We start from the raw sequence: 288,358 nt of genomic DNA on the forward strand, positions 1-288,358 counted from the left end.
CTGTTTCTTTTTTTTTTTTTCTTCTCTAAAGTGGCTGCTCACCTCAATGTTCTCTAAAAATAGCCCTGTTTTCCATTACCTTGCTGTCTTTCACTGAAATGTTTCAGGTAGCAGCCAGAATACATATGAGCCACCTGATTCGCTGCAGCCAGCCAACTAAACTGCAGCATTAACTAGTGACAAAAATGTACCTGTACACTCTGAGAAAGGTACAGTGCTTGTACCCTGATAGGGTGCAACTGGAGCGAAAGTAAAAGGTGCAGTCTCTGGAAATGGGCCTCTATAAACCTATGTACATATTCTATTAAAAACCAGATGTTTGCAGCTAGAATAGTCCTTTACTACATCAACAATGTATAGAGTGTATATATAGTGATTCATTTATTGTTATATTCATTGAAAAAAAGTGCTTTTCCTTCAAAAAAACAAGGACATTTCTAAGTGACCCCGACATTTAGTAGGGTTTATGTGCGTAAGAGGAAAATCTGAACATTTTCGTGAGTGAAAAGCTTGTTTTCTGTTCAATTCACCTCAGGAAATATCTCGTATATACAGTATATAGAATTATAATCATGGTAAGAGGAAAGTTTAATCTCCTCCAGGATTTTACTCAATCCCTGGCTAAATCGTGTCTCAGTTCAATCTCCACATATTATTACACATACATGTATTTCAGTTGTGGTTGTGGCTGTTTGAGTTTGACCTTCAGCTGTGAATTAGTTCTGCCCTGCCCTCAATCACAGAGGGAGGATTTCACTCATGATTAAAGATTTTTTTTTTAATCCACTGTATCCTTGCCTTTCCCCTCGAACCCTCCTTGCTCTGTTAGGACTTTTAGTATTTTACAGTCTACATGCATCATACTTAACATAAATTAAAAATTGACTCATTGCACATCAGATTTGAGAGCTCACGAGGGTTGCCAACGTCCTGATAAGAAAACGGAGATCACATATTGCACTTAAAACACATTGCACCCCCCCCCCCCCCCCCCCCCCGTACGTAACACATATACGGAACAATTCCTTATTTTACAGAATGATTGGCAACCCTACAGCTCACATTCATATCCATAAATTTCTTCAGGCATCTTTGTGTGTGACCGCTCTCCCATAGACGCACATATTCCTTTTACATGCATCATCAACAATAATAGAAAATGTCATATCTGGGATCTTTTGAGGCGGGAGACATGTATGACAAGATGGTGCTTGGTTGATCGCTGACGGGAAATTCAGAAATGGAAGCACTAGATTTGTGAGTAAGATTCACTCTAGAGGTATCCAGAGTAATCTTGTTTGACGCTGCAGCAGTGCACGTCAATGACGTCACCAGGGGTCGCCTTAACCGAATATTTTCCATCATTGACCGGTTTTTTAAAATGGCCATCCGTCATTTTGACAGATTGCAATTCACACCCCTGACCACTTGGTAGTGAAGTGCATATTACAGTAACTGGCTCTTGTAAAAGAAGAAAAGTAGAAAAGAGGAAAAATGACACGGCAGTTGAGCGTTGGAAGTTTCTTTAAAAAGCCCAATAACGATGTTGATAAAAGAGGTGAAAAAAGAGGGATAGATGCAGATGAAGATGAAGGACAAACTCAGCCCTTGGCCTCGGCGGAACGAGGAAGTATCAGGTGAGCACCTGACCGTATCAGGTGAGCACCGAAAACGTTTTTTTTTCATGTCCCTTTAGGGGCTCCGTAGAAATCAGATCAATGTAAAACTCTGATATGAGTCACTAAAGCCTGGTAATCTGAGCATAACCTTAGGTATATGTTGCATCATGTGATTTATTATGATTTTAGGAGATTGCTGGAAGCTCACAGTCGGTTGGAGGCATTACTGAGGTGAAAAAACATTTGGCCACCCTGGGATTAGAAAGGCACTTTTCTTTATGTAAGGCCATGCACCCCATCTGTGAACAGTTGTAGCTGCACGTGTGCTTCTCTTTTACGCGCTGCACATTAAGTGTGTGTGTGTGTGTTAGTTAAACAGTGATTGTGTGAATGTAAGTGCGCAGGTGTTGCCCCAGCAAAATCAAATCCTCTGGGGTAAACTCTACGACGATCTGCTTTATTTGTAGATTAGATTCATCTTGTGGATGGCACATCCGCACATCCGCTCCCCTGCCCAGGGCTCATGTGCTCGCTGCTCTGACTGTGTTGGCTCTGTGCTGTGCAAACATTATGAGTTTGCATATTCAGTGACTGCGTGTGAAGAAAAACATTAAAAGCCCTCGCCTGACTGCAATAGTGTGTATATTGATACGCAGCAGCTCAGCCCGGGTTTGCCTCAAACCTCTCATCGTTGGTGAGATTGAACCTGACATGTCAATATTTGCTAAATATAGAACCAGCAAACCGTAATCCAGCGAATAGCTTGTGTGTGTGTGTGTGTGTGTGTAAACTGAGGCTTTAAACCCTCAGGATCTTCTTAGTATTAACAAATCATTTTTGAAGGGAAAGCAGCTGCTTCCTCTCGCCTGATATTTCAGTTACACAACAGACGTTTCTCCGTTTTTTACATCCACTGATGATTGTCATGTGTGGGAATGCCTGCTTTTGCTTGTTTGCGTGGGGCCTTTTTTTTTTCTTTTTTTTTTCTTTGTGGTGACACGTTTCTCATGCTGTCAAAGCACATTGTGTGTGAGCGATTACCTGTCATTGGAAGCATTGAGCTCTGCTTAATTCCCCAGTCACATCATCGCCGCCGCTGCTGCTTTTCCATTGCTTCTCCCACTCTGCTTCTCTTTCTAACTCCTGCCAGGTCTCTGTCGTTTTTCTGAGTTCTCTCTATTTGTCATTTTCTATTTTGCTCTATATCCTAAACCTGCAAATCCTACGTGAAAAGGTGATGTCAGGGTCTTGATTGACGGTGGTTTCTTTTATTCAACCGCGAAATTAACAGTATTGGTCGTCATGAAATTGCTGTAAGGCGGAGCTGCAGCTTCCACGACTATTGGTGTGTTTTCGCCGTGTGTAACGTACTTTTTTTAATGTAATTCCAAAATAAACGCACAACCTTTTTAATTTTCCGGTACCCTTCCTTTGGGGTACCTGATTAATGCTAGACCCACAGCTGTCAGCTGACATAAACAGAAGTATCTTCAACGGCCACAGCACTGGTTGTTGCTGATGACGACTCCGTTGACTCTCATTCAGTTATAATGGCTTTATATAATGGCTGTTTTACTTTCTACTTTTCTCTTTTCCAAATAAGCTGATACTGTGGAAAGTCTCTAATTGTTAATTCATATGCCAGAGTTTGCCAAAAGGTTTTAGTCAATACCCTAATGTCACACTAGGCTCCCTTTTTAAAAGGAATACAAAATAGAATGCATGAACGTTTTCAGATTTTTCATTTTTATGGTTTTCAGGAGTGCGATTTTCCAAATAACCCCATTTCCATTTCTCCTCAGCGTCATATGCTGTTTGAGCCTCTTGTTTGTGTTTTGTCTGCGTTATGAAGAAAAACCTGCCTCTGCTCTGCTTGTCCAATTAAAAACATGGATACAGTATCTGCAGCTAATGGGAAACATGGTGAATCGATCGCAAGGACCAACACTATTCCTACGAATCACTTTCTAATGGCTACTTTAACTAATAATTAGTCTGAATCTCATTACCATGTATCTGATTGTGTGTGTGAGAGAGAGAGAATGGTAATGTTCATTTACCTACTGTGTGAAATGCAAGTGTGCACACCTGTGTTCACAAGTGCTCCTGAGGCTTTTTAACTGCGCCATCTGTCAAATGAAGGTCGTGCCAGGTGGTAAGAGAGCTGTCATTAACAATTGGCTGAGTATTTGATTTTGTGAACGATGCTGCCTCTGATGCGCTGTGACATCGTTTTATCAGCTGAAAAAAAAAAGAAATGAAAAAAAAGAAAAACTGTCCGTATCAGGACGGGGATTTGTGTAATTCAAAGTTAAGGCAGAATTAAAGAGTTCTACTTATGTAAATGTTTTATTATTATTATTATTATTATTATTATTATTTTTTAATAGTAATGCTCGCTGGACCAGCAGAAACAACTGTAGTTTTTCAATCCAGCACCAAAGTCCATAGTGACATTTTAGTCATTTTACATCACCGCACACATGACTTATTCATCCACTGCTGTCTCCATCAGTTAGTTCAAATATTGTGACTTCAGTGTTGGAAATCCTTCATTTGGAATTACCTAATTGATGCAAACCTACCAAACAAGGCAGCAGTAGACCAGCATCTCCTGCTATAGATTTTCTCTGTAGACATTTATGTAGAGTTGGAGGTTTATAACTTTGAGTTTCCATGTGGAAAAGGCTGCTATATTCTGAAGAGATTGTGGACTTAAGCACTTTTGGATTTTATTAGGCGAGCCTTTTGTTATGTGTCTAACTTTTGTTTTTTCCATCTGTCCCTGCTGGCTACCATGTTATCAGTAAAAACAAGTGCCCGACCCTCAGGTGGCTCCATGTAAAATAGCAGGTATTGACAAAGTCGGTGTCAATAATGTGTCGATGCCTCATACAACCACGCTTCAAAAAACCTTTGACCTTTCGATGCCGGTCCTTTACACTGAACACAGAAAACGGTCTATGGCTGGATGAATTCCAGTTTGTTACTTACAGTTTTTGGAGTCCTTGATCACTGTTTTTATGTCATGACTTTCCAAAGCCTCCGAACAACACTGTTGTAAATGTTACTCATTAGACCCGTGTTTTCTCACTGTGTCTGCATAAAAGCAGGGACAGCTAAAACCTGAGGATGTAGATGAGTCAGTGTGCAGCGTCTACTGTAGAGGCATTCAAATTCAAATTGCGAGTCTTTTCTACCGTCTTTGCATGTAGGTGGGGACATGAAATGCTTTTACTTCTTACACCCCCTGCTTTGCAGAACATACTGCCTGCTGATGTGACTTAAAAGTGAAGCGTCGTGTCGAAATTGAGACATCCTTGCTACGGTAATTGGCTACAAAGCCACTGTAGGCTGTCACTTTTAGTGTGGTGTAATTGTTTGTTCAACCCGTCTGTGATTTCATCATGGTATCCACCTACTTTTGAGGTGTTTGTGTAGGTTATATTTAGAGATAAAAATGATTGATTGGTTGACATTTGCCTTTTAAAAAAAATTAAAATAATAAGCATCAGCCAACTGGAACAGAGATTTACGAGCCAGCCAATATCAGTGCCTGACCTCCTATTGCTCTGCAGATTCCCCATAGAAACACTTAAACATCTTGAGGAAAGTCTTCCAAGAAGAGAAAAAGTTGTTATATCTTTAAAATACATGCGATATGTTGCCATAGAAAACCCCATATCAGTCAGCTACTGATACATTTTTTGTTATTTTCCACCCAAACTGTTTGAGTTATATCCATTTACAGAGGTCTTTATTTGAATTAAAGTTCTTATGTTACCAGACTTAATCCAGTGTACATGCTTTTCACCACCTGGCACCCACTTTTTGGCACAAAGGACTGTTAAGAGGAAACTGCTGCTCCTGAACAATGATGGTGTCACAATGGTGCTACATTGCATTTGGTGATGATGGCAATGCTCTTGATAGCAGTGGGAATGGTTTTACAGATGGGTGTTTTTATGTTCTGATACTGGGCTGGATTTTGGACTCTTTTTTTTTTTGATTGCCCAATCTGTTGGTTTTGTTGTATAAAACTTGGCAACCCACTCTGCACTGTTTGCTGCTTTACAGATTAGGCGCTAATTGACTGAGTTTCATTTCAACACAATTGAAGTTATGTCACTGTTGGGAGCATTAACCAGTTGGCAGGGAGCCATTGAATATCTGTATGTGGGAAATGTAGTCACCTGCGGGCGTTTCCTTTGTCCGTTTCATAAGTTCACAGCCAAAAATCGGTCTAGTTTTTATTTACTGCACGGTTATTTACATTGTCATGTTGTCCCCGACTGTGAATCAAAGCACACGTGTGTTGCTTGTTTGTGCTGTAAGCTCTTACAACTACAGTAGAATAGTATTTACTTTCTATTCCTGTGTAAATTCATTGAATTGATACTTTAGAGCTCCAGGCATCACATGAGCTTGGTTTGTTTACTCCGGCGTGGTGGCAGGAAAAGCTTCTGCAAAAATGAACTTCTTTTTGGTTTCAAGCCACCGGAGTTCACTGCATGCTTTAAATCCACAGTAAGCAAGCACAGACGTTGTCAGACTGAATATATCTGACCGTTATAATACTCCCGAGTGCCGTTCCCCAGTATGGAAACAGCTGGAGCAGATATTCCTCCACACCTGCAGTAACCCCAACAACTTCGACTTCCCCTCATCCTACTCTGGAGAGCACTTAGATATTGCAGTAAAAGTAAAAGTCTGTCTTCAATGTTCACTTTGAGATTGGTTTTATGGCAGTGATCCACCTCTGCGGTCTCTCTGGAACTTTAGGGATCTGATTAAATATTCTCCTGCTTTGTTGTCGCTAGCCAGTTGGGCATCCAAGGGCTGAACAACTATCTATCACTTTTTTTGATATTGTCTGGTATACATGCTGTAGATTATATACGTCTATGGATTAGCACAGTGCTGCTTTGGATTATGACAGTTGCATAATACAATTGTGATAAAATTGTTAATTGTGATACAAATTAGATCAAGCATGTCCCCATAGCGAGAGTTTTTGTCCCGGGATTGGGCCGTTGGGGCCCACGACTGCCACCCAAATCACAATGCACCGGCCCCTTATGGCCCTCCATGCAGGTTGTGAGCCCACTTGGAGAGGCGCCCACGCCGCTCTTTCGGGCTGAGCCCGGCCGGGTCCTGCGAGCAAAGACCCGGCCACCAGGTGCTCGCCTGCGAGCCCCACTCTCGGGCCTGGCTCCAGGGTGGGGCCCCGGTAACGCCAATCCGGGCGACGTACACGTCATCTTCTTGGTCTTTGTCCTCATAAGGGTTGTATGAACTGGGGTGGCTCGGGCATCTGTATCGGATTCCCCCTGGACGCCTACCTCTGGAGGTGTTCCGGGCATTTCCCACGGGGAGGAAACCCAGAGGAAGACCCAGGACACGCTGGAGTGACTACGTCGCTCAGCTGGCCTGGGAACGCCTTGGGGTCCCCCCGGAAGAGCTGGAGGAAGTGTCCTGCGAGAGGGAGGTCTGGGCATCCTTTTTCAGATTGCTGCCCCCGCGACCCAGCCCCGGATAAGCCAAGTCCAACTCCAGTCCGATTATGCGTATACATGCAGAGGTAATCAGACTATGAATCACATTATCCAGGTACATTAGTCCGACTAAGACGAGCTTGATTTTAGTCAGACTAACGTGACAAAACCAAATGATTGTTTGAATACAATCGGACTTTTAACGTGCATGTAAACGCATGCTGCAGGTTGTATAAGTCTATGATTCAGCACAGTGCCGCTTCCTGCCAAAATGGCGTTTGTCTGGATTGCGACTGTTGCATGTTGACATTGCGTGACATCGGCTTCTTGAGCTCCCGACAGTGACGGCTGTGTGCATGTGGACCAAAACCCCGCGATCCTGCGCTTCAGTCTGTGTGGCTGACAGACGTGGTGCGAGCTCCAGCGAAGCATCTGTGTTTGATGATTACTCGGCACTGTGGGAGGAAACAGCTGGATGCTGGAAGACAGCTTGGCTCTGTTCCCTCTCAACATGCACAGGAGAAAGTTGAGACAAATGACAATTCCGTTTCGAGGCTTGACAAAAGCAAAAAATTGGCGTGAATGAAATCTTCAGGGAATTGGTTCAATAAACAATGGTCGCATTATTTAAATATTGATCTCAACTTATTTATAGTGCTTTCAAAATACCTTTCTTTTTGGAATACAATGGAACCTCTTAACCAGCTGTCCGTTATGCTATGTCATCATTAGCCAAAATACCAGACAGCATGTAAGGACGGATGTAAGCCTCACGGCAGACGTTTGCATCCAGACAATGGACGGAGAATCTATTTGCATTCCGTTGTGTTGACTGGGGACATGGATCACATATATTAAAGCGATGGCACTTCACTAGTTCATACTAGTATCGACCACCGCTGAGTAAATGCCAGTCTTAAGTGGGAAGACGCACAGAGCAGGAGGCTTTATAGACGGCCGAGCACATTAGTTACAGTACTCGCTCGCTTTTCAATCAATAGAGCAGCGAGACTGTTGTAGCTGTGTGGCTTACAAATTAGATTCATGCTCAAATTGGAGGTGCATGTACAGCAAATATATAAATGAATGCCTGGGATTTAAAAATAATTTCATGTAATGCTTGGGTCAGATAAAAAAAAAAATGATTGATGATTTGAGGGTTTTACTACCTGAAAATGGAGGAACTTCAAATTTTTGGCGAATTTGACTAAGATAACAGAAATTAAACCACACGTCTAGGGTTAAGTAATGCATGGTTTTATTTATAAAAGGAGATGTCTTTTTCATTTCCTCAAAGATTCAGTCTCCTACAAGCTGCTTTTATTTGCACTTGCCAGTTGTCACAAGTTATATAAAAGGTACACATTACATACATTTCCTTGGGTGACAATGGGAAGGAAATTAGATAAACATAGAATGAAAACATACATGAAATGCTGGATTCCCTTCATTGTTGCCCTTTCGGTACTGTATTCTGTGTTCTTTGGTGGGCTACATTGTGATGCTCTTTTTACTTGGCTGACACAGTTCACTCGGTGTACACCGTGCTATGTGTACACATGCATGAAAACACCAGTGGTCAGTGATGTGCTTTAGTGATTGACATGTATGGTACTTACTCCACATAGCAGGTGCTGCTTCATGCCTGAATGCTTCTCTATGTGGAGGTATGGTTTTGATAACCTCGATCTGCTCGGCAAACGTCCCTTTGTCTTCATCAGATCCGTGCTTCAGTTCGGCACTTAACCTATACCCATTGTGTGTCCTTAATAGTCGGGCTGAATACCACGATGATTGTCATTATCTTCTTTGTCAGCTTTGTTTACCCATCTGTTTGTATCACGGTCATCGGTAAACACTTTCATGTGCGATTGCTGCTGCTCTTCGAGTGGTTCATTTTTACAGACTGGTTCTTTTTGTCCAAGGGTTTACAAAAAAAAATCCTCCTCTGAAAAGGTTATTTCGACTATAACCAATTACTACCTTCTGCAAGGAGCTTATGTCTTTGAGCAGCATGACTCAAAATGTTAAAAATGGATTCTGTTGATGCAGGATAAGGTGACGCAAATCTCATATCGCAGTGGTGATTTGTGATACTTTTACCGAGCACACGTTGATGTGAATCACTGTGGGAGACTTTTTCACTCAATTCCCACTTTTTTCAATAACTGTTTCGTGACCTGACAAGAGTTACTTAGTCCTACTGACTAACAAATCAAACTAAACTGATAATTGAAACTAATACAATGAAGTTGTACTGTTGGCTCATGGCAAAAAGATTGCCTTTCTGTGTGGAGGTTACATGCTGTGAATGAGGGATTGAACGGTTGTTCATCTGACTGAACTGTGACCCTATGTCAACTAGGAATGGCTCCGCTGCTCCCCGGACGGGAAGACAATGGCACAGTAAAGGATTCTTGATTTCTAAAATCCCAAAAGCAACCAAAACACAGAGTGAGGATGCAGTCAGTGGCCAGTTACAGCACGACTGTGTCAAATAATGGTTTGAGTGTGTGCTGGAGAAGTTCAGGAGCCTGAGCGTCAGCCCTCGTTAGCCCATGACGAAACGTTGGCTCCTGACGCTACATTAAATTATGTTATAAATGAAGTAATGGTTCATTCCCTCATTTAAAGAGGTTTCTTACAGCAACTGATAATGGTTTTCGTAGCTCTTGATGTGCGTTGAGGGAAGGAACGTAAATGGTAAATGGTCTGTATATATATAGCGATTTTCTAGTCTAGATGATCACTCATAGCCGCATAACGATACAGTTTTGCCATTCACCCACTCACACATTCACCAAGGACACGTAGGGACAATTCCAATTCCTATCTTAACCCTCAAGCTCAACCCTTAATCTTAACTGGCCCTCAAAACCAAGTGTTGAGGGTTATTTTGTCACTTAGAAATGGGACACCCCTTAAATGCAGATACGTCTTCAGACTGTGGGGGGCAGAAAGCTGCGTCCAGTCTGTCAACATCAAAGAAGAAGAAGAACACATTTACGTCACGATTATTTATTACAATCCATTTGTCAGTCAAATTATTAGGTTGTCAGTTAGTTATAAGATGATACTCATACAAATACCACAACCACGGACATAATTTCAGCTGACAGTTACCACACACCACGTCTTATTGAAAAGTAAACGATAGCAAACGATCGCTTGTTCGCACCGGCCGGCTATTGACAAACGATCGTAAAAATAAAAATAAATGTTACGCAACAATGACGTCAGTAATCCATAATATGAGCCTAAACTAAGATAATACAATGGTTTTCATCATTTTTATATCTCTATTAACAAAGAAAATACTTAATTTGTAGTGTACTCGTTTCGCTGCTTTCGGCGCCATCTTTGTTATGTGAAAACACCCAATGCATTCTGGGTAGCCCTTGCTCCCAAGGGTGGTCTCGGAAAATCTCAATATTGAGGGCAATACAGCCCTTAAACTTGCCCCTCAACCTCATTTTTCTGAGAATCGGGACAACACTTGCACTAGAGGGAGCGCACATTTTTGAGATTGAGGGTAAAGATTGAGGGTTAAGCAAGGAACTGGAATTCACCCGTAGACTAGGTCATCTTCTAAACTTTGGCAAGACACTCAATCCCAAATTGCTCTTGGTGGCCATGTCAACAGCTGTATCTGTGCTGTAAAAGTGAGTGCATGGCAAAACTGTGGAGTTTTAGTGCTTTGCTTGGTTGTCGAGACTAGAACTACCATTACACTACTAATTGACTAGTTCATTGCAGACATAGGTGACTTATCTACAATCACAGCAAACCACACACACACACACATATGCAAGCTCAGCTGATCTCTCTCTTGGTTTCTTATCTGCCTCACTTCAAAAAAAAAACAAAAAACAATTTCTGTTTCTCTCCCCCATTAAAGGGCACCCTGACCTATGCCTGACTTCTTTATCTACAATTCTCTTCCCTGCTCGTAGCAGTGTGTGTGTGTGTGTGTGTGTGTCTTTTCTCATCAGACCTTATCCACGTCCACATCTCAGTTTGAGCTGAGGAGACTTCTCTGCGTTTACTTACACGTGTGAGCGCTCTTCTAAACTCGACCTTCAGCCTGAGGATCATTCTCATTTCGTGGCTGATTTGTGCATTGTCTCAGTCCGAGCTCGAGCCGCGTGTGTGTCTGTACCCTAACTTGCGGCCACATCGACGCTCGTTACTCACGGCGTTCAGAAAAGTGTTGTGAAGAGGCTCGGTCCCACTGAGAGAGTGAAAGCCGCAACCGAGATTAGCAGTGAGAGCTTTTCTTGACAATGACGTGTGGTGAATAAAGCAGAGGCTAATCCTTCCTTCACAGCGGTTGGCTAGATGGCCATTTATGGGAGGTTTGGTGGTTGTGTTCTGTTTCCATCGCCTCTGTTAATCCGCAGCAGGCAGCTGAAGTGCTTGATGAGACGCTTTAGCACTTCTCAGTACATACACAAACAAAACGGCACATTGGCATCCGAGCTCAGCCTCAGCAAAAGGCTTTTTCATTTTTCTGTGTGTGTGTGTGTCTATATATATTTATATTGTGTGTACCATACGCACACATGAAGAAGTAATATCCTCCAGTCTGAGTCACAGGGTGGAAATTAAAGCTCGGGATGATCCCTTCTTCAATAAGCGAACGCTTCGTCTCGACAGATCATTAACTAGACATTATCTTTCATTAGGCGCCTCTGTATTACTTATTCAACACTCATAGGACACACAAATGGAGGCAAACACACAGATAACCCCTCACACACACACACACACGCCTTTCTAAACCCAGCACTGATGAGACTCAGTAAATTAGAATCGCTGAGTTCATACCTGTGTTGTCTGATTTGAATCTCACAAAAGAAACATTTGGTCCACTTGACATTCTTCACGTAGGTTGCCATGGTCCGACTTAGGCTACATCCTTTGGACGGAAACGGCAAGAAACGTAAACGATCTACTTCTTTGTTTTCAAAAAGTTTCTCCGTGAACGCGGAATCGTTTCAGGAAATATCTCCGTCCACACGGAACCCCCTCAAAGCGCTGTAGTTGTGCTGTAGCGACAAATCTAGCGACATTCTGTCATAAAACTAAAAACCTTACAAGAATGCACAATTCTGCGGCTCGAGTGAGATCCGTCTAACTATGCTGACTGACACATACAATAAAATAAAAGTGCTAAGTAGAACCATATAAGGTTCTTTGGCTTGTCCTCATAGGAGAACCATTTTTGGCTCCAGGTAGAACCTTTTTACCTTTTGGAGGGTTCCACCAAGAACCCTTTTAAAACCTTTTATTCAGGAAAGGGGTTTTAAAGGGTTCTCTGGATCAAAATGGTTCTTACTGGAACCATTAGTGTTACCAAGAACCCTTGAAAAACCCTTTCTTCAGGAAAGGGTTTTTCAGTTTTTCAGCAAATGGTTGAGAGAGGTGGGAATATGATTGTTTTTGCTGTCTACACGATAACGAGAGACCAGCGTTTTGAGATTTGTCAAAAAATGCTGTTTCAGGTCCTCTAGATTAGAACGGTGTCTCCATGTGGACGGCCCCTTATTTATTATAGTGTAATAATGAAGTGGAATTTCACTCGCTCCCATTCATCTCGTTCATCCCCCACTGGTATCATAGCTCACTGATCACACAGCCACTTTACAGATGGTCAGAGTAATTACACTGACGGTGAGTTCGACAGGAGAGCAGAGCAGGCGCTGCTGTAAAGAGGATCCTGATATAGAAAAGAAGAGGGACACAGTGAGGAGAGCATTATGAGAGGGAATCATCACATCAGGTACCTGCTGCTCTGGCCTCTCACAGTGGAGAGGGGTGGGAATGAGCTACGACAGCAGTGATGCCAGCCTCCCCCCCCCTCCACCCACCCTCCCTCCTCTACAACGGTGTCACGGCTGCAACTTTTTGCTCTGCAGCATGAAAACAACCCTCTGGCGACATTAATGGGACAACACATTTCAGAGTAGAGGCTGAGGCGGTTTCCGGCCCACCAGACTCCATCCATCTGTCTGCTCAGTGCATTGGCACTTTTCTGTTTGCTCTCTCAATCATATCCTCCATCTACCCACAAGTCCCTGCTTTCCATTCATCTTCCTTAGCCGCTTTGCTCTGCTTGCACCTATAAAACCCGTACACCAGCTTCATTCATGCACAGCCCAGCGATCTATCAGAGGGCGACTTTATGGCCCCCACCCCCACACTGATGGCTATTTAGCTGTCCTTCCCCAGCCCACGACAATTTGTTATTTTAAGTATTTGTCCAAACACGCTCGCGCTGTTTACTCTGATGGCGCACCAATGACAAACGGGTGTGGTTTACGGGAAGGCAATTTATTGTGCCAACAGATCAATGACGCATCGGGGAAATGGAAAGTGATAATGAGATTGCTGTGAAAGAATATTGAATAGAGATGAGGGATGTGACGAGATTATGAGATAAATGGCGTCCGACATCGTGTTTTCGCGCGTACCTTATAACTGATAATACGACGAAAATGGTCTCCAACAGATTTAATTCAACCCTCCCTATCTATCCTCTCTCTCTCTTGCTCGCTCAGAGACTCGACTGACTTTCCAGGGGTATGTGGATGAATTTAACTGGATTCTGTGTGCTTGGTTGCTGTCACCGCTTCAGTACACAAGCTCAGGTTGCAGTGCCCTGATGAAAGGGCACGCACACACACACACACACACAGCTGTACTAGCTCTAACACAATGCCCATTTGAAAATCAATTGGTGAACCTCCTGGGAACACATTTGGGAGATGATAATAAAGTGAGGTTTATATCTTTCCAATCTCATGGCTTTGATCGTCATGGCGCTGTGTGATGACTAAAGAGAGAGAGAACAACACAATCAGTCGAGTCGGGATTTTTGAGTTTGCAGCGTGAACTACAGCAGCCTCTTTTGTCCGATATATAGCACGTTTTATTACTCTGTGTTTACAAACAATATAAGAGCAATAGAGGTTGAAGTGCCTGCGTGGTGTTCCCTTCCATAATGTGTCCATACAGGAAGGGACCTGAGACCTAAAAGGGAATGAATGAAGAGATGCATGGGGAATTACATGGAAGAAATATCACGTCTTAACACCATGACTAATCAATATATGAGCAATTGTGCTATATTTGTGGTTTTCCTGACCACATCTGCTGTATTTACATCTCAAACACTGATCTCCAAAATCAGGAGAAGAGCTTCAAAAAGCTTGTGGTAAAAACCTTTAATAATTTATAGAATATATTTTAGGGAGACGTGGTGGTTATGTACGATGACGAAGCAGTCGGAGAACTTTACGACCTCCCACTAACTCCATTTTAAGTCTTTCATGTCTAGACTAGGGCTGGGCAATAATTCAATAATATATATTTCCATAAAAATGTTTCAATTATATCAATATAACTAAGGCTCTGAATGTCTTGACGTAATGTTTATGCTTTGTGAAAACACAACGGACCATGGTCCTATACCGATATCACAAACTCCATATTATTCCGATATTTTACACCATTTATGAACGTATGAAGCTGTTAACATAACACATTTGTGCTGAGGCATGTCAAAGATGAAAAAAAAAGAAGAAATACAGCTCAAACATGACTCAGCTAAAAAAAAACTTTGCTGGTTTTATTTACACGTTTACAGTCTGTGCATAATGAAGCATGCGATATATAAGATTTATGACAGATTTCTGATCCATTGAAGAGCAAAAATTCAGTTTATTTGTGTGACATTTTTCTCACAATTTTTCTCAATATCAACTGACTGGAACATTTTGTACTGTGATAAGTTTTTGTCCTCTAGCTCTGTGTCGGACTGTGTTTCACTGACAGATACGGCACAAAGCAAGAGATTATGTAAACATCAGTTGAGGAACCGTCATGTAGGTCACCTCCACATAATATGCTCCAGTTTGTACGAGTGTGTGAATCTGTTTGTGTACCCTTTTTTTGCCCAGAGATGACTCCCCTTGTCTGGACGGAGAGAGGACACGTCTGGGACGGACGCCGCAAGGACGCAGCAGGAATAAGGAAGATGGCGCGAGAACGGGCGCAAAGCAACGGTAAGGGGAAATGAAAAAGAAAAAAAGTGAAAGCAAGTGAGTCAGAGGAGAGAAAAAGTATGCACTTTACACTCATGAGTAATTCATACGGCTGTTTTATTCTGCCTGGCTTTCTTTGGTCCGAGCCAGTAAACATAAAGAGATGCAACATTATTCAGCTGCTCTCAGTATGGTGCACTGAACCTAAACCATGAGCTGTATGGAGTGTGGCGAGAAGAGAGAGAGAGAGGTTATAATTCCTGGACTCCCACGCTGTCACCAACTGTGTACCCAGAATGTGTGTGTGCCAGTCACTCTGCCACACAAAGCGTTATCCCTCAGGCAAAAGGTGACGTCGGCAACAACAGCAGCAGCAGCAGCAGCAGCAGCTGACATCTGTCAAAATCTATCATGGGTTTTAAAGGCTCGCTGAGACAGCAAACGGTCCTGAGGGTCAGCGGTTACGTTATTCCTCTTTTCCCGCATGGGTAGCATCGGAGGGGAATAAAATAAACACAATTACAGTCAAGTGTGATTATGGGTGGGGATTCACGTCTTCGTTTTCTCAAGGTTATTTTGTCGACTCATCCGTCTCTGGCATACGGGGGAGGTTGGGGTTTTGGGGAAAGACGGAGATACGCAGAGATGAAAGTGAAGCTGAGTGGAGACAGAGGAGAAGGACGAGAGTGGACCTTTTCATTACAGCAGACTTGAACGTAGTGAGTTAAAGGTGCATTTAAAATATGCTGCATTCATCACCTGTTAACTGTGTTTCTGAGAGCGCGAGGCTCAGAATATCCTCAACACAACTTCCCATGTCATAATGATGAGTCTAGACACACTTGATTCCTGTTTTGCCTACAAACCTGGCAACCCACCAAGTGACGTAACACCAGAGATAGAAGAGAGAGACGACATACATGACATCCAAAAATAACACGATTTAATCATAAAATGATAAGATAATAATTATAAGCCACTTCCGCCTACCAGGTCCACTTAGAGCACTGGTTATGATGTAAGAGCTAAACATGGAATGGCACATTTCAAATTATTTTGGAATGATGTTTTAATAATGTAAAAATATTAGGTCAACATTTATTTTGGATGGGTTTGTTTTCTACCGAGCCCCTGAAGTGACATGAGAATTTTTTTTTTTAAATGACGAAAAGAATAAATGAATTTAAATCTCGACTTTCCAGAAAAAATGTATAAAAAAAATAAAAAAAATTGAAGAAACATTTTTGGGAGACTCGAGATAAAAAGGAAAGATTTGAAAAAAAAAAAAAAAAAGTTTTTTGGAAACTCAAGTGAACTACAGTTATTGGACTTCAATTCAGCATGTGAAATGGCAAATTGCGCGTTTTCTTACCTCTGTTATAGTGTGAATAATGTCTCGGCAACATCGTGTGGAATTCTCAGGTTGCCTGAATTTAATCATTATCTAATATAGGTTGGTTTGATTTGATCGATTTGGATTTGTTTAATGTTTAGATATGAACAGTACATCCATACCGATCAGCCTCAACTCTCCTCATTTATTGAAACAAAATGTTCAAAATGACTTTTTAGCACATATAAATGTGGAATATGTGGGAAATCATCCTCATCTTCTATTATCCATATGCCATAAGTGCAACTTATGCACTTATTCTTGCCAGAATGACTTCAGACTTGCTTGAAACTTGAAGGTGAAGGCTTGTGACTTGCATGTGTGTGACCTACTCTCATCTTTGACAATGAGTAATGTGCCACGTGACAGAAAGTAGTTCAAAGCATCGAGCACAATATGACTCTCCTTTTCTTTTTCAAAGAAAGGCCTCCTCCTCCTCCTCCTGCACTCATGATTTGATGAACAGTTGCTGCTCGGTTTTGCACCTCTAAAATAAGAATAAACTGTTAAAATCAAGGGGATGGGACAAACTATAAATGCTTTAAAATGATTAAAGTATGTAGCTTGGAGCAGAGAGAGCAGCACATGAGTATATAAACAAAATGAAACATAAAAAGCTGTTTCTGTGTGGTTTCTCAGGTGATTTGTGTTCGTAGGTCTGTCTGTGTGCGGTGCTTGCGAGTCTGATTCTCATTAGACGTCATCGATCACTCTCTTGGCCTGTATTGGCCGTGTGGCTGAGGCCAGGCTGACAGCTGTGTGCTGTAAGGTCGGTGGCAGCGGTGAATAATGAGCGCGAGTGTCATTGAGACATTTGAAGTGCTTTTTAATGCCGCTTAAGCAGGAGGATTTCCTCTCCTCCCTTTCTTTCTTTCTTTCTTTCTTTGAGAACTTCAGGAATTTGGAATACAATCAGTGGCTGCTTTTCCTAAGCTAATCCGATTTATAATTCCCCTTTGCTGAGGTGTCGAATTGTCCTGGGAAATGATCTTTATGACTCTTTTTTTCCCCCGTAATCCTACAGAAGTTGCGAATATTATGTGTCATGTTTGAGGAGAAAAGTCTGCTTTGTTTAGCTGCTGCGGTGCAGTGTGTGACTCATTCTGCTTTTTGGCATCGCTGCGATTTGAGCACATACACATTGAACAGCTTGTCTTAGGGATCCCAGAGTTTTGCGCCATTAATATTCACGGTGGAGTTTTGCCAAGGACGGGGGACGTAACCTTGGGGTTGCTGTCAGAGCCTGAGGGTACATCTCACTAGTTTAATGAGAGGAAACCTCCTTTTTGTCTTCCCTTGCTTTCACATTTGGATTTGTATCACTTACTTGCAGACACCAACACAACATGTATGTCCATGTGTCTATTTGAGCTTTGAAGTAGGTGTGAATAATCCAGATAGAAGGTTTGTAGTTTGTAGGTAGAATGGGATTAGAAAGCCAATTCTGGCTTGATTTTAACATTTCCACGTTTTCCAAGTTGCTGCTACCCTCACTGTACTTTAACAAGCTGTATTTTATAAGGTTTCTTGTATTCAAGTAAAACATTACATCTTTCCAGCCTGAGATTGAAGGATTGAAAATGCTGATTTGTCAATTTTCACTGGAAAACTCCAGGGCCGCATTTCAATCTGGACAAGCCAAAATTGGAGACCTTGTTATTTTGTGTAGAAAATCAAGGCCCATAAAGGTACCATAGATGGTTCCTTCCCCTTGGAAAAGAGCATATTTATGAATATACAAGAAAAACACAAATAAAGTGAAAGGAACATTGTTTTAGAACGGTGTTCACCAATCTTGCTTCCCTGCTCCAGTACACTTGATCGACTCCCCCACCTTACCATAATTAGTTTCTAAGATATGACCATATGACTGTAGTTTTTGCCTTTCTGAGCTGCTTCGGAACTGTTTTGGAAGTCATGTCTGCGGAAGTTACCAAAATATAGTCCTTTGCCTGGTAAAGGGTTAAAAAACATTCACTTCATGATTGTTTGCCACAACTTGGTTATCAGCTGTGAGCGAAAAAGTAATTAACCCTTTAAGGTATACGCACCAAGAAAAAAGCAACTGGCCATAAAATCCTCCTAATATGTCACAGAGACTCATGAATAATGTTCATATAACAAACTGAACTCACCAACAACAACAGTACAGCCAAAATATTTGCATTAAAAAAAATATTTTGCAGACTGCAAATCATGTTTATGTTTTGAAATCATGTTTTGGCATGTGGCGCCACCTACCGCCGTCTACCAATCATTGCAGTCAGTAGAGTCTCAGCTGCAGAGCAACCACGGGTTGCCAGTTACGTCAGAAAACGAAACCTTAAAGACCTCTGTATTTTGAATTTGAATGTAGTAACTGTTTTTGGCCACATTCTTACATATGGCACCTTTAACACTTAAGGCTCATTTATACTCAAAAGACAGAGGTGGACAGAACATTTCATTCATTCCTTGCTTTCATTTAGTCACGTTTCTCACAATCAGTCAGCAAAAGTCTCTACTGTATATATTTTGTTACAGTAGTGGAGCTGCAAGAAATGATCTTCGCTTCGAGCAGAAACATGAAAAGAATGTTCTTGTTCGCCGTGTTGCCTGGTGTCGAAAAAACATGGACATAAACACCACAGAGGAAAGAAAGCAACAACAGACCTTGCTCCCCAGCTGGCTTCACGTCTGGGATCTGTTATGCTGTTATAACTTACAAAAAGGTCATGTGTGGGTCACCGTGCGGCTTGGACGGGTGCGCGTCCACGTGTTTGTCTTGAGGAGCCCAGCGTCTATAACCTGCAGTCACAGAGAGCCCCCCCCCCCCACCCCCCCATCAATGACTCCCTGATTCACTTCATTTTGGCTCCGAAACACTAAATCCCCTCTAACTCACCATGCATCGATCTCCCCACTTCCCCTATCTTTCATTCTTGCACACTCCTCCTCAGCTTCATTTAGAATCCACCTCTCCCTGTCTCCTTTCATTTACCACACACAGAAATCCAATCCCCACCCAATCGTCCGTATCTGTGAAATATTTTGTTGGTATTAGACGGGGGGGGGAAGAAGGGCTGGAGATTATCGTGGGGCCTCCCTCTGTTTACTGGTGGCATGCAGGATTCCAATGAGGCTTAGCAGGGGGAAGAGTCATCTCCTCCTCTGACCTTAACTCCTCACGTACTATAGTACATGGACGAATAGAAAAGATCACAGATAAAGCAAACCATGTTGTGATAAGGAGACAAACAGTCAGGCTCTGTACTGTTTATCAGGACATGTTTACAAACCTGCTGCTTCTAAAGTGGAGTAAGCAGAACCTACAGGGAACATTAAAGGGCTCTGGATTCTGACTCTGCACACAAACTGACACAAAGTGCAGCTGTAATTTCTCCCATCGGGGACATGGAGCAAGTCCAACAGGTACATTTACTGTGATATAGTTTCATATTTATAGTTTTATTTATCACTGGAGTATTTGTATATACTGGAGCTATGATTTTGATAAAAAAAAGTTTAGATTTCCTTCTACTCTTGAATAAACTTAGAAAACTTAGAAATAGTTCTTGACATGAAATATTGGGACTAACACAGGGTTTACCGATGACATAAGCCAGGGGCACGCTGTTGCTCAGGTGTTACACTTATCGTTTCCCCGAGCGCGACTCTACTCGCCTCGGCAAAGTTATTTTGCTTGGTACCAGAGGCGCAGCTTGTGAACAGGCAAGGCAGCCAACTGCTTGGGGCCCCGACCTGAGTCTGAAGGCTGTTTTTACTGAAATGTGCAGTGACCAGCCGCCTCCCCCGTCCCCCTTAAACAACAATTGGCGATTTGCAATGACATCTCAGTAGGAAACCTCCCTTAAGGGGCTCCACCTCACTTTAACCTGTGTGAAGTTATCTTTCTGCAAGAAGTTATATATATATATAGTTTATATATGTTTTTTTCAGTTACTTACAGTATTTTATTGTTCTATATATTTATATTGTTTTATAATGTGGGTTCTTTACAGTTTAATGTATTTTTTTTTACTAAGTTTATATAGTTTTTTAAAAGCTATTTACAGTTTTTTAATTACAAGGTTTTTCCATGTTATTTCATTCATTTTGAAAGAAAAAAACATTTTGAACCCATACATTTTTCGTTGGTGTCAGATTATTTGTAACATAATGATGATAAACACTGGTTGGAAGGGCCCCCTGGGAATTTTTGCTTAGGGCCCCTACAGACTCTAGAATCGCCACTGCTTGGTACCTGGTACTTTTTTTTTAGTACCTGGTCTTACCTACTTGGTCAAAGTGCTGTCACAGGAAGAGACCCTAGAATCAAAGCGAACAATGCCCAACTGTAGATCAGTTAAAGAGACGAGACAATCCGGGAAAACGGAGAAAAAAGTGATTGAGAAATGATTATATGGTCATTTTTGTGCATGCGTGTGTGTCTTGTTCTGTTGACAAACACGGCACATTGGTTAAATGAGGTGTGGTCATGTGCAAGCGATGACTCATTTTTATCTCGAGGCGATGTAGAAAGCAGATGTCGTGACCGAGATGATGAAGGCGTCATGTTGAGGCGTGAGAAGTTGAAATGACCAAACAGAGCTGGCCTAAGGTACCGAGTTATTTGTGTATCTCAGTGTGTTCGTTAATGCTGGCAAACACAGCAAATTCACCCAGGGGGGAATCACAGTGAGTCACCCACCGTGTCTCCGGGTCTACTCGCATGAGAGGTGAACACACATTTAAAATGTGACTAATGACTATAGTTCAACCAAAGCAGTGACTTTAACATAATACTCCAAACATGAATAGCTAATAGGTCGGGAATCACAAGGTAACTCATCATCGTCATGTGTAATTAACCAAAGCAAAGTGCCCTTAAACAAGGTTAAGTGCAGGATTTGGAGGACGTGTTCTTTATTTCAATTTTATTTATGTAGTCCAGCATCACAAACTCAATTTCCCTCGAAGGGCTTCACAGTCTGTACAGAGTGACACTCTCTGTCCTTAGACCCTCGTATTGAGTGAGGAAAAACATCATCACTGTTATCTTGCCTTTAAAAAGAGGAAATTAATAGCCTGAAATATAAGTTAGGAACACACACACACACAAATACATAAAGTACACTTTTGAAAATAGTTTCAGCTTGATTTTATTCCTTCAAACTCCAGGTGATGTCTTTGTGAAGCAATCAAATGATAACAGGGAGAGGGTCACTGCTACACATGTAGACAGACATGACTGAACTACTGAGAGACTTGAGAGATGGTGATTTCAGTGACAGACTTGAGGCTCGTCCTCGTCTCATGACACACGACCTTTCAGAGATGTGTCTGATTCAGAGGTCAGATGTGTCCCTCAGGGGACAGAGTGAGTGGCTGGACAGAGAAGAAGTGAATCCATGTCATCCAGAGCAACCAGGGCAGACATTCCCAGAGTGTTTGGGATCCACAGATGGCTCATTGGACTTTGGGGGGGAGATCACCAAATACATTTTCACTTGAAGCTGCAGTGCAGTTTTTGGTTATTACAGATGATGTTATTCTGCCTCTGTTTGGTCTTCCAGAACAGAAATGATGTGTCATTCACCAGAAAGTGCACTTTGTGAAGCAATACTATCAGACTTTACTGAGACTTTACCCCCCCCATCAAACTGCTGATCAACTGGGTACTCCAGTTTTAATATTCATCTCCGAGTCGCCACAGCACGGCTGCATGAAACTGCCATGATTTTGTTTTGCGCGCGACACACACACACACACACACACACAAACTTGCAGCGAGTGACTTGTAAAGCAGTTGTCGTCATTTTACCAAATCATTAGACTCGGTTAATGAAAGCGATTTGTTCACAGAATCGCGATCGCAGCAGTGCTGTCGCTAAAAATACCAGACTCCTCGGTTCAATTTGGAGATTTTAGACAATTCACTGCTAAATGTTGGAGATTAATGCAAGTTTTCAGAATTTTTAAGTCTTTTTGAATGATCTCCAGTTCGGGCATTGTTCAGTTTGATTCTTGTGTCTGACGTCTTGCGATTGCCTCTTCCAGTGACGACACTCCGACGACGTCACACGTAATGGAAAAGCAAAAAAACGTGCCGTGCCGTGCCATACCGACTGGTGACCTGTCCAGGCTGTACACCGACTTTAGTCCTGTGAAAGCTGGGATTGGCACCAGCGCCCTCTGTGACCCCATGTGGAGGATAAAGTGGTAGAAGATGGATGAAAATATGAGGATTTAAAAAACTTGGACCTCATGAAGTTGTGGTTAATTTACCAACCTATTAATATGAAAAATGTGTGAAACGCTACACAACTCAATTATTTTACCATTGGTCAAAAAGGCATTTAAATGGGGATAATAATAATAATACTAATCATAATAATAATGATGTCTCTGCACAGCAACAGACTGACAAACACAAGTGTTCATGCCTGAAATAAATACACAAACGGATGCGCAAGAGTCGTGAGCATTATTGATGCAAACCCTGACATGCTGTTGAAAAATATGGCATCAAAGACAGATTGCCGGGCAGATTGTGACCAAATGTCATGATGTAAGCATGCACCATTGAGAGAGAGAGAGAGAGAGAGAGAGAAAGAGGGAAAGGAAAGGAAGATAGATAGATACAAGGCTTCCCAGTGCCAGTGAGTATTTATAGATCAGATGTAGTCAGAACCTCTGGCTGGCAGCACCAGTGCGCTCCTTGTTGCTCCTGCTGATGTCTCTGTACACATTTGACACGGCTCTCAGGCTCCGTGAAGAACATTAGGAGAGGACGTGATGGCGATATTACGGGCGAGGAGGAATTCTGACAGTTGTCTGAGCGAGACAGAGACTGCATGAATGAAATTGTGCTCTAATACGAGTGCAGTTATAAGGGGTTTAGGGTTTTTAAAGCGCTTTATAAAGCTGAAATTGGAAAATGTTGATTTTTGTCTCCCTGTTTGTGGCATCTGTTAAAGGAGTGCGTTATTAATGTGTTTCTGTCTGAAACTCTGTGTTTTATCTTTGTCCTGCTGCTTATCTTGTTCAGGTCTCACCTGAAAAACAGATTCTCAGTCTAAAAGCAAGGAGCCTCCTTGTTTTTATTTCTTTCTTTCTTCCTTCCTGGAAATGTAGGTCATGGCCTAAGGAAGACGTTTTTATGCTTCTGTGATGGGATGGGAACGCTTTTCTTAAACCTTGACTGAGGTTTTATGCTCTTTGTGTGCTACTGGTGATCTGGTTTTGTAATTTTGTAAAATCTATTTATATCCAAACAAAAATCCCCAAAACTTTGCATTTTATTTGAGCTGCTGCTTGTTTTGTTCAACTCTCATTTGAAACAGATTGATAATTTCCGTGCAGTGGTTAGATTAGGTTAGGTCGAATAAAATACATAAATTGTTCATTTGACGGCTGTCATAATCTACAGTAGAGTATTAGGGCCACATGTAAAAGGAAATTCTGACTTTAATCTCGTAACTTTGACTTTAATCTCAGATTTATCTCTGGAATTCAGATTTTTAATATGACTTTAATTCTGACTTTAATGTAGATATTCTGACTTTAATCTCAGATCTAAAATCCCAGAATTTTTACTTAATCCCAGAATTCTGAGTTTAATCTCAGACTTTATTTCTGAGTTTAATGTCAGACTTTAATCTGAGAATGTCTTTAATGTTGTACATAAAATATCAGAATTCTGACTTTAATCTCAGTATTCTGACTTTAATGTCGATATTCTCAGACTTTATATCTAAATTTAATCTCAGACTTCAATCTGGAAATTATGTCTTTAATGTCGGAATTCTGACTTTAAAATCTGAGAATTCTGACTTTAATCTCATGCTCTCATGCGTTCTTTCTCTATGATGCCCAAATACTCTTCTGTAATAATCCACAATCTGCAATATGCAAAAGTATAATCCCCCTCCTCTCTCTCTTTCTCTCTCTCGCGCTCTCTCCCCGTGTGTGTGTGTGTGTGTGTGGGCGCGCGCGCGCGCGCGTCACACCGTGGCTCCGCGCGCCAGGTTCACTCCGCTCCTGGATGCCGAGAGCGCACACAGGAGCGCAGACCCTGGAAACAGCGACTTCTAGATGACTCTCCGTCTTTAAAACAACAACAACAACACTTATCATTTAATGCAAAGCAAACATGACTTGTTGACGGTGATTCAGCAGTAGCCATCCTCCGCGAGGGCGTACGACAAAAGACAAAAACGCACTGTTCTTCTCACAAACGGCGTCGCTGTTGTCACTCATAGTTCCACATTCCGGCGCACAAAATGAAGGCGAAAAGCCGCGACCAAAGCCTGTCGGACTCCAGAGAGCTGGACGGATCTTACGACCAACTAACGGGTGAGTGAACCGGCGTCTGGAACACGGGAATGTTGCATTTGAAAAAAAAAAAAAAAAAGATTCATAGTGCAGAGCTGTGAGGAGCTTGTTCCACCTAACTTCAAATGTCACAACCTGTTCGCCATCCATCTCCTCCAATTTGGGAAATTTCAAAATAGATATTAACAGTTATTTGTACTGTGTCCAAGTAAGTTTAAAAGAAAATGGGGAGAAATGAATGTAAATACAAATATGTTGAATCTTTTTTTTTTTTTTATAATGTCATGTTGCATGTGGATGTGGTTGCATTAGTGATTGTGAATGGTTTATGGACAACAGTGTGTGTGTGTGTGTGTGTGTGTGTGTGTGTGTGTGTGTGTGTGTGTGTGTGTGTGTGTGTGACCTTGCTGGCCTGGCTCAGACATGGGAGACCACCTCGCTCTCTGTCCGTATTGAAACACCTGTATGACCGAGATGATGAGCACCATTTATGAGTTGCCATGGTCTGTTCTTTCTGGACGACCTGGTTTTTTCTTTGCAAAGCACAGCTGCATCGACGTCTGAGCCACAATTCATGCCATGTGAATTTTAAAAAAAGTTTAATTTTGTGCCTAATTTTGTTTGCAAGTTGGGTTTTTTTTCTCCCTCTGTGAGTGAGACGATGACTACAGAGCTGTAATTAATCCATGGATTAGTCACTCAGTTGTTTGACAGCTATCTCATATCAATATTGATTAGAGCTGTCATGGTTAGGTCCATAAAATGGTGAAAAATATCAATCAGCGCTTTTCGAACCTGGAAATGATGATGTTCTCAAATATGTTGTTTTGTCCAGAAACCCACAACGATTCAGTCGCAATGATTATTTTGTTAAACAGTGCAAAGAAACCAGAAGATATTTGCATTTAAGATGTTAAAACCGATTCATCGATTATCGAAATAGATGATCTCTTGCTTCGACATCTTAAATGTGACATAGGTCTGGTTTCTTTTGCTCCTTCATTTCAAATAAACCTGACACAAATGTGCATAAATGTTTGTTCATGGGCAAAGAAATCATCATGATGAGGTTTAGGAGAAATCTTTTTCAAACATTTTTTTACATATATAATGGACCATACACCTAATTAAAGATATCAATCAAAAATAATAATAATAATGAGAATAATCATGACGACTTGATCGTTGCAGATGACACTTGACACACACATCACTTTAATTGCCTCATAATGAACCCTGTCATTGATACTGACTGGTGCATTAGCATGTATGTTAGGTATGCGCTCCTGTGCGACAGCAGCTTTATCTCTCGAGGTGTTTCCCTGACACCACATCCTCCCGTCGTCACGTTACGGCTCTCCACTCTCCTGGTGCTCTATACTGAGCACCGTTTGCCTGTGAAGTGCCAGCTGCCTTAATAAAACGCTCACTTTTATGCCCCCGAAACACATCCCAGACCTGCAGAGGGGAAGTAAGAGCCGGGCCGAGACGGGCTGTAAGCCTCTAGCTCTACGGGTTCATTCGCACTGAAGTCCACGCGTTCGCAGATATAAGTGGTGGTTTGTCGCTAACGTAGTGTATCTTAAATTACAAAGTCATTGCAAGTTGTGCGACGATGGTGTGAAAACAACAGACGCGCAGAGTATGTGGGCATCTTCTGCTGAATGTTTTTATATTAAAGCACGTGTGTGGGTGAGCTTCACCTTTTTTTTGTATAGTCTGCTGCTGGTAGTTTAAAAAGTAACAGGGAAGGAATTGTTGTGGATTCGCAAGCGTCCGTCAGGCTTTTTGCAACTTTACATGCGGTATTTGTTTGTGCTCGTCGTGTCAACCCGACACGCACCCGTGCTCCCCGTCACACTTGGGCGAACGCTAAGCTTCGGGGAGCTCTTCTTCACACTTCGACAGCTTCTCTTTTGCAAGTTTCGCCCTTTTGGCTTTCTGCTCAGATTAGTTTAGTGTGTAATACACAGCTGACTATGAGATGGAGTGTGCGTCACCCACGTTGTGTGTCTCACGTCTGCCTCGTGTTTTGTTTGTAGCAACGAGGCCTCGACTGGAAATCATCTGGAAGTCTCCAGTTAATATCTGACAGTAGTGGTGGGCGGATCGATCCAAAAATATCGATATATCGATCTAACGCTGGTATTGAGCAATATCAATACTTCAGTTCCTGTCCTGTCCGGTAATGTGTTACTTTAGCCAACTCAATAAAGTATAAAGTATTCCAAGACCTTGAAATAATACATTTATCCCATTGAAACGTGTTATTTTAATTTAGCTTTATTTTTGTTTTCTACTTGAAAGAAAATAATTGGTTTGTAACATTTGGTGATAAAATATTTGAATTATAAACTGTCCTGGATGGATTACTATTAACTAATAATGAACTAATTAATAATCCAAACGAAAGGACGGAGCAGCGTGAAAGGGGCGCGGTATCTTATAGGTATCGCCGATACTGACTGGTATTGGATCGGTATCGGACTGATACCAACATTTGCAGTATCGTCCACCCCTATCTGACAGAATGTGAACAATTGGAGCCCCTATAAACAAATGGAATAATAACAATAAATGAACATGCATCAAGAAAGCGTGAAGATATAAGAAAAGAAGCAAATGACACAAAACATAAAGGACAAAATAAAGTCACATGGTGTGGGAATAGCATGACCGAAACAAGCTGAAAAATTAACAACTGTAGATCAGTTAAAAATCCCCAAAAACATCCCTTAATCTCCACAATTTAGCAAGGAAATGTCTAAAATCTCAATATTTAACCGGGGGGTCGACCGTGTCAGACAGAGTCTCCACTCCGGTCATGCAGTACTGAACGATTCAATGAACAAATCTTTTCCGCTAACTGATTCTAATGATTCAGTACACCATAAAGAACTGCTTTGCTCGCCACTGGTTTGTGTCGCGTATAAATACGTCTGTATGACACGTACGCCCATGTTGAGGAGGTACTATATTCGTGGAGAACGACCCAAATCTGTGTAGTCGTGCCGCGCTGAGCCGAGCCACAACTGTACCGTATAGTGGAAAAACACATACTCAAGTTAAAACACACGTGAAGCACTGAAACACAAACATTTGTACACATATATAACAATAAAGATGGTAACAACACACCAAATAAGGGATGAAAAAGTCACATCCCTCTTCCCTAGTGTATGACAACAGAAAGGGAAGATAATGGTGGAGACGCACAACACAACCGCAACCACAAAAGTGGACAAAGGAAGACATCACTAAAACAAAAGCTCCACATCGCGTACAACATTGTACGATTCTTGTGGAACCATCCATCCATCTTCACCCGCTTTATCCTCCAGCCTCGGCTGACACAGGGCGAAAGGTGGGGTCCATCACAGGTCCATCACAGGGCCACATAGAGACTAACAAACCATACACTCTCACTTTAGCGTGTCCAATTTGCCTAATCTCTATATTGCATGTTTTTGGACTGTGAGAGGAAACCGGAAAACCCACACTCACACGAGGAGAACATGCAGAAAGGCCCTTGTTCCTGGGTCTTCATGCTGCAAAAGCAAGAGCACTCACCACTACACCAAACCTTTGTGGATATATATATATATATTTACATATAATTAGCAAATGTGACAGGAATCCTCTTGTTTGACATTTCATCTCCTCTTCTGTTCCCAGCCTTGTTAAAAATGCTCTCCTGCTTCTGTCAACAAGAAACCACACTGTTTTTTTTGAAGGGGTAGAGAGAAAGTGAGAGAGAGACCAAGTCATGCAGTGTGGCAGAGCAATTTACTGCTGGCGTACGTTTTAATGACATCCTCAAAGCTGTGAATCGCATGGTTAATTCATCTTTGTGAGACGCCGTCAACTCTAAAACATACTTAGCCCTGATAGTTTGTACGGTTACAAAGGCAGACTCTTGACATAGCAGTCGGTGTGATGAAGACGTGATGCAAATACATGGATAGAAGGTTTTTCTATGTGTGTGTGTGTGTGTGACTGACAGAAGCAGAAAGAGCAGGTGACCAGTGATTTTCTGTGTAATCCCCTCTAAAATGAACAAGTATTCAGTGTGATGTGAGAGCATGACTTTTGAGAATGGATTCTTCAGTGGGTTTTTGTGTGTGGGAAGGACAGGTGAGTCATTCTTCTTACTTGCAAGCAACATGCATGTGTGTTTGTGTGTGTGTGTGTGTGTGTGTGTGTGTGTGCGCACTCAAAGCCACCCTGTGTTGCTTAAAGGTAGTGTGGGTGGCGGCCAATCACCGCTTGAGTGAAATGTAACCCTCTAGAAATAACTGCTTCTCAGCTCTGGTACATTGTGCTGAAGTGCGCCCTACCGTGTGTGTGTGTGTGTGCATGTGTCAGGAGTGTGTGTGTGTGAGTGTGTGTGTGTGTGTGTGTGTGCTGGCCTGACATCCCCCCCGTTGTATTTAAGAGCACCGGCTGAAAGATGAGAGGTAATTATAGAAGCGTGGTGCAGTCACCTACTCTTTCACCTCGCGAGCCAAACTCAAGAGGAATCACGTCTCTTGCACACACACACAGACACACACACACACACACACACACACACACACACACACACACACACACACACACACACACACACACACACACACACACACACACACACACACACACACACACACACACGTGTGGCACAATATTAGCCGGGCTGATCAATTTGGTCAAAATATCTAATTGCAATTTGGCTTTTAAAGCTAAGCTTCAGCTACGCTTCAGTTCTGTTTGTACTGTGTTATGCAGTGCTGTGCAGGTCTGTGAAATTATGAGCTGTGAGGTGCTGGTGAATCTTGTCTGTGATTGGACGGTCGTTCCGTGGAAGTCCTGAGGGCTAATTGTCTTGATCTGTGTCTTATTCTGCAGCCGGAGGGGATCTTTGTTTATCACAGATCTGCACAAATATCACACAGTTATCATTTTAAAGAATTTACCTTTTTGAGGCAGCGGGAACGGTGCATTTCATCCAGTGAGGATGAAGAGGGCAGCCGATGATTTTCTGCACTGCCTTAATGAAACTCGTTCAGCCTTATAATGCATGTACATCCATTTGTACATGGATGATCACCATGACTAACATCAAAATAATAATATATACAATCACTGTCTTGTTTTTGTTTATAATTGGAGGATAGATGATTGATTAACTGCCTCTTGGCACAGTGAGCTGATCACTCCATTGCTCTGCAAGTGTAAGTATGCACACAGAAAAGCAAAGTAATCCTTTAGTCTTTGCTGTGTGAGCTGACACTGACACAAACTCATCAGGCCGTCTGAGGTGAGGTGTTTTTTAACCTATAAAAATATGTCCAACTTTTTTTTTGAAGTTGAAGCAGTCGTTTATCTCCGCTCTCAGGTCCAGGACAGATGTCATGCCTTTGTGTGATTTTTGACAGTTCATTTCTCACACACGGCTCCTCATGTGAGAGTTGTTAAATGCGTTTGGCATTTAGAACGACGTAAGGCTTAATGTCAGGAAAACCCTGACATTAAGCACAAGAGCCAAAAAACAGAGAGAGAGAGAGAGAGAGGCTGATCTGAAATCCACATATCACACAGCCCCAATAATGGACTGATGGAGAGCCCTCACGGTGAGAGAAAAATAAATAAATAAATAAATTGTGATTTATAGTTTGGAGACTGAACCGATTCCAGGACAAAGATTGCCTTCATAATTGAGTCTGTCAGAGGGAGTTTAGCCTGGAGTCACCTTCTCGGCGTTGGAGGTTTTTGCTGCAGCCAGAATCGTAATGGCCGCTGGCTCCAATTAAAAGCCTTGATTTAATGTGTCATGTGATGTGTCGGGACATGTGTGTGACATGTGTACGCTTCACCAGTGATCTTCCGTGGGTGCTGAGGCTTGTTTTCCTCCTGGAGAGTTGCTGATGTGAAGTGACTGGATTCCTGCATGGAGGCATTATGACTGAGTGGCTCTCTTAGGCTCATCTTTTTTTTATCTTCTTTATCTTTTATCTTATTCTATCTTATTTAATTTTTGCGCTATTTTATTGTTTTACTGTTTATATCTATGTATATAATATGTATTTAATTGTTGTAAAGCACTTGGGATCACTGAAAGGATCGTTGTAAAGGGCTGTATTAATAAAGTACATTTACATTTACAGCGGTCATATGGATGGAAGGAATGATGAGACATAAAGAGATGAGGGGAAAAGAAGAGCAGGAGCAAAGTGCAAGATGATGAACACGTTTGTTTGGTATGATGATGCTCAACCTATTTGTCTTTTATCTTATTACAGAAACTTTTCTTGCCAATTCCTCCCGTTAACGCACAGCGACACGTCGATCGACATAGATGTTACGTTGCTGCTCAAAACTTTATTTTCCTCCTGACGTTCCAATTTGTGCCTCTTATGGTGTATGTTTAAAATGAAAGAGTGAGTGTCTTCTTACCGCTATAACTGTATACTCGCCCGGCTGTATTTCTAAATGATCCGAGCGACTGTCTGCGCTTAAGATGCACTCTCATCCTCTCTCTTACAAACTCCATCAAACTCCGCCTTCTCACTCCGTCTCCGCACTCTCACAAATCAGATTATATAACATCATATACTGTATTTCTGTTTCGAACAGTGTCCCCAGTGTCTCCGTGCCCTGATTCATTCTGACTTTCGTTCTGTGCTCTTTTTATTTTTTTTTGCCTCTGTATCACAGCCCTTCACTTGTGAGCTTTTCCTGTCGTCCATTCTTGTAGCAGACTCTCTCTTTGACTGACTGAACCCCCGTGCTGCCCCTCTTCCTCCACCTCTCTCCAGCCATGGTGAGGACCCATGGCTTAATGGGGCCAGAAGCCAGAATCAATCCTAACGAGTTTTAATCTTTGACTGAGTCTACAGGCAATCGTTAATTAAAATAAGCCCTGCTCACCTCGCCCTGTCCCTCCCTCACCCCGCCTCCTTTCCTCTCCCCTCCTCTCTGTAAACAGATTAATTTATAAAAGCCTGCAGGGGGAAGAGGAGACCGAGGAATTTGGTCAGGAAAAGTCGATGTACGTCTCGCGCTGAGGAAGAAGGATTTAAGAGGCAGTGGGGGGGGAATAAATCGACAGAGTTGTTTGATTCTCCACGTTACAAATGTGCAACATGTCGAGCACTTTATTTTCACAACATACGCCCGATGTTGCTGTCTCTTCTGATCAAAAAGCAAGTGATTGACTGATGGAAAGTGTCTCTGAGTTTGATGGATCTCCATGCCATCCACTGATCCCCCTCGCTCTGTGTGGGTGTGTGTGAGCCTCCTCCTTTGCTCTGCTGTCACTCAGAACATCTGATCTACATGAGCGGATGATTTTCTGTCCATTTGCCACTCTCTATTCATGCATTAGTCTAGAGACGGCAATTCATCACATCATCCTGGGGAGAAGCGGATGCCAGCAGATCCAACAACAATGACATTGTGTTTTAGTGTACGAACCTTGTTCCACTTTGTCTCCTCTGTGTGTCTTTCGAGGTAATTTGCTTACACAGACTGGAGATAGGAGATTGCTCTGTGTGTGTGTGTTTGTGTGTGTGTATGTGTGTGTGTGCCCTTGTATTTTTATCTCTTTAGGACCTTTTCTGGCATAAACACTGACCTTGTCAGAGACAAGTAGTTAGTAAAATGTGGTCCTACGAGGCAGAACCTCATTTCTGAAGAACTGGTTAAGTCTAGGTTTGTGTTAGGTTAAAGCGGATCTAGACCGAAAGTTCCAATTAACGCTGTTTTTTAGTGTATCTGCGTCATTACCTTGTTTACGAAGCTCTGAAGGTTCAAAACAAACAGTTTAGCCATTGCAAACGGCGGTTCTCCTGAACAGCAGATCCTCCTGGTCTGGGCACAAGTCCGGGCACATCCGGTTGCGTACATTGTACCTCAGAAGAAGAATAACCGTCCGTTGTGGAGGTGTTTCAAGAGCGTCAGTGTCTTCTGACTCTGGGTCTGACTCCGGGTCAAAGTCATAAAAGGGACTGCGGCGGGGAGTCGTGAAGAAGCTATTTTTAAACACTGTTAAAACAATGTTTTGATAATGAGTAGCAGTGCATCTACCGTTCCAGAGGGGGGAGCTGTCGCTTCTGAGAGCGGGTGTGCAGAATATGTCACTTCCAGGTACGGGCCAATCAAAAGACTCTGTCTTCTGGGGGTGAGATTTATGTCTGAAATATCACGGCTCAGCACAGCGTCAGAAAAGAGGATTTCTATCAGCTCGTTTACAGCAACTAGGAGGTTTTTGACCATAAAAACAAGTTGATGTATGTAAGTAGACCTCCATAACTAACATATATGTGCAACAGGACCATGTGAGCTTTAAGGTTAGTGTTGGGCATTCATTTGTCATGGTTATGGTTAGTATAGGGCCCTGTGATTCAAGAAATGTGGATGGAAGTGAGCAATGAAAAGGAATCAACTGTTAAACGGTGAGACGTTTATGCGCGTGAGCTGTAAAACTACGAGCTAAGCTTCTAAAGCTCATAAGAAGATCAAGGAAAAACAACATACTAACAGGAAGAACACAATTACAGCTACAATCATGACGAAAACGTGTACAGGACTTTGTGTCAGACATTCCGCTAGAAAACCTACAGCAGTTATGTCTGTCTCTAGTGAAATCCTGCAACAAAAAAAAGAGAAGCCTGGCCTCCGACAAACCCTCCAGTATCCAAAGCAGGGCTTCTCAGTCCTGGTCCTGGGGACTCACTGCCCTGCATGATTCAGATTCACATAAATGGGTTGTGCTGCAGAGCTTGCTGATAATCTGACATCTGTGTATAATATTCAGGCGAGTGCACATTGTTGAGGAACACCCTCATTTGCTTAAAAGCACTTAATGGTGCTGACACAGTCTGAAATCTTTTGTCTGAAGTTATGCATTTCAGACTTAGAGCACGTGATATGATAATGCAATGTTGCTGGCTTTTATTCAGTCACACTTTAAGACACATTTTGCTGGTAAAAAATTACGGGGGTACGGCTTTGATTAGGCTGTCCAGTGGAAGTCGTTGTCGAGGAGTGTGTGTTTGTGTCTGTGTAGGGTGTCTGAAGGGCATGTGTGACTGCCACTGACATTGAATTAAATGTTTCAGAGAAGAAGGGTGTCTGAAGAAGTCTGGGCTGCATTCTTTCCCCCATTTTCTTTTCCCAACAAAACACTTTGGTGACTCATTTGGTGGTGGTGGATGTTTTATTTAAGAATAAATGTTCCCCTTCCTCCAATTAAAATGTATGAGAAGTAGCAGACAGTGATTAACATTACTACATTTTCACCTTCAAATGAAGAGGACCGGTGTTAAAGCGGACCTAGACCGGAAGTTCCAATTAACGGTGTTTTTAAGTGTGTTTCTGCGTCATTACCTCGTTTACGAAGCCCTGAAGTTTCGAAACAAACAGTTCAGCCATTGCTGAGAACGCTGTGTTTTAGTGTAATCTCAGGCTCAGCGAGATCTCTGAAAAAAACCCGGTCCGGTTATGTAAACAACGGTTCTCCGGAACAGCAGATCGTCCTGCTCCGGGCACTAGTCTGGGCACATCCGGTTGCGTACATTGAACCGCAGAAGAAGAATAACGCCCGTTGTAGAGGTGTTTCACGAGCGACAGTGTCTTCTGACTCTGGGTCAAAGTCATAAAAGGGACTGTGGTGGGGAGTCGTGAAGAAGCTATTTTTAAACAGTGTTAAAACAATGTTTTGATAATGAGTAGCAGTGCATCCACCGTTCCAGAGGGGGGAGCTGCGCTTCTGAGAGCGGGTGTGCTGAATATGTCACTTCCGGGTATTGGCCAATCACAAGACAATTTGGAAGGCTCTATGTTGGCTGGCCAATCACAACACACTCTGTCTTCTGGGGGTGAGATTTCAGTCTGAAATATCACGGCTGAGGAACAGCGTCAGAAAAGAGGATTTCTATCGGCTCGTTTACAGCAACTAGGAGGTTTTTGACCATAAAAACGAGTTAATGTATGTAAGTAGACCTCCATAACTAACATATATGTGCAACAGGACCACTCTATGTGAGCTTTAACATCAACTTAGCTGTCAATAACACACGTGCACTGATGCATTTACTGCCTAGCTACAACCAGCCATTTGAAAAACCATAATGCTCCATCGTTCCAGCCGTCACTCACATACTGGTCACATGATGCTGTGCCAAGAAAAGCAATTACATGATATGTATGGTTTGTGGATCGTATCAGATTTGACTCTTTTCTTTTCCCAGTTTGTCCCCGTATCCAGGATTTTCTGGCGTCAGCTCATCCCTAGACGTTATCTGCATCAATACTAACGTATATGTGACGTTTTATATCATGAGACCATGGTACAGCGAGCACACATACGCAGGATGCCGATTCCGTCGTCTGCAGTTGTAATGGGAAAATACCACTAACAAGAAACGGTGTTGGAAAAGTAAGAGCAAGCTCTTTTGTCACGAAATGCACTACGAGTTTAAAGTGAAAACTGAAAGTAAGTGTTTAACAGTGCTTTTTGTTCATGGCTGATAGCCGAGTTGTGGCCGTTAGGAACCAATCGGGAAGCATTCAGACTAAAAATACAGCCCTGGAGTTTTCAAATGAAAACAGAGCCACGAGAGTTTGCAAACTTTTCCCGCTTTAGGGGCATGAAAACTTCAAGATAATGTCACTGTGGACAGCTCTACTACTGAGGACATGAACCCAATTCATCCAGGGTTCTTGAGTGACAACTCAGGAATGTGTGATTGACAGCTCAGCAGAGAGATAAAGAGGCAGGTGGAGGTGAATCGAGGAAGACTGGGGTTTCCTCTTGACAAAACAAAAATCTCTTATGCATTCTCTCTCTCACACACATACACACACACACAGGTTTTGGCCTGAGGCATGGCAACGTGGCAGAACACTTCAGCTGGTCTTACAATCAATCACTTAGTTCTGACACAACTTTGGACAAGGTCTAGTCAATAAAGCCGTGCACATACACACACGCATGCGCGGCGTTGAAACAGTTGAAGATGAAACCACAGTGGGAGGAAACCAGGTCAATATCTGTCAGTTAGCTCAGCAGTCAGAATTAACTCAAGCCTCCCAGTGTACTTGGCGTCTAACAGCCCCATCAAACCAGGTTTAATGGTCGATGTCGTCCAATATTTCTGGTCGGTTATGATGTCGTATGATTCAGTCGGTAGAGAGAAGCTGATTGGAGAAACGTCTTGAAAAAGTCTTTGAGAGAAAGATGAGAGAAGATTTAAGGAAAAGTTGTTGAACACTTGAAATCTTGAAATTCATCCACCAAACATAGTTTACCCCGTGAAGCACAGAAACGGCTGCTGTTAAGGTTTTGAATGTGAATCAATATACATTTTTTGATTCTTCTCGATATGTGTCAATACATTTTTTAAATATATATTTTGGTAACAGTTCAAGTTCTCATTCTTGCATAGTGGATGACTAATGGTGTATTATGTTAATGAGCCATCACGTCTCTTAAAAAGTATTTCAAATACATCTGACCAAAATGACACATGGCGTTCCTCAAGGCTCCATCTTGGGGCCTCTTCTTTAGAACAACATGTCCAAATAAGTCACTGCAGTTCACAGATCTTTCCTTTGACTTTCTGTCCGTCAAATAATTGATTTAAAAGAACACTTGGCTCATGAAGCACTGACGTATCTAGGACAAAGATACAATTTTGACCTGCTTCTACGTTATTAACCAACCAAACCTCCCGGGTTTGACATGTCTGCTTTATGTCCCCATAATCAAAACAGCACATTGAGAAGTGTCGTCATCCACATATCTAGAACAAATCCTCAGAGAACTACTTATTGTATGGTGAGAAATCAACAAGGAAGTAATCGTGAGAGGAAGTTGACATGCGAGATGTATAGTTTCCAGTTTTTTGAGGAATATGCAGTATCTCTATGATCGTTGCAGTGGAAATTGTGGTTGCAAAAAGGACAACGTGAGATTGCCCAAGCTGCCCTTGCTGTAGCCCCAAAATGGCTGCCTTCCTAATTGCAACACTGTTAGCCTGAGGCCAGTTTGACGGGCTGGGGGACACATTTTGACAGCTTGGTCTTTATCTCTCTCTAGATTGATGCTGAAATCAGCAAAATCCCCAACCAGCTAGGTGTGCACACTGTTACAAGGTAGAAGGAAAATTTGTCCAATTGCATTTTGGGGGCTATTATTATGGCTTAAGGTACTGCGGTTGTAGGCGAGAAAGTTGTGCTTCCTCTCAAGCAGCCACACCAAAACATGTGTAAATTCCATCGACGTTGACTTTAGAGGTCCAACAACATACATTTATAGTCTTGGAAATCCATTCACTTTAATCATCTCCATTGCACACGGCTTGCCCTTGGTGTTTACTTGTTGACTGCAGGGCTTGAAAATCCTGTTTTCCCCCCGCTATCTCCCACCGGCACTGGTAAACTGATTACTCACACAGAAACCTGACGTTCCATAAGTGCTTCTCCCCATATACCGTGGCTTGGCACCAGAATTTCATAAGAGTTAATGGAGTCCACTAATGAAAACACACACACACACAAAGCGCACACACAAACTCACTGCGAGGCAGGTTTGATTGAGTGGTGGAGTGACAGTCGCGACAGCAGTGGGGTCGTTACTGACCTGGATCAGTACAAGAGCCACTGACATTAGCATCAAAGGTGGAACCAGACCTTATCTCGTATATAGAGTGGAGAGAAAGAAGGGGAAGCACTGAGGAAGGGGAAAGGGCTGGCTAGTAGAGAAAGAAGTGGAGTTTCCAAACCATCTGTTTTTATGCATATTATACACAGAAATGTAAAAATATATGTATGTATATATGTTTAGCCCTTTAACACCTAACACTTTTTTTTGCTTATTTTAACCATAAAAGGACCAGGAAATGTCCTGTAACTAAATGCTTTTGCCCATTTTCCAGAATAACTTCCAGTATGGTATCGAGAGGTGGAAAGCAACAAAATACATTTACTCAAGTTACTGTATTGAATACTTTTTTTGTGTATTTTGTATTTTTTTAAGTACAATTTAAAATCAGGATTTTGTATTTTACTACTAGCCAGGCACGTGAGTTCCAAAATAGTTTTGGATTTCTGAGCCCTTGTCATATTTCTACTACCCTCACACCCCACATGAAGTAACTAAGTAACTTTTACTAAAAGTACATTTCAAATGAACTACTTTTTACTTCTACTTGAGTACATTTTCAGATGACTACTTTCACTTCTACTTGAGTAATATTTCATCAAAGTATTGGTACTTTTACAGAGTACAATATTTTAGTACTTTTTCCACCTCTGAGTATTTGGCAGTTACAATTTACTGCATGTTCAAATACTGCTTTAAAAATTTAAAATGAAGAAAAAACCAAAGGTAAATTTAGAAAAAAAACACTGCAGTTGTACACAAACATATTTTTTGTTTGCTAAATTTGAAATATGAACAGTATGAAACTTATTTAAAAAAAATTAAAATATTTGTTTCAAGTTTTTGTCTCAATGTACAATAACAGGCCAAAAAATGGAAACTATGCACAGGTGTTCCTCCCACTCTCTCCACAAAGATGCTGATTCTCCGGCTTCCTGAAACGGCACGATTGAAATGACCTCAATAACCGCGCGTTGGCTTTGACGTGCAACTTCTCAGTTTCCAGAAACCATTGGAATTTTTCTGATAGCAAAAAATGTTGCATAACTACAGTGATGCAAAGTGCACTTGTGCAAACGTGTCAGGGTCAGAAATAGCACATGGCTTTTATACTTGAGATAATTGGAGAGTGCAATGGAAACATATTAGGCAAATAAAGCATAATGTTTAGAAATCACGTGACTGAAACGTCCCTCCAGTTCCCAGAATTAGCTGCACTGGAACAATTACGTAAACAGTGGGTGAGAGACGGTATGTGTGGACTAATGAGGAAACCACAACAGTCCCCAACTTAGAACCACAATAATAGATAGGAAGCTGCAACAAAGCTTTTATTTACACACTAATAAAAAAAACTGTCTTTGAAAATTTCTAACACATTTTAATGGAAATCTAGCTGAAAAGAATCAAATTATTGTGATGCTTATTGCCATTGTTGTGCTGTGCCGGGCCTGCCCTTGGCAGCCCGATGGGGCAGGGTTGTTAGAGGGGAATCTTGCTGACAGCTTAGGCCTCATCTCGTCCCCTGAGATAAGCTTAAACCAGGAAACCATTTTCTACCCACTACAGTTAATTGTGTTGTTTTTGGAGGGGGGAATTTCAGACAACTTTGAGAAGTTCTGTTTATGGAGAGGCAGAAATGAAGACAGACTGAATGACTTTTTTTTAATATATATATATTAAAAATAAACAGTGTGCCACACGAGTGATATACGGAGCTGTGGCTAACTACAATTTAAACTAATATTAAAGGTGCCATATGTAAGAATGTGGCCAAAAAAACTGTTACTACATTCAAATTCAAAATACCGAGGCCTTTTAGGTTTCGTTTTCTGACGTTACTGGCAACCCGATGTTTCTTTGGCAGCTGAGACTCTACTGACTGAAATGATTGGTAGATGGCGGTAGGTGGCGCCACATGCCAAAACATGATTTCAAAACATAAACATGATTTGCAGTCTGCAAAATATTTTTTTTAATGCAAATATTTTGGCTGTACTGTTGTTGTTGGTGAGTTCAGTTTGTTATATGAACATTATTCCTGAGTCTCTGTGACATATTAGGAGGATTTTATGGCCAGTTGCTTCAGATTTATTACATAATGCACCTTTAACTATAATATAAGGGAAATACATTTCCAAGGTAGATTTTTTCAACCACAGTCTCACACAAGCACAGGATGTTTGCTTCTTTTGAGGGCGAGTTTGACGAGACGCGGCGAACCCCGCGCTCATGCAGACTCAGAGAAAGTCATTAAACGGGCTAACGGTTATTAATGAGGCCTGTATAAAATTCATGCACTGAAATATGGGCCTGTTGTTCCTCTTCCTGTGTGTCCGTGACTAAGAGAGGCTCTGCTGGATTTTGGCATCAAAGGAGACTTTACTGACGGAGTATAATGGCGCCCCTGACTTTCCTCTCAGAGCAGGATGAGCACAGTTTGGGGACTGAACCACTTAATTAAAGTTTCATTTTTTTACGCGTGAGCCGGTAAAGTCGCTCTGACGTGCCAATCATGTGCTTATTTACTGCGTGACTGTGTGCATAGTTGTGTACATTTGGAAACCTTTCATGCCTCCTCTCTGTTTCTACTTTATTTATTCCTGTTATTTATTGTTTTGGCTTCACAGTGAAAATATTAATGCATTATTTATGTCAAGGCTGTGAAAGTCCTGTTAGAAGTAATGCCACGGTTCACGTAATATCCTAGAACAGGAGATGAATTACTTTCCTGTAGCTGGTTTTGAATTCAGAATAATAAAATATTCAAGAACCTTCGAACCTCTCATTGAATGTTAAATGTTTCCTTACTCTTACACCCCTTTGCACAGATATTTGTATATGTATATGAGCATGTGACTGCACTGTTGAAAACAAATAAAAACTTTAAAAAAAATGCAGAATAACGCGAAAGCTGCGTCCAGTCTGTCAACTCCAAAAAAGAAGAAGAACGCATTTACGTCACGATTATTTATTACGATCCGTTTGTCAGTCAAGTTATTAGGTTGTCAGTTAGTTATAAGATGATACTCATACAAATACCACAACCACGGACATATTCAGCTGACAGTTACCACACACCACGGCTTATTGAAAAGTAAACGATAGCAAACGATCGCGTTTGCGCACCGGCCGGCTATTGACAAAAGATCGTAAAATAAAAATAAATGTTACGCAACAATGACGTCAGTAATCCATAATATGGTCCTAAACTAAGATAATACAATGGTTTTCATCATTTTTATATCTCTATTAACAAAGAAAATACTTAATTTGTAGCGTACTCGTTTCGCTGCTTTCGGCGCCATCTTTGTTATGTCAAAACACGCAATGCATTCTGGGTAGCACTTGCTCCCAGGGGTGGTCTCGGAAAATCTCAATATTAAGGGCGATACAGCCCTTAAAATTGGCCCTCAACTTAATTTTTCTGAGAATCGGGACAGCACTTGCACTAGAGGGAGCGCATTTTTGAGATTGAGGGTTAAGCAAGGAATTGGAATTCACCCTTGGTCTTTGGGTTGAATTCCCTTCGTTTCTTGATATTTAGTTTCAAGGTGGATAAACTGGCGATGCAGCTATTTGTAAAAACCGTGCAGTCTCCTCACCACCCACACGTGATCGGTGAACCCAATACAGACTAAAGACTCAGCACCGACACTAACAAACACAAGGCCTGACAAATGCTCAGAATGGCTCGTACAGTCTTCCTTTGTTGGGGTAATCTGTGAGAAACATCCAGATCTGTTTTGTGAATGACTTGTTTTCTACTGTTTACTGTCTCATTGATATTCCAGAGTAGTCTGACAAGAGAAAGAGAAGACGGAGGGCTATTCCAGATTCTTCTCACTTCCCCTGTCACCTTCACTTTCACCTCCCCTCTTCTACCTTCACCACCTGCATTGTACCACTTTCATCTTCCTTGTCCAGTTTCATTCTTTACCTGAATTAGAGGAAACCTCTTCCTTTGCTTTCTCTCTCCTCTCCTCCTCTCGTCCTCATAGGTGAAAAATATCATTAAAGTGGATGTAGAGTTAATAGTTGCAGCTGCAGCTATCGCGCCCAGGTAGGCAAAAGTCGTGACTCAACTGGGCACTGTGTGTGTGTGCGTGCGTGTGTGTGTGTGCATGCGTAAAGGGGTTGTTTGTCACTAATGGAGATTTATTCATATTAGCCCTTCAGTGCAGCAGCAGCAGCAGCAGCAGCAGCAGGGTGAACACTGGCATCTCTCTGACTGTGAGGCATTTTTTCCGCCACTGAAAACTCAGTCTTCATGAAGAATATTGCAAGAGACACGTGAACAACTTCAGATAAATTATGAAAGTAAAAACTGTTACTGTCTCCGAGTTGTGCTAAAAAGTGACGCGTAAAGTAAAAACAGGCCATCTGGTTCTTCCTGGATGAATCGTTTTAAACTCAACCAGCTGTCTTTCATAAGTTATAAACCTGAGTGTTTTTAAATCCTTAGTAGACATATATTATTGCTGATAATCAGTGTGTGTGTCTGTCTGTGTTTATAGGAGTCTCTTATAGTGATAAACTAAAGCCTTAGCCACAGTTGTCAGGCCTACAATCCCTTTTTTCACCCTCTGAAACTCTTCCATTTATATCAAAAACTTCCAAAACAAAATAGATCAATCAATCGATCTAATATGTTCTCTTAAGGGCAGGAAGCCAGACACAAATACTCAAATACTACACTGCCACTCAAATTCACCTAAGTCTAAGGACAAGAGCCGTCGAATCATTTCAGATAAAACTCTGGCAGACACAGATCACCTGGATTTGTCACTATTTTAACAGTCTTTTCCAGACGTAAGTCAACGTTTTATGGAACGAAGTACAGTTTCCATTTAGTCAGTGCTGTCAGTCACCTGAGAGATAGCATTGCACTCGCAGGGCAAAGGCACACAGACAGACAGGTGAGACTGCTGCCCATCGATCTGTTGATTTAGAACTATAATACCACAGCTGCTCTTTGTCAGCAGCGAGAAAAGATCCTCTGTCACCACTGGCCTGCCTCTTAGTCCGGCTTTGTGTCGGCATCAAACAAAAGCTCATGGGAATTATTTTTAGCCTCTCTCTCATTTTGTCTTTAGATGAAGTGTGGAGTTACAGCCAAGTGAGGAGGTGATGAATTTGGTTAAAGGAGTTCTTTTTTTTTTACTTTTTAATCACACAAACTGTATGTGTATAGTCTGATCATACACTTTTCATACCTGTCATTAACTGTAGATAGAGAGATGCTTTTATTGTCACTGCACTCAAGTACAAAACAATTTAGTTGTCGATGTGACGATATAAAATTCACTTTGCTGTGTTCAGTAAGTCAAGCATGAAATGCTGAGGTTGTGATAGTCGTCTTTAGGGCTGAAACAGTTACTAAATTAATCTTCAACTATTTTGATAATCGATTATTCGCTTTGAGTCGGAGAGTGATAACCAGTTCCTGTGATTTTTTAATGTGAATATTTTCTGGTTTCTTTGCTCCATGTAACAAGTGAATCATTTTGGTTTGTGGACAAAACGAGACAAACACCGATCAATATTTTTCGTCTTTTTCTGACATCGATGATGAAAATGATTGTTAGTTGCAGCCTAAGTTGCCTTACAACGCAGATCATCAACCCGAGTACACACTTTATCACATTTATTTGATATTACTGTCATGATGTCACCTGCAGTTTACATCATGGTAACACTGCATATTTGTCCATGTGTGTATGCACCTAAAATGTATCGTGATCCCGATATCAACATGCACAATGTACGTATATATATATGTATATATGTATAATTTTTTTTCAAAAATCGATTTTTGAAGTTTATGAATCGATTCAGAATCGTGAATGATTAGAATCGCGACTCCTGTGTGAATCGATTTTTTCCCCCCACCCCCTGTATATACACAGTATATATAGCAAAAACAGCTTGAACAGAGATTAATGTAACTTGTTCCTCATGAGTTTTCTGGCCAAAAAGTTATTATTAGAAGCAGAGAGTCATCAACACTCTGTTTGTTTGAAGTCTTATCCTCACTTATCATCATTGAAACATTCCACAGTGTTACTGCATTTCCGATGTCTTTCTAATTCTGTGCGGCCCTCGTGAACGCCGCTCTTTCTGAATAAAACATCATCCCATTGATGGTGTTTACACAGACTGCTCGTGGAATTCTTCCGGTCATATTCTCGTTTAGATTTTGCAGAATATAGTCCCGTCGGCGTCAGATTACTCCTCCATTTTTTATTCTGAGTGTGACCTTATTCTAGTTAATGTAGTCAGAAAAGGAGTAATGTCATGGGAGCTCTTTTATCAGATGAATTAAAGTGTACTGTACGTTCAGCCACGGTGAGTCTGGAATGAATGCATGTGATAAATACTGTAAACAGCAAGATAGACGATCAGTGCATCGTGTCCTTGAGTCAGTGACGGATATTGTGCCGTTCTGGTAACGGAGTAAAAACTGTGCACCTTCCTGTTCTTCAGTTCTCAGAGGCACAAGGAGAAATTTGCAATGTGTGCCAGTGCTTTTGTGAATGTGTGTGTGTGTGTGTGTGTGTGTGTGTCGGGTGTTTGTTCCACTTTCCCTCCTTGCCTTGGCACTGTCTTTGCAGGAGGAGCAGAGATGAATTGTCCCTCTCTGTCTGTTTCATATAGCAGCATCTTAGACGATCCTGTGCCGCTCTTCACTTGTGCTTTGAGTTAGGCGGGCGGTCTAAAGATAGAAAGGAACAATGAGGACCGCTCCATCGCTCCGCTCTAATAAGCAGTGATTGGTACTTTGTGGTTTTTAATGGCTCAAACTTTGATAGAGGAACTGCTGAAGCAAGCCTGTTGATAAAGCCTCTGCTCTGCTGCAGGTTATTGATTATGCTGTTTTCTCTCCAGAGTGTGTGTGTGTGTATATATGATTACTTATTATCCACAGTTAAATAAGTCTGTCTGTATGTTGTTGATTACAAATGTAAGCCTCACTGGTCGAGCACACGGTTGGTGTAGTCGTTAGCGCTCTTGCATTTTCAGCAAGAACAGGAACAAGGGCCTTCCTGAATGGAGTTTGCATGTTCTCCCCGTGTGAGCGTTGGCTTTTCTCCGGGTTCTCCGGTTTCAGCAGTATGGGGATTAGGCAAATTGGACACTCTAAATCAGCGGTGTCAAACTCATTTTTAGTTCTGGGGTCAACACAGAGTACAATTTGATCACAAGTGGGCCAGACCAGTAAAATAACAGCATAATAAAGTATCAACAACAAGAGCTCCAATGTTTTCCCTTTGTTTTACATTTAACAAAGTGAAATGTCTTGAGGTTGGTCTCTGCAGGGCCATTTCTAGCTGTTTGGGGGCCCTATGTGAGATACTATTTGGGGGCCCCTATTTTTTTCACACTCGAGTTAGAGATTCCTAACTTATTCTGATTACCCTGCAAACACTTACATGCTTTGCAAATAGATGCATAATGAATGTATCCAATACATGCAAATAAAGACAGGTACTTTTAATTCTCAAAAATATAATAAAATACGAGTCTGAACTTGCAGTGTGGGGCCCCCTGTTGGCTGTGGGGCACTATGCAGATGCATAGTCCGCATATAGCAAAAAAACGGCTCTGGGTCTCTGTATATGACCCTGTGATGGACTGGAGATCTGTCCACGGTGTACCCCTCTCTTGTGCCCTATGTCAGCTGAGATTGGCACAGCTCCCCCACGTGAATGGGTGAAAAATAAGTGTAATGCAGCTTCGAGTGGCCATCGAGACCAGAACAGATACTGTGCTGTATGTGTAGCACAGAGGAATAAGTGCCTTAAGCACCAACAGATTTTTTTTTTCCCCCTGTAATAAATGCAAGAGAAAAAAAACCAAAAACAATAATGGTACTTAGCACGAGCACTGATGGTTACCATGGTTGACCACACAAAGAAAACGGGAATTGTTTTTCAAGCAATCTTTGAAAGGAGCCAAATCATCCGAGCAATGAAAGCCAGGATCTCATAAATTGCCACTTTATGTGTGTGGGTGTGTGTGTATACAGTAGGAAGGTGATGAAGGGTTGGCAGCTGCTCCTGCTGTCCTGGTGTGTGTGTCTGTGTGTGTGTGTCTGAGAGAGTGAGAGCGGAAGTTAAATTAAGGTTAGAAGCAGAGGCTGGAGAGGCTCTGTGAAATACTGGACAGTGCTCTGACATGGCACAAATTTAAATGATGTGTCGTATGGATTTTAGGAGCCTCGGTTATGCTGATGATATCGTTTCTCTTACATTTGTAAGTCAAAGTGCAGGTCGCCTGAGTCTCAGCAGTGGTGAAACCATCCTTTCCCCTCTGTCTCGTCGTCGTCCATCATCCCCCGGCTTTCTCTGCTGAATTTGCAACCTGCATTATGGCACTGATGACGGACAATAATCCCCCTCTCCTCCTTACCTGCAGTTATCAGTCCCTTTGCTCTCAGCCGGCGTGACAGAGACTTGTACTTCCAGCACAAGAGGACAGCTGCTGAGGCTATAAAATCATAGGTTTCTAATATGCTCACTCGAGATGGGGAGCTTTTCACATTCAGTAAGTCTCCACGCACGGTTAAGTTGAGCTACGGTTGTAAGCTCAGCGTTTAATTGGACTACAGTTTGCGTCCCAATAGCTGGAACTGGATTTATTGAATAGAACGTATCGGAATGTGCCGAGGTGGCAATATGCCTCCTTTCGGCTTGTTAGTATTATGTGGTTTCCAGCTTAACTTGCTGCTATAGCATGTTGAGCACTATTCAAAGTAGGGTTGGAAATCACAGGGTAACTCGCCGTATGATACGATTCTGTGACAATCATCATTGAATAGTCAAATCTAATCCGTAATGAAGTTAAAAGTGCAGGATTTCTCTATTTATTCACTCATTCATTCATTTGACCCACCCCTAATTCAGAGTCTACCTACAAATCCATGAGCTTTAACAAATGAAATTATTTAAGATGACAGATCTTGCAGCAAATTGTCGGAAAATGATTTTTCTTCTTCTGTATACCAGCTTCCTCTCTTATTTCCAGCTCTAAGCCGTGGGGTGTGAATTGTGGAGCATGTGCAGAGCGCTTAGGCCATTTGACCCCCATCCATAATCTGTGTGTGTTAGTCCAACTTTTAGAAATTCAATTTAGCACAGTTTCAGGCAGACTAACATGTTAATGTGTATTTTAAAGCGGACCTAGACTGGAAGTTCCAATTAACGCTGTTTTTTTAGTGTGTATCTGCGACATTACCTTGTTTAAGAAGCCCTGAACGTTCAAGCACATCCGGTTGCGTACATTGAACAGCAGAAGAAGAATAACGTCCGTTGTGGAGGTGTTTCACGAGCGACAGTGTCTTCTGACTCTGGGTCAAAGTCATAAAAGGGACTGCGGCGGGGAGTCGTGAAGAAGCTATTTTTAAACATTGTTAAAACAATGTTTTGATAATGAGGAGCAGTGCATCCACCGTTCCAGAGGGGGGGAGCTGCGCTTCTGAGAGCCGGTGTGCTAATTATGTCACTTCCGGGTATTGGCCAATCACAAAACAGTTGGGAAGGCTCTACGCTGGCTGGCCAATCACAACACAGTCTGTCTTCTGGGTCTGAAACACCGCGGCTGAGGAGAGCGTCAGTAAGGAGAGATTTCTATCGACTCGTTTACAGCAACTAGGAGGTTTTTGACCATAAAAACAAGTTCATGTATGTAAGTAGACCTCCATAACTAACATATATGTGCAACAGGACCACTCTATATGAGCTTTAAAACTCTGGTTTTAGTTGAAATAAACATTATTCAAACGTGCTGATTGGTGTTGTTGCAATGCTGTAGTGCAGTCAGAGACACTGGGTAATAATAAACTTTTCTTTTTATGTGTTTTGACATTTCTTCAGTACAACCACCCCCACCAACTCACACACACACACACACGCACAAACTTAAATTCACTTTGAAAGATTTAAGTTTGCCAGAGATAATGCATTCACACCCATCAGAGATTTAATAACCACCTGCATGGGGAAATAGCGTGGAACCAATAAAGACGGTGCCGTTTTTTTTTTTTTTTTTTTTTTTTTGCTTAGCAGAGATCTCTGTCAAAGTGCCAAGATGAACTCGGAGTGAACTTAAGGCATTGTTCTTTTCTTCTGCAGCTGTTAATGTGAGGATGTGCTGTTCAGCACATAATGGGCCAGTTCTCGTCATCGGGCTCCTTCTGGGTGTGACATAAACTTGAATTGTTAGGCTCGCTAATGGATGATTTTGTGTTTTTTCTTCCTCTTTCTTTCGCTCTAATCACGTCTGTCTTTTCTCAGGCACTGCACTACAGTTCAGCATTTGAAGGATGACACTTTTAATAAGTAATAGAGAGATAGAAAATAAGACTCGCTAAAGTGCGCGCTCACAGAAAAAACGGTGACATTTCCCTGCGACTGTATGCGCCACCCTCCTCCTCCTCCTCCTCTCCGCTCTTCTTCTCCTGCTCTGCTCCCATTCAGCCGTGTCCTAACGGGGCAGCCTGCTTGTCTTATCGCCCTCGGCCAGCTGCGCTTCGGATTTGGGATCTAGGGGGTCTCTCCTCCCCTCAATTCTCTCCCCACATGAAAAGACAGGGGGAACAATGATTTTGTATGCTTCACACACACACACACACACACACCCTGATATGATTACTGCACGTATGCAGACACTGACAGAGCTCATCCAAATTTAATTTCTGCAAAATAATATTAAAGAGAGAAATATTTTGCGACACTGTTTATATGGCTCTTTCTTTGAGACCATGTATCACCACCTGCCTACGGCTGATAATGACTACAGCTACTTTATTCCCCCTTGTTTCTGTGTTACTTCAGCGCCTTAATGAACCACCTGCACATTGTGTGTGTGTGTGTGAGAGAGAGAGAGGTATCTTAAACTGCTGACGGGCTTCCCCCCGTGTGTATATGAGCCAATTATCTTTACTTACTTCTCTCCTAATGACTGCTTTGAATAGAGTACACACTGAGGTGGAGGCAAGATAACTCTGGCAGCCACAAGGAGCACATGTGCCCGTGTGTGTTTGCGCTCGAGGCCAAAGGTTGGAGCCAATCGCTGCGACGACTCGTTGCAAAAGAAATGAGCCACAATCTTGATAGTTTTCATTATTTGGACTGCAGCTTCTCCTGCAGACAATTTGCCTTATTATCGGTGCTTTGTATCCCTATATAAATCAAGCATAAAGAGTCACATTCACTTTCAATTTCCACCCTGAATTCTCAGAGAGGATTGTTCAATTTTACATAGGAACTGTAAAATCATGCAATTATATTTAAAAGAAAGAACTAGATACAGACTCTCAGGTTGTATTGTTCTCGAAAACGGATATTGAGGAGACGGCTACATTGTTCAAATCTGATTCATTACAGATCAGATGTGTCCACGTTGTTAAAGTTATTTTACATGTGAAAAAGCTTCCGTCTACTGCACTGTACTGTATACTATTCCTTTGCTGCACGAGTAATAGACCACTCGATGTTGAAGTGGGAGGACGGTAAGATAAGACGCACCAGTATTGATCCTATAGTGGTGTTTCAGAATTACAACTGCATATTTGTGGGTGAGGCCGGCGCTGTGTGCTGCACTGTCACGGTGCAAGTCCAACACAACAACAACGCTCAGCGACAGCTTATAAGAAATAAAGCTGCCATTTGCATCAATTATATACTGATCTAAGATCTAAGAGTGTGCAAATTTGGGTCAAATATTGTAATTAAAGGTGCATTATGTAATAAATCTAAAGCAAATGACCATAAAATCCTCCTAATATGTCACAGAGATTCAGGAATAATGTTCATATAACAAACTGAACTCACCAACAACAACAGTACAGCCAAAATATTTGCATTAAAATAAATTTTTTGCAGACTGCAAATCATGTTTATGTTTTGAAATCATGTTTTGGCATGTGGCGCCACCTACTGCGGTCTACCAATCATTGCAGTCAGTAGACTCTCAGCTGCAGAGCAACCATGGGTTGCCATTTACGTCAGAAAAACGAAACCTAAAAGACCTCGGTATTTTGAATTTGTATGTAGTTTTTGGCCACATTCTTACATATGGCACCTTTAACAATCAGATTTCTGCAGTCCTGAAAAAAAAAATATATATATATATATAATTTTTTTTATCAGAGTCACATCCACCGAACAAAGTGGTAATGGGCCACTTCCTTGGTCTATAATAATTACCTCATCTGGTGGTTTTTCTGTCCTGACTGTGAGATGAAAACCCTGAAAACATTAGTGGTTTTATGTGAAATGGAGTTTGTCTGATATACAGTAACAGCCACAATCTTCTGAATTTTTTATTTTTTTGCTCTCACTTTGTATAGAGTTGATATGATTGGAGTTGTTTCATTTTGTATTGATTTGTGCGTCTCTTAATGCTTTTAGTGTCCATGTACAGCACTTATCTACCGTCAGGTATGAAGAGTGCTGACAGACGTTTTTGTTTCCCATTTAAAAGCTTCATAAAGCAGACGTTTCATTTGAATTTGTTTGTCAATGAGCTGAAGTCTGATGCTTAGTCTTTTTCAGTCTTTTTTCTCCTGTGAAAAACATGTTTTTTTTCAACTTCCTAAATGGTCTGTTATATTCACCAGTGACTCACTAATTCCACTTGTATGCCCGCTGTTACTGACAAGCTCACACAGAGCTTTTTTTTATTTTAGTATGCTGAAATCAGCTGCCTGCTGATTCAGGATGAGAGCGGCAGGAGCCAAAAGTATAGTTTTTGGCTAGAAAAAGGAATAATTGAGACACCAAACTTTGCCGTAGTGTTTTAAAAACAGAAGATGAGTCAATATTGGACATGTTTTCCCAGAAACTAAAAATGTGTTTTTTTGGGGGGGATTTATGTCTTTTGGATATTAAATGGGGGATTTACTGTCTCCTGGTGGCCACAGTTTGTTTAGTGTTACTTTAGTTTTAACACCCAGGATTCAGTTGGATTGTGTGCAGCACCAGTGCTGTGTTTAAAACCCTAAAGGCGTGAATTAAACAGTGTTCAAAAATAGAAAAAATAAATACCAAATATACAGAATAATCTTGTAGAACTTGTACACAAATATTGCCAAGAATGTTATAGTGTTCAGCCCCCTAGATTATTGTTGCACATATCCTTATTAGTAAATAGTTTATTGCACATGACCAGTTCAGCCAGAGGGTTAGAGGTCAGATTGAGGAGATATCAGAGTTCAGCAGGTTTATAAAGTTGTGGAGAAGTGATTTCTAAAAAAGTGTGTTTGTGAGTATCTTTGATAGACACTCGTGCAAAACAGATTACAAAAAAATGGATTGAAGTTGATAATTGGACTGGTCTCTGAAGACATTTTCAGACGTGCTTTCTCAAACTTTTCTCATTAAGCCCACACACACCTGGCGGTGTGACACTTGGTCTTAAAAGGTCGCAGTGGTGGTGGATCTTAAAAAAAAAAAAAAAAAAAGCAAAAAAATAACTTTTATTGGTAACGCTTTCTTTTACAGTCCCCTAATTACCTGGTATTTAGCTGGTAAATTCATGGTAACACTAAAGTGTTGCTAGGTAATTACCAAGGGTAATAAGATAAGTAAATACAGTGAAACCGTTGCCAAAATACTGGGTAATGCACGGTAATGTACTCGGTAAGTAAAGTAAAACTGTACTGTAAAAGAAAGCCAAGCTTGTTTCCATGTAATTACACACATTTTTAGGGTTAGGTTTGTTAGATTACCCCTTGGGTAAATAGCTAGTAATTAGGGGACTGTAGGTACCTGCTTATTACCAGTTTATAACCCAATAATACACTTACATTTACCATAGTTTTGCCATAGTTTAGCTGTACATACCTTCTTATTAACAGCAGTAATAACACGCTATAATTAACTATATAGTTACCAGGTAAATGCCCAGTATTTTGGCAACAGTTTCACTGTATTTACTTTCTTATTACCATTGGTAATTACCTAGTAACACTTTGGTGTTACCATGAATTTACCAGGTAAATACCTGGTAATTAGGGGACTGTAAAAGAAAGCGTTACCCTTTTATTTGTTCCACTTTCTTTGTTGCGTTCCCACCCACTGAATAATCAACTGTTACTATGTCCACTGGACTCTTTATTTAATAATCAGAATTCATTGAATCTGTACTGCACTAGGGTGGTCGAGTTCTCCAAAAATCAAGTTTGAGTGTCAAGTGAAGTTATTCCTCCTGCTCCCCTCCCCCCACCTTATGATCTGTAATTTGTTCCAAGAAATCTGAATACTTAATACACCACACATGGCACAGTTTTCATTACTTTATTGACAATTTTGATAATTGTAACTTTAACTGGAAAAGCACTCAGAGTGCAGACCTCGGATCACCCCCCACGGATCACGCCCCAAATTTTAATCACTTGGTCCTGGTCCCAATTTGGACATTTCCTGAAAATGTCATCCAAATCCTTATGTGAGTTTTAGAGTTTTCATAACATGCCACACTTGGAAGGAATAATAACTAATTATGTTACATCTGTTCTGTGTTAAAACGCACGCATTCTGCATTTTGAGCATGTAGCTACAGTTCAAATGTGAACTTCCCACGTTCAAAGGAATATGGAATAAAAATTGACAGCCCTACTGTTATCGTTGTGATCGGGCATTCTAAGTGCACCTGAGGCCAAGTTGTGTCTCACAGCTCTTCTTCTGGACCACAGAGTAATTATTTCAAACAATGTGATGCGCTTCTAGGCTGCATATTTTAAACTTCTGAGGTTAAGGTTTTCCTAGTTTTCTTTCGTTTATCAATCATTTGTTTATGAAGCCCAATATCAAACCAGTAATATAAACAACACACACACAAATACAGCAGTGTTTTTACTGCTCTAACTTGCCAACACATCACACCGATCTAATTCTAATCTCCGTTTCATGGCTCCGTAACCGACTCTGAGATTAGGATTGTGTTAGTTCTCTTAACAACCACACCAAAACTCTCCGTCTGTGTTTTTTCGCTCTCTCAGTTCTGAGGATGTCGCCAGACTTGTCATGTCTCAGAGGCGTCTTCCTCGATGAAGGTCATCTCGGCAATTAACCTTGTGTGTAAGATTAAGGCAACGAGATAAACAACAACAGGACAACAGCAGCTCCTCGGCGACAGGCAGACCGTCTGTATTTCAACAAACGCAGACATACCTTTATACGCTTGGCAGACACTTAGCTGGGCTTTGGTTTCACCTGGCCGAGAGCCTTGGGAGCTGAGTCGTGTTGCCCAGTTTTCATGTCCATGATGTTTGTCTGAAGAGCAGATGCAATCCCAAAGAAAACACATCTGAGCAGAGCAGCTGCACGAGAAAGGACAATAGAGCTGCAGCCAGCTGAAAAGCAGCTGGGCTGTTACAGGGCAATGGCTTCACGGTCTCTGTTGTATCTGAGAGCTAAAGTCTGTTTAGTGATATTTGAGGGTAGAATTATGTAATTTCTGGACATGAATGCAAAATTCACTAAAAATGGAGACAACTACAGTCGTGTGCAACTTTTTAAATATTAACAAATATTAAAATAAATGATCTGCATATCGGCTATGGGCTGGGCAATATATGGATATCATACAAATGACACATTTTCACATCATCATATCGTGATAAGGTATCAGTGATGACTTTACCTGGTTTTAAAGGCTGTATGGTACTGTGGCGCCCCCTACGGCTATTATTTTTTGCCTATTTATTTTGCACAATGGAGATATTTTAAATCAACAATTTCACTACAGAATAGACTAAATGACCCCTTCAAAGAGAACTTGTATATGTGATTCCACTCAAGCACGCAGCAAAAAACCCAATATTGTATTTTTAACCTTATCTTTTGTTTGTTTGATAGCAACATTTGACCTGATTTATAGGCAATTGTATTGTTTCTAACACATACATATCCTTCATTTAACATTAAAAAGCCAAATAAATAAACCAGGTATTATGTGAAATGACATCATGCTATTACAGGCTGTATTTCAAGAATGTAAGACAGATTATAAACTTTATTATAGTTTACTTTAGAGTATAAAAAGAAGACTTTTCATTAACCCAGAGAAACAACCTGTGTGCAGTCATAGTTTTTGGCATTATCCCGATATACGATATATATCAGGATATAACCTAAAAAAATATCAAGATACAGTTTATAAGCCTTATCGTGATAAGATGATTTTCCCATGATTTGGCAACAGAAGTTACTCACTGGAGCTTTAGAACATCATAATATCAAAGTTTTCATTGTCGGGACAAAGACTTGTTCTCACTTTTATTATTTATTCACTATTATTGATATATAAAAATGGCTATACTGTTACTCTATATGACTTACTGCAATTTTCACATAATATCTAGTTCAACCGCTACAAATAGACTCCCAGTTCCCAGCGCAGTCTCTGTTCCAGCTCAAACATTAAACATTGTTCCCCCCGTGAAGAACCTGCCGACTACAAACCACAGTGAGGAAAAAGCAAAATGAGCAACAGTGTCTCCATACTGTTACAGTCATCCTTACATAGTGCACAACAAAGCAGCAGCAGCAACTGTGTAACACAACAGAATACACTGTTACAAGAATCCTGAAATCTGCTCCCCCCTTTTTTTTTTTTCCCCCAGTGAATATTTGTAGAACTTCTGTTTTGATCACTTAATCATGTGATGATTTGACACCGAGTTGACAGCACGATGTCGTCCAGGCGAAAGCACTTCACATCACAAACGGTACGAGATCTGTCACCAGCCTCACGAGTGCCTTCATACAAGTGGATAAACCCAAGATGGTGCGTGTGTGTGTGTGTGTGTGTGTGTGTGTTGTCACATGTTCTGTTTTCATCTTCCATTGCCTCCTACATTTCCATACAGTGTGTGTGTGTGTGTGTGTGTGTGTGTGTGTGTGTGTGTGTGTGTGTGTGTGTGTGTGCTTTTCTAGCCAAGGAAGCCGCTCCGCGGGGAGCTGATTCCCAAAGTAATGAGAAAACTGCAAAAAAAACTGTGTCCCACACACACAGACACAAAGTACAGCAGAAGGCAGAATGGCCTCTCTGCTCCCTCGTCACACTTCTGCTCTTTCTTTCCACTCTTTGAAACTATAATATCTGTGACACTTGAAATGGAAAAACCTGCACACCTACACACTGCATACAAATAGCTTTTGTGATACATAAGCTCTGTACTCTGTCTAGTATCGCATTCTTTTATTTTTGGATTGAATGTATTGTCTGGATGACCTTAAGAAAACCACATAAGCACAGGTCACGTGTGCATCATACTGTATGAAAGAGAGTCATTCCAGACAAAAGGACAGTTTTTCTTTTACATACTTTTTTTAACAGTGAGAAAAGCGCTCACTGTCAGAGGCTTGACATTTTATTCCCTTTGCACTCCTGCTCCTCACTCCCTCAGCATCACTTTGTTGTCATGTCTCCTCATTTCCCCCACTCATATTTACATCAATGCATGTTTGTGCACAGTGTTGTCTATAAGCGCGCACACGTGTTTTGTTGCCTCCACCGAAGGCGATTATGTTCTCCCCAGACGTGTCTGTCTGTCTGTTAGTTATGTTACTCAAAAAGATAACGATAGGTTTTATAAAGATTTTCAAGGAAGCAAAGGAAGAAGTGTTGGTGGTGATCCAGGTATTTTGATACAGATACAGATAAGACAGATACCTGTGAGATAGTGGTTTTCAAATGTCAATATAACAGTGCTTTTGTTAAATTTGATTGAAATTCAGATCGAGATCCAAAGTCATCAAACATATTATTAAAAAAAACAACTCGGTTCAAATTGTACCTCGTCAAAAAACGTCAGTATTTCACATGGGTGACTCGAAAATCACCAGCATACAGTTTTATCTACGTAGTTCCTAATGTTCCTAAAGCCTTTGTGACTTATTATTTATTCCAATTATTCATTCATCATCTATGATCTTATTGAATTATTTTTTTCATATATAAATTTGATTTGATTTCTGCACCTGTTTAGGAATCTAACATAAATTATATTAAAACGTCCATCATACATTTTTAATTAATTACACATTAATGCTACATTAAACGTATTGACTAATTTGATAATCGATAATTCCGTTTGAGTGTTTTCTAAAGAATTAAACCCAGCTTCTGTGATTTTCCAGCTTCTTAAATGTGAATATTTTCGAGTTTCTTTGCTCCATATAACTAAGAAATCATTAAAAACTGAATCATTTTGGTTTGTGGACAAAACAAGACATTCCTAGAACATCGTCATTTCCAGGTTTGACGAACACTGATCAATATTTTTCAACATTTTATCAACCAAACGATTACTCTATTGTCGAGAAAATAAACGACAGATGAGTCAACGATACTCATTAGTTACAGCCCTATCTTAATGTAAACTTTTAAAATGGTCCAGTGCCTAACCTCTATATTAATATTTTAAGTACTCTAACACTGAGCTTCCTGAGGGGAAGTTTGTGCTTTCCGAGTGCCTTCTGTAGTTCTTTTGTCACGATAGTTTTATTTTAATGTATTATTAGTTGTTGTTTTTAAGGTGTTAGGAGGCTTTTGTGTTTCCTTATCACGTCCCATTATTCAGGAGTTGTTGCAGTCATACTCGTTGCTTGCTGGGTGAATGTAGTCTGCCTCCCACACAGGATCTTCAAAACACCTTAAACTTCCCCCGATATGCTGAGAAGGTGTTAATAATGTATTTTTATTAAAGTGAAATCACACACATTCACACTCTGTACACGTTGACCAAATAGATCTGTCAAATGTAAATAAAGGAGTGATACTTTTTTGTCAAATTCAGAAGGAGAAACAGAACTGAAGCTGTTGCTTGAAACACATAGCCTAATTGCTTATTTATTTGGCAAAAAAATTACCCAGGAACTGTTTTGATAATTGCTGCTTATTCCAGGCCTTTCTCCTTTGAAATCACATTTAAATACTATAAATGCTTCAACTGCAACACCTTGTCTGGGAAATTGCACTGTGGCCAGATTTATTTATTTTTTAATCAATATAATTAGGGTATGTTGTACCTATTTGGCAGTAAAACACACATAAATTCTCTTTTTGCCATCAATTTTCCCATATCTCCCATAAGGGGCAGAGGCAATTTAGTTGCATCAACAAACATCATGATATCTAGGAGATGGTGTTTGCTGATCAATGTGGCTGTACAGTTTGTTTTGAGCTAACGGCTACGTTTACGTGCACAGCTTAGTCAAGCTAAGGCTGTAGTCTGACTAAGACAGACAATCAGACAACAAAGAGTATAAGTCCAACTCCAGTCCAACTTTGCATAATACATGCAGCAGTAATCAGACTATGAATCGCATTATCCAGGTATGATAGTCTGATTAAGAATAGCTCAATGTTAGTCTAACTTGTTTACATGACATTAAGAAAACCAAATTATTGTCTTAGTCTGACTAAAATTGGACTTGCATGTAAACACTCTGACTGAGAATCAGTGTCTGAGGTTCCATTTGGACTTTTGCTGCATAGGTGTGATTTGACTGGCTAGCATCTGCTCTGGAAGATGTGCATAATGTGATTTAATTGATTGCGCTGCTGCTCGGAGAGTTCAACACTTTGTAATTCCTATCACACTTGGTGCAAGGAGAGGGAAGCAATGAATCTGCTGTTTATTTCGGAATATCATTCATTAGACCGAGTCCAAACTTAGACCTGGGGAAACAAGAAATGCAATGACTCGGTCTTATCCGCTAAATGTCACTTCCTATACCATTAGCCGAAGAGTGTGGTTTGAACCCTGGCTCCTCTGGTCTACATGATGTCCCTAACCCCAAATACTCCTGTCAGCTGTGCAGACAGATGCTTGAATATTTGCATGAATGAATGGATGTATAAAGCACTTTGAGTGCTCATTAGATCAAACTGTCAATAATAACTTGTGTTGGCAGTCTGGACTGACATTATATGATATGATATTAATCATCAAAAGCAGCTCTAACACTTTACAAATGAAGGACATTCTTCGTTTGTCTAGTCTAGTTTCCTAAATCACGAGTGATTTGGTGCCGTGGACATCTGTCCATGGTCGTCTCTTTACTGTTAACTTGTCATCTCAGCAAAATAGAAATAGCAGCTTTTCCTGCAGTGACAGCTTTTACTTTCCATCCTTGTTTGGAGACTGTCAGAATGTTTTCTTTCCCCCACAGGCAGAACTGCCAATATACGAACAAAAAACCCTAACAAGCTTTACTAATATAGAGTCTGGTTAAATCAAGCGTGATCTCAGACATTGAGGGTGTGTGTGTGTGTGTGTGTTTCAGCATCTCCTGGCTCTGAGTCTTTTTTTTTTTTTTGCATGAAACCAAACAATGAGCTGATCTGTTTGACAGTGCAACCACCGTTTTTATGTGTGCTGAAAAATCTGGGAAAAGAGAGAATGATGGAGAGAGGCAGCAAGGCTGTCTTTGTCCTTATCCATCCTTCCAAAGTGCGTGTCAGGCCTTAAGAAGCCGGAATAAAAAGGGTTGGAGAGAGAAGATTGAGTCAGAGATAGTGGGTGTAATAGACAAAATTGGTTGGCAGAGATGGCTCGATAAAGGGGGATGGATAAATGAATATAAGAGAAAGGGGAAACAAAATCCCAAACATCCCTTTTAAAGCTGCCGGGCTAAATCTAAGCCTTTAGGGAACAGTACCTTCTGATAGTTTTAGAAACGATATTGTTCTGCAGAGGAAGAGACTCTGTGAATTGGGAACAGGAGACAACACTGCTGAATTTAATACCATCCAGATAAAAGAAAGTTCCTGGGAAGTTTGTGCTTCTCAGTCTCCGCTGGTCAGGCTGCGTCACCTTGTGCTGCTTCCTCTCCTCTGTCACTTGCTCAGAATAAGAGGAAGGTGAGCAGCAGGGAAGAGGAACACATGGTTCACATTTCAGAAGGAAACAGCAGAAAGGAGGAAATAGGAAGAGAGGGAAGAAAAAAACATCCACTGCAGAAAAAGCACATATATTTTACAGCTTTGCAGTAATTGGCAGAGATTATAATCGATAATGTAATTCAACTAAAAATGTTTGAATTGTGTTGCCAGTGTAGTAGTTTGTTGAATTGTTAAGCACATAATGAATATGAAAAGCCCATTATGAGCACTTTGCAATGCATAGCTTGTGATTTATGGCCTTGCAGATTACATTATTTTGCAGTGAATAAGACTATAAATCACACTTAGCTCCTCGCGTCATGTTGAATTGAAGACCAATTAGCAATATTTGTCTTCCTTAACATAGGTCTCATCGTCGTTATGTTTGGAGTAATTGGAATCTGGATAGTTTGAATAAAACCTATGGGCACAGAGACAGAGACTGTACTGTATATACACATAAAATTAAAGTTTCATGAGTTTCTGTTGTGCCTTTTTCTTGTCTCTGGAAAGTATGAAATACACAGGCCTGCCTGCGACTGATAAAAGAATAACGAGCTCTAACTCTTTTCTTTATATTTTCTGGAATTGAGCTTTCCTTTGTTTTCTCTCGGCTCAGGGACTCACCGGCGGTGTAGCTTATGTGTTTTCATGGTGGTGGCTTCAGGTATCCTGGCTAATCCTTTGGTTTATCACTAATCTTAGCCATGTAGGAAATAAACCGTGGCTACATTTACTGTGAGAGTTTCAACACTGGGTTTACTTTTTTTTTATTAGGGCTGTCAATAGATTATACAAAAAAAAAAAAAAATCCAACTAAATTAAGACAGAGGGAGACAGAGACAGGGAAGGTGTTCAAACAGAAGTCGCCAGGCAGCTGCCAGCATATTACGGGCACTATCTGTGCCTAGAGTGGTTAGTTTGCTGCTTACTTTCCACTCTTTGGAAAGTAAGAGGAGTTCCTCTGCGCAGGTCTCAGAAATTAGTCATCAGGCAAAGGATCGCAGCTTCCAGTCATGTCAAATAATTGTGCCGTGAAACCGATGGTTCCCTCGCTCAGCTTCTTAAAATGAAACCTTCCGCCCCAACAATCCCTCACCTCTCTCCATCTTCAGCTACTATCGCTCTCTCTCTCTCTCTCTCCTGTCTGACTGACTGCAGGCAGGGATAACCTCCCGGGTGCCGTCCATTCTTCAAGTGAAAGACGGCCTCCCTAATTTCCCTAATACATTTGCAACAGTATACTTCTAGTGGTTCATGTTTAGTCGCTGTCCTAAGGAGCAGCAGTCAAAAGGTTCCAATAAGGACATGATGCTGTTCTTCTAAACTAATGTTGTGTCATAATAAGCTCTTGTGCAAGACTTTTTGAATTGGGAGAAATGGATATTTTTCCTACTCAAGCCGGATTTCCACCGGGCTTGAGGACATGTATGTCCTCTTCCCGGCGTCAATCCCCAAGGGGTGCATTACGGCAGCGCAGCAGTGCCTTGGGAGCCAGCGGTATTCACGGAAGATCACGCGATAATGCAGAACGGACGCGAGTTCCCGGGATAAACTTCTCATTCTCTGATGTGGAAGAACTGTTGATCTGGTGTCATAAATGATTTTATGTTTCTCCACTTCAACAATCAGTCTCTCGTCGTACATTATGATTCTCCGAGACCCTCTGATCAATTGACTGTTGACCTGGTAGCACCGGTTACGACGTAATGTTACGATGTGAGGTTGCGATAGGCTATATGACCTGCGTATTGTCTTTTATTTTGAAAGTGGGGCGGAAGTGTTTTACTTTGATTCTGTGTCGTACTTGCTCTCTGGTGCAATCTGCTCTGTTGAGCTTGATGCGATTTGGCAGCGGCAAAAATAGCGCTGACGTTTCGCTGCTGTAACAACAACATGGTGACCTTAACACAGATATGTTTCTCTCTTGAAAAAAAGTATTCACACATAAAAATGTTGCATTACTTCCGAACCAAAGGTACCATTCCAAAAATATGACACTGATAGTGTAGCAAGAGCAATTTTTCATCCACATTTTTTTGTACAGACTATAATCAGCTCAGGGAAATGTGTGCCTCCTCAAAACCGGGTTACACACTCAGAATAGGTCCAGGTATTCTGAGGAAAAGGAAGAGAAGGAAACCTTCAGAGATGGGAACTGCAAACAAGAGCATTTAAAAGTGTTAGTGAGTGAAGCCAATCCAAGCTACCCCGGCTTCCTTCTGCTGCCGCCGATCCATACCTGTCCACCCACTGACTTCCCATGAGCCTTTGGGTGTGAATTCAGCCAAATCGGGCTTCTTCTTCCTACAGAGACACCGTTCATTCACACACAGCGCACATGCAAGTACTCACACTAACGCGAGAGCACATACTGTACACAAATGCTCACATTAGCATTCACTCCCACATGCACGCACGTTACATAACTGCTGTGTTTACACTCATGATGGATAGATGCTGCTCGTTCGGAGAGAATGAACCAACAAGAAGTTAAGCAGCCTCGGTGCGAATCAATACATTGTGTTTAGTGTGCATTTTGTGTTTACATTGTCAAGTTTGTCTAAAAGGTGCACGGTCTGCTGCGCGTCTACTCTTTCAATCACTCCGCTGTTATGGTGGGAGGCAGTTCACCCCGTCTCACCTCTGTCTTACTGCTGGCACATACAGACAGAAAGCAGAAAGAGACTGAGGAGGAGGAGGAGGAAAATAAACTATTCCACTACTTTAGTCTACAGGATCCCCCCCTACCATTCCCTCGCCAGTGTCATTAAACCGAGGTGGCGCTCTCGCGCACACGTACGCGCGCCGCGCAGTCAGCGAATACTGTCTCGAGTGGAGGCACTTAAGAAGTCTGGCAAGAGCAGAGAAGGGAGCTCTGGAAATTGAGTTGAGAGGGAGGTGGAAAGTTCAGCGGCGGCCATCGCTGGACACAAAGACGGAGAGAGCTCCATGCTGAAGAAGATGTCGACAGAGCAAAAAGGGGGGGGGGGGTTACATTAAGAGAGTTGGCGATTGTAGTTGTGGTGCCGTGAGTGCACTCGAGTGCACTCGTCACCATCAAAGCTGCCATTAGTCCGAGTGAGTGTCGAATCCGGGGCGTGACACATGTAACATGAGCATGAATGGAGAAGCACCAAGAATGAAAAAAATAACCTTCCTTTCCAGCAGGTGGCAGTAGTATCCGTGGGGTCTTAAAAAATCTTCAAAAAGTCTTAAATCCAATTATTTGAATTTAACATTTATTAAATTCTCCTAAAATCTTCTAAAAGGTCTTAAGTACTATTTTGAAACGTCTTAAAAATCTATTAAAGTTACCTTTATTTAAAACATGCATAAACTTCAGTCTTGCTTTGAAATGATTTGATTTTTGAGTATGCGACAACTACAACAACTACAACTGGCCACCTGTGCTGCCCGGTGAGAATTTATCGAGCACCACTAGCTAGTGTGTTGTGTAGTTGCTTGCATAAGATGGGTAAGTGCAAGTTGAACGATTTGTGGCTCTAAATTTCCTTCATGTCTTGTGTACGTTTTTGCCAAATGGGTCTTAAATTGTATTCATTATGGTCTTTAAAAAGTCTTAAATTTGACTTGTTGAAACCTGCAGAGACCTGTCAAGATACGGTCCAACTGTTACCAGGCTCCTATTGGATGATCAATCACAGTGTGTCCACTGTATTGTTTATTTTCCTCTAAATCATTTATGAAACTGACACTTGACAAAAATACATTAGCAATTAATGCTAATACTTATTTTCCCATAGACTTCCATTCAAATAGAGTTATTTTTGCTACCAGTGCCCCCACTGTCTATTCAGTTTAATACTTCCTAGTTGTCTTCAACCAACGAACCAGTGAACTCGTCTCCTTAAAGTCTCGTTCTTAAGAGAGACCATGGTTCAGACAAGCGTACAATATAACAATCCACAATTAGTTATGTACGGAGAGAAATAAGTAAAAAGATACGGTAAAATCAATACGAGTGAAATCAAAGTGCCAGGCAGAGCAGATTAAAATGCTAAAGAAGAGGAACAAGAGTCCAACAGGTCTTTAAAGGTAAAGACATTTTGATTTGTCATTAAAAAGGGAAAACCTATTTGGTGGCAACTACAAATATAAGCTGCAGCATTTCTTTATCTTGTCGTAACACAAAGATTCTCTCTTCAGATGATTGTGTCAAATCCCAGCGAAATAGCCAATCACAGTGCTGTGGTAATGCTGATTCAACATGCTGCACTTGTCATAAAGCCATCGCCAGGTCTCTTGTCAATGCCAAATTGACTCGGCTTTAGAGAGAAATGGGAGGTCTTTGACATTTTTTTTTTGTCAAAGTGTGAAGGTCCTGCTCCAGGAGACACTGTACGACTCTTTTGGAATTAATGTGGGCTGAATCTGTCTTGGAGACAGCCACTCCGAACCATACTTCTTAGGTGCAGTTCCTATTGCCCATATAACCTTTGCACTGGCATGTTTTGATTGACTATGCCCTGGGGTGACAGGACAGGAAAGAGTCTTCCATCAATATCTTTCATCCACTCCTTAATTTTCTGGGCACAGCCTGTGATGGCCTTCAAATAGCTGCACTATGGCACAGAGCATGAGTAAAAAAAAAAAAAAAAGTTTCTGTAAACTTGATGAAAGACAAACAACACCCTTGGAAAACACAGTTACAAGCATAAATAGGCGACGGCACAGCTTTAACCAAGTCTCTCTGTGGATTCCAAATCAAGTCGACATTGCCCGTTGCCTGACTCACGGTGAAGGTGACCCCTTGTTGTCTGATGGTTGACAGCGATGGGACTGATCTGTCCCCGTTCTATTAGGACAGATTATTTCATTTACACACAGATGGGTCATTTAACTCAGCAGCTGTCCTTATCAGATACACTAGACTGCGCCGTCTTTGTTAATGGCTTTCACGTGAAGCTGTGCTGGGAACAGAGGAAGGCAATGAAGAGGAAACACTCAAATTAAAATACATGGGTTGTGGATGGAGAAGCCAACATGTTACTAAAGGGGCTCAGGCTAATTCCCTGCTGTAGTTTATGTTAACTGAAAAATACTCCTGGATTATTCTGTGTTTTAGTGTACGTACATACATGCACATAGCTTTCCCCACTGTCTGTTTTATTTCTATAAGCACTGAACCTGTTTGATTCGTTTTTGCACGTGATTGAAGGTAGAAATGTGTCTGCTCTGAGCAGCGGCAGCATCTAAGAATGATCACATGATGAGAGCTCCCTGCTCACTTGTGTTATCTTCAACAGCTGTCTTTGTTTGAACACATCTCCACTGCAGACCCTTGTTTTTCTCCTCCTCTGGTTGAGATGTTTTTTTAAGCTGTTTTCCACCGAGTATATTGTATACTGGCGTTTTCCATTAGGAATAGTACCAACGTAGCCAGCTCTAACTGTTCCATTTTTTCAGTACCCTTCCTTTGGTGTACCAGAGTAAAATAGTACAGTGTGGTCAGGGTGACGCTAGACCGGCTGCACTCATGACAGTCAGCCGCAGTCTATTCTCGTACAAAACTTGACGTCTTGTTGAGACAAACGGCCGCAAACCAAGCCGAAAAAACAAGTTGCTCCGTTGTTGTCTGTTGTATCGCGTTAAATGTCGTTATTCGTTGTCGCCGCGGCCATTGGACACAGCTCGCACTTAAGCTCACTGTCAAAGCTCAAGCCCGACTGAGGCCTTTACCGTTCCAAACCGAACCGTAGCATAATGGAAACAAGGCAATAGCACATATTTCATTCATGTTTGATTTCTTCCATATATCCCAGAATTGATTAACTTTGGTTTGACGTAGAAAACTTTAAAGCAGGGGTCACAAAGTAAGTTTCCTGACAAATGAGTAATTATTGGAAGCTTTCACCACCACTTGGTTAATACATGGTGTGGGTAATGACACAGGAATTACCACAGTAGCTATCCTGACTTTAATGAATGCCTGATAACTACTTTGAGAATGAAAGTGAGAGAGGAGAGCAGAGCTGAAAGCTTGTTTCAGGTCGGTAAAAGTGGGGTGCACTGATATTGGGTTAACTCCACATGTTTGATTTAAAGCTCACATAGAGTGGTCCTGTTGCACATATATGTGAGTTATGGAGGTCTACTTACATACATGAACTTGTTTTTATGGTCAAAAACCCCCTAGTTGGTGTAAACGAGCCAATAGAAATCCTCTTTTCTGATGCTGTTCCCCAGCCGCGATATTTCAGACTCAACTCTCACCCCGGCTTCCCAACTGTCTTGTGATTGGCCAATACCCGGAAGTGACATAATCAGCACACCTGCTCTCAGAAGCGCAGCTCCCCCCTCTGGAACAGTGGATGCACTGCTACTCATTATCAAAACATTGTTTTAACAGTGTTTAAAAATAGCTTCGTCACGACTCCCCACCGCAGTCCCTTTGATGACTTTGACCCGGAGTCAGACCCAGAGTCAGAAGACACTGTCGCTCGTCAAACACCTCCACAACGGACGTTATTCTTCTTCTGCGGTTCAATGTACGCAACCGGACGTACCCGGACTAGTGCCCGGACCAGGGGGATCCGCTTTTTCAGAAGAAATGTTGTTTACGTAACCAGAAGGGGTTTTTTCAGAGATTTCGATGAGCCCGAGATTACAATAAAACACAGCGTTCTCAGCAGTGGCTGAACTGTTCTTTTGAAACTTCAGGGCTTTGTAAACGAGGTCATGACGTAGATACACACTAAAAAACAGCGTTAATCAGAACTTCCTTTCTCCGCATTAAACAGTGCAAAGTCGAACTGTAATTTTAGTTACGTCTGCGTATCGTGCGCACATAGAATGGACCTGGTGCACATTTTGGCCTGTCTTCTCTTTGCTTTCCCCGCTCTTTAATCAGTGCATGCACCCACGCTACCTTTCTCCTCAGGGGACACCTCAGCTCCCAGGTTTTCTCTATAAAAAAAGGCTTGTAACAGACAAACATGACCATGTAAATCCTGATTTACACCCTTTACAGTTTCCTCTCATGTTGCAGCCGTGTAGCAGCGACACGTTCGACCGTCAGACCCAAGCATGTTCTCCCCGTTGCCCTTTGATTCCACCAACGCACTGACCAGCGTGAGCTGTAGGTGTGTGGTCACACTGAGACGACTCTAACCTTTCTGCCAGAGCAGAAATCGTTTGGCTCGTTACGTTTGTCCAGGACGATGATCAAAAGAGTACAAGAACACGACGAGCGCTCTGGTTGAACATTTGCGGCTGTGATCCTGTGGGGGAGAAAGAATAGGAGCTTTTTCTCCTTCTCTGTTGCAGAAAGAAGACAGAAGGGAAGTTTTCTGTCCCCCTCCCACACAGGCAGCCAAAGCTCAGAGAGGCTCAGTCTCTCTGAGGCTCTCTGATCTTCAAGTCACAAAAACACCTGCTGTGTGTCTTCAGATGGGGGGGGGGGGGGAGGCGTGGGGGGCAGTGAGGCAGCCAAGTGGGTGGGTGTGAGAGTGAGAGGAGGAGGCTCTCTGAGGCCCTCGATATGATTTAATATCGAAGCAGTAGAGAGAATCCACATTGGGATTGGCAGTGAGGGGATTATCAGAGACCTTTTTGTGGCTCACCAGAATTTGATTTGTTGCTTCTCTTTCCCAGTAATAGTTTTGTACACAATGTTCAGTTCAGTTCTAAGTCACTGTGAGATATTACAAGAACAATCTTCTCGATGAATCGAGTACTTGTTTGGTGAAATGTTGAAAAATGTTGATCGGTGAATCCCAAATCTGGAAATGAGGATCTTCACAAAAGTCTTTTCATATAATAATTCCAAAATCAGTGCGCATTCATGATTTGCTCTATGGAGCAAAGAAACCAGAATATAAGTAAAAAAAAGTAGTGCTGTGCAAAAGGTTAATGTGCGCATGACACGTTTCCATGACGACTAAAAGGAAAATGACGAGAATGACGTCATGTTTACCTGCCGCGACACCAGAGACCAGGCACCGTTTACCAGTTAGCTCCGTTAGCTGCATTAGCTCCTTTTAGCACGCCTACAGTCTGGAGTGGTCTGTTCATTAAATAAAAAGAGCAGCGCGACAAAATAACCAGCGTACCTGTGTAACTGCGTATGTGTGCCTCTGTTTTTAAAGTTTAGTGTTACTTTAGAGACTCATTTTAACAATAACACGTAAACGTGACGTCATGCGCGTCTTTTTCCGGTCATGGAAACGCGTCGTGCATTAACGTTGATGCGTTAACGTTTCACAGCACTAGAAAAAAAGTGATGATAATCAAAGGATTCTGAAAATAGTTGACGATTAAGTTGGTAATCTATTCTATCTATCTAATAAAATAATTGTATAATAATTTATTGTTTATTCATTGAACAGATTATGTATTATAGCTGGATAGATAGATTTTATTGGACCAAGCACTCCTGATATATCGGCATGTAGGATATCAGCATACAATCTAATATCCTTCATCCCTGGTATAAGGTACAGTATTGCATAATAATTGGTTGGCCCAAACCTGCATGTTATAAACCATCCTGAAATCCCCTCTCATCTCTCACTGTCCTCCCGTCAGTCTCGTCTCCCTGGAGTTTGTCCTCTTTCCGTCTTCATCTGTTCACACGTCGGCAGCTTCACACGAGCAGCTCCACGAGGGTGCTGTGCAGATTTATAGATGTAGAGTTTTGTGTCGTGTTTATTTCAGTTCTAACCGTCTCGTTTTTACGTCACTTCTCTGCTCGTCTTTATTCTTCTTCCTCCAGTTCAACGTGATGAACAAATCCTCTGATGTCATGTCTCAGCTTTTTTTCCCTTTTTTTTTTTTTGTTGGCACCATCATCGCTCTGCAGAGCAAAGTGTGATCAGTAACTACAGGGCAATGAAATCTCTGCTGCGTTTACCCCTCTATAAGTCTTATTTCTAATGGTTCAATTTGCGCTGTTGCTTTATATTTTCCAGGTGCCATAATTATCTTTATTTAAATCAGATTGGAGGAAAGCGTTGCTTGACATCGATCCAAAGAAAGTCAGCACAAATAAATACTTTGATGAGTTTCTTTTCCTGCCATTACAGAGATATAAATTTGTTTTATTCAGTCACTTAAATATTAATTGTAATGGAGGAGAATCACTGAATAATGTTGATGTTTCATTTCATGGTTGAAGTTTTTAAGCAGGACATTTAAAATCCCAACATGGTGACTTTTTTTTTTTTCCTTTTCAGAGAGTTTTGGGTTTGTGTGCAGTCGCTGCAGTTTTGCTGGTGTGTGTCTGCCCTCTGCTGGTTTAAACAGTTTGGTACAGCCACAAACAACACAGCAGACTGCTGTCTGTTTATATGGCTTGACCTCACTGACCTTTTCCTCCTCTTTGTCATCTAAACTGTAGATTATAACACATTATTTCTGTGAACTGTTATTCAAAATAGGGTTGTTTAACAAAGAGTGACTCAGCAGATGAGCTGTTTTAGATTTGTCTTTCTCTCAGTCAAAGACTCAAAATGTATGTGATGTATTTTCTCAAAGTTAGAGCGGCTTATTTGGTATATAAATTATAGTATACAATTGTTTTATTTGGCAGTTTAGCAGCCAAAGGCCGAGTACATCATCACTTCATTGTGGAATTACTTCATACCAGATGAGGTTATTGACCTTTTCCTCCTCTCTGTCCTCTAAATCTATCTAAAGATAGATTCTCACAAATGATTTACGCATTGGCAGATCTGTGAAATGTTTTTCAAAATATTAAACCCAGAAGAACATTGTTTAACAAAGATTTAATAACTATAGGTCAAGTTATAGTATGCAATAGTTTTATTGAGCAGCTTAGGAGGCAAAGGCACAGAGTACATCACCGTCACTTCGTTGTAGAATTATTTTAATAATAATTCAATAATATCCCACTTTATGAGAATAATAATACAAAACAGGGATGTTGAACAGTTAAAGAGTAAAACACAATAATGCTCGTAAAAGTAATAATAAGATTTTAAAAAATGCATTTAAAACACAATCAAACAAGTTAAAAAAAATTGTTTTTATATATATATGTTCTATTGAAAAAGACCAGAAACTCAAACGTAGTAGCTCCCCCTTGTGGCTAATGACTGATTATTTTGTTTAGTTTCATCCTGGTTGGCTTCAGGATGAGACCAGAAGACGGATTTAAATGTCTTATATGGTCCAAGATCTCAACACACACACTTTTTTCATATCAATATATATCTCATTAAAAAAGTACTCACTCTGACTTTGTTAGAGTTTGACACTGATGTCAGTGGCGTTAATGAGCGTCTCTCTCTGTCTGTTTAGACACGGATGACTTTTATTCTGGCGATGTGGCCGTGAGGGTGTTTGCCTGCAGGTGGCAGCAGTGTCTCATAGATGTCGTGTTGTGTTCTCATCATGTGTGGACAGTGCAGACGTGTTTTAATAGAGACATTTCCCAACTAATTTAAAGTCTAACAGCGTTTCATGTGTTCTGAGTCGATAGACATGGTGCAGAGGGATGCACTACCTTTTGATTCTATTCCACCCTTAAATAGAGTAGCACAACTGTTCCGTAGTGGGTGGGCAATATGAGCTAAACTTTAGATGACAATATTCCATTTATTATGTCATTAATAATATCATTTTAATGTTGAAGGCAATACATGCAATACTGTCATAACAGCCGAAAGTCGTCTTATTACCATTATAAAAAATATTTGTATTAAATTGTGTTTAAACACATGATATTAAGTGGAGAGATACATGTAATCGATTGATTGGGCCACATATGGCCCACGGATCGGCAATTAAAACCAGTTTCTGTGATTTTTCAGCATCTTAAATGTGAATATTGTCTGGTTTCTTTGCTCCATATCACAAAGAAATCATTAAAACTGAATCATTTTGGTTTGTTAACAAAACAAATTCCCAGGTTTGAGAACCACTCATCAATATTTTTTCAACATTTTATGGACCAAACGATTACTCGATTAATCCAGAAAATGAATCGTTAGATACAACCCCAGTTGACAACATTTTATGTTGTTCTTTATCATCTATTTTCCTCTAAACAGTAACATCATTGACAAAATGAAATCATGTTCTATTTAAAAAGACCAGAAACTCACGATTAAGACCATTGATTCCTCAAGAAAATCTTTACTGATGTTAGAAATCAGTACTGTGACTTTCATTCAAACGTAGTAGCTCCCCCTTGTGGCTAATGACTGACTATATTGTTATTGTTTCATCCTGGTTGGCTTCAGTATTAAACCAGAAGACACGGTTAATTAGGACCCTGTATTTGTTGTTGGACTGGATTCTGCTTTATTATTCTGCTAATAAAGCTTCTTGCATTATGTCTAAGGTTGTTTATGAGTTTAGTCGAAGAAATAAAGGAAATAATTGCCTCTGTCATGCTTCAACGCCCTCTTTCCCACACCCACGTTCCCTGGATCTGACTTGTGTTATGGATTAAAGCTCATTCCTCATTTTCTGTGTGTGTGGTCGGTGCACTTCACTGTCGAGTGTCTACTCGCAGCACATGAAAGGCAGAGGGTGCTTAAACGGCTAAACGCTCAGACTTCTTCTTCACAAGCAGCAAACACCATCATCACCATGGATACAGATGATTTGCTTTTGCCCGCGGAGTTATCCCGCGTGCCGTTAAACATCTTCCAAATAACCCCGAGTGTCGTGTTTGTTTGAGTGGAATGATTTGTGCGGCGGCTGCGAGGCGATAAACGGATCATGATTCATTCTCGTTCTGTGACTGTGTCTGAGGCCGTCATAAAAAAAAGAAGAAGCTGGCATTAAAAACTATAACTCATGTTTATGATCTAAATGTAAGACTTAATATTATATTTAAAAAAATATATGATGTTCGCTTTCAGTATCTATCTTCCCCGTGCTTATGGTGATAGCCGTTAAAGGTTTGATGAAGTCGTACTCGCGTATGCAACCTGCTTTACAGAGGGAAAAAATTAAGGGACGGCTCAATAGCACTTTTTCATCTCCAAATACCGCGATCACTTTTTGAGTTAGTTGCTGGTATCAACACCAACTCGATACCTTCAGGCGCGTAGACCTCACCATCACGACGACGAGCTGCAGTTTAAAGCGCGCATAAGAATGAGGGAGAGGGTGGATGCTGCCAGACTTTCTGAAAGCTCTAAGTATTTCAGAAGCACTCGATCTACTGGGATTTTCATGCACAGGGCATATCTCGTGTTGACAAAAATAACAGAAACAAGAAACTATCCAGTGCGCTGCAGCTCTCTGGGTTAGTGGTAACTAAGCACTGTTGCCTCACAGCAAGAAGCAGGGTCTCTGCAGGTTTCAACCTATCAACTTTAAGACTTTTTAAGACCATAATGGATACAATTTAAGGCCCATTTCAAATACATACTGGCAAAAAAGTACAAAAGACATGAAGGGAGAAAATTGGAGCCACAAATCATTGAACTTGCAATTCGGCTTAGCTGTGGGCTTTCGTTAAGTTTTCTCCGCTGCTATGCTAAGCTGTAACACACCGCGGCGCGCGCACAGCACGCTAGCTAGTTGGGCTGGATAAATGTTTTAATTAAAAGTAACGTTGATAGATTTTCAAGACCTTTCAAAATTGTATTTAAGACCTTTTATGAGATTTTAGGAGAATTTAAGACACTTTAAGGCCTTAAATGCAAATTATTGGATTTAAGACTTTTTAAGACCCCGCGGATACCCTGAAGAAGGTGCAGGGTCCGATTATTTCAGTTGTATAATGACAATAAACATCCTGTCCATTAAGTGCCACTCGTTAAATTATGTATAACACAGTCTTTAAACACACTTGGAACCTTGACGCAGCAGCAGCATCAGACGTCTCCTCACCACGGGCCACTTTTTAAGGTGTCACGTGTAGCTCTTAGTTGTTTCTGTGATATTTTCGGAATTATCAGATGTTATTCTGATAACTGATCCAGTGATTTTGACTGGTATCAGTAATGGCTTAACTCGAAATAATCATGCAGCATGTCAGATCTTGAAGACAACTAAGGTAATGTAAGGGAATTATGTATCCGCAGGAGGCAGCGGAGGAGGATTACACATTATTCACTTATTATATTGTTTAATTTCATTTAAAAATGTACACCCTGGGTGCTCTGAGATGCTCGCTGAGTACAGAAAGTACTACAGGAGTCTGTTTTCTCCTTCGCTTTCACCGTGATGAAGATTTATTGCACACCGTAGCCTTTGGCTGGCAGAGTTCAGCACGACCGGGCTGACGACTCATCAGACATAAACCCTCACATATTGTACCTGCATCAGTGCAAGGCTTTTGCAACATAATTTACATCATAGTGTAAATGACATCATTACATCATTTTTTTTTTGTCTGTTTTGTATATACTGTAATACTGACTCACAGCAGTTCTCTCCAAATAAATGTGCAGAAGACAAATGTTGCCCTCGGTTTATTCTAAAGCCTAACTTTTCCTTTTAAAATTGAATCTGTGGTTTAACCAGAACGTCCTTCGTGACAAGTGTTTCCACCTGTACCTCTTTCTCTCTCTCCCTGCCCTCCCTCCTTACGTCTTTCTGTCTTTCTCCTCCCTCCTTCCTTTCCTCCACAGTCACATGTTCTCACTGAATAGGGGTATTGAGTGGGTTTCACCAGCTGGTGTCTTTGCCTGCCACGTTAACAGGGTTAAAAACAAATTTCTATCATTGTGCAGCAGTCGCATTTTCATTGTGAACGGGGGGAATTTTAGATCGCTAAAGATATGTTTCATCGTTTTGGGTTGGGGTTTCTGTTGGTGTAAGGCCAGAGATTTGAAAAGACTGTCAGTGTCACATTTGTTTGTGTGTAGACTGACACATGAGTCTGTGTGATACATCCTGTCAGTCAGGATATGTCACATATCCTGACTGACGCATCCTGTCCATATCTGTGGAGAAATCCTCCCATTGTCAGACACATTATGCAAACTCTATCCTGCAGATTTTTTTTTTTCCTAAAGGCATAGCTTTTACTTTGGATGTCGTTACTGGTGCAACACTCTACATTTATCTGTGTTTGGGATTAGGGCTGAACATATTAATCTCCTTTTTTTTTTTTTTCAAATGAAACCAAAACACAGTTATTACATCAGCAAAGGCTGCAATTAAAGTCTTCCATTTCTAATTGGTCTGTCTACTATGTCAATGAGAACATTGAGCACTGGCGTGTTTATGTATACGCTCATTCTTCCAATAATTCAGCGTCTTAATGGTTTGATGGTTGGTGCTCGAAAAGATTTTAAATCTATATTACACAGTGAATATTGAAACTAAAGACTCAGACTAAACTTCAATCAAATCTCAAATAAATTGCATATTTTGCCCAAATTAATTCAGCCCAGCTTGGGATGCATTCACACCAGCTCTAATTAATCAAATCCTAGTTCTTTGCTTGGAAAGGTCTGGTTTGTTTGGGGTGGTGTGAATGCACAACCAAAGAAGCAAACTCTGGTAGCAGGAAGCGGACTACAACACAGGGCATTGGGGGTAAACACAACCAAAACATAAATCCGGGGGGAAGTGGCTGAGCCCATAGTTGCAGCGTATATGTGTCGTATGTTGACATAAAATGATAGGATTTGATGCAGCTCCATGTTTTGCTCTGATGTGGACAGAAGTTTATTAAAGCATTAAAGGGACACTGCGTAGTATTTATGGGTTTATATAACCCAAAATCCACTTTTTTTATACATATTATGTGCTCCTGCATTGTCTGGTCGCTGTATAATAGTTTTTGTTTCATTTTCTTAGTGTTTCAAAAAGTCATGTAAAATAACGTGGTCACGGGCCCCTGTTGCATAGCCACTGTTAGCAGCGAGACGCCATGTTTCTACCGGAGCCTGTAAGGACAAACCCGAGAGAATAAATCAAGCGTCGCTTTACTTGTAGCGGAAGTCCCGCCTCCTCTCTCTCCGCTTCGTCTGCTACAGCCGCGGTAGCTCTCCCTCTCCCTCACCTCACGAACCTCATCTGCTGACACGGAGAAAAACGACGAGGACGACATTTGACCGGCTGAGGATACCGTAGCGCTCAGGGAAGGGAGGGGGTGAGCAGAGTAGCAGTTCTTTGTTGTAAATTTCAGCCTCTCCTCTAGATGGCACTATAAACTACTTACTTCACCTTTAGCCAACAGATGAGTTTTTTTTTTCTTCATCGTTTGTCTCGTCTTCTTCATCAGTCATTCTTGATGCAGTGCCGTCTCAGGAGAGGAGGGGAATACGTTATTGAAAAGGTCCGGCTGATTGTTGCAATCCAGAGTCCCTCATTGTGTGAAATTAGGTGTGAAAAATGACCTTAGTGTCTTAATTGCCAAGGGACACGTCAGAGTCGGGATTGAACCTCCAACCTTGGTTCGAAGACAACTTGTTCCTCCACTGTAGCCCGAAAAGATTCACTTTAAATCAATACAAACCTTGAGTTTGAAAAAAAAAAAACTAAAAGTAGGGAGTTTAGATGTGGTTTGATGTCCCTGTTGACCTGTCAAAAGAGGCAGAGATTTCCGGGGGGTCTGATGATGTTTCTGACAGTTTCCTGAGAGTCGGGTTAGGCCGTACGCCTCCCGGGTCTCCGTCCTAATGATGGATCCAATCACTCAGACAGCTTGCAGATCTGGAGCTTCACTGACAGGTCAGCAGTGCAGCCTGTCGGCTCCTTAACTCATCTTCCTTCTTGTCTGTATGACATGTCCATCTGTTCGCCTTCATGACTCTCGCTTGTTTTTTAATGACTTTTGTGTGTGTGTGTGTGTGTGTGTGTGTGTGTGTGTGTGTGTGTGTCCACACCTGGCACAGTCGGTGACTACTCTGAGAATTTGTTCCTCCTTCATTTCAATTGTGCACTCCTTGCGGTCATTTAATAATTAAGTAAAAATAATTCATTTTGGATCATTTGGTTTTCAAAGGTCAAGGTGTTGCCTTGTGAGTGCAGTAACTCGACACAAACATTCACATTGACTCGAGGATGAAACTCATTGGAATTTTAAAGTTTTTCTCAAAGTATGACCTTGTGAAATGCATTTGATCTTTTATATTATTGTTATTTATTAAGAACACAAGTAGAGAATTCAGTTTCTTATGGAACAAACACTTATTTATTCTTGTATTCTTATAGTTGGTCATCAAAGGTCTCTGACCCCCTTTGCCTTGAGGTTGCTTTTAAAAAACATTGTTTAAAAACGTATGTTTGGCCTCATGAACATTAAATTATACATGTAGAATTCGTTTTTTTGGGAAAACGTAAATACACAGAACTCTGGATAACACATATGACATAGAATTAGAGTCGTGATAAAATGAGTTCGGATTCTTAAATATCCAATAAATAATCTGTATTTTTATCAACATTTGAGAGCATAGAGTTGCTGCATTTACATGCACCACCATCTTCCATTAGTTTAATTGCATTAGGCCTTCTGTTACTGTTACTTCTCTGTGGTAATTCTAGCTTCTTTCTATCCCATTATTGGCATTTTAACGCTGATGCGATATTTATTCCTTTCATTAAAGCAACTGAGAGCTACTTCAATGTGATGGAAGTGTCAATTTACATGTTACTTCTAAATATGAAAGATTTTTGTCCGCTGATAATTGCTGTGTGAGGTGTCGTGTTCGTTGTTTGTTTTTCTTCATAATAATAATAATAATCTCTAATGGACTGAATCTAGACTTGGCTCCATGAGGTTCACACCCTGGACATTGTAGTGGTGGTGGTGACTCATACTCCTGGTTAGAAACATTGAAAAACACACACACAGACAACAGTCATCTTACTATTGGCACAGATCGTGGATATGTGTCAATCATGTTCTAACCTATAATCTTGACAATGTGTTATCTTGACTTTTGGTTTTGACAGTTTCTGATAATCTTGTCTTGGCTGGTTCATGTCAGAGATGGTGGTAACAGAGTCTGGATTAGAAGCTTGTTCAGAAGAAAGCCTAATCCCTGGGTGACAACTAACCAAAAATAATAATAAAATGTAATGTATTTAAGTTAATTTAAGTTATTTATTTAAGTTACTCACTGTATGATTCAGGTGTATTTTGAGTAGGGCTGAATGATTTGAATGATGATGATTGCCATTTTGTCTGATAAATACTGCAATTGCAATTGGATGTTTACCTTCTGTTCTATAGTCTCATTGGAGTTGAAACAACTACTATTACTACTCTATTATTTGATTACTAAATTAATCGTCAACTATTTTGATAATCGTTTAATCAGTACGTAGCTTTTTTTCAGGATTAAAACATGATTTCGGATTTGTTTCAGCTTCTTAAAGGTGCCATATGTAAGAATGTGGCCAAAAACATTTACTACATTCACATTCAAAATACTGAGGTCTTTTAGGTTTTGTTTTCTGTCGTAACTGGCAACCCGTGGTTGCTCAGCAGCTGAGACTCTACTGACTGCAATGATTGGTAGATGGCGGTAGGTGGCGCCACATGCCAAAACATGATTTCAAAACATAAACATGATTTGCAGTCTGCAAAATATTTATATATATATTATATTATATTTTTTAATGCAAATATTTTGTCTGTACTGTTGTTGTTGGTGAGTTCAGTTTGTTATATGAACATTATTCCTGAGTCTCTGTGACATATTAGGAGGATTTTATGGCCAGTTGATTTAGATTTATTACATAATGCACCTTTAAATGTGAATATTTTCTGGTTTGTTTACTCCACATAAAGAAATCATTCAATCGAATCGTTTTGGTTTGTGGACAAAAACAACAACATTTGAGAACGTCGTCATATCATTGGACCAAATGATTACTTGATTAATTGAGAAAATAATCAACAGATTTATGCCCTTTCAAGTCTAACGCCCCCCTCTGGTGGCTTAACAAATGAATGACATAATGGCTCCAACAGCAGCCTTTTGCGATTAACTAATTGCGTGAAATCAATTCATTGTTCGGCCCTGATTTTGAGTATATTTGCCCTCTTGCACTCTATATCAAAAAACTTATCGTAATTGTTCTGTAATCTTTGCTTTAAATTCATGTTATTCGATGCCTTTGCCTTTTGAGAGTCACTGGACGCGTAAATCCCTGTGTGTGTCCACTGAACGTTAAGGCTCTTTACTCTGCCAGGTCATGTTGCATTTACTCAGGGAAGAGTCGAGGACAACTCGCTGTCAAACACTCGACCTGCGCTTTGACTCGTCTGTGTGACTTTTAAATGAGGACGAGGGTCGAGAGGAAGCATCTGCCTGACGTTTGATTGATTTTCTCTCTGATCTGAAGAACAGACGTGTGTGCGTGTGTGCGTGTGTGCGTGTGTGCGTGTGTGCGTGTGTGCGTGCATGCATGTGCGTGTCTGTCTGCCACTTAGACTACCAGAAAAATCCATGGAGTCTGGGGTTGCCGTGGTAACGGTAATCACTTTTAATTCGGCGTCACGGAGAAAGAGAGGGGATAGGGGTGGAGTGGCAGCCGTTGAGTGGGGTAATGTGGCAGTTGTGTAGATAGAGAGAGAGAGAGAGAGAGAGAGAGAGAGAGAGAGAGAGAAACAGTGACATGTGTCAACAGGGAAAAGAAGGTGTCTGTGTTTCCATGTGCAGGGACGCACACACAGTGGAGGCAGAACCATAACGATGAGGAACGTGAACTAATATGTGGTTCTTTCTAAAAAACCCACAGGATTTGAAAACTCCTCCTCCTCCTCCTTCTCTGCTTGGAAATAATAATCCTTTCATCGACTGGTGAGAGCTGGTATTTGTCCAACAACCTCTTTTCCTCGTGTCGAGCCCATTTCTCCCTTTCATCGCACTGGAAGAGAGGAGGGAAAGATATTAATTATGCATTCCCAGCAGTTTTGCCCCCTTGTACCTGCACTTTTTTTTTTCCCTCCTTCTTTCTTCCTCCTCCTTTTTTTTCCCCCATCTTTTCCATCTCTGTGTTATGAATATCATTAATGAGTGAGCAGGGAAACAGACAGCGAAAGGATGGTGCGTGATGCTAATTAATCGGGTTGCTTTGCTTCCTCTGTCACTTTACTCAACCTCCTGCTGGCGCACACACACGTATACACACACACATACACACGTATACACACACACATACACACACACGCTTAGAAGCTGAGCCTCAAGTGGAAGAAAAATAGAAGCTGGAGAGCAGCAGAAAAACCACCACCTGCTACTCAAGCCAGTCTTCTTGTAGTATTATGCTCTCACCATACACACACACACACACACGCTCACTCACATGAGTGCTGGTCCATAATTTTCCGCCACACTCCACTCCCAGCCAATGAGAGGTCAGAACAGGCTCGTGAGCGTGAGGGGAGGAGACAGCGCTCAGCTGGCTGATTGACAGCTAGTACCCTACAGGTGGAGAGAAGAACGAGAGGGGGGGTGAGGACGAAAGAGAAAGGGGGTGAGTGAGGAGGAGAAGAAGAGGAGAAGCAGCTCCAATCAGACTGTTCACGCACATACTGTACACACACACGCACAGTTCTCTGCTGCTCCTCTCCTACCTTGGAAGCGTGCTTCCGTCCGGCAGCAGAGCTGAGTAACACCAGCATCACTGTTATCACCTCCACCCACAACTGGACCAAGATGAGCCAGTGCAGGAAAAGGTGCAAGAGGCAGCTCACCAAGGTGGCTCGCTATTTCTACCGCTTCCTCATGGGGACACTCACCCAAGGTAGGCACAAAAAAAAATTAAAAAAAAACAAAAAAAAAACTTCCACTTCCACACCCAGAATCCTGCTGCTGATGTTTCTCAGAAAGTGGAGCGTCTGGTCTTGACAGGACTTGTGTAATCAGCAGAAGTGATGTTTTAGTACAGTAGTGTACTGTACTCTGTGTCTGTGGTCGAGGTTGTGATGATGGATGCATCTGTGTGTGTGTGTGTGAGAGAGAGAGTTTATCTGAAGATTATCCTTCTCTGCATATGTGCACATATTATTTTTTAACTTTGCTTTCAGTCTATAATACAATAATAATCAATAATCTGTATGCACAGTGAGCACTGATGTGCTTGAACTTGTTCTTCCCCTCTTTCCGTCTGCCTTTTCACTCCCTCCCTCTCTCCCCTCTCTATCCTCCCTCTCCCTCTCGCTGGCAGTCAAACAGCTCATCCTCTGGAAGCCTGTGGCATTCCACCTCCATTGAGAAACTCTCAGTGGGGAAAAAAAGAATTGCACAGCCTTTTATCCAACCCTTCAGCCAGCTCTCAGTATGACATCAACTCACCCTTCCCCACACTCCTCTCCTCTGTACAGCTGCAGTGAGATTTCAACTTCCGAAAACTTAGTCAAAATCTTTTCCTTGATACTTCGATGGGCTTTTTTTTTTCCTTGTATGTCCTCACACTGTGTTCCACTGAGCTAAAACTCCCTCTGTTATGTTGCCTACATCGACAGCGTGCCTCTAACAGCTTTGCACCCATTTCCCTCAGTTTTCTTTCCTCTTGTCAGCTCTCATTGCCTTGAGGAGGACGCAACATATGAGTATGATGTTTCTATTGAATCCGAGGAGTTGATCCTCGAAGGTGGGAGATAAAGCAGCTGTTTGGATGACCTTGTCAATAGAGCGGCGTCTGAATGCTAATTTGACATCCGTGCCGCTTCATTCCTACCTCTGCGTTTCTCCTCGTTATCTTTTCAGACTTTGACATCTGCAGAGCTCCGTGTTCGTGTTCTGAAAGCAGCTATTGGACACAGACAGGGACACACACACACACACATATAGGCAGAGAGGAGTGATGCTGTAGATTTTGTTTTATTCTTTAGAAACACACGTGTGTGTGTGACCAGTTACCACACCAAGAAAAGAGAAACAGCATGATGATATTAAACCACGTGTCAAACTCAAGGCCCGGGGGCCAGATGTGGCCCACCAAGTTATTTTATGTGGCCCTCGTGTGATTAATTGGTCTCAAAAATCTGTGTTAAAATAGGTCTATGCTGCTTTAAGGCGTGCATTGACCATAAACTACATTTCCCACAATGCATGGCGATCGTGTTACCCAAAGTGACCAAAGTCACCGCCACTACAGGATCGTATCATTGTATACGCATCATGCGACGAGTCAAATTGAATAAGTAATAAATACAGAAAGTTATTATTAGCAATATGTTACGGAGTAGTTACCTTTATTTTACATTATATTTGGTTACATTTATTCTGTATGACAGTTACATCTGGCCCTTTGAGGGTAACCATTATGCTGATGTGGCCCTCAGAGAAAATGAGTTTGACACCCCTGTATTAAACCATTTAAAGCTTAAACAATGTACTGATGTTCCCATGGAATGGCGTGAACCAACAATGAATTGCTCCTGTTTATTCTATGTAGTAAAATACTGATAAAGCTTAGTCTCTGTGCCAATAACTGTTTTAAAAAAAAGCTCAAATTTCACTAACTGGGATTCACTGTTGCGCAGTTTCTGAGCCTAATGTACCATTTCAGAAATCGATGAACCAGTTAGCCCTGACAGTGCAGTGAAGTCATTAAACACTGACACATTGGACACTTGCACAGTTAGGTTTTGATGCTGAATTGTTGTCGGACGTCTGTATCTGCAACAAACTTAAATTTAAAACCACTTGCAACTTCAATATAGGTCTGATTTTTACAGATTCAACTCAAAAGCTGAATCCCAGCATTCTCGAGCGTGTGGAGTTCACTGAGACTGAGAGTGTTATGTCAGAAGATTATTGATCAAATCAAACTCGATGTTTCTATCCGCTGTAACTTGAAATGTTGGTTTTGAATTATTCACTTTCAATTTTCACTTCTCATTTTGATACGCCGGCCTCTCAAACTTTTGAAACACAGAAGTGGACGTTTTAGTTACCATCAATCACTTATTTCCGGACAGAAATATGTGAGTCTAGAAAGAAACACAACTTCTTCTGTTTAATGAAAACACCAGTGTAGAGTTTCTGTGACCACCCACTGAGGAAGTCTGAGTAATTATCTACATTTTTACAGACTAAAACACTGTTTCCCCACCTTTCCGCTCCATTTGGCAATGACTTGAATGTAAGGGACATTCATTTATAATTTAATGTTACACAACATTGTCTTTTTTGAGTATTGTGGCACAGCAGTGTGCATCAGGCATCACCGCTGCCAATTCAAACGACTGTCTAATCTAATTTTAAGCTCTCATTCAGTCTCTGTAAGACTGTTAACTGCATGCAAATGCAATAAAAAACTTAAATCAGGGCTTCACAGAGTGGCCAAACCACTCAGAACTATAGGAAATTGATGTCAGAATTAACAAATGCAGCTGTTCGCACATTAACGAGTGGAAGCGTGCATATATCGCTGAGGAGCTGCAGCCTAATTGAACATTTATATCGATGTCTTTCACTTCCCATACCATACGCACACGCGGCGCGTGTCACATGCTCTTTGGCACCGTGTGAACCTGGGAGCGGTTGTAAGAGTGCTAATTTGGTCAATTTCTGCCCATTAAAATGCATGAACGGCGTAATAATAGATGTTCCTGGCATCTGTTGGGTGCCTCGTGCATGCATAATACACTCGCAAATAGACGCACACACTCGCACGTATCAATAAAGTTGGATAATAAAATAAAGAAAGAGTGGTGAATAATGCAGTGTAACTAACTTCTCACTGTTCAGGCAACTTTTTTTTTTTTTTTTTTTGTACCTATACGTTGTTCTCAGTTTTGGGGACACGGGGTCCACACATTGGTCCTAATGTGTGTGTGTGTGTGTGCATACATACATACCATCCTTAAGTTTACCCAGAATGGTGTTACCATGACTACTGGCTCTTGTGTGTCTGCTCCAATGATGGAGTGAGAGAAGGAGAAAGAGATGTATCTGCACCAGTGCAACAGGAGCCAGTGAGGACTGAACTGAATGAACTGTTGCATTTTATATATGTCATATATGGGTTTTTTTTAAGTTAATATTCAAGCTTGGCTGCGCAGAGGCCGCTCGAAGACGTGCCGTTCAGGTCGAGTCGTGGAGGCGGAGGATTATTATATCTGCAAAGGAGCCGCAGGTTAATTGGCATTTTGAATCCACTTCATTGTGTAAAGTCAGGAGCCCAGTTTTTTAAAAATTGGTTTCAGTCCACTGCACCTTGATATGGTTCTTTTCTGGATAAGCTCCTGTGTCAACAATTAGCTTTGGCAGTTACAAGTATCCCTCTGTCGAACCTACACTGTGGAGCTTTTTTTGCACCGAGCTACACCACGGTGTGTGTTTTGTGTGAGAGAGTGTGTGTGTGTGTGTGTGTGTGTGTGTGTGTGTGTGTGTGTGTGTGTGTGTGTGTGTGTGTGTGTGTGTGTGTGTGTGTGTTACTGATGATGACAGTCATTTATAGTCACCCTCCTTGCCCCTACTCTCTCTACTAATTGGTTTGTTGCATTCTGTGTGTGTGCTTGTCCTGCCCTAGAGCTTTATTTACCATATCAGGACTGGCTCTGTTTACTATAATTCTGTTTAATTAAATACTGTTAGACGTGTTAGCCTGTAGACACACACACACACATTCAGACACACACACACACACATTTTGTGCGACACTGTCCACTCATTTGGACAGCCCAAACAAGCCTTAAATGAGGTTCTGCCTTATTAGGGGCCTTATTAGTTTTGGTCTCCATGACAACTACTACTGGTCCTGACCAGGTCAGTGTTCATGCCAGAACTTGTGCTAAAAAGCTAAACATTATTTTACCACATTCTTAGTGTTAGCCTAACCATAACCATGAAAACCAAGTCCCAAAGAGACATTTTAACCCTTTAACACCTAACCCTCAAAATATATATTATTTTAACCATAAAAGGACCAGCGAATGTGTTTTTGTCCATTTTTCCAGAATACTTCCAATATCTGGTAGTTATTTACAGTTTACTGCATGTTAATATACTGTTTTAACAATTTTAAATTAAGAAAAACCTGGAAATTGGATCAGTATAAAACATATTTAAAGGTGCATTATGTAATAAATCTAAAGCAACTGGCTGTAAAATCCTCCTAATATGTCACAGAGACTCAGGAATAATGTTCATATAACAAACTGAACTCACCAACAACAACAGTACAGACAAAATATTTGCATTAAAAAAAATATTTTGCAGACTGCAAATCATGTTTATGTTTTGGCATGTGGCGCCACCTACCGCCTCTACCAATCATTGCAGTCAGTAGAGTCTCTGCCGAGCAAACACGGGTTGCCAGTTACGTCAGAAAACAAAACCTAAAAGATCTCGGTATTTTGAATTGGAATGTAGTAACCATTTTTGGCCACATTCTTACATATGGCACCTTTAAAATATGATTTGTTTGAGTCTTTGTCTCAATGTACAAAATCAGACCAAAAACTTGGAAACTTATGTCCAGGTGTTCTTCACACTCAAATACGCTGATCCGTCAGCTTGGCTTCCTGCAACAAAATTACCTTAATAACCACACGTTAGCTTTGACGTGCAACTTCTCAGCTTTCAGAAACCCCAGGATTGTTTCCGATAGGACAAGCTGTCGCTTAACTACAGTGATGCAAAGTGTGTTTTCGGTGTTGAAGGGTTAATTGTAAGGACCAGACGGAATTGTCCTCACAAAGATGACATCTTTGAAGATAAAGTGGAATTTAAACTTTATCTTCATTTCCCTTCCTTCAACCGTCCTCCCTGTCCCCCCCGTCAGAGACACGTGCCTTTGCCGAGTGTCATTATAGCGTCTGGAAACCGTTAAAAGCTGCATTCATTGGCGTCTTTGTGAGATTTCCTCGTGATTCTGCGAAATAAGAATAACATTTTCAGTGCACGCGTTTGGCATAACAACGAGACAAATGAATTCCATTCAGTGGTAGACGGTGGTTTGATGTGAAAATGAAAAGATGATATTCATGATCTTATTTGCGTCAGTCTAGACTAGAGGGTTTTCTTCTGTTTGGAGGCTGATTAGTTGTGCTACTGGAAATGACGTGAAGTCTACAAATAAAAGAACGATATAAATAGTTTTGCCTTGTAAATGACTTTAGCTTGTATTAAATATCCCTGAATCGCTATAGAAATAAGCAGCAGCACTTGCTGTGTTCAAGACGACACGAACTTTGTTTATATTGCATCATACAGTATAAAGTCAGTGTGCCAGCCCTTCATTTCTGATTTGACATTAGGACACTGCAAGAATCTCAGTGTGGACTCTTTTTGGGTGAAGTTCAAATATTTGAAGAAAACAAAATCACATCTTTGCATGGAATAAATACTAAAATAAAACATGAATGCATATACATGGGGCGATGGCAGCTCAGTGGTAGAGTGAGTCATCTTTCAACTCAAAGGTGGCGGGTTTAATTCCCAGCTCCAGTAGTCTACATACCAATGTGTCCTTCGGTGGACGTGATTGGGTATGACAGATGAGTGATAGAAAACGTTCTGCAACAACTGTCGCGTAAAAGCAGCTTCGAACGGTCACCAGGACTAGAAAAGTGCTTTATAAATAAGACCATTAACATGCATCAGCATCACAATAGTAAAACACAGATAACTCATTGTCCTCCATCACATCACACACACACACACAAAGCTTCTGGTAGCCTTTTCAAATTAGATTTTCCTGATGGGCACTATCCATCTGACATAGCTTCCCCTTATTTCTCCCAAGGATTGATAACAGTGGTTAATAGAATCATGTTTAATGACACAAAGCATCTTTTAGTCATTTTTGGGATTATTGAGTTTTGTTAGCTGGCTCCTTTTTTCCAGCCGAAAAATCGTACAATGAGAACGAGTCCGAGTTTGTGAAAAGCGCAGCTTACATTTTTCATATTTCATCAGAAAAAAGCCACGAGATCACTGTAATCTCATGGCAATCCATGGTCTGGCCATCTGGTTTCCTCCCATAGTCCAAAAACATGCAGATTTGTGGATTAGGAGAAATTGGAGTCTCTAAATTGACTGTACCTTTTACTCTATGTCAGCTGGGATTGGCACCAACACCCCCTGAGAACCTATGATAATCTCAGAAATGGTGGGGCATCATTTTTATATTCCATAATGTTTATTTGCTACGTTTTGATCATTATGCTGAGGTTGCCAAACCAATGAATTAGTGCAAAATGAAATGACGCATCAAGAAAACCGTCACTTGGTGAAATTGATGCATTATGAAGTAACTTATCAACTTCCTGTTTGTATGCAGTAATTGGTAAAGTAACTCCTCCAGAGGCCAATAGAACTTTGTAACTTGTAATCGGATTACCTCGCCCGTGCTGCATGCTTCGCCTTGGTGTTGTGTGCACACATCAGCTCAGATTGACACGAACACACACACATTTACCTCATACTCCTTTGCTTTTCAGCACTGCTGAATTCTTCTTCTTCTTTTCCAGCTCGCTTGTTGTGGCTATGACCAAAGAGATTTTTTTATCAACCTTTCATATATAAATAAAACATGTTCTGTCTGAGTTTTGGCCACAGCAGAGATGCAGTGTGTGTGTGTGTGTTTGTGTGTGTGAGATGGTGTTACATTTTGTAATAACGAATACATTTGGACGCTGTTGTTTGATGATCGAGCTCGTCAGCGTTTTTCGTAAATACACTCTCAACTTTCCGAGTTAACTTAGAGAAAATGATGCATCGTGTCACTGAGGTGAGGTATTATGCGTGTGTGTCTTTCCTCTGAACTTATCTCTTTCAGACACATGTGGAGTTTATTAAATTTTAGTCTTATCGCTGCACCCTCCCTCTTGTCTCTGACAAATGTCATTACACGCCTGTCCATCACTTTTTCCATTTTTTCTTCTTTTTTTTTTTTAACACAAATTGACATCAAACATCAATTACAGGCATCGTGAATAAAGCGCGTGCTGTCAGTGATGAAATCCTGATGAGTTCTCACAGGGGTTAGCGCGCGTGGCTAAGCCATATCCCAGTGTGTGGTAATGGCACTCGCAGTAGGAAGGGTATTGTTCATTATCACAACGATACCTTCACTCCAAGCTGAAGTCCCCCTGCTTGTGTGCTTTACCGTGGGGTAAATACTGAGCTGCATGTTGGCATAATGAGTGATATATAAAATAAAAACTCAGCAGGAAGTAGCGCTGAAGCCTCAGGGTTTGGGCAGCCATGACTCACAGGGCAAATATATTTGAATTAATTTGCTGGATTTGGTTCCACTTCATTTGAGATTGTTGCTTTGTTTGCTATATTATGACGGCTGTTTTGTCATTTCATAATCTGTCGTGTGACATTATAAAATAAGTGATTTTAACCCTTTACAAGGCACTCATAATACTTGGAAATGAAACTTTTCTACCCCAGAATGTTATTGGAGGATATAACCTGTAGTTACATTTTTCAAATTTTTTGTAGAAAATCAATTTCTATGATCGTACCATATGTGGTACCTTGCCCGTCTGTGGTAAAACGAAAATATCCAGAGTGTATACACAGGAATATACTAGAAAAACACAAATAAAGTGAAAGGAACATTATTTTAGAACATTTTAGAATCTTTCTTTTTTTCCAATCCCGGTCCTCGGGGACCCCTGTCCTGCAAGGTTTAATATGTTTTGAAATGTTTCCCTACTCAAACACACCTAGATAGTAGATGTCTGCAGAAGTTACTAAATATAGTTATTTGCTGGGTAGAGCTGATAAACCTGCACTGCGTACATTTTGGTGGGGGTTTCTTTTTGTCGCTGATGTCATTTTTTAACTTCTATTTGGTCCTTGTGAACAGGAATGATGCAACACATTTGTATGCTGTGTCCTTCATCAGAAAACAGTTTCCGTCAAGCAATACTATCAGCTCTGACAGAGGTAGTGTCTCTGTGTATGTTATGTGGATGGGGGCAAGAAGAATTAATCTCGCCAAACTGCTGAAAAAAAATGTTTTTCGAGCAATAGAAGTTTTTGCTGGTGCTTCATTGTGTTTTCCAGTCATGTTATGCTAGCTCACTGTTGCCGTAAAAAAAGTATCACTTCCTGTGTGCAGTGCAGGAATATTGTCAGACGACGTGAGATCTCACCGCTTCTATACTAAGAAACGCACAGAGAGTCGTGAGGAGCTGATGGGGCTTAATCAGCGTTGTGTGAACTCATTTGACAACGGTACATGTAATAGGCATTTGTAAAATAATGCTTAAGTAGACGAGTGAAAGAAATGTCGCATCCGTTTTTTGAGAACACGCTTGTGTGTTGTCGCCAGACGTGTGAAGCTTCGCGCTCAGGTGAGCTCGCCACGTCTGTTTCCGTCTGTTGTTTACACCTCGTGTCTCGCACATTCACAGCTAAGATCAGCGACGTGGCCTAAAATAAACCCATTGTTTAAGTTCAAGGTTGAAGGAGAAGATAATCATCTGTGCGGATCAATATTAATATTTACAGAAATTGCTTCTTTTTTTTTTTGCATATGGCCACCGTTTTTAAACACATGCAGTGGCGTCTCTGACCGAGCTATTAAAAGAAAAGCGACAGTTGGTTTGTAGTTATTTGTGCTCTCTGTGTATGCTGAATAATCCCTCTATCTATCCGTTGCTTGCTTGGTTGTCCCTTGTTTGTTTTCCTCTGGCGAGGGTCCAATAGTTTAAGTCCTAATCTGCTTCATGCTGTTCATATTTCGCTCAGGCAGATTGAGTCAGATGCTAAATTAGCCATATCGTACCATGTAGTTTCTCCTTCGAACATGACTCAAAAGCAGGGTTCCGTCACCTCTGAGCTACTGCTCGACTACCTCTCTGAAGAGATACAGAGGAAAAGACAGCCAAGTGATTTATGATTAAATATTGTTTTTGCCCAGAGCAAAGACCGGAGTGAGCTGTATTTGGATTGGACGGTGCAGTATATCAGGTGGTCGCCGTCATCCTTCATCTCATTGAAGCTGAGTCGTGCGGCCCGTTGATCCTCGGGTACTCGCAGTATACTGTAGGTCAGCGTGCTGTGCTGGCAGCGATTTCACATGGAAACCTCATGCCATTCCTTCCTCCACTTCACCCCTTACTTCCACACTCGCATCACGCAGTGTGTGTCCTCGCTCACAACCCCTGCTCTCCCTTCACTTCTGTCCATCTCTCCCCCTATTCTTCTTGAGAAAGGTGGGAAAAATCACCTTCATCCATCATGTGTATACACACACACACATACACACACACACACACACACACACACACACACACACACACACCTCACATGTGCTAAAAATAAGCCTCTATTAGTAGCAGTTTGTGTGACAGGGGGTTGGAGGGGGCAAAACTAGGTGTGACTGATGGAGAGAGAGAGAGAAATTTGATGCAGTCTGCAGAGAGAGATGGGGAGAAACTAAAGGATACAGGTTTCACCATCTGTCTTTGATCATAGATTATTGAAAGGCAGACATGGATTGCTTAAAACGGTGAATGCGATTATGGTGCCGTCTAGTATTGAAATGCATGCTGGCGTTGTGATTATAGCCTGCCGTCTCCTTTGTTTGTGAGTAAAGCACTTTATGGAAACTGAACGTGAGGCATTTGAAGAAGAAAATGCGTATGGTACTAAGATAAACTGTTGAGAAAGAAATTATATTGTTTGTGTACTCCCGTCTTATTTTATAATTTCATATTTTTCCAAAGTCAAGCTTCTGTTGTTTCAAAACTGCTTTTTAAAAACCTTATATTTGATAAAACACTCGTATTTACATGCATGCCTGATTTTATTCAGACTAAGATAATAATTCATTTGTATATTTAATGTCATGTAAACACATTAGTCCGACTATAATCGAGTCTTAGTCGGACTAACATACCTGGATAATGTGATTGATTTTTTTTTTTTTTATTATTATTATTATCTTTATTTATCCCCTAGGGGCAATCATTTCTCTGCATTTAACCCATCCTTCCTAGAAGGAGCAGTGTGCAGCGACAATGAGCAGCGCCCGGAGAGCAATGGAGGTCAGGTAACTTGCTCAAGGTTACCCCAGCCCTTTGGCCTGGTGGGGACTCAAACCGGCAACCCTCCGGTTACAAGCCAAGTTCCCTTTCCACTTGTGGCCTGCCTGGGCCCATAGTCCGATTATTCCTGCATGCGCTTAATCGGACTAGGAGTTGGACTTTGACCTAGAAGTTCTCCCGGATCATACGGCGGCAGCGGCGTCTTTCTTCGGACAACACATCAACCACAAGAGCAATGCTCGGTCTCTTTGGTATCATGAGTAACATGAACAGCAGGTATTAAACAAAAAGAACCACAGCACAATCCATCACTTCTTTCACCGTTTGTTTTACTGTGGGGTAAAAGTCGACAGGAAACTGATTCAGTACGCACTAGCTTATAGAGAGATATAGCACCTCCTACGTGGCGGAGTCATACATACCGGCCAATACGTCGATTTTCTACTTCACCTGTGTACTCGGACTCTGCAAGTTGTCCGATTGCCCGTCTTAGTCAGACTACGTCCTTAGCTCGATTAAGCTGTGCATGTAAATGTACTGAGTCTTTTATTTGAAAGGAAACTGTGCCCATGTGCCCAATTGACTGAGCAAGTTTTGTATCTTTTACACTTTTTTACTCTTTTGTCAGCGTTGATGCTGCACTCCATTTTATTGCTGCAATACAACGTGTACAATAAAAGACACTTGATATGACTTGACAGTCAAATATACAAACCCCGTGGCTCAGGCATTGTGTTGTGTCACAATGTCAACGTGTTCTTGTCTTTACCTTAAAAGAAAATCAAAATGGGTTTTTTATAGCAGACATAAATGCACAGTTTGGGGCGTTAAGCCTAAATGTATTTGCTGAAGCGCTGCAGTACAACTCTGTTACTCAGATGGCAATTTAAAAAGTCTGCGGCTGCTTTCATGCCAGTTCCAAAGTCTGAGCCAGTGCACTGTGTTCTCAGAGAGATTTATTTCATAACGTTAGGGCTTCTTTTTTGTTCTGATGTCAGGGATTTTGCACTTTCTTTTAGCACAGTTATAAAAAGAAGGGGCCAAATTATATTGTTTGATAAAATATTAAGGTGTCATCATGTGAACAATAATGTTGGAGCAGAACTCGGTGGATTTGATCACAACTGAGATTTTGCTACGACGACAGTTTTTGTGTGTTTTTCAAAAGAGGTTTTCCTTATGTTTGTATGTAAAGTTACTTATTTAAACATTATTGTGTGTGTGTGCGCGCTGCTGAAATGCAGGCCATCCATCATTTCCTTTAAACCTTCAACTTATCAAGTAGTTTCTGTCTCTATGCTACACTGCTGTATTGTGTTGCCGTGATTAAATAAAATTTCACCCGTACTTAAAACTTGCTGACTACACAGTTTTATCAATAATAAGCTCCTATTATCTCATATGATGCAGTGTATATCAAGCTCTTTCCAAAAAAAAAAGAATAAATTGACTTGTGCTGCGTATGCATAATAAAAGTAAAATGTAGTAATGAGTGAGGTGGTACTTCCTTCTCTTCTTGACCTGTAATTGTAGCAGTTTCACCTTTTTCATGTCTTTCATGTTCAGCTATTCTAGCAATACAAAGCCACATTAAAATCGGTGAAGAATCCCTTTCAGGAATAATTTTGAAGAATTTTTGAAATTCAGGCAATGATCCATTTGCTCTGATGCACTTGTGAGCTGACTTTCTTCAAAAAAAACAAAAGTATCTCTGAATGACTTGAAATTCACCATCATAATGGTCGGCGTCGTCCTGAACAAGGATCCGTTGAAATTATTTGCAAACCTCTTAAGGAATAATTTTAATGAATTTTTGAAAATCAGGACATTGCCCATTTGCCCTGATGCTCTTTGACAGTGAGCTGACTTTCTTCAAAAAAACAAAAAGTATCTCGGAATTACTTGAAATTTAGCATCATAATGGTCGGCATCGCCCTGAACAAGGATCCATTGAAAATATTTGCAAACCTCTTAAGGAATAATTTTGATGAATTTTTGAATATCAGGACATTATCCATTTGCCCTGATGCTCTTTGACAGTGAACTGACTTTCTTCAAAAAAACAAAAAGTATCTCTGAATGACTTGAAATTTACCATCATAATAGTCGGCATCGCCCTGAACAAGGATCCGTTGAAAATATTCACAAACCTCTTAAGGAATATTTTTAATGAATTTTTTAAATTCAGGCAATGATCCATTTGCTCTGATGCTCTTTGACAATGAGCTGACTTTCTTCAAAAAAACAAAAAGTATCTCGGAATGACTTGAAATGTACCATCTTAATGGTCAGCATCGCCCTGAACAAGGATCCGTTGAAATTATTTGCAAACCTCTTAAGGAATAATTTTAATGAATTTTTGAAATTCAGGCAATGATCCATTTGCTCTGATGCTCTTTGACAGTGAGCTGACTTTCTTCAAAAACACAAAAAGTATCTCGGAATGACTTGAAATTCACCATCATAATAGTCAGCATCGCCCTGAACAAGGATCCGTTGAAATTATTTGCAAACCTCTTAAGGAATAATTTTAATGAATTTTTGAAAATCAGGACATTGCCCATTTGCCCTGATGCTCTTTGACAGTGAGCTGACTTTCTTCAAAAAAACAAAAAGTATCTCGGAATGACTTGAAATTTACCATCATAATAGTCGGCATCGCCCTGAACAAGGATCTGTTGAAATTATTTTCAAACCTCTTAAGGAATAATTTTAATGAATTTTTGAAATTCAGGCAATGATCCATTTGCCCTGATGCTCTTTGACAGTGAGCTGACTTTCTTCAAAAAAACAAAAAGTATCTCGGAATGACTTGAAATTCACCATCATAATAGTCGGCATCGCCCTGAACAAGGATCCGTTGAAATTATTCACAAACCTCTTAAGGAATAATTTTAATGAATTTTTGAAAATCAGGACATTATCCATTTGCTCTGATGCACTTTGACAGTGAGCTGACTTTCTTCAAAAAAACAAAAGGTATCTCGGAATGACTTGAAATTTACTATCATAATAGTCGGCATCGCCCTGAACAAGGATCCGTTGAAATTATTTGCAAACCTCTTAAGGAATAATTTTAATGAATTTTTGAAAATCAGGACATTGCCCATTTGCCCTGATGCTCTTTGACAGTGAACTGATTTTCTTCAAAAAAACAAAAAGTATCTCTGAATAACTTAAAATTTACCATCATAATAGTCGGCATCGCCCTGAACAAGGATCCGTTGAAATTATTTGCAAACCTCTTAAGGAATAATTTTAATGAATTTTTGAAAATCAGGACATTTCCCATTTGCCCTGATGCTCTTTGACAGAGAGCTGACTTTCTTCAAAAAAACAAAAAGTATCTCGGAATGACTTGAAATTCACCATCATAATAGTCGGCATCGCCCTGAACAAGGATCCGTTGAAATTATTTGCAAACCTCTTAAGGAATAATTTTAATGAATTTTTGAAAATCAGGACATTGCCCATTTGCCCTGATGCTCTTTGACAGTGAGCTGACTTTCTTCAAAAAAACAAAAAGTATCTCGGAATGACTTGAAATTTACCATCATAATGGTCGGCATCGCCCTGAACAAGGATCCGTTGAAAATATTTGCAAACCTCTTAAGGAATAATTTTAATGAATTTTTGAATATCAGGACATTGCCCATTTGCCCTGATGCTCTTTGACAGAGAGCTGACTTTCTTCAAAAAAACAAAAAGTATCTCGGAATGACTTGAAATTCACCATCATAATAGTCGGCATCGCCCTGAACAAGGATCCGTTGAAATTATTCACAAACCTCTTAAGGAATAATTTTAATGAATTTTTGAAAATCAGGCAATGATCCATTTGCTCTGCTGCTCTTTGACAGTGAGCTGACTTTCTTCAAAAAAACAAAAAGTATCTCGGAATGACTTGAAATTCACCATCATAATAGTCGGCATCGCCCTGAACAAGGTTCCGTTGAAATTATTCACAAACCTCTTAAGGAATAATTTTAATGAATTTTTGAAAATCAGGACATTGCCCATTTGCCCTGATGCTCTTTGACAGTGAGCTGACTTTCTTCAAAAAAACAAAAAGTATCTCGGAATTACTTGAAATTTAGCATCATAATGGTCGGCATCGCCCTGAACAGGGATCCATTGAAAATATTTGCAAACCTCTTAAGGAATAATTTTGATGAATTTTTGAAAATCAGGACATTATCCATTTGCCCTGATGCTCTTTGACAGTGAACTGACTTTCTTCAAAAAAACAAAAAGTATCTCTGAATGACTTGAAATTTACCATCATAATAGTCGGCATCGCCCTGAACAAGGATCCGTTGAAAATATTCACAAACCTCTTAAGGAATATTTTTAATGAATTTTTGAAATTCAGGCAATGATCCATTTGCTCTGCTGCTCTTTGACAATGAGCTGACTTTCTTCAAAAAAACAAAAAGTATCTCGGAATGACTTGAAATGTACCATCTTAATGGTCAGCATCGCCCTGAACAAGGATCCGTTGAAATTATTTGCAAACCTCTTAAGGAATAATTTTAATGAATTTTTGAAATTCAGGCAATGATCCATTTGCTCTGATGCTCTTTGACAGTGAGCTGACTTTCTTCAAAAAAACAAAAAGTATCTCGGAATGACTTGAAATTCACCATCATAATAGTCGGCATCGCCCTGAACAAGGATCCGTTGAAATTATTCACAAACCTCTTAAGGAATAATTTTAATGAATTTTTGAAGTTCAGGCAATGATCCATTTGCTCTGATGCTCTTTGACAGTGAGCTGACTTTCTTCAAAAAAACAAAAAGTATCTCGGAATGACTTGAAATTCACCATCATAATAGTCGGCATCGCCCTGAACAAGGATCCGTTGAAATTATTCACAAACCTCTTAAGGAATAATTTTAATGAATTTTTGAAAATCAGGACATTATCCATTTGCCCTGATGCTCTTTGACAGTGAGCTGACTTTCTTCAAAAAAACAAAAAGTATCTCTGAATGACTTGAAATTCACCATCATAATGGTCGGCATCGCCCTGAACAAGGATCCGTTGAAAATATTTGCAAACCTCTTAAGGAATAATTTTAATGAATTTTTGAAAATCAGGACATTGCCCATTTGCCCTGATGCTCTTTGACAGTGAGCTGACTTTCTTCAAAAAAACAAAAAGTATCTCGGAATGACTTGAAATTCACCATCATAATAGTCGGCATCGCCCTGAACAAGGATCCGTTGAAAATATTCACAAACCGCTTAAGGAATATTTTTTATGAATTTTTGAAATTCAGGCAATGATCCATTTGCTCTGATGCTCTTGGACAGTGAGCCCACTTTCTTCAAAAAACAAAAAGTATTTTGGAATGACTTGAAATTCACCATCATAATAGTCGGCATCGCCCTGAACAAGGATCCGTTGAAATTATTTTCAAACCTCTTAAGGAATAATTTTAATGAATTTTTGAAATTCAGGCAATGATCCATTTGCCCTGATGCTCTTTGACAGTGAGCTGACTTTCTTCAAAAAAACAAAAAGTATCTCGGAATGACTTGAAATTTACCATCATAATGGTCGGCATCGCCCTGAACAAGGATCCGTTGAAAATATTTGCAAACCTCTTAAGGAATAATTTTAATGAATTTTTGAAAATCAGGACATTGCCCATTTGCCCTGATGCTCTTTGACAGTGAGCTGACTTTCTTCAAAAAAACAAAAAGTATCTCGGAATGACTTGAAATTCACCATCATAATAGTCGGCATCACCCTGAACAAGGATCCGTTGAAATTATTCACAAACCTCTTAAGGAAGAATTTTAATGAATTTTTGAATATCAGGACATGATCCATTTGCCCTGATGCTCTTTGACAGTGAACTGATTTTCTTCAAAAAAACAAAAAGTATCTCTGAATGACTTGAAATTCACCATCATAAAGGTCGGCATCGCCCTGAACAAGGATCCGTTGAAAATATTTGCAAACCTCTTAAGGAATAATTTTAATGAATTTTTGAAAATCAGGACATTATCCATTTGCTCTGATGCACTATGACAGTGAGCTGACTTTCTTCAAAAAAACAAAAAGTATCTCGGAATGACTTGAAATTCACCATCATAATAGTCGGCATCGCCCTGAACAAGGATCCGTTGAAATTATTTGCAAACCTCTTAAGGAATAATTTTAATGAATTTTTGAAAATCAGGACATTGCCCATTTGCCCTGATGCTCTTTGACAGAGAGCTGACTTTCTTCAAAAAAACAAAAAGTATCTCGGAATGACTTGAAATTCACCATCATAATAGTCGGCATCGCCCTGAACAAGGATCCGTTGAAATTTTTTTCAAACCTCTTAAGGAATAATTTTAATGAATTTTTAAAATTCAGGCAATGATCCATTTGCCCTGATGCTCTTTGACAGTGAGCTGACTTTCTTCAAAAAAACAAAAAGTATCTCGGAATTACTTGAAATTTAGCATCATAATGGTCGGCATCGCCCTGAACAAGGATCCATTGAAGATATTTGCAAACCTCTTAAGGAATAATTTTGATGAATTTTTGAAAATCAGGACATTATCCATTTGCCCTGATGCTCTTTGACAGTGAACTGACTTTCTTCAAAAAAACAAAAAGTATCTCTGAATAACTTGAAATTTACCATCATAATAGTCGGCATCGCCCTGAACAAGGATCCGGTGAAAATATTCACAAACCTCTTAAGGAATATTTTTAATGAATTTTTGAAATTCAGGCAATGATCCATTTGCTCTGCTGCTCTTTGACAATGAGCTGACTTTCTTCAAAAAAACAAAAAGTATCTCGGAATGACTTGAAATGTACCATCTTAATGGTCAGCATCGCCCTGAACAAGGATCCGTTGAAATTATTTGCAAACCTCTTAAGGAATAATTTTAATGAATTTTTGAAATTCAGGCAATGATCCATTTGCTCTGATGCTCTTTGACAGTGAGCTGACTTTCTTCAAAAAAACAAAAAGTATCTCGGAATGACTTGAAATTCACCATCATAATAGTCGGCATCACCCTGAACAAGGATCCGTTGAAATTATTCACAAACCTCTTAAGGAATAATTTTAATGAATTTTTGAAAATCAGGACATTATCCTTTTGCCCTGATGCTCTTTGACAGTGAGCTGACTTTCTTCAAAAAAACAAAAAGTATCTCGGAATGACTTGAAATTTACCATCATAATGGTCGGCATCGCCCTGAACAAGGATCCGTTGAAAATATTTGCAAACCTCTTAAGGAATAATTTTAATGAATTTTTGAAAATCAGGACATTGCCCATTTGCCCTGATGCTCTTTGACAGTGAGCTGACTTTCTTCAAAAAAACAAAAAGTATCTCGGAATGACTTGAAATTTACCATCATAATGGTCGGCATCGCCCTGAACAAGGATCCGTTGAAATTATTTGCAAACCTCTTAAGGAATAATTTTAATGAATTTTTGAATATCAGGACATGATCCATTTGCCCTGATGCTCTTTGACAGTGAGCTGACTTTCTTCAAAAAAACAAAAAATATCTCGGAATGACTTGAAATTCACCATCATAATAGTCGGCATCGCCCTGAACAAGGATCCGTTGAAATTATTCACAAACCTCTTAAGGAAGAATTTTAATGAATTTTTGAATATCAGGACATGATCCATTTGCCCTGATGCTCTTTGACAGTGAACTGATTTTCTTCAAAAAAACAAAAAGTATCTCTGAATGACTTGAAATTCACCATCATGAAGGTCGGCATCGCCCTGAATAAGGATCCGTTGAAATTATTCACAAACCTCTTAAGGAATAATTTTAATGAATTTTTGAAAATCAGGACATTATCCATTTGCTCTGATGCACTTTGACAGTGAGCTGACTTTCTTCAAAAAAACAAAAAGTATTTTGGAATGACTTGAAATTCACCATCATAATAGTCGGCATCGCCCTGAACAAGGATCCGTTGAAATTATTTTCAAACCTCTTAAGGAATAATTTTAATGAATTTTTGAAATTACTGCAATGATCCATTTGCCCTGATGCTCTTTGACAGTGAGCTGACTTTCTTCAAAAAAACAAAAAGTATCTCGGAATGACTTGAAATTCACCATCATAATAGTCGGCATCGCCCTGAACAAGGATCCGTTGAAATTATTTACAAACCTCTTAAGGAATAATTTTAATGTATTTTTGAAAATCAGGACATTATCCATTTGCTCTGATGCACTTTGACAGTGAGCTGACTTTCTTCAAAAAAACAAAAAGTATCTCGGAATGACTTGAAATTCACCATCATAATAGTCGGCATCGCCCTGAACAAGGATCCGTTGAAATTATTTGCAAACCTCTTAAGGAATAATTTTAATGAATTTTTGAATATCAGGACATTATCCATTTGCCCTGATGCTCTTTGACAGTGAACTGATTTTCTTCAAAAAAACAAAAAGTATCTCTGAATGACTTGAAATTTACCATCATAATAGTCGGCATCACCCTGAACAAGGATCCGTTGAAAATATTCACAAACCTCTTAAGGAATATTTTTTATGAATTTTTGAAATTCAGGCAATGATCCATTTGCTCTGATGCTCTTGGACAGTGAGCTGACTTTCTTCAAAAAAACAAAAAGTATCTCGGAATGACTTGAAATTTACCATCATAATGGTCGGCATCGCCCTGAACAAGGATCCGTTGAAAATATTTGCAAACCTCTTAAGGAATAATTTTAATGAATTTTTGAAAATCAGGACATTGCCCATTTGCCCTGATGCTCTTTGACAGTGAGCTGACTTTCTTCAAAAAAACAAAAAGTATCTCGGAATGACTTGAAATTCACCATCATAATAGTCGGCATCACCCTGAACAAGGATCCGTTGAAATTATTCACAAACCTCTTAAGGAAGAATTTTAATGAATTTTTGAATATCAGGACATGATCCATTTGCCCTGATGCTCTTTGACAGTGAACTGATTTTCTTCAAAAAAACAAAAAGTATCTCTGAATGACTTGAAATTCACCATCATAAAGGTCGGCATCGCCCTGAACAAGGATCCGTTGAAATTATTCACAAACCTCTTAAGGAATAATTTTAATGAATTTTTGAAAATCAGGACATTTTCCATTTGCTCTGATGCACTATGACAGTGAGCTGACTTTCTTCAAAAAAACAAAAAGTATCTCGGAATCACTTGAAATTCACCATCATAATAGTCGGCATCGCCCTGAACAAGGATCCGTTGAAATTATTTGCAAACCTCTTAAGGAATAATTTTAATGAATTTTTGAAAATCAGGACATTGCCCATTTGCCCTGATGCTCTTTGACAGAGAGCTGACTTTCTTCAAAAAAACAAAAAGTATCTCGGAATGACTTGAAATTTAGCATCATAATGGTCGGCATCGCCCTGAACAAGGATCCATTGAAAATATTTGCAAACCTCTTAAGGAATAATTTTGATGAATTTTTGAAAATCAGGACATTATCCATTTGCCCTGATGCTCTTTGACAGTGAACTGACTTTCTTCAAAAAAACAAAAAGTATCTCTGAATAACTTGAAATTTACCATCATAATGGTCGGCATCGCCCTGAACAAGGATCCGTTGAAATTATTTGCAAACCTCTTAAGGAATAATTTTAATGAATTTTTGAAATTCAGGCAATGATCCATTTGCTCTGATGCTCTTTGACAGTGAGCTGACTTTCTTCAAAAAAACAAAAAGTATCTCGGAATGACTTGAAATTCACCATCATAATAGTCGGCATCGCCCTGAACAAGGATCCGTTGAAATTATTCACAAACCTCTTAAGGAATAATTTTAATGAATTTTTGAAAATCAGGACATTATCCTTTTGCCCTGATGCTCTTTGACAGTGAGCTGACTTTCTTCAAAAAAACAAAAAGTATCTCGGAATGACTTGAAATTTACCATCATAATGGTCGGCATCGCCCTGAACAAGGATCCGTTGAAAATATTTGCAAACCTCTTAAGGAATAATTTTAATGAATTTTTGAAAATCAGGACATTGCCCATTTGCCCTGATGCTCTTTGACAGTGAGCTGACTTTCTTCAAAAAAACAAAAAGTATCTCGGAATGACTTGAAATTTACCATCATAATGGTCGGCATCGCCCTGAACAAGGATCCGTTGAAATTATTTGCAAACCTCTTAAGGAATAATTTTAATGAATTTTTGAATATCAGGACATGATCCATTTGCCCTGATGCTCTTTGACAGTGAGCTGACTTTCTTCAAAAAAACAAAAAATATCTCGGAATGACTTGAAATTCACCATCATAATAGTCGGCATCGCCCTGAACAAGGATCCGTTGAAATTATTCACAAACCTCTTAAGGAAGAATTTTAATGAATTTTTGAAATTCAGGCAATGATCCATTTGCCCTGATGCTCTTTGACAGTGAGCTGACTTTCTTCAAAAAAACAAAAAGTATCTCGGAATTACTTGAAATTTAGCATCATAATGGTCGGCATCGCCCTGAACAAGGATCCATTGAAGATATTTGCAAACCTCTTAAGGAATAATTTTGATGAATTTTTGAAAATCAGGACATTATCCATTTGCCCTGATGCTCTTTGACAGTGAACTGACTTTCTTCAAAAAAACAAAAAGTATCTCTGAATAACTTGAAATTTACCATCATAATAGTCGGCATCGCCCTGAACAAGGATCCGGTGAAAATATTCACAAACCTCTTAAGGAATATTTTTAATGAATTTTTGAAATTCAGGCAATGATCCATTTGCTCTGCTGCTCTTTGACAATGAGCTGACTTTCTTCAAAAAAACAAAAAGTATCTCGGAATGACTTGAAATGTACCATCTTAATGGTCAGCATCGCCCTGAACAAGGATCCGTTGAAATTATTTGCAAACCTCTTAAGGAATAATTTTAATGAATTTTTGAAATTCAGGCAATGATCCATTTGCTCTGATGCTCTTTGACAGTGAGCTGACTTTCTTCAAAAAAACAAAAAGTATCTCGGAATGACTTGAAATTCACCATCATAATAGTCGGCATCGCCCTGAACAAGGATCCGTTGAAATTATTCACAAACCTCTTAAGGAATAATTTTAATGAATTTTTGAAAATCAGGACATTATCCTTTTGCCCTGATGCTCTTTGACAGTGAGCTGACTTTCTTCAAAAAAACAAAAAGTATCTCGGAATGACTTGAAATTTACCATCATAATGGTCGGCATCGCCCTGAACAAGGATCCGTTGAAAATATTTGCAAACCTCTTAAGGAATAATTTTAATGAATTTTTGAAAATCAGGACATTGCCCATTTGCCCTGATGCTCTTTGACAGTGAGCTGACTTTCTTCAAAAAAACAAAAAGTATCTCGGAATGACTTGAAATTTACCATCATAATGGTCGGCATCGCCCTGAACAAGGATCCGTTGAAATTATTTGCAAACCTCTTAAGGAATAATTTTAATGAATTTTTGAATATCAGGACATGATCCATTTGCCCTGATGCTCTTTGACAGTGAGCTGACTTTCTTCAAAAAAACAAAAAATATCTCGGAATGACTTGAAATTCACCATCATAATAGTCGGCATCGCCCTGAACAAGGATCCGTTGAAATTATTCACAAACCTCTTAAGGAAGAATTTTAATGAATTTTTGAATATCAGGACATGATCCATTTGCCCTGATGCTCTTTGACAGTGAACTGATTTTCTTCAAAAAAACAAAAAGTATCTCTGAATGACTTGAAATTCACCATCATGAAGGTCGGCATCGCCCTGAATAAGGATCCGTTGAAATTATTCACAAACCTCTTAAGGAATAATTTTAATGAATTTTTGAAAATCAGGACATTATCCATTTGCTCTGATGCACTTTGACAGTGAGCTGACTTTCTTCAAAAAAACAAAAAGTATTTTGGAATGACTTGAAATTCACCATCATAATAGTCGGCATCGCCCTGAACAAGGATCCGTTGAAATTATTTTCAAACCTCTTAAGGAATAATTTTAATGAATTTTTGAAATTCAGGCAATGATCCATTTGCCCTGATGCTCTTTGACAGTGAGCTGACTTTCTTCAAAAAAACAAAAAGTATCTCGGAATGACTTGAAATTCACCATCATAATAGTCGGCATCGCCCTGAACAAGGATCCGTTGAAATTATTCACAAACCTCTTAAGGAATAATTTTAATGTATTTCTGAAAATCAGGACATTATCCATTTGCTCTGATGCACTTTGACAGTGAGCTGACTTTCTTCAAAAAAACAAAAAGTATCTCGGAATGACTTGAAATTCACCATCATAATAGTCGGCATCGCCCTGAACAAGGATCCGTTGAAATTATTTGCAAACCTCTTAAGGAATAATTTTAATGAATTTTTGAATATCAGGACATTATCCATTTGCCCTGATGCTCTTTGACAGTGAACTGATTTTCTTCAAAAAAACAAAAAGTATCTCTGAATGACTTGAAATTTACCATCATAATAGTCGGCATCACCCTGAACAAGGATCCGTTGAAAATATTCACAAACCTCTTAAGGAATAATTTTAATGAATTTTTGAAAATCAGGCAATGATCCATTTGCTCTGCTGCTCTTTGACAGTGAGCTGACTTTCTTCAAAAAAACAAAAAGTATCTCGGAATGACTTGAAATTCACCATCATAATGGTCGGCATCGCCCTGAACAAGGATCCATTGAAAATATTTGCAAACCTCTTAAGGAATAATTTTGATGAATTTTTGAAAATCAGGACATTATCCATTTGCCCTGATGCTCTTTGACAGTGAACTGACTTTCTTCAAAAAAACAAAAAGTATCTCTGAATAACTTGAAATTTACCATCATAATGGTCGGCATCGCCCTGAACAAGGATCCGTTGAAATTATTTGCAAACCTCTTAAGGAATAATTTTAATGAATTTTTGAAATTCAGGCAATGATCCATTTGCTCTGATGCTCTTTGACAGTGAGCTGACTTTCTTCAAAAAAACAAAAAGTATCTCGGAATGACTTGAAATTCACCATCATAATAGTCGGCATCGCCCTGAACAAGGATCCGTTGAAATTATTCACAAACCTCTTAAGGAATAATTTTAATGAATTTTTGAAAATCAGGAAATTATCCTTTTGCCCTGATGCTCTTTGACAGTGAGCTGACTTTCTTCAAAAAAACAAAAAGTATCTCGGAATGACTTGAAATTTACCATCATAATGGTCGGCATCGCCCTGAACAAGGATCCGTTGAAAATATTTGCAAACCTCTTAAGGAATAATTTTAATGAATTTTTGAAAATCAGGACATTGCCCATTTGCCCTGATGCTCTTTGACAGTGAGCTGACTTTCTTCAAAAAAACAAAAAGTATCTCGGAATGACTTGAAATTTACCATCATAATGGTCGGCATCGCCCTGAACAAGGATCCGTTGAAATTATTTGCAAACCTCTTAAGGAATAATTTTAATGAATTTTTGAATATCAGGACATGATCCATTTGCCCTGATGCTCTTTGACAGTGAGCTGACTTTCTTCAAAAAAACAAAAAATATCTCGGAATGACTTGAAATTCACCATCATAATAGTCGGCATCGCCCTGAACAAGGATCCGTTGAAATTATTCACAAACCTCTTAAGGAAGAATTTTAATGAATTTTTGAATATCAGGACATGATCCATTTGCCCTGATGCTCTTTGACAGTGAACTGATTTTCTTCAAAAAAACAAAAAGTATCTCTGAATGACTTGAAATTCACCATCATGAAGGTCGGCATCGCCCTGAATAAGGATCCGTTGAAATTATTCACAAACCTCTTAAGGAATAATTTTAATGAATTTTTGAAAATCAGGACATTATCCATTTGCTCTGATGCACTTTGACAGTGAGCTGACTTTCTTCAAAAAAACAAAAAGTATTTTGGAATGACTTGAAATTCACCATCATAATAGTCGGCATCGCCCTGAACAAGGATCCGTTGAAATTATTTTCAAACCTCTTAAGGAATAATTTTAATGAATTTTTGAAATTCAGGCAATGATCCATTTGCCCTGATGCTCTTTGACAGTGAGCTGACTTTCTTCAAAAAAACAAAAAGTATCTCGGAATGACTTGAAATTCACCATCATAATAGTCGGCATCGCCCTGAACAAGGATCCGTTGAAATTATTCACAAACCTCTTAAGGAATAATTTTAATGTCTTTTTGAAAATCAGGACATTATCCATTTGCTCTGATGCACTTTGACAGTGAGCTGACTTTCTTCAAAAAAACAAAAAGTATCTCGGAATGACTTGAAATTCACCATCATAATAGTCGGCATCGCCCTGAACAAGGATCCGTTGAAATTATTTGCAAACCTCTTAAGGAATAATTTTAATGAATTTTTGAATATCAGGACATTATCCATTTGCCCTGATGCTCTTTGACAGTAAACTGATTTTCTTCAAAAAAACAAAAAGTATCTCTGAATGACTTGAAATTTACCATCATAATAGTCGGCATCACCCTGAACAAGGATCCGTTGAAAATATTCACAAACCTCTTAAGGAATATTTTTTATGAATTTTTGAAATTCAGGCAATGATCCATTTGCTCTGATGCTCTTGGACAGTGAGCTGACTTTCTTCAAAAAAACAAAAAGTATCTCGGAATGACTTGAAATTTACCATCATAATGGTCGGCATCGCCCTGAACAAGGATCCGTTGAAAATATTTGCAAACCTCTTAAGGAATAATTTTAATGAATTTTTGAAAATCAGGACATTGCCCATTTGCCCTGATGCTCTTTGACAGTGAGCTGACTTTCTTCAAAAAAACAAAAAGTATCTCCGAATGACTTGAAATTCACCATCATAATAGTCGGCATCACCCTGAACAAGGATCCGTTGAAATTATTCACAAACCTCTTAAGGAAGAATTTTAATGAATTTTTGAATATCAGGACATGATCCATTTGCCCTGATGCTCTTTGACAGTGAACTGATTTTCTTCAAAAAAACAAAAAGTATCTCTGAATGACTTGAAATTCACCATCATAAAGGTCGGCATCGCCCTGAACAAGGATCCGTTGAAATTATTCACAAACCTCTTAAGGAATAATTTTAATGAATTTTTGAAAATCAGGACATTTTCCATTTGCTCTGATGCACTATGACAGTGAGCTGACTTTCTTCAAAAAAACAAAAAGTATCTCGGAATCACTTGAAATTCACCATCATAATAGTCGGCATCGCCCTGAACAAGGATCCGTTGAAATTATTTGCAAACCTCTTAAGGAATAATTTTAATGAATTTTTGAAAATCAGGACATTGCCCATTTGCCCTGATGCTCTTTGACAGAGAGCTGACTTTCTTCAAAAAAACAAAAAGTATCTCGGAATGACTTGAAATTCACCATCATAATAGTCGGCATCGCCCTGAACAAGGATCCGTTGAAATTATTTTCAAACCTCTTAAGGAATAATTTTAATGAATTTTTGAAATTCAGGCAATGATCCATTTGCCCTGATGCTCTTTGACAGTGAGCTGACTTTCTTCAAAAAAACAAAAAGTATCTCGGAATTACTTGAAATTTAGCATCATAATGGTCGGCATAGCCCTGAACAAGGATCCATTGAAAATATTTGCAAACCTCTTAAGGAATAATTTTGATGAATTTTTGAAAATCAGGACATTATCCATTTGCCCTGATGCTCTTTGACAGTGAACTGACTTTCTTCAAAAAAACAAAAAGTATCTCTGAATAACTTGAAATTTACCATCATAATAGTCGGCATCGCCCTGAACAAGGATCCGGTGAAAATATTCACAAACCTCTTAAGGAATATTTTTAATGAATTTTTGAAATTCAGGCAATGATCCATTTGCTCTGCTGCTCTTTGACAATGAGCTGACTTTCTTTAAAAAAACAAAAAGTATCTCGGAATGACTTGAAATGTACCATCTTAATGGTCAGCATCGCCCTGAACAAGGATCCGTTGAAATTATTTGCAAACCTCTTAAGGAATAATTTTAATGAATTTTTGAAATTCAGGCAATGATCCATTTGCTCTGATGCTCTTGGACAGTGAGCTGACTTTCTTCAAAAAAACAAAAAGTATCTCGGAATGACTTGAAATGTACCATCATAATAGTCGGCATCGCCCTGAACAAGGATCCGTTGAAATTATTTTCAAACCTCTTAAGGAATATTTTTAATGAATTTTTGAAATTCAGGCAATGATCCATTTGCTCTGATGCTCTTTGACAGTGAGCTGACTTTCTTCAAAAAAACAAAAAGTATCTCGGAATGACTTGAAATTTACCATCATAATAGTCGGCATCGCCCTGAACAAGGATCCGTTGAAATTATTTTCAAACCTCTTAAGGAATATTTTTAATGAATTTTTGAAATTCAGGCAATGATCCATTTGCTCTGCTGCTCTTTGACAATGAGCTGACTTTCTTTAAAAAAACAAAAAGTATCTCGGAATGACTTGAAATGTACCATCTTAATGGTCAGCATCGCCCTGAACAAGGATCCGTTGAAATTATTCACAAACCTCTTAAGGAATATTTTTTATGAATTTTTGAAATTCAGGCAATGATCCATTTGCTCTGATGCTCTTGGACAGTGAGCTGACTTTCTTCAAAAAAACAAAAAGTATCTCGGAATGACTTGAAATTTACCATCATAATGGTCGGCATCGCCCTGAACAAGGATCCGTTGAAAATATTTGCAAACCTCTTAAGGAATAATTTTAATGAATTTTTGAAAATCAGGACATTGCCCATTTGCCCTGATGCTCTTTGACAGTGAGCTGACTTTCTTCAAAAAAACAAAAAGTATCTCCGAATGACTTGAAATTCACCATCATAATAGTCGGCATCACCCTGAACAAGGATCCGTTGAAATTATTCACAAACCTCTTAAGGAAGAATTTTAATGAATTTTTGAATATCAGGACATGATCCATTTGCCCTGATGCTCTTTGACAGTGAACTGATTTTCTTCAAAAAAACAAAAAGTATCTCTGAATGACTTGAAATTCACCATCATAAAGGTCGGCATCGCCCTGAACAAGGATCCGTTGAAATTATTCACAAACCTCTTAAGGAATAATTTTAATGAATTTTTGAAAATCAGGACATTTTCCATTTGCTCTGATGCACTATGACAGTGAGCTGACTTTCTTCAAAAAAACAAAAAGTATCTCGGAATCACTTGAAATTCACCATCATAATAGTCGGCATCGCCCTGAACAAGGATCCGTTGAAATTATTTGCAAACCTCTTAAGGAATAATTTTAATGAATTTTTGAAAATCAGGACATTGCCCATTTGCCCTGATGCTCTTTGACAGAGAGCTGACTTTCTTCAAAAAAACAAAAAGTATCTCGGAATGACTTGAAATTCACCATCATAATAGTCGGCATCGCCCTGAACAAGGATCCGTTGAAATTATTTTCAAACCTCTTAAGGAATAATTTTAATGAATTTTTGAAATTCAGGCAATGATCCATTTGCCCTGATGCTCTTTGACAGTGAGCTGACTTTCTTCAAAAAAACAAAAAGTATCTCGGAATTACTTGAAATTTAGCATCATAATGGTCGGCATAGCCCTGAACAAGGATCCATTGAAAATATTTGCAAACCTCTTAAGGAATAATTTTGATGAATTTTTGAAAATCAGGACATTATCCATTTGCCCTGATGCTCTTTGACAGTGAACTGACTTTCTTCAAAAAAACAAAAAGTATCTCTGAATAACTTGAAATTTACCATCATAATAGTCGGCATCGCCCTGAACAAGGATCCGGTGAAAATATTCACAAACCTCTTAAGGAATATTTTTAATGAATTTTTGAAATTCAGGCAATGATCCATTTGCTCTGCTGCTCTTTGACAATGAGCTGACTTTCTTTAAAAAAACAAAAAGTATCTCGGAATGACTTGAAATGTACCATCTTAATGGTCAGCATCGCCCTGAACAAGGATCCGTTGAAATTATTTGCAAACCTCTTAAGGAATAATTTTAATGAATTTTTGAAATTCAGGCAATGATCCATTTGCTCTGATGCTCTTGGACAGTGAGCTGACTTTCTTCAAAAAAACAAAAAGTATCTCGGAATGACTTGAAATTTACCATCATAATAGTCGGCATCGCCCTGAACAAGGATCCGTTGAAATTATTTTCAAACCTCTTAAGGAATATTTTTAATGAATTTTTGAAATTCAGGCAATGATCCATTTGCTCTGATGCTCTTTGACAGTGAGCTGACTTTCTTCAAAAAAACAAAAAGTATCTCGGAATGACTTGAAATTTACCATCATAATAGTCGGCATCGCCCTGAACAAGGATCCGTTGAAATTATTTTCAAACCTCTTAAGGAATATTTTTAATGAATTTTTGAAATTCAGGCAATGATCCATTTGCTCTGCTGCTCTTTGACAATGAGCTGACTTTCTTTAAAAAAACAAAAAGTATCTCGGAATGACTTGAAATGTACCATCTTAATGGTCAGCATCGCCCTGAACAAGGATCCGTTGAAATTATTTGCAAACCTCTTAAGGAATAATTTTAATGAATTTTTGAAATTCAGGCAATGATCCATTTGCTCTGATGCTCTTTGACAGTGAGCTGACTTTCTTCAAAAAAACAAAAAGTATCTCGGAATGACTTGAAATTCACCATCATAATAGTCGGCATCGCCCTGAACAAGGATCCGTTGAAATTATTCACAAACCTCTTAAGGAATAATTTTAATGAATTTTTGAAAATCAGGACATTATCCTTTTGCCCTGATGCTCTTTGACAGTGAGCTGACTTTCTTCAAAAAAACAAAAAGTATCTCAGAATGACTTGAAATTTACCATCATAATGGTCGGCATCGCCCTGAACAAGGATCCGGTGAAAATATTTGCAAACCTCTTAAGGAATAATTTTAATGAATTTTTGAATATCAGGACATGATCCATTTGCCCTGATGCTCTTTGACAGTGAGCTGACTTTCTTCAAAAAAACAAAAAATATCTCGGAATGACTTGAAATTCACCATCATAATAGTCGGCATCGCCCTGAACAAGGATCCGTTGAAATTATTCACAAACCTCTTAAGGAAGAATTTTAATGAATTTTTGAATATCAGGACATGATCCATTTGCCCTGATGCTCTTTGACAGTGAACTGATTTTCTTCAAAAAAACAAAAAGTATCTCTGAATGACTTGAAATTCACCATCATGAAGGTCGGCATCGCCCTGAATAAGGATCCGTTGAAATTATTCACAAACCTCTTAAGGAATAATTTTAATGAATTTTTGAAAATCAGGACATTATCCATTTGCTCTGATGCACTTTGACAGTGAGCTGACTTTCTTCAAAAAAACAAAAAGTATTTTGGAATGACTTGAAATTCACCATCATAATAGTCGGCATCGCCCTGAACAAGGATCCGTTGAAATTATTTTCAAACCTCTTAAGGAATAATTTTAATGAATTTTTGAAAATCAGGACATTGCCCATTTGCCCTGATGCTCTTTGACAGTGAGCTGACTTTCTTCAAAAAAACAAAAAGTATCTCGGAATGACTTGAAATTCACCATCATAATAGTCGGCATCGCACTGAACAAGGATCCGTTGAAATTATTCACAAACCTCTTAAGGAATAATTTTAATGTATTTTTGAAAATCAGGACATTATCCATTTGCTCTGATGCACTTTGACAGTGAGCTGACTTTCTTCAAAAAAACAAAAAGTATCTCGGAATGACTTGAAATTCACCATCATAATAGTCGGCATCGCCCTGAACAAGGATCCGTTGAAATTATTTGCAAACCTCTTAAGGAATAATTTTAATGAATTTTTGAATATCAGGACATTATCCATTTGCCCTGATGCTCTTTGACAGTGAACTGATTTTCTTCAAAAAAACAAAAAGTATCTCTGAATGACTTGAAATTTACCATCATAATAGTCGGCATCACCCTGAACAAGGATCCGTTGAAAATATTCACAAACCTCTTAAGGAATATTTTTTATGAATTTTTGAAATTCAGGCAATGATCCATTTGCTCTGATGCTCTTGGACAGTGAGCCCACTTTCTTCAAAAAAACAAAAAGTATTTTGGAATGACTTGAAATTCACCATCATAATAGTCGGCATCGCCCTGAACAAGGATCCGTTGAAATTATTTTCAAACCTCTTAAGGAATCATTTTAATGAGTTTTTGAAATTCAGGCAATGATCCATTTGCCCTGATGCTCTTTGACAGTGAGCTGACTTTCTTCAAAAAAACAAAAAGTATCTCGGAATGACTTGAAATTTACCATCATAATAGTCGGCATCGCCCTGAACAAGGATCAGTTGAAAATATTTGCAAACCTCTTAAGGAATAATTTTAATGATTTTTTGAAATTGAGGAAATTATCCATTTGCCCTGATTCACTTTGATTGTGAGCTGACTTTCTTCAAAAAAACAAAAAGTATCTCGGAATGACTTGAAATTTACCATCATAATGGTCGGCATCGCCCTGAACAAGGATCCGTTGAAAATATTTGCAAACCTCTTAAGGAATAATTTTAATGATTTTTTGAAATTCAGGCAATGATCCATTTGCTCTGCTGCTCTTTGACAATGAGCTGACTTTCTTCAAAAAAACAAAAAGTATCTCGGAATGACTTGAAATTTACCATCTTAATGGTCAGCATCGCCCTGAACAAGGATCCGTTGAAAATATTTGCAAACCTCTTAAGGGATAATTTTAATGATTTTTTGAAATTCAGGCAATGATCCATTTGCTCTGATGCTCTTGGACAGTGAGCTGAGTTCAAAAAAACAAAAAGTATTTCGGAATGACTTGAAATTTACCATCATAATAGTCGGCATCGCCCTGAATGAGGATCCGTTGAAATTATTTGCAAACCTCTTAAGGAATAATTTTGAAGAACCTCTGAAATTTAAGGCAATGATCCATTTGCCCTGATGCTCTTTGACAGTGAGCTGACTTTCTTCAAAAAAACAAAAAGTATTTCGGAATGACTTGAAATTCACCATCATAATGGTCGGCATCGCCCTGAACAAGGATCCGTTGAAAATATTTGCAAACCTCTTAAGGAATAATTTTAATGAATTTTTGAATATCAGGACATTATCCATTTGCCCTGATGCTGTTTGACAGTGAACTGATTTTCTTCAAAAAAACAAAAAGTATCTCTGAATGACTTGAAATTTACCATCATAATAGTCGGCATCGCCCTGAACAAGGATCCGTTGAAATTATTTGCAAACCTCTTAAGGAATAATTTTAATGAATTTTTGAATATCAGGACATGATCCATTTGCCCTGATGCTCTTTGACAGTGAACTGATTTTCTTCAAAAAAACAAAAAGTATCTCTGAATGACTTGAAATTTACCATCATAATAGTCGGCATCGCCCTGAACAAGGATCCGTTGAAATTATTTGCAAACCTCTTAAGGAATAATTTTAATGATTTTTTGAAATTCAGGCAATGATCCATTTGCTCTGATGCTCTTTGACAATGAGCTGACTTTCTTCAAAAAAACAAAAAGTATCTCGGAATGACTTGAAATTTACCATCTTAATGGTCAGCATCGCCCTGAACAAGGATCCGTTGAAAATATTTGCAAACCTCTTAAGGGATAATTTTAATGATTTTTTGAAATTCAGGCAATGATCCATTTGCTCTGATGCTCTTGGACAGTGAGCTGAGTTCAAAAAAACAAAAAGTATTTCGGAATGACTTGAAATTTACCATCATAATAGTCGGCATCGCCCTGAATGAGGATCCGTTGAAATTATTTGCAAACCTCTTAAGGAAAAATTTTGAAGAACCTCTGAAATTTAAGGCAATGATCCATTTGCCCTGATGCTCTTTGACAGTGAGCTGACTTTCTTCAAAAAAACAAAAAGTATTTCGGAATGACTTGAAATTCACCATCATAATGGTCGGCATCGCCCTGAACAAGGATCCGTTGAAAATATTTGCAAACCTCTTAAGGAATAATTTTAATGAATTTTTGAATATCAGGACATTATCCATTTGCCCTGATGCTGTTTGACAGTGAACTGATTTTCTTCAAAAAAACAAAAAGTATCTCTGAATGACTTGAAATTTACCATCATAATAGTCGGCATCGCCCTGAACAAGGATCCGTTGGAAATATTCACAAACCTCTTAAGGAATATTTTTAATGAATTTTTGAAATTCAGGCAATGATCCATTTGCTCTGATGCTCTTGGACAGTGAGCCCACTTTCTTCAAAAAAACAAAAAGTATTTTGGAATGACTTGAAATTCACCATCATAATAGTCGGCATCGCCCTGAACAAGGATCAGTTGAAATTATTTGCAAACCTCTTAAGGAATAATTTTAATGAATTTTTGAAATTCAGGCAATGATCCATTTGCTCTGATGCTCTTTGACAGTGAGCTGACTTTCTTCAAAAAAACAAAAAGTATCTCAGAATGCCTTGAAATTTACCATCATAATAGTCGGCATCACCCTGAACAAGGATCCGTTGAAATTATTCACAAACCTCTTAAGGAATAATTTTAATGAATTTTTGAAAATCAGGACATTGCCCATTTGCCCTGATGCTCTTTGACAGTGAGCTGACTTTCTTCAAAAAAACAAAAAGTATCTCGGAATGACTTGAAATTTACCATCATAATGGTCGGCATCGCCCTGAACAAGGATCCGTTGAAAATATTTGCAAACCTCTTAAGGAATAATTTGAATGAATTTTTGAAAATCAGGACATTGCCCATTTGCCCTGATGCTCTTTGACAGTGAGCTGACTTTCTTCAAAAAAAACAAAAGTATCTCGGAATGACTTGAAATTTACCATCATAATAGTCAGCATCGCCCTGAACAAGGATCCGTTGAAAATATTTGCAAACCTCTTAAGGAATAATTTTAATGAATTTTTGAAATTCAGGCAATGATCCATTTGCTCTGCTGCTTTTTGACAATGAGCTGACTTTCTTCAAAAAAACAAAAAGTATCTCGGAATGACTTGAAATTTACCATCATAATGGTCGGCATCGCCCTGAACAAGGATCTGTTGAAATTATTTGCAAACCTCTTAAGGAATAATTTTAATGAATTTTTGAAATTCAGGACATTATCCATTTGCCCTGATGCACTTTGACAATGAGCTGACTTTCTTCAAAAAAACAAAAAGTATCTCGGAATGACTTGAAATTTACCATCATAATAGTCGGCATCGCCCTGAACAAGGATCCGTTGAAAATATTTGCAAACCTCTTAAGGAATCATTTTAAATGAATTTCTGAAATTTAGGAAATGATCCATTTGCCCTGATGCTCTTTGACAATGAGCTGACATTATTTCATTCTGTCAGCAAAGTTTCTCCTCCGCTCTTTTCCTTCCATATTCACCGACTATAGATCCTCTTTCTTCTCCTTTCTCCAAGAGCTGCTGCTGCTGCATCATTACCAAACCATGACCTTGGTGGAGAAAGCATATACAGTACAGTACTGTGTGTCTGCTTTTCAGGTTCTATAATCATAAGAGTTATTGAATATTTATCTATTTCTGGAAAATAACCCAGGACTGTGGTGAAAAATAAATCTGCATCAGACAGAGACAGTTATGTGAAGAATGGTTTCGTAAATACCTGGTTAGAATCTTTGATAGGTTGCGGCACGTCAAGAGGCTCCGCGGAGATTGAGGTTAATGCATTTTTGAAGGGGATGTTGCTTATACATTACCAACGACATGACATCCCCCCCCCCCACCTCTCATCCGCTTAATCACAGCGCCAGCACTTAAATAATTATGCATTATTTATGACCCACTAATGGTGTGGTGTGTGTTTTTGTTGTGTCGCATTGTTGTGCATTATTGTTTAAAGTGTTTTAGTAATCTTTATTAACCAACAGGGAACCCTTGTGTTTTATTTGCTGCTGACACAACAAAGCTTCTAAAAATTTAACTACGAACGCTGATACTGGTCCAAATCACTGAATCGGATTTAATGTGTTGTTAAAAGCTAAAATAACTGTATCGGACTAATATCAGTAGATACTGGAGTTTGTGATGTTGGTATCTGACACAAAAATGTGGTATCGTCCCATCCCTGTGACACTTAAGATTTATTCTCCGTAGTACTGACAAAAACTACTTAGTACTAGCCTGTGTAGGAACCACGGAGAACTCTATAGATAAATAATTAATATATGAATGATAGATGGATAAAAAATGTCCCATTTTGTATTATACAGTGTTCCAGAGACATTATAAAAACTCTCTTGACCTGATGAGCCACCCTGAATGCAGAGCTCACATTTAAAGAATTGATAATTGCAGATTTTGCAAATGTCGGCAGCAAACCAGACAACCAGACTGAAAGTTTTCAGGAAGTTTGTGTTCATAAAACCGATTCATTCTTAGAGAAGAATTTTAGTCCAGAGAAAGGAAGTAGGTCAACACTTCCTGCTCTTCACTACTTCTCAGTTCTGTCGGATCAAGGGAAAGATTCTCACCCCACCCCCCCAAAAAAAAATGTTGTACTTCTTTAATGTGATCAAATACACAGTGATTGTATTATTCAGCGATGAAACGAACAACGTCAGGTCAAAGGAAATGATTGATGTTGGTAAGAGTGGAGGAGTGAGAGAAGAATGGAGAACGAATGAGGTTGAAATGTGTGTACGTGTATATACAGTATATATACACATACCCGTGTATGTATATATGTATATATGCATGCATGTATGTATATATGTATATATGCATGCATGTATGTATATATATGTGTACATATGCATGCATATGTACATATATGTGTATATATATGCATATATGTGTGTATATGTATATATGCATGCATATGTACATATATGTGTATATGTATATGTATTTATACATAATATGTATAAATTATATACTGTTTATATATACATATGTGTGTATATGTATATACATATATCAAAGTAGCTGGGAACCTTTAGAGAATGTTCTTTATAGGTTGTATGAGGGTTGTGACAAAGTAACGTACCAACCAAAAAATAACTTTAGGGGAACATTAGGAAAACTTTCCACAACCACATCAACCACAGTAGAACCTAGAGGGGGAACCTTCTGGGAACGTTCCCGCAACCAAAAGGTAACGTTCTGGGAGCAAAAAAATTGTTAGCTGGGATCTGTCTGTAGTGAGATGTGAGGACAAATCTTGGTTCAAACCAAATTTTGGAAGGACATTTTGACCTATTCTGGCTGGTCCTCTTGTCAAGACTTGTGTGTCTGTGTGTGTGTGAGAGAGAGAGAGAGAGAGAGAGAGAGAGAGAGAGAGAGAGAGAGAGAGAGACAAAGAACAAGGAAGAGTAACAGTGTTTTGTGGGCATTCAACACACCCAGTCATTCATTAAGCACAGGCGAGGTGAAAACCGTTTAGTACGTTATTGATCTTTCCCTGAGATTGATGAAGCTCCACCATTAGACACACACACACACACACACACATGCAGTGAGATGCCTCTGCTCTATATGCACAAACACACACACATGAATTAAAAACATATAGCTCTTATTACACATTCAGAGCATTCCATTTACACCTATAATGACTTGCTCCCATTTTCCCCCCAGTTTTTCAGGGGGATGGGATTTTTTTTAGTAGTATTTTAATCAATAATTAATTTTCTAATCAGCTCCCCTTTCAGCCAGGCCCCTTTAGTCATGAAAGGCTAACCACAGCAAGTATTTTTCCGCCCTTGGTTGACACGTTCCCCTGGCAGGTGGATAAATTCAGTGCTAAGTATAGCCGTCAGAGCGGCGAGTAAATCTAACTATAGCTATTAAACGCCTCAGGAATCTCTCAGTCGGGCTACGACGCTCCTGTTGCACAGATGTGACTGTGAACTCACAGCAGAAGGAACGAGGAATCTTCATTTGTAGTAGTGAATCATATCTATTTAAACAGAATACTTTCATTGGCAACACTTAATATTATGGTCAGTACGCAACGTTTTAGTATTGTAATTGTTTTGAAGTAGGGAGACAATATTATGGTAATTAGAAGTTGTCGTATTGCTAATACGATTACAACATAATGGTGTGATTAAAAAGAGAAAACAGTATGACAGTGATACGGCGTACTGTCTGAGCCACAGTCATCCTTATATTCAATATTTGATTTTTGTGATATTACGGTCGGTGGAACTTTTATCTTTAATCTATAGAGATTACCACAGGTAACACATCACTGTGTTAATCAGAATGTGAACAGCTTTACTTTGAAACAATACATTTCAACTTTGGATGTTAACCTGTTGTTGTGTATCTACAGTCGAACGGCTCTTTATCACTAGTTTCAGTTCTTCAGTAGAATACGATGTCAGTTTTGTAAATGATGTTCCCATTCAGAGCCAAATAATGTATGCAATATAGTATGTAACACATTAGTGGACACCAGTGTGATTGACAGACTGTCTGATATTGTCCAGTAGGTGTCCTTGTTGCTGATGACATCTGTGAATTTCTGCTTTCAAAAGTCGAAAAAACTTGAGGCTTCACAACAGCAAGACTTTGTCCATTTTCATATACAGTCAGTGGAACAAACAAGTTATTTAAAAACATCTTAGAGTCTTCAATTTCAAACTGCTAGATCCAATTTACCATCATGTAAGACAGACGGCGTCTTTAAAACTGGTCTCTGGGGGTGTTCATTTCTTGAAAAACAACCAATATGATCAGTCAGTGATGAAAAGAGTTGACTTGTGTTCAACACGTCCTGTTTTTGATATTAGAATAACAAGACTTCATAGTGTTGAGTTGTAAATGTGCATATGGACCTCAGAGCGTCTGCTTTTTTCTGTTACTATGTTAAAGCATAAATACAGAGGCTATAAGAACATGTGAGAGTGTCTTATATCTATGTCTTATTGCAGTACAACCTATGGGCAATCTGGGGAAATAACTTTTTTTTTTTTCATTTTCACCAACTATATAAACACACCTGACCAAGAAGTACATTGAAATTTGGAAATACTTAAAATTTGGCTTGAGAGGTCCGTGTGACCTCTAAACACACACACGCCCCCAGGATCGACCGTATAAGGAGTTGTGTATTATTCCCGCAGCAATTTACCCAGGGTGCACTGAGGGTTAAAGGGGAGACGTTCCTCGCACGGTTGATGCTCTGTTGTAATAGTCTTTTAAATATGATCATCAACATCAGTGAATTCCCTCATCCATCATGGAGGTGCCATAAGAAATAGCGGACAAAGCACTTGACACCTCAGCGAGATTAGAAAAATGGCTGCCATGATCTGAATAATAATCAGCTGTTTTGTTCACGGTTGTTGTTTTCAAACCACAAGCAACAACCACATCTCGGTCCATCTGCATGAGTGCAAGAGTTATCTTCTCAAATGCAGAAGCGAAGTGAGGTTCATGGGTTCAGAGGAGAAGAAATTCCGTTTTTCTTAGCTAATGTCATTTAATTAGATTTATTCCATCTCTCTCGTCCGCTGCCACTCCTTTGTTTTCATCTGCTCGTCTCTGAGTCACACCTTCTATAATGGACAGCAGTGGATATGAGCAAAGAGAGGATGCACATCGGGACCATCCACCAGGGAACCCTGTGGTCAGAGGCACTAAAAGTCTTCTGGTCCCCAGTTGGGACAGAGCTGTCTGTTCCACTCAGGCATCCAGGCATGAGGAGGCCAGACCTCGGACAGGGACGACCTTGAGAGACTGAGCCGCTGACCTCTAGTCGGAGAGGGGATCAGGAGAGGGTGAGAGCAGGAGAGAAGTGAAGGAGAAGCGATGAGGTGGAAGATGAGGTCGATAGGGCAGCAAGAAAAATGAAGCATGAAGAAGTAGGACTGTCACTTTTTATCCAACGTTCAGCTGTCTGGTCAAACTTTTACATTAAATGTGTTTTTTTATTTATTAAAAAGTGCTTCCTTGTTTGATCGGCTTTGGCATGAAGCGTTCATCATACCAGAAGAATGCGACTATTCGAAGTACTTAGCGTGTGGTCCAGCAGAGGGAGCTGTGAGCATATAAAAAAAGAAATCCACTTTAAATCAATTATAATGTTGTGTTCTGCTGTGAAATTGGACGACATAAGCAGACAATAGCGTCCTTTTGAGTGGAGCATCTATAAAAAGCAGAGTGTGTGTGTGTGGAAGTATTTCAGGTTCTGGCAAAGTAAGGAAGAAATCTGTGGACTCACCTGTTATCTTGGCTGTTAGCGCCACTCGAGTGAGTCAGCGGCGGAATCGTTACGTGAGAGAAATGCAACGAGGAGTGATCAACCTCACGTTATAATTGTTTGAACTTGATATACTGCTCGAAGTGACAGCCCTGTCGCACTGGGGGAAACAAGGTGGGGTCAAAAAAAAAAGAAGCAGAGACGACGATTAAGAGAAAGAGAATATGGTTTGAGTGTGAGTCGAGAGAGTTACTGGGTTTTAATGACTTGTTTAATGTATGTCTTTAAAGTGGACTCAAAGAAGTGTTATATAAATAGTACACAACATTTACCTGTTGCCAAAGTTTTCATTAAAGTTGCATTACGTAATAAATCTAAAGCAACTGGCCATAAAATCCTCCTAATATGTCACAGAGACTCAGGAATAATGTTCATATAACAAACTGAACTCACCAACAACAACAGTACAGACAAAATATTTGCATGAAAAAAAAAAAAATGGGCAAACTGCAAATCATGTTTTGGCATGTGGCGCCACCTACCGCCGTCTACCAATCATTGCAGTAGAGTAGAGTCTCTGCTGCCGAGCAACCACGGGTTGCCAGTTACGCCAAAAAATGAAACCTAAAAGACCTCGGTATATTGAATTTGAATGTAGTAACCGTTTTTTTGGCCACATTCTTACATATGGCACCTTTAAGTTCACTTAAGCACCGTTGACTAAATAATGGCACAAAACTAAATAAAACCATGACACATTAAATAAAAAAAAACAACAACAACAACGAGATAATTTAAATATATCTTGTCCCTGCTGAGAGGCTTCATCACCACCATTTTTGATTGACAACAGTGCTCAGTGTCTCTCCACGCTCAATCACAATAAATGTGTCGCCTGTTTTTTGTCATTTGCTCGAGTGGCTCTTTGTCATCGTTTTCCTCCGCATCAGTTTGATGCCTGTCAGTCTGGTGCATGTGCGTGTGTGTGTGTGTGTGTGGGGGTGTGTGTGTGTGTGTGTGTGTGTGTGTGTGTGTGTGTGTGTGTGTGTGTGTGTGTGTGTGTGTGTGTGTGTGTGTGTGTGTGTGTGTGTGTGTGTGTGTGTGTGTGTGTGTGTGTGTGTGTGTGTGTGTGTGTGTGTGTGTGTCCTCGCAGTGTACAGTGTTAGGTTAAGATTAAAGTCGAGGTTAATGATTAGAATCACGCATTGTATTATGTCGATGAGTTTCCTCACTAAGAATGCTGTACACGAATGTGTGTGTCTGTGTGTGTGTGTGTGTGTGTGTGTGTGTGTGTGTGTGTGTGTGTGTGTGTGTGTGTGTGTGTGTGTGTGTGTGTGTGTGTGTGTGTGTGTGTGTGTGTGTGTGTGTTTGTCTAACTGTGTTTAATGAATCTGAATTAAACAAAGCTAGTCCCAGTATATGGTAAATAAAGCTCTAGGGCAGGAGACACACACATACACAATAGTCTCATGAAACAGACCAATTAGTAGATATAGTAGGGGCAAAAAGGAGGTTGACTATAAATGGCTGTCATCAATAAGACACACAGGTACACACACACACACACACACACACACACAGGAGCCGCAATGAGGTGCAATAAAGCTCAACGCTAAACCTAAACACTGTAGATCTACAGAGGGATGCTTTTCTACTCCGCTCAGACACGAGCACACTGTCATTTATTGTAGGAACGAGACATTCTAAGGCTCACGAGGCAGGATTTTGGGGGATTGTTAATTCCGTAATAACCTGTCAGCATGATGTAAATTATGTGGGAGCGAATGACATTTCTGCACCTCCTCTAGACTCCGTGATGGGCTTTGACCAATAATATTGTCGAAATCGCGAGGCTCCATTATTCTACTTCACCTTCTACTTATTCTACTGTGTGGCACCGGTAATAACGTCCTACTGCCGCAAAGAAGCAAAAACAAGAAGAATGAAGTCTTTAAAGAAGAGTCTGACGGTAAACGTACGTAAACACGTGTCAGGATTGGAGGGAGAGAGTTTCAGGGATGGAGAAGTTGCCTCGCGTCATCTGCGAGAGTTTTTATATCACCTGTGGATGAGACCGTAGCTTTAAAGCGGACCGAGATCGGAAGTTCCAATTATCGCTGTTTTTTAGTGTGTATCTGCGTCATTACTTTGTTTACGAAGCCCTGAAGTTTCTAAACAAACAGTTCAGCCATTGCTGAGAACGCTGTGTTTTATTGTAATCTCGGGGCTCAGCAAGATCTCGGAAAAAACCTGGTCTGGTTACGTAAACAGCGGTTCTGAGCAGCAGATCCTCCTGCTCCGGGCACTAGTCCGGACACATCCGGTTGCGTACATTGAACCGCAGAAGAAGAACAACGTCCGTTGTGGAGGTGTTTCACGAGCGACAGTGTCTTCTGACTCTGGGTCTGACTCTGGGTCAAAGTCATAAAAGGGACTGCGGCGGGGAGTCGTGATGAAGCTATTTTTAAACATTGTTAAAACAATGTTTTGATAATGAGTAGCAGTGCATCCACCGTTCCAGAGGGGGGAGCTGCGCTTCTGAGAGCGGGTGTGCTGATCATGTCACTTCCGGGTATTGGCCAATCACATGACAGTTGGGAAGGCTCTACGCTGGCTGGCCAATCAAAACACACTCTGTCTTCTGGGGGTGAGATTTCAGTCTGAAACACCGCGCCTGAGGAACAGCGTCAGTAAGGAGAGATTTCTATCTGCTCGTTTACAGCAACTAGGTTTTTGACCATAAAAACATGTTAATGTTTGTAAGTAGACCTCCATAACTAACATAATATGTGCAACAGGACCACTCTATGTGAGCTTTAAATCAAGCACCGGCACATCACCTCATGACGTTTCTGTAGGTGTCTCATGACATAACAGAGCAGTCACCTGACTCGTCTGTCTTCTCCTGCTCGGTGAAAGTCAAGTCAACACTGAAATACACACTTGTGTTGCGGTTTTCAAAAAAATGCTCCGGTGTCCTTGAAAGGTTGCGTGCTCAGTCAGAACGCCACATGAACACCAGACACTTCAGCACTCCACATGCCCACCGTGTTGTGTTCATGTCAAAGTGTTTATTCCTGTTCCTTTTGTCATCATCGTTGGCATCACTGCACCACTTGCATTCAACACAGCAGTCAGCCCCTCCCCAGGTTTATTTTTTTATTTTATTTTTTTTCCCACCAAATAGCCTCAATGTCACTTCCTCCCCTCCTCTCAGTCGTACTGTTGGGTTCAGCCTGTTCCTTCTCGCTGCTCTGTCTCTTCGCTGGTGTTTTGTCTGCTCGTCTGGCTCAGAGTCTGCATAATGTCAGTCTGACTCCAGCAGCCCTGTATCCACAGATCCAAGCCTTTTGTGAGTGTGTGAATGGCACACACACACACACACACAGACACACACACACACATGCACGGGTATGTGTGAATTCATCAGTTCCCACCTCCAGTTCTCCAAATCTGATTCCTCTCGGGGCTATTTATAGCCGCAGAGCCCGCTCCACACTGTGCACCACGTCATGACCTGTGTTCCTTGTCTGTGGTGTTGTAAAGGAGCATGGGAAACTTTGAAGTGAATTTAATCAGCTTTAGCCTGTCTGTCTGTCTGTCTGTCTGTCTGTCTGTCTTTATTCAAGTAATTTACATACTCTATACTCTCAGCTACGATATACAGTATACGAGACCAACTGTCAGTCACGTCGTGCCAACCCATGCAGATGTCAATGATCAGAGAATTTGACAGACATAAAAACAGCAAAGCTGCTCTGCCAGATCTTCACAGTACCAATCACAGTTTTACACGTAATGTTAAACCTCACATAGAGTGGTCCTGTTGCACATATATATGTTAGTTATGGAGGTCTACTTACATGCATTAACTTGTTTTTATGGTCAAAAACCTCCTAGTTGCTGTAAACGAGCCAATAGAAATCCTCTTTTCTGACGGTGTTTCCCAGCCGCAAGATTTGAGACTCAACTCTCTCACCCAGAAGACAGAGTCTTGTGATTGGCCAGTACCCGGAAGTACACCCGCTCGACGATCTGCTGTTCCGGAGAACCGCTGTTTACGTAACCGGACCGTGTTTTTTCAGAGATCTCGCTGAGCCCGAGATTACAATAAAACACAGCGTTCTCAGCAGTGGTTGAACTGTTTGTTTAGAACCTTCAGGGCTTCTTAGACAAGGTAATGATGCAGATACACACTAAAAAACAGCGTTAATTGGAACTTCCGGTCTAGGTCCGCTTTAACATGCCTTTACTCTGATCATGTGACTCTACACAACAGAATCACAATAATGTATAAAACGTCCAAAGAAACGCTGGATTTTATAGAATAGTGGAGAAAAAAAGTGCATTTTTTCCACTGTGTTTTTAGCTGAATGAACACATCTCCATTCATGTATTGGGATGGTGGCAAACACATTTCTACTTGAGGCTTAATATAGAGGAAAATATGATTTGTGTGGTCACAGATCACGAACCGTGACTGAGGCCAATCATGTGCAGGCAGAATCCTCCTCGAAAGTAGTGCTTTCGCATGATTCTGATGCCTGAATAGAAACATGTTCAGACAAACGTTCAGAGGCTGAAGAGAAGCAGGAGGAGGATGAGAAACAATTATCTTGTCTGTGAAATAAGGCCTGCTCCATGTTCAAGTATTTGTATGCGTGTGTGGCTGCTCTGCAGAATACTAATGGGAACTCCTCAGCTTCCATGACCGCGATTATGAGGTGTGTCATGTTTGTCTTTTAATGTCTGCTAACATCAGACAGTAAAGACTGTGTGTGCACTGTGTATGTGTGTGAGCACTTGTTTAAGTTACCTATTCTGCCAAAAACAAAAAAACTGTGACCTTGTAGACCTCATGGAGACCAAAATCTATAGCCTTAATGAGGCAGCGTCTCGTTTCTGAGGAGCTGGTAAGGGCCAAGATGTGAAATGTGGTTTAATTAAGGTTAGGGTTTGGGCATTTACTGGTTATGGTTAGGGTCAGGGATGCATTGTTTAGGCTGAGAAGAATAACCTGTGTGTGTGTGTGTGGCTTTGCACACAAACCTGGGGAATTGATGTTATGTGTCGTGTCCATGACGACAGCCTCAGCCTCTCTCTCTCTCTCTCGCACTCTTTCTCAGTCTCCCTCTGTCAGTCTGCTTCACTGTTGTTCGCTCTATTTGGTGACAGTTGACAGTTTTAACACAATAGAGCATTCGACTGGACCTGGCTGTCAGAGACGATCATGGTCCTCTCACGCTCCTCTCCTCTGGGTTTGCACGTGTCCTTACAGGTTGGATCATTTTGCACCTTTTGATCATCAGGCTGATTCTGCGTCGCATCAGCTCTAACCCCAGGTTGTTGTCATTGTCCTTTTTTGTCCACTGGGACATTCATCTAGATGCCAACAGATGGACTATGAGCCTGGTTGGCTTCAATAGACTGGTGTGAGTCAGTCAAAAAATAATGACTGGACACACTGAGAAGATGAGTTCGATCAGCCACATGCAGGTCTCTTTACTTGTTCTTTAAAAAATGTAAACCATGACTATTCCAGGTGGTTTTCTCATTTTAGAGTGTAAAATGTAAGAATGTAAGAAGCTACATTATAAAAAGCTTGACTATTCTCTGCAGATCAAGTTTCTATTGAAGCAGGCAGCCCATGAATGGGTCTGACTATGAAAAAGAATATGCTGTAAATACTTTAATCTACACTGACCTCTAGTGGAGGTTGATTCAAGTTGCAAAATGTGTCTGTGATTGCAATTTCTTTTTACAACCAAGTTTCCCTCTGTAACTGCACCTTCTTAATTTTCTCTCAACGCAGCACCATCTCACTTCAATAATTTAAATTTAAATTTTAAATTTTTTTAGTTTATTGTTTAGAATAAGTTTATTTATGAATATGCTCTTAGGTGCATCTTCAACAGGCACATTTAAATCCATGCAGCACCAAAGATAAATTAAAAAAAAGATTCAAATACTGCAGTCATGATGCACCAAATGGTAATAATACAGAAACATAAAGACACCAAAATGGTCTATAATTAGTCATTAATTTATCTCACATGTATTAGTATGTAATGGACAACAGAGTTAAATTTCTTATCCCTGTATCACTCATCAGCCGTGTTGCCATTCATTGCCTCACTTGTTGTTCGCCATAGTGTTGATGTTCCGCATGTATTACGTGTCGTCACGAGCCATAACAGCAACTTCTACAACAATTGCAGTTTACGCTACATGCAGCCGATGCACAAACTAAACATAAGTGACATAAATGGCCTCGTTCAGATCTGCTGAATAGATAACTGACGGTGGGTAAACGACTTCACAATAGTCGCTCGATCGTTATGGAAAAATATCCCACGTCTTATCAAAGCAGGTGGTGCATGCATTACATGTTTTGGGTTTGTCTTTCTTTCATATGTGCAGGTGCATTTAGGTGTTATTACGCCCACAGGAGGAGGGAAAACCTGTCTGACCGTCCGTGATTGTGGTCACTTGTGTTTATTGCTACCATGTGGGTTTTTGAGTCTGCGGTCGTCTTCCGTGGCTTCGAGGAGGGAGTCGGAGCTTTGTATCCACTCATTCTTATGTCAATATTCCCTCTGTCTTACTTCCTGTTTATGAGGAAAGGTGAGTTGAACTTTCTCGAATCACGGTCCGTGCAATTTTTGATGCCATCACGGATTTTTGACTCATTAGTGAACTAAATGTCAAAGTAAATTACAATAATTTAATTAATTAAATTAAGAGTTTAAATTAATCAGTAAAGTAAAGATTGCATTAACAGGTGGTTTAAAGATAAACCCATACATCCATGTCAAAGTCCATTAGGTTCAGCTGTTCTACTACTTCTACTGCTTGTTTAACCCTAAGAACGCATAGCATTTTGGCTGCTTTTTTACATTATTATGTGTAAACATACAGTGTATATAGTGGGTATATGAATGTGAAATATAGAGTGTCTTATGTATTTTTTCATTTTATTTGAAATTTGGAAATACGTCACAGTTCACACTTGGCTCAACAAAAAAATAAAGAAAAACAGTATTTATTGCTACTTCATCACTACCAGAAATGCCGAGTATAAGGAGTTGTGTATTGTTCACACCCCAATTTAGCATGGGTGCACCTGCGGCACAGATCTATGCCGCGTGAGCACCAAATATCTAATGAGCCAGACATGTTGCGGCAACTCAACGCATTTAGGCATGTAGACACAAGCAAAAAAGGTGATTTAAGTGATTTCGAACATCAGATCGGCTATTTTTAGAAACTGCTGATCTATTGGGAATTTACCTCAGTCAACGGTCTGTAGGGTTGTCTGAATCAGAGTTCAAAAGAGGAGGTGGATCATCAAAAATGCACATGTCATAAAATGTGAATGCATTTTCTTGTTTGGTTACAGTGGTTTCTGCCCTGTAAGCCCTCGGCTGCACCCCGAGTTCAACTACTGTTCATCACTATCGTGCTCTGTTAGATCTGTATTGATCATCAGTGGCTCACACTGTGGCATTGTAACCAAACACATGTTTTGGCCAGATTTCTTATTGATTTGCACATGCGAGGTCTCACATGATGCCTTTGTGCGTCACGTCAGGTGGAATCACTACATGCGACATCAGTCTTCCCCTCTCTCTTGCTTTGTCCTTTGAAGACGTGTCGAATACGTGCAGCCTACGATGTCCGCGTGCGTGTGTGTTGTGTATTTTTTGTCTTCTCACAGTCGGTCAAGCCTTATTAAAGGCGCCGGTCGATAGTCGTGTTCTCCAATTAACACGTTCTGTGGATTAGAGGGTGAAAAAAATACACAGATCGATGGCGCACAGCCATGTAGCTGCTTAACTACCATGTTGTTTTCGACCTTCGGTGCCGTGGAGAGTGTTTTATTTTTAAAAAAAATGTGCTACAAGAAAAGAGAGCTGCAGGCGTGATATATGTCCTTCCTCACAGCAGTGTGTCTCACCGAGGTGACCGAACTCAATACTGATTTTTACAGCGTTCCCACAAGGCCTTGTGATTGTACATAGTGAGAGGCAAGTCAATAAAGCGAGTCCTGTCTGTTAGTCATGAAACATATGAATCCATCGGTCGGCTTCTCTTGTTGCTCGCTTCTCAGAGCATCTCTTATTTAACAGCAGAGGAAATTTGGAAAAAATCAATAGGAGACTGAGGAGAAAGAAGGACGACTGAGATAATTGTGGGGGGTTTTTTTAGGACTGACTGGTTGTCCTGCGTTTTAGTTCATAGCAGGCATAAAAGACAAATGCAGGATTTCAAGGACTTAAAAAAAAAACTAAAACTGTAGTGCAACATGACTTCTGACTTTGTTACATTAAAGGTGCATTATGTAATAAATCTAAAACAACTGGCCATAAAATCCTCCTTATGTCACAGAGACTCAGGAATAATGTTCATATAAGAAACTGAACTCACCAACAACAACAGTACAGCCAAAATATTTGCATTAAAAAAAATATTTTGCAGACTGCAAATCATGTTTATGTTTTGAAATCCTGTTTTGGCATGTGGCGCCACCTACCGCCGTCTACCAATCATTGCAGTCAGTAGAGTCTCAGCTGCCGAGCAACCACTGGTTGCCAGTTACGTCAGAAAATGAAACCTAAAAGACCACAATGTTTTGAATTTGAATGTAGTAACCGTTTTTAGCCACTTTCTCACATATGGCACCTTTAAGCCTCACCTCCAGACGACATTATTATCAGTTGATGTTAAGATCTTGTGTCACCTTGTGGCTTTTTTATGTCAAGCCAGAAGGGGGCAACAGCAACATGGGGCTAGTAAAGTGAGGCGGCTGCACACAGGCTGGAGTATAAGAAAGAAAACACAAAGAAGCGACCACTGAATGTGGTCACAGAAAGTGAAAAATCCAGTTGTTTAGTAGTTTGTTACGATAAATATTTCTCTGTATTGTGATGAGAAGAATGGAAGTGTTTTCTAAGACTATGCAAATAAATTAGGGGCACAAGTATTTTAATGTCAGCTTTTTATCATAGTGGCATCTTTTTACTGGAGGCTGTTTGAAGTCTTGTAATTTCCTCGACTGTCGATTGAAGCTGCTTGTTTTTGTTTGTTGTACGTACAGAAAAAAGCAATTTTCCCCGTGTCAGAGAGTTGCACTGTTTCTCAACTTTGAGCTTTTGATAATTATCAAGCTGCACTTTTTTTCGTTCTTTTCTTTTGTTACAGCAGGACTGCAAAGTATGTGTTTGACTTTGAGTTGAATTTGAGGAAGAAAAAAAAAGTAGAGAAGTAAGGACACAGCTGCAGGTCCAATTTTCTGTGGCGACAGCCAGAATGAGGTGGAGAAACCCCCCCACGAAGGAGAGCGATGTTAGACGGTAATAAAGAATACATGCTTCTCCCCTCTGTGCTCTGCAGATCATTACGCAGAGGGATCCGACCTCGTCACTCTGGCTCTTGACTTTATCCGTCCTGTGTTCCATCATGCTCTTGTTTCCGTCTGTCTTTCCTTCCACTTTCCTCTCCTCAGCTGCCACGATGGCACTTACAACAACCTGTGTTGCCTTCTTTTTCCTCCTTCCTTTCCTCGCATCTCTCTCACTCTCTCCCCTCAAATGACAACGGTGATGATTTTTAAACAACACATCAGGCTCAGGTTTCTCTTTCTCCCTCTTTTGAGAGCATGTGGCTCACTATTTGTCTGTTTACATTTTGCCATATCTGTAATCGGAGCTCGGCTTCAATACAAGACGTATACATTACTGCCATAGACTGAGGAGTGCGTGCGTGCGTTTTAACTAGGTCCTCCGAGTCTCTATGGTACAATATATATTGCGATATTTTGAGAGTCTCTGGTACGATATTTATTGCGATATTTTGAGAGTCTATGGTACGATATGTATTACGATATTTTGAGAGTCTCTATGGTATGATATTTATTGCAATATTTTTAGTCATTTGTATGACATTTTTTTTGCGATATTTTGAGAGTCTATGGTACGATATTTATTGCGATATTTTAAGAGTCTCTATGGTACGATATTTATTACGATATTTTGAGAGTCTCTATGGTACGATATTTATTACCATATTTTAAGAGTCTCTATGGTACGATATTTATTATGATATTTTAAGAGTCTCTATGGTACGATATGTATTACGATATTTTGAGAGTCTCTATGGGACGATATTTATTGCAATATTTTGAGTCTATGGTATGACATTTTTTTGCGATATTTTGAGAGTCTCTGGTACGATATTTATTGCGATATTTTAAGAGTCTCTATGGTATGATATTTATTGCGATAAGGTCCCAGTAGTTCTTTATAGATGTCATTCATGAAGTAGATATTTGTAATTGTGTTGATTTATAAAGTGGAAATGCTGGTCCTCAGTATGCGGCAACTACAAGAATGTGTGTGTGTGTGTGTGTGTGTGAGAGAGAGAGAGAGAGAGAGAGTGAAGTGACGTCACACAGGATTAGGTTTCCCCGGCTGTCACCTTGTCTGACTTGCATGTGTGTTTTGAATGTGTTGGTGTACGTATGTGTGAGTAAGCATTAGAGTGACCCACCCACACACACACACACAGTGCTGCTGCTGCTGCTGCTGTTTATGACAGGCATCCCCGTAATGAGCCATGCTGCTGTATCGCTCGGTTTAAAAATGTAGCCGCAGAAATGTCAACAACAACAAAAAAGAAGTGCATGCAGACACGGTACATTTGTCAAACTTCTGCTGCCTCATACCTCTCAAAACCTCTGCCTCTCTCTCTCTCTGTCCAAAGAAAGGCGACAGGGAGGAGGATAAGACAAAGAGGGGAGCGTGTGCCTTTTTTCCGATTCTGTTATTTTTGTAGCTGGCGGCGAAGTGATACCCTCACTGGGAGTCGTGTGCTGGGAGGGGCAGACAGGGTAGTGGCTAACAGTAGCCGCCTGCACTGATTCCTGTTGATGCTTTTAGTATCATAACCTCGGCTGGCTCTTTCAGACAGATAACTGTCTCCGTGGATGGGAAGGTGAATGCGATCATGCTGGTATTAGCAATAGCTCGCGAGAAAGTCGAAAGAAAGTCAAAAATGCATGAAGCCTAGCTCATCACTGACTTTTAGAAAGTATACAAAAATACATATCAAGGCTTAGCTTTGTCATCTTCCCCCCCACGTTCTATTCAAACTCAATTTTACTCACAAATTATAGTCTTATTTCAACCTCCCCATGTGTCGTATCTGTTAGATAAAAACAAAACAGCTAATATACAATCCATGACTCATATAATAATAAAAGGGTCATTTATTATTTAAAAGGACAACAAATTTCCTGTTTTAGGCTCCATTTTCCTTTATTGAAATGAATGCAGTTGCTAAAAGAGGTCATTTCTTGGGTACGTGCATATAGTTTGTCCTTGTAACCACTAGACTTTAACAGTTCACTTTATTGTTATTGTAAATGATTTATATACAGTAGTTCAGCATTGTATAATTTCTGTTACTGTAATATCACTTTTGGTCACTTTTTTAAAATTGATTTCATTTAAAGGTGCATTATGTAATAAATCTAAAGCAACTGGCCATAAAATCCTCCTAATATGTCACAGAGACTCAGGAATAATGTTCATATAACAAACTGAACTCACCAACAACAACAGTACAGACAAAATATTTGCATTAAAAAATATATTTTTGCAGACTGCAAATCATGTTTATGTTTTGAAATCATGTTTTGGCATGTGGCGCCACCTACCACCGTCTACCAATCATTGCAGTCAGCAGAGTCTCAGCTGCAGAGCAACCACGGGTTGCCAGTTACGTCAGAAAACGAAACCTAAAAGACCTCTGTATTTTGAATTGGAATGTAGTAACCGTTTTTGGCCACATTCTTACATATGGCACCTTTAATCCACTCATTTAAAGCATTTCTTAATGTCTCATAATGACAAATTAATCATTAAAAAATCAACACAACTGAGTCGGGTTTAAACTTGAGACAGATGGAATTTATTGCACTGAAGGAAAGTGGCTTTTAATTAACATGACATTTGGAATTAACCTTTTGAATTTACCTTTAGAATAACTATAAATGATTATATATGTGTAATCCATCGAATGCATGTGTTCTATTTTCAATCACCATTTCGACATTGAAAGCATTCTTTTCAGAATTTTGTGTTTGGTTACTTTGTTTTTGTAATTGTTTGGGACCATAATCGTAATTGAAACACACGTTTTGATTAATTGCACAGCCTTTATGTTATCCACCAAAATATGTCCATGCACTAACGTTGCATTCTGGGACAATCTGTCCATTATGAGTTCAATTGATTTTTGCACTAAATCTGGTAAAGCACAGTGAATAATTTTACACACACACAGCCCTAAAGTTTTTTGGGGGGCGTGTTTTGTAACCACACACTTCTACTTCCGACAGCACCGATAAATTTTAAGAGTGGTTAGTTCGTGGTGAATTACTGCTGTAAAACCCGGGCTGTCATGACGGTGACCAAATGAAAGTGTCACACTAAACTGCTTTCAAACGAACTACGTGTGCTTGGCTTTCATTATCAGTGATACATTACTTTTACCCAAGTCATATTCATGTCGAGTAACCTGAGGATATTCTCCACTTCCCTCTTCTCCTGGATCTTACATTTCACAGACACACGTTTAGCACTTACTTTATTTATGTTTCGCCCGGATTACTGCGCTCGCCTGTTAGTTTCCCCACCTCATTTTTTGACGTCCGTCTCCCCCAAAATCGTGTGTTTCTGCTGCGTGAAGTCAAATCCCTACCAAGCTACTAGCTGCAACACATTTCAGAGGTTAATGAGACATCACATTGATTTTTCAGCAGACAGTGAGGCTGCAAAACAGACGCGCCGATGTGCAAACAGTGGAAGCGCACATTTGACAGTGGAAACACACATTTGAGATGGATTCGGGAACATAAACATCCTATTTCCCCCCCTCTGTCTTTTAGTTAAATTTGGCTTTAAACACTCCGTTCCAGTTACCAAGGAAACCACATTAGGCAAATCGATGAAGTTAATGTCACCAGAGAGGGAGGGCATACCTCAACTCTCTCTCACCCCCCAAAAAAATCACTATGTGTGTGTGTTTGCCTTCTCTCTCTCTCCCTCTCTCTGTTAATTCTTCTCTCGCTCATTTTCTTGCCGTCTCCCACTTATCCTCTCCCATTCTTTACATGCTGCATATCCCTCACTCTCACTCTCTCACTCTCTCTCTCTCTTCCCCCCCCCACCTCACAACGCTCACTTCCTGACAACCGATGCCAAAGGACTATCAGGCGCAGCACATCCCCGAATTCCATTTCTCAACGCAGGCCTGGAGAAAAAAGGAGCAAGAAGGAAGCGTCCTTTAAACTTTTTTTTATTTCAAGTGTTGCAGCCTGTAGCTTCAGCAGTATGACCTCCAACCAGGAAGTAAGGAAGGCTGAATGAGGCCAAAAGAAACAGACAAGACAAGCCAACAGAACAGCCACCTGTTTCTCTTTTCTGTCAGAGCTGATTTGCATCTTTTGATCATCGGGGCCCAAGTCAGAATGCTAGAGTGGATAAAAGTGAGTGAGTGAGTAGGCAGAGGACGAGGACTTTGTGTAAGTTGAACAAACTGCTCACAGGTCCTGCGTCGCTGACTAGATTTAGCCTGGTCCCACTCAGCTCGGCTCAGTGGCACAGCGCTGTGCGATGACAAACGCTGGCATCCCATGATGTTGAGTCTGGATGGTTTGGAGATGATCGCCGTGCTGGTGGTCATGGGTCTCTTCATCAAAGTGCTGGAGCAGTTCGGGATGTTCGAGCCGGTCGGCGGGGAAGGTAATGGATTTTTCTGTCGGGGGGGGGGGGGGGGGGGGGGGGGTTAGGTTTGACAGTGGGGGAGTGTTATTTTTTGAGAAAAAAAAAACAAACCAAAAACAAGATGGTAAAAGTGGTGCAGGTGAACAAGTCCATGTGCATGAGCTGATGCTTTCAACTGCAGTGGCCATTCCCTGTGGTCCTGAGCAGGCTGCAGTCCTGTCCTGCCTGTAGATTTGAGTTACCAGTGCAACTTTGGGCCATGCAAACCCCTCCCCACCTCTCTCTCTCTCACACACACACCCAGTAACTTTAGCTGTATGTGAGGCCTTCCTCTGCCCCTGGGGTGTGTGCTTTTACCCTTTAATCGATAACACTATGGACAGAGTGAGTCTGAGTGCTGTGTAGAGGCACTTGTCAGCTTTCGTCTTATCGGCTTGTAGCCTGAGTAAGAAGCTGTAGCACGGGAAGATATATAGCTCATTTTCCTTTCCTATTTTTATTCTGTAGATAATACGTAAAAACATGCTCTGTGGCCAATGCGCTGATGTGTTTCTGAGAACAAATTCAGTCTAACGTCAAAATGAACAGTAGGTAAAGACGCTAAAACTTGAAAGAAGCCCCAGTTTAAAGATTACATAACAGTATCTATGTCCTGTAAATAAAAGGGTGAATGCAGAGACCTGCTTTGTATCACCTAAATCCAGTCCACTTTACTTAGTCAAAACTTGCTTATCTCTTCTTATTAACAGGAAATGTTTTCTAGCGTCATGTACATCTGGGAATCTGTTAACACTCGGTCCTGACATGGTCCTAAGTTTTATTTCCATGACAAAAAAAAATGCTGTAAAGTGATGTTTGTCTAGGTCTATTTTGAGTCACTACCATCCACTGTGCTCAAAATAAAAATACCGCATCGATCGAGAATTTGCACAGTTCGATTCCTCTGGATGCTACATTACACGACACACTGTCCACCCCTGATGCACCCACTGGACTGCGGCCCAGCTCTCTGTCGTCTCCTCACGCCACAAAAACCTCTGGTCTTTGTCACAGTGATCTACTCTACAGACATGCGTGCATCGTTTCTAATGCCATTTTTTAGCCCGTGATCGTCTTTGGCTTATTTTGACCAAACTTGGCACGTGCCAACTCCCCTATGAGTACTTAAGCTAATGAATTTACTCTTTAATTGAGTCCAGACAGCAGAACGAGTGAATCACTCAGACAATCAGCGGAATCATGTGCTCACTGGAGAATGAACACTCACCGGCCACTTCGTTAGGAATCAAGTCCCTCTGCTACACGGTCTGATGTGTTTTACATTATAACTTTGGTTGTACCAAGCGGTTATTTGATTTCTCTTTCTGTCATTTCAAACCAGTCTGGCCGTTATCCACTGACCCAGAGAACTGTTGCACACTGGATATTTCCCCCCTTTTTCACACAGTGTTCTCTGCAAACCATGGAGATTGTTGTGTAAATCCTGGTAGATCAGCAGTTTGTGAAACACTCACGTCACCTTTCTTCCTCTTTCTGTATGATGCTCTTTGACTCAGTGTCTGCAACTCATACATTGAGCTGCTGAATGTCAATGGCTGATTAGGTTTTTGCGTCAACAAGCAGATGAACAGGTGTACTTAAAGGCGCCATATGTAGGAATGTGGCCAAAACCGGTTACTACACAGTTACACTCGAGGTCATTTAGGTTTCCTTTTCTCCGCCATTGTAGCTCAGACCTAACTGGCTGACTGCAATGATTGGTAGACGGGGGTAGGTGGCGCCACATTCCAAAACATAATTTGCAGTCTGCAAAAGATTTTTATATGAACATTATTCCTCAGTCTCTGTGACATATTAGGAGGATTTTATGACCACTTGCTTTAGATATATTACATAATGCACCTTTAATAAAGTGAGCAGCGCATAAATGTCTCATTCAGTACATGAAAATCACTTTTGTAATGCAACAAAGTACAAATACTTTGTTATTGTGCAAAATTCACGTATCTGTACACTTTTACTTTTATTCTGCTACATTTCCTATATAAATGATATACTTTTACTCCACTACATTTCCTCTAACTAGCTCTGTTACTCGTTACTACCAAATAAAACCAGAAGAAGAAGAAGAGTTGGTAATGGTTTGTATTTATATAGAGCTTTTCTAGTCTTGATGAGCTGCTCTATATATAGTATTCACCCATTCACATGCTTCAACATGGGGTTAAGTGTCTTTGTCAGGGACTCACACAGACCAGCAGAGCCAGGAATTGAACCCACAACCACTGAGCTACCATGGCTCAATCCTCACTTTTTTGATTATTCTACTTCTAAAACTTGAGTACATTTTATATCAGCACTACTTTTGATACAGTAAAATAATTGTCATATACTTTAAAGGTGCATTATGTAATCAATCTAAATCAACTGGCCATAAAATCATCCTAATGTGTCACAGAGACTCAGGAATAATGTTCATATAACAAACTGAACTCACCAACAACAACAGTACAGCCAAAATATTTGCATTAAAAAAAATATTTTGCAGACTGCAAATCATGTTTATGTTTTGAAATCATGTTTTGGCATGTGGCGCCACCTACCGCCGTCTACCAATCATTGCAGTCAGTAGAGTCTCTGCTGCAGAGCAACCACGGGTTGCCAGTTATGTCAAAAAACGCAACCTAAAAGACCTCGGTATTTTGAATTTGAATGTAGTAACCGTTTTTGGCCACATTCTTACATATGGCACCGTTAAGACTAACTTAAGTATTATTATAAAAAGTGACTTCAACGTCTACCAAAGTCATTTTCTGATAAGATTGTTGTACTTTCACTGACGTATCCCTTTTAGGTACTTTATGCAATGAAAATCCATATCTATCCTGTATGCTATATTTACAATGCAGTGCCATTATGTTATTGGTAAACTGATCAATTTCTGTCCTGTGTGAGTCGTCTGTCTTCCTCACTTGACTACAGGCATCATTTATTCTGCTTGATCTCTCTACTTCACTGTAAGAGTGGAGTCTTGTGTTTCTTGCGTGGCGGTGTGTCTCTGATTTATTTCGCACTCAGGATATTGATCTGCTGACCCACGTCGGTGACTTCAGCAATTAATAGTTACTGGTTATGTTTAAGGACTAATGTCTTACTGGAATGACAATAATAATTCAAATGGTCAGATTTGCAAGCGAAGGGAGAGATGAATATATATTCATCGCGGTTGAAGCCTCAGTGGTGCTGACCCTGTGCTGAACACACACACATCTTTTTATAGCTTAGTGAAGACACATAATCGACATTATGCATTTACCCTAACCTTAACCATCACAACTTAGTGTCAAACATTAACCCTAATCTAAACCCAGTCGTAGCCCTAACTCTAAAACCTGGTCTTAAAGGTGAAGTAAGTAGTTTATAGTGCCATCTAGAGGAGAGGCTGAAATTTACAACAAAGAACTGCTCCTCTGCTCACCCCCTCCCTTCCCTGAGCGCTACGGTGTCCGCAGCTGGTCAAATGTCGTCCTCGTCGTCTTTCTCCGTGTCAGCAGATGAGGTTCGTGAGGTGAGGGAGAGGGCGAGCTACCGCGGCCGTAGCAGACGAAGCGGAGAGAGAGGAGGCGGGACTTCCGCTACAAGTAAAGAGACGCTTGATTTGTTCTCTCGCGTTTGTCCTTACAGGCTCCGGTAGAAACATGGCGTCTCGCTGCTAACAGTGGCTATGCAACCGCGGCCCGCGACAATATTATTTTACATGACTTTTTGAAACACTACGAAAATTAAACAAAAAATATTATACAGCGACTAGACAATGCAGGAGCACATAATATGTATAAAAAAGTGGATTTTGGGTTATATAAACCCATAAATACTACACAGTGTCACTTTAACCTGAAAAGCCCTTTAAAGTTATGGGGCCCAGACAAAATGTCCCCACAAGGTCAAAATGTCCTCCCAAAGATAGATTTGTGTGTATTGTTTTGGACCACAAAGGGATACACACACAGGTTTGTATAGCTATTCCTCTAAGGACACTACATTGACTTTCCTTAACCTTACCACAATTCATGTCTTAGGACCAGGTAACCCAAAAACTGTCCTAAAGAGCAGTCTAGTATAAAGCACCTAAAAGGGATACTTGAGCAAAGTATCTTACCAGAAAATGACTTTGGGAGAAGTTGAAGTCACTTTTTCTAATCTTACTTTAGTAAAAGTCTTACAGTATATGACAGTTTTTGTACTTATGTATCAAAAGTAATCTTCTGATGTAAAATGTACTTTGGTTTTTGAAGTAAAAGTGTTAAAAATGTGAGGCGTTAGGATTGAGCCATGGTAGCTCAGTGGTAGGGAAAGTTCAACTGAAAGGTTGCGGGTCCAATTCCTGGCTCTGCTTGTCTATATGTGTCCCTGAGCAAGGCACTTAACCCCAGGTCGAAGCATTTGAATAGTGTAAACAGCTCAAAACTTGCAAAGCTCGATATAAATACAGACCATAACCAACTCTTCTTCTTCTGATTGTATTTGGTAGTAACGAGTAGATAGTTCTGTACATAAGTACAGTAACAAAGTATTTGTACTTTGTTACATAACAACACTGCTAAAGCGGTAGTGTATACTTATACAGTACACATATACTGTATATGTATTATTTTGTGTTCAGAGAAAGTCGGCTTTGGGAGAAAAGCGAGCACAGACTGTGATGTGTGTGTGATGGTGGAGGTGTATTTGTGCGAGGTACTGGAAGTTTGCGAGGCTCGGCTAGATTTAAAGCTAACGGCAAATGGCTCGAGTGTGTTCTTTACAAGTTTATGAGGTGGAAATGGAAGAGTTGTACACTGGGATGTTGTGGCCTATAAGCTGGATGGCTGCATGCCTGGAACAAAAAAACCTAACAACACAGCGGTTTTCCTGCGTGTTCCTCTTCCTCTCGAAAAACATTACCTGGTTGCAATTTGTTGAAACCTCTGTCTGGGCATTTTCCCGATAACAGATCCACCACTTCATTTTCTTACCACCTGCTTTTGTCACTGAGATGTACCTGTTGTTGTATCTCGGTGGTGGATTAGCTCTTGTTACTAATTAGTTGCTTGTAGCAGCCACTGTGTGTGTCTGTTTGATATGCTCTCACTGTTGGATGAGGATCGGGGGCGTCAGGGATTTCTTTTAGCACTATAATTCAACACTTTAATACTGGAATGTCTTTTCTGTATTTCAACTGATTAGGCAACAGATGTGAACAGTACGGTGGCCCAGAGGTGTCAGGCCAAATACAAACGGAAGTCAACATCCGTTACCGTTCACTTCCGTTGTGGCTTTTGTATTTGTGTTGTGGCGTTTGTATTTGGCCTGACACCTCTGGGCCACCGTAGAACAGTATGTCCGACCAGTTTTGCTTTGCATTTTCTGTTTGATCCATATTCATTTTCTGCGTACACTCTCACACTCTACGGTCAATTTAGAGCGCCATATTGCATCTTTTTGGACTTTGAGAGGAAAAGCCACGCTCACACGGGGAGAACATGCAAGCTCCATGCAGAAAGTCCCCTGTTTTCCGACTGGGTCGCGAACCCTGGTCTTCTGGCTGCAAAGTCAAGAGCGCTGACCACTACACCAACCATGTGGAAGAACATCCATCCATCCATCCATCCATTATCTACTGCTTTATCCTCGCGGGGGGTGCTGTGCCTATCTCAGCTGACATTGGGCGATAGCGATGCATCACAGGGCCACATATAGAGACAAACAACCATTCACTCACACTCTCACACCTACGGTCAATTTAGAGTGACCAATTCACCTAATCCCCATATCGCATGTTTTTGGACTGTGGGAGGAAGCCGGAGAACCTGGAGAAAACCCACGCACACACGGGGAGAACATGCAAACTCCTTGCACAAAAGGCCCTTGTTCCGAAGTTGTTCCAAACGGGGCTCGAATCCAGGAACCTGGGTCTTCTTGCTGCAAAGGCAAGAGTGGTGGAAGAACATAATTCTTGTTATTTACTTGATTGATGATTATGATATTTCAGAGGAATTCTGTGTTTACGTGGACTTCTCTCTGCTGTGCCAACTGTCGAGCTGTTGATGATGAATCAGATGCTTTCCATGATGTCAGTCGTCTGTCAGTCGGCAACCCCTTATCGCTTCAGATGTTTGCCAGTCTTAATGATTCTTCCCCGAGCAGCAGCGGCAAATTCATCTTTCACCTTTTAAGTGAAATATCTCAACATGCACACAAGTGTGAACAGATTGATAATAGAGTTGCTGGGAGGATGAATTATGTATCTTTCCAGGTTTATAATGACTAATTGCAAAAAGTATGTAGAAAAAATCATATTCCTGTATACAAACACTTTCTCTGAGTGTGCGCTTGTGCATGTGTGTGTGTGAGAGACAGAGAGAGATGGAGGGAATGAGACATTATGACAGTGAGGGATAAGTGCAGGTAAATTGCTTAGCGGTCAGTGCAGGACCCATTTATGTCCAAGCACAAACATTCCCCCCCCTCTTTCACAGGCACTGCCATACACCCTTGTTGTAATTGCCCTTCAATAGATCGACAAGCTAATGGACAATGCAGTGTGTGTGTGCGTGTGTGTGAGAGAGAGAGAGAGAGAGAGAGAGAGAGAGAGAGAGAGAGAGAGAGAGAGAGAGAGAGAGAGATTGTGTGCATCAGGTATAACTCATGTTGTAGGGACCAAAACTGTTCAGAAAGTCACTTTATGGGGACTAAAAGCAAGTTTTCATGACATTGTAACCTCTGACAGTCGTCTACATCAGTGCCTTGACTTATTATTGTCTTATTAATGTAGACGCCTATAAGCCTTCTTTTTTAAGAATAAGCTCTTTTCAAGGTGAAGTAAGTAGTTTATAGTGACATCTAGAGGAGAGGCTGAAATTTACAACAGCGAACTGCTCCTCTGCTCACCCCCTCCCTTCCCTGAGCAATACGGTATCCTCAGCCGGTCAAATGTCGTCCTCGTCGCCTTTCTCGCCTCGCGTCACGTTCTAATGGCTAATAGCGTGCTAGGTGCATGTTCACACAGACTGTCACCGCAAAAACTGATCATGATAGTTATTTCACATAGCCGTTTCGAGATGGGGTTAGCAGGGAACATATTTACATTTGCAGGCCACTCCAATTTTTATACCTCAGACTTCCTGCTCCGTCAGTGGAGGCGGGATTTCCGCTACAAGTAAAGCGACGCTTGATTTGTTCTCTCGCGTTTGTCCTTACAGGCTCCGGTAGAAACATGGCGTGTTATTTTACATGACTTTTTGAAACACTACGAAAATGAAACAAAAACTATTATACAACGACTAGACAATGCAGGAGCACATAGTATGTATAAAATAGTGGATTTTGGGTCATATAAACCCATAAATACTACACAGTGTCCCTTTAAGTTGTTTTTTTTTTCATCCCACTTACGTGCCCAACACGTCTCTACACGCACAGTTTAAACGGCGACACGCTCACAGTACAGTATGCGATGTAGATTCTATCAGGACAGCGATGCTGTGTGTGTTCAAACTTCATCGACAGTCATGAATCTGCAGGGAGGGTGGAGGAGACATGTCCTCGTTGCCCTTGACTTTCTCTCTCTAGCCCCACTGATAATAGGTAGGCAGCTTGAGGATGAGTTCTGGGGACACGGGAGGATCAGACGGGATATTTATTACACAACTCCTCTATCGTATCTTTCTCTCTACATCTCTGTCTTTCCCTATTTGTCTCTCACCCCCCTCCCTTCTTCTTTCGCTGTCGGTCTTTGCAGACCTTTTTTTTTCCTGGATCCCCTTTCGTTATTTTGATTATGACAGTATGTGTGTGTGTGTGTGTGTGTGTGTAAAAGAGAGAGAGAGAGCGAGGCTGGCAGGTGCTTTGTGGATAACAAGACAGCATTAGTTGAGGTTCTTCCTCTGACACATGTCTGCAGGAAGATGATAACATTGAGAATAAACTACTGGATTCACACACACACACACAGGTGTCCTTGAAAAAATATCCCTTTTTAGAGTTCGAGTCATTTGCATGATCATAGCTTACAGCTCATGACTGAAGACCTTTTCCCGAATGCAGTTTTTACTCGTTCCGTTCCAGTGTTCTGGGGTTTCTGTTTAAAAAAGAAAATGATTCAGCAGTTTGAAGGAACACGACTGATTATTTGATGCAATATTTGGCTTTGGATTTGATGGAATCAAAGCAGCAGCAACATCCCCCAAGCAAATCACACACTGGGTTATCATTTAGAAATGATGGCTTTAAAGCAAATTCAGAAGGAATCTTAAATAATCCTGATTGTAGAGAGCGTCAGTGGGTAAAATCAGTCCCAGAAGCCCAACAATACGAACTGCAAAGCATCTGTGAAAGTATCTGAAGTGATTCCTTGCTTCATTGAGGCTAAACTATTTATAGGAACACAGAGTGACGTTTTATTTACCGTTTGTTTAGTCATTTTGGATATTTAACCCTTTAACACGACACGTTTGCACAAGTGCACGTTGCATCACTGTAGTTACGCGGCATTTTGTGCTATCAGAACAATTCCATCAGTTTCTGAAAGCTGAAAAGTTGCCCGTCAAAGCCAACATTGGTTGGTTATTACAGTAATTTCACTCGGGCTGTTTCAGGAAGCTGGAGTATCAGCGTCTTTGTCGCCATTTCTTGCACATTGAGACTCAAAATATGTTTTTGTAAATATGTTCTATACTGTTGCAAAAGAACACATGCAAAATCTTTTGGTCATGTACAACTGCAGTGTTCTTCTAAATAAACCTTTTTGTTTATCTTCATTTCAAATTGTTAAAACTGTATTTTAACATGCAGAAAACTGCAAATAACTGCCAGATATTGGAAGTTATTCTCACTCACAGGACATTTTCTGGCCCTTTTATGGTTGAAATCAGCAAAAATTCTTTCACTGTGGTGCCTACCATGGTCATTGGCAGGGCCGTTTCTAGCTGTTTGGGGGCCCTATGCGAGATACTGTTTGGGGGCCCCTTTTTTTTTTTCAAACTCGAGGTAGAGATTCTTAACTTTTTCATCTATTCTGTGATGATGCAGTAGTTTGTTACATTTTAAGAGGAAAGCAGGCTCGAGTACATTCACAAATGCAACAGATACAGTATGTTCTTCTTCATATAGCAAGAAACGGCTCTGGTCATTGGTCAGGGTGAAGATAACACCAAGTAGCTGCTACAGTACACGTGTCATCATTGACAAGCATAATGTAGATGAAGAATGTTGTGTTTTCCAAGGATTTTGGAGCAACTGTGCCAAGTTGTTTTTATGACGTGCTTACGGTGATTAGAAACACCCATTTTGGTGTAATTACAGCTGCAGTTAAATAGTGGTTGAATGATTTGTGAGGAGGAGTGTGCTCGGTAGAAAGTGAAGCGGAGTTTGTTTGTATTCTGACAGCAGCAGTGTTACTCATGCACGTTTGGCTGTGAGCAAACTAAGAGCCAAGGAGCTGAAACGTTGCACAGAGCGACCATGTTGCAAACACTGTGCGTTTTTCTTCACCCCAGGACAAAAAAAAAAAAGGAGAAGCTTGCACAGGCATTTGATGATGATGATAGCATTTCAGTTCATTGAAACATACTGCAGCCTATAGCACCACAATATCTTTAATAATTTAGATTCGCACACCAAATCTAAATAAGGACACAGGATGTGGTCTGTATTTGTGAAAGGTGATATAGCGCAAAAGTGTTGTTTTTGTTGTCGTTGCTGTATGCGAAGAGAGGCATTTTTGACTGTAGCCTATAATAATGTATTTTCTCTGGTAGTAAATCAATTTGTGACGACTTACTGACGTTTCCTTTAAAGAAAAAAAAAAAACATGATTCAAAACCAGCCAATCCAAATCCAGAAAAACAGATTCAAGCAGCGTCATCCTCAGTGTCATCTGACACCAAACTCCTCACCAAAGAGAAGCAGCTTCAACCGTTTGGGATGAGTTAGTGTGACGTACAGTGTGAGTCCCGTAACTGACATAAAAGTTAAAATAGCCAGTGATGAGGAAAAGAGTTCACCCTCTCTGCTCATTCTCAGTGCAAAGAAACAATCGATTTTTGCAGCACTCAATCCAGCAATTTGCATAACTAACATGTAGATAAAACAAAAAATTAATTTAAAAGAAGAGAATTCAGAGAGTGCAAATATCCGCCAAGGTTGTTCTGTTTCTGTAGCCAGATCACCATCAAAATCTGTCTTCTGAAGCCGTGAACTACGTCAAAATGCATTGTTTACTTTTTGAATTACGCTGCTCACAAACAAACAGTGAAGGCAATTAGACTTTGTGACGTTTAATGCATAAGTGGTGGAAAATGGCTTTCAGAAATGTCCGAGCCTGTCAAATAAACAAGATAAAGATTTGTATTTTAATGCGTATAAGAGGCTGCATATTTATGTACGTTCACTTTTTCCCAATCACTACAGCTTCTAGTTGCTCACTTAATAATGTTGAATGAAAATCTGGGTAAAGTTTCATTCGTCTTGTTGATTAAAAACTGCCGCCTGCTCACTCCTCCATCACTCTCTCTCGGCCTCTCTCTAAAACATTTATGTGAGTGGCTTTTATTTTTACAGCAACAGAGGAAGGCTTTAGGCTGCTGGACGTCAGTTTGATCTTCATTTACATTTACTGGATACAAATAAAGATTAGGGATAATATTCCTGTGGCTCCTGCTTCAGGATCGTATCGTCTTTTTGTTGCAGTGTTGTTATTTTGCTGTTTGCCTTCGGTCAACAGTTGCTTGGACAATAATTCCCTCTTTAGACTGTTGTGGGTCTTTTTAGCAACAAATATTTCACCAGCTGAAACCAGACATTTGGACAGATGACAGTCGAACCCTGTCGGCTGCTTGGAATTGTTTTTTAATCGACCTATTCAGGATGTTTACCTGACTCGGCTCCCGGCAGCAAACAGCAGATCAGTGTGTTTATGATGCGATGGAAATAAGTTTAGGGAATTGTGGTGAGCACAACAAACAGATGGTGTAAAAAAAAATTTTTTTAAAGGCATGAAAGCAGAGTGCTAAAAATAAAGGTTCACGTAAAAGAGCTTTAATGCTGTTTTGGTCTCGTGATCCTTCATTACTCTCCCACTGGTCGCCCGTGTCTCTGGAGCTGAATTTAAATGAAGGTCAATAACAAAGACAATACCTTGAGGTGAACAGCACTGTTGCATGTGGTGTTTGTAATCTTACCCCACACTGCCCTCTTCAGGTGGAAAGGTTAATTGCTGCAATGATGAGAGCCATGCTGCCATTAATATAAACTGTAACGCTTAGGGTTTTTGATCAATCGGTGATCGACTATATGACCAATTAGGTGTTTGATTAACTATCCTATTGGAAAAATTTGAATAAAAAAAACGGGAGGTGTTTTTAAAGTGTACTTCACACACGTTCATGTTTTCCCATGCACTGCCTCAAGAGGTATTGCCTCATACTGAAGCACCTACACTGTATTATTTAGAGACCAAAACAATGAATCTGAATTTCATTGTACAGTTTCCTACCCCCAAAAAAAAAAACCCAAAAGGCAAATCCTCTCGTTCTCCTGAAAGTCGAACACAGCCATTAGCAGCTCTCTGTTGTTTGTCCTGAAAGGACTCGGTGCCACAAGAATAAATCTGTGTGTTTCTTTTGTCCCACATCGCAGTATTAAAAATATCCTCAATGGCTAATGATCTATGCAAATGGTGATCTTCAGTCTCGTATCTAATTGGAAGCACACCAGCCAATTTTGAGCACCATTTGTCAATGACCTCCTCTGTGTCTTCGCCACTACACACACACACACACACAAAGAGCGAGAGACACACACACACACACACCCCTCTGTGAGACATTTTAATCAGTTTGGAGAGGAATAATTGCCCAGGTAGACGTCTAAATATGGAGGTATTTCAATTACTTTGTGTGTCTGGCTTAAGGCAAAATATGTCTCACAGAGACTAATCAACTAAACCTGATTAACCTAACATTATATTATAATATAATTGTGTGTGTGTGTGTGCACGTGTGTTTATTTTACCTTTTGATAGTCTTATTGTTCATATTTTTCAAATAAAGGACTATCTTATCTTACCTCATCTTAGATTATACGCCACTTTATATGCTGCCTGTGAACACGTGTGGCAAACATAATCCTCTGTGGTTCATCTGTGATTTTTGTCACACGCAAAACACCCTTTGAAAGTGGCGAGCGGAGGTCAGGGGAGAAGAGGTAGCATCTGAGAAAGTTTCAGAGCTCTTTGGTATGCTCTCCACCGGTCAGCCATGCAGTTTCACTCTGCAGTGTCCAGCCTTGGGCACAGACCACGCAACGTCCATGCGTTATATCTGATTTGCATTGAAGTGCATGCAGTTATGGGTTGTGTTCTTGTTTTATTTTATTTAACTTTTACATCCAGAAATGGTCCCCAGTGTTACAAAGTTGGTGATTAAGTGCTGTAAATAATCGATAAATAGTTTGAAAGATGCTTGAAGGGTTCATTTTAAGTGTGCTAATGTTACAGCTCTGGGGAGAGAGGTCTGTGGCTACTGAATGGATTGGAAACATACACTTTAAAGCTCACATAGAGTGGTCCTGTTGCACATATATGTTAGTTATGGAGGTCTACTTACATACATGAACCTGTTTTTATGGTCAAAAACCTCCTAGTTGCTGTAAACGAGCCACGAGAAATCCTCTTTTCTGACGCTGTTCCTGAGCCGCGATATTTCAGACTGAACTCTCACACCCAGAAGACAGAGTCTTGTGATTGGCCAGTACTATTCAGCACATCAGCTCTCAGAAGCGCAGCTCCCCCCTCTGGAAAGGTGGATGCACTGCTCCTCATTATCAAAACATTGTTTTAATAATGTTTAAAAATATCTTCTTCACGACTCCCCGCCGCAGTCCTTTTTATGACTTTGACCCGGAGTCAGAAGACACTGTCGCTCGTGAAACACCTCCACAACGGACGTTATTCTTCTTCTGCGGTTCAATGTACGCAACCGGATGTGCCCGGACTAGTGCCCAGAGCAGGATGATCTGCTGTTCCAGAGAACCGGTGTTTTTACGTAACCGGACCAGGTTTTTTCAGAGATCTCGCTGAGCCCGAGATTACACTACAACAGTGTTCTCAGCAGTGGCTGAACTGTTTGTTTAGAACCTTCAGGGCTTCTTAAACAAGGTTATGACGCAGATACACGCTAAAAAACAACGTTAATTGGACTAGACTTCCGGTCTAGGTCCGCTTTAAAATCATTAAGATGTTTCCCAACGACTTTGAAGAGAGAGCACATCGTGGTTTCACAGATGTCATGATGCCATGTCATTTTTGACTCAATCTGTGCAGTATAATCTAAAAATTTAGAAAAAGTAAGTTCATACATTATTCCTGTGGCCTCGATCTTACATGTCTATCATGTTATATCCCAGATACTGTGATTCATTGGGTGAGAGATGTGACAGAAAGCTCCGACCAGCCTTAATCTTCCCCACTTTCATCTTTTCATTCAACTGCAAACTGGGTTTGAGGATTTATGGAGCTGAATTTATCACCGCGTTCACAAATTTATGTTGCTTGTTTCATGCTAGTAATATAATATAATGCTTGATGCAGATTAGAAATGTCTACGAGCGGCAAAGTACTTCATATTTAAATCCGAATTTTTCTCTAATTTATCTCAGGATTCATCATCATTAAGCCCTCCTCCAAATAATCTGCGATGATTTCGCGTCTTTAGTCTTAAGTCGACTCTCTCGCGTTAAATGACAGTGATCGATTGCGTACCTTGAGTGGCCATGGTCTATTTTCTGACTTCAAACATGAACTCGGTCTGCGACCTCAAAAAAATCATTGCTGTTGTCATCTTGTGTACCAAAGAACATAAGTCTGTTTCTGATTGAGTGCAGGTTATTTAGTCTCACAAGGCTGCTCTAAGATGCATGCTCCCTGAGGCGATATGGTAGCTCTAGGTCTCATTTTGACTCTGAGAATCATTAATCACACCACAGACACATCAAGCCCTCTGTAGACCTCTCTGTCTCCACCCAGGTTCTCATATCCCCTCCACTTTGTATCCTGGTTTTGTTCTGTCTATCGCTGAGTCGACCTGCTCCCCAGCACTGCGGGAAAGACACATACATATGTAAAACGTACAGTGTGAAGCCTCTGAAGTGGTCGGGATTTTTAAACATTCCCTGATCTCCTCCGTTGTCTGTTTCGGCGAGCAACACTCACATCCAGATTTTGACAACACAAGGTAAAGTTGGACACGGAGGGAAGAAGACTTGCGAAGATGACGGAGGACTTTGAAGACGAGCAGTGTCACTTTCTGCTTTCAAAGCTGAGCAGTTCCTTTCAAGTTCCTTTTCCCTACGCCAAATTGAGAGACGATACTTTTTGTCAAGAAAGGCTAGAAATTGTCTCGGCAGGTTCCTGAGTGAACACACAAGCTGTTGGTGTAGCTGTTAAAAAGCAGCAGAGTCTGCAGAGGAAAAAAAGAGTTTGCTGTGGTTGGATGACTCAGTGATTCATGAGACCACTGTTTCTTTCCCATTTTCTTTCCTTTTCACAATGACCATGAGCCTGACCTAAGAATTTTCTGTATTTTGAGTGGTGACAGTTTGGAAAAATTGGATTTTTGTAACAGTGGTTCTTAATAGTCATGGAGAGCACAGACAAATACTGATTTATACAAAAACACTTACATATGTTCCTCTGGCGGGGAGGAAAACATTTTTTTGTATTAAATGACTTTTTACTTTTCTGATTTCTTCCAGTAGTGAGTCCCAATCTCATTCCGGTATTGTGTGTATCACAAATTAAGAATCAGTGCAGCTCACTGCAGGAAGTCATTAGAGGCCTCGTTTTTGTACAGTAAAGCTAAGTTCCTCTGTCACCACATTAATGAATGACTCATGGATAGTGGAAACACTTTTCATGACATTATTATTACTAATGTGACTCATATCTGGCTGGCTGGTACACTAATACACTCACATAGTGGTGGTTGGATTGGGACTGGATTTGAAGATTCAATTCAGTTGTGTTCGTATTGCGCCAAATCACACACACACATCACATGTGTCAAACTGAAGGCCCCGGGGGGCCATATGTGGCCCGCCACGTCATTTTATGTATTTAAAAATCTGTGTTAAAATAGGTCCATGTAGCTTTTAAAGCGTGCGTTGACCATAAACTACATTTCCCACAATGCGATTTGCGTTACCCGCAAAGTGATCGCAGATCACGGTGTATCATTGTATATGCATCATGCGACAAGTGAAATTTAATAAGTAATAAATACAGAAAGTTATTTATCAATATGTTACGGAGTAGTTACCTTTAGTTTACTTTAACTATTATATTTGGCTACATTTAGTTACATTAATTCTGTACGACAGTTACATCTGGCCCTTTGAGGGTAACCATTATGCTGATGTGGCCCTCGGTGAAAACCCCTGACTTACATTATCTCAAGGCACTGTACATGGTATCTATTATATTATATATTAGAGAGAAGAGAAGCCACAACAGTTCACACAAACACAGTCGAAGGATGTCAAAAACGGAAATATGTCAAAAAATGTGCAGCATCTGCCTCGACCGGTTGGGGTGAAAGGGAAAAATGGGGACAGAAAGGGAGAAGAGAAAGTGAAAAGAAGGATGTGAGGTAGAGACAGAAGAGAGAGACCAGATACAAGTTGATGATCAAGTGTGTTACATCAGTGCATCTACTGTATGGTTTGGGTTTAAAAAGGCGACATCCTCATCAGTACACTCTGTGACACCAGTGGCCATGAACCTTTGTTTTATTATATCCTTGAAGGGCCCTCAGAACGTCGTCTGACGTGAGAAGATAGTGAGGAGGATGCTACTCGCTGCTGGTTTCCACATGTTCACACTGGGGAGAGTCTTTGTCAAGGTTGTAAAGTGCAATACTATCAGACCTGACTGGCCGAGGTTGTGTGTGTTTTCAGCGGCAGCACAGGGCGAGGGCAAGTGGTGCCAAGAACAATTAATCCCATCAAACTGCTGAACGACGGGGTTTTTTGAAGCGCGCCGCAATTTGCTTACAAATCGTTTCAGTTTCGGCACTTTTTTATGTTTTCAGTCATACTCATTGAAACTCTCAAGCTTTTCCAGTACAATTGTGCTGCTGCTGCTGCTGCTGTTGCTGTTGCTGTTGCCTCTATCCGTGTTGACATACAATTAATCACTTCCTGTGTGCAGCACGAGATGTAAACACCGGTATATTGAGAAGTGCTGGAAAGGTTGTGTGTGGAGATGAAATGGCCTAATTAGCATTGATCGTAAACTCATTAGACGTCGGTCTGAATGTAACATTATTTTGTATTTTCAAACATTACGCTCAACAGTTTTAACTTCAGCACATAGATTAGAAATGTGAATGGATAGGTGTGAGAAAAAGCACTGCATGTGGAGATGACACTATATTATGAACGAGTGTTTAAATGGCAAAACTTTAGTATAAAGCAGTGGTTCTCAAACCCTTTAAAGGTGCCATATGTAAGAATGTGGCCAAAAACGGTTACTACATTCAATTGCAAAATACCAAGGTCTTTTAGGTTTCGTTTTCTAACGTAACCGGCAACCCATGGTTGCTCGGCAGCTGAGACTCTGCTGACTGCAATGATTGGTAGACGGCAGTAGGTGGCGCCACATGCCACATGATTTGCAGTCTGTAAAATACATTTTTTAATGCAAATATTTTGGCTGTACTGTTGATGTTGGTGAGTTCAGTTTGTTATATGAACATTATTCCTGAGTCTCTGTGACATATTAGGAGGATTTTATGGCCAGTTGCTTTAGATTTATTACATAACGCACCTTTAGAGAAGACATTGAGCTCTCGATCGCGTACCCTCGTATACACAGTAGACCAGTATTTCAGATTTACCACCAGAGGAGCCTTGCCTACCACTTGTGTTACACGTACCACAGATTGCAAACCATGGGTGTAAAGCATATTTGAGTTGTCACCAAAACTAGAAAACCTGGTATAAATACAGACCAAAGGTGGTTTAATACGATTATCAGGCACATATACACATACAAATACACAGGTTAGTAATAAACTGTTGCCTGTTGCACCATGAATAGCTCGCAGAAACAGTCGTTTCTTAACTAACTCTAACCAGCACTAGCGCTAATCTCGTGGGCAAAATGTGATGTTTCATTACACCACACTGACAAATACTTTGTCCTTCAGTTTTTGTTTTTGTTGTGCTACATCAGAGGACGGAAACAAAGCACACTCTCTCTCACAAATTCTTCATGACATTGTCTCTGAATGTGATCTTGTCAAAACTGCATGTTTCCAAACATCCACACCAAACTAAACTAAGTATATGTTCACAGACTGTAAACAATTAAAATTAAGAGGCATAAACATCTTTTTGGCTTTGTTTTTTTTAACTAAATCCCTACGGTTAAAGGCTCAAACCCCTAATGATAGCACTTCTCCATGTCACATTTCAAAAACAAAACACGTGTTGAGCACAGAGGATCGTCACGATAATTATACATTTTGGCTTTGCTGTCTGTGGTAGAAAGTTAATGTGCCAGATGTGACATCAGTCCATCCCATCTAAATCTAAAAAAAAAAAAATGCCATCTGCACTGGGTTGCACTAATCTGAATATATATATACACATAGCCATATTTCACCTTCAGGCTGTGCCTGTTTATGTGTGGACTTTATGCTCAGGGAGACTGTCACATCTGTGCTCTTGTGTCCCAGTGTCGCTCCTCCCATCCACAAATCTTTTCCTCTTAATTTTGTCCATTATTCAGTTCCTGCGACTCCCCTGGTTGCTGTTATTTCCCCCCTTTCCACCCATCTATCCATTAAATCATGCTCCTCCTTTTTCCATCTCCCTCTCTCTATCCCCCAATTTACCTCCTAATTAAAAGTCTTTAATATGTTTCCCCTTTTCTCCTCCTCCCTCCCCGACTTCCATTTCTCATCTCTCTCATCTTACCTCCCTTCATTCAGTCCCATCACTGACCCAATTAAGTATGGGGAGGGACACAGGGGGGAGGATACTGATGGAGGTATGGTGAAGAGAAGAGGAAGAGGGAGGACAGGCACGGAGAAAATAGAGGCGTTTAAGAGGCAATAGCCTCAAAAGCAGAGAGAGAGAGAGTAAGAAAACGTCATCAGAGCTGCTGGAGCATACACAGTGAAGTGTCCAAACTTCACCTGGAACTTAAACAACCTATTACAGCCTTGAGGGTGACGGGGGGTGGAGCAGCGAGTCGACATTTCTGCCGTCACGTACTTACCTCTCTGGGTGAAGAAATGAGAGGAATAACAATCTACCTTCAGTGAAGAAAAGCGGGGTGGGGTGTCTGCTGAGTTAGGATGGGCGAATGCCGGCACATAGAGGGAGACTGAGAGGAGAGACCGGAGCGACGAAAGACGGCGTATTCCTGTTTGGAGCTGGAGGGGAGGGGGGCTAACGTGGTTGCCCCCGGGCAAGAGAAAGATCTTTGTGGACAGAAACGGGGAGAGGAAGCAGGGAAAGGATGCATCTGTTCTTCCAGGAGAAGTGGGAAGTGGAGGGGCTGCAGACTGTGGGCATCCTGCTGGTGGTCTGCAGCTCCCTCAAACTGATGCACTTTCTGGGGCTTATCGACATTTCTGTGACAGGTAAGAGAAACGGTGTGGAGGCAATGGAGAGGCACTGAGTGATGGTGACTCTGGTGAGAGGGACATTAGGGGAGGAACACGCAGCTGGTATACAGGCTATCTACATTTGTGTGTGTGTGTGTGTCTAATGTGTCATTAAGGGCTAAATGGTCTATTATGTTTATAGTCCTGTGTGTGTGTGTGTCTCTGTCTGTAAATGTAATGTTTTGTCTGACACTGAAATGCTCGTGTTGCTGCATTTTAGGAGACTCACAACTTCTAAACTTGTATGTGAAGGGGAAAAAAAACATATCTGAAACACGTGATGCATACAAATATAGTCTTCGTTTGTCAATATTGAACTTATTATGAACTTCCAGTGGCACAGACCAGGAGCCTCACCAGCTTCTTTATGCTCCATTCAGCATTGTGAATCTGCATTGCCATCATGTTAATGACAGAGATCCCCATGATTGGCTATTTGGCTCCAGCCAATCAGAAGACAAGAACACACACACAGAAAGCAAACATCAGTGTGTTCATATGAACTGCATTCCATAACTTCTGTGTTTAAATTCAAAGCCATAGAGCCAGTGTCTGTGTGAGGACAAACTGCTGGTCATGAAATCACCAAAAAGAATCTGATCTCCCATTTTGAGGTGTTGGAAATGGAAGTTTCACATGTTTACCTGTAACCAGGCACCTAATGGACGACCCCAGCCGTCAATCAAACTGGAGACTAGCAATAAAGATCAACTCTGTAACTGTAACTCATGTTATAAATCAAATGGGAAGTAGGCTTATTTTACCGTAGGCCTCCATTCAAATTGAGTTGTTCTTTTTTAGTTTCCTTTGTCTCCTGTGAGTCTTTCAACTTTATGGAAATGCAATTTTTAAATATCTGGGGCACCGTTGACAACAGGAAGAGATGAAGGACTATAGATCATAGTGCCAGGCCTCATTTCAGAACACAGACAATTAAAGAACCAACTGCAGCAGCAGGAAGTTCTCAGTTGATGCCTGATATTTATTTATATTTATGAAATTCACTCTTATGTCCGGAGAGTCTGTGACCACAGCTGATAGGGTCAGCTCTGAGCTGTAACTATGCATATTGATTGCTTTCACTTCGGTTGAGGGATTCATTTGGTTCTTTGTGGTTAAAAAGTTTGCCAAACATTTGTTGCCATCACGATAGAAATCAAAGCTGCTTTGAATGTTGTTGAGTTGTGATGGTTTGTCAGGGTGCCCTGGGGAAATCTCTTGAACTCTAATTGCACAAACATTGGATAAGAGTGTCATAACGCGGCACAATAGCTGATGAATACAGAGTGGATTCTTTTTTTCTTTTTTTTCCCCTCCTCTGTCTAATGAGAAATAGACAGATTTTACTCTTCCAACTACTCAGGGCAAAATGAAAGAATTTCTGGTCTCATTGTCAGTAACACTCCAAAAAAAACACAACATTTTACTTCAAGGGCTTGAGAACAAATTGATTGTAAGTTACTTGAACAACACAGAGAACACAGTAACATATGCTTGTTTTCAGCAAAAGGTATTCAATTATTGTGAGGTACACCTGCCTTATTAAGCACTATACATCTGTCTTATTTCTATTTTATTAGTCAACTCGAAGCAGTCAGAGCTTAGTATTAATAGAAAACAGATGGACGGATTATTTGAGGGCATGCTTTTATCAAATAGAGGGTCCTTAAAGAGATGAGCTCGTGGGCTTGTGCTTATTTAAAACCAGGTTATTCCCTCTGAGATGAAATATCTCCATTCCAAGGGGGACTTGCTCTGAGACAGGCAGCCCGGTGCACATTACTCAAGCACATCACAACAAGCAAGACATTTCATCACCAACAAAAGACATAAATAAAGAGAAGAAAACAAGTTCAGATGGAGAGACTTGAGAGAAAGAGAAAGAGGGGGAGGGAGAGGCAGAAGGTGAAAAACAAGCATTGACGGTTCTTTCAAGTATTTCCAGCACCGTGTTCCAGTGCACATCGTTGTTGTTTTTGTTTTTTTACCCACCTCTTTACAAGCCTTTCAGAACAATCAGCACATTACATTATATTTAGTTAGAGTTGTCAAGTTTGTGATGACTCGCCACGTCGCCTCCAAACATACTCACTGACCACAGTGTGACCCTCATCCACACTCATTACACAAGTTCATTAAATTGACATTTAACTACACTTGAATGTTTCCAAGTAGTTTTATTTTTATTTTGGTAATTTTTACTTGGTCTTATATTAATAATGATGTGTTTCTTTATCTTGAGTTACCATGATGATGGAAGGCTTCGTCCTGCTTTGTTCAGTCTTGACTATAGTTGGTTTTCATTACCTCTTTACTGATTGGTCTCTGGTTGGGTTTAGGGTAGATTAATATCATGTGAAATCATGGCCCACAACCTCCTTGTTCAGTGTTTTACGGTTGACCACGTGTTACTAAGGTAACTAAATCTAAGTGATTTTGCTATAAATATTTCTTTATTGCGAAGTATATATGTAATTCCACATCAAAGCACTTTGAAATTCTGTGACATATCATCATGGATATGCAATTTGGACCGGCCCGCGGCCCATTAACCCATAAATATTGAATGTATTATTAAAAAAACACCAAAAATATATAGTGTTGCCTATTTCTGGCACTTTGCGACACCTTTTTGGCAAATACTAGCACAGCTGTAATTGTACGCAGCGTACGTATGTACCAGAATATTTTGCACTACGAGCCAACTGTAGCAGTTGTAGTTGAATATTATTGGTACTGTTACTTATATTTCTGCAAAAATAGCCTATTGTGGCCATCGCACCTTAATGTTGTTTATATTGTTACCTCTAATTTTGTTGACATGATAATGTCCAAACACACAGATTGTGACTGTACCACCCAAAATGTAGGTGGTACTGTAACTGTAACCTTTTTGCACTATACGCAAATTGCATTGTACCTGACTGTTGGTGGTTTTGTTACTTACCTTTTTTGCACAAAACTAGCAGCTATTTCAATAAATAAGTGCTAAATAATGTATAACATTGTGTATCTATTTGTATCCCTTTACTGTACATGCAACATGAAATAGTAGTACAGGGGTTGACCGGCCCACTGGCTGGACAGCCTTCAGAAAAGCTGGCTCTCCGGATATTTTAGTTGAATAGCCCTGTAATACACCCATTACATTTACCTTAAATACTGGTGGGACGTATGGTTATTCATATATATATAAATACAGTATATATTGTGTCTGTACAGTGTTTAAAATGTTAGGAGTGTTTTGGTTTTTGGTTGCTACTTCTGCAGCTCACACTTGCAATCCAAAAATATTTGCCGTTTCTTTGTGTGTTGAGCAAAACCATGAATACCAATGAATCTCTGAAATAAATAATTATCAACATAAATAAATTATTAACTCAATTTCACTTCAGGGTAATTTAGTAGCTGCTCTGGAGGGTTGTTTTTTTTTGTTTTTTTTTGTTTCAAATCCGCCCTTTTTCCTCCAGATGGAGTTATGGCATTACTAATTACGTAATTAGTCTCCCGTGTCTTACTTATATTAATCAGATTAACGTTTTGCACCTTTGACTGATGGTCAAAGTATTTTTCATTTATTATTTGATCAGCTGTTATGGGACCTAATGGAAGAATAAATGATAATGTCCAAACACACAGAGAGAGAGAGAGCGAGACCCTGAGGCTGGAGCCTGGACCTCTGCTTAGCAGCTGGATGTATTAATCTGGATCTATTGGACAATGTGTTCAGCGTGTTCTGGCTCTAAATGACGCCAGAGCCTGTGAGGTCAGGAGGGCCGAGTCCCTGAGGCTCCACGGCGCGGAGACACATGATTGTGAGTGGAGGTACCGTGGTTGTATTGGTTTTCACGTGGTCATGGCCTTCATCCCTCAGACCGCTGGGGTCCTGCTGAAAGGGGTTGAGGGGACTGTTCCCATGGAAACTAAGAGGCAGGAGTGAGTATGTGGGTCCGTGGTTGTGTGTTGTGTGTTTTACTTCTCCTGAATGCTTTTCATTATTGTTCTGTAAACAACAACAGGCATCGTGAAGCTCATCTTGCGCTGTGATGTTAGGCGCGCTGGGCTCGGTCGCGGGGGGTATTTGTCAAATATGAATACATATAAAAATACCGGGGGGGAAGTGAAACGATGTTCTTGTTTCAGCAGATTGAAAATTCCAACTGTTGATATTTGACTTGTGCTCTGGTTTACTGACTGTGCTGCAACACGAGGGCCAGTCTGATGTGGGGGAAACTTTGTGTTTCCAGGGCTCATGCTGTGCTGCGGTTATGTGTTAATATCGACTGTTGTGGTCTCCCATTTCTAAACCAGGTCAGCAGGCAATTACCAATTTGCCCAAACGGCATGATTCGGTCTGTTGCATGTTTTTTTTTTGGTTTTGAAGGCATGTGGGCATGTGTGTGTGTTTGTGTGTGTGTGTGTGTGTGTGTGTGTGTGTGTGTGTGTGTGTGTGTGTGTGTGTGTGTGTGTGTGTGTGTGTGTGTGTGTGTGTGTGTGTGTGTGTGTGTGTGTGTGCTCTTGTACTTGCGGCATACTGAGGACCAGTGAGGGTTTTTAACCAACAAAGTGAGGTCATTTTTACAGAGTGAGGACATTTTGGACGGTCCTCACTTTGTTTTCATTGAAATAACTTCCTTAGGTTGCTATAACATGCTATACTCAATTTGTCAAAAAAAAAATAATCAAATTTTGGACCAAAAATTTTGGGTAAAATTTTGGACCAACAATTTTGGGTAAAATTTTGGACCAAATTTTTTTTGTCAAATTTTGGACCAAATTTTTTTTGTCAAATTTTGGAGCAACATTTTTTTCAAATTTTGGGTCAAAATTTCCTCTTTTTTTTTTTCTTTTTTTCAAATTTTGGATGACATAGTATAGTAGGACGTTTCTGTCAAATTTTGGACCAAAAATATTTGGTCAAATTTTTTTTTTCATTTTGGTCTTAGTATGATATTTTTGTAAAAAAATTTGACCCAGAAAAAAAAAAAAAAAAATCGAAACAGTTTTCCAGCCCTTTTTGCTCTAGGGCTCCACCTGCAGTACATTTTAAGGTACTGCAACCAGTAGTTCTATATAGATGTCATTCATGAAGTAGATATTTGTAATTGTGTTGATTTATAAAGTGGAAATGCTGGTCCTCAGTATGCAGCAAGTACAAGAATGTGTGTGTGTGTGTGTGTGTGTGTGTGTGTGTGTGTGTGTGTGTGTGTGTGTGTGTGTGTACGACTCAAACTGGTTGTGTGTGTGTCTAACCTTTGTGCTATGGTTGGCGATTGCAGGTAATCCTTCCACCAGCCAAAGCAAAAAAACCATAAAGCAGCGATTCCTCAAGTTGCTGCCGTGCTGCAAACCGCCGGCCACCCCCTCAATCAGTCAAAGCAAGTGCTCCTTCACTCTCTACACCTGATATCTTCTCTCTTTCAGTGACACTTGTGTGGACGCCGTTGAGTGCACGCGTCTGCTGGAGCGTTCAGCGCACGTACGCGTACGCGTCACGAACCCACGTAGATGCACTCGGCCCCCGCAAGCTCTGAACCGCTGGTGTTTCTGTGGGTCAGGCTGGTGTTGTTATGTTTGTGATTTAAAAAAAAACCAAACATATTGGGTTATCGTGTGTGAGAAGTTAATATGAGATGGATCTAAAGGGTGTGAGAAGCTATAACGTATGACATGAAGGCTGTGAGATTAGGTTTTGGAGAAACAGATGTTCTTAGAATGCGATGAGTATCATCTCTTAGTGGCCCTTGCTCTTCTTAGAGTACCATTTTTATTATTAATGTTAAACCTCTTTTCTCAATTCCTCGGGACAGGACTCCTCCAGTGTCTGCACAATGCTTGGACTTGTCACTTCAGACATTTTATAGAGCTTTTACACACCGTGATTTGCCATCTGAATATAAAATAGCTTGTGCTGGAACTCAGATGTGTGGACATTTCTTAGCCTGATGGATGATTATACTAGGGATGTGCGTATCGATCCGCGAATATCGATACTTCCGATCTGGGGGGTATGTTTTTTAGAATCGATCTTTACATCAAAATATCAATTCCAAGTCCACTTTTGCAAGAAATATTAATACTTTTATGACACAGACTCTCTAATCAGTTTTATAGAAGTAAAAACTGTGGTCAATATTTGTGTCAGATATGGAACTACTTTTCCTTCCGGCTTCCACTTCCTGTCTGACTTGGCCACGCTCGGCAGCTCGCACCTCACAACCCACACACGCCAGCAGCCGTCCATCAGTCAGTCAGAGGCAGCGGTAGGAAACAAGCACAGGATGGCAGAGAGAAAGAGGAGCATCGTCTGGACACATTTCACAGCAGTAAGCTCGAATGAAGCGACCTGTGATTTGTGCTCAAAGTGTCTCAGGTATTGTGGTAATACCCCAAATCTCCACACATTTTCCAAGGTAGGAGAGTTAGTGAGCCAGAGAAGAAACGGACTCAAGGGGGATCATGTCAACATTCTGGGAAATGAGAGACAATGTAGAATGTGACCTTTGTTGTCGGTCAGGTTATATAATCTGAAGACCACGCTGTCTGGTCCAAAAGAATTATATTGTCTTAGATTATCTTTAAAGGTGCGTTATGTAATAAATCTAAAGCAACTGTTCATAAAATCCTCCTAATATGTCACAGAGACTCAGGAATAATGTTCATATAACAAACTGAACTCACCAACAACAACAGTACAGACAAAATATTTGCATTAAAAAAAATATTTAGCAGACTGCAAATCATGTTTATAGTTTTGAAATCTGTTTAGGCATGTGGCGCCACCTACCGCCGTCTACCAATCATTGCAGTTAGTAGAGTCTCAGCCGCAGAGCAACCACGGGTTGCCAGTTACGTTAGAAAACGAAACCTAAAAGACCTCGGTATTTTGAATTTGAATGTAGTAACCGTTTTTGGCCACATTCTTACATATGGCACCTTTAACTGCTCTGATTAAAGAGAAAACAATGTCTGATATTTGGCAGCGTGTTAAATTCTTATACAGAGGTATGAAATACATGTTTCATAATCACATTCACAAGTTTTCATTGTAAAAGTCATCATTTTCATATACACATGTAGGACATCTAGTATCTAGTATCGGTATCGGGATACTAGCCTTGGTATCACCTGGTATTGGTTCGAAAGGGAAAATAGTGGTATCGCACATCCCGAGGTTATACATAGAAAATCACTCTTATGTCACTCTTTTTTGTCAGTGATTACAGTAAAAAAAGTAATATGTTTTTATTGCTCTATGTATTACATATAAAACTTCGCTCATCGTCAGTTTGATGGCTTCGGTAAAATAAGTCGGTCCCGTCAGGGCCGTAACCTGAGCGGTTTTGAGTGGGTGTGAGCGATGATAAATGCTAACTTAACGCCGGTCTCTCCCTCACACAGACAGCGTGGAAGATGATTTCGAGTTGTCCACCGTGTGCCATCGCCCAGAGAGCATGGACAAACTGCAGGAGCAGACTAAGTTCACCAAGAAGGAGCTGCAAGTCCTTTACCGGGGCTTCAAAAATGTAGGTCTGGCTGACGTGAAATAGACACACACGTGTAATCATTATTCACGTTAAGTTACCATGCTGTCTTATGTGTAATCAGTGCTGTGGAAAGTAATGGGGGTTTCCTTCATCTCCACGTCTGTTATCCCAGGAGTGTCCGAGCGGCGTGGTGAACGAGGAGAACTTTAAGAACATTTACTCCCAGTTCTTTCCTCAGGGAGGTGAGTCGTCACCGAGGAATCTGCAGCTCTGCTCGTTTACAATGAAAGCATGAATAAATTTTGTCCTTCATTTGATTCCGTAGAAGTGCGCGTGTAGCTCGTTTTGTCACCGCACTGCAACTAACGCACTTAGCACGTTATAAATGTGTTCTGCTGAACGGTGAGTGCACTGCAAAAAAAAAAAGGCCATTTTTCATTCTGTGATGCGTTATTGAACCACAATTATTTTGCACAGCGAGGCTGTATTTATCTTGCTGTTAAACTTGGTTCTTCGTAGATTTTGGTGCAGGTTATTTACAGTGAGTCTCTTTCCTTGCAGATTCAAGTATGTATGCACATTTCCTGTTTGAAGCCTTTGACACTAACAAGAATGGCTCCGTTAGTTTTGAGGTGAGCTTGGCTCTTGTGTCCCAAGTATGTGCTGCAGTGAAATTTCTGTATTCCTTCAAAACTCCTGCCCACAGAGATTAGCGTTGTGATGAAGATTGGAGTTATTTTTAAAAAAAAGCGTGTTTCAAAATTAAAGTAAAACCAAACACAGTGCCATTGTTCTCTCTCTCCCCCGTGTCTCTCTCTCTATTCCAGGACTTTGTATTTGGCCTGTCCATCATTTTGAGAGGAACAATTAATGACCGGCTAAACTGGGCGTTCAACCTCTATGACCTGAACAAGGATGGCTGTATCACCAAAGAGGTAACACACACACGCACACACATGCACACACACATCACACTGCACTTACTGAGGACAATGAAGAAATGTCCTCATTTAGGGTTTTATCAACGTCTTATTACGTAAGTAGAAACTGTCCTCTGGGATCACTGAATATGCAAAGTTTTATTTTGAAATTTCTGCACCAGCCATGTGGTCTACTTACATACATGAACTTGTTTGTATGGTCAAAAACCTCCTAGTTGCTGTAAACGAGCCGATAGAAATCTCTCCTTACTGACGCTGTCCTCAGCCACGGTGTTTCAGACTGTGTTGTGATTGGCCAGCCAGCGTAGAGCCTTCCAAAATGTCTTGTGATTGGCCAATACCCGGAAGTGAGATATTTAGCACACCAGCTCTCAGAAGCACAGCTCCCCCCTCTGGAACGGTGGATGCACTGCTACTCATTATCAAAACAGTGTTTTAAAACAATGTTTAAAAATAGCTTCTTTACGACTCCCCGCCTCAGTCCCTTTTATGACTTTGACCCAGAGTCAGAAGACACTGTCGCTCGTGAAACACCTCCACAACGGACATTATTCTTCTTCTGCGGTTCAATGTACGCAACCGGATGTGCCCGGACTAGTGCCCGGACCAGGACGATCTGCTGTTCAGGAGAACCGCTGTTTACGTAACCGGACCGGGTTTTTTCAGAGATCTCGCTGAGCCCGAGATTACAATAAAACACAGCGTTCTCAGCAATGGCTGAACTGTTTGTTTCGAAACTTCAGGGCTTCTTAAACAAGGTAATGACACAGATACACACTAAAAACAGCGTTAATTGGGACTTCCGGTCTAGGTCCGCTTTAAAAAAGCAACAGTATCTCAAATAATCACTTGAAACAGCCAAGGTGTGCAGAGGACCATCTTTTAACATGACAAATCTTGAATTAAAATAGGTACTCAGTGTACCTAATAAACTGACCAGTGCATGTACAGCCTTTTACTGTCAAAATAAATGTAATAAAATTAAATTAAAGCAGCCTGTGCCTCATTTTGTACTTGAAAACTAACACTTTCTTCCTTTGTCCTGTGCTTGACTCTGCAGGAGATGTTGGACATCATGAGGTCCATCTATGACATGATGGGGAATTACACATACCCAACAATGCAGGACGATGCCCCGAAAGATCACGTGGATAGCTTCTTCCAGGTTTATCTCCTCACCCCTTCATTTTAGGATCTTTTTAAAACTGCAATCTATAATGACAGCAATATTCTTGCACATGCAGTAGTTGTGTTTTCAGCGAGTACATTTTTGGCTGCTTTGAATTCTTTTCAGAAAATGGACAGGAATAAAGACGGAGTGGTCACCATAGATGAATTCATTGAGTCTTGCAAAAAGGTAAGGGCCATTGAAAACTGAAAATGAGTTTCCCGCGGGAATTGTTGGGGTGGGATACAAGGACACATGTCACATCTTCTCCTCTCTCTCTCTAGGATGAGAACATCATGCAGTCCATGCAGCTGTTTGACAACGTCATCTAAGAATCTGGACCCGGCACCAAGAAGGGGATTGTGTGTGTATGTATGTATGTGTGTGTGCGTGCGTGTGTTTGAATCAGAGTTGACACATTCGTGATTGAGTGTCTGTTTGGCTGTTTCCTGACTTGCAAGCCTGTGCTTGTGCGTCTGATGATGAGAGCTGCGAGTCCTGACGGCTCGGAGAGGTTCTCCCTTTCTTCCTGGACCCCGGTGGCATTTCTCCTCGTCATGCAGAACCTTAGATTTACCCCCAGAGACACAAAGAAAGGAGGGAAGCAGCAGGCTCACCGGCACTCTCACACCCCCGGATCAAACCCCCCCCCCCCCACCCCACCTGTTTTAATTATTTATTTATTACTATTACCACCGGAGGAACTATCACAGCCTGTAATGGCTGAACTCCACAGGGAACCAGTTGTATCCAAACCTTGACCTATAAGAACACTTTTCCCAGTGACGGCTGAGATTCGATTTCATGAATCTGGGCCCGCTTGTGTGCATGTGGTTCCACATCTCCCAGGAGACGGCACCGGTTAGGAGGATAGAAGCGAATCTACCACCATCTAGTGGACAACAGGCACAAAGAGACACTTCCTGAGAACACACGACTTTGACTAATTGGAAATCCAAGGGATCGGGTTTTACAAGGGGATCGATTTCAGTATCGCATGATGATGTCACTAATATCCAATTATGTATTTACAGAGATACTCCAAAGTCTGCTTGTCTGTCTGCTGTCTTTCCTGGTCATTCACAGGTGCCTCACCCTTTGTGTACGTGTGTGTGTGTGTGCGCGCGCATGTGTAACAGAAGAGATGTCATCCGTCTTACCGATGAAAGAATCTACCCCCCCCCCCTCCCTCCATTCATTGAATTCTGATAGATTATTTTCCGGCCCCTCCAAACTATTACAGGTTTAGCAGTAGGCGTCTATTGACTGTTGTACATTATCTAGCGATCCCACTGGTGTCATATTTTGACAGTACAACGTGGGGCTTGCACTGTGATCGATGAGATGCTTCTTTTTTTCTCCGCTTCTCTCACCACAGGGATTGGCAAACCACATTTGTACTAGTCTTATCAATAGGCATTCAAGGAGAACTCATTAGAGGGCAGACTGTATTTGTGAACTTCATGGAAATGTCACGTGGTCGTAGCAGGTTCTACCACTTTGAAAAAAGACAAGAAAAACCCTTTCAAATTAAAAGTGGGTGTATTCTAGTTCTTGAGTGAGAGAGAGGAGTTCTTTTTTTTTTTATATATATAAATACCTGTCCTACTATTCCTTATTCTCCTTCTCTCTGTAACACCAAAGAGGAGATTTAAGAGGTATACAAAGTTACTCTTATGTTAAGACATACAGTATAGCCCATTCGTGGGTGAAGAGAGAGGGGGGGATGCTGCGTAGTAAGTGAGGCAAGGGGCAATCGGAGACGAAAGGACGTATTTTGTGTTCAGCGATCTTTCCACAACAGTCACATTCCAGCATAATCCTGGCATAAATGAGAACATTTATTTGCCCCTTTTCACACTATAATACTCTTAAATCAAAGATGGTGGTAGTTCCAGAGGCACTCGAGCTGTACATCAATAGGCTGTAGTGTCTTTGATTACACAGAATAGCAATAATTTCCTGTTATCAGCACCTTTACACTTAACCAACCTCTCCATTTCTCTAAAAGCACAGCATAGGGCCTGAATGAAAGTATTTATTTTGAGTATTTTTTTTACTTTTTTTCCCCCTCCCTCTCTCTCTCTTTGGTGTGTGAGTGGTTTGGCTCTGATTGTTCCTTGCCAACACTTTTTAAACTTCCATTCCTGACCACAATTAAAACCTGTCTATACCCGCATGTACTGTGTCTAAACAATGAAGACCTACTAACCCGTTGTACTGATTGTCTAGTTAGGTAGCCTCAGCTGGTCGCGTTACGTATTTAAAATGTGTATATTTTGTACAGAGACAATAAAAATCACAGTTACTATGCAAAACTGACTGGAGTTTGAATTTTAAAGACAACAGTGCAACAGTGGTTCTCAAACTTTTTATACCAAAAAAAATCTCTTAGCTCCAATCACAGAAACCTGGTTTATACAGTAGAACAGTATTTCAGCTGTTTCCAGAGTACCACCAGAGGAAGCTCACGTACCACTGGTGGTACACGTGCCACAGTTTGAGAACCATGGTTGTACACAATTAAAAAATAACCAAAAAAAATTAGACATTCCGTTTCAGTTTTACGTCTTTAACACAGTACAAAGCAATAATTCAACACATTTTTTCTTTTTACTTTACAATCCATCAGCAGTGCCAGCAGCAGGAATTGGTTCACAATTTAAATATACATAACTATACATACCTATCTATTCAATTCACAGGCAGTGTTTGAGCAGAGAGGTGAGTAACACCATTTTCATTCCAATGTCCTGTTTGAACAAAATCTTTACACGAACGAAAATGTTTGTTTTTACTGCTGAAGTCAAGATACATCCTTAACTGGACGTCATGTTGCTGTGATATTAAAGTTGAACAGAAACCGAAAATGATTTGCTTTTGCATGTCTTTGTATTTTTCCTTGTGTTTCAGTCACTTGTTGATGAACAACACTTTCAATCAAGACCTCTGGTAATGCAATAATGTACTGTTATCACTTGAGAATTACTTTGATGCCTCATATGAATAGAGATAAAAACATCTTCAATTTTAACTCTTCTGTAGATTCACTTATTTGGGAAATGCCTTGATCAGTGTCACTGCTGTCTATTTGGTGACTTCATCTGTGTCCATGAAACAGAAGCAGCCATTTACTTTGGCATTTTGCGGAGCTCTGCCAGAACCCAGATGGCCAGTGAGAGAAGAGCCACTGAGCCAGACTGGTGAGTTGCTGCCAGTGAAGTGGGAACATAGAGTAACAAGGTGCTGATGCCAAGGGCAACCTGAAGAGTGCAATACAAATGTAGATTAATTAACACAGAGAAGAGACACATTGAGGTTATGTTTCTGATTTGACTGCCATCTTACCTGTGCATACGCCATTGTTGCCAGAAGGCTGATGGCGACCTTCGCCCTCCTGGGCAGCACCATCCTTCTTGAGAACATATAAAGGCCTGTGATTGCAGTCAGAGAGGATATTCCCTGAAGAGAAAAAAAAAGAAAAGCTATTGAATGCTGCCTCTTAGAATGGGAAAAAGCAAGATGACAAATGATGTTAAAAATGTATTAAATGTCTCGCACAAATGTTTCTTAACAGGAATTGTAACACACCAAAATTCTGTGGTCAAACTGCACAGTTGTGGGATTTTCAAAGAAGTTCTTGAGCTTGGGAGAGAAGGCCAGCAGATCATCCGGGATCCACCGTTCTCCCATCATAGGAAACGAGTTATACACCAGCCCAGCATCTAAACCGGCGACAAAGGCACCTGCAGCAAAAAAAAGTTTTAGACAAGGTTAAGACTAGATCTGTGTGTGAATTGGTTTACTGCAGACTACACTATCAGACTGATATTTAGCATTCACACGTTTCTTTATTAGTGTCTGTGATGCATCAATCAATACCTGAAAGTGCAGTGAGGAAGACGAGCCCGCCAGTACCCTTGGCAAACCTCCTGAGCTGCACGAGATGCTTGGTTTCTACCATCTGAAAAAAATGGGGGCTCGGGTTACAGATGTATTTCTTGCAGGCAGAAACTAACAGATGTTTGACATGTAAACATAATACCTTCTGTGCCGGCCTCAGCAAAGTAAGTCCTGTCCAGAGACTGGCACAGTAGAGCAGCAAGGCAGAACCAAGGTGAGCACTCAAACGATATTGGCTGACCCGTGGTATGTCATAAGAGTCCGGCTTTTCCTCCAGTCCGCTTTTTACCATGTACCATCCCAGAAGGCCCTGAGAGAATACACAATGACGGTTATGCTTTTTCTGTTAAAGAAGCCAACATCATAACAAACAGGAATTAACGCCTAGTAATTAGTCTCCCGTTAACTACCACCATGTTACCTGAAAGAAGACAAATCCACAAAGCCCCAGCACTTTTCCCTTCATGGATCTCGTGAAGTATCCCTTCCTCCAGAAGTAAACAGTAGGGAGGATGTATGCAAGTCCAACCAGTCTGCCCCACATTCTGTGACCCCACTCCATGAAGAAGATGAATTTAAACTCTGGCAGAGTCATGTCATGGTTTAATCTGGGAAGGCATAATGAAAACAGAGATTCATACACTTTGTGTCTGAAACATTTTGTTGAGTTGATAACATGTTCTATAATTTTAACTTGATTATTTGCGATGGGGCAACTTCAAAAACCTGTGCAAGTCTATGACTAGATAAGGTAACAGGAAAAGATGGGTTCATACATTTTGAACTCTGGGAACTGCTTGTACTTGGAAAACTCAGCCTCCCACTCTTCCTGCGACTGAGGCGGCTTCATCTCTCTCACCAGATGCCAGTCCACCATGGAAAGCCCAGATTCTGTTAACCTTGAGTCAAAGAAATGCATAAATAATTAATAGAAAGATCATCACTAAAACATCAGGATAACTTTTTTATTTATTCATCACTATTGTCAAATTACCTGGTAACACCACCCAAAACAATAGCCCCGACCACCAGCCCACTGCAGCCTAGTAACCAGCGACCTATTATGCGATTTGTAGCTGCATTAGGAACAGATACTGCTGCCTGGACCGATGAGGCGTGCACTTCTGATGTAATGGAACTCTTCCCTCTCTTCACGAGCCATTGTCGTAGCTGTGGACTCCGCTAATGTTTTAGACAAGGAGAGAGAAGATTTAAAATACAGGGCAATCTGTAACAATAACCTCACATAATGGCACACTGCGTGATAACATGACATGGTAAACCCATGAGGGATTTTTTATGTAATATCTGAATGCTACAACATTTTGGTGATAGTGTCACAGGCTGTTTTTTCGCATATGTGTTTGTGTTTGGGAAGGTGTTTGCCTATATAGTTAGGATTGCAATGAAGCGAATGTTATGTGTGTGTTCCTGCCACTTTTCCATTCTGTTCCAGAATTGAAGATAAATCAACTGCTGAGTGGCTGCACCCTTGGTTGGAGTTGTACCTCCACCAGGCAGGTTGTGTTTTTAGGTCATGTGTATACGTCTGTTTAACTGTGGGTAGCATATCTCAACAAGTAAAGGACAGATTTAGATGATGATTTACTGAGGATGTACAGTAGACTATGGTGCGATGATTAACTATTTCCCTGACTCCTTATAAGTGTATCTATCCCTGTATGTATGCGGCCCACTGTGCCAGAGTAAATCTCTAGTATTGTATGAACATAGCAATAAAACAGATTCTGACAAATAACGCTACGCACGAGTGATGCTGGAGCATTACGTTTGCTAGCTAAAATAATTCAATAAAAAAAACACCCCGAAAACAGCAGCAGAGTAAAACAAAGGGCAATTCGCTTCAGTGCGTTAGCTTTTCGAACATACTGCGACACATTAAACTCACTTGTACACTGTCTGACCTTTTCTACAGTAGTAAGCTAACATATCTGAGGCTCAACTCACGTTGCTGTTTTGAAACCCCTTGCTAGCGATTCGGCAACCGCAAAACATCGTTGTCCGCAGTGACGAGAGTAGCATTGTGTCCTCCGAGCTGTTGGAGCTTTTGTAATGAAACGATGCTGCTGTGTTTGGTAAGAGCTGGAGATGCTTCTTACACAACCATGTTGTCACCGCCGCTTCCTGCTCATGTTCCTGCTGCTGTCAAGCGCAGCCACACTTTGACCTCCTGACGTCACAAAAACGCGACCAGCTTGTCATAACGAGCGGGAATAATTTAAGAATTTTAAACAGAAAACACAACACATGTTAAAATAACAAAAACAAATAGTAAATGTGTACGTTTTTTTACTGATTTTTTTTATTGATATTGGGATGGAGGCGTGTTTTGTCTTTCAGCGTCTCCCGCACAGGCGGTGACACGCACCTCTTGGGCTAACTTTTGCGGCACCGCCCCCGTGCTGAATCCCGTGTCTGAAATGTAACGCTAAAGGGAAATGCTGTTGTGTTGTCGCTGGCTGTGTAAGTGAGTGAGTCACTCAAACATGTTCTGAGCGCAGTCTGCCTTCATTGGGGTTATTAAGGTGACATGAGTCGATAGGAAGTGGATTTAACAGGTATGCTGAGAAGGTTCCTTGTCATTCAGGTCACTCGATCTCGTGTAGACGTAGATATGGGCATCTCTCAAGTAACTTTCTGGATTTAAGTTTTGAAAGTGAGTTGCTTGTCCTAATGCCTGCAGTCAGACCTGAGGAAGCCTCTTGGGTGAGAGGTGAAATGCAAGTCTATTTGCCTACAGCTAAACTATTTACGCTTTTACAGGCAGTTGAAGTTAGGTCTTCTCGCTGCAGCCTCGCGCTAAAACAAGCCAGTAGAAGTCAGGATGGCGGTGTTATGGTAATTATTCAGATGTCCACTGGGTGGTGACAGAGGTTCTGCACTGGAACTTTAATATGTGTCTGAAATAAAGTGAATGCAATTGTGTAGCATTTAGAAAGAAATTTGATTTACCATCTGTTAGTATGTTTGTATAACTGGGCAATCACTTTAAAATGTAAATATGGCTGTGGTAGCCTAGAATAAGCTTTTTATGTGTACTTCAGGCAAGGGTCCTTGCATTCTAAGCAGCCGCCTTAATGTATAAGAAAATTTATGTGTGGTGTGTCTGTCTGTCTCTGTGTCTCTTTGTCCAGAGTTGTCACTATGGCAGAGCGCTTTTTGATGGAGGTGTGTGTGGACTCGGTGGAGTCTGCTGTCAATGCAGAAATAGGAGGTCAGTAATGGCCATGACACTTTCTTTACCAAATTTCTTTTGATCGTCCTTTCTGATAAAACACATCAGTTTAATAATACCACATTTTACACAAATTTAAATACCTATTTGTTGAGCAACACCAATCTGCACAATGTGTTGTAGTGCTATTAAGAGCATTCATCAGGTTACTCAGGACAAAAATGTATAAACCTAAAAGAATGAGTAATAATCGGCTACTGCTGATTATAAAAATGTGTGCACCAAAAGGCAAAAATGTAATTGATTAATAAGTCTACCTTTTGAAAGGTGGTTAAATGTGTTGTTAAGAGATTATCTTGAGCCAGAGCAAGCAAATAAACACATGTATTTCACAGTGTGTTAATTCACTTCTCACGGTCATCTTTATATGTGCACAGGTGCTGGTCGACTTGAGCTGTGCTCCAGCCTTCTGGAGGGAGGGCTGACGCCAAGTATTGGTGAGCTCTACAGATATTCATTCATTTAGTTGCAACCCATAGCTCCTGAGCATCTGATGAATATATGCAATTTTACAGTGTTAACATACTGCTCTCTTTTGCCACAGGCCTGCTGCAGGTAGTGAAGCAGAGCGTCAAAATTCCCGTCTATGTGATGATACGGCCTCGTGGTGGGGACTTCTTGTACTCGGATCAGGAAGTGGAAGTGATGAGGAAGGACATTGAGCTGATGAGGAGCCACGGAGCTGATGGACTAGTGCTGGGAGCCCTGACAGAAGATGGACGGGTGGATGCAGAGATCTGCATGGAGTTAATAGGTATTGCCTACCTATACACTAGCTATATTTTGTATTTAACAAAACAACAGTGCAGACACTTACTCACAATAAACATTTATTTACAATAAAGTCTAAAATTCAGTGTTGGGGGGAAAAAAAACATGTTATACTGCTGATTGTCACTGTTTTCTCTCCAGCTCTTGCTCGTCCTTTACCTGTCACCTTCCACCGAGGTAACGTTTAACTGGTTCTATTTTTATCTTTTATCTATCTCGCTGCCCTTTGAGGCTGAGTTCTTCAGTGTCTGATCGTGTACTGGAACATCAGTTTTCTCAGATGATCCTTGTGCCAGGATAGAAGCAGCCACCCATCTGCTGCACCTATGTTACTCCTTTGTTCTCAGTTGTGCTGTTTTAGTGTAAGTGTAATATTAACCCCCCCCCTTCCAGCTTTTGACATGGTTCACGACCCATCCACTGCTCTGGAGACTCTGGTATCATTAGGGTTTGAGCGAGTGTTGACAAGTGGCTGTGACAGCTCTGCTTTGGAAGGACTCCCTGTCATTAAACGGGCTATCGATCAAGTATGTATAATATGGACTGTTTCGTATGTTTTGCACATATTTGAATGTGTGAAGGGTTATTAACTTTTGACATCATCTGCACTCATCAGGCTAAAGACAGAATTGTCATCATGCCAGGTTAGTACCTGTTTTTCCCCCTAGTATTTCATTAATATGTGTACTGTATGTGAAGTTGTTTTTAGTTCATTATTTGTACATTTTTTTTAACAGGAGGAGGTATCACAGAGAGAAATCTGCAGAGGATTTTAGAGGGATCAGGGGCTCAGGAGTTTCACTGCTCAGCCCGCTCCAGTCGGGATTCTGCCATGAAGTTCAGGTATATTTACATTCATCCTTACGCAAACAAAATAAAAAACAAAGAAATAAATTATTAGTTTTTCTTGCTGCTACTTTCTGTCAAAGTCATGTTTTCCTGTTCAGGAACACCTGTGTGATGATGGGAACTGTTTTATCAACATCTGGATATGGCCTTACGGTGGCAGATGTGAGCAAAGTACGCACTCTCAATGCAATTGCCAAAAACACCTTGTGAATGTGTCCTGGACAGTCATGACAGAATTTCAATAAATTCCAGAAATGTCTTTTTTACTAAATGAGTTCTTTCTTTTATTGAGCCACTGTTGAGTTCCTCCTTTAGTTCAGGCTTATAACCTTCTGTGATAAGCAGTCGTTTGAACTATTTAATTGTGTAATTACATTTCGTCATTTTCTGTAGTCATACTTTCATTGAATTTCTGTTAACAACATTACCACTGAAGAAAAAAATAAATAGTAATAATATATCAAATAATAATAATAAATACATATATAATTCCCAGGATAAACAAAGGAGGGTGTCACATTCAAATGGAATCAAAGTGCTCTCACAAACATAAACACATTGATCAAACATTGAAAATACTTATTCTGACCATAGGAAATACGGAAAACAATATTTAAAAATAAACAATGACACATCTTCATGCCCATCTGTGGCTTTGGTGCTGATACTGGGCTCTCGTCATCTGATTGCTATATTATTGCTATAATACAAAACACACACACACATATACATATATATATATATATATACATAATTGTTTGTTTTTGTGGCAATTGTTCATTATTAGCTGGTAGATTAAGGAACATTGTTTGTCATATATGGAAAATTGCTTTTTGGGCCCCATGGGATTTTTTGTTGCAGTACCCACAGTGGCCACCATGTAAAAATTGTCTTCAAGTCATTACTAAACCTCGGGAACGGTTTACAGACGATTTTTATTTTTTCCACACCTGACCCCAGCAGGGCTTCGTATCAGTTCATATTAGATTATACATCCAAAAAAAGATGCACTTTATTAAGAGAACAGAGATGACCAAAGAATACAAAGATGGGGGCCCCATGGGATTTTTTGTTGCAGTACCCACAGTGGCCACCATGTAATTGCAATTGTCTTCAAGGCAGAGGGGGCGGTGCTCTATCCAGTTCATATTATACATCCATGGTTGAAGTCTGTGGAAAATACATTTCTCAATGTGGTCCTAATACTATAAATGACGGTCCTATTATTTCTGTAAATATAAATTGCTTTTTGGGCCGCATGAGTATTTCTCTTGCAGTACTACGAGTGGCCACTGGGAAAACATTCTTCAAGGCAGAGGGGGCGGAGCTCTATGTACTTTCTAAAATACATCCATGGTACTTCCCTAGTTGTTCGCATGAGTTTGATGACGATGAAGATGAGCAGCATGGACTTAACCCACAGATAAAGGTATGTTCAGTGTCATTAATGTTATTTTTCTTTACAACGTTTTGACATGTACTTCTCCTCACATTCCCGCGTTCACCGGCGACAGCGAGAGTTTTGGCTAGTCCTCCTCGTGCGTCAGTGTTGACTTACGTTACGTAATTCGGCTTATTTTGGTTGTTTATATTCTCGGCAACACCTAAGTGACATTTTATTCGTTAAATCCTCTCATAGCATCCCGGTGTAGTTCGTAGTCGTGCTGCTGGAAGAGCGCCACCACATCCCCGTATGTTTCACCGTGTTGTTGCGGAGGAAACACAACACTGTTACACCTTCACACAGTGAAGTCACAGTCAGTGACTCTGTCTGCTGCTGCTCATTTATTCCGTTACACCCAGTGACTGTGAAGTCAACGCAAACCTTCCGTTGAAGCTTCTTATGCAGGGGACTTGTTTACAGTAAATGAAACTTCAGGTTTTGCTTTACTTGTTTTAAATCAGACTGCGTGACGAGATCATAAATGATTATGGAAATCGCACGGAAATGATGTAAAATCGAAAATCTATTGCAATACTTTACATACGGAAGAGGATTAGGGTCACGTGAAAAGAGAGTTGGGGAAAAAAGTCAGAATTCTTACTTTGACTTTTTTTTCTTGAATTGAATTGTTTAATTCACAAAGTAATCATCAGACTAATCATTAGCAACTAATTCTTATTTACATTGAATTTTTTTATTCATATTCATTAAAGGTGCATTATGTAATAAATCTAAAGCAACTGGCCATAAAATCCTCCTAATATGCTACAGAGACTCAGGAATAATGTTCATATAACAAACTGAACTCACCAACAACAACAGTACAGCCTAAGTATTTGCATTAAAAAAATATATTTTGCAAACTGCAAATCATGTTTGTTTTGAAATCATGTTTTGGCATGTGGCGCCACCTACCGCCGTCTACCAATCATTGCAGTCAGTAGAGTCTCAGCTGTCGAGCAACCGTGGGTTGCCAGTTACGTCAAAAATCAAAACCTAAAAGACCTCGGTATTTTGAATTTGACTGTTGTAACTGGTTTTGGCCACATTCTTACATATGGCACCATTTATTTTATGGTAGCGAGTGTAACAGGAGTCAATCATCTCGCTTTGAAACAGGGGTCTCAAACTCAAATGACCTGGGGGCCAATGCGCTTCTATTGTTCTACTGTGGTCAAGAGGGGGCCGGCCTAGAGAACAAAAAACTGTTCACAATATTACATCATGATATCACATGTATACTTATAATAATACTATTTATGATGCAAAATTAATGTGTTAATATCAAAAACAGACATTTATTTTAAATTACATAAATAATAGTTTGGACAACTGTAATTAATATTCCTACCAGGAGCCGATTCGGGGCCACTGCCATTCGTGGCTCAGGCCCTAACATGCGTATTTATATTTGTAAATGAATGTTATATGTGATACATTTAATAATGGGATAATTATGACCAAATGTCTTATTATTAAAACATTGCTAGCAGACATATATTATATTCTATCACCTTGCTGGCAGCTGTGCCTCAGCTACACACTGTGTTTAAAAGACGGTGAGATCGTGGGTCATGTTGTCATTATAACATATAATGACAACATGACCCCCCCCCCCCCCCCCCCCCACATTAAGTGGGTGGCCGCATGTAACCGATTGGGGGGCTGCCAGTTTGAGACCCCTGCTTTGAAAACTACCAGAAACTTCTGCTATGTGGTTGAACAGTTTTAAACCCTGCAGCTGTTTTTGGGGTTACAGTGATGAGTTGCTCTTTGAGTATAGTTTGTTGAAATGTAGCCTTCATGACTCATGTTCATGTAAAAACACAATTCAGGGAGCGACATCACATTTTTCTCTCCTGTGGCCTTGACGTTTGTTTGGGTGGACCGAGCATGGTGTTGGGAAAAAATCCCAGTGAATAAGTCATGGGAATTTTCCCCCTGGAGTATTTTAGCCTCAAATACTCCCGCTGTGCTCTTACTGCTGTCATTTTAAGGCTCGTCTCATGACTGAAATCATAATCATAATCATAATGCATGTGAACTTCCCATTTTTTTGCCAGAGGAACTCCCATTTTAAACACATTTTATAGTGTCTATTTAAAGTGACAGAATAAGTAAATTGCTAAATTTCAATGTCCCTCCCAACTCTGAGAATTCAAGCCCTTAAACCTCACATTCTACATGAGGGTGGAACACGGCAAGAGTTTGAAATGTTATTTATTTAAGATATAAAAGAAGGTACATAGCACAATATAAAGAAACAACATATAAAGATAAAAACAGTGTAGGGTTGCATCTTGATTTTCTTTGACTAAATTTCACTTTAAGGACAATTTAATGTCGTCATTTTGATGTTTTTCGGAAACACCAGTTGATATTTTTCAGCATTTCCTGACATTTTATGGCCCATACCACTAATCAATCAAGAAGTCTGTGAAGGTGGACACTGGGACTGAAACATGGAGTCCGTACCTTACAGAACATTTCAAAAGTGTGCTTTCAATTCTGCTAAGAGCGAGAATGGTAGCACTCGTTCTCAAATGATGTAATTTCCTCTTTTGTCTATGTATTGCATTGACGGTTATCTGTTGACAAAACAGGAAATAAGATGATAAAGTCAGAGCGAGTGTTTTCTTACACGTTCACAGTAAACAATCTTATGGATGATTTACATTAGCAGATGCAAATATTAACAGGCACAATGATGGTAACTAAAAGGAGAGAAGGGCGATGTTCTTTTGAATAACTCCGCTTTCCTTCCTCTGATACTGCTCGTGTACGTCACTCAGGACCCTGCCTCTATATTTAGTGCTTCCTCTTGATGGGTGGAGTCCTTTATGAGTGGTTTTCATGTATTTCATTCAGCACACTTGGACGGCAACTAACAAGTTTCATAATCAATTAATCTGTTGATAAATTTCTCCATTAATCAAGTAATTGTTTTGTTTGTAAAATGTTGATCAGTGTTTTCCCAAACCTTGAAATGATGATCTCAAATCAAAAGTGATTCATGTGCTAATGATTTCTTTGTAAATACACCAGAAAATGTTCACATTTAAGAAGCTGAAAAATCACAGAAACAAAACAGTCAACCGATTAATTGATGATCAGAATATTAGTAATTGATTAACAATCGAGTAATTGTTGTTTTGTTTTGTTTCAGGATCTGAGCTGCAGCTGCTTCCTGGACGTCTGTGAGGTGCTCAAACGATGAACGTTAGAAACTAGCCAAAGATGCAGGGGGCCATTGCGCGAGTGTGCGTGGTGGTGGCCGCCGCCATTCTGAACCATCCGTTGCTCTTTCCTCAAGAGAACAACACGCTTTTGGAGCAGGATGAGGATCTGATGGCTCGCATGCGGGAGCACGAGGAGATGCTGGCAACGGAGCAGGCCAAGCTGGAGAGAGAGCTTTCACAGCAGGAGGAGAGCAGCTCAGAGGCCAGTTCGGAGGAAGGTTATAGCTGGTACTTTTGGAGCACCGTGTCGTTCGTCGTCTTCTTCACCATCGAGATGTGCAGGGTGGATCTCGCAGACGCAGAAATCCGGCCATCTGAGGACGAGGACTTGTTCTCGGAGAGTGGACCCATCACCTTGAGGACAATGGTATTAGATAAAGACATCCTGAGTAACTTCTGTGACAAATGTACCTACATGTCAGCCCACGAAAACTGGAAGGTGAGGGAGTTTGTTGAGGGTTTTGCTGACGATTTGCTGGAGTCGCTCAGGAGTGTTTGCGACAAGGAGGCAGACATGGAAGTCGGGGACTTTGTCGGCATTGGAAGCATGTTCGAGTCCTGGAAGGTTTGCAAGCCGCTAATGTGCGACCTCATTGTGCCTTTCTTGCCTCCACATCCATACTCCTTCCAGTTCCATCTGTGGTGCAGCCCCAGCAGTGACTTTCCTCCAGACATGCAGGGCTGTGGTAAGATAAAGGTAACTGGGCTTGGGGAGAGCGAGGGCGGCTGCGTGTGTGGCTCTGCTAACCTCGGAGAGGACCTGCTCTGCCTGTTGCATGGCAAGAACGAAGCCGTTAAAGTGGACCGCAGTCCTGACGAGCTGCTGTGCTCCAGAGAAACGCTGTTCTTGAGTAAAGATCAAGTCATGAAGTGGTTCCAGATCTCAGTTACCAAAGCGTGGGGACGCATCTCTCACAAATACGACTTTGAGGTCAACTTTCGCAACTTGGACGCTGCTGGTGCTCTGAAGATCCGATTCCGCTCAGGGAAAGTCGTCGCACTGAACGTCATACCGGTTGTACAGCTGGAGGACACGGACACTTATTTTGTCTCGCATTTCTCGTCAGATTGTCACAGTCGTGCAGATCCGTACTGGCCCGTTTCATTTGCCGTGTACGAGAGGACTTTGCTGAAACATTTCTCCAAACGTCTACCACAAAACTCCTGTCACCTAAACTGTCTTCAGATTCTTACTTTCCTTCACAGAAAGCAGACAGGACTCACGGGAAAGTGCGCCCTCACTAACTACCACCTAAAGACTGCTCTGTTGCACCTATTGCTGAGTAAAAGACCCTTTCTGTGGGCAGCGGAGAATGTGGAGCACAGGTTTCGCGATGTGCTCGGCTTCTTGCAGAGGAGCCTGCAGGAGAAGAGACTTCACCATGTTCTGATTGGAAACAGAAAAGTGCCAGAGGAAGTCCGGGTTCCCGAGACGATCCGGAAAGCGGAGCCTATCAATCTGTTCAGGCCTCTGGTGCTGCAGACGGAGCTTCACGCAGCAACAGTCAGGCATTTTCAGGAGATGTTGAGAAATGCACCTGCGCTTATGCAAGAGTACATACCTCACTTATCAAACGGAGGTTTACACCCCAGCCTAGATTAACATTTGTGAGTCCGTATTCAGCCTGATTTTTACTTTTGAGAGTGATGAGCAACAGAAAACAAGTGCTGCTTGACACTTTTTTGAATCCAACACCGTTCAATTTTGACACACTGTGTTACTGGTAACATGTCTATAAAGGTTCTCTCTTTAACATTAGCAGGTCTTTAAATATAGCTAATGTGGTGTTGACACGCTATGAGAAAATGGCCTCTAGGTAAAAACTGTATATGCACTTAGTATTTTTTTTTACTGTATGTTGTGTTATAGAATTTTGTTCCAAAAATATTTAGGCTCATATTTAAAAGTCACTCAGTGGGACTGCTCTACCAGCTAAATAAAACAAACATAACTTGTTTTGTATGACAAGGGTATATCTAAGAGTTTATTAGAGTCGATCTCAAGTTGCCTCCAAATCTACAGCAGACAATAATCCACATGGTGGATAAGATAAGAGTAAATGAATAGGTGGAAGTAATCTGCTCCTGTATTTGATAAAATTCTTTATGGGCTGCAATTGAGGATTATCATCATGATTAATTGGTCTGTTGATTTTCAGAGAACTTACCAAGCATTGCTTCATACTGTTGCAAAACTAATGGCAGCTATTAAATAAACTTCTTTTTATTGATTAGATAGAGCAAAACCTATTTGTATCTGTTACACTTCCCTTGGATTGGTGTCCGATCTTGGTGGGAAAACATTATTATGTTCTGTGTTTATTGTAACACAAATGAAGAATTCAGTTTCACAATCATGATTAGGTTGATTCATTTATTAGAAAAAAAGTGCCATATTTTGAAATTGGTCATAAGAAACATCTTACAGTATCAAATTATTGTACCAAACTCCAAAAAACTATAAATACATTTATAAATGGACGCTTTTCAGGTTTCTGTCAGTTTCTTCTACAGGCCATAGTCATAGTTGGGTTTCCCCTCGTGGACACTCTTGTAAAAGTTTTTGTAGGTGGCCACATCGAACGTGGTTTCTTTGACAGCGGGGTCTTCAGACATGTGCTCCATCCATTTCTTCAGTGCAGGTGTGTCGTCAAGGCAGCTGAAGAGACAAAGGGAATAGAATCACCTACTTAACACACATTTTCCTTCATACTTTTTCACAACCTTTTATTTAAAGGTGTCATGTGTAAGAATGTGGCCAAAAACAGTTACTACATTCAAATACAGAGGTCTTTTAGGTTTCATTTTCTGACGTAACTGGCAACCCGTGGTTTGCTCGGCAGCTAAGACTCTACTGACTGCAATGATTAGTAGACGGCGGTAGGTGGCGCCACATGTCAAAACATAAACATGATTTGCAGTCTTCAAAATATATTTTTTAGTGCAAATATTTTGGGCTGTACTGTTGTTGTTGGTGAGTTCACTATATATATATATATATATATATATATATAAAAATTCCAAAAAATGTATTTGTCCCCAAGGGGCAATTGAAGACAGACATATATTATATGAACATTATTCCTGAGTCTCTGTGACATATTAGGAGGATATTATGGCCAGTTGCTTTATTACATAATGCACCTTTAAGATAAGTGTATATGGTTAAAATAACAAGCATAAAATTAAGTCGTCATTCATCTATCAAACATACCTCAAAGATATCAAAATAATAATAGATGTTACAGAAGTGTTTCATTATGCAGGATTTATACATAGATTGATGCACAATTATATTCATCACGACAAAGTGGGTCCTTTTTTATACAATTTGGGAAACACTGCTGTAACTGCAGTTATTTAAATGCTTATAATTTGTATGTTTTACTTTTGCTGTTCTGACATGTTTTTTTGTTTTTTTTTCATTGATAAATGTATTTATTTTAAATGTCTCCTGAGCCATTACTTACTATTGTATCTCAGCGACAGCCATTCTCTCCAAGAATGGATACATCATGTAGTCGATCATCGTGATGGAGTCGCCACCGAAGAACTTTGTCTTCTTATCATTCAGGTTCTGAAAAATATGTAATAAGTTGTAGTCACTGATGGAGGAGACTTCACTCGTTTTTTTGTTTTTTTTTAAACCCCTCCAAAACAATAATAGTGCTCATTCTTCAGGATAACAAGCTATGAAAGTACCCAAAGTACTTGCCTGGTCAAACTTAGCTAACTTCTCTTTCAGTTCAGCTTCCAGTCCTGAAACGTCCTCACCTTTTTTCTTGCCCGCTGGGATGGTGCGCAAGTACGGTATCACCTGTAGAACACAGTGACATTAAATGTGATTATTTAGCAATGGTAACAGCAAATGTAGAGATTTCCATGCAGGTTTTTTTTTTACCTTGGAAAAATGCTCCAGCATCATTTTCTGCTGGGCTTTTCCATAGGGAGAGGAAGGAAGCAGCTTCTTCTCTGGGTAAACTTCATCCAGGTAGTCACAGGTGATGGGAGACTCGTATATCACCTCACCAGCAGAGGTCTCCAGTGATGGTACAAGACCGAGAGGATTCTTGACAAGGAACCACTCAGGTTTGTCCTTCAGGTTGATGTTGATGGTTTCATGTCTGGAAAAAGCAGTTTGTGCAAATTAGGGACGTGGTGTTTATTTAATGGTTTTAAAATGAGGCAAAATAGAAATGTTTTTACTTGATCCCTTTGGCGTTCAGCACCATTCTGGTTCTCTGCGCAAATGGGCAGAATCTCATGCTGTAGATCCTGATGGAGTCTTTAGGGACTGGACCAGGGGCAGCACTTCCTGAAAGGAAAGAAGCCAAAATCAATTATATACAATTATAACGTTAATGCCCTTTATTCTTAAAGCAGGAGTGCAACACATATGGCATTTACTATTGTTGGTGTTATTATTCGCCCTCTGTTTTGGTCTTTAACCAGTTTACAACGCTGCCTCGATCTGGCCTGACATAAAACACTTCCTGTGTGCAGCATATGTAAACACTGTTATGCTCAGAATCACACAGAGTCGATGATGTTGAACCAATCATCTAGACCAGGGGCTCTCAAAGTTTTGATACCTGAGGGCCAATTTAGGAACCCAACATTGGACTGAAAAAACAGAAAGAAATCCCATTTGTAATCATTTTAATGACCAGATTGCAGTTCTACAGTTAACACTTATTGGTCTATATCCAGTAATGTCCAATAAACATTTAACAAGCTTAGTAGCTTCTGGATTAAAACCATCAACTGTAATTCATTGAGGGCTGACACTGTCTCGAGGGCCGCACTGTGAGAACCAATGATCTAGACTTCTTCAAATGTTTCAGAACATCCTTTTATGCTTCCTTAAATATCTGCATGTATGGTCTTAACTTATTAAAACGTAGTTTGCTGTCAATTTAGTTTTAAGTTGTGTAAAAACTAAAACCATTAAAAATACAACACGATATACTGCTTTTGGGGAGCCTTTAAATCGGCTCTAGGTCTCATGGCAAGAAATATCACAATATTTTAGCCCTTACTTATTTTCTTACATATTTTTCCCCCCCTCCCTTAATAAGTTGTTCACTTGAAGCAGGAGGCTTCATTTCAGGCATTTCCTGACTTAAAACACTGAACTTGAGTATGAATTTTCAGATTTGACATAATTTCAGTGGAAATCACAGCCCTGTCTCTGTTTTTAACTTTAGTTTCAGGCTCCAGTTTGCTGAGTCACCGTCTTACCTTTAGCGAAAGCCTTTTCAGTGGACATGATGCTGCTGCTGCTGCTTCAGATGAGCTGTGTGAGCTGAGGCACAGAGGAAAGGCACCAAGGTTAGCGCTCTGTAGCTATTTATTAGATAACTTCAAGCTACCTCCGGGATGGGCGAGTCTTGTTGTGGCCAGTAGTGATCGTTCGCCAGACCGCGCTCGTCGCCGTTGGCAGGAGCGCGCACATATTCTTAAAGCTGTATACACGCACAGTTGCTGACGCAGCTGTCAGTGTGACTCGGCATTATTTCACCTGGTGTCACTATAGACGTTTGATTCTCACCAAAATATCCAATAGTTCACACAATAAATCTAGCTATTTAACTCGATGGATAGATACTTTATTCATTCAATTGGGGAAATATAATAAAACATAAAATTATTACATTAAAGGATCTTGTTAGCCAGCTAACTAGAGGAAAAGATAGATGGCTAGTGTGACTCAGCATTATTTCACCCAGTGTCACTATAGACATTTGATTCTCACCTGAATATCCAATAGGTCATACAATAAATCGAGATAGATAGATAGATAGATAGATAGATAGATAGATAGATAGATAGATAGATAGATAGATAGATAGATAGATAGATAGATAGATAGATAGATAGATAGATAGATAGATAGATAGATAGATAACTACCTTGGTGAACAGATAGATGACTAGTGTGACTCAGCATTATTTCCCCAAATGTTACTGTAGATGTTTGATTCTCACCAAAATATCTAATAGCTCATACAATCAATGTAGCTAGTTAACTAGATACTTTATTGAAGCAACTGGGGGAATATCAATACTTAGTATCTCGCCTAAAATTATTACATAAAATGATCTATTTGGCTAGCTACGTAGAGGAAAAGATAGATTGTTGACTATTGTGACTCGACATTATTTCACCCAGTGTCAAGTAGACGTTTGATTCACACCAAAATATCCAATATCCAACACACAATAAATCTAGCTAGTTAACTCGATGGATAGATGTTTTATTCATGCAATTGGGGAAATATAGTAAAACATAAAATTATTACATAAAAGGATCTGGTTGGCCAGCTAACTAGAGGAAAAGATAGATGGCTAGTGTGACTCAGCATTATTTCACCCAGTGTCACTATAGACGTTTAATTCTCACCTGAATATCCGATAGGTCATACAATAAATGTAGCTAGTTAACTAGAAACTTTATTTGTGCAACTGGGGGAATATCAATACTTAGTATCTCACATAAAATGGTCTAGTTGGCTAGCTATGTAGCGGAAAAGATAGATTGTTGACTATTGTGACTCAGCATTATTTCACCTGATGTTACAGTAAACATTTTTCACCCAAATATCTAATAGCTCACACAAAATCTAAGCTACTGTATATGACTCTTTCCGTCATAAGTTAAATTGAATGCAGTGTGCAACTTTTAATAGTTTTGTTTAGTGACACTTGTCAAGGGTTAACCAGGTTTCATTTCTAACCTTTAGCACCTGCAGGTCTTTTAATGTAAACAAAAAATAGCACATTTATTTGTATTGATGTGTTATGAGAAAATGGCCTTCAGCTAATATACATAGCTTGTGTAGTCAATTTTTTATTTTTTTTTTAAATGTCATTCAGTGGGACTGTTCTGAAAGCTGAAAACATAACACTTATTTTGTACAATCGGGATACTAGTTTATTAGAATAGATCTCAATGTGCCCCCAACAAAAATAATAAACATGGTATTTTATAGATACATTCTACTATTATAACATTAAGACCTCTCATACTATGACAGTGTAAATGTGAAATTAATCTACTCCAGTATTTAATTGATTTTTCTTGGGCTGCAATTTGAATCATTTTCATTATTATTATATTAGTCTGTTGAATATTTTCTCAGTTTGTTATTTTATCCAAAGGGTTAGAAAATACATATATTTTAAACTCCTCATATCTCAACATGCTGACAACCTTTTTCAATGTAATAGTCTGTCATTCATTGCAGCCATAAATTATGTAACAGGTCATGACACCCTTCAACAAAGAGTAATACCGCTGAATTGCCTTATAGTGGTGTCAGGTATTGGTGGGAAATCATTATACTGTTCTGTGTTTATTGTAACACAAATGAAAAGTTCAGTTTCACAATCATTATTTGGTTGATACATTTATTTGAAGAAGTGCCATGTTTTGAAATTGGTCATCCAATACATCTGGAATTATTCAATTACCGTACATTATTCCCATTAATAAGAATTTTATATTTTCTTTTCGTTATAAAATGTGAAATATCCAACATAAACACTTGTCAAATTATCCCTGAAATCAACATATTTAATTATAGCATGTTTACCACTCCACTAAATGAAAGTCATACATTAATAACCATAACCAAAAAACATAGATACATATGAGGGTTTCTGTCGGTTTCTTCTACAGGCCATAGTCAAAGTTGGGTTTCCCCTCATGGTAGCCCTTGTAAAAGTTTTTGTAGGTGGCCACATCGAACGTGGTTTCTTTGACAGCGGGGTCTGCAGACATGTGCTCCATCCATTTCTTCAGTGCAGGTGTGTCATCAAGACAGCTGAAGAGACAAAGTAAATAAAATCTTCCATGTAACACACAGACATACTCCAAATCGGTCGTTCAGAACCTTTTACAATATGTGTGTTTAAAATAGCAAGATATCTCTTGGAAATGTATCGTTCATGCACAAATTGCAGAAATTGACTTGTCAAAATCTATGCACAAATTGCCATAATTCATTTTCAAAATCAGGGATTATGCACAGATTGTCAGGATTTATGCACAAATTGTCAAAACATATGCCCAAATTGCCACAATTTATGCACAGGCTCTGTGGTCATTACTTACTGTAGTAAGTCAAAGGCAGCCATCCTTCCGAAAAATGGCCACATCATGTAGTCGATCATCGTAATGGAGTCGCCGCCAAAGAACTTCTTGTCACCCAGTTCCTAAAAATATGTATTGTATTAATCAGATTTGTTATGTAATGCAATGATTATTAATCAAAAAGAGTCATTAATTTCTCTCATTTTTAAAATCCCTCCAAAAACTAATAATACTCATTCCTCAGGATCACAAGCTACACAATTACAAGCACTTGCCTGTTCAAACTTAGCTAACTTCTCTTTCATTTCAGCTTCCAGTACTGAGACGTCCTCGCCTTTTCTCCTCTTCATTGGGATGTTGAAAATGTACGGTACCACCTGTAGAACACAGTGACATAAATGCAATTATTTAGCAACGGTAACTGTAAATGCAAAGATTTCCATGTTTAATTTTCCCAGGGTTTTTACCTTGGAAAAATGCTCCAGCATCATTTTCTGCTGAGCTTTTCCAAAGGGAGAAGAAGGAAGGAGCTGCTTCTCTGGGTAAACTTCATCCAGGTAGTCACAGGTGATGAGAGACTCTAATATCACCTCACCAGCAGAGGTCTCCAGTGCTGGTACAGTTCCGGAAGGATCCTTAGAAAAGTACCACTCAGGTTTGTCCTTCAGGTTGATGTTGATGACTTCATGTCTGAAACAAAGACAATGGCAGGTTTGTGCAAATTAGGAATATCGTATTTATCTATTTATTTATTTATTTATTTATTTATTAACGTACAAGTCATTTTATGGTTTTAAAATGAGGCACAATAGAAATGTTTACTTGATCCCTTTGGCGCTCAGCACCAATCTGGTTCTCTGAGCAAACGGGCAGAATCTCATGCTGTAAAGCCTGATGGAGTTTTTCGGGACTGGACCCGGTGCAGCACATCCTGAAAAGAAAGAAGAAGAAGAAAAAAAAAGCATGATTATCAGGTAACTAGTGATTATTTTCATAATTGCCTAAAATGGCTGAACAATGGCTGGAATGTGAAAGACGTTTGCTTGTTTTTAAGTTACGCACTACACATTTGTGGACAGTAGTCTGTACAATACAATACAATACAATACAATACGTCATTGCTTCCCCAAGTGCAGGGCTTCAAGATTCCACAGGCGCAGCACATAAAATACAACATCTATATTTGTGTATCAATATAATTAAATATTCATGCAGATACAAACATTTTTCTGGCACTGCAACATGATCATCTACACTTTTTAAGAAGTCTCTATAGTTATCTATACTTATCACCATGGCCCAATATGATATATTTCTTTCACATAGAACCTTTAAGCATTGGATTTTAGTGCGTAATTAGTTATATTTCCAGATTTCACATCATCTCAGAGAAAATATAGTACGTTATTCTATAGTTTGTTTCACTTCCTGTTTCAGCTTTGGTAGCAGCCACTACACTCCAGTGCCTTGTCTATAATGTACACACTATACATTCTATGTTAACTTTTTTTCTCTCTATATATATATAGGCTCAGTGTTAATCTATTTTAATATTGTACTTTTTTGGTGATGCAGGTTTGTTGTTTACTATCCTTATCTTTACTGTCTTGCTGCTGTAACGATGTAAATGTCCCCACCCAAGGACAAATAAAGGACTGTCTTATCGTATACTAAACGGGACACGGCTAGTGTGTCTTACCTTTAGCGAAAGCCTTCTCTGTCGTCATGTTGCTGCTGCTTCAGTTGATGGTTCAGGTAAAGTGAGACAAGTCAGAGAAAACAGAAGGAAGTCCGTGAATGAGTGAGCGCTCCGGAGCTATTTATTACATAACGTCAAGCTGGCTGCTAGCTTGGGCGGGGTCTTGTTGTAGCTAACAGGAATATCAAGTTGCGGATGTGTTCATCATTGTGACTCAGCATTATTTACACCTACGTCACGTTATTAAAAAAAAATACAGGTGCTGATACACTAACCATTGTGACTCAGCATTATATTAGCCCATATCAACATGTATGTAGCTCCACTTGCTAATCTCTGGCAAGCAAAATACAGTATGTGCAACTAACTATGCACTGTAAACACACCTATGTCAGGTATTAAAGCTTGTTTTTGCCTCAGAATTATTTAAATTTAATTCAAAATGGTTGTATTAGTACTATTAAATTTTTGTACCGGTAAGAGGCCTATATATAACTACTACTAAAATGTAGTGTTTTAAATCCCCAAAGTAAGTACAGAGCTTGCCTTCTGAATAAAAGCTTGTTTGTGCCTCTGAATTATTTCATTCCATTAAAGGGGGTTATATTGCAGCTCCCTTTGTCCCTCTTACTATTGAAATGCCTATAAAGGATTAAGACAACCCGTAAATGCAACTTTTCACTTGATAGAGTCCTTTATATTTGTTGAAAGGGCAAATTCACTTAGTCTTCCTCAAAATGACTATTTCGCTCATGACTCAGTCCTTTATTTACATTGTGTAATGTTTTAAAATTGTTTTATTTAATCTATATGGGTTATATCTGAGTATATTAGCTCACTCGGTCCCTTTTTTTTATCAGTTGAAATACATGTAAAGGGACAATATAACAACAATAGCAGAACTTAATTCAGAAAATGAGTTGGATTTTCACTTCCTTGACCATGCTGTTTTTACTGGCGGAAGAAAAAGTAGTTCCTACTTCCTACAAACCCGCAGGAAATGGATCGTGTTCTCAACGCATAGCAACTTTCTACCGCCATGAACTAAATACGAATATACCCCCAAATTAGTTTAAAGTGTCAACGTCGATTTATTTAGCACGTTGTTTAAAGTGTAACCGTAGTAGATTGGCGTAGTATCAATCCGCCACATTACGCCGGTCCAGTTTTTTTGTTGCTATGGTTACGTAGTACTTGCCAGTGTTTTTGTTTGGTTGTTTCTTTTTTTAGCCTGAAACGGTTGAATTCCATGTGTGTGGTTCTAAAATAAACTCAACATGGATGCCAGTAGAACTTTAAAAGTCAGGTATGGTTGCTTAACAGCACAGCACATTGTATTCAATGCTCGTTTTTTGTTGTTGTTGTTGTTTTTTTTATTATATTTTGTGCCAACAGTAGTTAGCCACCTAGCTTATTTTTGGATTTGTGTTACTGCTTCTAGGTGGACGCAAGGTTTCACAAACCAGACTGTCGAGTTTGTCGACAATAACACAGTCTGTTACATGTGTGGAAATAATATCTCTTTCCTGAGCCTGAAGACTAAAAGTCAGGGTGTGCTGCAGAATCCAGGCAGGGGCGTTGGAGCTTTGACAGCTAATGGCAACACTGGGGTTTTTGCTTTTTCTGAGCAGAGATTATCACCCTCTATATTTGTGTATGTTTTCCCAGAGCTTCAGTTGAAGAATGTGCTGAAAGGTAAAGTTTTGTTTTATCTTTTATTTTTATTGCAAAGGATAAAATATGTTTTTGATAAACATGGTGTGTTCAGGTGGTTTGGGACACTTTGGGTTTATACATTTTAGCAGCAAAAGCACAGGTGTTTCTGATTAACATGAACAAGGGTTCAGTTCAGGTCAACAGTTATTAGATAATTTATACCTGTGTCTATCCCACTGAGACCTGCCAAAGTGTTGTTGATGCTACTGTTGAAAAATAACAGAGTAGAACTGCCAGTTTGTCATGGGAGGATAATCACAGGTGTACATGTTTGTTCATGATCAAATTAATGATGGCCAGATTCCATTCAGCTTCCTGATATCACGCAGCTCATCGCCCTTAACGACTGTACTTGAACTGAACAGAGCCTGTGATTTTCCTGCATGTCAAAATGTGACTTGATACTTGTGTGATTTATCCTCTTAACCAGCTGAGCACAACAGTAATTATAATATTCTGACTGTCAGGTTCTGATTTAATCAATCATTTATTATTTTTTTGATGGAATGCACATAAATAAATAAATATTATTGTTTATTTGTCTAGGATCAGCACAGCTGGACTACACCTCTCTGGCCTTAAGTGATGGTGGTCCTTATTTGGGCTGCTGTTCGTCCCTTCCAGACCACACCATAACAGTGTGGTGAGCCACCAAACGCTGTCCACTTTACATGACACTGTGTGCCACATGTGCACAGTATCTTTTTCAACTATATATTCATTTAGGTTGAATCAGCTCTGTTACTGTAATCATGACTGTGTGATGCAGGAACTGGGAAACTGCTGAACCAATTTGCTCACAACCACAAGCTGGGAAAGATGTCGTCTCTTTGGTGTTCAACCCCATGATCTGGCTTCAGCTCTGCTCTCTGGGCAAAACATCCGTCACTGTGTGGAACATGGAGAAGAGCGCTAGCTTTCATGTCCTAAAACCATGGTAAAGTCGACTTGGTTTAAGCACAAATCTAAAATTTAAACTGATCCACATCTGTCATTTACAGATCATTGAAACTTCCTTAGCTGCATGTAATTAGTTTTACTTGCCGTTAGTACTTAAAAAACACAATGTAAATGTAATGTAAATCCTAGATGACGCTGCTGTGTTAAGCAGACTGTGTATTGGATTAGATAAGATTACACTATTACAATAGGATATAAAATAAGTAATATACAGTATAATATAAAAATTAAAAAATTAAAAACATTTGCAATATACGCATTGTTCCATGTCCAAAACAAAAGGTTTTATTTAGAAATTATGTCAAATATCGTCATGGATAGTGTTGTTGCTCGATATCATGATGGAATATTGTAATATAATCTTAAAATAATATCAAGAACAAATTGAACAATGATAACAATGATGTACAAGCAAAAAATGTTTATAAAACAAAAAATAGCAAAATATATAAACATGTTTTCAGGTTCTACAATGTACACCTTATTAGTTGAGGAAGAAAATGATGTATTGGACCAGATATTGATATCCTATTTGTTGTGTTCCAGTGTGCTTGAGCTTCCTACAACAGATGGATCTGTCGCTGAGAAACTGACGTCCACTTCTTATACGTTCGGTGACAAATTGTCATATTTCGGTCCAGAGATGCCTCCTTCAGCCATCGCAGGGCTCAAGGACAATGAGGCAGAGAGCATTGCGGTATTGTATATTATATGTTTGGTGATAGCTTGTCTAAAGATAGCACTGCTGTCTAGCACACAAACAAAGACAAATATGTAAACTGTTACCTAACACACTGTCAGGCTGAACTCTTCACCAAAGCCAGACTGACTCCCACTGCCATTTGCTGGACAGCCACGTCTGAGCTCTGTGTGGGCTGTGAAGAAGGATTCCTGCTCCTCGTTGACCCAGAGAGCCTCTGTGTCTCTGTTGTCTTCAACCCCACAAGTAAACAAACACATACTGTGGGATTCTTTTTTTTTTTCATATTCTCTGCAAATAATTCTCTCCCTTATATGTATATATACATATATACGTTTTATTCGGAAATAGACATCTGATTTGTGTTTCATGTATGTTTAGGTCCTGATGCCATCGCTGATCTGAGACAGTCCAGCTTCCGAGGTTTAACCCTTAACAAGAATGGGTTGATCGCTGTGGGGAAGGTATGAACCTAATAACACTACAGGAAGATTAATGCATTCATTTTCTGCCAACTGCTAATCTGAGTTACAATTTCATCAGGCATCAGGAATGCTCTTTGTAAACAGAGGCCTCAAACTCGCGGCCCCATAATCTAGTTCATGTGGCTCGGCCCACTTAATATTAAGTTATAAGATGTGTTATTACTGACTAAGAAAGAGTTGTTAAAAAACAACAACAAAATCAACTGTTTATTAGGAGTGAGAATCGGGTGGGAATATCGTGGGAAGAAACACCACGGTACAATATCATCGCGATATTTAAGTCACAATACGATATTATCATGATATTGCAAAATGCTGAGTATTTATTATATCATATATTGTGATATACTCCCACGACATCTCTAGTGAGAGTGAGCATTCAGCACCATCTAGTGGTCTGAAACATTGATTTATTTTTCTTTCTACATTTTTATATTCTAATTTATAAAAGGTGTCATGTTTATTTGTAACATCAGTTAAAAAAAATTATATGCTAAAAAAAATAGTTAAAAGAGTTATAATATTGCAATATTTCACTGTCGATTTTCCCCACCACCTCCAAACAAAACTGTTATTTGCTTGTTATTTGTTATTTCTCTATATAATTATGTAATATTATATTATAGTTATGCTGTAAAATGTGTGTCACTCACAGGACAGCTCGGTGCACTGTCTGCAAATCAAAGGGACTCAGATTGACGTCACACAAACATGGACGTTAGACAGACCTGCCACACATGTGACGCACTCCCCCGACCATGAAACGTTACTTTTATCTTCTGATACAGTGAGTACTCATACATTCTCTCGTGAAGCACTTCTTCAAATTGTTATTTGACAAAAAAACTTAAAAAAAAAAAGTTTTTTTAAACTTAATTGGTTCAAGTCAATAAAGTAGGGTTGTTATTCTTTAGGGTCAGATGTACGTGTTGAATTCTACCCGGTCAGACAAAGTAGTGAAGGTCCCGGACGTCCTCAGTGGAAACTTTGTGGCAGCAGCTTTTTTGCCGACCGATGAGAACATTAGTGTGGTAAAACATTTTATGTTTCCCAAGAATTATACTCTCTTGTGACAAAAGTCTCAAGTGAGTGATGCTGTTTTTGTGTGTGTTTTTGCTGCTGGTCACAGTCAGTGAGGGATTCTGGAGAAGTGCAGCTGTGGTTTGCAGATGGAGTGTGCCACGGCTCCCTGTCTCTTCACGCTGAGGTCAGATTCACAACATACAACATTCATGTCAAACAAAAAGCATCACAGCAAGTGTAAACACGTCTTTTGTGCGTGTGTTTGTTCAGGTGACAAGCTTGGCCTGCTGTCCCATTGCACGATACGCAGCAGTGGGTACATCGTCAGGGACCGTCCTCTTTGTTGACCTGAACAGGGAGCAGGAGCCTCGTCTGGTGCATCAGACTCAGCTCTACCACTGTCCGGTCGATCACTTAGTGCAAGTATCCACCATTACTGTCACACTTTCCCTTAAAAATCTTCATGTTTATGTGTAAAGTAGAGGCATGATTGGTCACAACCCAGAATATATAATGACTATAAGAGCAAATGATAGGTCCAGTACGTAAAAAAAGTGGTGAGACTCTTGTCAGGGAACTATGGTGGCCTCTTTCACATACTTGTTTTTGGATTTTTTTGCATCAAGTTTATGTGGAGGGAGCAGTTACTCTTCATTTGCAATGCAAGCTTTTGCTTCAAAAGGTCAGATGCACACTCTGGCGTTTGTTCATTCAGGCTCCTGTAGAAATGTAGCGGCACAAGATGGCAGGCTCTGTGAAGCAAGGCCCTTGTCTAAAGTACATATACGACAATGGCTATGTAGGCTGTATATAGGCTTCATGTTAATACATAGGTTATATGTAGGCTACATCCTAGGGCTACTAAACCCAAACACTTTAAAATTTAAAGCAGATATATACTTATATAAACATACCTATGGGGACCCACCTTTTAAAGTGAGTAAAAGTCAAACTATTTTGTCTTAAATCACACTATCAATCAAGAGCAACACTAATATAATAATTTGAATTGGTAAACTAATCATTTACAAGATTTGTTAAATTGACAACAAAAATATTAATATTGTGTATGTTATTTAAAACATATACACCTTTTAGTCTTAACTAAGAGTTTGGGGACAATGTGTTAATGAGTAACCTCAACTATACGTTCTCTCTCTCTCTCTCTCTCTCTCTCTCTCTCTCTCTCTCTCTCTCTCTCTCTCTCACTCTCTCTCTCTCTCTCTCTCTCTGTGTGTGTGTGTGTGTGTTCCACAGTTTTGATCAGGAGGGTCACTACCTTCTCACCGGTGCCTCAGATTCAAATGTCTATGTAATAGATGCAAAGCCATCAAAGCAGTTTTCAGTCATAGGACGCACAGGTGAATATAGTATATGCCGAAATGCTGTCACTGTCAACATTGTCTCTCAAACTGTCATATTTTAACTTACTTAACTTAACTTAATAATGTTTTTTGGGAATTTTGGCATTAAATGTCAGAGGAGCTCTAACTCACTTCTGTTCTTTTGTCATTTTACTCCGCTGTAGTTGCTCCTGGACCAGTTTTGTCACTTTCCACTCAGTGCATCAGAGACCGTGAACAGGTGAAAGTACTTGCACTGTGCGGTAGACCGGAGTTTAAGAATCAGGGTGGAAGCCTGCTCACGCTGCTCTCTCTGTCTGCAAAGGACCTCACAGGTACAGTCCAAATTTAGGTGACTGAATATTAAAAGTTTGGAATTATCTCAATTATTATTTGAATCAGCACAAGTCATTTTAAAACAGTTAGGTACCCATCCAGAGCAGAGAGAAGTATTGATCATTTTAAACTCCAAAGATTCTCAAAAACCTACATATTGCATGCTTCACTATGAACAGACTAAAACAAAATGGCTGAGTCATGTTGTGGGCTGCTAATTTCTTCTTTGTGGGAGAAGAATATTTATTTCACAGTTGGAGAGTTATGGTCAAATAGCTTGAAATGGCTGTAGTTGGTAAATGCATCATCAGATGTGGCGTTAACAGTGTCTTAGTATAAAATGTCTAAAATGACTGATATCAGTATCAGTATCGGACACGAAAAAGTGTTCCCTAGTCTAATAAATGTTACTTTATTCATAATATCTCATAATACTCACTGACAGAATTGTGGTGAGATGAGGTTTACATTGTCATCAATGGTTTTAAAGTGGTGGCTCTGAACTTGCAAGACTGATTTTCTGCTAACAGACAGTCAGAGGGAGTGGAGACAATCCCACAATATCCCCACAACAAGACATTAACCATCACAAGTTAGTGGCCTCCTCCATAGTTAGTGTATGTTGAATAAATCTGTAATCACACTGGACGACCACTTATCCTCTCTGTCTGTTGTGTCAAGTGAAATGGAAAATCTCATCAGTCCTCTGTGCCTAAAGAAGCATCCACCTCCAGAGAACAAATTCAGGACCCGTTAATGGGACTGAAGAGGATATTACAAATGTTTTGACATGTTGACTCAAGCCTTACATATAAAAGAAAGCCCAGTGACTAAAGGGTTTAGAAAAACACACATTTTGTTTATACAGCAGCTTATGTTGAACAAAAGAGAGAGCGATTAAAGTCCAGGGTGTGGCAGCAGTCCCTCACATGCGATATACAATTTAAAAACATGACTCGTCTGTTTTTTAAGGCGTTGCCCCCTGTGATGTCTGTTTACCTGCAGGTCCTGACTGCGTAGACCGGCACGGCTGTCTGTCTTCTCATGTCCTCAAAGTGTCCACATATGAAGTCCCTCATCCTCTTCAGTCCTGTGTGCTTGGAGTCAGTGAGGTGTTTGGTTACTGTCACAAGAAGAAATCTCTCCAGCGCTTTCAGCTCCCCGAGGTTTGCTGCTGCCCAACACTCCAGTTCAAGGGCTTTGCTAATTTTCCAATAAATAGTAGCCTAAATAAGGTTATATCTATTCAATTTAAAGAACAAATACACTCTTTAGCCACTTTATTAGGTACACAGGACAACTAATAAAGTGGCAGGGTCCGACACCTGGTGTTGTCTTCTGCTTTGACACTCTAGTCAAATGTCTTCATCTCCACTCTCATCACATACCCTGGTATATACAGTAGAGCAGTATTTCTGCAGCCGTACCGGTGTGCCTAAAAAGGCGGCTTAAAGGTGATTCTTTGATTCTGTTTTCCTCTGATTCTTCCTCTCAGGACACAGATGGTCTCACCGGTCAACAACATGTGGTCCAGCTGAACCCACAGCAGGAAGTGAGCGCTCATCCTCTGGGTCCTGCCTGTCTCGCTCTGTCTCCTCATCACTTGTGGCTGGCCTCTGCGGGCCGTGATGGTCTGTTACGCATCAGAGAAACTGCCTCCCTGGTAGGAGCTTGAAAGTCTTTAACCACATTTTCACAGCCTGTGGTTATGATGTGTATTATTTTGATTACGACACTGTTGCTGCACCTACAGGAGCTTTACACAGAGCTGCAGTGTCACTCGTGTCGTCTCGGCGGAGTCCGAAGTGTGACCTTCTCTGCCGAAGGCCTGGGGCTTCTCACTGCTGGCTTCAAAGACGAATCTCTTGTGTGCACTGGGCTCAGGTAAAGCAGCAAGCACACACTGACGTGTTCACATAATGCACAGCCGTGATCAGCAGGGGGCGGCGTTGCTCACTCTCCAGCAGTTTGAAGTTGTGTACATTTAAAAGTACTTTTGCCTCTCGCATTAAATAAACACAGCTGAAGTGGAGGTTCCTGAGGGATTATGAGAATAATCGACAGGAAAGCAAAGATCCAATAAACTTCACGGCATGGTTTGCAAACTGAATCACATCCCAGTCACATTCCACATCGCCCTCCTTTGTTTGTTTTAAAGTTAAAACAGATTTTATGTATTTGGAAAGTGTATATACTGTATTTATTTACCAGTGTCTGCTCAAATCCTTAAACCGATATACTTTTAAGGATGTGTTTGCTTTGTTAAATAACAGAAACCTCCCAAATAAAGACCAACAATAGTCCAAAAGGAATACACAATAAAATAAAATAAGAAGACAATAGTGTAATAATGTACACATATAAAATGTGATAATAGCACTTAAATAAGTGCAATGATAATTAAAAAAGTGACATAAAATACAAGATGATATGCTTCATTGATATGAAACTGTATTAATTGTAGGTCATGAAATAATAATAATAACAATGATAATAATAATACATCCGATTTTTATTGCACTTTTCAGGTCACTCAAAGACGCTTTAATAAAAAAGAAAGGAAATAAAACTTTACAGCTGCAGTGCAGTGAGCTGATCCCAGACAAGGCACTGAATGAATGTGCTCAGTCACTCTTTCTTTTCACTCTGTGTTTGCTCTGTGGAACAACTAAAATGTTTTGATGTAGTGATCTGAGAAAAAGCTGAGATAAAGCTTTTATATCGCTTATTACTCTTAGTCATAGTTCTCCATTGTTGTCCCAGTGAGTCACAGTGGAATAATCTTTTCTTTGATTATGATCCACAAAAGCCCTGGAGATTATTTTGAGTCACCAAAACCTGGTGTCGTCCATAGCAAATGCTTTATTTATTCCTGTTTTGAGTCCATGTTTGACCCCGTTCAGCTGCTTTAGGAAGAAAACGTACTTGTTTTAAAAATGAAATTACATACTATATGGAAGACTTTAGTGGGAACAAACAGTTTTGCGGTTGAGCACCACATGCAGAGAAAGTCAGTAATTATAGATATGGACGATAATAATAGTTATATAACCATATCATGGTTACAGGGCCCACACATCGGTAAAGTGGCTAGCATTGTTGCCTCACAGCAAGACGGTCAGTGGTTCAGATCCTCATCTGATCAAAGGCCTTTCTGTGTGGATTTTGCATGTTCTCCCCGTGTGTGTGGGGGGTTTCTCCAGGTTTTCCAGCTTCCACCTAGGTGTGAATGGTTGTGTTGGTCCCTAAATGTTGGAGGGATCTTTGTTGCACTAGTTACTTTTTCCATATTTTGTTTTAAACATAATTGAACTCAAAGTGCAAACAAACTAACCTTGATTTTACAAGGGTGTTACTGTCTATTCCCCAAAAGCCCTTTAATGTTGTAAGGACCAGACAAAAAGTCCTTACTCCCTATGGTTTATATGTTTTTTGGTCCTCACAAAGAAACACATAAAGAACACACGCATGCACACACAGTTTCGGTGAATCCATAAGGTCACTTACTTATTTTATTAAGTTGTTTAAGGTGTTAAGATATAAGAATGGCTCTTATATCTTGTGTTTTCCGTGGCCCCATACAGGATTAAAGGTGCGGATGCTCAGGTGATCACAGATGCTCAGCACAGTCAGTCTCTGGCTCTTGACGTGAAGACTCGATTCACCACAGAAAACCCAGTCCTCGTTGACCTGCCTGTGTGGAAACAAGGATCCAGCGCTGTCACTGGAAAATCGGAGAGAAACGAGGTAAACAATAATCTACTCTGATGTTGTATCACTGGTTTGTTTTACATGTACGCCGATACAACACCATCACCTAACTCTGTTGCTTTTTCTGTGGCTATTAAAACACTCAGCTTATAGACTTTAAGATATTTATTAATTTAAATGTCTGTAACAACGCTGAAGTTTTCATTCACATCAAATCACAGCTTCTTAGTCAACAGTTAATATTACTATAACAGTTTCAGTTTTAATTCATTTCTTTGTCAAATGGAGCAAATAAACCAGAAAATATTCACATTTAAGAAGCTGAAACATCAGAGAAACTTTTTTGAATACAAAACAAACAAATAATCAACAATCAATATAGTTGGCGATAGATTAATAATCGATTAATTGAATAATAGTTGCAGCCCTAATTGATATTCAACTCTATTTGCATCACATCAGATTGTTTTAGCCAAGATTATGCTATTTACCAACAATACTTAACTTCTCAACCTTCAGTTTTGAAAATGTCCAGTTCATTCCCATTAATTGCAATGGAATTTGTTCAAGACAAATGCTTTAATACTTGTTCCCCTTTCTTTTTTTTTTATCTGTGTGGGGGTTTTGTGTGTGTGTGTTGTTGACACTGTAGTGCAGTGGTGGAGCGGATTCTCTGGATGTGACGGAGCAGCATGAGAGTTTTAACAGCCCGGCGTTTGCTCCGCCTTCACATCCCACCTGGCTGGAAGGCAGACGGGAGGCGGTCAGTGACTCACATAATGTAATATTTGAGGTGGTGCACCATGTGGGTAATATCTGATTCAGCACTTCCAGTACTTTTCTTAAAACATTGCAGCTGGAGGTTTGTAAAAATGCCCTTTGCACTTTTGCACCTGAGTTGTTTTTGGCAGAAAAAATTGTCTCGATGTTAAGTAATTAGTTCTATGAAGCAGATAAGCATTTGTGAAAAAACATGGAGTACTTTGTAAGCTGGCAAAGCTTCCTGATAATAGTAAACATATAAATAATGAAGGTGTGTCAGTTTAGAAGCTTTCACACCTCATTGGTAACCACACGTGGGATACAGACTGAGACACTTTTTATGCACCAACATACTTTCTAATCTGACTCACATGCTCTGTGAGCACTTCATTTTCAGTCAGGCTGCATCATGTTGAGTGATGAAGTGCTGAACGGCACTTAATTAGGTTTTTTTCTTTTAAATTTTCTATGTTGTAAAGTTGATTTATTAATGTTTTTGTACTTGCGCTGACACGAGACGGTGTCGCAAATTAGACTTAAAAAAAACATGTTGATGTTATTTGGTTTATTGTCTAAGTATAATTAAATCTTATTGTTCTTTCAAATATCATTCTTCCCCCCTCCTTCCCTAACCCTTAAATTGGATATGTTTCACAGGTTATGAAAGAAGAGAATGAGAAACATTCCGAGATGAAGGAAAATCTGAGGAAAACCGTGACAGAGTTACGTCGCTCTGTAAGTAGCAGACACTGCATGTGAGCTCACATGACAAGTGTGTTTGCATTAAATTACATGTGTAATTATACAGCCCCATACATTACATACTCACAGTAAATGACGGATCATGGTGGCAAAGTATTTACAAGCAAAACTCTTGTGTGTTTACCTAACTCAAATTATCATCAAGAACATTTTACCTGTTTTGAACTGAACATTTATTATTGGTTTACGACACATAACAATTAAATTGCACGTGTAATTACACAGCCCCATACATTACATACTCACAGTAAATTAAGAGTATTGATTATAAAGTATTTACCAGCTAAACACGACAACTTTATTGTGAATTCTGTAAACGTATATTTATGTTTTTAAAGCTGTAACTTTGTTATTATTATTCAGCCTCTGTTTGGTCGTTGTGAACAGAAATGATGTCAAATAATTTTTTTCTGCATCCCTCACCTGACTGAGGGAGCATTTGTGTGTATACAGCTGCAGCACAGAGGTGGGTTTGTCCCACCAAACGTAAAAAAACCCCGAAAACAAAGTGTTTTTTTTAACAGTAGAATTCACTTTTCGCCTTTACTCCGTCTGTCTTGACATAAAACAAATAACTTCCTGTGTGCAGTGAGGGAATGATTGCCGAAACAAATAGAGATTCACTGAGGAGCTGAACTAATTTGTTTGTTTAAAATGAAGCACTACAGCTTTAACAAGGTATGGCACCTGGGTGTACATTTACAAAGCAGCTCTGTCTTGCAATCATCAGATTCGGGAGTTGATGCGTGAAAACGAGAATCTCCCAGCGATCGAGCGTCTGCCACAGCAGGAGTTCAACCTGGACACTGAGGAGCAGAAGCGATTAGAGGTCATGGTGGAGCAGGAGGTTACGAGGGTAAAACACACACACGATTGACTAACATGCATCCAATTCATCTTTTAATTTTATTATAAGATTGAATAATGGCGGTGATTCGTTGTGTATCTGCATTGTAGGTGAGGAAAGAAATCGAGCGGGAGATTATCGCAAAATGTTACCTCCGTGACGTCCTGAAGAGGGCGTGCTGGGATTCAATGAAGGTCAAGGGCAGAGCCATAAAGGTAAGAGCAGAAACACACACTTAACGGTGCATTATTTAATAAATCTAAAGCAACTGGCCATAAAATCCTCCTAATATGTCACAGAGACCCAGGAATAATGTTCATATAACAAACTGAACTCACCACCAACAACAGTACAGCCAAAATATTTGCATTAAAAAAAATCTTTTGCAGACTGCAAATCATGTTTATGTTTTGAAATAATGTTTTGGCATGTTACGCCACCCACCGCCGTCTACCAATCATTGCAGTCAGTAGAGTCTCAGCTGCTGAGCGGGTTGCCAATTACTTCTGAGCTACAATGGCAGAGAAAATGAAACCTAAAAGACCTCGGTATTTTGAATTTGATTGTAGTAACAGCTTTTGGCCACATTCTTACATATGGCACCTTTAAGTAGAACAGGTTTTACTCAAGTGTGGCAAAAATGACTAAATTAAAAATTACTGACTGATTTGAGTATGTTTTTTTTTTTTTTTGTAAACAGTGACTAAACCTTAAACCATTTTTTTGATGCTCACATATACTGTGTTTGTATATATTTTCCTAACCCCTAACCCTATAATACTCGTTGTTTTGTCTACCGCAGGGTTTTCACTCCAAACACGAGGTGAAGAACTACGCCCTGAGAGAGCGCACCGAAAACGAGGTGGAGGAACTTCACAGGGTGCAGAACACCAGGAGGATCGAAATGGCTGCCAGCTCTGTAAGCAGCGAGCGCTCCGTGGTTTAGACCCAGATTAACACACGTGTGATGAGTTAGAGGGTATCACATGATACGATGATTTGCGGGCGTGCAAAGTCACGGCAAAAATATTTTCTAAGCGTTGCAGAGGCGCAGCTTCTTCAGTGTGGTGTTGTTGTTGTTTGCACATTTTTCACTCAAGTAAAATGGAGTCTGCTGCTGTAAAATGTGTTGATGCTTTGAATCCTAGGCCTTCATTTGACCTTTAAGTGTTTTGATTTGCTGAAATGCTTGAATACGCGCCAGTCCACCAGGGCTGAGACGTCTCCAGATTTACGACCGTGTGGCTACCAGCAAGTGTTGGGCTAGTTCTTCTGACTGCGATATTCCCAGAATGAAGCCTCCAATTCAGTCGTCTTCTACATCAACACTTATCGCAACCCTTTCATATAAAGTATCCGTCTGTCTCCGTTTCTCCTCAGCAGCGTGGCCTAAAGAAAAGCTTCAACACGCCCAGCCCTAAAGAGGAAGAGCAGGGCGAGGAAGAGCACGCAGCAGAGAGAGCTGCCGTGACGGGAAGCTTCTCTGCCGAGCTGGGATATTCCAATCCTTACGTCTATGATCAGTTCAGCCTGCAAACCACAGAACAGATGATCAACCAGATTATTCTGCTGCAGGTGGGGAAGAGTGTCAGATTTCAGGTTGACAACAAGGGTTCGCTGTTCTTAACACACACAAAATATAGCTAAAGATAAAGATAAGGATCACATATAAAGGAGATTTTTCTAAGAAATTAAAGACAAGCAGCTTAAATCAATTCACAAAATCAAAACAAAACTCCCTGCCCCACCACACAACCCTACAACACGCAACACCTCGTGCCTTAGCTGATTCTCTGAACGTGCTGTACATGTAGCAGATTTGACAACAAAGACAGAATCTTGACAGAATGTCAAGGGGTGTCAAACTCAAATGTTCACTAGCAGGTGGGCAATATGAGCTTATGATTTTAACACAATATTCCATCGTGATATCGGAATAAAGTTGTGCATGATTAATATTTCACAGAATTTCAAAGTAAAAGTGTTTATTTGGATTTGTCACATCCATCCATTATCTACTGCTTTATCCTTCACCGGAGGGTCGCGAGGGGTGCTTTGCCTATCTCAGCTGACATTGGCCGATAGGCGGGGTACACCCTGGACAGTTCGCCAGTCCAGTAGGATTTGAAATGGTGTATAATTCACAATAAATTTTCACTTAATCCCAAATGCAGGATGTCATATATCGCATCAAGACATCTTTCAACGCAGAGTTTGAGGCCGTGCAGAGGCAGAAGTTGCTGGAGCTGAACCGTGTGAAGGACAGGAACAGACTGATCGGGGACATCACGCTGAAGCTGGACATGGAGGAGCAGCTGTGGGAGCCCAGTCTGAGCAGCAGCGAGTGGCCGGAGAGGCTGCTCACTGTGGACGACTCTGAGGTCACTGACACCTCCACAACATCCAGATCGACATACAAAGCTGACCATGTTTGTGAAACAAAGTGAGTGTGAGGTTTACGTGTTTGTCCTGCTCTCAGATAAAAGCAGAAAAGTTCCTCACCCCTGACCAGAAGAAGGAAGAGGAGAGGAAGAAGCTGGAGGAACAAAGACGTTTGGCTGCCAAGGTACACCGCCGTCATAAATGTGTTTTTGTTTCTCAGCTCCTGTTTGTCACGTTCCAATACTTCACATGTTGCTACGCTCATTATGGTTTTGGTTTTTTTTCACCTGTCAATTGCAGGGGGATAACAGCAGAGAAAGAGCTCTCCATGACATGATGGAGGGGATGCTTGAAGTGAAAGAAGATGACATCTTAAAAATGGTGTGTTAACGTGCTTCTTCGTTGTTGTTTTTGCAGGAAAATCACCGCTGTTTCAGACTAATATTAAAGGAACGGTGTGTAAAGTGAAGCACCATTGATTGGTGAAGTTGCATGTCACCTCACATTTCACTAAACTTTACACACTGGACTTTGACTTATATATATATATATAAATATAAATTTCCTTCATTTATCATTAAAAGGGCCGCAGAAATAAACCAGGTTTTATCTGAAATTAAAGGTAATAAGAAGCGTATTTTAGGATCATGTGATACATTTCATAATCACTAGGTATTTTATTTTGTAATGTATTTATTTACAGTGTATTGTCACTCTTTGAGAAGCACAAACGCCTCAAAAGAAAAACTTTTCAACCAGAAAACTGCGCAACTCTATATACCAATATGTTCGAAACAATTTAAAAATTTAATATTGTTGTGTTAAGAAAGTGTTGGTCAAGTCAAGGCAGGGATAACTCAATAATTTGATGATTTATTTTGTCATAATGTCATAGTAATCTGAATACTGTGGGGGATTTAAACAAAACACAGACACATTTTTGAGTTTCTGGAAGAAAAAGATAAGAACAGAAGCGAATATTTCCTCAAAAACTCACTGCAGCCAAAACAAACAAAATAAAACTCACACAAGAACATGTTAATCCTCGTCATTCTCAAATTATGCCCAGACTTTTTTTGCTGTTGCTTGAATTGACTGCCAGACTGTGTTTCATTTGACTTTGACAAATCAGCATGAGGGGCACATAGTTTCTTTTGAATGGACTCCACAGGAAATACCTCCGCCTGAGTTTGTGTTGACCAGAGATGAAGATCAGTGGAGTGAGGAGGAGAAGAAAGTCTACACACAGTATGAAAAGAAAACCAAAGCCCTGAGTGAAGAGAAAGACAAATACAAAAAGGTACCACAGCGGATTCACTCACAGCTTCGTTTTTTTTAGCCACAACTGTGAAAATGTATTGACTTTTTATTAGCGATCAGTAATAATAATATTGTTATTAATAAACTCTGTTATTGCAGTTACTGGAAACTGAAATGAAAAAACTGCAGACGTCCAACAAGGAAGCAACGGAGAGGTTCGACGAGACTCTGACAAAACTGTACGAGAAGAAATTTAAGTGTGAGATGGCCATTTATCAGGTGATCCAATACACACACACACACATCTTAGTGAGGACACATCATTGACATATCACATTCCCAAATCCCTTACCCTAACCTTAACCATCACAAGTAAGTGCTTAACCATAACTTTACCCTAAACCTAATTCTAACATGAACCCTTAAACCAGGCCTTAACCCTGAAAAATGTACAAACACACATATACACACATCATCTGTTTTTTTATGTCTTAAGAGGACATTACATTGAGATTTGATCTAACGATAATCTCAACTACTACCAGTCTAACTTTAACCTAACCTTTACCTCACTTTAACCTTAAAACTTCACCTCAAATTGTAATCATTTACATTTTGTGGACTTGATTTTGTCAGATTTAGGTCCCCACAACGTGAGTAATACCTGCAACACACAAGTTTGTGCTGCTATTCTTCTAAGGGCGTTTTCATTGACCTCATTCATTCGGTCAGCCTGACCCCTACCCTTCACTTAACCACAATTTAAATCTTAACCAGTTCCTCAGAAATTACATTCTGTTTCATGAGGACCAGGTTTTGGTCTCCATGAGGACTACTGGTCCTGACAAGGTCAGTGTTTATACCAGAAAGGGTCCTAACGAGGCAACAAATGCATTTGGACAGCCTAAAGAAAGAGTTATCCCGAACCTTCACCATAACCAGTTGATGCCTAACCCGAACTTTAACTTAACCACAGTTAAAATCTTAGCCATAAACTCAAAAAAAATAAAGTTCTGTCTCATTAGGACCAGGTTTTGGTCTTCATGAGGACAGCTTATCTGTAGTGTACAGTATTTATGAACCCTCACTATTTGATACCTCAAAGAAACTCTCACTTAATGTTTTTTTTTTTTTTTTTTTTTAATAAATGTGTTTATCAGGAAGAGCTCAGGATCACGTATCTTCTTTACTCCGTGCTCACAGAAGAGGAGATGAGGAATCGAGAGCAGGAGCTCAAGCTCAAACTTGAGAGAACGTTGTCATACAAGGTCAGAAAACTCTTACACAGTAACGCTGAAGGAATTTACGATTCTGTCCGTCTTCTGTGTGAGACCTGACACCTGACTGAAACTTCACCGGTGTTCCGCCAAACACATCCAGTGTTTTTTGTTTTGTTTTTTTGCATGAGCCGACCTGCCCTCCTTGTTTCGTCAGGCATCAACACTGCCGGATACTGTTTCCCGTCCATACTGCTCTCATGTTATCAACAGGTCATTTCTCTGTGTGGCAGGATGAAATTGGAGAGGAGGTGAGGAGACGTGAAGAGGAGGTAGAACTCTTTCACGAGGCCTATGACGTCATCGTAGCCGAGGACAAAGTAAGTGAGGCAGCTGAGACGCTGAAATGATTTTCACTCCCCATTGGCCACGTGATCAGGTTTAAACGTTCAATGTGTGACATTTAGCAGGCTTTAATGGCAGATAATTCTTTAATATAGTGCCAATAAATACAAGGTCCCTTGTTTTATGGAGGCTGCTTTCTTGCACCGCTATGTTTATACACTAGATAAACTGGTATGCTAAGGCCACCGTAGTTTCCTGACATCCTTTGGGAAGGTAGGGGTGAGTGGGGGGGGGGGGTCACGGTCCTCTGTTTGTTGCAATCTGTAGTCTCACATTAGATGTCAACAATTATTATACACTTTACGTTCAAAGTAAAAAAAAAACATTTCACAGCTTCACAGCTTTTAATTTAGCCTTTAAATGTACATTAGACAATGCCACCATAGAACATAGGCCACTATTTCTTACACTGTGGACCTTTTGAAGCTTGTCTTGCGCTACAGAGCAGAAATTTTAACCCAGTGTGAGCCAACTATATGAATTTGTTCTAAAGTCAAGTCTTGAATCTCAAGGGTTTTAACTTTAAGACTTGCAGATTCAGGGAATTTCTCCTAAAACCCATTTTTTTAACAGACCTGCCTTCAAGTAATGTCGTCCCATCATCTTTTTTATGTTGTGTTTTATTGCTTTTATTACTTATTCAACACATTCGGATTTTTTTATGTGGTCTTAACTTTCTTTTTCATCATGTTGTTGTCCTTTAAAATTAATTAATTACAATTAAAATTGTTATTCTTATTATTATAATAACTTAGTGTATAATCTGTGTCTCTCAAGGTTCTTGACAAAGATTTCAGGAAGGACTTCTTGGATGTACCGGCGCATGTTGTCGATCACTTGTATAAACTCTTCAAGCGCAGACCCAGGTTTATAATCCTCACAATTTCACAGCAAACGTGTCATGAAACATACAGTCATTGACTTGTGTCGACTCCTGCCGACACACACACACTCTGTTTTCAATGTCTTTTGCAACGTCAGGCTTCAGAAGCTGAGGACTCAGACCGACAGCAAACCCAGCTTGCTTAAAGAGCAGCGTCTCTGCGGTTCTCTGGCTCCAGACGCTCTTGGCAAAATGCTGAAGGCCATGGAGGAGCTGGACGCGCCGGAATATATACCAGAGGGCTTGAACCCGTCCGTCTGGGAGAGGTTCTGTCTTGTGCGCAGAGCAAAAATAGAGAGTGAACAAAAGGTAGCGTGAGGACACGGCAGGTGAAAGATTGTACAAATATTTGTACTTCTGCTCTTTTCCTTCACTCTTTGTTGTCCTTTTCTTCAGGTACTTTTTTATCTTACAGCTCAGTAGTTAGCTGTAGGCAAACTTAACCTGAGTTAAGTTTGGAGATGTTTCGTCTCTCATCAAAGACCCTTCCTCATTTCTGACACCACTTTTGGATGAGGGTAAAACGTCTTCAAACTTAACTCAAGCGAGTCCAATTGCCTACAGCGAATGATTGAAGATGACTACAACCGGAAAGACATAGTAGATGCATCTTTTTAATCTCTACATAGTGTTTAAAGGTGCATGTAATAAATCTTAAGCAGCTGGCCATAAAATCCTCCTAATATGTCACAGAGACTCAGGAATAATGTTCATATAACAAACTGAACTCACCAACAACAACAGTACAGACAAAATATTTGCATTAAAAAAAATATTTTGCAGACTGCAAATCATGTTTATGTTTTGAAATCATGTTTTGGCATGTGGCGCCACCTACTGCCGTCTACCAATCATTGCAGTCAGTAGAGTCTCAGCTGCCGAGCAACCACGGGTTGCCAGTTACGTCAGAAAACGAAACCTAAAAGACCTCGGTATTTTGAATTTGAATGTAGTAACCGTTTTTGGCCACATTCTTACATATGGCACCTTTAAACAACATTTACAGAGAGATTTAATAAACCTAACCATCCAAACATCTTTGGCAGGTAAAAGAAAAAGCTTTGACTTTTGCTGAGATGCAGGCATTTCTGCAGAAGAGGCGAGACGAGAACAAAGCTGCTGAGGAGGAAATCAAAAACCTCTCTGACGAACTCGAGAGGTAAGAACGTGAGCCGCCGACATCCTGTAATCTTTGGCTATTAATAAATGTTTAAACTGCACATAGTGTAAGCGCTTCTCTTTGTTTTGTTCTAGTCTACATAAGGAGAAGAACCGTTTCATGATGGACGTCATGGTCCAGGTCGTCCTCAAACAGGGTCAGGTGTCCACCAAGACGGCGGCTGACTTCACTGACGCTGTGCTGCTCCACACGAGTGTGGTGGGAGACCTCAACAGAACCATCAGGGTCAGGCAGCACTTACTGGAAAACATGAAAGTGTCACATTTACAGTACAGTATACATTTGGAGTAACTGTCTAATGAAGACGTGTGTGTTCAGACGCTTGCAGAGCAGAAGATCACCTCCATGGTGGAGTGTAAAGACTTCAGCAAAGGCACCATCCAGCTCGGGTGGGAGAAAGAGGTGATGAGGATGCAGATAGAAGATCTCAACAACAAGGCGAGGGACATCCGGATGTTGCATCTGTCTGAAGCGCAACAGGACGTGAGTGAAATCATGATCCTAAAATGTTCTTTTTTCAGTGACCTAGAAAACTTCTTATCCTCAAATACAACACAACCTTATTATGTGCATGCAGAGTATACAGTATAGTGTATACTCACCGACCACTGTATTAGGTACACCTGTTCAACCTGTAAATATTCATTTAAATTAAATTAGATTGTATTTATATAGTACGGAAGCGTATTGCATTCACTTGAAAAAAAAAAAAAATCCAGTTTTTCTCAGTAATTAATTTTCGGTTTGATTTTTTGAATAATCTTTTTTCTGTTTTTCTGAGTAATATTTTTTTCCCCTGTTTTTCTGTCTAATTATTTTCCTGTTTTCGGAGTAATTTTTTTTCTGTTTTTCGGAGTAATTTTTTTTTCTGTTTTTCGTGCTAATTTTTTTCCCCTGTTTTACGGAGTAATTTTTTTCTGAGTTTAGAGAGCATTTGAAATAATAAACACATTCACTCCTTTATTGAGAGTTCGATTTATAACAACATGGATGGCTTGTTTAGTTTAATCAAGTTTTACTTTGATCTGGGTTTAAGACACTGGGAGATAGTCCTGTCTTTAAGTCACATAGATGGTATTATCATTAGTTTGTCGACTTTACACAGGCACCTGGGGACTTTGCGGTTGTTCAGAAGGAAAAGCCCGTTCAGATCTGCTAGACATATCGATCTTTCTCCTGGATCAGTTGGACAGATATGGCATGCTCCATGGATACAAGATGATGCATTTGAAATGCATTCAGGCTGGCTATGTGGTGACTCAAGAGACGATCAGGAGACTGCTGAAAATATTGGATCCACACGGTGTGCCGCTGAGGCGCCGGAATCGCCTTCGGCGATACAGTCCAAAACATAACTAACTAGAGTATCATAGTCTGTGTGTAACTAATTACACGCCTTACCTTAATTGACCCGCTACGGTAGATCATTTATGAGGCATGTATGTGCGGGAAGGAGTCACCATATGTGTATGCATGGATGTATATCCATGGGTGTATGGGAGTCACTTGCAGGTTGGAGGTTCTCGCGAGAGTTCTCGATAATTCAGAAAAAAAATTACTCTGAAAAACAGGGAAAAAAGATTTGCACGAAAAACAGAAAAAAAAAATACTCAGAAAAACAGAAAAAAAATTACTCAGAAAAACAGAAAAAAAATTACTCAGAAAAACAGAAAAAAATTAGACAGAAAAACAGGGAAAAAAAATATTAGTCAGAAAAACAGGATTTTTTTTTTTTTTTCAAGTGAATGCAATACGCTTCCCTAATATAGCGCCAAATCAGCACCAGTACTGAAATATTCTATTCAAGTAAAAGTACCACTATTATAATAATATTTTACTTATGTTCAAGTAAAATAACTTTTTAACCAATAATAACAAGGTTAGGGTTCTTTCTTGTGTCGTGCAAAAAGGACAAGGGGACACAAATCTCACATGAGTTGTTTTTAATGAAAGGCAAACCTTTACAAATCAAAGTTCTGATAAAAAGAAAATATGTAAACACATAATGTGTCAAAGGTCACAAATGTCACTCACTCAGGAACCTTAATCAGCTCAAGTTTCAAACCATACTTAAGTAAGTAAGTAAGAGTGGCTGAAGTTCAAACCCACCATCAGAATTAAGAGTAAAAATGATTCAAGTGACTTTAAAAAGTGGCATGTTTTCTATCTACTGGTATTTTCAAACACAACCATCTCTGTTTTTTTGCAAAGAATGGTCTTAAAACAGAAAATATCCAGGGCGCAGCAGTTTTCTCTGGGCAAAAATGCCCCGTTGATGCCAGATGTTTGAGTAGAATCACCAGACTGGTTTGAAATGATAGAGAGGCAAAACATGTGTTACAACCAAGAATTGAAACCACCTCGGTGTCCTGTGTGCCTAATATAGTGGCAGGTGAGCGTACAATACGTATAAAGTCGAGCTGTCGTTCAAACATCTGCATTTGGGGGGTGAAATATTGACGCTGTTTGCATTTTTGGCAAAAAACCCTCAGTGGGGTGATAAAAAGTCAGATGTTTGGCAGCGTGGGATGTTTTGCAAGCTGAAAATTGTTACCATCCCTGTGTACACAGATGGATGATCTTTGTTATCACACACACACACACATTCTTGTACAGCAGCCTCTTACCTTAACCTTAAGCCTCACAAATGCACGCCTAACCCTAAAACTGAGTCTAAACCCTCAATAAAAACACATTAAAGTTGTGAGAACCAGCCAACAAGTCCTCACAAAGATAGGTTTGAATCACAGCCTTCTACAGACACACACACATGTACACACGCCCTGCTCCACAAACAAACTCCACACCCTGTTTTTTTCCCCCTTTTTCTTTGTGCATCTCTTAAAACCTTCATAGGTAGAAAGTGGATTGAAACAGCTTCCTTTCACTCACATCCTTTAAAAGTTAAAGTTAAAGAAAACAGGAAAACGTTCTCTGCTTCATTTGGTCGTAAAACAAACATAGAACAGGACCGACAATAAAACAATAAAAAACAATAAAAAAGGAACTGGATTTCATTTCGTGGCACACCACTGAAGAAATCTGTTCACATTCAGAGCAACTTACAGCTATTTCTTTAAATCTATTAATCTGTTCATTATGATTATTTTCTCCTCTGCTTTGTTCAACAAATGCAAAAAAAATGTCCACAGATGTTTTCTATTGCACATTCAGTTTAATGTCATAGACGAGCAAAGGGACCAGACACTTACAAAGATGAAATCTGAGAAAAACATATGAAGAACTCACACTGAAGTGAAAGTAGATAAAGACTGATTGCTTCCCACCCTGGTTCCGTTACTCTACATATGTTTATGGCTTTATGGAGTAATTCAAACGTAAACATTCACAGGTTTTAATGTCGTGGTTGATCAAAGGTTTAATTAAACACACCAGACAAATCCTGACAGAGAAATGGGTTTCTCCTGTTGGCAGTTCACTGTATTTGTATTTTTTTTAAAACAGCAAAAAACACACAAAGACCACATGAGTCATCATCTTATATTCAACAAGGCGAATAAACCATATTTCCAGGTCTGCGTGCCAGTTTCCTTCTGGCAAAACATCCAGGTAGTGTCTGCTTTGGCGTGGCACGAAGCTTCCTGTCATTGTTTAGATCATTGAACCCAGGGGAGTAAAGCTTTGAATATAAACAAAACCACCCTGAACCATCTGAAAATGAAGCGTTTTTGCCTGTTGTGGAATCTGCAGTCAAGAAAAAATACTTAATTTTAAGTATTTTAACTTTTTTTCTTTCAGTATCTCAACAAGATCGATCGAGACAGTCGTGCATCCAAGCAGATTTCCATCCTGGAGAAAACGATAGCTTTTCAGGAGAAGGTAACAGGAAAAAGACAAGATCAGGCCTGTAACTGACTTCTCAATGTCTGTAAAATGTCAGAAAATGTTGATCTGTGTTTGCCAAACCTGCAAATGATTATGTTCCTCAATGTCACAATCCATAATAATTCAGCTTGAACGATTTCTTTGTTATATGGAGTTATATGGAAAATATTCATATTTAAGAAGCTGAAAATTTAGTAGTTTAGTAGTAATTGACTAATTAATCGAATACAGCGCTAGACAAGATGATCTCAATCAGCTTATTTGTATTTTTATTTTAGTTAATAATATATTATTTCTTATGTTCGCAGACTCATAAACACAACATTCAGCAACACATAAAAAAGATCGAACAGTTCAACAGGCAGGCGGCAAAGAAAGAGAACGAAAACACGGGTTTAGAACAGGAGCTTCTGAATATGCAGGTGTCAGCTGCAGATATGAGGAACATCCACGAAGCCATAGGTAATAAAGTCATTCGTATACGTTATCACACAAGTGTCGTTTAGACCCTCATGTGACTGATCGTTTGCACTGTCTGGTGTTTCAGCGTCACAGGGAAACCACACAGCGACAACAGAGGAGCGATTCCGAGAAATAGTTCAGAAGAAGAACCTGGAGGACTTGGCTCGAGCGCAGGCAGAAGAGCTGGTTCTCCTCTGGGCAGAAGTGGAGCGTCTGCGGAGGAAGAACTTTCCTTCACTGGATCAACTGAAACACAACTGAACCAAGTTTTCTCTGACAACACAGAACCGACATTTGTCTTAAACCATGGGCTGCAGCCATGTAGGCATTATTTACTGGCTATTCATTTCTATAATAACTCTTTGGATGCATAATAACTCTATGGATGTTTTTTTTAGCAAAAAAACCCAAAAACAAATGTTTGAAAAATAAAAAAACTGAAAAAAAATGTTTTGGACAACATACTAAAGTAAACTAAATAAACTAAATATTTCACTTAAAATGTGTCAAATTTTTTGTCAAATTTTGAACAACATACTTATCTATGACATTGTTGTCAATTTTACGGCCTCTGCTGTATTGTGTTCTTGCAGTTTGTGTGTCGTCAATTGCTGTGATGTCTGCTATTTATGCGGCAGCCATCGGATCAGCAGGGCAGCTTGTTTTTGGTGTCACCAAGCCTGCCTCTTTTGAAGTATAGTATGACGTTTTCATGGAATTTTGGACCAAAAAAAGTTTTCCAGAAAATTGTCAAACGTTGGACGACATAGTATAGTATGACGTTTTTATGAAATTTTGGACCAACAAAAAGTTTTCAAGAAAATTGTCAAATTTTAGACGACAAAGTATAGTATGACGTTTCATGAAATTTTGGACCAACAAAAAGTTTTCAAGAAAATTGTCAAATTTTAGACGACAAAGTATAGTATGACGTTTCATGAAATTTTGGACCAAAAAAAGTTTGCAAGAAAATTGTCAAATTTTGGATGACATAGTATAGTATGACGTTTTTATGAAATTTTGGACCAAAAAAAGTTTTCAAGAAAATTGTCAAATTTTAGACAACATAGTATAGTATGACGTTTTCATAAAATTTTGGACCAAAAAAAGTTTTCAAGAAAATTGTCAAATTTTGGACGACATAGTATAGTATGACGTTTTCATGAAATTTTGGAACAAAAAAGTTTTCCAGAAAATTGTCAAACTTTGGACGACATAGTATAGTATGACGTTTTTATGAAATTTTGGACCAACATAAAGTTTTCAAGAGAATTGTAAAATTTTGGACGACACAGTATAGTATGACGTTTTTGTGAAATTTTGGACCAAAAAATAGTTTTCAAGAAAATTGTCAAATTTTGGACGACATAGTATAGTATGACGTTTTCATGAAATTTTGGACCAAAAAAAGTTTTCAAGAGAATTGTCAAATTTTGGACGACATAGTATAGTATGACGTTTTTATGAAATTTTGGACCAAAAAAAGTTTTCAAGAAAATTGTCAAATTTTGGACGACAGTATAGTATGACGTTTTTATGAAATTTTGGACCAACAAAAAGTTTTCAAGAAAATTGTCAAATTTTAGACAACATAGTATATAGTATGACGTTTTCATAAAATTTTGGACCAAAAAAAGTTTTCAAGAAAATTTTCAAATTTTGGACGACATAGTATAGTATGACGTTTTCATGCAATTCTGGACCAAAAAAAGTTTCAAGAAAATTGTCAAATTTTGGACGACATAGCATAGTATGACGTTTTTATGAAATTTTGGACCAAAAAAAACTTTGCAAGAAAATTGTCAAATTTTGGACCACAAATTATAGGATGACGTTTTTGTGAAATGTTGGACCAAGAAAAAGTTTTCAAGAAAATTGTCAAATTTTGGACCACAAATTATAGGATGACGTTTTTGTGAAATGTTGGACCAAGAAAAAGTTTTCAAGGAAATTGTCAAACTTTGGACGACATAGTATAGTATGACGTTTTTAGGAAATTTTGGAACAAAAAAAGTTTTCAAGAAAATTGTAAAATTTTGGACGACATAGTATAGTATGACGCTTTTGTGAAATTTTGGACCAAGAAAAAGTTTGCAAGAAAATTGTAAAATTTTGGACGACATAGTATAGTATGACGTTTTTGTGAAATTTTGGACCAAGAAAAAGTTTTCCAGAAAATTGTCAAACTTTGGACGACATAGTATAGTATGACGTTTTCATGAAATTTTGGACCAAAAAAAGTTTTGCAGAAAATTGTCAAACTTTGGACGACATAGTATAGTATGACGTTTTTATGAAATTTTGGACCAAAAAAAGTTTTCAAGAAAATTGTCAAATTTTAGACGACATAGTATAGTATGACGTTTTCATGAAATTTTGGACCAAAAAAAGTTTTCAAGAATATTGTCAAACTTTGGACGACATAGTATAGTATGACGTTTTCATGAAATTTTGGACCAAAAAAGTTTTCCAGAAAATTGTCAAACTTTGGACGACATAGTATAGTATGACGTTTTCATGAAATTTTGGACCAAAAAAAGTTTTGCAGAAAATTGTCAAACTTTGGACGACATAGTATAGTATGACGTTTTTATGAAATTTTGGACCAAAAAAAGTTTTCAAGAAAATTGTCAAATTTTAGACGACATAGTATAGTATGACGTTTTCATGAAATTTTGGACCAAAAAAAGTTTTCAAGAATATTGACAAACTTTGGACGACATAGTATAGTATGACGTTTTCATGAAATTTTGGACCAAAAAAGTTTTCAAGAAAATTGTCAAACTTTGGACGACATAGTATAGTATGACGTTTTTAGGAAATTTTGGAACAAAAAAAGTTTTCAAGAAAATTGTAAAATTTTGGACGACACAGTATAGTATGACGTTTTTGTGAAATTTTGGACCAAAAAATAGTTTTCAAGAAAATTGTCAAATTTTGGACGACATAGTATAGTATGACGTTTTCATGAAATTTTGGACCAAAAAAAGTTTTCAAGAGAATTGTCAAATTTTGGACGACATAGTATAGTATGACGTTTTTATGAAATTTTGGACCAAAAAAAGTTTTCAAGAAAATTGTCAAATTTTGGACGACAGTATAGTATGACGTTTTTATGAAATTTTGGACCAACAAAAAGTTTTCAAGAAAATTGTCAAATTTTAGACAACATAGTATATAGTATGACGTTTTCATAAAATTTTGGACCAAAAAAAGTTTTCAAGAAAATTTTCAAATTTTGGACGACATAGTATAGTATGACGTTTTCATGCAATTCTGGACCAAAAAAAGTTTCAAGAAAATTGTCAAATTTTGGACGACATAGCATAGTATGACGTTTTTATGAAATTTTGGACCAAAAAAAACTTTGCAAGAAAATTGTCAAATTTTGGACCACAAATTATAGGATGACGTTTTTGTGAAATGTTGGACCAAGAAAAAGTTTTCAAGAAAATTGTCAAATTTTGGACCACAAATTATAGGATGACGTTTTTGTGAAATGTTGGACCAAGAAAAAGTTTTCAAGGAAATTGTCAAACTTTGGACGACATAGTATAGTATGACGTTTTTAGGAAATTTTGGAACAAAAAAAGTTTTCAAGAAAATTGTAAAATTTTGGACGACATAGTATAGTATGACGCTTTTGTGAAATTTTGGACCAAGAAAAAGTTTGCAAGAAAATTGTAAAATTTTGGACGACATAGTATAGTATGACGTTTTTGTGAAATTTTGGACCAAGAAAAAGTTTTCCAGAAAATTGTCAAACTTTGGACGACATAGTATAGTATGACGTTTTCATGAAATTTTGGACCAAAAAAAGTTTTGCAGAAAATTGTCAAACTTTGGACGACATAGTATAGTATGACGTTTTTATGAAATTTTGGACCAAAAAAAGTTTTCAAGAAAATTGTCAAATTTTAGACGACATAGTATAGTATGACGTTTTCATGAAATTTTGGACCAAAAAAAGTTTTCAAGAATATTGTCAAACTTTGGACGACATAGTATAGTATGACGTTTTCATGAAATTTTGGACCAAAAAAGTTTTCCAGAAAATTGTCAAACTTTGGACGACATAGTATAGTATGACGTTTTCATGAAATTTTGGACCAAAAAAAGTTTTGCAGAAAATTGTCAAACTTTGGACGACATAGTATAGTATGACGTTTTTATGAAATTTTGGACCAAAAAAAGTTTTCAAGAAAATTGTCAAATTTTAGACGACATAGTATAGTATGACGTTTTCATGAAATTTTGGACCAAAAAAAGTTTTCAAGAATATTGACAAACTTTGGACGACATAGTATAGTATGACGTTTTCATGAAATTTTGGACCAAAAAAGTTTTCAAGAAAATTGTCAAACTTTGGACGACATAGTATAGTATGACGTTTTTAGGAAATTTTGGAACAAAAAAAGTTTTCAAGAAAATTGTAAAATTTTGGACGACACAGTATAGTATGACGTTTTTGTGAAATTTTGGACCAAAAAATAGTTTTCAAGAAAATTGTCAAATTTTGGACGACATAGTATAGTATGACGTTTTCATGAAATTTTGGACCAAAAAAAGTTTTCAAGAGAATTGTCAAATTTTGGACGACATAGTATAGTATGACGTTTTTATGAAATTTTGGACCAAAAAAAGTTTTCAAGAAAATTGTCAAATTTTGGACGACAGTATAGTATGACGTTTTTATGAAATTTTGGACCAACAAAAAGTTTTCAAGAAAATTGTCAAATTTTAGACAACATAGTATATAGTATGACGTTTTCATAAAATTTTGGACCAAAAAAAGTTTTCAAGAAAATTTTCAAATTTTGGACGACATAGTATAGTATGACGTTTTCATGCAATTCTGGACCAAAAAAAGTTTCAAGAAAATTGTCAAATTTTGGACGACATAGCATAGTATGACGTTTTTATGAAATTTTGGACCAAAAAAAACTTTGCAAGAAAATTGTCAAATTTTGGACCACAAATTATAGGATGACGTTTTTGTGAAATGTTGGACCAAGAAAAAGTTTTCAAGAAAATTGTCAAATTTTGGACCACAAATTATAGGATGACGTTTTTGTGAAATGTTGGACCAAGAAAAAGTTTTCAAGGAAATTGTCAAACTTTGGACGACATAGTATAGTATGACGTTTTTAGGAAATTTTGGAACAAAAAAAGTTTTCAAGAAAATTGTAAAATTTTGGACGACATAGTATAGTATGACGTTTTCATGAAATTTTGGACCAAAAAAAGTTTTCAAGAATATTGACAAACTTTGGACGACATAGTATAGTATGACGTTTTCATGAAATTTTGGACCAAAAAAGTTTTCAAGAAAATTGTCAAACTTTGGACGACATAGTATAGTATGACGTTTTTAGGAAATTTTGGAACAAAAAAAGTTTTCAAGAAAATTGTCAAATTTTGGACGACATAGTATAGTATGACGTTTTCATGAAATTTTGGACCAAAAAAGTTTTCCAGAAAATTGTCAAACTTTGGACGACATAGTATAGTATGACGTTTTCATGAAATTTTGGACCAAAAAATAGTTTTCAAGAAAATTGTCAAATTTTGGACGACATAGTATAGTATGATGTTTTTATGAAATTTTGGACCAAAAAAAGTTTTCAAGAAAATTGTCAAATTTTGGACGACATAGTATAGTATGACGTTTTCATGAAATTTTGGACCAAAAAAAGTTTTCAGGAAAATTGTAAAATTTTGGACGACAAAGTATAGTATGACGTTTTTATGAAATTTTGGACCAAAAAAAAGTTTGCAAGAAAATTGTCAAATTTTGGACGACAAATTATAGGATGACGTTTTTGTGAATTGTTGGACCAAGAAAAAGTTTTCAAGAAAATTGTCAAACTTTGGACGACATAGTATAGTATGACGTTTTTAGGAAATTTTGGAACAAAAAAAGTTTTCAAGAAAATTGTCAAACTTTGGACGACATAGTATAGTATGACGTTTTCATGAAATTTTGCACCAAAAAAGTTTTCCAGAAAATTGTCAAACTTTGGAGGACATAGTATAGTATGACGTTTTTATGAAATTTTGGACCAAAAAAAGTTTTCAAGAAAATTGTCAAATTTTAGACGACATAGTATAGTATGACGTTTTCATGAAATTTTGGACCAAAAAAAGTTTTCAAGAATATTGACAAACTTTGGACGACATAGTATAGTATGACGTTTTCATGAAATTTTGGACCAAAAAAGTTTTCAAGAAAATTGTCAAACTTTGGACGACATAGTATAGTATGACGTTTTTAGGAAATTTTGGAACAAAAAAAGTTTTCAAGAAAATTGTAAAATTTTGGACGACACAGTATAGTATGACGTTTTTGTGAAATTTTGGACCAAAAAATAGTTTTCAAGAAAATTGTCAAATTTTGGACGACATAGTATAGAATGACGTTTTCATGAAATTTTGGACCAAAAAAAGTTTTCAAGAGAATTGTCAAATTTTGGACGACATAGTATAGTATGACGTTTTTATGAAATTTTGGACCAAAAAAAGTTTTCAAGAAAATTGTCAAATTTTGGACGACAGTATAGTATGACGTTTTTATGAAATTTTGGACCAACAAAAAGTTTTCAAGAAAATTGTCAAATTTTAGACAACATAGTATATAGTATGACGTTTTCATAAAATTTTGGACCAAAAAAAGTTTTCAAGAAAATTTTCAAATTTTGGACGACATAGTATAGTATGACGTTTTCATGCAATTCTGGACCAAAAAAAGTTTCAAGAAAATTGTCAAATTTTGGACGACATAGCATAGTATGACGTTTTTATGAAATTTTGGACCAAAAAAAACTTTGCAAGAAAATTGTCAAATTTTGGACCACAAATTATAGGATGACGTTTTTGTGAAATGTTGGACCAAGAAAAAGTTTTCAAGAAAATTGTCAAATTTTGGACCACAAATTATAGGATGACGTTTTTGTGAAATGTTGGACCAAGAAAAAGTTTTCAAGGAAATTGTCAAACTTTGGACGACATAGTATAGTATGACGTTTTTAGGAAATTTTGGAACAAAAAAAGTTTTCAAGAAAATTGTAAAATTTTGGACGACATAGTATAGTATGACGCTTTTGTGAAATTTTGGACCAAGAAAAAGTTTGCAAGAAAATTGTAAAATTTTGGACGACATAGTATAGTATGACGTTTTTGTGAAATTTTGGACCAAGAAAAAGTTTTCCAGAAAATTGTCAAACTTTGGACGACATAGTATAGTATGACGTTTTCATGAAATTTTGGACCAAAAAAAGTTTTGCAGAAAATTGTCAAACTTTGGACGACATAGTATAGTATGACGTTTTTATGAAATTTTGGACCAAAAAAAGTTTTCAAGAAAATTGTCAAATTTTAGACGACATAGTATAGTATGACGTTTTCATGAAATTTTGGACCAAAAAAAGTTTTCAAGAATATTGTCAAACTTTGGACGACATAGTATAGTATGACGTTTTCATGAAATTTTGGACCAAAAAAGTTTTCCAGAAAATTGTCAAACTTTGGACGACATAGTATAGTATGACGTTTTCATGAAATTTTGGACCAAAAAAAGTTTTGCAGAAAATTGTCAAACTTTGGACGACATAGTATAGTATGACGTTTTTATGAAATTTTGGACCAAAAAAAGTTTTCAAGAAAATTGTCAAATTTTAGACGACATAGTATAGTATGACGTTTTCATGAAATTTTGGACCAAAAAAAGTTTTCAAGAATATTGACAAACTTTGGACGACATAGTATAGTATGACGTTTTCATGAAATTTTGGACCAAAAAAGTTTTCAAGAAAATTGTCAAACTTTGGACGACATAGTATAGTATGACGTTTTTAGGAAATTTTGGAACAAAAAAAGTTTTCAAGAAAATTGTCAAATTTTGGACGACATAGTATAGTATGACGTTTTCATGAAATTTTGGACCAAAAAAGTTTTCCAGAAAATTGTCAAACTTTGGACGACATAGTATAGTATGACGTTTTCATGAAATTTTGGACCAAAAAATAGTTTTCAAGAAAATTGTCAAATTTTGGACGACATAGTATAGTATGATGTTTTTATGAAATTTTGGACCAAAAAAAGTTTTCAAGAAAATTGTCAAATTTTGGACGACATAGTATAGTATGACGTTTTCATGAAATTTTGGACCAAAAAAAGTTTTCAAGAAAATTGTAAAATTTTGGACGACAAAGTATAGTATGACGTTTTTATGAAATTTTGGACCAAAAAAAAGTTTGCAAGAAAATTGTCAAATTTTGGACGACAAATTATAGGATGACGTTTTTGTGAATTGTTGGACCAAGAAAAAGTTTTCAAGAAAATTGTCAAACTTTGGACGACATAGTATAGTATGACGTTTTTAGGAAATTTTGGAACAAAAAAAGTTTTCAAGAAAATTGTCAAACTTTGGACGACATAGTATAGTATGACGTTTTCATGAAATTTTGCACCAAAAAAGTTTTCCAGAAAATTGTCAAACTTTGGAGGACATAGTATAGTATGACGTTTTTATGAAATTTTGGACCAAGAAAAAGTTTTCAAGAAAATTGTCAAATTTTGGACGACATAGTATAGTATGACGTTTTCATGAAATTTTGGACCAAAAAAAGTTTTCAAGAGAATTGTCAAATTTTGGACGACATAGTATAGTATGACGTTTTTATGAAATTTTGGACCAAAAAAAGTTTTCAAGAAAATTGTCAAATTTTGGATGACATAGTATAGTATGACGTTTTCATGAAATTTTGGACCAACAAAAAGTTTTCAAGAATATTGTCAAATTTTGGACGACATAGTATAGTATGATGTTTTTAGGAAATTTTGGGACAAAAAAGTTTTCAAGAAAATTGTAAAATTTTGGACGACATAGTATAGTATGACGTTTTTAGGAAATTTTGGACCAAGAAAAAGTTTGCAAGAAAATTGTAAAATTTTGGACGACACAGTATAGTATGACGTTTTTAGGAAATTTTGGACCAAGAAAAAGTTTTCCAGAAAATTGTCAAACTTTGGACGACATAGTATAGTATGACGTTTTCATGAAATTTTGCACCAAAAAAGTTTTCCAGAAAATTGTCAAACTTTGGAGGACATAGTATAGTATGACGTTTTTATGAAATTTTGGACCAAGAAAAAGTTTTCAAGAAAATTGTCAAATTTTGGACGACATAGTATAGTATGACGTTTTCATGAAATTTTGGACCAAAAAAAGTTTTCAAGAGAATTGTCAAATTTTGGACGACATAGTATAGTATGACGTTTTTATGAAATTTTGGACCAAAAAAAGTTTTCAAGAAAATTGTCAAATTTTGGATGACATAGTATAGTATGACGTTTTCATGAAATTTTGGACCAACAAAAAGTTTGCAAGAATATTGTCAAATTTTGGACGACATAGTATAGTATGATGTTTTTAGGAAATTTTGGAACAAAAAAGTTTTCAAGAAAATTGTAAAATTTTGGACGACATAGTATAGTATGACGTTTTTAGGAAATTTTGGACCAAGAAAAAGTTTGCAAGAAAATTGTAAAATTTTGGACGACACAGTATAGTATGACGTTTTTAGGAAATTTTGGACCAAGAAAAAGTTTTCCACAAAATTGTCAAACTTTGGACGACATAGTATAGTATGACGTTTTCATGAAATTTTGGACCAAAAAAAGTTTTCCAGAAAATTGTCAAATTTTGGACAACATAGTATAGTATGACGTTTTTATGAAATTTTGGACCAAAAAAGTTTTCAAGAAAATTGTCAAATTTTGGATGACATAGTATAGTATGACGTTTTCATGAAATTTTGGACCAAAAAAAGTTTTCAAGAAAATTGTCAAATTTTGGACGACATAACGTATGACATTTTTATGAAATTTTGGACCAAAAAAAAGTTTGCAAGAAAATTGTAAAATTTTGGACGACATAGTATAGTATGACGTTTTTGTGAAATTTTGGACCAAGAAAAAGTTTTCAAGAAAATTGTCATACTTTGGACAACATAGTATAGTATGACGTTTTCATGAAATTTTGGACCAAAAGAGTTTTCAAGAAAATTGTCAAATTTTGGACGACATAGTATAGTATGACGTTTTTATGAAATTTTGGACCAAAAAAGTTTTCAAGAAAATTGCAAAATTTTGCACGACATAGTATAGTATGACGTTTTTATGAAATTTTGGACCAAAAAAAGTTTTCAAGAAAATTGTCAAATTTTGGACAACATAGTATAGTATGACGTTTTTATGAAATTTTGGACCAAAAAAAGTTTTCAAGAAAATTGTCATACTTTGGACAACATAGTATAGTATGACGTTTTCATGAAATTTTGGACCAAAAGAGTTTTCAAGAAAATTGTCAAATTTTGGACGACATAGTATAGTATGACGTTTTTATGAAATTTTGGACCAAAAAAAGTTTTCAAGAAAATTGCAAAATTTTGCACGACATAGTATAGTATGACATCTTTGTTAAATTTTGGACGACATAGGACATTTCTAATTTCGGGTTTTCTTCTCAGTTTTTTTTTTTTTTAGAAAGATTATTTTCAGTTTCCTGTCAGTCATTTTCAAAGTTTCCAGAATTTTCTTTTCAGAAAGATACTTTTCAAAAACTTTCATGAAATATTTTTTCCCCCAGAGAAATCTTTTGTAAAACTTTTTTCAGCAAAACTGCTTAGCTACAATCGCAGAGCGATTCCAAGAAATAGTTCAGAAGAATAACCTGCAGGCCGAAGATCTGCTTCTCCTTTGGGCAGAAGTCCAGTAGGGTTTAACAGCAGGAATTGAACACACTACACATAAATATGATTGTATAACTGATTTAAAATAAAAGTTGTTTGAATAAGCCTTTAATATGTACTTAAGGCTTGATTAATATGTCTGCAATTTTGTTCCAGTATGTTTTCTACACCAAACAGACTAGTTTCATGGTTTGAAGAGAAAAAAACTGCTCACATAAATCTGATGCATAAACTAATAAAAAAAAGGGAGGAAACCGTAGACAGAGTAGAAAACAGGAGAAACTATGGACGCCACCGTATTTTCCTAATGAGCCCGAGTCCTATGTTTGTTGCACTCTGCAGTCTCACCATTAGATGTCACTAATCATTACACACTGGACTTTCAAAATAAAAGTCGTTTTTGAATTCCCAGACTTAAACGGTGCGTTTCATTTACACTGGAAGTCAGGTCGGAATTAAGAGAAATATGTCGATGGACTTAATGTGAAATAAATTAGACAAAACTTTAGATGTCACTAATTTATTACACACTGAACTTTTAACAAGTGAACAGAATTTTTTTTGAAGATGTGAATACAACTGTAGCAGCAACATATTACAATTAAATAAACTCAGATTGTGTGCAATAACAGTAGAACTTTTGTGTGTGTCCCTCAGAGCGTGTTATTAAGACGTAAAGTCCTCCTCTGTGCGGTCAAAGTGCAGAAGTCTGTCATCCAGACCGAAAAGGTCAATGAGCTCGGGAAGACTGGCCTTCTGTCCCTCGATGAAGACATCGGACTGGAGCTCACACAGCGCAGCCTGAGCACAGCTCCTCCACTTGTCAATCAAACTTTGAAGCTGTGTCAAATCATTCTGTGGAGAGAGACATACGTGTATGAAATGAGTGTTGAGTGTATAAAATGAGTTTATGTTAAAAGCTCAGGTCGTCAGTACCTTGCTTCGGTACATTTTCACCATCTTGAGTCTGCGCACAGTCTCCGTCTTGTCTTTCACATCCTTCCTGAGTTGCCCTCTTCGCTGCCCTGCGTCCTCTGAAGGAAGACGTGTTGATTCAGGAGCGGGTCCAGAAAACCTCTCACTCCCTGATCTGGTGTCATTTCTGTTTTCATCAACGTCGAGTTGAGGATTGTGAACACTCTTCTGGGAATCTGCTGGGACTCGTTGGCCGACCTCCTCCGAGTCATCGACACAGAGCCGTTTGGCCACAGAGAAGGGCGAGGTGAAGGAGCGCCGAGATCTCTTCAGCCGCTCCTTCAGGGAGGAACTCAGCTTCTGATGAGGCTGCAGAGATGACGAGTAATTAAATGTATGATAACAAATGTCCAGGGCTGTAACTCATGACTACTTTCATAATCAATTCTTCTGCTAATTGAGTAGTTGATGTCCACAGAATGACTCAGTTTTTTTGTTGTTATTTGGAGCAATACAAACTAAACATATATACATTTAAGAAGATGAAAACATATAACAGAGCTAGTTTTAATTACAAATAACACACTGAGACTGATTAATTGATGCCTATGCATTGCACAGACACTAATTTAATCACTGTGAATGTTATAGAAGAGGATTAGGACCATATGTGAATTTGATTTTCTTTCAGCCTCTCCCTCTCTAATTTTTTTACTTTAATCGCAAAAAAATTCACATTTGGCCCCAATCTTTTACCCCAAATATGCAATCTGATTCTAATAAGTGTTTGAGGAGTTAAATACCACAATTAAGTGGTTTCATCAACTCAAGAGCAAACATTTATCTTTAATAATCTGACATTTAGTCACAATAATTATCGATATAGACTGTAGGGCTGCAAAGATTAATCGACCAAGCACTTATTAATCGATTACTAACTTAACCGTCAAGCAAATTTTATACTTGATTAATCCGTTTGAATGTTGTTGCTTTTAATAATTAAAATATGTCCCTTGATTGTTCAGCTTCTTAAAAGTGAACATTGTCTGGTGTCTTCATATTAACAAAGAAATAATTAAACAGAATAATTGTAAACATTTGAGAACATAATGTTGAGGATATAAAAACACCGGTCAACACTTTCAGGACCAAACAATTACTGGCTTCATCTATTATGAATCGTTAGGTGCAGCCTTAATACAGACTGACGTGAGATAGTTTTGTGTGATATTATCCAGTTCCACGACAGAGTCAGACACATTCATATTTAACAGAAAAACACTTCACTCACCTTCTGCTCTTTGTTTTCACAGGGACTTGACTCCACTGAACCACAGGGTGAAAAAGAACTAAACACTGACTTCACTTTCACTGATTTAGGAGTGATCTCCATATCACTGACTTCAAATCTACCTAACTATGAAGTTGTTGTCAGCCACGAAAACCACATAACTTCTCAGCAAACACCTACGAATAAACACAAACACAAACACAACACATAAACATCACGGCAATCTGTTAATGACAAAAAGATTCCCTACGAACTGTATATTAATATGTCTTAAACGACACACTTTGAAAACGGCGTTGAGAGTTTTTGTTTTTCCGCGTTTCTTTTACCTCCAAACTCAGATTGGACAGAATTTGATGACGCGTTACCGAATTGAATGATGGGAGCTGCAGTCATTCAAACCGAATGAATGACAGCACGAAAACACAACTTAAAAACCGAATATCTTAAGGTTATTCCGCATTTTTAAAAACACATATGACTCCAGCTAGACTCAGTTATCTTTTCTGCATGTCTTATATTCGTTATACACGCAAAATGACATGTTTATAGTGTACTTTTGTATCGCGTTTGAGTTAGCAAGAAGCACACCGGAAACGCTGGGAAGTTTCAGCGATTGGACAGAATATGATGACGCATTACCGAATGGAATCATGGGAGCTGTAGTTGTTTAGACCTAGTGAACGACATCATGAAAAACACTTCTTTAAACCGAATAAGGTTATTTTTAAAACAGTTATATTTTCTTCTTGTGTTATATTAGTTATACACACACAGAAGGACGTGTGTGTAGAGTCGTTTTGTATAGACTTTTACATGATAGGGAAAAGTACCTTATTCATGCCAAATATTGTGACTTTTATGTATAAATGTAAATATAAAATATGAGATATTAAGTTAAGATAAAATCCAAAGCTATGCAAATAATTTGCTTTTACAGGACAACTGTGTGAAATAAAATAAATTACTGTGAAATTAAAATACAATCAAATGCTCCAGCTCTAAATATATTAAAAGCTCATATTGAGGTAATAAATCACAATCAGGAGAATATACACAAACAATTTTATAAAGAATTTCTGCCAATTGGAAATAATTTGACTTAAATGTTATACTATTCAACTTTAAATAAATAAATAATAATAATAAAAAGTAGAGGAGCGTGATTGTCCTAATGTGACCCAGCTGTGTTGTTTTACAAAGAAAGAAGCTGGAAAAGTAGAAGTGAAAATGTTTTTTTTGGTCCAGTGTTGAGGCAGCGGTTGCCCTTGGTTACAAGCTCAAATCATTCAGTGATTCAGCTTTAGTCATCGGTTGATTCATCTCTATTAAAAGATTTATTTAAAACCCCTGCAGGGTGAAATCTTCATTAGTACACAGCTGTTTTTGTTCTATTGTGCTGATATTCAAATTGTTGTTATTTTTTGGAGCCTTGAGGAAAAAGGTGTGCATCAAAAAACTCGATCCTGCCCAGACCTGAATGTCTGTACTTGGCAGTTTGATATTACACACCCTCGGGGATTGGGATTTGTTTTTTTTTCTTTTACATTTTATGTGGCTGAATCTTGCCCGGCTAAGGGAAGAGGATAATTTCTGTCTGAGTCAGGAGACCCTTTTAACTTCTGACTCGGTGTCAGGAATTGTCTTGGCTGCTCTTCCGCTCAGCGCATGAAGAAACTGCAGCATAGTTTTGGAGAGACTGTGTCAGACAGAGTGTCGCTGCCAACAACGCTCATGGTTTCAGGTGTGAGTGGTCGGCAACATTCATACATCACCAGGTCATGTTTGTGTACGCACTCGAAATACCTCGCAAAGTAAATGTTACATAGAAGGTATAATAATTACAGGATTACGACGTAATCAGCAAAAAACAGCAAAACAAAAATTGTCAATAATAACAAATAAAAACTGAAAATATGAATTAAAGCTTGTTAAAGGTCCAGTATGTAACATTGAGGTATACACTACAAATAAGTCTGTTTGTATAAGTATATAATCATTAAAAAAAATAAAAACAACAAACAAAACTTGGGGTTTTTTAGCCTTTAAACATGGGTGTCAAACTTCAAATGATCTGTGATTCTATAGAGTGGTGTGGAAATAATAATGTGGACAACTGTGACCAAAATAAAGTATTTGTATTTGCTCGCTAATACATTTAGTGCTACATTTTGTCTATATTTTATCACCTCAGCCACATGCGATTTGTTTAAAAGAAGAGGAAGATCCATGAGCTTTCATTTAGTGGTGAGCTGGGCTAACTAGCATGCTAGCGATAGATAGATAGATAGATAGATAGATAGATAGATAGATAGATAGATAGATAGATAGATAGATAGATAGATAGATAGATAGATAGATAGATAGATAGATAGATAGATAGATAGATAGATAGATAGATAGATAGATAGATAGATGCATTTTTTGTGTGTTTTTTGTTTTTCCATTAGTGATAGTACCTGCTACGCGGTGCTTTTTTAGGTACCTGCTCTGACGAGGTTCCAAGCTAACTGAGCCGTTAACAGACTGCCGGCCATACTAGACAAGTACATAAGTACATATACATAAATACTAAACTGTTCTGTGAACAAATCTTTTGAATTAACTGATTCTGCTACGACCACCATGCCCAAGTTGAGGAGGCACCATTAAGTCATTTAAAAAGACGTGACTGATACCTAAGTTAGTCGAGTAGAGCCGAGAAGTGCTAGAACTGTATAATGGATAAGTGGCATAATATCATCTGCATGTGCCGCTGTCTCCGGAGTCTGATCTTGTGGCGTAGATGTGTTTGACTACATTTGATTTTGGATGTGAGGAAGTGTTGTGTTTTGCAGGTATTTGATTACGGGCTGATACAAGAGGTTTTTGTGTTGTTGTCGGAGATTTTGCTCCTAACGCGGTGCCAAATGCCTCCTTATCCTTACAGTCTCACCTATAATGAGTTTGTGAATGGCAGCGTGATAAAGATCTGACATGGGTCCATGCGCAAGAAGACACAGCCACAAAATCACCCACTGATATTGATCCTTCTTTGATTACTGTTTTTTTCTTTCCTGTGGTACAAATTATTGTGCAAATCTAAGTAATAACTGACATGCAGGGAATGTAGAGAAAGACCCTGAGCCAAAAGGTTCAATGCCAGGAACCTGAAATATTTTATTTTTACATCTGTGGTTTTCTGACCAACATTCCCCCGAAACATAACTTAAACTCAAACTTGGAGTTATAAGATGCTGTTGAAACTGATATTTGGAACCCATTGGACTGTTGTGCTATCTGGTTGAATTGGTGTGGCTTTAACCCTTTAAGGTACTACTCAACCATTTGGTCGACCACACTTTAAGTCACTATATCTCATTGAAAAATGCTTCAAGCTAAACTCACTAACACCTAATTTCACTTGTTCTGAATGTTGTACTTTATGAATTATGCAAACCAGGTTTATTATGAACAGACGTCTCAACCGTTTGGTAGAGGCCTGTATCTGTAATACTGTAGGGTCGATTGTTGTTATTGTTATTATAAGTACATAAAATAAAATAATAAAAAAAGCAAAGAAATAATGTTTCCTTTGCTTTTTAATTGGTGTGTACCTTAAAGGGTTAAAAAACAACAAATCAAAAAATCATATTTTCAAAAACGTATGTGTAGAATGACTTAACAATATTGTAATCCCAGCCCTAGTACTACTACTACGACTACTACTACTACTTCTACTACTACTACTACTGTAAAATGTGTTGCGATAAACCTAGTAATTTGGCAATACAAATAATATTAATTTGACTTCTTTTCACATATAATTTCAAGTTAAAAGGGCTGACAAAATCTAAAAAGTCTTCTGAAACTTTAAGTTGTGATAATGTGAAATTAACATTCATGTCAAATTTTACATTAAAGGTCCACTGTGTGAGAATTAGTGACCTCTAATGGTGAGAATGTGAATTGTCTCAAACTTCTGAGCCTCTGAAAACCAAACAATTATATATATATACATGACATACTTATGGTCAATGACCATCATTAAACCTTCTTAAATATTACTCACTGTGCCTTTAAATCGACGAGTTTCGGGAACATAAAATTAATGTTTGGTTTGCTGTTTTGTAAAAGAAAGTAAACACATCAAAATCCTCTTTAAGATTGTGTAAAATACTGTAACTTTAAATATGGAAAACTGGAATGAACTTCACATGTTTATATTTTTGATATCAGCTGAGATTTACTTTCAAATAAATGATTACATGATGCCTTTTAAATATTTGTTTCCATCACATTCCATCTCTGGAAAGCCAAGAATTCAGGTAAAAAAAAAATATAAATAAAAACCTGTGAAGCTGCCGAACCGTCGGTCCTGGAATTTATGTTCTGCCCGTCTTTCTGAGAAGAGAGGTGTGCGTGTGTGTGTGTGGGTGTGTGTGTGTGTGTGTGTGTGTGTGTGTGTGTGTGTGTGTGTGTGTGTGTGTGTGTGTGTGTGTGTGTGTGTGTGTGTGTGTTAAGTTAAGCCGTTTAACTGTCTTAGAACAAAGTGTGGTATCAACAAAAAAAGGGCCAAATTTAACTAAAGCCCTGTAAAAATGTCGAAAAGGTCAAATTAAACCTTTTCAAAGTGGAGTCACTCTCTACAAAACAAACATAGCTGTACTTTACTTTGTTATTTACATTTTTTAGCAACTTTTACTGTGTACTTTTACTCCATCTCCTCACTTCAAATACATTAACGTAAGTACATTCTATACCAGAAACTTAGTTTTGAGGTAAATCTCACCCTTCCTTTCCTTCCTAGTGTTTCAAAATTCAAAAGATGTTTAGTTTCTACATTTTTTGGCTATATTATATATAAAACATGGTGGTCCAAAATGGTGGCCACCATAGAGAAGACTCAGTAAAGTATTATTTTATCTGAAATACCTGCCAATTTAGTAATAAGTAATTCTTCCTACATTGTACACACTGGACAGTAAGACTTTGTACTCAAGTAATATAGTAAATGGAGACATTAACTTCTACCAAAGTCATTTTCTGGTAAGATACTTGCACTTAAATCACTCAAATATCCCTTTAAGGTGCTTTATATAAGACTGGGGTTTCCTAAGCAAATGCTGCAGAGGCCGAGTGTCTGCAGGAGATTTCACCAGACGACGCTGTGATAAGTCCAGAGATTCTCACACAGCCCACAAAAATGTATGAAGAAGTCATGTTATCTAAACAAACTGGGAATAATTAAGTTCTTAGGCTGCGGCAGGAAATAATGAGGCCGTATCTGTTATCTTCAACACAAACATGATAATGTGTTTTATCTAAGAAAAGAAAAAAGGCTGGACAGGGTACTTTTGTCTCCTCTCATTTTTTTCTCTTAAACCCTTTTTTGACGAATTGGACGTTGTTTTTTTTCTTTGTTGTTTTTTAAATAAAGCCTCCCCTGTTTCTGTTACATTTGGCTCACTACAATCTTACACAAGACGTGCACTCTGCTCCTCCTCTGCTCCGCTGTCCTTTGGGCCATTTGTTTTCCATCACTCTGGCAGATTAAGAAAGTCATGCTCGCTGACAGTGAGTCATAGCAGGGTGGGTGGATGTCTCCACACTGAAGGGCGTGGTGGGTGAGAGAGCCGACTACTGCTGCTGCTGCTGCTGCTGCTGCTGCTGCTGCTGCTGCTGCTTCTGTGGCCACCAGAAGAGAAAAAAAGCCTCAAATGTTGGCCTCAAATTGCCTAAATGAAAATGAAAGGACAGAGAGTAGAGATTACACAGTTAAAAACAGCTCTTGTTTGTGGAGGAGACAGTCTGAGACATGCAGCGTGTTATTCCTAAATAACGTGAGCAGGAAAAAAAAACACACACATCCACTGATCCTTCAACAGCTGCACAAACCTGCATGAAAAGCCTTTTTTTGTTTATGAACGACAGGTCATGTCTCCTCTTTTGTTTTTTTTTAAATAAAATACAGCAGAGGTTTGCGGCAAATCCTGCAAAACATTCGAGGCCCACACCCAGATTTGTACTTTAGCAAGAATGTACTGAAGTGAACCAATAATCCTGAGTCCCTTTTCCCAATAAACGTAAAAATAATCCCGGATGTGATAACTGAGAAGAATAAATAAATATGTTTTTCAGTGACTGAGGACCGTTTCCAGCACCTTCAAGGCCCACGAATGGGTCGTGACCCACTCTTTGGGAACCAGAGTAATACCACACATACTCAATAAAATGATTATTCATTAAATAAATGCTAATGCTAAATTCTAAAACATTTCAAGGTGTTTGAACTGAAGAGCAGTTTTGAAAATGCCATTTGCCCATACTTTAAGTTGTTTAACTTCACATTAATAATATAATTTACTGTTTAAATGTGCTATATAATGCCAATAACTCAACAACTTCCACAATTATTTTACCTAGCATGTTCAAGTTCAGTTAAGTCATTTTAAGTATATTTAAAGGTGCATTGTGTAATAAATCTAAATCAACTGGCCATAAAATCCTCCTAATATGTCACAGAGACTCAGGAATAATGTTCATATAACAAACTGAACTCACCAACAACAACAGTACAGACAAAATATTTGCATTAAAAAAAATCTTTTGCAGACTGCAAATCATGTTTATGTTTTGAAATCATGTTTTGGCATGTGGCGCCACCTACCGCCGTCTACCAATCATTGCAGTCAGTAGAGTCTCAGCTGCCGAGCAACCACGGGTTACCAGTTATGTCTGATCTACAATGGCGGAGAAAACGAAACATAAAAGACGTTGGTATTTTGAATTTGAGTAACCGTTTTTGGCCACATTCTTACATATGGCACCTTTAACCGTTTCATTTTTAAAGCTACACAAAGAGAGTTCAATTTAACACTAATCTCTGATTACTTGCACTGAGACTGAGAGTACTGGGACTTGCACTTAAAATGAACAATCTGACACTTTTAACTCCTTTAAGTGAGATCAAAATAGTTAAATTTAACTCTACAAGTTAATAATAATACTTAGCATTAGCATTAGCATAGCATTGATATGATAAAATAGTCCAAAGTGTATTTGATTGAATTTTATTGGTGAAGTTAAATTTGAAACGAATCCACGGTGTATTTGCTCCCAAATGTATTTAACAATTTGACATTGTGATTTACTCTTTTATTATTGTTGTTACAGCAAAAAATAGTTAAAATTAGCACTAAACCAGAGTGTATTAACAATCTTAAGATGAATTTACATATATACTCTCGAGTCTTTTCAACACTTTGGTTGCTTGAAGTTAAATTTAGAACGATTCCAAAGTGTATTAAATCCTTTTACTGTTGAAGAGTTCCACTAAAAGAAGTGTTGACAAAATGGACGCCAACTTCACCATTTTTAAACCTCAAAACTGGTCAAAATGAACTATTAGTCAACCTCGTTGGTCCCTTAATGTCCAGAAAATGTGGTTACGATGTTATAGCTGAGGAATAATGTCACATAGTGTGTTTACAGTGAGTGTGAAAGCATGTGTTGAAGGCTGTGAGTGTGTGAGCAGCAGATGTGTTCCAGCTGCAACAGTCGGACGGATTTACTGCTGCACAGTAAATGCTCAGCTCAGCAGAGCCACAAGTGGGGTTTTTTTCTTCTTCACTGCTCCAATCCAAAAAAAGAAAGAACAAAAGGTAGAGAGGGAAAAAATCCCACCTCCCCCCCCAAAAAAATCACTCCTTTGCACCTCCTTCCAGATCTGTGCCAGGTTTTTTTTTTCTTCTTAAAGTGGTGAAGCAGCAGCAGCAGGAGGAGGAGGAAGAGGAGGAGGAGGAGGAGGAGGAGGAGGAGGAGGAGGAGGAGTTCATAATCTCACGTTGACACAGTTGAATCTCTGTCTCTTACAAGATAATTAGTTCCCTCAGGCGAAGTTTTTCTTTTCTTTTTTTGTCTTAAATATAAAACACTTGAGCGCAGTCTGCTGCTGCTGTGGGCGCGGCTCAGACCCAACTGTGTCCAGATTCTGTGTTTTGACTTGCCTGGGAAACTTTAGGAGGTAACAATAGGACGGACGGAGGACTTTAAGAACATCCCACCTCCTCCACCTCCTCCACCTCCAGCAGCAGCAATGCGCGTCAAGTCTCTTTACTCACAGTAATTCCTCCTCCTCCTCCAGTGGACGCAGTCTGTGCGCAGAGAGGAGTCACTTTGCGCGTTTGCCGTTGGAGCAGACTGAAGGTATGGACCACACTCTGGATTATACACTTGGAGGGGGACACTTTTGTTTGTTTATTTAATTGTTTATGAAGTTGTTTATGTTGTTTTTCTCTCCCTCTCTCTCTCTCTCTCTCACTCTCACTCTCTCTCTCCACTTGGCTCTGCATCTCATGCGCTTTAACTTTGCTGCGCTCTCTTGGACTGTGGTGATGGCGCTGGCTGTCCGGCTCTTTTCTTTTTTTGTTTTTTTTTGTTTTATTGGAATGGAATTGCGCAAAGCCAATTTTACTGTCGCCTATAAAATAAGTGCCACAACTATAGACAGCCTCACGGCTCGTCTGTCACTAAAACCCAGCAGGGGGCTGGGTGTTTTGGGATCATTTTTCTTCCGGCGGTATCTATAGACTGTTGGATAGATTTACAGGTACTTTTTTTTTTCTTGGGCTGTGCGCTATTTGCATCCTTCTAAATATACTAGAGGAGCTGGCCTTTAAGTGACATGGTGCCTTTTGGGCTATATTTGATGTTGGGGTCAGTTACAGGAGCTTTGTGCACGGAGCAGATGATTTGCTCCTGATTTATGACTGTCACTCATCCAGGACATGGACGAGTTGTAGGCATCTCAGGCAGGTTTACTTGATGAGAAATATGTAAGGAAACTAAAATAAGGAGGTACACGTTGTGCTTTCAACACCCCCGACCTAATAAAAGTGGCAAATTGGGAGTAAATATGTGATATGAAGCACATGCAGTTAATGTTCAAGCTGCAGGGTGTGGTGAGAAAGTGAGAGAGAGAGAGAGTGAGGAAGAAGTTTCAGAGCTGCACTTCACTCTCTTTTGTCCTCTTTGTTAGTTCAAATCAAAGTCTATAGAAATCTGTGGATGATACTTTATACCTCGCTGGGACTTTGTTGTGGTGTTGACACTCACATGAGATTCAAAAGCATCTGAATAGTTTTTTTCCCCCAATCTGTGTTAACCCTTTAAGGTACGTACCAAGAAATGCATTTTACTTTTTTTTTTTACTTACGATAACAATAACGACAATAAATATTTATTTATTATTCTTTTTTTTCTTTTTTTTTAAATGAGACCCTAAAGCAAGGCTATTCAACGTAAGGCCCGGGGGCCAGATCAGGCCCTTCAAGCAATTTGGACCGGCCCGCGGCCCATTAACCCATAAATAATGAATGTATTATTAAAAAGCCAATAAAACCGTAGCTTTGCCTATATTTCTGGCACTTTGCGACACTTTGTGATACTTTTACGTCCCTTTTTGGCAAATACTAGTACAGCTGTAATTGTACGCAGCCTATGTATGTACCAGAATATTTTGCACTACGAGCCAACTGTAGCAATTGTACCTGAATATTATTGGTACTTATACTTATATTTCTGCAAAATAGCCTTGTGGCCATTGCACCTTAATGTTGTTTATATTGTTACCTCTACAATATTATTGTAAGAGCCAATTGTGACTGTTCTACCCAAATGTAGGTGTTACTGTAACTGTAACCTTTTTGCACTATACGCAAATTGTATTGTACCTGAGTGTTGGTGGTTTTGTTATTTACCTTTTTAGTACAAAACTAGCAGCCATTTCAATAAATAAGTGCTAAATAATTTACAACATTGTGTATCTATTTGTATCCGTTTACTGCACATGCAACATGAAATAGTAGTACAGGGGTTGACCGGCCCACTGGCTGGACAGCCTTCTGAAAAGCTGGGTCTCCGGAAATTTTAGTTGAATAGCCTTGCCATACTACAGATATAGGCCTCTACCAAACGGTTGAGACGTCTGTTCATAATAAACCTGGTTTACAACATTCAGAACAAGTGACATTAAGTGTTAGTTCAGCTTGATGCATTTTTGATGTAGTGACTTAAAGTGTGGTCGACCAAAATGGTTGAGTAGGACCATAAAGGGTTAACAAGAGTCTTATTGTGACTTCAAAAGGAAACCAGTGTTTCCCACTAAATAGTGATAATGTGTGTATCGGGGTTTTGTAAGAACTCATTTTGAGTTGTTCCGAAAAGATAAACCAGTCAGAAGTGTTTGTTGCAACCATTTACATTTGGATCTTTATCGCTTCCTTTGAGTTTTGTCTGTGATTTACTGTGATTTACAACTTGTTTTGTGTTCTCTTGGAACCAAAGCACTCTGCTGTAGCTCACAGTTTAAGCACGGAGCAGATCACGAGTCTCTGTGATGATACTCGATCCCTTCAAGGACTGAAACTTGGCACCGACTGGTTTAACATAACTCGGAACCGCCGATATAATCCCCAGTCAGTCGCATTAAAAGTACTAAGATTTTTACCCAACCCCACCAGCCACCTGTCAAAGGTGTTATGGACATTTAAACCTTTAGTAAAATGGTGGACAAAAAAGGCCTGTAAATTGATTTAATTACTGTACTAGAACAGATGCCATTTAAACGTCCAAAAAGAACCTTATTAAGTTCATAAACAGGCAGAAAAACCATGTGATTTTTAAATCACATCTGAATATATTAAACTGTAAAGTGTGATACGTTAAGTTTACTTTTCAAAAACAGGAATCTTGGAAATGGATCGCCTTGAAAAAAGGAAGTTAATTCAACTACTAGTCCTATGATCTTTGTTTGCAATACTCAGCATTTAGTTGTAAGTTGTTACCAATAGCAACGTTAAACTTTTTCAAAACAAAGCACACTCTCTAAATCATTGGTTCTCAAAGTGCGGCTTGGGGGCCAATGGCGGCCCGCAGAAACATTTCTGGCGGCCTGCAATGAAATACAGTTAATCCAGGAGCTGCTAGGCTTATTAAATGTTTATTGGACATTACTGGATACAGACCAATAAGTGTTAACTGTAGAACTGCAATCTGGTCATTAAAATTATTACAAATGGGATTTATGGGATTTTTTTTCCTTTGGCGCCCTCAGTCCAACGTTGGGTTCCTAAATTGGCACTCAGGTATCAAAACTTTGAGAACCCCTGCTCTAAATGATATGTTAACTGTCCCTAATAATATGACCAAATAACAGGAACCTCCCAACCTCTATAGACCTTCCACGCTTTGGGAATCACTGTATTAGACTGTGGTTTTTAATGTCATGAGATTTGTTTTTTTTGTCTGTCTTCAGTGTTATAAATAATCAAATCATTGCAGTAAACATCAGACAGAAACGGCCTCGGTTGATTCTTGGCATCGCTGTGGAATTTTTCCTGCCCCCTTTTTTCTCCCCCATTGAATGTTTGCTAAAGTGCTAAAGTTAATACCACATGCAGTCAAAGAAACATACAGACCTTTTTTTTACCAGCAGTTGACGCTGTACGGTATACGGATGTCCTTTTATCATCTCAGCAGATAAGATGGGATGGACGAGTTAACCAGACAGATGGACTTCTCTGCAGACTTGTCAGGAGAACGCGGTGAGACAACGGAGATGAAAAAAGCAAAACAAACAAAAAACATTGTGTCATTTCACCTGAGATTTGCTCATGTCATGTCATGTCATATTAAAAGCAGGCTGTTGTGTCTAAAGGGAGAGTTCAGGGTCTATTTGAAGAGTGGTTCGTATGAGGGTGCTGACATCGCCCTGAGTCACCGAGGTTTCACTCTCACAGTAAACATGGCTGCCATTGGCAACGCAAGGATTTTAGCTACTTAATAATTAAAAGGACTGCGATGTCTTAACAATAAGTTTCTCGCCATGAAACGCCGTTTTCTGGCTTTGCGAACGCCCTTACTCTGCCACACCAAATCATCGATTTTACATAAACGACGCACACAGGGCTGGCCCAAGCCTCCATGGGGCCCTAGGCAAAATTTGATTTTGGGGCCCTCTGTTACTGCTAATAATAATGATTATTGATCACTCACACACCTACTATACTAAACGTATTCTACTTATTCTATTCAAAATACACTCCTGTAATACAAAGATTTGATTTTTATATGTAATAAATGAAGCATTAAATAAAATAAACAAACAAATACTTCAATAATAATGTAAATCAACAGAGGCACCCGGAACAAGGTAATAAAAATGGTATATATATAAAATATAACGTTAACTTAAACTTCTTTTTTTTTAGTTAATTGCTCTTGGGGGCCCTCTAGTGGTCAAGGGGCCCTAAGTAGCGGCTTAGTTAGCTTATGCCTTGGGCCGGCCCTGGACGCACAGCAGTTGTTGACCCACTGCTGCCTCCATTTTTGAGTTCAAATCAATGAATTTGCAATTTTGGTGTTTGAAATAATCAATTTGGATTAATGTTAGTGACACAAACTCACCACAGGGGGCAGCAGTAGACATCAACCAATGTGTCCCTGCGAGCTAAAAACGGTTGATTTTCTATATGGACTTTTGTGCGGCTGAATTAGCAGTTTACAAACTGCTGGAAAACACCGTTTAATATCAAGATAAAGTGTAAATAAGCCACTGAAGCTGACATATTTGATAAGGTGAACCTTTTATTGTGTGGCTACAATCATTTTTTGTCCTTGTGCCCGTGGAGGAAGCTATGTTTCCACGAAAAGTGGTCCTCATACACTCACACTTCAAAAATCCTTATCCTTCCCTTTAAAGACACACTTTTAGATTCCACTGACTGCATCCTTTCCCCTTGGTGTGACGCTTCTGTCTGTCTTTCCCATCTGCGCTGACTCTCACTAACTAACAACGCAGCACGTCCTCTCTCTGGTGTCAGTTACCACTTCTCGGGGAGTTCGTCATCCTCTGGGATGTCCTCCAGTTGTCAGAGTTAGTCATAAAAGGACAGCTCGTCTCGGGCCCCCGACGAGGGATGGAGAGGTCAAGGAACACCAGATTATGTGTTCGACGGTAACCAAGGGAAACATATCATCAGCCGTTTTCTGTCGCCTCCTGTTCAACCTCATGGTTTATACAGAAGATTTTTTTTTTTTTTTTTTTTTTTTAATGCATCGATTGGCTTCTCCTCGTTTCTTTTATAAACTCCTGCAGCAACAGCACAAAACAAACTGATCACTGTTAGTGTTTAACCTTGGCCCCGAGTCAGACAGAAGTCCGTAAAAGGAAAGAGGAGGAGGAGGAGGAGGAGGAGGAGGAGGACAGGAGTAAGGAGGCAGAATGACACTGAAATGGAATTTACATTATCTATAACCGAATCCAGGAAAAGTAAAAAGGCTGCAGCTGGAGAACACAAATCCTCTTAATTACTTTGATTCCATTTGTGAGAGGATTGGTGATGTTTTTCCTCCATTAAAGGGATAGTTTTCGGATTAAATCTTATTGTAAATCAAGTGATCTGAGAGAGAGAGAATGAAACTTCTACACTTCCTCTAGACTCTGTTTATAGCATTTTTGCAAAAAAATAATCTGGCACATGACAGTAAACCACATTAAGGGAGCCTCCCAACGGCAAACGATTACTACTCCAGCACTGGCGACAACTGCCTATGCTGCAAATAAACCCAAAGAAATTAAAGATTTTAAACAAAACATAGAGCACACGGATAAGGATTATCACATTCATCTCTAAGGTTCCGCATACTGAACCTTTTCCAGAGCATTCGAGGCGATCCTTCCATAAGTCAAGGTTGTAAATGTATGACGTGTATTTCCACTAGATGTAGATGCATTTTATCACCATAGAGAGAGCACAAAGGTAAACATTAAACAAGAATTAAATAAACACCGAGTGCTGGCCAGGATTAACAAATGATAAAGGGCAGAATGTGTCTGCACACCATCAATAAACTAAATTAATTATTGAGGAGATGCAAAAACTTTTATAGCTGATTTATAGAAATAAGTTTAGCATCAGGAAAAACCTCACTTCCTCCATCAGCGTTCACAGGAACGTGAGGCCTTTACACTCTTAGAAACAAAAGTGCAAAGTAGAACCATATAAGGTTCTTCGGCTTGTCCTCATAGGAGAACCCTTTTTGACTCCAGGTAGAACCTAAGCCTTTTGGAGGGTTCCACCAAAAATCACTGGATCAAAATGGTTCTTACTGGAGCCATTAGTGTTACCAAGAACCCTTGGAAAACCCTTTCTACGGGAAAGGGTTTTTCAGAAGCAAATGGTTCCAGGTAGAACCTCAGCCCTTGTATAGAAGGACACTTTTGGAACCCTTATTTCTAAGAGTGTAGTAAAGTAAGTCTAAATAAAGATATTGCGTATACTGGAAAACCAAAAACACGAATAAAAGTAGATTTTCTGCAGCTCCTCTACAGGCTGGTTCTCCTGTCACACCCTTCAGTCAGTAATCAGCAGAACACGCGGCAACTATCAGGTGTGGTGAACAAGTGAGAGGCGTATTTATTGTACCTTTAAGCGGAAAAATCAATCAGTTGTTGGCTGCAAACTGCGAGTGAACTTTAACGACGGCCTCCACATCTGTATGAAAGCTCTTTAAAGCTCCGGCAAGACAGTTCTGCTCTGACTGAGTCGTGCACGCCCATGTGCCAAAGAGCCCTCATGAGACAGGGAGGGTGCATCTCAGTGAAAACATGGCTGCCCGCCTTGGGGCACAAAGGAAGAACAGATTTATTTAGCTATTTCTAATAAAATCTACATCATCTGAAGTCAACGCTTTAATCTGTTTACGCTTCTGCACAAAAGCTGATTCAAACTAACGAGTTTAAACACTGAAGTCACAAAGTCATTCATTTGTATTGACTGTTTGAAGCAGCAACAACTCCTGTGAGACGTAAAAAGTGTTAATTTTCTCGATGGACTTTGGTGTGGGGAGTGAGCGATTTACAGTACAGCACAAACTTCAGTGGACACTAGGGATGTGAATCCTCGGGTGGCTCTACGATTCGATTCGATTCCGATTCTTAGGGTCACGATTCGATTCAAAATCGATTCTCGATTCAACCGATTCGATTCAAACGATTCTCGATTCATAAAATTGATACAAAGCATAGTGTGTTAAGGCAAATTGTGGCATCAAAACAATACCGTTTGTATAAGATAATGTGATAATGTGATCACACAAAGGCAAACTTAAGATGAAAGTTGACATTTATTCATTCAAACAAATAAAAACTTACTTACTGTACAAAAAAATTAAAGCTTAGACTAGCTGCCTTTTTCTCCCAGAAGTTACAAAAATAAACTGTACACAAATAACACAAACTGGTGTTTTGTGTGGTTTTTCAAAATAGAAACTTATTTTTTTAATTATTATTTTTTTAAATCTATTTTTGAAGTTTATGAATTGACTCAGAATCGTGGATGATTAGAATCGTGATTCCTATGTGAATCGATTTTTTTCCCCCACCCCTAGTGGACACTATTTTTATGATGAATAATTTCATCATTAGACAACCATCAAGTGGAAATTGAAGTTTGTGTCATATTATAAAACACTTACTCCCCTGCACCAAAGCTCATAGAGGAAATCAGTGATTTAAGGTGAGTTCAGATTTATCTATTTATTTTAAGCTAAAAACACAGATTTTCTCTTTGGACTTTGGTTTGGAAAAGTGTGAGTGGTTAAGAAACGTTCACTCTCCAGTCATAAATATATACGCCTACGGGTGAGATAAAGCACTTAAAAACGTTCATCATTAATAAGTGATCTCACTCTGTGTCACTACCTCATACAAACACACTTCAGACAACCATAACTATCAATTTAATCCATTAAGATAAGTCCATATAATCTAATTAAAGGGTTACAGCGACCACGCAGTTTGTGGAATTCGCATTAATGCGTTACACCTGGTATATTAATAGTTATTAACACTATCCTTCAGAGATCAGCACGTGTAGAAACCATCACCATGCCAGTCACTCAGCACTTCAGTCGGCAGCTGCCAGACTGGGATTAACATGTTTGAATGACATACAGGAATAAAACAAACTGCCCCATGTGTTGCACACTGATCATTCCTCTCTTCTTCTTCTTCAGTTGTGACAGAATCTATAACCACCACGACTAGACTGACTTCCCTGCCTCCAAGTGAGTATCTCTGTCTGTCTCTGTCCCTCCACCATGCTCCGCTCACTTTAATTACTGTCAGTAAACAAAAAAAAAAAAAAAAAAAAAGCAGCAGCATGCAATAATTATAGCCGTGCGTTTCTGTAGGAAGTACCCGATGACTAACGGCTTGTCCTTGTTTTGCCGTGTATCTTCTGGTTGCTAGAGGGAACCAGCGGATCAAATCACAGGAATATGTCCAGCGGTGCTGGAGGGCTGGGCCTGGAGAAGAATGTCTTAACCCAGAACAGCAGTGGAACCTATTTCTCCTCATGTAAGAGCACATTTTCTACCCAGGGGTGTATATAAAAAAAAAAAAAAAAAATTAGGAAGTTGTGTAATCGAATTTTAGCTCCCTTTAAAAAAAGACAAAAGCACACACTAAGTATTCTAACTTTCCTTTAATCAAATATTTTAGGATGATTTGTTGTCGTCTACAATATTTATGTGACAGTTATTGGTGCGAGTTACTTTACAAATTTAGATTTGACTTGCAAAAAAAAATATCCAAATATTTCATGGGTTTGGCAACGGGTGGTTCTCCCTGGCTCTTAAATTAAAGCATGATGAATAATTCTGTGGTTTGGACTGTGTGACATTCTAAATAAAATATCTTTGGGTGTTACGCTGAGCTCTGGATGCTTGCGGTGTGCACTTCTCATCACTTTACAGCATTAGTTAAAGGACTGTGCGAGAAAATTATCTTTTTATTTAAATTTAAAGGTGCATTATGTAATAAATCTAACGCAACTGGCCATAAAATCCTCCTAATATGTCACAGAGACTCAGGAATAATGTTCATATAACAAACTGAACTCACCAACAACAACAGTGCAGCCAAAATATTTGCATTAAAAAAAATATTTTGCAGACTGCAAATCATGTTTATGTTTTGAAATCATGTTTTGGCATGTGGCGCCACCTACCGCCGTCTACCAATCATTGCGGTCAGTAGAGTCTCAGCTGCCGAGCAACCACAGGTTGCCAGTTACGTCAGAACACGAAACCTAAAAGACCTCGTTATTTTGAATTTGAATGTAGTAACTGTTTTTGGCCACATTCTTACATATGGCACCTTTAACAATAACCTCATTATAAATGCCAATAATACATCAATGCGTGATTAATAACAATGCTATTGTGTGTTTTAAATGGTTTCTTAAATGCCCCACTTAAGAAAAACAATACAAATGACCTTTAAATTTCCTCTTTTGAACCTTTTTATGGCCCTAAAGAGACAGGAAACGCTATTCAAAGTATTTAAAAGTGGCTCCACCACTGCAGCCACTGCAACTGTACAATGCTGCTAACATATAAACAGATTTTAGTGACACGATTTTGGCAAATAAAAGAACTGATTTTCTCAATGGACTTTGGTGCAGGCGAAGAAGCGGTTCATGAAACTTCCATTTCCGGTCACAAAATTGTGTCGAACAGTGAGATAATGATGTTTACAGTGAGTTTTGAGCACATGCAGCTTGTTTGTAAGACACTGACGAGTTGAAACCTCATAAACCCACACTTAAAAATGACTTTAAGTGCATGTACTTTTGGTTTTAAATATATTTGTGGTTATACATGACAGGAGTCTAGTTAGTTAGAGAGGATTGCTGGTGACTGTCATCTTGTTGTTTGTGCTCGTCAAGTCAATTGCAGGAAATTCTAAATTAACTTGTTTACTTGTGTCATCCTTTCAGCCTCTGTAGGAGTAAACACCAGCAGCTACAGCTCCTCCTCAGGAGTTTACCTCGCAGGAGACTCCTCGGGGGGAGGCGATGGACTGGTGAGCGGTTACTTGGATGGGGAAGGGTACGGAAGTGGAGGAGGAGCAGGAGGGACAGGAGGAGGAGGAGGAGGAGGAGGAGGAGGAGGAAGCAGCGGCGGTTATCTCGTGAGCTCGGTGTCAAAGGTCAGGTCCAGCTCGTCTGGCGGTGGCAGGAGGGTGCAAACTGCTGGCTCATCAGGAGGCCTGTCGCCAGGTTTCCGGGAGAGGAAGATCATATCCAGCCGCTCGGCGGGTTATGACGGTGAGATCCTGTTTGAGACACACAGTTGGCATCAGCGGGTGAAACAGAAGCATCCGCAAAACAAAGTCACTGTTTTTATTTCTGCTTAACTATTGTGCTTTTTTTCTCCTCTAGGAAGTTCTAGTGCTAATTCCTCTCCTGAATTTGCACGCAAAGATTATGGAAACTACTGTAAGTGAGGAGGGTTCTCTTTTTTTTTTTTTAAGCTTTATACACTGCAAAAAAACAGCTAAATGTTCATAAATTGATATACATTTTCTTGTTTGAAGAAAACAAATCTGGCAATGAGTCAAAGCACACTTTGCCTGGAATAATTTAGCTTGTAAATCTGGACAAAACTGGTCAAAATTTAAGGAAGTAAAGCAAATACATTCTGTCATGTAAGAAATGTTTACTTAAAATTAGTCTTACTTTATTAGAATGGGCTCAATTTAAAATTGTATATGTTAGAATTACTGATATTTGCACAAACACACACGTTTGCACAGAAATTGAAATTACATAATGCATTCCCTAGACCAGGTGTGTCAAACTCAAGGCCCGGGGGCCAGATGTGGCCCGCCACGTCATTTTATGTGGCCCCGCTAGTGATTAATTGGTCTTATAAATCTGTGTTAAAATAGGTCTATGCTGCTTTGAGGCGTGCGTCGACCGTAAACTACATTTCCCACAATGCATGTCGATTGCGTTACCCGCAAAGTGACGGCACCGCCACTAGATCGCAGTGTATCATTGTATATGCATCATGTGACGAGTGAAATTTAATAAGTAATAAATACAGAAAGTTATTTAGCAATATTTTACGGAGTAGTTACTTTTATTTTACTTTAACGATTATATTTGGTTACATTTATTCCGTATGACAGTTACATCTGGCCCTTTGAGGGTAACCATTATGCTGATGTGGCCCTCAGTGAAAGTGAGTTTAGACCCTTAGACCCTTACGCAAACCGTAACGATGACATTAAGTAAAGCTTACCTTAACCTAAACCCAAACCCAATTATAATAAAGTTAATATATAAATACAAGAAAGTTAAGGCTGAGGGTTTATGCAAACCATTGTTTTTGCTTGTTGTTTGTAATTAAAGCTTAAAGCAAGCTGTAATATCTTATTTCCACAAAGCTGGATTTGTAATTTTCCTATATAAGTTTAACTTTCTAGTGCAAAACTTGCTTGCCCAAGATGTATTTTCCTCGTCAGGCCAAAAAATAAGCCCAATTTCCCTCGAAATTAGGCCTCTTAAAAATCTGTTTTTGCAGTGTGTCGTCAAGATGTGTCTCTATTAATGTTTTTTTCCCCACATCCTTTCTTTCATGTCTTTTCAGGCTCAAGAGGGAGGAGTGAAAGCAGAGGTATTGAGTGACTGTTTTTTCCATTATTCTGCAGCACGTGACCCTGAATTGTTGAATTGCCCTGGCTTAAACTTTTATTAAAGTGTGTTTCCATTGTATGCATGTGTGTGTGTGTGTGTGTGTGGTGTGCTGTGATTTCTTTTTCCAGAGAGTGAGATCAGAGCCAGATTACAGAGTGCCTCTCCCACTGCCTGCAGATGTAAGACCATTCGCTGCCAGTCATGCAATTTCTCAGAAAGCAACAAAGCATCTTTATTTGAGTGTTCATTCAGAGTTTTACTGCAGTGTCCCTTTAGAGCAATGTTTCTCCCCTGAAATACGATACTGTCAAACTTTGGCCGAGTTTCAGAGTAGGTCACACACGAGACCTTTTTTTTTTTTCCACCCTCCCACTTCTCTCTTGCTTGTTAATTTTCCTTGAAAATCCCATTTTCTACACACGTGCATTTGTGCTGACGCAGGAATATTCTGTACATCAGTGAGAGAAAGAAGGGAGAATTCGAACAGTTTGGGTTTGTTTGCTTATGTGTTCACGTGGTACTGGTGAAGTTCTGTGGTGGCAACAATGGCACACATGAGTCACAGTTTACAGCACAAGGCCAGTTTGAATCAAAACAGTGGAGGGTTTGAGTTTTATATGCTGTTTGCTCCCCCTGCTGATTAAAGTGTAAAATTGCTGCTATTTAATCCACCTTTTTTTAAATAGTAATAGTTGGTGTCGATTTGCCATATTGCATCTTTGTGTACTTTCAGCAGCAGTGGAAGAACAATTTTAAGCGTTTTAACCAAACATTGTAAAAAAAAAAAAATGTAATCCAATACTTTTAAAAAGTACAATTAATTGATTTATACTCAGCCAGAACAGAATATTTTTTTCTACATTTATTTGATCAGTAATCGGTATGAAGGTAAAGATTTAAGTCAAAATGTGGTAAGCAAATAACATATGAAGCATTTTTTCTTGCTACCATTTGCTCTTACACTCAAGTGTGACCTATATTTCGATTGTACATAATCTGTTTACTACTTAAGAAAACAATTATGTTATACTTGATTTATTCTTTCTAATTCCAGCTTCATTGGCCACTGAACCCATAAGAAAACTAACTAACTAACTAACTAACTGCATTTAAACAGCATATTTAAATGTTTGACTCTAATAAGCTAGCAAAAAAAAGCTAGTTTTCAATAGCTGCAGCAAGACTTGGCTAAAATAACAGCTAACATGATGGATACAATTTCTCAGACTTGTATTTGGTATTTAAAACAACAAGAACAATTTTTACGAGATAATTTAAGTGTTAGTTGTATGTAGTTTTTAAATAAATGCAGCTAACGGTAACTAGCTTAGCAGCTAGCGATTAGCAAAACATATTTTGTGCTTGACAGACTTTAAAACCCTGCAAAACTTTATAAATTAGGTTGGAGATAAATAAGAACATAATTTCAGCTTTATACCTTAATACATCCATAAGGAAATTAAGAAAAGTTGATAATGGCCACATTTAGTCTGTTGTCATATTTAAATGTTTGACTCTATTGAGCTAGCAAAAGTAAAAGCTGGTTCTCAATCGCTGCAGCAAGCCTTAGGTAAAACAGCAGCTAAAATTATGGATTAATTTTTCCTCAGACGTTTATTATCTGGTATCAGAAACCTTTAATGAAAAACTATTTTTGAGTTAATTTTTCAACTAAAAGCTAAAAACACTAACTAGCTTGCATATCCTTTGACTTGGTGTGATTTGGTTCAGTAAGTACAGTAATTTGAAATTGTGACTCAGTTACTCGCCTGAATTGAAGTAATGAATGAATCTTCTAGTGATTTCAGTATAACATGTACTCAGACAGTATATTAATTATTATTTTAACATTTTCTTTATCAATCTAGTTTAAATTGATAAAAGCACAAATTGGTTTTTGTATTCATCTTTCTCTGAAGCAGTATCAGTAATTTTAGGTAGTACATACGTTTTAGTTCAGCTATTGTCTTATTGTATTGACGTGAAGGACAGTGCATCTGTAAAATAAATATAATAAAGTAAAGAAGTAAATCTAACTATTTTTCGGTGTTATTCCAGAATTCCATCTGCAAAGCATTGAGAATGTTTTTTTGTTTTTTTTTGCAGGGACGGAGCTGGACGACGTGAAGAAGTTGCTGAAAGGACGTTCCAGCAGCGTCAGCCCCACTCGCTCCTCCAGCGCCTCCACGACTCTGCCTGTCCCTAAAAAGGCCAGCTCAGAAGTCAGGACCGTCTCTGTGGCCACGCAGTCGGGTATAAAGTCACACATGCACATACTCTACATGCACAGACGTAATGTCACCCTTGCAGGGATTTATGGTTTAACATGTGTGTGACAGAGAGTTAATTATAAGCAAGACCTAGTTACAGGATGTTCAGAATCCTGAAAGACACCTTTTAATCTATACAAAAAATACAGTTTATCTTTGTCATTATGCACCAGGGGAAAATATGTTGTATTTATTTAAGGATAAAATTATAATTTTGATTAATTGTGTCTTTCATCTTTCATCCAAGAAGATTTGTCAGTTTAATTTTGATTAATTTGTTTTATTGCCATGTAGGTATTAACGGTGCATTATGTAATAAATGTGACCCGCAAACTAAACTAAACCGCAACTGGCTTTAAAATCCTCCTAATGTGTCACAGAGACTCAGGATATAGGATATAACATAATGAACTCACCAACAACATCAGTTCAGCTAAAATATTTGCATTAAAAAAAATATTTTGCAGACCGCAAATCATGTTTATGTTTTGGCATGTGGCGCCACCTACCGCCGTCTACCAATCATTGCAGTCAGTAGAGTCTACGCTGCCGAGCAACCACGGGTTGCCAGTTACGTCTGAGCTACAATGGCGGAGAAAACAAAACTTAAATTTTTTGAGTATTTGAGTGTAGTAAGCATTTTTGGCCACATTCTTACATATGGCGCCTTTTTGTACAGGATATTTGTGCAGCTCAAGCACAGAATACAGATGCTGTGATGAAATTGAGGGACACAGTCTTATTTTATTATACTAAAAATATGAATTGTATTTTTGTATTGTCTTTCTGTTTCCTGCAGTCTCAACAGCAATTGACGCTGGTGGCAGATCAGGTGCATTCAACACGGTCGGTGCGTCAGGCCTGTATGCTAACGGTCTGACAAATGGGTTTGATACTGGTGTGAAATCAGGCCAGCATGATGTCACTCTGATATCAAGCCAGTATGGCACTGGTGTGAAAGCAGGACAGTACGATACTGGTGTAAAATCAGGCCAGTATGACGTCACTGTGAAATCAGCACAGTATGATTCCAGCCTGAGATCAGGACAATACGATAGCGGGGTTAGTGGCTTAAAATTGGCCCAGTATGACAACTCCAGCATGAGATCAGGCCAGTATGACACCGGTACAAGATCAGCCCAGTATGGCACCGGTACACGGTCACTCCAGTATGACACCGGTACACGATCGGGCCATTACGACCTGGTGGACGCCGTACTTCCAACGTTCACCTGGTCCACCACCACGCTGCCCTCCGCCTCTGCCACGGCAGTAGCAGGCGGCACCAGCAGCTACACGTACCAGGTTGGCACCAACAACAGAGCGGGAGGAGCCGCGCCACTCTCCCCCACCTCACCCTCATCCCTGTCAGGTGAGACAATTTAATATCATCCAAACAAACACCTAAGATTTTCCGTTTTGGAAATAACTCCTTGAGTTTCAGATTAGTGCAGCTCCACCCTCTATAATATGATTATTAAAATATGTTCCCTGTTGTTTATCGGTGTGAACCAAATGTGTTTTCAATCTGGACCGTTTTTTTTCACCCCCTCACAGTTTACGGCTTTCAGAATAATCTGGCGCCAACATCTGCCGGTATTCTCACCACCAGCGGAGCCAACGTCAGTACTAATGTAGGAGGTACGGGAACATTTTGATTCTTATGTAGAAATATCAAAATTATGAAAAGGTGGTCTCCTCCTTAAATCACTGTTTATCTCTGTGTGTGTGTGTGTGTGTCACAGGTTATGGCGTTCAGAAGAACGTGTCGATCGGAGGGGGTGGCGTCAGCTCTGGAGTGTCTACAGGTAAAGTTCATTGTCTTAGTAAAAGTTTCTATACTCAAAATAATTTGAAAAACTAAATTAAACTGATACTGATTCCTGCCTTTTCATTGTTGTGTTATTGTTGTTGTTGTTGTTGTCAGCTACTCGATCTCAAACTGAAGACGTGTACAAGAACAAGTACACGATCTCTGAGAAGGAGAACCTTTCAGCCAAGAGGGAAACAGAGAGGCTTATTTTGGCTAAAGACAGTGGGAAGCAGTTCACCACCAGTGGCAGCACTGTTCAAATAGGAGGAGGTGAGTCAGTCATTCGCTGCCCTCTACTGGACAAACACTAAAACTGGATTTTCCCAACTCAGTCATGATGATACTTGGGTTTAAAAAAATATGTACTATTATATACAATTTAGTTATACAGCAACAGCAAAAAATAAAACACACTTTTCTGTAAAGTACACTATAAAAAGGTTGTTTTTGACATAACAATTAAGGCAAGGAAAAAATCATTCATTTGGGTCTTTATAATTTAATTACATTTTTAATTTTTGTGCACCTGTTTTTATTGTTGTTCAAATGTCAAAAAATAATAAAGATTTGATCAGAATAGGTTAGATTAGACTAAATTGATCCCACTCTGGGGAAATTAAATTTTTATAGCAGCAAAAGGGTCAGAGGTTAAGTTTCTAGCACTATACAAGCTGTAATAAAGTTAGAAGAAATTATGAAAATGCAATAAAGTAAAGACAATCAACAACAAAAAAGTAAAATAGAAACAACGAATATAATAGATAAAAATGAAAGGGAACAGTATCACTTGCACGTAGCTCTTATATGATCTGTGACAACTGTCAGATAACTTAATGGAATTGTACACCTTTTATATATAAATTACATTTTTATTTTAATTTACTTGAACAATTCTTGGTTATTTTACAGGGTCTGTGTCTGGAGATTCCATAAAGAAAGAGAAGATCATCTCGAGCTACAGTGAGACGGCTCCACTGAAGACAGAGGGGGGCTTCTGTGAGTGATCATCACGAATATTCTTCATTTTTAAATAAAGAAAAAGTAGTAATGTTTTGTTGTTGTTGTTGTTTTTTGCACAGATGGATCATCTGGAGTCGTAATGAAAGACAAAGCCACCTATGCAGGTAGTAAAACGAGTCTGTTTCTGCCTTAAAGACCATTTTATATCTTATTTATCCTTTTTATTGATCATTTATTGTCTTCCACTGCTGCTGTTTGTGCTGCTGTGTCAGTTTAACTCACCTCATGTCATCTTGTTTTTTTTTTTTTAGAAATCTCACGATGTTTTTTCTTCCCTCTCTTTGTCTGCAGAGATTCACAGAGACAGCGGCATCTTCGGAGGAGGAGGATTCTGCTGCTGCTCCGACGCCTGTTGCTCCTGGTGGAAATGGCTGCTGGGCCTTCTGCTCCTCTCCCTCCTCCTGCTGGGTCTCCTGTTCGGTCTCATCGCACTGGGTACGTTTCCTTAATGCAAAAAATATGAGATGTGAACATGTGTGAAAGTACGGCTACTCTCATATACAGTATTTCTGTCAGGATCAGGTAGTGACAGGAATCCTCTATTTGTTTGCAATCTGCAGTCTCACCACTAGATGTCACTTGTTTTTAGTCTAGTTTGTCCAGCTCTATGAGCAGTTTGGGGGTGAGTGTGATGACCACAGAAAGCTGCTGAATTTTCTCCTGTGATTAACCAGGATGTCATGTCGTGGGAGGGGAAAACATTGTCCATGATTTACAACTTGGACATCATTCTTCTTTTTTTTTTTATGTCAGCGTCGTCAGAGATTCCAGTGCGGTGAAACAGGGAGAAATCAAATAAATCTCATTCACGAGTCATTCTTGGAAATGTGGTGGCAGGGGAGTGACTCTATTTGAACCAATAAAAAGTGAGCTTCAGCTTTTACAGGCTAGTGAGCATTATTTCACTGTGCTGCTAAGAGCTGTGGGAGAGTAAATGCACTACTCTCCTGAGAGGTTTTTTTTGTGCACTCTCCTGCTTTCACAAAGTCGGTTTTGCACCATATTGTCAGTGGAGCAAAAAAATGTTGATATGGGTTATAATCCAGACCAAAAAGTGACCAAAACTAACCTTATTAAACTTGTACATGAACATGAATTCCCCCCTCAGGGATAATAAAGTATTTCTGATTCTGTCTCCTTATATCCAGTATGTTTTACAAATGCTGAATGTTCTCTTCTTCTCAGCTGAGGACATGAGGAAGCTGAAGAACCGAATGGCCACTCTGGAGGCCGAGTCTGTGGCTAATGCTCATACCAGTCGACTGTCTGGTTCCTCCACTAACATTCACCTTGGAGGTGGAGGTGCAGGAACTTCTTCTCACACTGACAACACAATCCTCCTGGGTGGTGGTACTGGAGGTTCAAGTTCTAGTTCCAGTACTAGAATCGGAATAGCTGGTGGAACTGCCGGTTCCTCGGGTGGCAGCTCCAATGAAATCGGTGTTGGAGGAACCTTGGGTGGAGCAGGTGGAGCAGGTGGAGCCAGTGGTACTGGTGTTGTCTCTGGTGCCGGTACTGGTGCTGGTGCTGTCGCTGGTGCCGGTACTGGTGTTGGTGCTGGTGCTGGTGCTGGTGCGGACTCTGGTGCCGGTGCTGGTGCTGTCTCTGGCGGTGGTGCTGGTGCTGTCTCTGGTGGCGGTACTGGTGTTTCCAGTGGTTCTAGCACCCGTATTTCCAGTGGCACCAGTGTTTCTAGTGGAACCAGAGTTTCCAGTGGCACCAGTGTATCCAGGGGTGGAGAAGCTGGCGCCGGGACTGGCTTTGCTGGTGGCGCCGGGACTGGCTTTGCTGGTGGCGCCAGTGGGACCGGTTACAATGGCGGCGGCGGCGGTAGTTCTGGTACCACCGCCGGTTTTGGTGGCAGCACCTTTGTGTTCAATGGAGGACAAATCGACGCTGCTACTCTTCAGCTGATGGTCCAGCACATGCTCAGATCTGAGATGCAGTCACAGACATTCAGAGGTACTACACACACACACACACACACACACACACACACAGGACATTACATTGAATTACAGTACATTAATTTCCTGGAGACTTACTATAACCTTAACCATAACTACTACTGGCCTAACCCTAACCTTAACATAACCATAATACAAAATGTCTCAACCTTAAATTGTAAAGATGGAACACTCACACATGGTTGTACAGCTGTTATATGAATTGTGCTATATAAATACACAGACTGACTGTTTGATAGTGACAACAGTCATAGAGAAACATGCTTAATCTTAACTCCAAACCTAGACCTAATTCTAACCCTGAAAAAATGCCAATTCTAACCATAAACCATAAAGTTTAAAGGTGTCATATGTAAGAATGTGCCCAAAAACGGTTACTACATTCAAATTCAAAATACCGAGGTCTTTTAGGTTTCCGTTTTCTGACGTAACTGGCAACCCGTGGTTGCTCGGCAGCTGAGACTCTACTGACTGCAATGATTGGTAGACGGCGGTAGGTGGCGCCACATGCCAAAACATGATTTCAAAACATAAACATGATTTGCAGTCTGCAAAAGATTTTTTTTAATGCAAATATTTAGGTTGTACTGTTGTTGTTGGTGAGTTCAGTTTGTTATATGAACATTATTCCTGAGTCTCTGTGACTTTATGGCCAGTTGCTTTAGATTTATTACATAATCCTAAAATCCGCCATTATAATGTATTTACTTTATTACTAAATCCCTTTTATGTATCAATTTACTCATCTATTTTATCTGTTTCTGTATTTACATTTATAATTTTCGGTATTTTAAGTATTTAGTCTCCGGTCTTTTCCCTTGTGGCTGTTGAGAGTTCCATGACGGCATTTCCTCACTTCACTTGTTTATTTCTTCTTTTCCTCATTTCTTCACGTCCCCATTACTCTTTTAATTACATAATACCAGCTAGGATGTTTTTGAGTTGTTTTCCTTGAACATGTTTTTATCCTGTGAAGCACTTTGAGTTACCTTGTACGAAAAGTGCTCTTAAGTCTGACTGATATAAGTTGTGAGGACCAGCAACAATCTTCACTAAACTGTTCTTTTTTTTCTGTCTCAGCTATTCTAGCGTCCTCAGTCCATACAGAGCGAGGTCTACCTGGACCCAAAGGTGAAATTATTCAAACATATTCAACCCATTTCATGTATTTGGCTGTTATTGATTCAGGTTTGACTGAATAAATGTGTGTTTCATTTGTCACAGGTGATCCCGGTTACCCTGGAACTCCGGGTCCTCCAGGAACGTTGGGACACGCAGGTCCTGAAGGTCCTAAAGGACAGAAAGGAAGCCATGGTACTGATTTGGTTCAAATAAAGCACATTAAACACAGTTTACGCTGTATTAAATGAGTATCTGTGTGTGTGTGATACGTCTCATCAGGTGACCATGGGCTGGAGGGGCCACCGGGTGTCAGAGGTCGGGAAGGTCTAGGGGGTCCTAGAGGCGAGCCAGGGCCTCAAGGCTTTGGACTTAAAGGTGACGACTCTCGCAAAATCACAGCAGTAACAGAGTTTAATTTGACTCAAAAGCAACGAGTCATGACAGGATGTCATGTGTTAATGCAGGAGCTCCTGGAGATCTTGGACCCGTCGGCCCGGCAGGAGCAAAAGGTGAGATCAAAGAACATATAATGACACAAAAACATCCAATTGTCTGCAAATAAGTGTTAGTACTCCACATGACACCAGGTGGCAGCACCGAGTCAGCGATTTCCCATTTTTCATCATGTATGAGCTGTGATTTAATATATCTACTAATTAATTTAACAAAAAATATAATTTATAAATATCAAGGCACTATATAATTTTATATACATATTAAAACATGTTTTATCAAAAGAATATATGCAAACAAAATCAAGAAAAATCAGGTTTCACTGTTGAATTTCAACAATTACATCAAATTATGTAGATGTTGTATATAAAATAACACATGAATATCTAGTTTTAGTTCCCCTTTAAAACTACACATTTTAGTGTGATTATTAGCATAAGTTATAATTTTTGGTCTACTTTATCTTCGCTCCAGGTGCAGCAGGAGTTCCCGGGGCCCCAGGTCAGTTACTCTCTATGTTGTCATCGATATGTTAATGAATATTATTTAATATATGTGACTAAAGCACCAACGGCAGAATAAAAAAATGACTATTATCAGTGCCTTGACTTCACCTCTGACCTTCTGCATGCGTCAACCAGGTTCTCAGGGATTCCGTGGCGAGGCAGGGCCACCCGGTCCTAAAGGTGAGTTACATCATCGACTCCGTTTGCCTTTTTCAACACAGTGAAAAACACAGTTAATTTACTTTAACGTTTGTCGTCTTAATCTGCAGGAGACAGAGGGCTTCCTGGATTTCAAGGACTTAAAGGTTCATTGGCACCTGATGTGTTTTGTTTCTTTAAAATATGATTTTTCATGTTTTTTTTTAATTAATATAGTTTAATTACTTGGTGATTTCAGGCGACACTGGTGACAAAGGTGTCAGAGGAATGCAAGGTGAGTGGGTTTGTCTTTGTTTGGCACGTTACATATTGTCATATTATAGACTATTTGAATCTTCTAATTCAACCATTAAATTTGTCAGGTGATCCTGGTTTACCTGGCCCGTCTGGATCGGCTGGAGAGAAAGGATCCAAAGGGTCAGCAGGTGAGTGAACAAGACCTACGACCTCAGACAATGAATTAAAAAATAAAAATAAACTTCACAACTCACTTAAATTTGAATATTTTCATGTTATTTCATATACTGTTACAAAAATGGCAATAAAATTTCTCTTGTCATGACCGATGTGGAGAATTGGATTGAAACTGTTTGAACGTTTCGAAACAAAGCTAAAGGCAATCAACAGATTTTTTTCAATGTGGCAATAATAAGATCTTCCACAAGGGGGCAGAAGAGGCAGAAGAAATACTCTGCCTCAGACACATCTACAATTCTTTCTGTATATGACACAATCATTTCCTTTCCCGCTTTTTGCTCTCAGGTCTTCCTGGACAAGATGGTACAAAAGGATCAAGAGGTAAATTATTGTAATATTATGTATTATAGTATTATTGTAGTATTACACTTGCTTAAAATTACCAAAAAAAACAATTATAATACCCAAATTATAATTTAATTCAATTCAATTTAATTTTACAATTTACAGGTGACCAAGGACCTTCTGGACCACCTGGACTACGAGGTCCTGCTGGGCCTCCAGGAGATGCTGGACTCTCAGGTAAAGTCAAACACTGATCTGTGTGAGCCACAAAATATTAGCTTTATTAACTCACTCATCAGTGGAGAATATGATGAAATGTGTTCGTAATACTCCATTTCAATTTCCATTTCATTTCCCCTGCAGGAGGACCTGGGCTTCAAGGACCACCAGGTTTGACAAACACTATATTTTTTGATGAATTATGTGGCGCAGCAGCTCTTACCAACATCTTAACTCACTTTATTTGAACTTTAATGCTCTCCAAAATAAACTGGACTTGTGTGTTTCCTTTAGGCATACCAGGAAATCCAGGACAACCTGGAGCCAGGGGTAAAGCTTTTAGCCTTGGCCTTAAAGACCTTCTGCAGCGTCAATGTTCTTGTGTTGTTTATAACATGTTTTATCTTACAAAGTACACGTCTCTCTGTTTATTTTAAGGTGAAACAGGTCCACCTGGAAGAATCATCAATGCAGGTAAAACTAAATGATAAGAATTGAATTTGAAAAGCCTTACAAGTTTGAACAAAATTCAAGGATATCTGATCTGTTACCTCTTATTTTCAGCTGGTTCCACCTCTATTGGCATCCCAGGACCACCTGGACCTTCTGGTCCTCCTGGTCCTGCAGGACCTCCTGGATTATCAGGTCTGAAACTCAGCAGAACATTTAAGGAAACACTGCTAATAATATGTTTGTCATTTATCATGATTTAATTATTCATTCTGTTGTGTTGCTCAGGTCCCATTGGTCCTGCTGGTCTACCTGGTCAGACTGGTACGTCTTAGTGCTTTTATTCTTCCACAAGAGTCTTTTTAGATTGAATATAATTGTCTGTTTGTAGTAGATGCTACATATCATTTGTCCTCACAACAGGGCCTAAAGGTGACAGGGGATTCCAGGGACAACCAGGCTTCACAGTGACAAGGACCGACAGTGTCAGTTCAACCAGAGCTGAGAGTAAGTACTGCTTTGATGATTTGCTTCATGTATTTTACAGCGTGAAGAAGTGAGAAATAACCTGCTGAATTTGTTGTGTAAAAAGATCTGCACTCAAAGCAGGAATATGTAAATATTATATAATATATAATACAATAATGCAATTTGTGGTGCAAAACTGTCGATTATCAAAATAGTTAGTTATTAATTAAATGAATTGTGGTCAATTAATGGTGGCTACTGTTGAGAAATATTAGTTTATTTGCTGACAGACTCCTTCCTAAACTTGGCCTCTAAGGCCTCATGTGTCGGCCCTACATACAGTACAGTTCATAATACCACAGTATCCTGTAACTGCAACTTGTGGCCACTAGTGGCAGCTGTTGAGTAAAGGCTCACAGTTTCAATTTATGATGAAATTGTCATTTGGTTAGACCATTGCAACAGACCAAATAACTGTTGAGATTATTGCTATTGTTTCTGTTTTAGGTCAGCTTGGTACTAGTAGTAGCCAATCTGGTATATCTGGCCCACCAGGTCCACCCGGGCCTCCTGGACGTCCAGGTAAATACGACACAACCTGTTGTGTTATCATAGAGACTATTCTTAATGAATGTGTATCATTTTTTAAATGCCATTGACACCTTCTGTGAAGTTTATTTTTAGAATTGTCCACTGACATTATTATTATAATTTTTTTTAAATGTTGTCTTTAGGAGATTCAAGGCAAGGACCTCCAGGACCTCCTGGGCCTCCAGGCAAGTACTTCACCTCATCTAATATACAGTGGAAACATGTCTTCAGGGCCAGTGTGTGAGAATACAACTGTCTGCAGAAGTCGTTCCAGATATTCTCAAGAGATTCTTCAGAGGAACCTTTATGGAATAACACAATGGCCCACAAAAGTTGTTTGGAACATTTTCTAGGAATTGTGCAGAGGGCCTGTATGTAAGAGCGCCAATGTAAGCAGAAGTTGTTCCAGACTCTCTAGATTCTCTAGATATTCTCCAGAAGGGATGTTTAGGAGAACACAGACCCACAAAGGTTGTTTGGAACATACTGTAGAAATTATCCAGAATGGCTGAACTTAGTTATCTGCAAAAGTCGTTCAGAATATTCTTTGGAGATTTTCTGGAGAGGCAGTATGTGAGAATGTAATCGTCTCCAGAAATCTCTTCGGACATTATCCAGAACTGCTGCCAATTTGGAATATTATCTCCATTAGAATTCCAACAACCATTTACCAACAACAACAATTTACTAATAGAAATCCTTTTTACTGTAGATTAACATGGAAAATCTGTGATTTCAGTGGGTTTAATCAATATCAACAGAAGAACTAACCCAAGTTTACTTTTCAGGATATGGAAGACCAGGACCTAAAGGAGAAAAAGGAGACGCAGGTTTTGCATCCAGCTCTGGTATGATCCATAATCCATAATCTAAACTTATGCTCTGTTTGGACTTTGCTCACACAAATGTAGAAACACAAAACTTTACTCCTCTTACAGGAACATATTACAGTGGACAACCAGGACCGCCTGGACCTGCTGGGCCTAAAGGATCAACAGGTACAATCAACATTTTTTTGCTCAATTTAACAAGATCTCGACTACTTTAGATGTATTAACATGTTATCATGACTCTTTGTCATTGTTTTAGGTACTCCTGGACCAAGGGGCTACCAAGGTAAGTTTCTTTGTCATTTTTGAACATTCCATTTGTTGTATTATCCTATTTTAACTGTTACAAAAGGGTTCAAATTGACTGCTCATTTGTGTCTCAGGTGAAGCAGGAGTGCCAGGTACCCCAGGAAGACCAGGAAGCTCAGAGAGAGGTTGGATACTTTTACAACAAACCTTTTCTCCAAACAAAAGAAAGCACTCACTCAACACAATGCAAACCTCCACCAGGTCCCCATCAGAACCTAAGCATATTATCAAAATCTGTTCCCAAAAGTCCATTGTGAAAGAATTATTGACATCTAGTGGTGAGACAGCAGTTTGCAACAAATGGAAGACTGCTCCACTCACCCCTCCCTTTCCCATGTGCTTTAGGGAACTACAGTAGTCTTTGCATCCCAAGAAGGATATAATTCTTCCTTGTTTGCACAGTAAGAATAATGGCAAATGGCAGATTTTTTATATACAAAACTTCCTTGGTGGAGGTAGTAATTACATGTTTGATACAGTCTCAAATGTTTATGATATGGACGGAGCTGGGTTAATAACCACTGTGCCACCGTGTCACACCACTGTTGGTGAGCGCTCTCGCAGCAACAAGGTGCTGGGTTTGTCTCCCGGTCTAGGACCTTTCTGTGTGGAGTTGCGACATGTTCTCCCTGTGTCTGTGTGGGTTTCTTCCGGGCCTTTTCTTTCCTAATGCAGGGTGTGCTTTATATATTTCCACCTTACAGTGTCGACTTATGCTGGGGGACATACAGTCACTGGACCAGCTGGTCCACCAGGGCCTCCTGGACGCCCAGGGCCACAAGGAATCAAAGGTAGACCAACCATCACAGCTTAGTGGTTTAATATTTGTACTTCAGAATGAATATTTTGTCCTCCGGATAACAACTTTCTTGTTATTTATTACATCCTAGGAGACTCTGGTACTCCAGGTATCCCTGGCTCTTCAGGTATAGAAAAATCATAATTGCTGTCCGTCTACTGTTTATTTCAGTGCATGGTGGTTTTCAGTTTTCTTACTGTTGTTTTCTTCTCAGGTGCCATTTCAGTCACGTCCGGCCCACCTGGCCCTCCTGGTCCTCCAGGCCAGCCGGGCTCTTTTGCTGCTTCTACCGAGATCCGCCAGTACATTACTGACTATCTAAGTAGGAATTGTTCTGAAGAAAGATCACTATGTCCCAGACTGTGAGGGGACAAAGCACATGTTATTAACATGTTTAATGTGTTCCACGTAGGCAGAAGCAGACAGACTGGTGTACCTGGACCTCCAGGTCCACCTGGGCCTCCTGGACATCCTGGAACCTTCTCAGGCTCCATAGAGGACATCTCTGCTCGCATTATTGCATACCTGCAAAGTAAGCATGTTCCTCCCCCCAGGACTCATAGAGTGATATTGACCAAATCATGGCATCCCTACTTATGAGGCTTGGTTATTAAAATAGAGCAAACTTTACCTGTGTTGTGCATTTTAGGATCAAGCTCAAGCTCAAGCTCAGGCCTTAGCATTGGTGTCCAGGGTCCTCCAGGTCCACCTGGACCTCCTGGACCTGCCTCCGGATTCCACACAGTCAATGATCTCATTGTCATGCTTCAGAGTAAGTACTACACATGCTTTTGCACATGAGAAGTGGGTTCAGACCGTGCAACGTGTTAAACCATGTCTCTGCTGTGATCCGTCTAGGGGACGATGTGAGGAGATATATGTCAGGATTGTCAGGACCACCAGGACCACCAGGGCCACCAGGGCCATCAGCTGGGCTTTCAAGCAGCTACACTATAGAGGAGGTAGCCATGTATGTCTTCAACATCATGACTGGTAGGCACAGCTTACATTAAGAGAAAAATAAATAACCCTGGAAAAAATGCCTGGACTTTATCAAACAATCCAACTGCATATATTGTCAATCTCAGACAGAGGGATTGCTAGAGGTCCACCTGGACCACCTGGGCTGCCTGGTACTCCTGGGACATCTGGTGCGGGAGGCTCTGGCTATAGCACAGTTTCAATTGACTACACTGCACTGGTGAAAAGTAAGATCATTTTATATCAACTCTGACTTTGTTCCATTTGTGTAATGAAAATGCCTGCTCATCATTGTATCCTCATTGGTTTTCCCAGATTCAGACTTCCGCTCGTGGATCAGGTCTGCCGTGCAACAAGGTCCCCCTGGTTCTCCAGGTATTCCAGGCCAACCTGGTCCTCCTGGCCCTCAGGGGCCTCCTGGAGTCTCCACTGCCACTGTGCTTGGGGCAGGAAGTCGTGGCTATAGCTTGGAGGACATCCAACGTTACCTGCAGGGTGAGTCATTCATGAAGATTGTCTTTTCCATTTCCTCATCGTACTGCACACTTGAAAAAGCATGAAAAAACATTAATTTTGACATCCATCTGTCTCAGGTTCTGGTTTCAGAGGACTTCAGGGTCCCCCTGGTCCTGCAGGTCCACAGGGTCCACCAGGCAGTTACACTGGCTCAGTTTCCTACACTGGAAACTTCCCCAGAGAGAGCATCCGCGCTGAGGTTCAGGAGTATCTGACCAGTAAGCTTCTGAAACAAACAAGAGCCACTTTAAACCTTCATAACACTGCTTTTGCAGATGTGTTCAGATGTCACAACTGGCCTTTATTTTTCAGGCGACAACGTCCGTCGTTACATCACTGGACAGCCAGGACCTCAAGGACCTAGGGGTCCGAAAGGAGAGCGCGGAGACCCAGGTCACATCCAAGGTTACGTTCAGAGCCAGAGCTTTGTTCATGGGGACTCCCAACGCAGCTCTGATCAAAGAGAGATCAGCAGGATCACTGAGACCATGGACTACTCCAACGTCGCTCTGAAAGTTACAGACTACATCAAGAGTGAGTCATTTATAGCTGATGAGCTTATAGATTCTACTTCTATGATTGTTATTTGTCTTACTTCTATTTATATTCTACAGATTTGGGGTTTGGGTGCAGTTATCTTGATTTTGTCTCTTTGTTTTCTAAAACCCCTTGACAGGTCAAGGCCTGTTGCAAGGGTATCTGGTTGAGGGCCCCTCGAAAACAAACGTGAGAGCAATTCAGGGCCCTCCTGGTCCACCCGGCCCTCCTGGACCACCTGGTTTCAGTCGTGTCATCGGGTCCTACGGCAACGTCACAGCTGACCTCATGGAGTTCTTCAGAAGTGAGAATATAGAGTTATATAATTTTCCACATATTACATCAGGTTCAATCTTACAGCACTGGAAAACAATCCAGACTTTAGAGTCCCCTGGAAAATGTTGCCTCACTATGACTCAATCTGTGCTTCTGCTTTTTGTGCAGCCCATGGCACCATCCCAGGCCCTCCAGGCGGCCTCGGACCAAAGGGAGAAAGAGGTTATCCAGGACCGAGAGGCGATAAGGGTATGTTTAAAAACCACCGACTGTCCAGAGTAGTGTTCTAAGCCTGGGACACAGTTGTCAGGTGTTGGGTGCTGTGAGCATTGCTTGAATTGGCATTGCCATCCAACGATTAGAGAAATGATTTGTGACTGTATACGCACCATTTGGACATAGACAAAACTGCTGGTAAAGACGTTGACTATGGTCCGCACAAGCGAAAACGCGAAGCCACGAAAGTGCCATCGGTCCACAGTCAGAGTGATTTGTCCCAGGACTTTGTGAAATGACTGAACCAAGCAGGCTAGTCTGATTCTAAATTTGTGTGCATCTACAGGAGATCCTGGACAGCCAGGTCTACCAGGACTACCAGGGTCATACACTATCCAGATTCCGCATAGAGTGCAGAAGCGGGACACAGGTAAAAAAAAAAATCATCTACATGTGGCTGCTTCGCATTAACACAAATGTAACATTCATCAAACTCATGTTTTTTTTCTTCCCCACACCACAGGCAATATAAAGGCTGGTCGTCGTCTGCATCGCCGTCAGGCCGGCAGTGGCTAAGTGCCTTACATACTACTGGATGATGTCACATTTCATTTCCATTAAACTTTACTATTTTTTTTTTTTTAGGTCTTTAACTGTAGCAATGCAAGTAGTCAAAAACGCTCGTCTGTAGAAATGTCACAAAGACAATAAAAGTGGCCAAAAAATGCATCAGTCTTTTTTAAAAGTCCAGCAGAGGTAGAGGGAAGGGTTTAGCTGCCGGTCAGTATTAATGCAAAACAGGCTTTTTTGTTGTTGTATAAAGTTTACTTTGTGTAGCTATAAGCTTGCATTCAAACACTTTTGCTGGGGTGGGGCGGGGGGCCAGCTCTGTTTAAAAGAGTACTTGTTTTCAAAGGTCCAGTGTGTAAGAATTAGTGTCATCAAATGGTGAAACTGCAGATTGATCGGTCCACCTCTCTCTTTCTCAAGTACACCAAGAACTATGGTGGCCTTAAAATACCAGAAAGGATGTTATTCTTCTTTGTAAGCTTCAAACTGCAAAAACAAGATGCCTTTTTTTATTTTAAAATTATTATACATTGATAAAAACACACTTATGGCTAATATATTCCATTAATTTCTGCCAAATAAACTTGCCCAAATGTTACACACTGGACTTTTAAGTGGAAAGTAGCATTTGCGCCTATTTGAACTGAATGTTTTCCACTGCTTGTGCGAGTTCAGCGTCTGGTGTATTTTTTTTTTTGAACATTAGCATTGTGTTTATTGTCTTTTTTCGAGGATTATATTGTACTGAGGACTATATTCTGTAAGTGTTATAGATGATGTATCAAGGTAAACAAATTAAAATATTTTTCTTATTATCCGCATAAGTCAAACCAAACCTCCCGTCTTTAAGACCCCAGGAAGTCTCCACCGCATCACACACATCAACAACAAAACAATATTTTTCTCTTTTTTTACTTTATAAAAAACAATACAACATCATCAGAAGTGGGCACAGTCCCAGTTTGAGTGAAGGCCATTTGTGCAACACAGGTGGGGTTGGGATTTTGGTTGATGTACTTGAATGGTTTGTTGAAATAAATACAAATGAATAATTGTAGACATGGTTTTAAGACAGGGACTCGTAACTCACTTAGCAATGACTGATTTTTGTACAAGTGTTGAAAGGATTAAATTATAAAATGTTACCACACTATGTTTTACATGATTGAACCTATTGAGATTTGATCAATTTATGCGAATAAATCTATTTTTTTGGACTTGTGAGTCTTCATATTTGATCTCAAAAGGTATTTCAAGACAGACATCTGATGGATAAACAGTCAATATTTTATTTACAATTAACATTTTTTTGAATACATTTATTCTGACATCAAAAATGTATATACTAAGAATATCCATTGTGGTAGAGTGACAATTTAACGACACATTAAAATGCTGTAACTTAACAAAATAAAAAAATATCTGAAATCTATGGGGCGTATGGTGTAATTCACAATTGGAAAAAGTCTCCAATAACCTCCGTTAAAAATCCAGCATTCGTGACAAAAACACTTCATCAACGTTGACGTCTGCGTGCGTTGATCATTGGTTACAACGCGCGCGCGAACGTGACGCAGTGGCAAAAGTAAACTAAATCAGCTTAATCTTTATCTCCTTTTGTGGACCATCAATACTTTGCACGTAAAATACAGCGAGAAACATTTGCTCTCATACAAATACAGCACTTCCATACAACTCTGGTCTCACTGTAAATCGTAAATTACAGCGCCAATAACTCAGAACCAGGAGGTCAGGAAACTAGATATGGTCATAAAATATTAAGGGCAAAGTTGAAAAACAAAATAAAATTAATTTATTATTATTTCTTTTAAAACGCAGGTAGAGTTTGAATAGGCTTAGGTGAGACAAAGAGGACTAACTGTCATAAACGGACAGTTCACTACTGCATAGCTTTAGCTCTTGTGGCTAACCAGTGCAAATCAACAGCTTTACATTCCTTTGGAATCCATTTGCGTTCACACACCTCACAACTAGACATGGGTATCATCAGGACGTTATCAATGATACTTCTAATCAATAATGATACTCTCATTCTCTCATGGATTTCGTTAATTTGGTGCCGAGGACACAGAAATTAAGAATGTACGTCTTACCTCGCCATGAGACGGCAGCATTTTCTATCTAAGCTAATGGGCCTCCACTCTAGCATAGGGCTTAATTCTTTATTAATTTAAAATGACGCCATTAGCAGCAAAGTTAGCTTTGCCAAGTTCTAGCCTTGCTAACGGCTAGCCCTGTTGAGTACTAGCTTTGTTCAGTGCTATTTTTGCCGAGACCCAGCTCTGGTATTCACTACCTTGCTAAATGCTAGCATTGCTAAACGCTAGCTTTGCCAAACAACATCTCTGCTAAACGCTATTGTTGCTAAAGCAGTCAAATATGCCGCACTACATCACATTGATGGTGTGTTGTGCTAGTGAATGTCGGGCTACTCTATTTACTTGCAACTTACTATTTACTTGAAGTTGTTTTGGCAAAAATATAGCCCAAAAGCGCGGTTCAGCTATAAAACCGAGGTGTGGAAGTGGGGAAATGTGCTAGCATTTTCTGATATCTGTCCATTAGATAGAAACGTTTGAATCAACGTTAACATAAATATTGATAATAAGTATTGTTTGTCCAGACATTAATTGATTCTTCTTTTCTGTAGTTTTGTTTTGATACCCATTCTTACACAACACTGCTCAGAATAACTCAGAGGGTTATGAGTAAATAACAAAATTAAACACTTCACCTCTGCGTATAACTAAACAGATTTGTGTTTGGAGTTCAGCACTGAAGTGAAAGGTGCTAAAGCAATACTTGTATTTCTCATTCACTCGTCTCTGGAGACTGTAAAACCGTCACAGTGAGCACAGGATCTGATTTAACTTCATATGGAGGGTCACGGACATGTAACGATTCACTCACGGTGACGACAAACAACATTTCCTCTTTTCGTTTTTAACTCTTTATGACTCAAAACATGGCGCTTCTTTTGTTTTTCTGACTCATGGCAACAGACAGACAAAGTTCGACGACACAGTGAGGAAACGGCTCGACCTCGCAAAAACTTCCGGGTTGTTTTTAAATCACCAGCTAATATGAAATCATGAAAGTTATCTCCATTGTGTGATTATTATTATGGGTGTTAATACTAAGCTGTTATTTAGGTGCACCAAATCCACATCCATACTACTGTGTTTTCATTTAAAAACAGGGTTCCCCACACCTTAGTTGACATCAAATTCAAGGATTTTTTAAGGGCTTTCCCGGACTCTTTCCTGAGTTCAAGATTATTTATCTAAATGTCAACTTAACTTCTTAACTGACTTGACTTTTTTTTTTTTCAAATTCACAAACTTAAGGATTTCAAGTACCCGTTGGAACCCTGTTAAAAACAATCTGTGTCCATACCCTTACACAGACATTGAAAGCAAGTGTTTTGATGGTTGTTTTTGTTCACAAGAACCCATGATATGATATTAATCACTAAATGATGTTAATAACGACTAATCGATTACTTCAAAACTGATTAATTTTATTTCGTAGTTAGGATAATGATGAAAACAAGTGTTAGTTGTAGCTCTAAATGTGAGAAACTGTGTCATAATTTCGAAACTTGCTGCTCGTCTACACAAGAAAGGCAGATACTTAATTCATCCAGAGGTAAATTTGATCTCTATCCATCTAAACTAAAAATGCAGCAGTGTTTTTAAACTCTAACTCTGAAACGATGGGGTAACGCCAGGCTCAGGATTTATGTAATTTAAGTTGAAAACAGATTAGTATGGATTTGGCCTAACCCTAACCTATTTTCAGTGGACGTTGTAAAAACAGAGGAGTGCCTGGATGCAGAAAAGTAAGAATATAATATATGAGGCACTGGAGATGGTTCATACAGTAGCAGGCTGTGCTTACAGTCATAAGTGATAGTAGTAGCACTGACTCTTGCTACTAAACGCAGACTTTTACAACATTTTCCAACATGCTCAAAAAAGTGCATATTATCCAGCGGGACAATTTCTCTGAACAAACCGAGAGAAATTAATTAAGTGCGAGTGTAGGCACGTCATGCTTGCTCACTCTGGTGGAGTCAAAGAAGTAAAGACCATTTTATTATTATTATTATCATTATTATTATTATTATTATTTTTTTTAAACGCAAAGCAAGTTGGAGAAATGGCGTTGATCCACCAGGAAAAAGTCTGTGAACGCAGCCGAGTTTGACCGAGCAGATTTGAATTTAACAGCACAGACGTGACGGACGTGAGGCTATAAGCCAGCGTTGTTCAGGTTTGGTATGGGATAAAATTTGGACACTCGACTCTGGGTGGTGGGGTTAAGGCATTCAGATTCACCACTCATCTTGAAGAAGACCTCCTGCTCCTGGAGCTTCCGCATGAACTCCTCCTCTAACGCCTGCAGGGGGCGGCAAATACAAACAAACTGGTCAAACACACACTGAAGGTTACATGATTAAAAAAAAAAAAAAACATCCTCTGAGCTGCAGGAGCTCAAATCTGACAAGATAATTATTACAAAGGTAATTTATGAGAGATGATATTCTTCATTTAAGGCAGCTACCTTCTTCCTGGGCCTCAGCTTCTCTCTCCACTCCCTTATCTCTTGGCTGTGCTCTTCATCCAGCTCCTTCAGCTTCTGGGTCTCATGTTCAATCAGAAGGTGGCATTTCTCATTCTGGAAGAAAATGTGCGTAAAAGGATTAAGATGAATGTCCTGGATTAATAAACTGACCTACAAAAGAAGTTTTAAAATCCCCAACAATCATGGTTCGGAACCTTTAAACCCTTTAAATAGAGGCTGAGAATAACCAATGATCTGGCGAATACTGAATATAAAATATAAAATTGGCATTATGTTAAGATCAAAGTCTTTTGCTCTTATTGTTTATTGTTTACATCCTACAATCACACTTCACTATAGGGCTGCAACTTAATCCATTAATTAATCCATCAAATATTTTGATAATTGTCTAGATCAATCGTTTGATCTGTAAAATATTGATTGGTGTTTTTCAAACCTGGACATGATGATGTTCTCAAAGCGTTGTTTTGTCCACAAAACTGAAATAGTTAATTTTTAATGATTTGGAGCAAAGAAAGACAGAAAATATTCAAATTTAAAAGTGGATTGTGTAATAAATCTAAATCAACTGGCCATATCAGGAATAATGTTCATATAACAAACTGAACTCACCAACAACAACAGTACAGCCAAAATATTTGCATTAAAAAACATCTTTTGCAAAGGGTTAGGGTTGCAAATCATGTTTATGTTTTGAAATCATGTTTTGGCATGTGGAGCCATTTTCCGCCGTCTACCAATCATTGCAGTCAGTCGAGTCTCAGCTGCCGAGCAACCACGGGTTGCCAGTTACGTCAGAAAACGAAACCTAAAAGACCTCGGTATTTTGAATTTGAATGTAGTAACTGTTTTTGGCCACATTCTTACATATGGAACCTGAAAACCTATTAATCGATTATCAAAATAGTTGACGATTAATTTAGTCATCAATAAAAAACATATACATTGTTTCAGCCCTAGTACACTATTTATAATTTCAGTATCAAAACGCATGAATGTGTGTGTGATAAATCTCCACCTGTAGCTGCTGCAGCTCCCTGATGTTGGAGTCACACTGCAGCTGCAGGTCTCTCATCTGGTTCTCGTGTTTCTGGTGCTGCTGGAGCCTCTCGTTCTTCTGCCTCTTTTCTTCCTGGACAGCAAACTGTTACAAACAAGAAAATAAATTGCACTTATCTGTATCTGTTTGTGCAAAAAGGTCAGAGACTGAAGTGACACCGACTTTAACCATTAGTATTCTGTGGGCACTAAAGTCACCAGTTCCTAAATAACCTTTATGTTCACAACACAGATTTCAGCGCCTATTTTCCACTCCTGCAGCACTGAGAACGCGTCGTCCACAAGCTCAAAGAGCTCCATCACCGCCGTGTGGTGATAAAGGTGAGCTGCAAGTGGAACACAGCGACTGCGTTTCTGTCTCTATTGCACGTCTTTGCACAATAATATTTTATTTTTGATCAGCGTCCAGGCGACTGGGCAGTGACAGACAACAAAAACAACAACAACAACAACATCAGCGTGATCACACACCTGCTCAGGTCCATGAGGTTTGATTTGAATGTCAAATATATGGAATATGAAAATCTGACAAAAACCAGAAAGGGATGCAAATATGGTCATATTTCCTCAAAGAGAACTGCAAAAGTTTTTGCTCTCACACAAAATGTTTTGTAAATGTGTGTCATTTAATTAACCAGGTGAATTTTGTTGTGTGTAATTTTTATGTATATTTATTGTGTTATAAAGGCACAATTGAGAGGCTCTGAGAATGCCTGATTTAATCGAGAAACCAGTTTGAGTTGCACCTGTTTAATCCGCTCTCTCTCCTGCTCTGGTGTGACAACAGCGGTGACCGAGATGCGGAGGCTCTTCTTGAACATGGCCATGCGGGTCTTGGCATCGCTGCGCTGGATCTTGGGCAGACGAACCCTCTCCTGAGTCTGTTTGTTCTTCATCTCCTCGATCAGCCGCTGGTTGTAGCGATGCATCTGCTCCATCTCCTGCAGACGAAACACCCAGCGTTTTGAGTTCAGCGGCGAAAACAACGCGACAGCACTTTTCTGCGTGAAGATTTTTTTCTCGGTGCGTTTTTGCTTACTTTCTCGTGCCTCTTCAGCAGCTGGTGTCTCTGCAGGAAGTACTGGTCTTTCAGCTGCTGCTTCAGCTGCTGGTGCTTCTCCTGCAGGTGGCGCTCCTCTAACTCCCACATGGCTGCCTCTCGAGCTACAGACGCGCAAAGACAGTCACGTTAGTTTGTCAGACACAAACATGTGAGTAAGATGGTGACGAGCAGAGTGATGACAACAGACGGGCAACACGTTGGGACACGTACTCTCTTACAAAGCATCTGTTCTCGTTTTTCTGCATGTTTTACGTCCATGACGGATGTTTGATTGACTCAAAACTTGGTGTAGCAGTTTGTGATGTGCATTTTACTATTTAAATGTAGACATAATCTAAAAGAAAGGACTATATTTTTGAAACTTTACGTCAGGGAATTTAAATCATAAAGATGTTAAAGCAAAGTTGTTGAGGTACACTACCGTTCAAAAGTTTGGGCTCACCTATACAATTTCTTTTGTGTTTTCCATTCAAAGTCACACTTTTATTCATCAAAAGAGTTGCAATGAATAGAAAATATAGTCAAGACATTGACAAGATTAAAAATAAGGAATTTCATTCAAAATAATCATTGTGCCCTTTCGTCAAAGAACCAGCAAAACTGTTTTCAGCTGTGCTAACATCATTGCACAAGGGTTTTCAAGGGTTTTCTAATCATCGAATAGCCCCATAAAGACATTAGCAAACACAATGTACCATTAGAACACTGGAACGAAACCAGACGTTTGCAGCTAGAATAGTCATTTACCACATTAACAATGTATAGAGTGTATTTCTGATTCATTTAATGTTATATTCATTGAAAAAAAACTGATTTTCCTTCAAAAATAAGGACATTTCTAAGTGAGCCCAAACCTTTGAACGGTAGTGTAGGTAAAACCATGCACCGTTCCTCACCAGGACATGAACGCATCACAAGAGCTTAGTTTAAATAAATCATGTCTTCCACCAGAGTGGTTTTTAATTTGTAGTGTGGCTACATTTCTTGAGCGACTTCCAACAATCTGATAATCAAATCATACTAAAACACATAAGTAGTGTCCTCAAAACTGTGACATGCCTTGCAAGGGGGAACTAAAAGATGAACTAAGTAACTAAGAGTTCACATCTGAAAAAATACTCAACAGAACCTTTCTTTGCTCCTTTACTCCCTTTGGAGTCACAAAAAGTAGTTTAAAAGGGACAGCTGACAAAATGACTGCCAGCAGGGGCAGAAGGGAAAACAGATGACGAAAGCAACTTAAAGGCGCCATATGTAAGAATGTGGCCAAAATCCGGAATCTAAAGTCTGGACATTGTTCATTTTCATGCGTCAAAGTCCATAGAGCAAATCAGCATTTTTATCTCACAGAGACACTGGAGCTGTTCTGCTCTGCTGTTCTGCACATCTGAAAAAAGGATTTCAATCACTTCAGTAATGAGATGACATATTTGAACTTACTAATGGAGGCAGCAGTGGATTGAACAACTCTGTTGAGTTTGGTGAAGGTGAACAAACTTTAGTTTCCAGCCAAAAAAGGCCATCTAATGGCAATGGTGAACACATTCTTAAGGTGTTGTAGACGAGCAGGTGTAGATTTCTTCAGCTCTTACCTCTCATCAGCTGCTGCTTGTGGTTAAGGCAGTCTCTCTCTATAGTGGCTATCTCCACTTTATGCTGCTGGATGATTTTCTTCAACGCTCCATCCAGGTCTTGTTGCTGCTTCTGCAGGAACTCCTGCTCCTGAGGAGCCAGAGAAGGAAACGCAGTGAGACACGGCCACAAAGAGGGGGACGAATCACAGAGGGACAGTAAAGAGCAGAGACAGGACACAGAATAAAATGACACTGTGTCTGATAATATAACATTACATATATATATATATATAACGTCGTAAAAATGTCATCCACTTCAAATTCAACACAACACAGAGAGCACTGAGATGCCACATCATCGACTGGAATCAGTGGAGAGGACACTCAGAGATCATGGATGGCAACGATCCACAATGGAGGTGAAGAAAGAAAGAGAGAAAGAAAGAAGTTAACGGTTGTGTTGAGATTTAGATTTAGATACAGTTTAATGTAAGACAACATCTACAGCACATCGACATTTACATCATCCAGAGACCGACTTCCAACACGACTCATTACATAAACATCTATTTTAAATTCAGTTTTTGCACATAATTTAAAACAATGCAATGTTTTTTAACAGCTAGTTGCAATTCCTTTATAATTCAACATAAATCATCACTGGCTTTTCAGATGAGAACCTAAATTTAGAGAAAGTCTCTACTTGAGATTATTATACTCTGATGAACGGATGACAGCTTAACATGTATAATATAATAACCATGACTGAAACCACCAACAATAAAGTATAAGATAAACCATGGGTCAGAAAAATGTTTTGTGATTTTATTTTGAAATTTATGAATTATTAAGCCTTAATATTAGGGATGCACTTTTATTATCGGCATGATGTCTGCATCGGCGGATATTGGCTTTGTAGGATCTGATATCAGTGTTGAGATCCACCGATTTGGCTGACGAAGCTGCTACCTCCTTAACTGATATGCTTATGTGCCAATATCTACCAATATCATTTATTTACATCTTCATCTGCTGCGGCGTGATTTCACTTCAGAAGAGATTATATGACCTCTGCAGTTGGGTGCAGAGTATCGATTATCGGTATATTGGCATATCAGATATCAGAAAAAAGTCCAATATTGTCCCTAGTAATATTATTATTATTATTCTGATACTGAATCCTGGACTGAAGCTGGACAAATGGAATAACAAAACCAAGAGGCAACTGGTCATGATGACGTGATAATCCCAATTTGACAGAAGCTCAGAGTCAGTGCAACCAAGTTCCTGTTGGATTGTACCAACTATGACTCGAACTGGTGCCCACTGATGTGCGCTACTTCCTTATCTCTCCCCCTCCAAATCAGGAACATAATGTACAACACTGACAACTTGTCCTACTGGGGACAACAAGACAATTAACTCATTATAAATCAAGGGAAAAGTCTAATTTTCTCATAGACTACCATTGAATATGAGTACTTTTACATCCAACAGAGTCGCCCCCTTGTGGCCTTTAGATATATTCTCTTTTCCTTGGTGGCATCAGGAGGAAACCGTAAGATTACATCCACTCAATACGGTCTACAGTATCAACAACAAGATGCACACGAAACTTTACTCCCAAACTTGATTTCTATGCAAATAATAACAAAAACCATACAAAATACACAGACGACTAGATGTGGGACATTTGTGGACTGGTGGAGGAAAAACTGTAAAAATACTGAGCAGGAGAAGAAGAGGAGAACCACGACACACAAACACAGAGATAAAAAAACAACAACACACCCATGCCCATGCTTACATGGGGTAAAAATCACTGAACCACCACACACTAACACTACCCTGTCACTCAACTTTGTACACATCTACATATGGGCCAGAGAAGGAGAAACAGGGTAGAGGGAGTGAAGGTGGTGGTGGTGGTGGTGGTGGTGGGGGACTTACATCCTGCATCTGAGCGTTGAAGAGTGCACATGAGGACAACTGAAAAGACTGAATCATAACCTGGGCCACTGCCTGTGGAGGAGAGCACACAACGCACTCACCCAGATCAGGCACAGACAGCACAAGGCAGGCTGGAAATACTCTCTCACACACACACGCACACACACACAAAGACTATTCACAAATACACAAATCTTCCGAAGTTATGCAAAAGCTAGCCTTTTCCATTTTGGGAATATCGGTGCGATTAAAGCATGCAGCTCATTCCTGCGCAGACGTTAGGAGAAGGGAAGTTATTTCATTAGTTATTCATACTTTTTGTCATAATTCCAGCAGCAAACGAGCATTTTGTTTTGGTTATTTTCCATGCTGATTTATAGTGGTTCACACAAGGTTAATGAGATACCTGTTAAAGAAAAAGGAAGACTTTACCGGCTTGGACAACACGTACAGGAGTGAGAAATACTTGCAAAGGTAATGCAGTCCAGTACAACACTACGGCCCTGAATATGTAATGTATTATTAACAGAAACAAAAACACCTCTACGAGTGTTAATTATATTTTAATACCGTGCTGCATTCACAGTGTTCCTAACAAATGGTGCACTGAGTGAATACAGGAGCAAAACAATGTGACGTGGAGCGAGTTAGACACCAAACAGACCAGGTGCTTCATCTCTTTGACAACACACTGTGAATCAGACACTCTTCAGCTCCTTGATTTACGATCCTCGCCCCATAACGCCTTAATAACGCCACATAAATTAAAGGCAAAGTCAAAAAACCTATTGTTAAACCTCCTTCAATAGTTGACAAATGTCTACAGCCTCATGATTTATATACATGAGGCTCTTCTTCTTGTTCTCCCTCTAATAACAATAATAATTTGCAGACAGGCTGTAAATTGAGAGGTGAAATGAGAGGTTGAAGTGTCCTTCAACTGAATCACTAACAACTTCTGCTAAAGTATAACAGGGTTTGTACACTTTTTTTTTTTAGCAATAGTTTTCCATGACTTTTCAATGACTTCTCCATGACCTTTCATTGAATTTTCAAGACTGTAAATCGGTGCCATCCCACAGTCTTACATGAATGTCCATTTGTTGTGATTGCAAATGTGTGTTAAGACTTTCGTCAAATAAAACAACATATGCAGTTTGTTGCGAACACATCTTTCATTATCAGCATTTTGCACATCCGTGGTCAGCGTCTCAGTAGTCAAAGTTTAAACCTCTCTTTAAAAAGCCACTCGTTGTTGAAACTATACTTTTCTGGCATTTTGTCGTCGAATAGAGCATCTCAAAATCCATGTGCGGACTGGAGGGTCGCGAAGCACGGTACCAGTGATCCGCTATATCACGATATAGCGTGATGCGGCACTACCATGTCAATTTAATTTTTTTACGCACACTACATTCCATCATTTTATTTATGTTTTGCGCATTCTAAATATTATCCATGCAATATTTCCATGACTTTTCCAAAACTTTACACTGAAATGTTGTTTTTCCATTAACTTTTCAAGGACCTACAAAATGCATTTTCAATTTCCAAAACGTTTCCACGTTTTTCATGACCGTACGAACCCCGATATAAGTGAGCTTCTCAATTCCCGCACAGCTTGGCCTTTGAAAGGTAAATTTAGGGATTAAAACCGAGCACTGTTGCAAAATGTCCTTCAACCGGACCAGCTGCACATGTCAAGCATGCAGAGCAACAGCTGGAAAACGAGGAGCAACAACAGGCTCCCATTTGCTGTGTACATATGAATGTGTCACATGAGTGGAGCGAGACGCTGTACGTAAAAGGGGGATGAGAAAGATGAAAGAAAGGAGAAAAGTTACCTTTAAAGGCCTCTGCACATCAACAACGATGCAAATAAACAGCAAGGAAATTTCGACGCAATTTTCGACACGAACAAGCGAAAAATACATAAATAAAAGATTAATTTTACTCCCTAAATATCTGTATACAAGAGAGGAAAGTAAACTATACTACGGCTGCAACTAATAATTATTTTCATAATCGATTAATCTGTCGATTATTTTCTCGATTAATCAAGTTATCGCTTGGGCCATTACATTTCTATTTTCTAATTATTCAGTTTTAATGACTTCTTTGTTATATGGAGCAGAGAAACAGACCATATTCACATTAAAAAAGCTCTAAAATCAGCTCTAAACTCTGCCACTTCAGTTTGAATACAGTATGTGAGGAAGGTTCAGTTTATTTGCGTAAATGGTCCCAGGTGTGTACATTTGCATATCTGAAGATCTTTAATGTCACGTCGTCAACAACATGCATTCTGATTGGTTAGATGTCTACCTGTGGGAACTTTAAAGTTAACGAAAAGCAACCCTATCACTGCAGTGAAATCACACCCGTTATGTGCATGCTAGCTTTGACTAGATGCATGACCAAATATTCACAAACTAAACAAATCTAATGTACAGAGGCCTTTACATTTTCACAGAGGAAGACACAGAAGATGATCGTTTTACCTCTGCAGTCTTGAGGAGCGATAGATCTTCCTTTAAGCGCTTCAAGAGCTCTTTTCTCATGTGTTTGGGTGACTGTCCGACTTCCTGTTTGACCTAAAGTGTGCACGCAGAAACTGGTAGATGCTCTATGTACTATGATCTGAAAGTCTAACAAGGCCCACAAAGACATGCACTGCACCTCTCTGAGAGGATGAAGGTACTGCACCCAGCCACCAACCGATTTAAAGCCAGCACCCTGAGATAACCACGTTCTGCACGGTCATGTTTCTTTGAACGAGTCAGCCAGTCCATTTAATTAGTAGTTTTGTTTTAAGTTAGCTCAAGTTAAGAGTCATATCAAGAGAAAGTAAAAGAAAATCGTACAAATACGACGGCTACAGGGTTGGAGATGTTAGTCGTAACAAATAGCTGCATTGGATTAGATCCCCACAGCCATCATTCATTTTCTGACTCTTAATTTGAAAAAAAGCAGAGTAACTGAGTTGGAATCATCTGGTCACAACAATGTTTGAATGTCTGACTGAATCTCAATTTGCATTAAAGAAAAAAGATTAAATCAGGCACAGCTTTACCAATATTAAGCCTCATAAAAACAGAGACACAGCAAATCATGAATCAAAATATTTGTTGATTTAGTCATTGATTAGTTTTAAGATGCAGATGAAGATGCAAGAAACCCACTGCAATCAAAGTATCTGGTGATGTAATATTGATTTGTTTTTGCAGCTCTGTTAAAGACGTTTCCATATCAGTTACTCTGAGGCAAGGCTCTTATCATTTCCTCCCAAAATGAGCCCAACACCACTTGGAAAAATCTTCACCAATCAGCCTCTATGCGACCAAAGAAACCTCATACACACACTCATACGAGAAACATGGTTAGTGAACAGACACATTAACAGAACATTTTGGTAAAAACAACAAAAACGGTACTTTTCATCAGAAGGCAACAGCTTGTATTCTCGCAGCTTAACAAGAGCAAGGCAGAGCTGAAGCAACCACTTTAAGCCGACATGAAACATCATATTTTTCAGTGCGCTGAAAAACCAAGACGCCCAGAGTGCGAACTACGAGCTTCACAACCAGCACCAAGTTATCACGAAGCACAAAGGGTGTCAAACTGCACGCCTGCCATGAAAGAGCAGCAGAAAGCGAAACGCACAAACTTCCACCAAAGCTTTTAGGGCCTCCGAAAACAGCGAAAGATGCAGAACAGACAAATACAGATAAAAGCGCGTACGTAATGAAAAGCTCATTCCATCATGTTAAAAGTTTTAAACTTCATTTTGAGGCTAAAGTTTTATCAAGTTGTTCTCTAAATATATAACGCACAGTAGCACAAAAGCAACCAGAAGCCTGCGGGCAGATGAATAATAGATACATCAACATAGAGCTAGAAGAAAGATAGCACAAGTCTGTCTGATGCAATGTTTTGCTCACATACAGTAACAGGCAGAAGAGCAAAGCGACCCACTCCCACAGAATAATTATGACACTGTTGAGTCACAGACGCAACCAGCCACGTTAAAAAAAAGCTTGCATCTATGACATGCAGAAGCTGTATGAGCTTAACTGCCACTAACTTTCCAGCAGACGCAGCCGTGAGTGACCATACCTCTTTCTTGCGGTTCTTCAGCATGTTTTGGAATTTGGACAGTTCCTTGTCCTGATCCGCTTTGATGCGCTTGGCTTCGTCTCGGAGTCGGCTGGTGTGATCCTGCTCCAGTCGCTCAATGGTGTGCTTCTGCTTCTTCTCCAGATTTTCCACCTCTTGGTCATATTGTCGCTTCTTAGCCTGCACAAACAGAGACAACTTTATTTATTTTGCCCATTTACAAGATAAAAGAACACAAGCCAACTTCAGTTTCCGATTTAAATCCTTTCATATCCCTCAGCTGGTGTTCACGTTCACATGAGTTTTGTGTATATATATATATATATATATATATACACACGTACATACATACATACATACGTATATATACATATACATACATATAAATACATGTATATATACACATATAGTTTTGTTCCTTGTCTTTAGCTGGTCTGTTTAGTTATTGTTTACAGTCGTTGTCCTGTTTGTCTTGTTTGCCTAGATTTGTCTTATTTTTACCTGAACCTAATACGCACCTTATTTACATTCACTCTTATCTTATTTCTTTCTATGTACAGTTTTTATAACATTGTGTAATTGTTAATCTGTATACGGAGCTGCTGAAACCCTGTTCTCTCCCCACTGTGGGATAAATAAAGCTATCTTATCTTATCTTATCTTATATACATATATAGACATATACATACATAGATGAATATATATATATATATATACACACATATATATATATACATATACATACATATAAATGTGTATGTATATGTATATATATATATATATACTGTGTATATATACACACAAACAAAGGAGAAAGTGAAGGGGAAACTGGCCGTAAAAGACAACTATATAGTCATTTTAACCTACATATAAAACAATAAACACATGATTTGTGACCATCTCTGTTATACTGTAAGCATTGTGCTTCACTATATGAGAACAAGCTCGTGAAGTTACAAGTAAAAAACCGAGCATCATGTTTTCAACTTTGACATGATGAAGCGAGCCGATTTCTTTCACACTGCTGTGGTATGAACAAAGTGACTCACAGTCGTTTCCTGTTCAAAGCGTCTGTAGATCTGCTCTCTCTGCTGCTGCAGCTTGTTGCTCAGCTGCTGCTGGGCCCTGTGCTCCTCTTTCTGCAGGAGGCGCAGCTCTCTTAACTCCTGCCGCCTGAGGAAACCACAACAACAGAGCAGTCAAGGTATAACCATATTGCCTCATCTCAAATTCAACAGTGTGTCATTGTAAGCATTTTTTTTTTTTTGCCCACTCAAAACTTTTGTTTTTCATTTCAGATATGGGATTTTTTATTTAGGTTTTCTTTATAAAGATTAGTGTTAGGGCTCCACAACATCAGATAACGCTGTTGAATATTGTCATTGCAATATAATAATGCCACCTTTTCAGCTACTCTTAAGAAACACAAATCCCTTACTCCATGGGCAGCTAAAATAAATGCATTAAAATGCAATGTCTCCTTGCAACTGTCTAACAATTCTCGTCTCAAGTGTGATCAGCCTTCATTATGGAAGAAAAGTGAGAAAATACATGCAAAATAAAATCCAAATACAATATATTTGTATATACGATATTTCTTATCGTGCGGTCCATCTGTGAGCAGATTGGTTATCGACGTACCTGAGGAACCTCATCTCCTCACTCTTGGTGTCATTATCCGTCACTATTTTTGATGTCGTCACGCTGACCTCCACGCCGTCCACCATGAACTTACGCGTCTTCTTTAGCGTCTTCTTCTGACGTCTTGACTCCTACGGTTGAAAAGAGATGTTGGGATTGTACAATGATTAAAGTCATGCTGATATAACGAGAAATTAAGATGTAAAGAAGGCTGATATTGTGTTACCTGCATGGAAATGGAGCCCCCTTCTTTGGTCTTGGACAGGAAACTGGAGATGGACAGGTTGAGGTCAAGGCTGTTGTTATCAGCGGCGGAGCTGCTTCCAGAGTCAGAGTCCTTCTCCACATCTGGTTTGCTCACAGCTGGACTTCCTGGTTCCACCTTGGTTTCAGAGTCAGTTTCACTTCCTGGAACAGACACAGCATCTTGGGAAATGCTCTCATCAGCGAGTGCAGCTTTTTCCTCCTCCTTCACAGGGACGTCTTCAGATGGTGCCACTTCTTGAGAGTCTTCAGAGATGTCTTTGATTTCATCGCTGACCACAATTATGGATTCAGCCGGTGCCTCCTTCTCCAGTTCCACCTTCTCTCCACTCTGATTCTCTTGTTCAGGCCGCTCTGTCTCCTCTTCAGGCTTTTTCTCTGGCTCGGTTTCTTTGGTCTCTTCCAGCGAAATGCCGGTGGAGGACTCTCCCACTCTTGACTTTGTGTCAATCTCTCCATTTAAGTTTGTGTCCATCACATTTGAGTCTATATTCTCTGTTTGTTCATTTACATCAGTGTCATTAACTGCATCTTCTATTTTGTCCTCCGTTTCTTTGTGCTGAGGAGTCTCCTCACTCGTTTCTTTGCTTTCTTCTTCTACTTGTGCCACATCTTCTGATACAGGTTCTGGTTTCTCTAGTGTATCTTCTTGTAATTTCCCTACTTCTTCTGTGCCTGCTTCTTCTTCTTTTACATCTTCAGGCTTCAATACTTCTTCTTCTTCTGCTGTGACTTGAGAAGGTTTATCCTCCGTTTCCTCTGCAGGCGTCTCCTTCTCTTTTTCTCGATCTTCTGTGTCAACATCTTTGATATCTGTGGGTTCTTCAGCTCGTGCTGCTTCAGGCTCAGTAGGAACCTCCTCACCTTGACCATCTTCTGGTTTAACCTCAGGAAGATCTTGCGAGACTTGGTCCTTAGTGGGCTCGACTACGCCAGAAGCCAGGTCTTCATTGCTGGCATCAGACACTTCGTTGAGTTTCTCCTCCTCGGTTTTGTCTACCTCACTTGTTCCAAGTCCTTCATCCGAGAGCTTATCGCTGGTGTGGTCCACGGCAGGTTCTGCCTCTGTCTTTTCTGTAACAGATTCCAGTGTGGAGGGAGTTTGTGGGGCTTTGTCATCCTCTGAGCTGGCAACACTGACATCTGATGGTGCTCTCTTGTGTCCAGGAACAGCCTGGGTCAACAAATAGCGACAGAAATTGTCATAGTACAGTCTTTCATAAAGATGGACACATAAGTCTATTTTAATGTACTTACCACTGGCGTATCGGGCGTTTCTTCCTCCTCCTCTTCCTCTTTGCTTTCCTCAATCTCCTCTGTGACTTCAGCTTTGGCCTCGGCTATGAGCTCTCTGAGAGGTTTGCTATCAGTTACACTGGTGACAAAGGGATGCTGCAGATACAGATGGACAGAGACACGAGACATCAAACTAAATTAGAAAGCTCAGACAAAATCAAATGGCACGGATGTCAAAACAGAGAGCTAGAATTACTGACTTATATGGGCACATTTAACCACATTAAAACAATTTGGAAGAACATAGAGTCCCTAAAGACCAAGAAAGAGTTGTTATTTTTGTGTACAAGCACAGCAAATATCTGGAGCTGACAAATTATGGATATTTCTTTCAAGAGATTATTTCCTTGTGCGCACAATTACAATATACTTTGAATTTGTGTGTGTCTTCAGATCCTCACAGCTACCATAAAATGTTAACAACTCAGCAGTTAAAGTTTTATTTTCACCTCAGAATGTCATATAGAGACATTCTTGCTGCTCTGGCTCTTAGACACGGGATTGTCATGAGCAGGAATTAGGAACACAAGACGATAAAAATATAACTTTCTGGGACATCCATAAGAGGAGATAAATTTGAGTGCTAGTAGATGTCTTGTGCTAGATAAAGCGAAATGATTTAAGGTTCTTAAAAACAGGCTGGATGTGATACAAATTATCTTGGATATACCAAGAAAAGCTAATCACTGTATATAACTGATAGAGAAATTCCCCTGAAGCCTTCTTTGGATCTGGGGTCAAAGAATCAGTTCATTACTGAGTCCAAGTAGACATTTGTTCCCTCAGGCCTTCTCTGACATACTGCGTTCACAAGATTGGAAATGGTGGACATGTGTATAGGACAGTACAAATGAATAGACAGGAAACATAAACCCATGATGCCTCAGGCCATCTTTCCAGCACATAATGACAGCCTTTTTTTTTCTTCACATGTGTGTGTATGCATTCTTTAGGTTTATATTACAGACTGTGCATGTGCTTACACTGGCAGATAACAGCAGACTGTGAATGGATTAAAGCGGCTTACCTGTAGAAGCTGTACCGAGTTCCATCTATTGTCCACATTCTTATCAAGTGCTTTCCGTAGGAAGTCTTTAAACTCTGGTGACCTTTCAGGAACAACCAAAAAAACAAACAAGAAATCAGTTTCTTGGCCATGTAATAGAGCTGTATCTCGGTCTTTTTCTCTGTGTGGTTGAGTTATAACAATTTACCACACTCTCTAGCACATTACACACAGTCCACATCGCCTTATCTGCAAACCAGAAACATTCCAGTGCCACCTCTCCATCTCTCACCGCCTTACCAGCGAGAGGGATGCATGAGCGTGGGCGGCTCGGACTTGGCTATTTTCAGCAGCACTCTCATGGGATTCATCTCGTGGTTGGGTGGCTCAATCTCTGCCAGCTCTATCAGCGTCACCCCGAGGGACCAGATATCGGCCTTGTAGTCGTACGGACGGTCCTTGGACGTTTCACACATTACTACCTCTGGAGCCATCCTGCGAGAGGGAAAAGATCTGGAGGGTTTATAAGCAGCCTTATGCAAATGAAAGGCAGCAAGAAATGTGTGCCAACCATGTGATATATGACATTTATTTTCTCAAGATGTAGGTTATAAATGATTAGAGTTTGGTGATGATCCAGATCCAGATTCAGAACAGGAATGTATTGGCACTGAGGGACACTGTGCATCCTTAATATTATGGATGCTTTCTCTAGTTCTCTATGTGATAAGATACATCAAGCTCCACCAACTTACACTGTCATTTTGGTCAGGAACTTGTAAGATAGCATACTCAGCTTAAACGTACAGTTTCATTTACATTCAGGAGGGTTTATTGGCAGAAACTGACCATACAAACTATAAATATGTCCATATAACTATACAAAGAATGGAGGCCATAATTTTGTGCTGGGATGTTTCCATAGAAACACAAAAGGAGGATTTAACATTCTGAAGCAGAAGCTAATTATGCAAATAATAAACCCAACGCATAGGAGGAGAGGAAGGTACTGCAGTGTTTTGCACTCATCAGTCAAACCATTACGTGTCACCAGCTCATCCAAAACGGACCTTAAACGCTGAGGACTTTTCACGTCTAAAAACACCTCTAAAATGTCACGACACATCATAGAAAACCGTGGGGGCGACGTGATTATCGGCTGGACATGGGTAAGTGCCCTCGTGTATCCAGGCTGCGTGACTCACCAGTACGGCGTGCCGATGAAAGAATCTCTTCTCTGTAACGTCTTGGTATTTTTAGCAGACACCCCAAAGTCAGCTGAAAATAGAAGAAAAAAAAAATTTTGGATTGTTTTTGTCAGAGAATCAAAGTAAACTGTTAAATGGATTAAAAGACACAGAACTCCATTAAGCTCATTTCAACGAGAGCAAGCCAGTCATAATAATATCATTAATTCCTGAATTGACCCCATTAATGGACAGAAGTCCATCATGGGTGCCAGCACTTCTGTTATCCGTGCAACTATTTCTGCCTGCTCCACCTCCGATTCTCACATCACTGTCAGTATGTACACATTAGAGGGAAAGAGAGATCATTAAGTCTCTGGAGACCGGCTGATAATTATTGTTTGCCTGACTCTGACATGACTCTCTGCCTGTATAGGACTTGAATCATCAGGGATCCAGCGGCTCTGGAACGCTATAGCAGTGACATAAACACAGTTATATAACCAGTACATACAGTAAAGGATGTATAAGCAAACAGGCCTACAGAGAAGACATGACTTTGTTTTCAAATGCTTTAAGTGACACCAGGTGAATGAATAATTTCAGTTTTTAACAACGAAATCATGGTGCTGTCGCGCTTTGTTGCCACTGCACAGATGGGAATGAGATCCACAACTGACTTTTACTAATTATCTTTTTTTTCTTAAACATCTATTAGCGTTGGCCCTGTGGGAAGGTTCAGACCGACCACCAAGGACATAAAACTGAGAGAAAACCTGCCACTGAATCGTCTATTGTTCTGTGCCATATAACACGCACTTGACTGTAACACAAGTGATAATTTCTTCCAGAAAAATCCTTCACATTAGGGACAATTTCCCAATGGTGTAAAATGAGAGGTACATACCTAGTTTCACCTCTCCATCCAAGGAGAGGAGAATGTTACCAGCTTTCAAGTCCCTGTGGATGACCTTGTTCTCATGGAGGTAACACAAGGCGTCCAAGGTCTGCTTACACACCACACGGATCTGGGGCTCCGTTAGGGGCCTCTCCAGTTCTGTGGAGAAACAACAAGCACACATGTTATTCTGTAGTTTCTGTTGCTACATTCAGATTACAAGACTGTATGTAGTGACTTGAATCAGATTTTTATTCTGACTTTCAAATCAGATCTGTGTCACTTCAGTATGTGACATATCTGGTGGTGTGTCCATACGACATGAATGAGAACAGTCACATCAGTGAGTTTTGGTGTTTTTCGTGTGTGGCACCGTCAACTGTGCGAGTGTAACACTGCAAAATCAACCTCACAAATGCACTGCTATATAGTCTGAATTGATGAAGGTATATTATCTTACATATCTTGGAATTTAAACTGAGTGGTGTCACAAATGTGACGTTTTCTATTGTTGTTGAAGCATGCAAAAAGGTATTCGTCGCCTTCAGATGTCAGGCACTTGTGTTTTAGATAAGAAACCGACAAATCTGGTCCGCAATTTATCAGATTTCAAACGTCTGACATCAAAGTTTGCGGCAGCAGTGCAACACGGCAAAGTTTCAACACGGAACATTGCAATATATAGCAGCCTCTACTGTCATACAAGATACACTTGGCTTGTTCAGCACCTCAAATTAATCTACTTCTCCTGCATCCATTAGAACGGTCCAAAATTCAGACTGATACTTAAAAACCCACTACAATTTAAAAATATACAGCCTAGAAGCGCATCACAACGTCTGCAGTAGTTACTGCATGGTCCAACTGTGGGCGCAGTGAGTCCTGTTTGAATCCATCAGCAAATACAGTGACGTTATGTTGTGGAAATGGAGGACACAAACAAACTAAACCATCCTGCTAAGTGGATGAAAAAAAATTGGATCTAATAAGCAGCGTGTGGTAATATTTCAGATTTTCCACCGTAGACGAGAAAGCGTTGAATAAATGTGCAGACTCATGTGTTAGTTTAGCAGTGAGCTCCACCCAAGTACAGCAGAACAGAAGAGGCGTCTCAGATGGGCAGTGCCACAAGTAATTAACCCCACGTGACTAATGGTAAGCGTAATAATTGACAACGTTGTTAAATCTCTAATAATATGTCACACGATATTCATCTGAACTTGACTTCTGGAAAAACTGACAGCCTGAGTATCCATGTTTGAAAACACTGTCTTCAACAAAAAAAATCTGATTAAGTCTGCAGTCTGAACATAAACTCAGAAAGCAGAGACTGGGGCCAGTTGGACATGGTAACATTAAAAATGATGGTCGGTTGGTGTCCAATAGCAACAGGAGGACAATACTCCACCCTTAAACCAGCCGGCATGTATGACTGGACAAATCCTGGCAGAAGAAATTGGTTTTGGGTGAGTCAGACCACAGAGCAGAATCTACCGTACACCCAACAGTGCAGTGAATTATTTGGTGTCCTAGTAATTCACAAGCAAGACCAAAGTTGTGAGGTGATTATTTTACCTTCAATATAAGATAGAGCGCTGGTATTAAAAGTGGACCAACCTCTCCTTGAAATCTGAGCTACAGTAATTACACAGTTGAAATGGCCTCTCCATTGGTGGAAAAAAAAATTCCCACTGCAGGTTTTTTTTTTTGTTGGAATAAAACGAGTTGGCGTTCAGTGATGGAGCAAAGGAACCGCTCCAGAACTTTGTTTCCTTCAGTGAACGAAGGACTTACCCAGCATGATGGCATCCACTGCACCACCCCCGCAGAACTCAATCAGTATCTAGAAATTTAAAACAAAGTGGGGGAAAAAAATTAGATTGATGCAACACAGCCATTATTTATTTATTTATTTAACTGTTATCCACAGAAGACATCTCTGTTCTATGTTATTGATTACGGTGTGGAGTGATTCCGAGAATCCGATCAATCAGACCCTAAAATATCTATACTGAACATGGGGCACATCTTCAGTTTCCCATCTCAAGTCCATTTTCCATTTACAGTGTGAATTATTCGTCTGCGTAAACATTTTAAGGCTTTAACTGATGATTATTTTCATAATTAATGAATCTGTTGATTATTTTCTCAATCATTTGATTCTTTGTAAAAAACAAACACAATTCTTATAGCTCGAAAATATGCTCAAATGTCTTCTTTTAATGATTTCAAATAAACCAGACAATATACTCAAATTGATTATCAAAACAGTTGACGATTCATTTAGTAATCCATTTATAATAGATTAATTCGTAGAGCATAGAATTTTCGTTCTTAAAGTATCTCGATCAAGAAGTGTGTCTCACACATTTTGCCTAATAAAGAGGAAAGAGAGTTTTTGGATTATTTATTTATTTGCTCCTCTGTGATTTAACTGAATATCTTTGGTTTGTGGGCGAAACACAGCATTTGAGTTGATGTCGGGAAATTCGAAAAAAAGTTCTCACATTTTTAATTTGAGTAAATAATCAACATATTAATCAATAATAAAAAAAAAGAATAAGTTAGTTGCAGGGCTATGCTTGATGTCTAATGATCCAAAGAATACTGGGTTTATCAGTTAACAAACACTATATGTTATGGTATTGGACATTAGAGCAGCAATTATTGTTTTATTGACTTTGCCAGCTCAGGGTATCATATGACAGAAAAATGAATAAACAAATACAGTAAATCAATCTATCAGAGCAGCAATCGAGCACCTCCCTCTATTCACAAGAGACACAAACAAAGAAAGAAAGAAAAGAGAAGCCAAGTAACTAAGTGGTTATTCCTGTTCTACACAACAAATGATTTTATGCCATGGGAATCTCACATGTCATCTACAATCCCGAAACTCAGACAGGTGTTAAAAGTAATCTCATATTAAACATCAAACGGATTAAATAAATTCTCTCTTCTTCCCCGATTAGTGGTATTCCTATTCCTATCAGTTTTTATGTATATTCTAAGAGTCATACAGTGTCTGAAACCGTGACATCTTTAGTAGAAAAATATATAAACACACAGTATTATACAATAATTTAAATTCCAAATCTTGCAAAGCAGAGGCAGTTACTGATTCATCGGACTGCTTTAGAGACGTGGGAAGGACGGAGAGCCGCGCATGCACCACTGAATTATTAACAGGCACTTTCTCCAGCCACCAAAGCCACTCCATTATCTTCTTATACATGTGGACAGACCACAAGGGACAGTCACATGAAACCACCTGCCAGATCCTAATTGCGCTACGGCCTCATGTGGCACACAGAGTGAGACGAACTGACCATGTTGAAAGTGCGCTGTGAACTTACTCTCTGTGCTCACACTAAAACTGTTTTATACATTTACTCACTTTGCCTCAGTAAAGACTCAATAATCACTGATTATGATAGTGGAAGGCTCCATAAAGATCCCATAGAGTGGTCCTATCGCACATATATGCGAGTTATGGAGGTCTACTTACATACATTAACTTGTTTTTATGGTCAAAAACCTCCTAGTTGCTGGAAACGAGCCGATAGAAATCTCTCCTCACTGAAGCTCTCGTCAGTCGCGCTGTTTCAGACTCAAATCTTACCCCCAGAAGACAGAACTGTGTTGTGATTGGCCAGCCAACGAGAGCTTTCCCAACTGTCTTGTGATTGGCCAATACCTGGAAGAGACGTAATCAGCACGCTAGCTCTCAGAAGCGCAGCTCCCCCCTCTGGAATGGTGGATGCACTGCTACTCATTATCAAAACATTGCTTTAACAGTGTTTAAAAATGGCTTTGTCACGACTCCCCGCCGCAGTCCCTTTTTAGACTTTGACCCGGAGTCTGACCCAGAGTCAGAGGACACTTTCGCAAGCGAAACAACGGACGTTATTCTTCTTCTGCAGTACAATGTACGCAACCGGATGTGCCCGGACTCGTGCCCGGACCAGGAGGATCCACTGTTCAGGAGAACTGCTATTTATGTAACCGGACCAGGTTTTTTCAGAAATCTCGCTGAGACCGAGATTACAATACAACACAGCGTTCTCAGCAGTGGCTGAACTGTTTGTTTCGAACATTCAAGGCTTCATAAACGAGGTAATGACGCAGATACACACCGAAAAACTTCCGTTCTAGGTCCGCTTTAAACAATAGTGACCGTGAATGTCTTTCAGGTAATCCTGTCGTCCTGGCCACACACTGACCTCTGACCTTGTCACATGACTGCCTTTAAACCCAAACAGGGAAATACTTGACTCGGGTCACTGCCTCTGTGTTTCCTTGGATTAAAATCAACAGCAACACAGAAGAAAAACAAACTGCTCTGTCACTCAGGCGCTCGCTTGCATGCTTACCCAAAGTTTGCCTTCAAAATAAAAGGCGTCCAGCAGTTTGACGATGTGATGGTGGTCGCAGGAGGCCAGGATCTCAATCTCCACCATGTAGTCCTCCAGTTCATCCTCTGTCTTTGTGTCGATCACCTTGGCAGCAGCGAGAGTCCCGTTCTGCTTGTTCTGAGCCTGTAAACAACATTGACCACAAACAAAATAAGAAATCACAGAGGATTGCCGATTCGTACAATAACAAGATGTTTAAAAGAAACAGAGCAGAGAGAAGGACTGTGTTGAGTGAGTTTGTTGGTCAGTGTATTTATGAAACTGCTGGCACGGTTGCGCAGCTACTGTGGAAAACATCCGTCAACATTAACAATTTGATTTAAAACATAAGCCATTTTGAAGCCAGAGCAGTGGAGAACAGTGGAGGACTTTATGTAGCTGAGAGCAATCTCACGCAATGTATTGTATAAATAAATAATCGACCTGGAACAATCCATGGATTAATAATCGATTATTAAATGAATGGCCAACTATTCTCATAATCGATTTAAGTGATATTTTAAATAAATAAAACTAGGTTTCTGATTTCTCTTTCTTCTTAAATGTAAATATTTTCTGTTTTTTTTGCACAATATAACAAAGAAATCATAATAAAAACGGATTCATTCCAGTTTGTAATTTCACATTCGAGAACACCGTTTTGAGGTTTGAGAACATTTTATGGACCAAAACTAATCGATCAATCAAGAAAATAACAGAATAATCCATTATGGAAATAATTGTTGGATGCAGCCCTGGTAAATGTTCACCACAATACATTAAAGTGGCTCATTATTATTATCACATAGTGTGGTATGAAGTCACAATTCAGCACCCGTCTAAGAGGAAGTGACACAACACGTTGCCGCAGCATCAGCTCGTCACACACCGACGCTCTTAATGGGACACAGCACCTGTTTAACCACCGCTGCACTGGCCACAGTTTACCACAGAATTTCATTTTTGCTATTAATGCAACAGCCCGAGTCCTAATAAATACAGTCTAAATAAACATGGTGTGATGTATTGAGAGGGAAAACTACTGCAAGGAAAAAACACAACACCGACATACACAGAGTCAAAATAATTACAGCACACCCTGTCATCTTCTAGCATTTTCACACTAAATATCCATTTGTGAAACTTGTCAACTTCCTCCTCTGCCCTGTTTTCTTTATATCCTCTCACACTGACACTGCAAGACAACATGTTTAGTCACAGGAACTGTTAAGATTCTACCAACTAATTCTGTGATTTAATACATTTATGAGCAAGTATTCATAGCACATTTCAACATCTTTACTCCGGATCAGGCTGTGCTTGGATTAATACTAATACCTAATAAAAATACCACACAGCCCTTGCCACAAGAAGCTAAGAAGCTATTTTAAGACCAGCTTTGGGCTTAATGTTTGTGGATACTACAGACACAATCTCAGGGTGTTATGGGAAAAAAGAAAAAAAAGAAAAAGAAATGTGAGGGCGGGTTGCGAGCAACTGGTGCAGAGTGTGTCAGATCCTATATTTACACACTTCTGACCTGACACACTCCAAACCTATTTCCCTTTGTACTGGCTGATGTCTGGTTTACACAGGCCATCATTGAAGGCCTGTGTAAACAAGAACGAACTCAGGACATTTCTCAAAAGTCTGTATCGACTTTTATGCACATCCTTATTTTGGGAAAACAAACAAACAAACAAAAACAAAAAAATCTAAAAACGGGGAAACTATGACATCATAGCTCTGTCATCATTTCTGCTGTCATAGTCTTCTTTTGTGCTCACAGTTTTTATATGGGACACAAGTCTTATTAACATGGTCTATATCTTCTACTACGTTTTTGGTGTATATCTGTGGCAGCGCCACCAAGAGGCCTGGCATGTACACTACAGCATTAAGGGATTTGGGGGGAGTTTGTGTATATGAAGACATTTCTTGAAACTAAGCCAAGTTTCAGGAAGACCTTTTAAGGATGAAGAAGACAAAGACTGTACAGGAAATGTGGATTAAGTCTTAGCTTCATGAAGTTGCCATTTTCTGACATTAGGTCATTGAATTTAACATTATACACTTTGCTAAACTCCACGTAAACATGACGTCTGAGGTGATAAAGGGAGGGAGATGCTGGTGACGGCAGCAAACAGGAAGTGAGCCAAAAGTTGTTATAAATTACTGACAGCAGCTTTAAACATCGTGCTTCTTTCAAATATTATTGTATGCTCAGTAAGTCATTTAACTCGTTAAATCTAAAGAGTCGGTGTCATGTGCTGATGATGATATGGTGGCTGTGCATGTGCGGTTAGGACTCTTCTTTTTCCACGCTCTTCAAATAGCTGATTCACACTTCGCTCACCCCACCCAAATGAGGCAACAATCAGAAGCCTGTGAAATAACTGATGACATGCGCTGACAGTAGAGTCGGTACGTTAAGAGGTGAATATTTAATCCGCAGTGCTATGTGCTTTCAGTCACTAATCGGCTAAAAAAATCTTGAAATAAAACGGCTAAGAGAGATTTCCTGGCTGCAGTATTTGAACATAACTGATCAAGGAAGGGAAACCAAAACAAACTAAGGAGCCTTGAATTCATTAAGATGATGCCTGCAACTTATCTCAACTAAACGAGTAGAAAATCAATGTTTCTCATCTAATAATTTTTATGAAATACATGTTATAATGTACAATAATGCACATTTACCAGGGTGTAAATGTCTCAGCTCACAGTATAACCTGTAGAGTATAAACAGTTAGTAGAGATGTAGGACCTCTAACTGTCATAAACTACAAACAGCCAGGAGTGACTCATTCAACACATCATCAACCTGAAGTGGAAAAAAGGTTAATGGCAAAAATCCATTGTCTATGGCATTGCTCCTGTCATTTTTGGCAATCTGCTCTCAAGTTTCTGGACCGATGTTAGAGCAGCGTTTGAAAATCCAGTTTGACAGTGGTTAGTCCATGTTTATTTTGTGTGGATGTGGACCACACCTTCACCAGTTTGACTGAAGCCAGGTGCCTCTCAATGACATGGTAACGTCATATTTAAAGAACCTGACACTGTAACACTTAAACATCCTAAGGGGGGGGGGGGGACAAAGACCCTGACAGAGTTGAGAGGAGAGTTCTGGCTGGTGACACGGCATCATCGGGGTCAGGTTTGCTTGTATTTGCTTCACAGGCAGATCTACGCAGCAAAGTACTGGACTGAGTTAGAGAAGTTAATGCGATTGTCAGTTTCATGATATTTCAAGAACAAAAACCTTGTTGTCATGGATGTGTGATGGCAGTGAAAGGTACAAATTCCTGACAAAAACTGTAGTTTTGTTGGGAACAAGCTCTGCAACGGCTAGCATTGTTGCCTTACAGCAGAAAGGTTGCCAGTTCAGATCCTGGTTCACACTCCTACTTCCTCCCACAGTCCAAACACATGCAGATTGGGGATTTGGTAAATTGGACAAGCTACATTGACTTGACTTTATTGAGGTGTGATTGTCAGAGTGACCGACCCTACAGTCCAACCTGTGGCACACACACTCTTGTTTTGGTCAAAGAAAAAACGACAGTGAAGAAGACGGTGGATGCTTGCTTTGAAGAGAAGCTATCTAAGGAGATCAGCCAGTAACCACAGATCCATCCACCTGTACAGCCCATGACTCAACAGAATATAAAGAAATACAAACTGGGCAAACTGCTTGAGGGAAATTGCCGCAAGTGCAGTAAAAATGTGAGATTGAGTACACATGTTTGGAACAGTAGCGCAGCCATTTACGCAGCAAAAAAATGTGTAGCAACTCTCGCCAGACACGGAGAGAATGAAGCAGGCCTAAATATTGCACCATGGAAGTATTACTGCTTATGTTATCTTATCTTTCTAATGTGACATGATTGTTGGTGTCAGGTAGGCTGGTCTAAGTATTTCATAAACTGCTGATAGACTGGGATTTTCCTCTGGAATCATCTCTGTTTGCATAGAATGATCTGTGAACAATAAAATATGCAGTGAGTGACACGGTCACCTGGTGAAAATGCCTAATTGAACCAAATCATATGAGAATGGCCAGACTGATACATATGAAAGGAAACAGTTTGCTACAACAACTCAAGTAATCGCGCAAAAGGACCACACAACACTTCCAACTTTGAACAAGATATCATCATTTCCAGGTTTGGGGAACACTGATCAACATTTTACAAACCAAACAAGTAATACTCTACAGATTAATCAATTATTTAAAAAAAAAAATACTTGTCTGTTGCAGCTCTATGGTTCTTCCCAAGTTAAAAGACAACTCGCTCTACGACTTAGCCACCATGACCATATTTATACATGTTTATATTTGCTCTTCGGGAAGATCTATGCAGATCTATTTTATTATACTTCAAGATCAAAAACACCTTGTTGTCACAGACGCGTGATGGTAGAAAAAGGTACCAATTCCATGCAAAATTTCTGTAGTTTGTTGGGAACAAGCTCTGCGACGGCTAGCAATGTTACCTCACAGCAGAAAAGTTGCCAGTTCAGATCCCAAAGGCCTCCCTGTGATCATTAAATGCCAAATGTACCCAATAGAGCGGTCAGTGAGTGTGTATTAGTATGACAGTACCACGATACAAACCGTACCGTGGACTATTACCGCGGTATTGTCGTATCGTGATGTATTGATATGTTCCATCCCTGGTGTGAGTGTGAGGGAACTGTCTTGACATGGTTTTGAGAATGACATGTACAGTATTTGGTGGCTTGGATGATAAACACTCATTTTAACCTGTATATTTTAATCTATATACATGAACATAGTGGATATGAGTGAAACCCTGAGGCGGATGTGGTGCGTTTACCTTATACACTTTCCCAAACGCCCCATCTCCCAGCTCCCCGATAATGTCCCATATTTCCTCCGGGTTGACGTCTCTGTGCACATGTTCATACTGCTTCTTCTTCTTGTCGGGCCCAAACTTGAATATCTTCCGGAAATTGAAGAAAGACATGTTTTTGGTCGCTTTATGAGGAACTACCGAGAGCCGAGGATGCGTCCGTCTTCGGTTATTTCCGCCGCCGCGACAAAACACAGCGGTTCTTTCCGACCGCGGAGCTCAATCGTGAACCGGGGGGGGGGGGGAGAAAAGCAAAATGAAATGTCCGTTCATGCGTTACACGACAGCAGACACGCGTGTTGTAGTCGGCTACGATAAAGCCAATTATAACTTCCCTTTTGACGACGGCGGCTCTTTGCAGTCACATCGTAGCTAGCGGTGTTTCACTGTCGGACGAGGAGGAGGAGGAGGAGGGTGGTGAGGCAGAAGAGAGGAGAGTTCCGAGGCTTACTGTTATGACACGAAGTCGTAACTGCCGACCATAGCCTCACATACGACGCCACAGTTTCACCATTTCCTCGCGCAACGATGGTGAAATACAAACACACAACCCCAAAAAAGACCTCATGCTTCGGTTGGCTGACCGCACAGAAGTTAGCGGAGTAGCATCAAGCTAGCCAACGTATCGTACTCGATTATGCGGTTACAAACTTCAAAATAAAACCACTTGCAAATAAAACGTGTTTTTGCACCAGAAATTTTTTTTAATTGCATGCCTACATTGTGATATTTATTGCAATATTTAAAAGATTAGGGGAATAGTGTTTTCTTAAAGTTAGTATGTAAAAATTAGACAGTGAGTGTGCAGATCCAGAATCCAATTTGAGGTTTGAAACCTTTGTAACAGGAACTAGCTGCACCATTCCCAAGTTGCCAGGTGGCCTTTGCATATCAGAAATTAGGTTGATTTACATAGTAAGCATCAGTTTATAGGAAAAAATGTCTGGTTTGTCCATTCAAGCCACTGTAGAAACATAGTGGTGAGGCAGGGAGTGGAGTGCAAAAACATATTTAATTGCAACAAAGAGAGAGAGAGAGAGAGAGACAGTGACATATCCGTTTAAATGTGATTTTATTTTCTAAGACAGACGTTTAAAATGTATGCTTTTATGTTGAAACCCAAATGCAGGCGCTTCCGCTGTCAGTGGTGAGCTTGACGCGGTTGGTTAACGGTATCTGTTTCCTGGATCACCTCCTCAGCAGGACGTGCTCCACTCAGTGGCTCAGCCCATTCACGCATGCTATTGTCGTCATGAGGAGGAAAATGTGCAAGAAGTAATATTAACCCTCATTTAAAAAAAGAAAGAAAAAAAAAAGGATCAATAAATGGTTAATGAATTAACATAGCAGTGCACATTTAGTCCTAACAACAACACACAATATGTATAATGAAAAACTTAAACTTAACTCCTTAAAAACTATTATATAGTCCTATAGTTTTGAAAATAACAGAACAGTTGCTTATATTTGTCTCTCTTTTTTTTGCTAATTTGTTATTAACAGTTTTTCCTCATATCTATTGCTCGTCTTCAGCTTAATCTTATCTTCTTGCAATCAGAGTTCAAAGTTCTTTTACTGCACAAGGAAACAGGATGATGACTTGTGTTTGTTAATGCGACAAAGCACCAAAGCAAATCCCTAATAATGTTGCACACCTATTTGGCACAACAAACATGATCACATTTTGTTTACCAATAAGCTAAAAGATCATAATGTATATACCACATAGGGACAGCTTCACTAAAAACAAGTAAATTCTTTTTTTTCTCTTTTTTTTTTTTTTACAAACCATGAATTTTTAGTCCATAGTAGAAAATAATCACTACTGTAGAATCCAAACCCATTACACAACAAAACAAAATAAACAGAACATTACTGATGTTAAACTGAAGTAATATTTTGTGTTGTCAGCGCCCCCTTGTGGGAGTTTGGAGCCAATGCTTTCTGGATTAGGTCCCTGCTCATCCACTTGGAGGCGGTAAAGTCATCCATGAAATGCTTCAGTGACTTGACTGCTGTCAGAAGTACAAACGGCCTGTAAAACACCAGAATGAACAAACTGTTGATTGTATTGTCGTATATGAATATTAATAATTTCTATAGTTATAACAGAGCTACAACATTTTAAACAGCGGTTCATTTGTTGTGGCGGTTTTCAGGAGGAAAAGTGTCCTTTTTTTGGGTGCAAAGTAAGACGAGCACTTGAATGCAACACATGAGTAAACTTTTCCACTAACTTAACGCAGAGGAAAATACGCTCTCAACAAGTTATGTTGTCCAAAAATGTCTGAAATCTCACGCTGTGGTCAAAGTTATCCTACATGGTAAAACAAGCGCCTTTGCGGAGTTTTGAAGTGCGGCCATTGTCTGACAATTATGGTACATGCGCCCAGATCCAGAGGGAGCAGAAGGAACTGGATCTATATCCGGTTTTCAACATAAAATACTAACGTAAGAAGAAAAAAGAAGAATCATTCAAGTTTTAAAATCATTTTTATCTCATAATATTTTGATTTGTTTGTTGTTGTTGTTGTTTAGGGCGTGCTATGACTCCAAGTAAAAGTAGATAGTGTTCATTTTATGAGAAAATAAAGTCTCTCTCAGTTGAATACCCGTTTATTGGCATGACGAACACACATGTAAGTGTAAAATAGTGACAAAACGAAAACATATAGTTTTTTGTTTTTTTTTAAAGAAAACTTAATACATTCACTTTACATGCACATATATGACAATGTAGGACGATTTACTTTGAAATCCGGAAGTAACCCTAGATGGGATTTTGTGGGAACTTTAATGTGGTTTAAAATGTATAAACATTGTCTTTACGATTTAAAGTTCATTATTGGTGAGGATAATATCAACTCCGTGTATAGTTTTTGTCACATTTTTTAGCGAGAACACATCCTAAAGTCAACACAGCAACACCGTGGAGCTGTTGCTTGGGATTTGACCGTAAACTGTGGAACAATTGCGCAATAGACTGTTGACCGCTGAGCTCATGCGTT

General features: G+C 39.6%; 10 protein-coding genes across 22 annotated transcripts; 5 read left to right on the forward strand and 5 right to left on the reverse strand.

Moving 5' to 3' along the window:
- Nucleotides 1-24,816: 24,816 nt before the first annotated feature.
- Nucleotides 24,817-158,894, forward strand: LOC310934154 (A-type potassium channel modulatory protein KCNIP2-like; the record flags this gene model as incomplete). Of its 6 annotated transcripts, none has more annotated exons than XM_083897814.1 (9): nt 24,817-24,889; nt 154,246-154,348; nt 156,372-156,492; nt 156,626-156,695; nt 157,015-157,085; nt 157,281-157,388; nt 158,455-158,559; nt 158,689-158,751; nt 158,847-158,894. In XM_083897814.1, 9 exons carry the CDS (start codon nt 24,817-24,819, stop codon nt 158,892-158,894), a joined length of 762 nt encoding a protein of 253 aa, XP_083753940.1. The 6 variants fall into 6 exon arrangements, with proteins under 6 accessions (XP_083753940.1, XP_083753943.1, XP_083753939.1 ...); XM_083897813.1 differs by lacking the exon at nt 24,817-24,889 and adding an exon at nt 130,169-130,274; XM_083897812.1 differs by lacking the exon at nt 24,817-24,889 and adding an exon at nt 148,819-148,942.
- A 2,309-nt stretch (nt 158,895-161,203) lies between these two features.
- cox15 (cytochrome c oxidase assembly homolog 15 (yeast)) lies at nt 161,204-164,611 on the reverse strand. Its single transcript, XM_083897951.1, has 9 exons — nt 164,434-164,611; nt 163,460-163,647; nt 163,242-163,364; nt 162,887-163,073; nt 162,608-162,775; nt 162,445-162,526; nt 162,154-162,308; nt 161,911-162,024; nt 161,204-161,825 (listed from the first exon to the last, which is right to left on the reverse strand). The coding sequence occupies exons 1-9, from the start codon at nt 164,506-164,508 to the stop codon at nt 161,694-161,696; spliced, it is 1,224 nt and encodes a 407-aa protein (XP_083754077.1). The 5' UTR covers nt 164,509-164,611; the 3' UTR covers nt 161,204-161,693.
- Nucleotides 164,612-164,945: 334 nt separating this feature from the next.
- Nucleotides 164,946-167,568, forward strand: cutc (cutC copper transporter homolog (E. coli)). 2 transcript variants are annotated; one of them, XM_083897897.1, is made up of 9 exons: nt 164,946-165,044; nt 165,621-165,700; nt 166,099-166,158; nt 166,266-166,475; nt 166,634-166,669; nt 166,886-167,019; nt 167,109-167,136; nt 167,230-167,335; nt 167,440-167,568. In XM_083897897.1, exons 2-9 carry the CDS (start codon nt 165,631-165,633, stop codon nt 167,549-167,551), a joined length of 756 nt encoding a protein of 251 aa, XP_083754023.1. In that variant the 5' UTR covers nt 164,946-165,044; nt 165,621-165,630; the 3' UTR covers nt 167,552-167,568. The 2 variants fall into 2 exon arrangements, with proteins under 2 accessions (XP_083754023.1, XP_083754024.1); XM_083897898.1 differs by having other exon boundaries at nt 164,972-165,192.
- A 4,454-nt stretch (nt 167,569-172,022) lies between these two features.
- On the forward strand, nt 172,023-173,951 carry itprip (inositol 1,4,5-trisphosphate receptor interacting protein; the record flags this gene model as incomplete). Its single annotated transcript, XM_083897543.1, has 1 exon — nt 172,023-173,951. One exon carries the CDS (start codon nt 172,023-172,025, stop codon nt 173,625-173,627), a length of 1,605 nt encoding a protein of 534 aa, XP_083753669.1. The 3' UTR covers nt 173,628-173,951.
- Nucleotides 173,952-174,390: 439 nt separating this feature from the next.
- On the reverse strand, nt 174,391-177,392 carry LOC310933974 (glutathione S-transferase omega-1-like). The gene is made up of 6 exons (XM_083897560.1): nt 177,266-177,392; nt 176,231-176,339; nt 175,926-176,148; nt 175,740-175,841; nt 175,495-175,601; nt 174,391-174,683 (listed from the first exon to the last, which is right to left on the reverse strand). The coding sequence occupies exons 1-6, from the start codon at nt 177,291-177,293 to the stop codon at nt 174,533-174,535; spliced, it is 720 nt and encodes a 239-aa protein (XP_083753686.1). The 5' UTR covers nt 177,294-177,392; the 3' UTR covers nt 174,391-174,532.
- A 2,110-nt stretch (nt 177,393-179,502) lies between these two features.
- LOC310933975 (glutathione S-transferase omega-1-like) lies at nt 179,503-181,945 on the reverse strand. Its single transcript, XM_083897561.1, has 6 exons — nt 181,818-181,945; nt 180,941-181,049; nt 180,586-180,808; nt 180,394-180,495; nt 180,140-180,240; nt 179,503-179,849 (listed from the first exon to the last, which is right to left on the reverse strand). Exons 1-6 carry the CDS (start codon nt 181,843-181,845, stop codon nt 179,699-179,701), a joined length of 714 nt encoding a protein of 237 aa, XP_083753687.1. The 5' UTR covers nt 181,846-181,945; the 3' UTR covers nt 179,503-179,698.
- A 1,149-nt stretch (nt 181,946-183,094) lies between these two features.
- cfap43 (cilia and flagella associated protein 43) lies at nt 183,095-206,548 on the forward strand (the record flags this gene model as incomplete). Its single annotated transcript, XM_083897417.1, has 38 exons — nt 183,095-183,123; nt 183,259-183,512; nt 184,080-184,176; nt 184,303-184,470; nt 185,040-185,190; nt 185,295-185,439; nt 185,575-185,657; nt 186,334-186,465; nt 186,593-186,709; nt 186,808-186,885; nt 186,972-187,124; nt 187,969-188,062; nt 188,230-188,379; nt 189,386-189,546; nt 189,876-190,043; nt 190,134-190,264; nt 191,965-192,127; nt 192,744-192,854; nt 193,511-193,588; nt 194,346-194,471; nt 194,573-194,677; nt 195,265-195,381; nt 195,843-196,037; nt 196,637-196,843; nt 196,942-197,028; nt 197,145-197,225; nt 198,016-198,144; nt 198,264-198,383; nt 199,265-199,372; nt 199,615-199,701; nt 200,504-200,592; nt 200,708-200,918; nt 201,656-201,768; nt 201,864-202,014; nt 202,108-202,272; nt 205,549-205,629; nt 205,944-206,097; nt 206,183-206,548. The coding sequence occupies 38 exons, from the start codon at nt 183,095-183,097 to the stop codon at nt 206,356-206,358; spliced, it is 4,965 nt and encodes a 1,654-aa protein (XP_083753543.1). The 3' UTR covers nt 206,359-206,548.
- A 10,966-nt stretch (nt 206,549-217,514) lies between these two features.
- sfr1 (SWI5-dependent homologous recombination repair protein 1) lies at nt 217,515-219,171 on the reverse strand (the record flags this gene model as incomplete). The annotated part of the gene is made up of 3 exons (XM_083898164.1): nt 219,055-219,171; nt 217,785-218,132; nt 217,515-217,703 (listed from the first exon to the last, which is right to left on the reverse strand). Exons 1-3 carry the CDS (start codon nt 219,154-219,156, stop codon nt 217,515-217,517), a joined length of 639 nt encoding a protein of 212 aa, XP_083754290.1. The 5' UTR covers nt 219,157-219,171.
- A 7,720-nt stretch (nt 219,172-226,891) lies between these two features.
- Nucleotides 226,892-256,634, forward strand: col17a1b (collagen, type XVII, alpha 1b). Of its 6 annotated transcripts, XM_083897607.1 has the most exons (55): nt 226,892-227,241; nt 227,500-227,644; nt 230,572-230,639; nt 235,114-235,164; nt 235,349-235,456; nt 236,880-237,209; nt 237,324-237,380; nt 238,537-238,563; nt 238,712-238,762; nt 240,690-240,836; nt 241,653-242,225; nt 242,411-242,494; nt 242,599-242,661; nt 242,781-242,936; nt 243,576-243,662; nt 243,746-243,790; nt 243,978-244,121; nt 244,872-245,648; nt 246,734-246,784; nt 246,878-246,967; nt 247,055-247,150; nt 247,240-247,284; nt 247,703-247,729; nt 247,870-247,914; nt 248,004-248,039; nt 248,132-248,167; nt 248,256-248,318; nt 248,656-248,691; nt 248,821-248,892; nt 249,019-249,045; nt 249,169-249,204; nt 249,313-249,348; nt 249,439-249,519; nt 249,613-249,648; nt 249,748-249,831; nt 250,300-250,374; nt 250,527-250,568; nt 251,172-251,231; nt 251,322-251,381; nt 251,473-251,499; nt 251,597-251,647; nt 252,227-252,313; nt 252,413-252,448; nt 252,536-252,643; nt 252,734-252,853; nt 252,971-253,093; nt 253,180-253,314; nt 253,410-253,529; nt 253,618-253,797; nt 253,896-254,036; nt 254,131-254,352; nt 254,495-254,659; nt 254,800-254,880; nt 255,194-255,277; nt 255,371-256,634. In XM_083897607.1, exons 3-55 carry the CDS (start codon nt 230,585-230,587, stop codon nt 255,421-255,423), a joined length of 5,622 nt encoding a protein of 1,873 aa, XP_083753733.1. In that variant the 5' UTR covers nt 226,892-227,241; nt 227,500-227,644; nt 230,572-230,584; the 3' UTR covers nt 255,424-256,634. The 6 variants fall into 6 exon arrangements, with proteins under 6 accessions (XP_083753733.1, XP_083753730.1, XP_083753732.1 ...); XM_083897604.1 differs by lacking the exon at nt 227,500-227,644 and having other exon boundaries at nt 230,528-230,639; XM_083897606.1 differs by lacking the exon at nt 227,500-227,644 and having other exon boundaries at nt 230,531-230,639.
- Nucleotides 256,635-256,767: 133 nt separating this feature from the next.
- On the reverse strand, nt 256,768-285,898 carry slka (STE20-like kinase a). Of its 2 annotated transcripts, none has more exons than XM_083897611.1 (19): nt 285,315-285,898; nt 280,453-280,617; nt 277,874-277,922; nt 276,089-276,238; nt 275,200-275,272; nt 274,295-274,489; nt 274,016-274,097; nt 272,950-273,084; nt 271,655-272,866; nt 271,429-271,559; nt 270,837-270,960; nt 269,788-269,967; nt 265,672-265,743; nt 263,740-263,869; nt 262,124-262,248; nt 261,831-262,025; nt 261,044-261,169; nt 260,005-260,118; nt 256,768-259,839 (listed from the first exon to the last, which is right to left on the reverse strand). In XM_083897611.1, exons 1-19 carry the CDS (start codon nt 285,462-285,464, stop codon nt 259,693-259,695), a joined length of 3,555 nt encoding a protein of 1,184 aa, XP_083753737.1. In that variant the 5' UTR covers nt 285,465-285,898; the 3' UTR covers nt 256,768-259,692. The 2 variants fall into 2 exon arrangements, with proteins under 2 accessions (XP_083753737.1, XP_083753736.1); XM_083897610.1 differs by lacking the exon at nt 265,672-265,743 and adding an exon at nt 268,173-268,265.
- Between the last annotated feature and the right edge of the window lie 2,460 nt (nt 285,899-288,358).

This window comes from Microchirus variegatus (assembly GCF_963457635.1).
Source record: "Microchirus variegatus genome assembly, chromosome: 11".
Lineage (NCBI taxonomy): Eukaryota > Metazoa > Chordata > Actinopteri > Pleuronectiformes > Soleidae > Microchirus > Microchirus variegatus.

Excerpts from the sequence above, each read along its gene's own strand:
- cox15 (XM_083897951.1), bottom strand. The coding sequence starts at position 164,508 with ATGCTACTCTCGTCACTGCGGACAACGATGTTTTGCGGTTGCCGAATC. Across the intron at positions 163,648-164,433 it reads AGGGGTTTCAAAACAGCAAC|CGGAGTCCACAGCTACGACA; the intron begins GTGAGTTGAGCC and ends CTAAAACATTAG. Across the intron at positions 162,527-162,607 it reads TGCTGAGGCCGGCACAGAAG|ATGGTAGAAACCAAGCATCT; the intron begins GTATTATGTTTA and ends CATTTTTTTCAG.
- LOC310933975 (XM_083897561.1), bottom strand. The coding sequence starts at position 181,845 with ATGACGACAGAGAAGGCTTTCGCTAAAG. Across the intron at positions 180,809-180,940 it reads CTGAGCGCCAAAGGGATCAA|ACATGAAGTCATCAACATCA; the intron begins GTAAACATTTCT and ends TCTTTGTTTCAG. Across the intron at positions 180,496-180,585 it reads TGCTGGAGCATTTTTCCAAG|GTGGTACCGTACATTTTCAA; the intron begins GTAAAAACCCTG and ends TGTGTTCTACAG.
- slka (XM_083897610.1), bottom strand. The coding sequence starts at position 285,464 with ATGTCTTTCTTCAATTTCCGGAAGATATTCAAGTTTGGGCCCGACAAG. Across the intron at positions 274,490-275,199 it reads TTCATCGGCACGCCGTACTG|GATGGCTCCAGAGGTAGTAA; the intron begins GTGAGTCACGCA and ends TCCCTCTCGCAG. Across the intron at positions 274,098-274,294 it reads CTCATGCATCCCTCTCGCTG|GTCACCAGAGTTTAAAGACT; the intron begins GTAAGGCGGTGA and ends TGTTCCTGAAAG.
- col17a1b (XM_083897607.1), top strand. The coding sequence starts at position 230,585 with ATGGACGAGTTAACCAGACAGATGGACTTCTCTGCAGACTTGTCAGGA. Across the intron at positions 235,165-235,348 it reads ACTGACTTCCCTGCCTCCAA|AGGGAACCAGCGGATCAAAT; the intron begins GTGAGTATCTCT and ends TCTGGTTGCTAG. Across the intron at positions 248,893-249,018 it reads AGGAGATGCTGGACTCTCAG|GAGGACCTGGGCTTCAAGGA; the intron begins GTAAAGTCAAAC and ends TTTCCCCTGCAG.
- LOC310933974 (XM_083897560.1), bottom strand. The coding sequence starts at position 177,293 with ATGTCCACTGAAAAGGCTTTCGCTAAAG. Across the intron at positions 176,340-177,265 it reads TGAAAAGGCTTTCGCTAAAG|GAAGTGCTGCCCCTGGTCCA; the intron begins GTAAGACGGTGA and ends CTTTCCTTTCAG. Across the intron at positions 175,602-175,739 it reads AGTTAGCTAAGTTTGACCAG|AACCTGAATGATAAGAAGAC; the intron begins GCAAGTACTTTG and ends CATATTTTTCAG.
- cutc (XM_083897897.1), top strand. The coding sequence starts at position 165,631 with ATGGCAGAGCGCTTTTTGATGGAGGTGTGTGTGGACTCGGTGGAGTCT. Across the intron at positions 166,670-166,885 it reads ACCTGTCACCTTCCACCGAG|CTTTTGACATGGTTCACGAC; the intron begins GTAACGTTTAAC and ends CCCCCCTTCCAG. Across the intron at positions 167,137-167,229 it reads CAGAATTGTCATCATGCCAG|GAGGAGGTATCACAGAGAGA; the intron begins GTTAGTACCTGT and ends TTTTTTTAACAG.